The sequence below is a fragment of the Moschus berezovskii genome, chromosome 1 (assembly GCF_049115385.1).
Source record: "Moschus berezovskii isolate FMDL1 chromosome 1, NW_MosBer_1.0, whole genome shotgun sequence".
In the NCBI taxonomy this organism is placed as follows: domain Eukaryota; kingdom Metazoa; phylum Chordata; class Mammalia; order Artiodactyla; family Moschidae; genus Moschus; species Moschus berezovskii.
The window spans coordinates 131171419-131459776 of record NC_142460.1 but is presented as its reverse complement, the minus strand read 5'-3'; positions in this window follow the sequence as shown (position 1 = coordinate 131459776).

Below are 288358 nucleotides of genomic sequence, written 5' to 3'. Positions count from 1 at the left end.
ATCTCCTAATTTATCCCATCCCTTCTTCCCCCTTGGTAAGCACAAGTTTATTTTCTATATCTGTGACTCTATTTCTGTTTTGTAAATAGGTTCATTTGCACCATTATTTTAGATTCCTTATGTAAGTGGTATCATATGATATTTATCTTTGTCTGCTAGAAAAAGATACCAGATGGAGAAAGATACCAGACGTCAATCAGTATGACAATCTCTAGGTCCATCCATGTTGCTGAAAATAGCATTATTTCATTCTTTTTTATGGCTGAGTAATAATTGTGTGTGTGTGTGTGTGTGTGTGTGTGTGTGTGTGTGTGGGTATACCACATCATCTTTATCCATTCCTCCACTGATGGGCATTTAGGTTGCTTGCATGTCTTGGCTATTATAAATAGTGCTTCAGTGAACATTGATGTACATGTATCTTTTTGAATTATGGTTTTCTTCAGATATATGCCCAGGAGTGGGATTGCTAGATCATATGGTAATTCTGGAGAAGGCGATGGCACCCCACTCCAGTACTCTTGCCTGGAAAATCCTATGGACAGAGAAGCCTGGTAGGCTGCAGTCCATGGGGTCGTGAAGAGTTGGACATGGCTGAGCGACTTCACTTTCACTTTTCACTTTCATGCATTGGAGCAGGAAATGGCAACCCACTCCAGTGTTCTTGCCTGGAGAATCTCAGGGATGGGGGAGCCTGGTGGGCTTCCGTCTATGAGGTTGCACAGAGCTGGACACGACTGAAGCAACTTAGCAGTAGCAGCAGCATGGTAATTCTATTTTTAGTTTTATTAAGGAACCTCCATTCCATTCTCCATAGTGGCTGTACCAATTTACATTCCCACCAACAGTGTAGGAAGGTTCCCTTTTTTCTATACCCTTTCCACATTTATTATTTGTAGATTTTTTTGATGATGGCCATCCTGACTGGTGTGAGATGATACTTCATTGTAGTTTTGATCTGCATTTCTCTGATAATCAGTGATGTTGAGCATCTTTTCATGTACCTCTTGGTCATCTGTATGTCTTCTTTGGAGAATTGTCTAGATCCTCCATCCATTTTTTGATTGGGTTGTTTGGGTTTTTTTTTGATATTGAACTGCATGAACTGTTTGCAAATTTTGGAGATTAATCCCTTATTGAGCGCTTTGTTTGCAAATATCTTCTCCCATGTGGAGAAAAACTGTGGAGTTGTCTTTTGAAGCATCTTTAATGTAGCTTAGTGACCTGTGTTTACATGGAAATACCCAACATTCATTGAGGCACAGAAACAACAGGAAAGGGCCTTTACTGTGGATCTTTGCACATTCAGGTTAGGGGAGGAGACAAGCACCTTATCAGAAAATGATATAATAGGGAGTGCCAAAGGTTGGAAGAGCACCGAGGGAAAATCTCTGCTGCGTTAAGTGTGAAGTATTTATATTTGTTTATTAAAGCAGTTACCCCAAAGACTGCCACAGGATTTCTCATCCATCTCAAGGTATCAAATCCTTATCCATATACAGATGACTCCGAGTCCCAAACAGAAAGATGAGAACCCAATTTTCACTTCTAGACTTAACATCTCTTAGATGTCTTGTGGGTATGTCATAATCTTGTTAGGATCAGATCCTAACAAATATATTTAAAAAGAAAATATATGAATTTATTCTATCAAAAAGTATAATGATTTACCTCTTCGTCAAATTCTGAGTTTACTTCCTTAAAAAAAAAATCATTGCACTTTCATTTTCAAGGTCATTTTGTACCTACATGATGCTTAGATGATACAGAATAAATAAAAAGAAGTAATTTTCAGCTCACTTTGTCATTGCCGTATTTTTGAAATTTGATTGAATGTGAGCTATTATTCATAGATGGTATTTAGAATTTCAGCAAGAAGGTTAGTATAAATTTCCTATGACTTTGGGTGACTGCTTTTAATATTCTAGAAAGATTTTGATAGAGTAAATATTTCACTATTTTAAAAGCTGGCAAGAGCTGTTGATCACAAAGAAAACAATGTATGTAACTTTGAGATTCTAAAGTTAGACTTAAATTTTTAATCTTATCCCTAATTTATTTTAGTCATTGAACATTCATTTTGCTCATCCATTTAATAATTGATTTTGGATAGCATCATTCTTTAAAGGAGACCAAAACAGAGCAGATATGTCAGATTTTTCCAGTGCATAAATGCTTTCCTATGAATATATTAGATGTTCAAAATCTATATAAATACTGTCTATAAGGCTGCTTATTATTCATGGATGGTGATAAAATGATGATGAATAAGAGTTATGGGTTTTTTATAGTTTACAGAGCACTTTTGCATATATTATATCATTTTATCCTCATGGAAGCTTTGTGACATAGGCATTATTTTTATCATTTCCACTTTATAAGTGAGGAAATAAAGGCAAGGGAGAATTTAAACAACTTGCCCAAGGTCACTGAGCAAGAGATTGGATCCAACTCTAGCCTTCTAACTACAAACTGTGCGTCTTTTCCATCAATTACCACATCTCCCCTCGTGTCTGTTAGCACATGAGTTTACTTTAAACTTTTCAGACTCTACTAACTGACTTGAGCGAAAATCACTTATGATCATTTTCCAAGGTTTCTCATATGAAGAAGTTGACCCGTGTCATTCACAAGAGAAATTTGGTTATTGTTGTAGAGGGAATGAATTCTCAGTCCACCAACTGAATTACTTAACTTCTAGTTCATGGTCCCATGCTGCCTAGCGTTTCCTACTAGGAAAAGCTCAATCAATCATGATACATATATTCTTTATTGTCTCAGTCAGTTCAAGATTTTCTTCCATCACCATCCTTTTCACAAAGAGTGCTTCTAAATTCCCAGAAACGTTGTGGAGTCAGGACATCTGTGGAATGTGGGAGAAGCTTTAGGTCCCTGGGTGTCATTTGTCCAGGCTGGCATCTGCTGAACAGTCCATCATCCCATCTGGTCCCCAGGCATCCTCTCTTCTATCAGCAGCTGCTGAGATGTCTGAGCTCCCAGCTGGCCTCTGAGCATCGGCCTCCTCTGGCACCTGCTGTGGTGTCCTTCTTCTTACAACAAGCCTCACTCAGGCCTGCTTACTTTCAGTGCCATTTCTTCTGGGCTCTTGACCCCAAGGGACAAAGGTCTTCTGCTCCTTAGGTCTTGCTCAGAGGCTGTGAACCTGTGGTGGGTTGTCTGTAGACTTTGCTTACTATTCACCAACACTGCAAAACAGGGGATCCTCTCTCCAAGGCTTGCTCCTCCCTGAGCTGTACCTGGGAAGGGTGTTGCCTTACCATTATTTCCTCCTCTCTCCCAGTCATGCCTGGATGTGAATGGTGTGCAGGGTTCTTCTTAGGAACACTCATCCTTGGCCATCTATCTTGCTTTCCCAAGACTACCTGTTCCATTCTCCAGTCCAGGCACTTTTTTCCCCTCATGCATATGATTCACTTGAATGTTTAATTTAATTTAGTTGTTTCTTAAGTATTAATGGGTTTCCCTGGTGGCTCAGATGATACAGAATCTGCCCGTGATGCAAGCGACCTGGGTGTGATCCCTGGGTTGGGAAGATCCCCTGGAGCAGGGCATGGCAACCCACTCCAGTCTTCTTACCTGGAGAATCCTCATGGACAGAGGAGCCTGGTGGGCTATGGTCCATGGGGTCACAAAGAATAGGACACGACTGAATGACTAAGCACAACAGTACTCAGTGCTTATACGGCTAGTACTTATTTACTAAGTTACTCAATGGATAATTTTCTTTCATCCCTGTGCCCTCCTTTTTTCTCCTCCTCACTTTAGCTTTACACTTTAGCTTGTTTAATGTGAAAATTTTTGGTTGCATACCTTCTTAAAAATGCATATTGTTTTGTGTCCCCACCTTTAATTTACATTAACATTCATTTAATAATAATTAATATCATATCTAACATTATTAAAATATTATCCTTTATCTAAGTCATCCCCTCATAGCAGGTTGGTGCTAAAGGGAGATGGACATAAGAAGCAGATTGTTTCAATTTAGAGAACGGGCCCACCCTTTCTGAAATCTTTCTAAACATGTGAAATATTTTCACTTACTTGGATAATTTATTCATTTTAAAACAAATGTTAAGGACTTCATATTAGCTGGCCAAAAACAAATGCAGTCTCAGCTTTCAGCAGTTCTAGTCTTGAGGGCTTAGTATATGTGGGTGTCTTGTTAACTATGAGAAAAGCCACATGGTCTGCTTAGTATTCCATTTCTGGAGGTGTGAGTGGAGCCAGGACAGAGCGACCTACCTTAAGTTGAGATGAGGTGTCATCATGCCAGGATCTGCAGACCCCTCACTGCAGGGCCCCTGTAAATCATTTGTTTGTCAGAGCCCCTGCTTCTGTCAGGTAAGGAAGCCTACTAGTCCTGGAATGACTCAATCCTGGCTTAAATGAAAGAAACATATTCCCAGAATCACTCAGAAATCTAAAAAGACATTGCAGATCAGAATTCTTCACCATCCTCAAGATACATAAATACTAAGCCCTGAACTTGAAATCCATGCATTTCTGGGTTGAGTGTATTCTTTTCCTACTGCTGTGAATGACACTCCAAGGCCAAATGTGTGGGGGGCTATTTAAGCACTGTGATGATTAACCATTTTAGCCTCATTCTGTGGCTGCCAGTACCAGGGGGGGGATCAACATATGGCTCTTCTATCTTTGTTAGCATTAACCTTGAGCACAAGGATGGCCAGACTGGGGAGCCAGAGAGAACAAGTTCCTGTAAAAACCAAAGCTATACATGAGACTGAAGGATGGGATGGAACAGGGGTCCATATGGGGACGGGAAGGTGATGCTAAGGAGAGGTGGTAAAGAGTCACAAGAACTGCTTCCTTTGACGTCTTGGAAGGAGTTTCTTTTTTCATTATTTCTGCTTCTTGCTTCCTGGGTCTCTCATACCACTTGACCCTCTAATCCCCTCCCAGCATTCTATGTACTTGCATTCAGGCTGCGCTCAAAAACATATGGTGTACTGTGCCTTACAAAAATTATACTTATTTCTTCTCCTCTTCTAGGAAGTTTTACATTGTTATCATAGGAAATGGGGGTGCAGAGGCCTTAGTCTATGGTGATTCAATTTGCAAAGAACTCAATCACTTAGACATTTCTGAGAGATTATGCTTGGTTAAAAAGAAAGTATAGTTTCTATTTTTGAGTGCAACATGGTTCCTGTAATAAGTTTCTGAATTTCTTGAGAAATTCAATTGTGAGGCCATCTGGTTCAGAGGTTTATGTCCTTGTCTTGAGATAATTGTATTATCTATACATCAACAGTGATGTCCTCCTTAACTAACTGAGTCACCCCACAATTTCTGAAAATATTTTAATTTGATCTCTATTTTTGACCAAAGGACAAAAGCAATGCCACCTATGAAAGGATGTTCACAAAAAGATCAAATATAGTATTTTTCTGGTTTGATTTCTTCAACAGAGCTAAGGTGAATTCTATCTGCTTTTGTTGTTTCTTTCCTTTCCAGTTGTAACCCTGCAGAAAAATTTACTAGGACACCGCATAAATGCAAACTGGTAAATAGTGACAATAAGTAAAATGATCATTTAAGAAATTATAGGTGAGCTTAGTGATGAGGAAAATTATAGATGAGCATAGTGATGAAATGAAAAGACGCTTGCGCATTGGAAGCTCCATGAGAAACCTAGACAGCATATTAAAAGGCAGAGACATTGTTTTGCCAAAAAAGGTACCTGTAGTCAAAGCCGTGGTTTTTCCAGTAGTCATGTATGATGTGAGAGTTGGACTATTAAGAAAGCTGAGCACCAAAGAATTGATGCTTTTGAACTGTGGTGTTGGAGAAGACTGAGAGTCTTTTGGAATGCAAGATCAAACCAGTCCATCCTAAAGGAAATCAACCCTGAATATTCATTGGAAGGACTGATGCTGAAGTTGAAGCTGCAATACATGGGCCACCTAATGTGAAGAGCTGACTCATTGGAAAACCCCCCAATGCTGGGAAAGATTGAAGGTAGGAGGAGAAGGGGGTGACAGAGGATGAAATGGCTGGATAGCATCACAGACATGAAAGTGAAAGTTGCTTAGTCGTGTCTGATTCTTTGCGACCCCATGGACTGCAGCACACCAGGCTTCCCTGTCCATCACTGGAGCTTACTCAAACTCATGTCCATTGAGTCGGTGATGCCATCCAACCATCTCATCCTCTATCGTCCCATTCTCCTCCTGCCTTCAATCTTTCCCAGCATCAGGGTCTTTTCCAATGAGTTAGCTCTTGGTATCAGGTGGCCAAAGTATTGGAGCTTCTGCTTCAGTGTCAGTCCTTTCAATGAATATTCAGGATTGATTTCCTTTAGGATGGACTGGTTGGATCTCCTTGCAGTCCAAGGGACTCTCAAGAGTCTTCTCCACACCACAGTTCAAAACCATCAATTCTTCAGCACTCAGCTTTCTTTATAGTCCAATTCTCATATCCCTACATGACTACTGGATAAACCATAGCTCTGACTAGATGTATCTTTGTTGGCAAAGTAATGTCTCTGCTTTTTAATAAGCAGTCTAGGTTTGTCATAACTTTTTCCCCAAGGAGCAAGGATTTTTTAATTTCATGGATGCAGTCACCATCTGCAGTGATTTTAGAGCCCCCCAAAATGAAGTCACTTACTGTTGCCATTGTTTCCCCATGTATTTGCCATGAAGTGATGGGACCAGAAGCCATGATCTTAGTTTTTTGAATGTTGAGCTTTAAGCCAACTTTTTCACTCTCCTCTTTCACTTTCATCAAGAGGCTCTTTAGTTTTCTTTGCTTTCTGCCATAAGGCTGGTGTCATCTGCATATCTGAAATTATTGATATTTCTCCTGGCAATCTTGATTCTAGTTTGTGCTTCATTCAGCCTGGAATTTTGCATGATGTACTCTGCATATAAGTTAAATAAGATGGGTGACAATATACAGCCTTGACGTACTCGTTTCCCAATTGGGAACCAGTCTATTATTCCATGTTGGGTTCTAACTGTTGCTTCTTGACTTGCATACAGATTTCTTAAGAGGCAGGTCAGGTGGTCTGGTATTCCCATCTCTTTAAGGATTTTCCACAGTTTGTTGTGATCCACACAGTCAAAGGTTTTGGTGTAATCAATAAAGCAGATATTTTTTTTTGAACTCTCTTGCTTTTTTGATTATCCGACAGTTGTTGGCAATTTGATCTCTGGTTCCTCTGCCTTTTCTAAATCCAGTTTTAACATCTGGAAGTTCTTCATTCACGTACTGTTGAAGCCTGGCTTGGGGAATTTTGAGCATTACTTTGCTAGCATGTGAGATGACTGCAATTGTGTGGTAGTCTGAACATTCTTTGGCATTGCCTTTCTTTGGAATTGGAATGAAAACTGACCTTTTCCAGTCCTGTGACCACTGCTGAGTTTTCCAGATTTGTTGGCATATTGAGTGCAGCACTTTTACAGCATCATCTTTTAGGATTTGAAATAGCTCAACTGGAATTACATCACCTCCATTAGCTTTGTTCATAGTGATGCTTCCTAAGGCCCTCTTGACTTCTCATTCCAGGATGTCTGGCTTTAGGTGAGTGATCACACCATCATGGTTATCTGGGTTATGAAAATCTATTTTGTATAGTTCTTCTGTGTATTCTTGCCACCTCTTTTTAATATCTTCTGCTTCTGTTAGGTCCATATCACTTCTGTCCTTAATTGTGTTCATCTTAGTGTGAAATGTTCTCTTTGTATCTCTGATTTTCTTGAAGACATCTCTAGTCTTTCCCATTCTATTGTTTTCCTGTATTTCTTTGCACTGATCACTGAGGAAGGCTTTCTCATCTCTCCTTGCTATTCTTTGGAACTCTGAATTCAAATGGGTATGTCTTTCCTTTTCTGCTTTGCCTTTAGCTTCTCTTCTTTTCTCAGCTATTTGTAAGGCCTCCTCAGACAACCATTTTGCCTTTTTGCATTTCTTTTCCTTGGGGATGGTCTTGATCACTGCTTCCTGTAGAGTGTCATGAACCTCTGTCCATAGTTCTTTAGGCACTCTATCAGATCTAATCCCTTGAATCTATTTGTCACTTCCACTGTATGATCATAAGGGATTTGATTTAGGTGATACCTGAATGGTCTGGTGGGTTTCCCTACTTCTTTCAATTTAAGTCTGAATTTTGCAATAAGGAGTTCATGATCTGATCCACAGTCAGCTCCAGGTTTCGTTTTTGGTGACTGTATACAGCTTCTCCATGTTTGGCTGCAAAAAATATAATCAGTATTATTTTGGTATTGTCCATGTAGTGATGTCCATGTGTAGAGTCTTCTCTTGTGTTGTTTGAAGAGGATGTTTGCTATGACCCATGTGTTCTCTTGCAAAACTCTGTTAGCCTTTGCCCTGCTTCATTTTGTACTCCAAGGCCAAATTTGCCAGTTACTTCAGGTATCTCTTGACTTCCTACTTTTGCATTCCAGTCCCCCATGATGAAAAGAGCATCTTTTTTGTGTGTGTTAGTTCTAGAAGGTCTTGTAGATCTTCATAGAAACATTCAACTTCAGCTTCTTCAGCATTACTAGTTGGGGCATAGACTTGGATTACTGTGATAGTGAATGGTTTCCCTCGGAAACAAACAGAGATCATTCTGTCATTTTTGAGTTGCACCCAAGCACAGCATTTTGGACTCTTTTGTTGACTATGAGGGCTACTCCATTTCTTCAAACGGATTCTTGCTGACAGTAGTAGATATAATGGTCATATGAATTAAATTCACCTATTCCAGTCCATTTTAGTTCACTGATTCCTAAAATGTCGATGTTCGCTCTTACCATCTCCTATTTCATGAGCTTTCATGAACCTAACATTCTGGGTTCCTATGCATTATTGTTCTTTACAGCATCAGACTCTACTTCCATCACCACTCACATCCACAACTGGGTGTTGTTTTTGCTTTGGCTCCATCTCTTCATTATTTCTGGAGTTATTTCTCCACCCTTCTCCTGTAGCATATTGGGCACCTACCAACATGGAAAGTCCATCTTTCAGTGTCCTATCTTTTTGCCTTTTCATGCTGTTCATGGGGTTCTCAAGGCAAGAATACTGAAGTGGTTTGCCATTGCCTTCTCCAGTGGACCACACTTTGTCAGAACTCTCCACCATGACCTGACCGTCTTGGCTGGGCCTACACAGCACAGTTCATAGTTTCATTGAGTTAGACAAGGCTGTAGTGGGTAACCTATCCCTTCTCCAGCGGATCTTCCCAACCTAGGAATTGAACTGGGGTCTCCTGCATTGCAGATGGATTCTTAACCAGTTGAGCTACCAGGGAATGAGTTTGAGCAAACTCCAGGAGATAGTGAAGGACAGGGACGCCTGGGGCACTGCAGTCCATGGGGTTGCAAAGAGTTGGACATAACCTAGCAACTAAACAACAACAAAAGTGATGAGGAAGAAGCTGGAAGAATGTAAGGGAGTTTGCAGTTTTAGGCAGACAATGACTTATGACTGAAATACAGAGATAAATGTTTGTACATATGTGGAGGTAACAGAACTGATTCATGGTGAACAGACCTTAATGAAGAAGTAAAGTATAGCAGGGAGATGGATATGGAGAAGACGTTTAGGAAGTGAGAGTGAAAATGAGGCGAGCTTAACATGAGAAACCGGAGCCTAAAACATTAGGTAAAACCCCTTACAACAACGAAAATATAATTAACATTTCAAATCAGTGTTTGTAATTAAAGGCATTGATTCAACAAAAAGGGAAGAAAGGGAATGAACTTGAGAAGGAAATCACTGGAGGAGAATATCTCACCATAGTGATAGTCTAGTTATTCATTTATTTTCTATTGGAAACACTGCTGTGGGTCTGGCTGATATGAAAACCAGTGACCTAGACTCTGAAGCCGTTGTACCCCATTAGCAATTTTTTCAATCATCTTAAAGAAAGTTTGAAGGGCAAACAAACATGATCCAGGATAACCTGGTACTATGAACCGAGTGGGAAGCTGAATGAGAAATCTGACCTGTTGAAATGAAAAACCATGTACTTCATGTTTTTCTCTAAGAGTTTCCTATTTGGCATGAGAAATATGAGTGGTGTCTGGATAAACTGTTTTGGTAATGTTTCTGAGTTCTGTTCTCCTACACAGTTTCAAAGAGTTTTACTTTTCACTCCTCCTCCACTGCTTCTTCCATTTTGAGGTTTAAGTTTTGCAAACGTTATCCATAAATATAAAGTTTTTAGCAACTTCTTTTCTAGGATTTTATCTTATGGACAAATTCACACATGCAGGCAAATATGTATGTCCACCTCTGTAGAATTACCTGTAATAGCAAAAGAAAAAAAGTCTCAATGTCCATCATCTGGGTAGCATCTATAAGTAAAAGGAGTAACATTTAGAAAATGATTACTGTGCTCTTCTTTCTTTCTTTCTGAGCCCCTGGGAGTCTCCAGTTAGTCTTAGAAGCCCATCAGCCTGGGAAGGGAGCATAATCAGTTTCTGACAGGCAGAGTCAGATCACGGAGCAAGATGAGAGCCTGACAATCCAGGCCATTGTGAAGAGAGGATTTTGTGAATATCACTACTTCCCTGCTTCAACATAGAAAGGAACAGATATGATATTTTTTCCTATGACAGTAACGCCACAGGGCTTTCTTCTGTATCTTTAGTGGTAGAAGGAGCCTCTCAAGCAAGGGCAATGAGAAAAGATTGACCCTTTTCTACCCTGGGGACAAAAAAAGGAAGAAAAGAAGGAAGAAAAGAAGGAAGTCAATGGAATAACCTATGTATGTCCCAGGCTTTCCCTTCCTGATTGTTGAAAATAGGGAGGGAGTGGGGCATTAGGTGAGAGAGGACGCTCTGCTTCCCCTCCCCAGGGAGGATCTGGAGAGAGGTCTCCTGTGGGACCACGTCCCCATGCATCTGCTCATATGGAGCCCCATTGTTTTATAGCACAGCTTCAAATTCTGTGTGATTCTAGCAAATGCAGTAAAAATAACTGGATTTTTTCCTCTTTAAGAATTCCTTAGTAAAAGCAAGTTTGACATTGTCATTCTTACCTAAAAGCATTGTGCCTTGTGGCAATGTAGCTGAACTTTGGCAACTGACCACGAATGTGAAATTCCTGAAAGAAATAGCAGACCATCAATCTTGTCAAGACTCTTTGTCAATGATTAAAGAATTATCAGAGAGATATGGATAAAATCTGCCCCTTTATCATCTGGGGTGGAGGCAGGATATGTGCAGTAGTGATACCAGTATACCCAGACTGTTTATCCCTCACTCACTTCGGTGTGTCCTGAGGATTCCTGCCCTTAACCAGGACTCCTCTGCACCCCAACAGGCTGCAGTGACATTGCTCTACTCCCATCAGGGGAATGAAGATAAGTCACCACTTTAGACCATTCCAGCTATTTAGAGCATCACCATTCTAAGTAACTAGCTGGTTTACACTTAGAAATAAGTGGTGGTTTATCTTCATTTTTTTTCTACTATGGGATGGCTGCAGCACACAGGCCCGACAGCAGCTGCTTTCCAAATGCCAGTACCCAGGAGTCTCGGAGAACTGGGCTCAGTGCCCAAAAAGTACAAGCATGAATAGTGAAAATACACACCAAAGAAAGTTGGGCAGAAAACAATCCCGGCTTGGAATTAATGAGCCCCAGCAAATCCCTTTCCCAACAAGAGCATTTCATGTCTATTGTGTGTAGAGGTTGATTTTTATTTTTAAGTAAAATTCTGATTTATTTTAAAGAGGGCTTAGAGGTATTTCTGATATGCATATTTCTGAGCCTGCTGGCAAATTTTGACTCCCAATTCCTTCTCTTTAAAAAAAATTTTAGTAAAATTCTGGAAATACAGGAAAAGCACATACCTCCCACCCTTAAGATTTGCCCCCTTATCATCTGGGGTGGACATGTAGGGAGTGTGCAATTAATTAAAAATTAATACTTAAGCTTTAAGGTAAATATTTCATTGGAAAGTAGACTGAGATTCTGTTTGTGGGTTTTCCATTATTTAGTTCTGTGACCTTGAGTGAGTCACTTAACCTTCATGGACTTCAGTTACCCCATCTGAGAAATGGGCTCAGGTGGATTTTCATAAACTTGCTCCTTCCAACCCCAAGAGTGTCTGGATCTGTGCACACACTCCATCTCCCATTTCCATGATCTTCTCCACACTCTGAGATGTATTCTCACCTGTCCAGATGTTCCATAACCTTAGGCTGAGACTGTCTAGACCTCTGCCCTTCCCACCCCCACAGTTTTTCTGCTCCCCATCCTTCCTTCCTACATGATCTTCATTGGCTGAGGAAGCCAGAGAGCATGTGAGTGTGGATTGTCCTGCTAGCTATGGCACTTACCTATTTCAATTTAAGTAAAGGCAGTTTCCTTCCAGGCATTTTTTGCAATGGTCACCAACTAACCCTCTATTTCTGTGTACTTGATTAAGGCCTACCTCATAGATGGTAAACTTCATGTGGGCAGACAGCATGTGTCTTTGGCCTACCCTGAGTCCCTAGTGCCCAGCACAGTGGCCAGTGCACAGTAGTGGCACAGTTACGTATTTGTTTGAATGAATGAATGGGTCCTTTCCAGGCAGGACCCCTTAAATCACATTTAGCAGGTGGTGAAGTTAGACATTGCTGAAATCCTTGTTGGCTTATGTAGGTCTATCCTGAACCCCCAATGTAAAATAACCCCTAGCTTCGCTCCCTCCCTTTACTCATCTACCCTGTCTTTCTTCATTCTTGGATCCTGCCTTATTCCCTTTCCCAGCACTCACACTACCTTTATTTATTTGTTCCCAGCTTTGTTACCTGTCTCTTCTATCAGAGTAAACTTCATGAAGCCAGAGACCTTCTTTACTCTTATTCAAGGCTGTATCCTTAGTATCTAGAACAGCAGCAGCACAGAGATGTTGGCTGAGGGAATGAAAATTGACATATTGTTTGTAGCTGATCCAAATGGCGTAGACTCTCTCTGCTTTGATGTTGGCTGGAAACCTATTCCTTGCAGTGTCCCAGGCAGCAGTGCCAGGTACGACTCTTCTCCCTGTTCCCAGCAGAATATTAGCTCATCATGTTCTCCTGGTTTCCCTTTCAGGGCCTGTGTTCTTGAATGATCGTCAGTTCAAAACAGGTTGCCGTCTCCTTCACTTGTTTTACTTCTTTTTCTTTATTTTTAATTTTCCAGAGCTCTGAGAAAAAAAGAGAGCAAGAGACTTGAATAGAGTCTTCAATCTGATAATGTTTCCTTTGCTGGGCAGGCAGGCATGCGTGGTACCCAGGTCTCTCTGGTGAATGAGAAACATCTGCTCTAGCTAAGCCTGATGTCTTGCAAAGCACTCAAGGCTCCTAGCTGCCTCTAGCATGGTACCCAGGGTACCTTTCTTGCCTGCTGTTGCTGCTGCCTATTTGGTGGTTGTTTTTTTCATTCTTTTGTGCCTTGGGGTGTGTGTTTTTTGTTGTTACCTACAAAACCTCTGAGCTTTTCTATTGTAAAAGCCAAAGAGGAGCTGGATTAACAGCTGTTTTTATTTTGTTATATAGAGGAGAATTAATATCTTCCTTGTTCAATAAAGAACATTTTCCTATTGTTAAATATATTCCTTGTTTAATTATGTTTTAAAGTCACGTGTGTGTGTAGGGGAGTGGAGGTTTAAAAGTGGAGGCAGGAGCAGTGGCACATTTGAAGTGATTTCTGAGGGAAAGACTTTCTGGCTTCTAAAGATATTATTCTTCATGCTTCTAATAAACTCTCTTGTTTGTCTGTGTAGCAGGCACAAATGAATTTGAATTTAATCCAAAGTGGCTGAGTGATTGACACACACTATTCGCTAAAAGCATGATAAAAATTTCTAAACATTCGAAAAGAAGAGAGAATAGACTAGGGAAAAGAAAATGCTTATGTTGTAAAACATTTCTATACAATGAGTTTGATAGAATTAGAAGTCACTGACTGCTTTTAATATTATGTGGCCTTTAGTAATGGCTTTGTAAGAGGTAAAGTCAGCTTTAGTTTAGAAAAACATTCCACTTATAAAGTACAGCTAATTTTTGTGATGACTTGACTTTTCTTGAAATGGATTATTCTTCTGAACAACAAAGTGAATATTGAAAATAATTTCTCACTAATATGATGTGGATTTGATGAAAAAGGCATTGTGTCTGTATATAATACAGTAACACCTTAAAAAACTATTGTTTAACCTGTTTATTCACTTGCTTTGTATTAGAATCAGACCGTATAAATTATTCCTACCAAGAATGTGCTGCTTTATGTGACTCTATTGTTAGCATTCTCCTTCAGATTTCTTCTATAGCTAATTTAGCAAAACTGCATTTAAATCAGCCCCTGATGAGAGGACCTGGAGTTCACATTTTTGCTTTTAATAGACACATTAGTCTTCCTACATGGTAAAATTTCGTAAATGGCTTCTTATTCTTTTCCTGGGAGATAGCTATTATATATCACTCAGTGCATTTCTGGTCTTACCTTAGGGAATTTACAGGGGTTGTCATTGCTTTGGCTTCAGCTGAAACACAAGAGGTTTTAAATTGGATCTTGTATTTGTGTTCAGGATTGAGAAAACTCTTCGGGTACCTTTAATAAGAATCCTGTAAAGATTATGTTGGCTAAACTAGTTTGAATAACCAAATATTACTGTGATACTTGGTTATTTGTAGGTTGCTTTCCCCCTCTTCCAAGTGAGAAAAGGAAGGGAGGGACTCTTAGGGCAGGGGTGAGGTGAGGCTCCTGGCAGGATTATTTACATGCTGGCATTGGGGCATAAAAGCTGTGAGTGCAGTCTTCTGCCAAGTGAGAAGCTATGGTTGACTTTAAAATATTACACAATATAATTTGCGTTCATAGTAGAAAAGGAGATAATACAAATTAACAAAAGTAATAAAAGAGTGTTCATAATCCTACCAGCCAGAAATAACTACTGTTAAAATGTTGTATATAACATTTTATGCTTTTTCTAAAGTTTGTCTTTTTTTAATGCAAAAATGGATCCTTTGACTAGGATGTTCAATTAAAAATATATATCCTTTACCTGTTCCTTAATCAATAACCCTTGTCTTGTGTCTCATAATACAAATGGTGTTTACAAAGAGTAGAAGAAGGTAGTCATTACCACAGTTCCCCAAGTGGCCTGGCCTGAGTTGAACTCGAGGAGCACATGGTGGTCCCAGGGAGCTTTCGGGAGAGAAAGAAATGTTACGCAAAAGCTGCCTGAATGAAGCCTTCAGTTACAATGAAAACAAAAACCCTGGTTGTGCATGTCCAAGAGTCACAGAGCAGAACTGGGACATTTACATGAAGACTCCTACACAAAATGGTTTGGTTGAAGGGAAGTGGGGTTGGGGGATCAGGTTTTCAGTATTTGTAACTCCTGCCCATTTACTTGTCATTTTTAAGACCTGGAAAGGCTCTGAAATTTGATCCTACTTGCAAGCTAGTAGGTTAGCCTGCTACAGTGTTATGGATGCTGCCAGAAGACACAGGATTCCTGGATCACAGGCAGAGGACGTTATTACTCATGGTACAGCAACAAGTATGAACTTCATGTTCAGTTCAGGTTTCCCTGTCCTTCAAATCTCATGAAGTGACACACGGAGGCTCAGGTAGATGTTACCCATAATAATAGGCACCTCTTTTGGTTTCCACACAGTGGGTGTCTCAAAAAACTCAGACCTTTGTTTCCTTCTCTGTTTAACCTTCACACACATATTCCCTCCTAATAGATGTTCCCTACTTTGATAGAATAGTAGGATTTTCCACAGAAAATGTACTGTTAAAATGTGATTGTTGCTTTTCAAAATAGCCATCAGATTTGAAGGACAGTTTATTTAAGCGTTGGTGAATTCAAACAAAACCTGTTTTAAGTACTTTCCCTGTTGAAAAATAATGTGCTAGATGTTGAAGCCTGGGCCTCCTGGAGAGTTTAGGGGCCTATTCAGGCCTTGGATGAGGAGAATCAGTGATTAGGTTACTATATAACAAGACACTAGATCATTAAGTCTCAGAGGAGACCTGGGTATTTTACATTTTAGGCTAACTACTCCTTTTATGACTTTAGATGACATCTAATTTGGAGAATAAACACCACTGTAATTAGCCTAGAGGCATGAAAAAGTATTTGATGTTTGCACCTTTGTTATCAGGATTTGGCTTTGCCAGCCACAGTAAGCTTTAAAACCCTGAAGGTAAACCCTGTGTATTCAGGAAACTCCATTAAGGCATCTGGTAATTAGGATTAATTTCCATCCTGGGCTTTCAATTAATGTAATTAATATAGTGTATTGTGACTTAGTCTGAGGATATGAATTGTAATCTTTCCTCTTTCACAGTATGAGTTTGGGAAATGATATAGGTTTAGACTGATGCTGAAGCTGAAGCTCCAATACTTTGGCCACCTGATGGGAAGAACTGACTCATTAGAAAAGACCCTGATGCTGAGAAAAACTGAAGGCAGGAGGAGAAGAGGACACAGGGGATGAGATGGTTGGATGGCATCACCGACTTGATGGACATGAGTTTGAGCAAGCTCCGGGAGTTGGTGATAGGCAGGGAAATTTGGCATGCTGCAATCTATGGGGTTGCAAAGAGTTGGACATGACTGAGCGACTGGACTGAACTGATAGGTTAGGGTGGGCCCTGGGAAGTGTGATTTCAGGCTTGGCTGGATTCCACTTGCCTCATTTGTTGTGTGCTCAGTCACTCAGTCATATCTGACTCTTTTGCGACCCCATGGACTGTAACCTGCCAGGCTCTTCTGTCCATAGGATTTTCCAGGCAAGAATACTGGAGTGGGTTGCCATTTTCTACTCCAGGGGATCTTCCAGGGATTGAACCTGCATCTCCTGTGTCTCCTGTGTTGGCAGGTAGATTCTTTACCACTGAGCTACCGGAGAAGCTGCCTCGTTGGTTAGAGGATCTTTTAAAAAATGGCTGTTAAACTCCAGTCCTAACCTTCTTTCCCAACCTTAGTTTTTCCCATTGGAAGGATTTGCTCATCCAGGCTGTTTTCTTTCTGGCAATAGGCAATGAGTCATCTCCAGCTTCATACCTTTGCCCATGCCTTTCCTTCCCCTCCTTCATGGAGATACTTCCTAAGAATGGCCAGCCAAGTCTTCATCCTTCATAAACCTCTCTACGTTCATGCCATTTCTTAGTGATGGCTCTCTCCTTTCAGATTCACAGCAGGGGAGTATGAAGTTTGAAGGCAGGAACCTCACCTTGTACCTTGCTAAATGTGCTGCAGTACAAGTAGGAAGACTTCAGTGGCCACCTGGCTACTTGATCAAATTAAATCTTGAAATAAATAATAATAGTGTGTGGAAGCTTGAGGGATTTATGGGCTAATTTAGAAAAAAGAATTGCAAGAGGCAGTAACACATCACATGCTTTATTGGGTGGTGACTGGACAGGGTACATGAGGAGGGAAGTTCTCACAGCATGACACCATCCAGAAGCTTATGGTGAGGGAACCACCATCCAGAAAGGTGGAGGAGGGCAAGTGAATTCCAGGGAACAGAGGAATCAAAAGGAGGGCTTGAGTGTCTATACAATGTCCCTCAGCAATGTAGTAGGGATCTGTTTGTCAGAGAGCTCTGAAGGGCAACAGTGCTTGGGGTTTTATAGCTACAAAGCCCATCTTATCACTGCTGCTGCTGCTGCTAAGTCGCTTCAGTTGTGTCTGACTCTGTGCGACCCCATAGACGGCAGCCCACCAGGCTCCCCCGTCCCTGAGATTCTCCAGGCAAGAACACTGGAGTGGGTTGCCATTTCCTTCTCCAATGCATTAAGTGAAAAGTGAAAGTGAAGTCGCTCAGTTGTGTCTGACTCTTAGCGACCCCATGGACTGCAGCCTACCAGGCTCCTCCACCCATGGAATTTTCCAGGCAAGAGTACTGGAGTGGGGTGCCATTGCTTTCTCCAAAACAGCTATTGGTGAGGTCTTGTGGGGTATGCAAAGTAAACAGGTCCTGAATGGATAGAAATTGGCTGGTTTGGGCTATTTTTTATTGAGTTATAATTAAATGCAATATATCTTAGTTTCAGGTATACAGCATAGTGATTTGATGTTTTTATACATTGTGAAATGATCCCCACAGTAAGACCAGTTACCATCTGTTACCATACAAAGCTGTTAACTATAATTTACCTGCAATGCAGGAGACCGGGATTCGATCCCTGGCTCAGGAAGATCCTTTGGAGAAGGGAATGGCTACCCACTCCAGTATTCTTGCCTAGAGAATTCCATTGACAGAGGAGCCTGGTGGGCTACAGTCCATGGGGTTGCAAAGAGCTGGACATGACTGAGTGATTAGCACTTTCATTACTTCACTACTTCATAGTCCCTTTGTGTATATTACATCCTCATGACTCATTTACTTTATATATGGAATTTTGTACCTCTTAATCCCCTCACCCCAGTTTTGGCTTTCCCCGCAATCCCTACCCCTCTGGCAACCACTGACTGATTTTTTTGAATAAGCTAGAATGTAGGAGTCTGTTTCTGTTTTTTTTTTTTTTGTTGTTGTTAATTTGTTTTGTTTTTCATATTCCACATATAAGTTAAATCATAGAGTATTTGTTTTCAGCAATATGACTTACTTCAGTTAGCACAATACCCTTTATGTCTGTCCATGTTGCTTCAAATGGCAAGATTTCATTCTTTTATTTTATAGCTGAGCAATGTTCCATTGTGTCTGTGTAAATCTTGTGTCTCATCTTTTATCCATTCATCTATTGATAGACACTTAGATTGTTTTCATATCTTAGCTATTATAAATAATGTTACAATGAACATGGGGTACATATATCTTTTGAATAGTATTTTTGTTTTCTTCAGATAAATATTCAGGGGTGGGATTGCTGAATCATATGCTAGTTCTATTTTTAGTTTTTTGAGGAACCTCCAAAGATTTTTTGCCTTAGTGTCTGCACCAATTTACTTTCCCATCACAGTGCATAAAGGTTCCTTTTTCTCCACATCCTTACCAGCACTTGCAGTTTCTTGTCATTTTGATAATACACTTTAAAACAGGTATGAGGTATTATCTTACTGATTTACAGTTCCTGGATGACCAGTGATGTTGAGCATCTTTCATGTGCCTGTTGGCCATCTTATATCTTCTTTGGAAAAATGCCTATTCTGGTTCTCTGCCCATTTTTAATTGGTTTTTTAAAAAAAATATTGAATGAGTTCTCTATGTGTTTTAGATATCAATCCCTTATCATATATATTGTTTGTAAATATCTTCTCCCATCCAGTAGGTTGCCTTTTCATTTTGTTGGTTTCTTTTGTTGTAGCCCTATTAATTTTGCTTTTTGGCCCTTGCTTGAGGAGACATAGCCAAAAAACTGTTGCTAAGACCAATGTCAAAGTGTGTACTGCCTATGTTTTCTTCTACAAGTTTTGTGATTTTAGATCTTACCTTTAAGTTTTTACAAAAGGGAGGGGATGTTACACATTTTGACATTGGTCTTAGCAATATTTTTTGGAGATTATATATATATACACACACACACACACACACACATATATAGACACTTTGGCATTGGTCTTAGCAATTTTTTGGCTATCTATATCTATATATCTATAATTATGACTGATTTCACATTTTTATATGGCAGAAACCAATACATTGTAAAGCAATTATCTTCCAATTAAAAAATTTTAAAAAGGTTTTAATCCACGTTGAGTTTTTTTTAAATATGTATCAAGTTGTCGAGACATCATTTAGTAAAGAAACTCTTTTCCCCATTGTATATTCTTGCCTCATTTGAATAGATTAATTGACCATATGAGCATGGGCATACTTCTGGGCTCTTGTTCAGTTCCATTGATCTATGTGTATGTTTTCTTGTGCCAGCACTTTATTGTTTTGATTAGTATAGCTTTGTAATATAAAATAAAGTAAATAAAGCTTTCAGCTTTGTTCTTCTTAAGATTGCTTTGGCTATTTGGGGTCTTTTGTGGTTCCATATAAATTTTAGGATTATTTGTTTTGGTTCTGTGAAAAATGACTTGGGTATTTTGATAGGAATTGAATTGAATCTGTAGATTGCTTTGGGTAATATAGATGTTTTAATGATATTGATTCTTCTAATTCATGAGCGTAGTATAACTTTCAATTTATCTGTGTCATCTTCAGTTTCTTTTCCTCAATGTCTTACTGTTTTTTTAGACTATAGGGCTTTCAGCTCCTTGGACTGTGCTGTGTACTTGTAAGCTGCTTTAGTCATGTCTGACTATTTGCAACCCCATGGACTGTAGGCTGGCAAGCTCCTCTGTCCATGGGATTTCCTAGGCAAGACTACTGGAGTGGGTAGCTATGCCCATCTCCAGAGTATCTTCCCGACCCAGGGATCAAACCCATGTCTCTTATGTCTACCTGTATTGGCAAGCAGGTTCTTTACCACTAGTGCCACTTGGGAAGGCTTTCACCTAGGTTAAATTTATTCCTAGGTAATGTATTCTTTTAGTGTAATTGTAAATGGAATTGTTTTCTTCATTTCTCTTTTTGATAGTTTTTAATTGATGTATATAAATGCAGTGTGTTTCTATATATTAATTTTATATCCTGCAACTATACTGAATTTGTTTATTAGTTCTGTTTTTTTGGTGGAGTCTTTGGGATTTTCTATATATAGGATCATGTCATCTGCAAATAATGACAGTTTAACTTTGCCTTTTCAATCTGAATGTCTTTTATTTGTTTTTCTTGCCTAGTTGTTCTAGCTAGGACTTCCAATACTATATTGTTTGAAAATGTTGAGAGTGGGCATCCTTGTTTCGTTCCTGATCTTAGAGGAAAAACTTTAAGCTTTTCACCATTGAGTATAATGTTAGCTGTGGGTTACTTATGGCCTCTATTATGTTGAGATATGTTATTTTTGTATCTACTTTTTAAGAGTTTTTATAATGATTAGATGTTGAACTTTGTCAAATGCTTTCTATGCATCCATTGAAATGACCATATGATTTTTATCCTTTTTTTTTTGGCTAATGAGAGGTATCATATTTATTGATTTGTAAATATTAAACCACTTTTGCATCCTTGAAATGAATCACACTTGATCGGGGCACTAATTTGATGCTGAACTCCAGCCCACTCTAGCCATCCTGTCCCACCTAAGGAGAAAGAAAAAATCTGAGAAACACTTTTGAAGGTCACAGACCAGGATTTACGCTCACTGAAAGACTGAGACCTAACCATCGGACTCTAGAACATTTCCCCTCCTCCCTCACCTCACCACTACATTACTAATGGCTACTGACAGTATTTCCTTTTATCAAGTTGATCATGTCTGTGTATAAAAAAAAAAATGACAAGACATACCTTGATGAATCTGGGCAAAGACTGTCAATTTATCTTCTCAAAAAATCAACTTTTAGTTTCATTAATCTTCAGTTTGTTTAGTCTCTCAGTTCAGTTCAGTCACTCAGTCGTGTCCGACTCTCCACGACCCCATGAATCACCGCACACCAGGCCTCCCTGTCCATCACCAACACCCCGGAGTTCACTCAAACTCATGTCCACAGTGTCGGTGATGCCATCCAGCCATCTCATTCTCTGTCGTCCCCTTCTCCTCCTGCCCCCAACCTTTCCCAGCATCAGAGTCTTTTCCAGTGAGTCAACTCGTCACATGAGGTGGCCAAAGTATTGCAGTTTCAGCTTTAGTATCAGTCCTTCCAATGAACACCCAGGATTGATCTCCCTTAGAATGGACTGGTTGGATCTGCTTGCAGTACAAGGGACTCTCAAGAGTCTTCTCCAACACCACAGTTCAAAAGCATCAATTCTTCGGTGATCAGCTTTCTTCACAGTCCAACTCTCACATCTGTACATGTCCACTGGAAAAACCATAGCCTTGACTAGATGGACCTTGGTTGGCAAAGTAATGTCTCTGCTTTTTAATATACTATCAAGGTTGGTCATAACTTTCCTTCCAAGGAGTAAGTGTCTTTTAATTTCATGGCTGCAATCCAGCATCTGCAGTGATTTTGGAGCCCCAAAAAATAAAGTCTGACACTGTTTCCACCGTTTTTCCATCTATTTCCCATGAAGTGATGGGACCATTTGTTTTCTGAATTTTGAGCTTCAAGCCAACCTTTTCACTCTCCTCTTTCACTTTCATCAAGAGGCTTTGGAGTTCCTCTTCACTTTCTGCCATAAGGGTAGTGTCATCTGCATATCTGAGGTTATTGATATTTCTCCCAGCAATCTTGATTCCAGCTTGTGCTTCTTCCAGCCCAGCGTTCCTCATGATGTACTCTGCATAGAAGTTAAATAAGCAAGGTGACAATTTTTAGTCTCTACTTATTTCTGCTCTGATCTTTATTGCTTCCTTCCTTCTTCCAGTGGTGGGCTTCATTTGTTTTTCTTTTTCTTTTCCTTTAGGTGTCAAGTTAGGTTGTTTATCTGGATTTTTTTTTTCCCCTTGAAGTAGGCATGTATGGCTGTGAACTTCCTTATTAGAACTTCTTTTGTTGTGTCCTATTTTGGACAGTTGTGTTTCCATTTTCATTTGTCTCAAGGTATTTCTTGATTTTGCCTTTGATTACTTCATTGACCCCTTGATTGTTTAGAAGCATATTGTATAGTTTCCACGTGTTTGTGTGTTTTTTTTTCCAGTTTTTCTTTTGTACTTAATTTCTAGTTTTATCCTGTTGTGGTTGGAGAAAATGCTTAATCTTAATTCAATTTTAAATTTCCTCTTAATTTATTAACACTTGTTTGTGGTCTAACATGATTATTCCTGGAAAATGTTCATGTACACTTGAAAAGTATTCTGCTTTTAGTGGAATAGTCTATATATATCTATTAAGCTCATCTGATCTAATGTGTTACTTAAGGGCAGTGAGTGTTTCCTTATTGATTTTCTGTCTGAACGATATATCCATTGGTGAAAGTGGAATATTAAAGTCCCCTACTATTATTGTATCATGGCCCCTTTTCTCTTTATTTCTGTTAATATTTGCTTTATATACTTAGGTGCTTCTATATTGGGCCCTTCAGTGTTTACTAATGTTATAACCTCTTGTTGGATTGACCCCTTTATCACTGTATAATGCTCTACTTTATCTTTTGTTACAGTCTTTGTTTTAAAGTCTGTTTTGTTTGATATGATTGTTGCTACCCCAACTTTCCTTTCTTTCTGTTTGCATAGAATGTATTTTTCCATCCCTTCACTTTCATTTTATGTGTGTCTTTAAATCTGAAGTGAGTCATGTGTAGGTAGCGTTTAGATATGTCTTGTTTTTCTGTCCATTCAACTACTACTATGTGTCTTTTGATCGGAGCATTTGATCTATTTACATTTAAATAGGTCTATACTTATTGTCACTTTGTTAATTGTTTTCTGTTTTTTTTGGTAAATCTTCTCTGTTTCTTTTGTCTTCTCTTAGTTTCATTCCTTGTGGTTTGATTGATTACTTATGTTTTAATTTCTTTATTTTTTATGTATACCTTTTAGGTTTTTGGTTTGTGGTGATAGACCTCTCTATATAGCTGTCTGTTTTAAACTGATAGTCACTTAAGTTCAAAGGCATTCTAAAAGTGTTTGAAATATAGTCTTCTGTCTCTCCATTTTGTTTTTTGGTTTTTGTTTCTATGAATTAGCCCAGCTACCTCTCTGTCTTGAAGGAGTGGACTTGTGTGGGAGCATCTCCTGAGTAGACTGGTTGCATCTGGTGGCTTTGGCAGGCTGGCTGGAGCTGAAGCAGGTCTGAACTGAGGACCATCCCTGGGGAGTGCTGTGCCCAAAGCCGTTTTGTCAGAGTGGCTGCAGTTGGAGCAGAAGTGGGCCAGGGTAATTCCCTAGGGAGCGTTGCACTAAGGCTACTGGAAAGGGTCCCAGCAGTTTTCTCTCTGTTTGTCAGAAGCTCCAGGGTTAGTAAATGGATTTTATTTCTGTATAGTCTCATTGACCTTTACACTGCCTCTTTTTACCTGTGTCCCAGGGTGGGTGAATCTGTGCTTGAGCCCCTCAGCGCTTGGGCCTCTCCTTGGTTCAAGTTAGTGATGGGGTTCCTGTGTCTTCATCTTTCCTGCTTGTTTCTGTGTGGTCCTTCTATGTGCAGTAGCTGTTCATTCAGACCTCAGGTCTTCTTCAGGAGGAACTGCTCTGTATGTAAGTATAGATTTTTTGTGTTTATGGAAGGTGGTGAACTCAAGGTCTTTATAGCCACCATCTTGGACCTAGTTTGAGCTACTTTTAAAATAACTTAAAGTATTAAAAATTGAGTTTGGGGAAGGAAGATGGCAGAGGAGTAGGTGGACGTGGAGTACATCTCTCTCCACGGATACGTCAGGAATACACCTTCAGACACAGAAGTTTATGCAGAACACCAGCTGAGAACAGACAAGAGTAACTGACCAGTGGAAAAAATATATAGAACCATGTAAAACTCAGTAGGATGAAGGAGCTAGGGAGAAAAACAGCAGTGTTAGTAGGACTGGACCTGCTCTTGGCAGGTGGGGGAACTGAAGCTGGGGTCCGATCCCCACACTGGGGCAATTGTCTGAGTCAGAGGAGAAACATTTAAGGCTGATAGGGAAACAGCTGATCTGTGGGAGCCTAAATGGAATGAGAATCAGACAGTCCTTGCTGCAGCCATACATACCCCAGACAGAAATGCTGGTCCCCTGGAAGGTACAGCGGCTGGGAGCTGGAGTTTAGGGATTGTGGAGCAATCCCAGGGTTAAGGCTGCTGTTGACTGTGGAGACTCAGAGCGAGGGGATGTGAGGGAGGAGATTGTGGTGGGAAATGCTGGTGGAGGAAAACCAGACAGCCATGGAAGCAAGGTGTGATACTGCAGAGTTATGCCTAGGGGGTGGAACCATCACCATAGCCTCTCTCTCCCCATGCCAGCATTGGCAGCTGAACAATAGAGAGGCTGGCCCATCAAACGGCTAATGCACGGAACTACACAGTAGGACCCCACCCAGGGTTCTCCTTTAAGTGCCTGATGTGCTGATCTACAGAGTAGGACCCCACTGAGGGTGCCCCTTTAAGTGCCTGATGCGCTGATCTTCAGAGTAAGACCCCGGCCAGGGGGCCTCTCTATGTGCTTGACTGGCCAAACAAGAGAAGGACTCCAGGCAAGGGAGCCCTCTAAGTGCCAGAATGGGTGGAGCTATGGAGAAAAACTGGCCAAAGAGGCTTTCTGATCGCCAGTAACAAGAGACTAGAAAGAAAGACTCTGATAGGGCCATAACTCCTGTGGTGGAGGCGGTCTGTGTTCCCGCACACTTGGCACTGCCAGGGTCCCTGCAAACCAAGCAGCTGCGACACCTTCACACTCAACTCTCACTGTGGCAGAACTGCCATGGGCAAAAAAGTCTTGCATCTATGTGTGCAGGGTTGCTTCGGTTGTGTCTGACACTTTGCAACCGTGTAGACTGTGGCCTGCCAGGCTTCTCTGTCAGGGAGGGGAGTTCTCCAAGCAAGAATATGGAGTGTATTGGCCAATATTGGTTTGCTATACCCTTCTAGAGCACTATATTTCATGCTGCCCTAGCCACCAACCCTCCTGAGTACCTGGTGCTGCCAGAACCCTGTGACCCAAGCAGCTGTATCACCTCCACACCTGGCCCTCACAAGGGCAAACCCAAGTCCTCCAGGGCAGCCTCAGGAGCAAACCCCAGTGAACGACCCACATGCAGAGGTGGAAATAAAACCACAATTGAAACCCAGGGGCAGTGTGGCTAAGGAAGAAGACCCAAAACCTTCTCACCAGCTGTACAAGCTGCAGATTAAATCCACATTTTTTATTGTTGTTATAAACCTCTGCCTTTATGTTGGGCTACTCTTGCCTAGAAAATCCCATGGATGGAGGAGCCTGGTAGGTTGCAGTCCATGGGGTCGCTAAGGGTCGGATACGACTGAGTGGCTTCACTTTCACTTTTCACTTTCACACATTGGAGAAGGAAATGGCAACCCACTCCAGTATTCTTGCCTGGATAATCCCAGGGACAGGGGACCCTGGTGGGCTTCCATCTATGGGGTCACACAGAGTCGGACACGACTGAAGTGACGCAGCAGCAGCAGCAGCAGCAGCATGGAATATATAAAAGGCCATTGAGAGCTCCTACAAAAGAAAATTCACTAGTTCTGATAACTGTGAATGTTGGAGGCAAGAACACACAGGAGTAGGACCAGATTAGAATCTGAGCTGCCCCCACAGCAGGTCCAGAGATCATCACGGTGTTGGAGGGCATCCTAGGGAGGTGAGGTGGACTGTGACTCCCATCAAGGGAATGGACTCTGACAGCAGTGACTCAAGAAAAACATTTATTAGTCTTATTTTTTGACTTGTTCTGTAGATTTTTTTGTTTATTTTTCTTTTTTCTTTTCCTTTTTTCCCCCTCTGTTATAGTTGTCGATTTTATTGGCAGTAAGAAATCCAATTAAGCTTTTGAGCTTTTTTTTCTCAGTCACATTTTTTATTGTTGTTATAAACCTCTGCCTCTATGTTGGGCTTTTGCAGTTCTGTGGAGTTTTCCTTTTTCTTTTCTCTCTTTTTTTAAATTTAATTTTTTAAGCCTATTGTTTTTTCTACATTTATTCCTTCGTTTGCTTTTCCTACTGTTCTTTTCCCTTTGCAGTTAATATTTAACATATATACATCTTCTTTATCTACCTCTATGTAACTTTGCATATCTATTCTTCTTTTTTCCTTCTCTCCTTTCCTCTCAACATATTTGTTAGTTTTACTTTCATTGACTTATTCCCCAATTGGCACCTTGCTTTAGTTTTGTTTTCCAGCTTGTGCTTTAACTAGCTTCGTTCTGGTAGATATAATTCTTGGTTTCCTTTGTTCTCCAGGTCAATCTATTGTATTTTATTTTTCTTGCACTGTTTTGATTTTGCTTATGGGTGCATACGTATATGTGTATATTCAGTCACACTTTTTATTGTTGTTATAAACCTCTGTCTCTACATCAGGCTTTTGAAATTCTATGAAGTTTTCCATTTTTCCCCCCTTTTTCTTTTTCCTTGTTTTAAATAATTTTAATTTTTAAACCTATTTTTTCCCTACATTTATTCCTTTGTTGTCTTTCCTACCATTCTTTTCCCCTTGCAGTTAATCTTTAAATGTATATAAATCTTCTTTAACTATCTCTATTTAACTTTGTATATCTTTCTTTCCTTTCCTCTCAACATATTTGTTAGTTTTGTTTTCATTGCTTTATTCCCCACTTGGCACCTTTCTTTAGTTTTGTTATCCAGTTTGTACTTTAGTTAGTTTTGTTCTTAACTGGTAAATATAATTTTTGATTTCCTTTGTTCACTGGGTCAATCTACTGTACTTCATCTTTGTTGGACTGTTTTGACTTTGATCATGGGTGTATATGTATATGTGTATATGCCATTATTTTAATTATTATTTGCTTGATTTTGTAACTGCCAATTGTCTGGGGTTCATCTTTGATTTCTTGTTTTTGGATATTTGTTTTCATCTCACTTAATGCCATAACAAACCACTTGTAGAATCTTCATTCCTGACAAGAGATCAAGCCCTGAACCTTTTGAGTGAGAGCATTGATTCCAAGACCCTAGACTACCAGAGAGCTAACCGTAGGGAGTATCAAATAGTGAGAACTCAATACAAGACCTGGCCTCACTCAACCACCAGTTGCACCCTGTGCAGGACACCTCATCTAAACAACAACAAAAAAAAACCAAAAATACAAACCCAGTCATCAGCAGACAGGATTACCACCTCACTCAGCCTTGCCCATCAGAGGAAAAATAAACAAACAAACAAAAACTCAGCACAAATCTTACCCTATAGAAGCTTACACAAACCACTGGACCAACCGTGGAAGGGCAGAAACCAAAAGGAAGAAAGAATTCAACCTTCTTCAAAGAAAGAATTCAACTTTCCTTGAAGCCTGGGAAAAGGACACATCAAACACAATAAGTTAAAAAAAAATAATGAAATGGCAGGAAATACTACACGAATGAAGGAACAAACTAGAAACAAAGAAGACCTGTGTTTGGAAATAGGCAAACTGGAGAGGAAATAGGCAAACTACCTGAAAAAGATTTTAGAATAATGATAGTAAAGATGATCGAAAGCCTTGAAAACAAAATGGAGAAAATGCAAGAATCAATTAGCAAAGACCTAGGAGAATTAATGAATAAACATACAGAGACAAACAACACAGTTCCTGAAATTAAAAATACTCTAGAAGGAATCAATAGCAGAATATCTGAAGCAGAAGAATGAATCAGTGAGCTGGAAGATAAAATGGTGGAAATAACTTCTGAAGAGCAGAATGAAATAAAAAGAATGAAAAGAACTGAGGACAGTCTCAGAGACTTATGGGACTATATCAAATGCACCAACCATTGAATTATAGAAGCCGAAGTTGAACGATTATATGAAGACCTACAAGACCTTTTAGAACTAACACCCAAAAATGATGTCCTTTTCATTATAGGGGACTGGAATGCAAAAGTAGGAAGTCAAGAAACACCTGGAGTAACAGGCAAATTTGGCCTTGGAGCACGGAATGAAGCAGGGCAAAGGCTAATAGAGTTTTACCAAGGGAACGCACTAGTCATAGCAAACACCCTCTTCCAACAACACAAGAGAAGACTCTACACATGGACATCACCAGATGGTCAACACCAAAATCAGATTGATTATATTCTTTGCAGCCAAAGATGGAGAAGCTCTATACAGTCAGCAAAAACAAGACCAGGAGCTGACTGTGGCTCAGATCATAAACCCCTTATTGCCAAATTTAGACTTAATATGAAGAAAGTAGGGAAAACCACTAGACCATTCAGATATGACCTAAATCCAATCCCTTATGATTATACAGTGGAAGTGAGAAATAGATTTAAAGGACTAGATCTGATAGATAGAGTGCCTGATGAACTCTGGATGGAGGTTCGTGGCATTGTATAGGAGACAGGGACCAAGACCATCCCCATGGAAAAGAAATGCAAAAAAGCAAAATGGCTGTCTAAGGAGGCCTTACAGATAGCTGTGAAAAGAAGAGAAGCAAAAAGCAAAGGAGAAAAGGAAAGATATAAGCATCTGAATGCAGAGTTCCAAAGAATAGCAAGGAGAGATAAGAAAGCCTTCCTCAGCGATCAATGCAAAGAAATAGAGGAAAACAACAGAATAGGAAAAACAAGAGATTCTTTTCAAGAAAATTAAAGGTATCAAGGGAACATTTCATGCAAAGATGGGCTTGATAAAGGACAGAAATGGTATGGACCTAACAGAAGCAGAAGATATTAAGAAGAGGTGGCAAGAATACACAGAAGAACTGTAAAAAAAATATCTTCACGACAAAGATAATCACGATGGTGTAATCACTCACCTGGGGCCAGACATCTTGGAATGTGAAGTCAAGTGGGCCTTAGAAAGCATCACTATGAACAAAGCTAGTGGAGGTGATGGAATTCCAGTTGAGCTATTAAATCCTGAAAGATGATGCTGTGTAAGTGCTGCACTCAATATGCCAGCAAATTTGGAAAACTCAGCAGTGGCCACAGGACTCGAAAAGGTCAGTTTTCATTCCAATCCCAAAGAAAGGCAATGCCAAAGAATGCTCAAAGTGAAGAGACGTGAAGTGAAGTCGCTCAGTCATGTCCGACTCTTTGCGACCCCGTGGATAGTAGCCTACCAGGCTCCTCCATCCATGGGATTCTCCAGACAAGAGTACTGGAGAGGGTTGCCATTTCCTTCTCCAGGGATCTTCCCAACCCAGGGATTGAACCCGGGTCTCCCACATTGGAGGCAGACGCTTTAACCTCTGAGCCACCAGGGAAGCCCAAAGAATGCTCAAACTACCACACAATTGCACTCATCTCAGTTCAGTTCAGTTCAGTTCAGTCATTCAGTCGTGTCTGACTCTCCGTGACCCCATGAATTACAGCACGCCAGGCCTCCCTGTCCATCACCAACTCCCGGAGTACACTCAAACTCATGTCCATCAAGTCGGTGATGCCATCCAGCCATCTCATTCTCTGTCGTCCCCTTCTCCTCCTGCCCCCAACCTTTCCCAGCATCAGAGTCTTTTCCAGTGAGTCAACTCGTCGCATGAGGTGGCCAAAGTATTGCAGTTTCAGCTTTAGCATCAGTCCTTCCAATGAACACCCAGGATTGATCTCCTTTAGAATGGACTGGTAGGATCTCCTTGCAGTCCAAGTGACTCTCAAGAGTCTTCTCCAGCACCACAGTTCAAAAGCATCAATTCTTCGGCGATCAGCTTTATTCACAGTCCAACTCTCACATCCATACATGACCATGGCACACACTAGTAAAGTCATGCTCAAAATTCTCCAAGCCAGGCTTCAGCAATATGTGAACTGTGAACTTCCAGATGTTCAAGCAGGTTTTAAAAAGGCAGAGGAACCAGAGATCAAATTGCCAACATCCGCTGGATCATGGAGAAAACAAGAGAGTTCCAGAAAAACATCTATTTCTGCTTCATTGACTATGCCAAAGCCTTTGACTGTGTGGATCACAATAGACTGTGGAACATTCTGAAAGAGATGGGAATACCAGACCACCTGACCTGCCTCCTGAGAAACCTGTATGCAGGTCAGGAAGCAACAGTTAGAACTGGTCATGGAACAACAGACTGGTTCCAAATAGGAAAAGGATTACGTCAAGGTTGCATATTGTCACCCTGCTCATTTAACTTATATGTAGAGTACATCATGAGGAACGCTGGGCTGGAAGAAGCACAAGCTGGAATCAAGATTGCTGGGAGAAATATCAATAACCTCAGATATGCAGATGACACCACCCTTATGGCAGAAAGTGAAGAGGAACTCAAAAGCCTCTTGATGAAAGTGAAAGAGGAGAGTGAAAAGGTTGGCTTGAAGCTCAACATTCAGAAAACAAAGATCATGGCATCTGGTCCCATCACTTCATGGGAAATAGATGGGGAAACAGTGGAAACAGTGTCAGACTTTATTTTTTTGGGCTCCAAAATCACTGCAGATGCTGATTGCAGCCATGAAATTAAATGACACTTACTCCTTGGAAGGAAAAGTTATGACCAACCCTGATAGCATATTAAAAAGCAGAGACATTACTTTGCCAACCAAGGTCTGTCTAGTCAAGGCTATGGTTTGTCCAGTGGTCATGTATGGATGTGAGAGTTGGACTGTGAAGAAAGCTGATCTCCGAAGAATTGATGCTTTTGAATTGTGGTGCTGGAGAAGACTCTTGAGAATCCCTTGGACTGCAAGGAGATCCAACTAGTCCATTCTGGAGGAGATCAATCCTGGGTGTTCATTGGAAGGACTGATGCTAAAGCTGCAACTCCAATACTTTGGCCACCTTATGTGACGAGTTGACTCACTGGAAAAGAGTCTGATGCTAGGAGGGATTGGGGGTGGGAGGAGAAGGGGACGACAGAGAATGAGATAGCTGAATGGCATCACCGACTTGATGGACATGAGTTTGAATGAACTCCGGGAGTTGGTGATGGACAGGGAGGCCTGGTGTGCTGTGTTTCATGGGGTCACAAAGAGTCGGACACGATTGAGCGACTGAACTGAAGTGAACTGAGAAGAAGAAGAGAAAAAGGAAGGGTATGAGAAAAACTTTGAAGAGATTATAGATGAAAATTTCCTCAACATGGAAAAGGAAATAATCAAGTTCAAGAGGCACAAAGCATTCCATAGAGGATAAACCTAAGGAGAAACATGCCAAGACACATACTAATCAAGCTAACAAAGACTAAACACAAAGAAAGAATATTAAAAGTAACAAGGGAGAAGCAACAAGTAACATACAAGGGAAACCCCATACACTTAATGGCTGATCATTCATCAGAAACTCTGCAGGCCAGAAGGGAATGGCAGGATATATTTAAAGTAGTGAAAGGTTAAAATCTACAACCAAGATTACAGTACCCGTCAAGGATCTCATTCAGAATTGATGGAGAAATGAAAAGCTTTTCAGACAAGCAAAAATTAAGAGATTTAAGTACCACCAAACCAGCTTTACAACAAATGTTAAAGGGACTTATATAGTCAAGAAATACAAGAATAGAAAAAAGATCTACCAAGTCAACCCCAAACAATTAAGAAAATAGCAATAAGAACATATATATCAATAATTACTTTAAATGTAAGTGGATTAAATGCTTCAACCAAAAGACACAGACTGGCTGCGTGGATAAAAAACAAGACCCATATGTATGCTTTCTAAAGGAAACCCACTTCAGACCTAAAGACACATGTAGACTGAAAGTGAGAGGATGGAAAAATATATTCCATGCAAATGTGAAGCAAAAGAAAGCTGGAGTAGCAATCCTCATGGACAAAATAGACCCTAAAATAAAGAAGATTGCAAGAGATAAGGAAGGACACTACATAATGATCAAGGGATCAATCCAAGAGAAAGACATAACAATTGTAAATATCTATACACCCAACATACGAGTACCTCAATACGTAAGACAAGCACTAACTGACATAAAAGGATAAATTGACAGTAACAAAATAAAAATGGAAGACTTTAACACACCACTCACACCAATGGACAGATCATCAAAACAGAAAATTAATAAGGAAACACAAGTCTTAAATGATACGTCAGATGAGATGGATCTCATTGATGTCTTCAGGGCATTCCATCCAAATGCAGAAGAATACACCTTCTTCTTGAGTGCACATGGAACATTCTCCAGGACAGACCACATCTTGGGTCACAAATCAAACCTCAGTAAATTTAAGAAAATTGAAATTGTGTCAAGCATCTTCTCTGACCACAATGCTATGAGACTAGATATCAATTACAAGAAAAAAAACTGTAAGAAACACAAACACATGGAGATTAAACAACATATTTCTAAATAGCCAACAGGTTACTGAAGAAATAAAAGGGAAATAAAAAAAATTCTAGAAACAAATGACAATGAGAATACGACAACTCAAAACCTTGGGATGCAGCAAAAGCAGTTTTAAGAGGGAAGTTTATAGCAATACAATCCTACCTCAAGAAACAAGAAAAACATTGAATAGACAACCTAACTTTATACCTGAAACAACTGGAAAAAGAAGAACAAAAAACCCCCAAATTAGTAGAAGGAAATAAATCATAAAGTTTCAAGCAGAAATAAATGAAAAAGAAATGAAAGAAACAACAGTAAAGATTAATAAAACTAAAAGCTGGTTCTTTGAGAAGATAAACAAAACTGACAAATCTTTAGCCAGACTCATCAAGAAAAAATGAGAGAAGAATCAAATCAACAAACTTAGAAATGAAAAAGGAGAGGTTACAACAGACAATGCAGAAATGCAAAGGATTGTAAGCGACTATTATGAACAACCAAATGGCAATAAAATAGATAACCTGGAAGAAATGGACAGATTCTTAGAAAAGTTCAGTCTTCTAAGACTGACCCAGGAAGAAATAGAAATTATGAACAACCCAATTACAAGCACCGAAATTGAAGCTGTGATCAAAAATCTCCGAAAAAACAAAAGTGCAGGACCAGATGGCTTCACAGGAGAATTCTATCAAACATTTAGAGAAAAGCTAATGCCTATCTTTCTAAAACTCTCTGAAAAAACTGAAGATTAAGGAACACTTCCAAACTCATTTTACGATGTCACAATCACCCTGATACCAAAACCAGACAAAGACAACACAAAAAAAGAAAACTACAAGTCAATATCACTGATGAACATAGATGCAAAAATCCTTAATAAAATTTTAGCAAGCATAATTCAGCAACACATCAAAAAGATCATGACACAATTATTAAGTTGGTTTTATTCCAGGGATGCAAAGATTCTTCATTATATGCAAATCAATCAATGTGACACACCATATTAACAAATTGAAAGATAAAAACCATATGATCATCTCAATAGATGCAGAAAAATCCTTTTACAAAATTCAGCACCCATTTATGATTAAAACTCTTTAAAAAATGGTCATAGAAGGAACCTACTTCAACATAGTAAAGGCCATATATGATAAGCCTACAGCAAACATTATTCTCAGTGTTGAAAACTGAAAGCATTCCCCCTAAAAGCAGAAACAAGACAAGGGTGTCCACTTTCACCACTGTTATTCAACATAGTTCTGGAAATCCTACCTACAGCAATCAGAGAAAAAAAAGAAAGGAATCCAGATGGGAAAAGAAGAAGTAAAGCTGTCACTGTTTGCAGATTACATGATACTGTATATAGAAAACCCTAAAGATTGTATCAGAAAACTACTAGAGCTAATCAGTGAATTTAGCAAAGTTGCAGGATGCAAAATCAATACACAGAAATCACTTGCATTTCTGTATACTAACAATGAAAAATGAGAAAGAGAAATTAAGGAATCAATCCCATTCACCATTGCAACAAAAAGAATTAAAATGGACATCACCAGATGGTCAACACCGAAATCAGACTGATTATATTCTTTGCAGCCAAAGATGGAGAAGCTCTATACAGTTAGCAAAAACAAGACTGGGAGCTGACTGTGGCTCAGATCGTGAACTCCTTATTGCCAAATTCAGACTTAAATTGAAGAAAGTAGGGAAAACCACTAGACCATTCAGATATGACCTAAATCAAATCCCTTATGATTATACAGTGGAAGTGAGAAATAGATTTAAGGGACTAGATCTGATAGACAGAGTGCCTGATGAACTATGGATGGAGGTTCATGACATTGTGCAGGAGACAGGGATCAAGACTATCTCCATGGAAAAGAAATGCAAAAAAGCAAAATGGCTGTCTGAGGAGGCCTTACAAAGAGCTGTGAAAAGAAGAGAAGCAAAAAGCAAAGGAGAAAGGGAAAGATATAAGCATCTGAATGCAGAGTTCCAAAGAATAGCAAGGGGAGATAAGAAAGCCTTCCTCAGCGATCAATGCAAAGAAATAGAGGAAAACAACAGAAAAGGAAAGACTAGAGATCTCTTCAAGAAAATTAGAGATACGAAGGGACCATTTCATGCAAAGATGGGCTCGATAAAGGACAGAAATGGTATGGACCTAACAGAAGCAGAAGATATTAAGAAGAGGTGGCAGGAATACACAGAAGAACTGTACAAAAAAGATCTTCATGACCAAGATAATCATGATGGCGTGATCACTCACCTGGAACCAGACATCTTGGAATGTGAAGTCAAGTGGGCCTTAGAAAGCATCACCACGAACAAAGCTAGTGGAGGTGATGGGATTCCAGTTGAGCTATTTCAAATCCTGAAAGATGATGCTGTGAAAGTGCTGCACTCCATTCTTATTTCTAACTCCTCTAAGAGTCCCTAGGCTCTCTGTGTCCTCAAAAAAGATAGATGGAAGAATTTATATAAACTTGCTAAACTACTAATAGACAAATATCACTTTTTCATATTAAAAGCAGTGGATCTAAACCTATTGATCAGCAAGAAGTAAAATGCTTACCATCTGGAGGTTAATTAGTTCTTTATGTCATTAGTATACTATTTAAAATATTCAGTGGTCTTTACTTGTGAGCATACTGTAGTATATTAAAATGGTATCTATTGGGCATCACTTCATGCACTCTTCCTTTTAGTAACAGAACTAGAATACTTCTTTGAAAAGTATTGCAGATGGTGTAGCTCAGCCATGGGATTTTGAGTAGGCAAAGAGGTCTTTTCCCAGTCATCATCTTGTACTCATCAGTTATATTTGATTTTCTCTCTGCTCAGCCTAAACCTCTCCTCTTTTCTGTTTCTCTCTTCTCTGTCTCCTTTTCATATGAACTCCCTCTCTTCTTGTCATCTTCTGTGCTAAAATTCACATACCTAATCTCTAAGTTCAACTTCTAAAGGAAGGGAATGGTCAGTTCTTATCCTTTCAACAGGTCAGAGTGATGGGGGTGGAGGCTGATGGGGGAGGTGGGAAGTGGGGGAGTAATAATGGAGGAGGGGATTAAAAACTACTATGCTTTTTTCCCTTTTCTGAATAAAGGGTCAATTGTGATAGATTACAGAAAAATTAAAATACCCGAATTCCTCTTTAATTACATGACAAGTAGATTCTCATAGAATTCTACAGGGGAGCAGGGTGAGGTCATCAAGGATGAGTGCAATTGAGGAGGAAAGAAAGCATAGTAGTCTAGACCCCCAAAGAGCACCAGCAGCTAAGATAAATAGAGCATAAGAAACCACCAAAAGAAACCCAGGAGATGGCAGTATTGGGTGGGGTCAACAAAGGGTCAGTACTGCTGAGCAGTCAAGCATTATAAGTTTAGAAGTGCCTTTACTCCATTAGCTACATGGAGGTCATTGGTCATTTTGCTGAATATAGTTCAGAGGTACAATGAGCAGATGACTTATTGGAGTGTGTTAAGGATGAAAGAAAATAAATGGAGGCAATTTGTGTGGTCATCTACACTCTTTTTTTTTTTTTTTTTTTCCATTCTGAGACCCACTGTTTCCTTTTATCTCTAACCCATATATTTCAGGGGTGACTTACAATGGCTCTCAAGGATGCCTGCCAGAAACTGGGTGGAGGAGTGGGCTGGGACAGATTTGTCAAGGCCTCAGGTATATGGCAGAGAAGGCAATGGCAACCTACTCCAGTACTCTTGCCTGGAAAATCCCATGGACGGAAGAGCCTGGTAGGCTGCAGTCCATGGGGTTGTGAAGAGTCAGACACGACTGAGTGCCTTCACTTTCACTTTCCACTTTCATGTGTCAGAGAAGGAAATGGCAACCCACTTCAGTGTTCTTGCCTGGAGAATCCCAAGGATGGTGGAGCCTAGTGGGCTGCCGTCTATGCGGTTGCACAGAGTTGGACACGACTAATGTGAGAGTTGGACTGTGAAGAAAGCTGATCGCCGAAGAATTGATGCTTTGGAACTGTGGTGCTAGTGAAGACTCTTGAGAGTCCCTTGGACTGCAAGGAGATCCAACCAGTCCATTTTAAAGGAGATCAATCCTGGGTGTTCATTGGAAGGACTGATGCTAAAGCTGAAACTCCAATACTTTGGCCACCTCATATGACGAGTTGACTCACTGGAAAAGAGTCTGATGCTAGGAGGGACTGGGTTGGGAGGAGATGGGGACGACAGAGAATGAGATGGCTGAATGGCATCACCGACTCGATGGACACGAGTTTGAGTGAACTCTGGGAGTTGGTGATGGACAGGGAGGCCTGATGTGCTGTGATTCATGGGGTCGCAAAGAGTCAGACACAACTGAGCGACTGAACTGAACTGAACTGAAAGCGACTTAGCAGCAGCAGCAGGTATATGTGGACAAAGCTTGGGCAGAACGTGTTCATCCAGTTAGCACCTCAGTTGAGTTCTGGGATCTGATAGTACAACACTCTCCTGAATCTTGACTTAAATTCCTATCTCATTTGTGGATTAAAATGTCTTCTAAAAGGGTGATACAGTGATGCAGCATTGAATTCAAGCATTTTTAGACACTAGAAATTGATTACAGAGAGACAGTCCATGACTCTGAAGACTGTGAAAGTGGCCAAATGCTTGGTTCTAGTCACAGATTTTCAAATGTGGAAGAGTTTGAGGGGTGATTCATGCTTCTGGACACCTGTCTGTTAACCACATCTGGCTAATTTCAAGGCATACTGTTTAGCACTACACTAAGTATACTTTCTTCACAGTCCAACTCTCACATCCATACATGACCACAGGAAAAACCATAGCCTTGACTAGACGGACCTTTGTTGGCAAAGTAATGTCTCTGCTTTTTAATATACTATCAAGATGCTTTTGAACTGTGGTGTTGGAGAAGACTCTTGAGAGTCCCTTGGACTGCAAGGAGATCCAACCAGTCCATTCTAAAGGAGATCAATCCTGGGTGTTCATTGGAAGGACTGATGCTAAAGCTGAAACTGCAATACTTTGGCCACCTCATGCGACGAGTTGACTCACTGGAAAAGACTCTGATGCTGGGAAAGGTTGGGGGCGGGAGGAGAAGGGGACGACAGAGAATGAGATGGCTGGATGGCATCACTGACTCTGTGGACATGAGTTTGAGTGAACTCTGGGAGCTGGTGATGGACAGGGAGGCCTGGTGTGCTGTGATTCATGGGGTTGCGGAGAGTTGGACACGACTGAGCGACTGAACTGAACTGAAGTATACTTTATAAAATGAAATGAAAGTAGCATACCTTATTCATATTATGACATTCTTATTTTGAGCTTAAGTCTTTACATCTAGAGATTATGAATTACTTTAACCATTTTTAATAGTTATGTTTAGCCTCAGAAGGACATGCTGATTTTCATAAGCTGAACCTAAGGTTTTGATTGCTGTATCACATTTAAGGTTTGGCACACAGTAGTCTTTTCCATACAGTGATGAACTTTATTGGCTAATATTTGTTAAAGAGTTTTATAAAATTTGCACTTTAAGTTTGACCTAGCAAAGATATGCTAAGAGGTAAGAGGAAATTTAATCATATAAAATGCTCATTTAAAATCACAAAAAACAAAAAGAGTGGAAAACACAAACAGGAACAAAGAACATGGGCAATCAACAGGGAAGAAAATGAACCCATGTACTACATATAAATCCAGCTGCTCAATAAACAGTTTCAACATCAACAGTCTAAATGCACCAATTAAAAGAGATTGTCCAAATGGAAAAAACCAAACTCAACTCTTCATTGCCATAAAATTCCACTGTAAATATAAGATGCATTATAGGTTAAAAGTGAATGAATGGAGAAAAAGATACTGTGGAAACACTAATCAAAAGAAAGCAGGAGTAGCTGTGTTAATTTCAGGCAGACTTCAGTGCACAGAAAGTTATCAAGGATAAAGAAGAGAATTACAAAATGATAAAGGTGTCAGTTCTCCAAGGAGACATAACAGTCTTTAATGCATGTGTACCTAACCAAATCAAACTGCATGAGGCAAAAACTTATACAACTACACAGAGAAATAGATGAATACATTATCATAGCTGGAGACTTCAAAACCCTTCCAGTAGAAATGGACAGATTAAGACAATCAGTAAGGACACAGTTGAACTCAACATCATCAAGCAAGTGGATATAATTGACATCAATAGACTACTTCATCCAGCGTTTGCAAAATATACATTCTTCTCAAGCTCACATGGAATGTTCACTGGGATAGACCACATTCTGGGCTATAAAATACAGCTTAACACTCTTTGTTGTTCAGTTGTGACTGACTCTTTGTAACCCCGTGGACTGCAGTATACCAGGATTCCCTGTCTTTTACCATCTCCCAGAGCTTGCTCAAAATTTTAATACATTTAAAAGAGTAGAAAACATGCCATGTCTGCTCTCGGACCACAATGGAATTAAATCAGAAATCAATAAAGAATAATAACTGGAAAATCCCCAAATAGGCAGAAGTTAAATAATACAGTTCCAAATTACACATAGGTCAAAAAATGAAATCTTGGGATAAATTTTAAAAAATATTTTTAAGTTTGAAAATGAGAATATAACTTATTAAAATTTGTAGGATGCGGCAAAAGCAATGCTTAGAGGGAAATTTGTAGCACTGAATGCATATACTGGAAAAGAAGAAAGGTCTAAAATCAGTAACATACATTTCCACATTATGAAACAGTAAATTAACTCCAAAGTAAGTAGAAGAAAAGGAAACAATGAGCAGAAATCAGTCAAATTGAAAATAGGAAATCAATACAGAAAATCAATGAAACCAAAACTGTGATCTTTTTCTTCAAAAAGATCAATAAAGTTGACAAGCCTCTAGGCTGATCAACTGAGAAAAATGAAAGAGAACACGAATTTCTAGATTTAAGGATACCAAACAAAAACACCCAACCTACCAGGTTTCCATGTACCTCTTGTTTGACCGCCTTTACGGTTTCACTTCTTCTTTTAATGGTAATTCCGCCTAGTTCCATCTCCACTTCCCCTGCTCGCTCACCTCTAGCTGGGAGGCAAAAGCAGAAGCAGATTATATTCGGAGAGGCTGAAGAGGTTCCTCCATCTGTGGAATTTGCCCACCATTCATCCCTTGATGTCTGAAACCACTGCAGTGAAGTTTCTTTCAATTGAATGAATGGTTTCTGAAGGGTAGTGATGCCAGTTTATAAAGTGTAAAGCGTCCCCTTCAGATTGTTTCTTATAGAGCAGCCAGGTGACACACCCTGATAGGGAAGAGGTGAGGGAAGGTTGGGTGCTTGGCAAGGTGGGTGCCTGTAAGGAAACTGCCTCAGAAAAACGTGAGAAGCTGAGGGTGGAGCTGGACAGTAGCTAACCATGGGTGCCCATCTTCCCAGTCAGGCCTCTGGCTCCCACCTGTGATGATGCTGCCACAGGCCACTCTCCTCATGATCTTGCCTCTTTCTCTCTCATCAGGTGCCAAACCTCCTCAGTTCTTTGATTTTAGAATGGCCCTGCAGTCTGCCCTGTACCTTAGGCCCCTGTGCTCAGCTGCTCAGGCTTGTAATGGCTCAACACTACTGATCATGACTGTGAAGACTATGGCTGGTGACTTGTGTGTGTGTGTGTTTAATCTACAGCTTCTGTTTAGCATCGTTGTGGTAGGGAGATGGTTGGGATATTTCTGGCTTCCCTGGTTGTGCAGATGGTAAAGAATCTGCCTTCTATGTGAGAGACCCAGGTTCAATCCTTGGGTAAGGAAGAGCTCCTAGAGAAGAGAATGGGTACCCATTCCAGTATTCTTGCTTTGAGAATCCCATGGACAGAGAAGCCTGATGGGCTACAGTCCATGGGGCTGCAAAGAGTCAAACACAACTGAGAGACTAACACTTGGGATGTTTTTGCTGCAGTGTGGAATGACTGGAAACGACTTTCTCGCTCTTCATTTATATGAATCTATCCTGATTAGAGAGGATGATACTCTTTCTGGCCTAAGTCTTGCCTTATGGATCCTGGGGAGATGTAACTCCTTTTTGACTTGCATCACTGGGCATATTCAGGACAGTTCAACTGTGGTTTTGGCTAGCCTTGCTGGGTAGAGGGCTCAGGAAAATTCCAAAAACACCCTTGCTTACTAATATCTTCCTTCTACCCTTTTGCATTCACATTTTAATTTTGGCAAAATCTTGTTAAAATTGAGACCAAAGGTAATCTGAAAGAATAGAAAAGCTATACCTCAAAAGAGCCAGAAGTCTTCATGTGAGAAGAAAGAGAAGAGTTTATTCAAGACTCCCCAGCACTTCCCCCCTCCTCCCTGCTTTGATTGTGCGAACATGAGCACCTCAGGTCTTTTTCTCTATGGTCAAGTCAAACATTATGTCTTTGTTCCTGAAAACTCCTGAGAGGAGCATATGACAATTTGAATAATAGTCATGATAGTCTTATTCTAGGAAGGCAGAACAGGAAAGGGTTAGAGGACGGGTTCTGGAGTCGGTGTCCCTAGGTTCAGGTGGGTCGTAGGGAAGGCCACTTTAGAAAGCTAAATTCTGAATAATGGCAAGGTGGAAGCCATGCATGGATATGGGAGGAGGGCATCCTAAGTGGAAGGACACAGCAAGTGCAAAGGTTGTGAATGAACAAATCATACTCAAGAAAGAACAGGGTGTGGAATGGAGCTAAATTACCGTGAACGGAGAGAGAGTATCTGGAGAGCAGGTGGAGGCAGCTTGTGTATGGCCTTGTAAACTAGGGTAGGGAGTTAGATCTCACTCAGAATGCAATGAAAAGTTCTTAGAGTGTTTTAAGCGGGTAAAAGACATAATTTGATTCTTTTTTTTTAAAAGATCACTCTGGCTATCATGGAAAATGGATTGGGGAAGAGTAAGAGTGGAAGCAGGGAGACCAGTTAAAAGCCTATTGTAATAATTTAATACAAGAGAAAATAGGGTCTTAGGCCAGAGTGGTTGTGGTGGGGATGGAGTGAAGTGGGTAGGTTTGGATATATTCGGGTGTGGGAAAAGGTGGAAGGACTGATGTTGAAGCTGAAACTCCAATATTTTGGCCACCTGATATAAAGAGCTGACTCATTTGAAAAGACCCTGATGCTGGGAAAGATTGAGGGCAGGAGGAGAAGGGGATGACAGAGGATGAGATGGTTGGATGGCATCACCAACTCAATGGACATGAGTTTGAGCACGCTCTAGGAGTTGGTGATGGACAGGGAGGCCTGGTGTGCTGCAGTTCATGGGGTTGCAAAGAGTCAGACATGACTGAGCGACTGAACTGAACTGAAAATATGGAGACTGATGCTGGATATTTGAGAGTCATTGTATGTAGATGACATTTGAAACTTCAGGAATGGATGTGATCTTAAGGGAGTGGGTATAGAGGAAGAAAAGAGGCCTGAGATCTGAGCTCTCTAGCATTTAGAAGTCCCAGGTGCCTCGGTGGTAAAGAATCCACCTGCCAGCACAGGAGACATGGGTTCAATCCCTGAGTCAGGAAGTGCCAACCCATTCCAGTATTCTTACCTGGGAAATCCCATGGACAGATGAGCCTGGTGGGTTACAGTCCATGGGGTTGCAAAATCAGACACAATTGAGCAGCCAAGTGTGTGTGTGTCTCTGTGTGCACACACACAGAGACACACACAAGAGAGGAAGCTGAGAGGACTCAGCCAGACAGGTATATAAAGTACTTAACTGACAGCTTGATAGGTAGTAATGGTCAGTATGATTACAACCAGTACCACTGCCTCTATTTTATAAAAGAGCTAAAATACATAAAATCTCTGATTTTACTTTTCCTTGGAGACATTATCTTTGATTATACAGTGCCAGCATTTTATGCATGTTCTTTAATTTCCTTATTTGCCTTCACAGTTGAAGACACAGGCAACTGGCTTGAGTCCAGTGAATTACCAATGGAGCCTAAAGATTCGCTGTTTTCAGCACACCTAGTGATTTCCAAGTTTGTACCAATTATATTAACTTTATGAGAATTTTACTTGCTATCACTAGTATCAGCACTTTCATTTTTACATTTTCCACTCGTTTATAAACCAATAAGGACAAAATGCAATAAAGTATTCACATAATCGCACAAATTGCTGTACAAAGATGGTGCCTGCCAAAATGGAACTGGCTGCAAGCAGGCAGTGCCATAGTGTGATAGATTTAAATGTTTATTACTCAGCTGAGGTATGAAAATATGCACATGAACACAGTTTTGCAAGGGCCTATGTTTTTCTACAACTGCATTTTCTTCCAAAATCAAATATATAAAAAACAAGACTCACTTGTACATGTCCACTACGAGGTATACCAACCTTCTTTCATGTAGGTCTCTACATGCTTTCTTCACAGAATCCAAAGATCAAGAATTATGGCCCCCATTTGTAATACTGGTGCTTGACTTAGTAATCAATAGCTCAAAATATCATTTAGTCAAATAGTCCTCTTGTTTAATGAGGAGTTAGAGATTGGCTAGCAAACACATCACAGATGGTAAGCAACAGACTTGAAGGGAGTCATGCCAGCCACTAATTACTAAGACATATTTGGAGAGCAATGATACTTGTCTTAACCCACAAGTGAAAACTTCCATTGCTCCAGGCTTCCTTCCATTTCCACAACTTTGAGGCATGGTTGAAATCAAATTCTTTAGCAATTGGCTTGACTTCCCAAATATCAGGCCATTTTAATTCTGAAGAAAGAACCCTTATCCCAGAAAAGATGAAAAAAATTTAGTTTCTCTACTGAACTGAACTGAACTGAACTGAAGAACTCAATTCCCTCATCCTTGACTTAACTATACCTGCTCCCAAAACTGCCAGACTCCCAAGACTGTCACAACACACACACACACACACACACACACACACACACGTATATGGTTATATATATGGCTGTTTACCAGTGTATTATTTTAATTGGTGCAGCTTCACTTTTGGAATCTTTACATTAGTAATAGAAGCACCCAAATTTACATTAGTGACCCATTTCTGAAGTTTGATCATTGATAAAAGTTATTCTAGTTTACAAATTCTGATGGATATTGCAGTATTTATTTACAGAGAGCTGGGATGAGGAGATGACATCTTAATGCTTCAAACACTCATTAAAAATTTTTTTTAATTATGTACCACCTGTGTCCGGTATACAACACAATAATAAAGTGAACATTCATGAACCTTTAAGGAGAATTTTGCCAATGCTGTTGAAGTTTCTTGAAGTTTCTGCCTGTTCTTCCTTTCCTCCTCTTTTGTTAGTTGTATGATCTTTACGTCGTCAGAGCATATGACACTTTCCATACTATTTATTTTCCCCATCCTTATCTTTTAATGTTAGTTCTACAGTAAAATAGATTCAATACTGTCTATTCTTTATACTGAAGTTTTCCCAATAATTTCTTATTTGTTTGAAACTCATTTTCTGGTAGGATACTCAGGAAATTTCATGGAATCAATAGCTCTGAATTCTTACATGTTCATTATTATTTAGTTAAGGCATATTTTCTGGAAAGATATATATAAAATCCTTGGCTTATATTTTCTTTCTTGGAATATCTTTAAAAATATTGTTCCATTGTTTTCACCATAAAATGTTGTTGTTATGAAGTCTAACACCAATTTTCTTCTCTGCCCTTCATGTGTGACCTGGTCTTTCTGTTTGGATGACCGAATACATTTTTCCTCTTTTAAAAAGTCTAATAGTTTTACAAATATATATATATATATATATATATTTGCAATCTCATGATGTGCCTTTTCCATATTAAGATGTCTTTTAAAATTTCAGACATATTCATATTTTCTTGAATTATTATTAAATTTTTTTCAGTTACATCTGCTTTAGTTTTCTGTTTGAAGACTCAAATTATATGCATGTTTATGCATTTTTCTCCTATCTTTTCTTCTACTCGGATCCTTTTTACTGCTTCTCTATTTCTGTGTGAGTCTATTTTCTCTCATGTTCCTTTTGATTAATTTTTTCTGGTTCTATCTTATTTCTGATAATTTTTCATATTTATTCTCTTCTTTCTTGTCATTTTATTTATGACTTCATTTATTTCTGATGGGTGCTATTTTTTTTAAACTAAGCTTTCTTGATTTAGTTTTGCTCACTTTGAAATATTAGATTATAGCTTCTGAGTCCACATTTTCTGGTTTGTTCTCATTGTCTGTTGGGATATTTAACAGCTCATTTTAATCTTTTTTTCTAGCAATCATTTAGTATTGACTTAGGGGGTATATCTATTTCATATTTAAGGGAGATGAGTTTTCTTGGGCTATATGGAGAGAATTTCTTTTTTTAAAAAGTTTTATTAGGATTTCTTTTTTTTTTAAAGTTTTATTAGAGTATAGTTGACTTACAATGTTGTTAGTTACACAAAACACTTACAGTGTTGTGTTAATTACAGTAAAGTGAATCAGTTACATATATGCATATATCTACTCTTTTTTAGATTCTGTTCCCATACGGATCATTACAGGGTACTGAGTAGAATTCCCTGCTTTATATACCTTATTAGTTATCTGTTTTCTATATAAGTAATGTGTATATTTCAGTCTCAAACTCCTTTATTCTCCTACCCCGCCCTGTTTCCTTCTTGATAACCATATGTTTGTTTTCTACATATGTGACTATTTCTGTTGTGTAAATAGGTTCATTTTTACCATTTTTTTAAAGATTCCACATGTAAGCAATATCATATGGAATGTCTTTTTCTGTCTGACTTCATGTCATGTGACAACTCTAAAGGCTCATTTTTTTATTCTAAATTTTAAAACATTTTATATTCAGGTATTTATTTTATATTTGGCATCTGATAATTTCAACTTCAGAAGTTCTTAGAGGTCTTCTTTTTTCAGTCTGTGGACTCATACTCATGAAGGCTTTTTTCCCTGTATGCTTGGCAGGTTTGATTAAACTTATCTGGTGGAAATTCTGAGGGCCTAAATGTTAGTTGTTTTCTGCAGAGAAGATTGGAGTTTGCACCTGCTGAGAGCCAGGAGGTTTGCCAATCTTGGAATGTTTCAGGCTCTTTTAAGAGTCTTTGCTTGAAGCAGGAGTATCGGGTTCAATTTCTTCACCTGGCCAAGGGCAGACTTCCAGATATCTTATCAGCTCTGGCTTCTGGAAAATTTTCTGACTTTGCTTCTTCATTTGTGTTTGCTGACTGGCACAACGCAAGATTCAGCTCATCATTTTTCTTTTTTCCCTCTCTTGGTTCTTGAGGATTTCTCCTAAGCTCAAAATGCCTTACAAAATATGTTTGTCTAAAATAATCTATGAGTTTGTCTTATTTATCCAAGCATCTAGTTTTGGGTCCATCATTTTGCTGAAAGGGGATGCTACTTTCCTCCAAAGAAAATAATTTCTCCTGTATATGGTACTTAAAAATACGGGCTTCCCTGATGGCTCAGAGGTTAAAGCGTCTGCCTCCAATGCGGGAGACCCGGGTTCGATCCCTGGGTCGGGAAGATCCCCTGGAGAAGGAAATGGTAACCCACTCCAGTATTCTTGCCTGGAGAATCCCATGGACGGAGAAGCCTGGTAGGCTACAGTCCACGGGGTTGCAAAGAGTCGGACATGACTGAGCAACTGAATGGAACGGGAACGGAAAATATGTGAAACTCAGAGGGCAAAGATAAGATCTTTTCCATTAATAAAAATCATAGTGTGAGGTATTCGAAAAACTCTATCAAAAATGGTTCACAACATTCTTTTATTTTTGTCTTGCATTCTTCCATGAAATTAATTTTAATTAGTTTTGTTGTAGCTTATCTATTAAGAAATTTTTTTGCTATCACTCTAGTCATGGTTCTACAAATGCATCTATTTTCTAAATTCTTTTTGAAAACACATTTTTTAATTTGTGAAATCAATAAAACATGACAGAAAATGTGGGAAAAACTGTAACTGTGCCTCCTTGACCTTGAACTGAGATACATAGAGCCTAGGTAAAGAAGAGGTACAAGGATTCACCTATTCACAGTTCAGTCTTCTGGGATAAACACATGAGAGAATTCAGGAAGCCTGACAAAAGAAATATCCAGAAGGAATCAGGAAAAAAATATTTTTTCCTTGACATCTGAGACTAAGAATGTCTGTTTAAGAATGTCTATTCATGAACACTGTCCTAGACCCACCAGTCATGATCTATAGTTTTGATAAATTCTCTTTGTGATGAGTTGCTCACAATGAAATTTTAAAACCACTGGCCTTAAGAATTTCTTAGGAAAGTAAAGAAACTAGATGTTAACATCAGACTTCTGACTGCTTTAAGTTGTTCTAATTATCTATGCTCAAGTTAATATGAAGTAGATTTTATATAGTTCTTATTTCAGACTATGGGTTCAGTCCTCCTTAAAAACATTAATATTGAATACATTTTGTTATCAGTTCCATAGACTCTTCATGTAGCTGTCATTTTAAATTATAATATGGGGAATCTAATGTAGGGAATAAATAATAATTTTCTTAGTCATTTCTTCATTCTGTACATTTAAACCATTTCTAACTTTGGGCTATAATATATGATACTTTGATAAACCTTGGTGTTGTTCAGTTACTAAGTTGTATCCAACACTTTGCTACCCCATGGACTGCAGCATGCAAGTCTCCTCTGTTTTCCACTATATCGCAGAGTTTGCTCAAATCATGTCTACTGAGTCGATGAGGCCATCTAACCATCTCATTCTCTGCCTTCCTTTCCTCATTTTACCTTTAACTTTTCCCAGCATCACGGTCTTTTCCAATGAGTTGGCTCTTTGCATCAGGTGGCCAAAGGATTGGAGCTTCAGCATCAGCCCTTCCAATGAATATTTAGAATTGATTTTCTTTAGGATTGACTGAAGGGAGTCTCAAGAGTCTTCTCCAACACCATAATTCAAAAGCATAAATTCTTTGGTGCTCAACCTTCTTTGGTTTTGCTCATGGCTTCGATGGTAAAGAATATGTTTATAATGCAGGATACCTGTGTTTGATCCCTGGGTCAGGAAGATATGCTGGAGAAGGGAATGGCTACCCACTCCAGTATTCTTGCATGGGGAATTACATGGAGAAAGGAGCCTGGTGGGCTACATTCCATGTAAAGAGTTGCAAAGAGTTGGACATGACTGAGTGACTAACACTATACACAACCTTCTTTATGGTCCAACTCTCACAACCGTACATGACTACTTGAAAAACCATAGCTTTGACTATATGGCCCTTTGTTGGCAAAGTGAGGACTCTGCTTTTTAATATTGCTGTCTAGGTTTGTCATAGCTTTCTTTCCAAGGAGCAAGTGTCTTTTAATTTCATGGTTGCACTCACCATCTGTAGTGATTTTGGTGTCTGAGAGAATAAAATCTGTCACTGCTTCCACTTTCCCCATTTGCCATGAAGTGATGGGATCACATGCTGTGATCTTAGTTTTTTGCTTGTTGAGTTTTAAGCCAGCATTTTCACTGTCTTCTTTCAGCCTCACAAAGAGGCTCTTTAGTTCTTCTTCACTTTGTGCCCTTAGTGTGGGATTATCTGCATATCTGAGGTTGTTGATATTTCTCCTGGCAATCTTGATTCCAGCTTTTGATTCATCCAGCCCAGCATTTCACAAGATATACTCTGCATATAAATTGAATAAGCAGGGTGAAAACATACAGCCTTGTTGTACTCCTTTCCCGATTTTGAACAGTCATTCCATGTCCAGTTCTAACTGTCACTTTTCTGACCCTCATACAGATTTCTCAGGGGACAGGTAAGGTGATCTGGTACTCCCAATCTCTTTAAGAATTTTTCACAGTTTGTTGTGATCCACACAGTCAAAGGCTTTAACATAGTCAATGAAGCAGATGTTTTTCTGAAATTCCCTTGCTTTCTACATGATCTAACATATGTTGACAATTTGATCTCTGGTTCCTCTTCCTTTTGATCTCTGGTTCCTCTTCCGTCTTCAAAATCCAGCTTGTACATCTGGGAGTTCTTAATTCATGTATTGCTGAATACTAGCTTGAAGGATTTTGAGCATAAACCTGCGATCACGTGAAATGAGGGCAAATGTACAATAGTTTGAACATTCTTTGTCATTGCCTTTTATTGAGATTGGAATGAAAACTGACCTTTTCCAGCCCTACAGTCACAGCTGAGTTTTCCAAATTTACTGACATATTGAGTGCAGCACTTTAACAGTATCATCTTTGAGAATTTGAAATAGCTTAGCTGGAATTCCATTATCTGCACTAGATTTGTTAGTAGTCAAGTAAGGTCACTGGACTTCACACTCTAGGATATCCAGCTCTAGGAGAGTGACCACACCATCGTTATTTGGGTCATTAAAACCTTTTTTGTATAGTTCTGTGTATTCTTGCCACCTCTTCTTAATCTCTTATGCTTCTGTTAGGTCTTTATCATTTCTGTCCTTTATCATGCCCATCCTTGCATGAAATGTTTTCTTGGTATCTCCAATTTTCTTGAAGAGATCTCTAGTCTTTCCCATTCTGTTGTTTTCCTTTATTTTTTTGCATCGTTCACTTAAGAAGGCCTTCTTGTCTCACCTTGCTATTATCTGGAAAACTGCCTTCAGTTGGGTATCTTTCCCTTTCTCCGTTACCTTTCATTTCTCTGTTCCTCAGCTATTTGTAAAGCCTCCTCAGATGACCACTTTGCCTTCTTGCATTTATTTTTCTTTGAGATAGTTTTGGTCACTGCCTCCTGTTCCATGTTTTGAACCTCCATCCGTAGTTTTTCAGGCACTTTTCTATCAAATCTAATCCCCTGAATCTGTTTGTCACTTCTAGTGTATAATCATAAGGGATTTGATTTAGTTCATACCTGAATGTGTGAAATTCACTCAGTCATGTCCAACTCTTTGCAACCCCATGGACTACACAGTCCATGGAATTCTCTAGGCCAGAATACTGGAGTGGGTAGTCTATCCCTTCTCCAGGTGATCTTTCCAGACCTGGGATCGAACCCAGGTCTCCTGCATTGCAGGCAGATTCTTTACCAGCTGAACCACAAGGGAAGCCCTCATACCTGAATGGCCTAGCAATTTTTCCTATTTTCCTCTATTTAAGCCTGAATTTTGCAATAAGGAGTTCATGGTCTGAACCACAGTCAGCTCCAGGTCTAGTTTCTGCCGACTATATAGAGCTTCTCCATCTTTGGCTGCAGAGAACATCATCAGTCTGATTTCAGTATTGACCAAAATATTGACATGTGTTGTCCATGTCTAGAGTCCTCTCTTGTGTTATTGGAAAAGGATGTTTGCTATGACCAGAGTGTTCTCTTGACAAAACTCTGTTAGCCTGTGCCATGCTTCATTTTGTACTCCAAGGCCAAACTTTCCTATTACTCCAGGTATCTCCTGACTTCATACTTTTGGATTCCAGTCCTCTATAATGAAAAGAACATCTTTTTTTTTTTTTTTTTTTGGTGTTAGTTCTAGACAATGTTGTAAGTCTTCATAGAAGTGGTCAATTTCAGCTTCTTTGGCATCAGTGGTTGGGACATAGACTTGGATTACTGTGATGTTGAATGGTTTGCCTTGGAAATTAACCAAAATCATTCTGTTATTTTTGAGGTTGCACCCAAGTACGACATTTCAGACTCTTTTGTTGACTATGAGGTCTCTTCCATTTCTTCTAAGGGACTATTGCCCACAGTAGTGGACATAATGGTCATCTGAATTAACTTTTCTCATTCCACTCCGTTTTAGTTCACTGATTCCTAAGATATCGATGTTCAATCTTGCCGTCTCATACTTGACCATGTCCAATTTACCTTGATTCCTGGACTTAACATTCCAGATTCCTGTGAAATATTGTTATTTACAGCTTCAGACTCTACTTTTACCACCAGACACATCCACAACTGAACATTGTTTCTGCTTTGGCCCAGCTGCTTCATTCTTTCTGGAGCTATTAGTAATTGCCCTTCACTCTTCTCCAGTAGCATATTGGACACCTTCCAATGCCGAGGCTCATCTTCTGGTGGCATATCTCTTTGTTCATATCATCCTGTTCATGGAGTTCTCCAGGCACGAATAATGAAGTTGGTTGCTATTTCCTCCTCCAGTGGACCATGTTTTGTCAGAACTCTTCACTATGCATCACAGCCTTGTTGTGGTGAAGGGCCTTGCATAACCTTTGTGTGCATAGACTTTTTTTTTTCTCAGTTTAAGCATTATTTCTCTGCACTTAGATACTTAAATTTGTAATTACTGGAAAGAAAGACATGAATGCACTTAAGACTCTTGATGAAGTTTGCCAAGTTGCTTTCCAAAACCTTATGCCAATTCAAACTGTTGCCAGCAATGTAAGAATATATTTCACACCATCCCAGCCAGCACTGGGTACTATCATTTATATTAGTCAAGTAGTCATGGATGGATGTGAGAGTTGGACCATAAGGAAGACTGAGCACTGAAGAATTGATGCTTTTGAATTTTCCTGCTGGAGAAGACTTGAGAGTCCCTTGGACAGCAAGGAGATCAAACCAGTCAACCCTGAAGAAAATCAACCCTGAGTATTCATTGGTGCTGAAATGGAAGCTCCAATACTTCGGCCACCTGATGCAAAGAGCTGACTCATTGAAAATACCCTGATGCTGGGAAAGATTGAGGGCAGGAGGAGGAGGGCATGACAGAGGATGAGATGGTTGATGGCATTACCATCTCAATGGACATGAGTTTGATCAAACTCTAGCAGATAGTGGAGGACAGGGAAGCCTGGTGTGCTACAGTCCATGGGGTTGCTAAGAGTTGGACATAACTTAGTGACTGAACAATGAACAACAACATTAGGAAAGTACTGTTCTTATTGATTTTTAGTTTTCAGCTGTTGGATTCCACTGAACCTACCTAGTGAGTCTTCTGAAAGAGCTGGGATAGGTGAAGAGAGAAGAAATATAAGGCAGAGTGGATCCCCATTGTTTGGACATTCATCATAGAATCTAACTGATATCTGTTTCCTCTTGGTCTACCAAACTGGAGGTCACTTTCTTCTTTCAACCTCTATTTCCGCATTTATGAAAACAAATGGAAGGGTCAGCTGCCTTAAGATTTTACCTGGCTTCTAAGTTCTGATAAATCTCTTGTTGTGAACTTCACATTTCAAATTTGTGCAGATTTCTCTGGTTGTTTTGTCAATAGCTGCAGGGATTTGTCTGTCTAACATGCATATTATATTCTTCTCTTTGGTGTCTTGAGTAGGATGTGTTTTAACTTTTGTTTTGGCTTTGCTTTCCCTCCTCTTTCTGAAAATTCTGTTTTAAAAAAATGCAAATATGGTATATGAATATTTAAAATGTGATTTGCATTTAACAAATTACACACGATCACATAATTCCCAGTGTGATTTTGCATCAGGGTAGAAGTGAGAATATGTATTTTATATTAAATGCATAGCATTTAAATACTTTAATACAAACAAACTGCATTTGAATATTAATCTCTCCCAAAAAGACCTTGCCAGGCATATTAAATATTTAAAACTTTTTCTCATGCAAAGTTCTTGAACCCCTTGAACATTTCTACTTTTCTCTGTTATTTTGAAGTCTGGAGAATCTAGATGTTTTCTCTATACCTATTGTGAATTTTGTATATGTCCTCATGAAGTTTTTCTTCTATAAGGACAAGGGTGAATTAACAGGCTACACTCTAATCCTCAGCATTGAGTGTTAACCCCATCATGCTAAATGCAGCTGTGAGGAGAGCTTGAGTCTGTGGTAAGGAGAACGAAATTATTCAATATTAAGACATGATAGAAGCATAGATTCTAATTGTGGGGTTTGACCTTGAAAGTCATCAAGTTTAATCATCTACTTAAAGCAGAATCCAGGTAACACATCTATAGGTAACTGGTTAATCACTTCTTGCATCCCTTTGGTATTATGGAACTCACTACCCCACTACCTGCTTATAGGGTAACTAGACAGCATTCATTTTGGGAACATTATCTTGAGTTCAATACTACCTCTAAATGAGCCACTAATTTTAATTTATTCTCCTGGAGCCATTACATGAAATTAGGTAATTCCGAACATGATTTTGTATAAAATAATTGTCTACAGGCATGTTTGCTGTACTTAATAAGTTGCACAAAAAGGAATGATTTTCCCAGTATGCATTGAGGGAACTGAACTCAAGAAAAGTTAGAGACAATGAGGGAGATGGCTGAGTAGGAGATTGTGGAGTTGCTGTCTCCTCACAACCAGGGTACCTACAAGACACTGGCAGGGGGCCTTGGACACCTAAGGGGACAGGAGAAACCCCCATGACTGGGTAGGACATGAGAAAGGGAGAGGTGGAGAAGTGGAAGCAGGATGGGATCAGTGCCCCTGAGGGGTGGCTGGGGAAGGAAAGGAGTTCCTATGCTTTGTGTGGCCCACCCACAGTGAAGGACCAGTGGGCACAGGGAGAGACCATGGAGGGATCGGGAATTGGAGGGGAGTGTCCAGTGTTTCCACCATCCGTTGGGGCCTCAGATCACCTGCTGAGGCTGTGGATCCTAAGTCTCCTCCCTCAGAAGTCTCTGCAGGCAGAGATGAGTCTAAGCCCCATCCCTTAGGCCTTTTCTGGGCACACACATTCTAAGCCCAGGTCCTGCCCAAGCCTACGCCCCACCCCTGCCTGAGCCCCACCCCTACCTGAGCCCCACCCCTCCCAAGGTCATTTCTGGCCCTTTTAAAATTTTTTGTTTTGTTGTTGTGGCTCTATTTTCCATTGTTGTTGTTTCACTTATATTTTTATTTTCTACCATGCATTTTAAATTTTTCTAATTTTATTTTTAATTTTTGTTCACCTCCCACATTGTTCTTTGTTTTTTGCTGTACACTTGTGGTATCTTGGTTCCCAGGCCAGGGGTCAGGCCTGAATTCCTGTGGTGGGAACTCTGAGTTCAAACTGCTAGACTAACAGAGAACCTCAGACCTAGGGAGTATTACTTGGAGTGAGATCTTCTGGAGGTTCTCGTCTAGGCACAAAGATCTGACTCTTTCCTACTGCTTTCAAACCCCAGAGCTGGACACCTAAGGCCAAAACAACCTGTAAGACTGTAACACCCACCCATCAAAAAAACAAAACAAAACAAAAAGATGAGATGACAAGAAAATATGTTACAGATGAAGGAACAAGGTCAAAACCTAAAAGACCAAATAAATGAAGAGGAAATAGGCAACATATGTGAAAAAGAATTCAGAGTAATGGTTGTAAAGATGATCCCAAATCTCAGAAACAGGTTGGATCAAGAAAATACAAAGAAATGTTTAACAAGGACCTACAAGAAATAAGTGACAAGCAAACAGTGGTGAACAATAGAATAATTGAAATGAAAACTACACTAGAAGAATTCAGTAGCAGAAGAACAAATAAGTGAGATGGAAGACAGAATGGTGAAAATAACTGCTGAGGAGCAGAATAAAGAAAAAAGAATGAAAAGAATTAAGGACAGTCTCAGAGACCTCTGAGACAACATTAAACATGCCAACATTCAAATTAGAGGGATCCCAGAAGAAGAAGAGAAAGAGAAAGGGTCTGAGGAAATATTTGAAGAGATTATAGTAAAAAATTTCCCTAATATGGGAAAGGAAATAGCCATGCAAGTCTAGGAAATGCAGAGAGTCCCACACTGGATAAATCCAGGGAGAAACATACCAAGACACTTATTAATCAAACTAACAAAAATTAAATTCAAAGAAAAAATATTAAAAACAACAAGGGAAAAGCAACAAATAACATACAAGGGAATCCCCGTGAGATTATCAGTTGATTTTTCCACAGAAACTCTGCAGGCCAGAAGGGAGTAGCAGGATATATTTAAAGTGATGAAAGGGAAAAACCTACAACCAAGATTACTGTACCCAAAAAAGATCTCATTCAGATGCCACAGAGAAATCAACAGTGTTATAGACAAGCAAAAACTAAGAGAATTCAGCACTATCAAACCAACTTTACAATGAACGCTAAAGGAACTTTTCTAGGTGGGAAACACAAGAGGAGAAAAAGACTCACAAAAACCCAAAACAATTAAGACAATGGTAACAGGAATATACCTGTTGATAATTTCCTTGAAAATTATCTATGTAAACAGATTAAATGCTCCAACCAAAACATGCTAACTGGCTGAGTGGATACAAAAACAAGACATATATATGCTATCTACAAGAGAACCACTTCAGACCTAGGGACATAAGAGACTAAAAGCGAGGGGATGGAAAAAGATACTCCACGTAAATGGAAATCAAAAGAAACCTGGAGTAGCAATATTCATGTCAGATAAAATAGACTTTAAACTAAAGACTGTTACAAAAGATAAAGAAGGACATTACATAATCTTCAAAGGATCAATCCAAGAAGATATAACAATTATAAATATTTATGCACGGTGGTGCTAGTGGTAAGGAACTCAGCTGCCAATGCAGGAGACATAAGAGATGCAGGTTCAGTTCCGGGTCAGGAAGATCTCCTGAAGAAGGCATCGCAGCGCACTCCAGTATTCTTGCCTGGAGAATCCCATGGACAGAGGAACCTGGCAAGCTACACAGGGTTGCAAATAATTGGACACAACTAAAGTGAGTTATGACCAACCTAGATAGTATATTGAAAAGCAGAGACATTACTTTGCCAACCAAGGTCCGTCTAGTCAAGGCTATGGTTTTTCCAGTGGTCATGTATGGATGTGAGAGTTGGACTGTGAAGAAAGCTGATGGCCGAAGAATTGATGCTTTTGAACTGTGGTGTTGGAGAAGACTCTTGAGAGACCCTTGGACTGCAAGGAGATCCAACCAGTCCATTCTAAAGGAGATCAGTCCTGGGTGTTCATTGGAAGGACTGATGCTAAAACTGAAACTCCAATACTTTGGCCACCTCATGCGAAGAGTTGACTCACTGGAAAAGACTCTGATGCTGGGAGGGATTGGGGGCAGGAGAAGGGGACGACAGAGAATGAGATGGCTGGATGACATCACCGACTCGATGGACATGAGTTTGAGTGAACTCCGGGAGTTGGTGATGGACAGGGAGGCCTGGTGTGCTGTGATTCATGGGGTCGCGGAGAGTCGGACACGACTGAGCGACTGAACTGAACTGAAGTGACTTAGCACATACACACATGTACCCAACATAGGAACACTTCAATACATAAGGCAAATGCTGACAGCCATAAGAGGGAAAATTGACAGAAGCACAATAATAGTGGGGAACCTTAACACCCCAGTTATTCCAATGGACAAAGCATCCAGACAGAAAATAAATAAGGAAACATAGGTTTTAAGTGACACAATAGACCAGATAGATTTAATTGTTATTTATAGGACATTCCACTCAAAAGTGGCAAAATACATTTTGTTCTCAAGTGCATATGCAGCATTCTCCAGGATAGATCACATCTTGGATCACAACTCAAGCCTCAGGAAATTTAAGAAAATTGAAATCATATCAAGCATCTTTTCTGACCACAACGCTATGAGATTCAAAATCAATTACAGGAAATAAAAAAAAACCTGTTACACAAACACATGGAGGCTAAACAGTGCACTGCTAAATAACCAAGAAATCAATGCAGAAATCAGAGGAGAAATTTTAAAAATACCTAGAAACAAATGACAACAAAACATGATGACCTAAAACCTATAGGATACAGCAAAAGCAGTTCTAAGAGGGGCATTTATATCAATTCAGTCTCACCTCAAGAAGCAAGAAAAAACAGTCTAGCCTTATACCTAATGACACTCGAAAAAGAAAGAAAACCCAGAGTTAGTAGAAGGAAAGCATAAAGATCAGAGTAGAAATAAATGAAATATAAAAGAAGAAAACAATAGCAAAGATCAATAAAAACAAAAGTTGATTCTTTGAGAAGATAAATAAAATTGATAAACCTTTTGCCAAAGTCATAAGGAAAAAAGGGAGAGGACTGAAATCAATAAAATTAGAAATGAAAAAGAAGAAATGACAATTGACACCACAGAAATATGATACAAAGGACTAATAAGAGACTACTACAAGCAACTATATAACAGTAACATAGACAACCTGGAAGAAATAGACAAATTCTTGGGAAGGTACAACTTTCTAAGACTGAATCAGCAAGAATTAGAGAATATAAACAGTCACAAGCAATGAAATTGAAACTGTAATTAAAAATCTTTCAAAGAAAAAAAAAGTCCAGGACCAGATGGCTTCACAGGCAAATTCTACCCAATATTTAGAAAAGAGCTAATACCTGTCCTCAAACTCTTGCAAAAATTGCAGAGGGAGGAGCACTCCCAAATTCATCCTATGAGGCTACCATCACCCTGATATAAAAACTAGACAAAGATACTACAAAAAAGAAAATTACCAGCCAACATCACTGATGAACATAGATGCAAAAATCCCCAACAAAATACTAGCAAACAGAATCCAACAGCAGTCACAATAGCCAATATCAAAAAATCTATAAACAGAAAATACTGGAGAGGGTGTGGAGAAAGTTGACATTGCCACTATGGAGAATGGTATCAGTTCAGTTCAGTTCAGTCGCTCAGTCGTGTCCGACTCTCCAGGACCGCATGAATCACAGCATGCCAGGCTTCTCTGTCCATCACCAACTCCCGGAGTTCACTCAAACTCATGTCCACAGAGTCAGTGATGCCATCCAGCCATCTCATTCTCTGTCGTCCCCTTCTCCTCCCGCCCCCAACCTTTCCCAGCATCAGAGTCTTTTCCAGTGAGTCAACTCGTCTCATGAGGTGGCCAAAGTATTGGAGTTTCAGCTTTAGCATCAGTCCTTCCAATGAACACCCAGGATTGATCTCCTCTAGAATGGACTGGTTGGATCTCCTTGCAGTACAAGGGACCCTCAAGAGTCTTCTATAGAGGCTCCTTAAACTAAAAGTAGAACTACCATATGACCCAACAATTCCACTATTGGGCATATACCCTGAGAAAACCATAATTCAAAAAGACACATGTACCCCAGTGTTCACTGCAGCACTGTTTACAATAGCCAGGACATGGAAACAATCCAAGTGTCCATTGACAGATGAATGGATAAAGATGTGGTATATATATACAACAGAATATTAGCCACAAAAAGGAATGAAACTGGGTCATTTGTAGAGATGTGAATGAACCCAGAGTCTGTCACACAGAGTGAAGTAAGTCATAAAGAAAAAAACAGTTGTATATTAACACAAGCATGTGGAGTCTAGAAAAATGGTACAGATGATCCTAGTTTCAGGACAGGAATAGAGACACAGACATAGAGAAGGGACTTATGGACACATCGGGGAAAGGGAGGGTGGGATGAATTGGGAGATTAGCTTTGACCTAAATACACTACCATGTGTGAAATAGATAGCGAGTGGGAACCTGTAGTGTAGCATTCAGTAGTATGTGATGACCTAGATGGTTGGGATGGGGTAGGGTGGGAAGGAGGTCTGTGACGATATATGTGTACATATAACTGATATACTTTTTTGTATACCAGAAACAAATGCCACAATGTAAAGGAATTACACTCCAATAATAAAAATAAAAGAACAGGTTAGACTGTTTTTTGAATTTGACACTGACAGCAAAGAAAACAAAAGGAAAAATAAACAAGTGGGACTACATCAAACTAAAAAACTTTCCCACAGCAAAGAAAACTATCAACAACATGCAAAAGCAACCTACAGAATGGGAGAAAATATTTGCAAATCATATATTTGATAATTTGATAAGGGGTTAATACCCAAAGTATATAATGAACTCATACAACTTAAAAGCAAAAAGAAGAAATTTTTTGATTTAAAAATGAGCAGAAGAACAGAACAGACATTAAAAAAAAAAAGACATCCTTATGGTCAACACAAAAATATGCTCAACATCACTAATCATTCAGTACAGTTCAGTCGCTCAGTCATGTCCAAATCTTTGCAACCCCATGAATCACAGCACGCCAGTTCTCCCTGTCCATCACCAAATCCCGGACCTCACCCAAACTCACGTCCATCAAGTCGGTGATGCCATCCAGCCATCTCATTCTCTGTTGTCCCCTTTTCCTCCGGCCCCCAACCTTTCCCAGCATCAGAGTCTTTTCCAGTGAGTCAGCTCGTCGCATGAGGTGGCCAAAGTATTGGAGTTACAGCTTTAGCGTCAGTCCTTCCAATGAATACCCAGGATTGATCTCCTTTAGAATGGACTGGTTGGATCTCCTTGCAGTACAAGGGGCTCTCAAGAGTCTTCTCCAGCACCACAATTCAAAAGCATCAATTCTTCAGCAATCAGCTTTCTTCACAGTCCAACTCTCACATCCATACATGACCACGGGAAAAATCATAGCCTTGACTAGACGGACCTTTGTTGGCAAAGTAATGTCTCTGCTTTTTAATATACTATCTAGGTTGGTCATAACTTTCCCTCCAAGGAGTAAGCGTCTTTTAATTTCATGGCTGCAATCAGCATCTGCAGTGATTTTGGAGCCCAAAAAAATAAAGTCTGACACTGTTTCCACTGCTTTTCCATCTATTTCCCATAAAGTGATGGGACCAGATGCCATGATCTTTGTTTTCTGAATGTTGAGCTTCAAGCCAACCTTTTCACTCTCCTCTTTCACTTTCATCAAGAGGCTTTTGAGTTCCTCTTCACTTTCTGCCATAAGGGTGGTGTCATCTGCATATCTGAGGTTATTGATATTTCTCCCAGCAATCTTGATTCCAGCTTGTGCTTCTTCCAGCCCAGCGTTCCTCATGATGTACTCTGCATAGAAGTTAAATAAGCAAGGTGACAATATACAGCCTTGACGTACTCCTTTTCCTATTTGGAACCAGTCTGTTGTTCCATGTCCAGTTCTAACTGTTGCTTCCTGACCTGCATACATGTTTCTCAAGAGGCAGGTCAGGTGGTCTGGGATTCCCATCTCTTTCAGAATGTTCCACAGTTTATTGTGATCCACACAGTCAAAGGCTTTGGCATAGTCAATGAAGCAGAAACAGATGTTTTTCTGGAACTCTCTTGCTTTCTCCATGATCCAGCGGATGTTGGCAATTTGATCTCTGGTGCCTCTGCATTTTCTAAAACCAGCTTGAACATCTGGGAGTTCACGGGTCACATATTGCTGAAGCCTGGCTTGGAGAATTTTGAGCATGACTTTACTAGCGTGTGAGATGAGTGCAATTGTGCGGTAGTTTGAGCATTCTTTGGCATTCCCTTTCTTTGTGATTGGAATGAAGACTGACCTCTTCCAGTCCTGTGGCCACTGCTGAGTTTCCAAATTTGCTGGCATATTGAGTGCAGCACTTTCACAGCATCATCTTTCAAGATTTGAAGTAGCTCAACTGGAATTCCATCACCTCCACTAGCTTTGTTCATAGTGATGCTTTCTAAGGCCACTTGACTTCACATTCCAAGATGTCTGGCTCTAGGTCAGTGATCACGTTATCGTGACTATCTGGTTTGTGAACATCTTTTTTGTACAGTTCTTCTGTGTATTCTTGCCACCTCTTCTTAATATCTTCTGCTTCTGTTAGGTCCATACCATTTCTGTCCTTTATCGAGCCCATCTTTGCATGAAATGTTCCCTTGGAATCTCTAATTTTCTTGAAGAGATCTCTTGTTTTTCCTTTTCTGTTGTTTTCCTCTATTTCTTTGCATTGATCACTGAGGAAGGCTTTCTTATCTCTCCTTGCTATTCTTTGGAACTCTGCATTCAGATGCTTATATCTTTCCTTTTCTCCTTTGCTTTTCGCTTCTCTTCTTTTCACAGCTATTTGTAAGGCCTCCTCAGACAGCCATTTTGCTTTTTTGCATTTCTTTTCCATGGGGATGATCTTGGTCCCTGTCTCCTGTACAAGGTCACGAATCTCCGTCCAGAGTTCATCAGGCACTCTTGTCTATCAGATCTAGTCCCTTAAATCTATTTCTCACTTCCACTGTATAATCATAAGGGATTTGATTTAGGTCATATCTGAATGGTCTAGTGGTTTTTCCTACTTTCTTTAATTTAAATCTGAATTTGCCAATAAGGAGTTCATGATCTGAGCCACAGTCAGCTCCTGGTCTTGTTTTTGCTAACTGTATAGAGCTTCTCCATCTTTGGCTGCAAAGAATATAATCAATCTGATTTCGGTGTTGACCATCTGGTGATGTCCATGTGTAGAGTCTTCTCTTGTGTTGTTGGAAGAGGGTGTTTGCTATGACCAGTGCGTTCTCTTGACAAAACTCTATTAGCCTTTGCCCCGCTTCATTCCATGCTCCAAGGCCAAATTTGCCTGTTACTCCAGGTGTTTCTTGACTTCCTACTTTTGCATTCCAGTCCCCTATGATGAAAAGGACATCTTTTTCGGATGTTAGTTCTAAAAGGTCTTGTAGGTCTTCTTAGAACCATTCAACTTCAGCTTCTTCAGCGTTACTGGTTGGGGCATGGGATTGGATTACTGTAATACTGAATGGTTTGCCTTGGAAATGAACAGAAATCATTCTGTTGTTTTTAAGATTGCATCCAAGAACTGCATTTCAGACTCTTTTGTTGACCATGATGGCTACTCCATTTCTTCTAAGGGATTCCTGACCATTTATTTAGTAGTAAATATAATGGTCATCTGAGTTAAATTCACCCATTCCAGTCCATTTTAGTTCACTGATTCCTAGAATGTCTACGTTCAATCTTGCCATCTCCTGTTTGACCACTTCCAATTTGCCTTGATTCATGGACCTAACATTCCTGGTTCCTATGCAATATTGCTCTTTACAGCACCGGACCTTGCTTCTATCACCAGTCACATCCACAACTGGGTATTGGTTTTGCTTTTGCTCCACCCCTTCTTTCCTTCTAGAGTTATTTCTCCACTGATCTCCAATAGCATACTGGGCACCTACCGACCTGGGGAATTCCTCATTCAGTATCCTATTATTTTGCCTTTTGATACTGTTCATGGGGTTCTCAAGGCAAGTATACTGAAGTGGTTTGCCATTCCCTTCTCCTGTGGACCACATTCGGCTGTGGTCCATGTGATCAGATCGACTAGTTTTCTGTGATTATGATTTCAGTGTGTCTGCCCTCTGATGCCCCCTTGCAATACCTACCGTCTTATTTGGGTTTCTCTTACCTTGGTCATGGGATATCTCTTCACAGCTGCTCCAGGAAAGCGCAGCCGCTGCACCTTACCTTGGACGAGGGGGTGTCTCCTCAGGGCCACCCGTCCCGACCTTGAACGTGGAGTAGCTCCTCTCGGCCCTCCTGCGCCTGCGCAGCCACCGCCTATTGGACGTGGGGTAGCTCCTCTGGGCCGCTGGCCCTGGCCTCGGGCGGTGGGTATCTCCTCTCGGTTGCGCTTCTGCGCCGGAGCCGGCGTCTCTCGCGTCTGCGCGACCACATATTAGGGAAATGCAAATCAAAAACCACAATAAGATATTTCCTCATTGCATGAGGTAATATACAATACTTCCCCTTATCATCAAAAAGACAAGGGGAAAGTGTTGGTGAGGATTTGGAAAACAAAGAACCCTTGTGCACTGTTGGTGGGAATGTAAACTGTGCAACCACTATGGAAAACTGTATGGATGTTTCTCAAAAAATTTAAAGTAGAACTACAATCTGACCTAGCTGTCCCACCTCTGGATATATATATATCCAAAGGATGAAATCACTCCCTCAAAGAGATATCTGTACTCTCATGTTCTTTGCAGTATTACTTACAATAGCCCACATATGGGAACAATCTGTGTCCATCAGCAGATGAATGAATAGAGAAAGTATGATCTAAATCTAAATCCAAATTCGATATCTGTATCTAAAATGCAATATTATTTAGCCATAAGAAGGAAAGAAATCTTGCCATTTGAAACAACACAGAGGGACATTGAGGATCTTATGCTGAGTGACAAAGATGCATACTTTATGATCTCACTTATAAGTGGAATCTAAGAAAAATTAACTCATACGAGCTGAAGATATTGGTGGTTTCCAGAGGAAGGGGGTGGGGTGGGGGAAGTTAGTGAGTGTGATCAAAAGGTACAAATTTCCAGTTATAAGATAAATAAGCTCTGGGTAGGTATGTAATCTACAGTATGGTGACTATAGTTAACAATAATGTATATTTGAAAGTTGCTTAGAATAGATATTAAAAGTTCTCATAACTAGAAAAAATTATAACTTTGAGGGTGATATATGTTCACTAAGCTTATTGTGGAAATCATTTTGTGGTATCAACATATATTAAATCATTATGTTGTATACCTTAAACTAAAATAATAATATGTGTCAATTATATCTCAATAAGACTGGAAAAAAGTGATCAAAAGTCAATGAAGATATCTTTTAATCAGTGATTATACATACTAATATTCACCAGTAGATTATTAGCTATTTATGGGCACAGTGCTTTCTCATAAATAAATATTGATACTTAATTGATTTGTTAAAAAGAGTTAGGAGTTTATAATAATTTAACAACAATAACAATAGCACATAGTGTTTCCTCTGTGCCAGACACTACTCTAAGTGCTTTCTATATATTGGCGCCTTCAAACCCACTCCAGTAGCCTTGCTGGGAAAGTCCCATGGACAGAGAAGCCTGGTAGGCTACAGTCCATGGGGTCACAAAGAGCTGGACATGACTGATCGACTTCATTTCACTTTCAATCTTTATAACCATCTATGAGGTGTGTGTACTTTTATCTTCATTGTACATATGAAGGACAGAGAAGTTAAATAACTTTTTCAAAGTTTAAATAACAGTGATTGGTTTTCAACTCAACACTTTCATCCAATTTGTGTTCTTATCTATTATTCTATGTTTAGAGCGACCACATCATCTATTATTCAAACTGGGACACTTTTGAAAGTAATAATAACTACTTCTTGAAAACACCCTCACCTCTCAAATCACAGGCTGACAAGAATATATTGAAAGTCTAAATATCACCAAGAAGGGCAAATCCAAGTTTTCTGGGGCCTTAATGTGATTTTGAGGGCTTTCAGAAAAAGGACATGAAGCTGTGAATACTGCGTACATCAAAGTGAATTTTTAAAATTAAATTTATTTAGTTTTACTTGAGGGATAATTGCTTTATTGTGTTTCTGCCAAACGTCAGTATGAATCAGCCATAGGTATACCTATGTTCCCTCCCTCTTGAACATCCCTCCCTTTTCCCTCCCTATCCCACCCCTCTAGGTTGTTACGGAGCCCAGGTTTGAGGTGATTTTTTTGTTTTTGAATGAAAAGAAATCACAACAAATTAGTGGAAACTTGAGGATCCAGGTTCCTTTCTTCTGAGATTTATTTGGGAAATATAGATTTCCCAAGCACACCAGAAACCTGTGCTTGCAGCTTACCTTCCCTCTTCACTTGGAACATTCTGTAACTTCACAGGGGCGATGCCAATCAGGGGCCTTGAAATCAACGCTTCATTACATTTATGGTAGATCTACCTCTGCTCATCATTTTCAGATCACTTGGAAAATAAATTGAGCACCTAGAATGTTTGTGGTGCTCACTGCTTGATAAGATAAGTAGCATTTTACAGTAACGTGTCCAGAGATCCCCATAGACACATCAGAATGACCACTATACAATTCTCTGATCCCAGTCAGTTACCATGTAGATCCCCTGGAATTTATAAGAACAGTTCCTACCCAGGAAGGTGGTTGGGAGACTTGCTGTGAATGGGTTGAGCTCCTGGTACTAAGTTTTTGGTATAGGCTCACCACTGGGCAGTGTGTTGTTTTGACATGACCCTCTCTCTTCCTGTTGATCTCTTTGACTCTCTCTGCTAGGTCAGAGATGACTTCATAAACTTTGGTTCCTAGCCTTAGAATGGCTGTTTCTGTGAAACTGTGATTCTGCAAGGTCTGGGCCCCTTATATCTAGGAATCTCATGGTTCCATATGCATTAGCAACATTAAAGTCACTAATAAAGGATACAGAAGGCAAATGCTCACCACAAAATGATCATTTATTTGTGGTATGTATGGATTTGAATGCTCTCAGAAGCATAACTTAGATTCTTGTTAATGTTCACCTACAGTGCAATACCAACTCCATTTGCTCCCTCTTCTTGCTCCAGTCCTCCACATCTTCCCTCACCCTATCCCTTTAATCTTCTAGGACAGCCAGCAGCCAATGCAATAGTTGGGGTTAGGAAATCATTTCAGGCTGCTGCTTTTTTTTTTTTTTTTTTGAGGTGGTAAGTGAAGGGATAGTGCCTCCCCTGTCTCACAGGAATTTTTTTTTTTTTTTCTGTGATAACCCCCTCTGTTTGGGAATCAAAAAAGTTCCTCCTAAATGTTCTAATAAAGGACAGGAAGTCTGAAATCCGAAGCTAGCTACTGCCTGTCAGCCCAACTTGTTCATTATATTCCTGTTTGTCTTGTTTAGCTTATACATCCCCTGGGCAAGAGGCCAGGTGGTTTTATTACAATACCCATCGGTCTGTCAACACCATCTAAATTAAAGCAAACGCTTTTCTCAGATGGCACTTTTTGATCACATCTCCCTACAACCAGACTGCTTAGGACTGAAAGGTTTGAGTTGGCTATGACATCATTAAAATGGACTGAACCCAAAATGACTGGGATGTTCTTGAGAAAATTCATTTTCTCATCATGACATGGGCTGCAGAAGACACATTGAAGTTGTAAAACACAGCTTGGAAATGACTAGGCTAATTTTAGAACCCGTTTACACAGCTGCTCCACTGAAAAGCTGACTTTCATTGTAATTCTTGCTCTGGGAGGACCTGCCTTTTATTTAATTAAAAATGATCGGCAAGGCAGGCTTTTGATATAGCAAGATCCACAGTAAAACTGCAAGGCGAGTGGAGTTGCAGTAGCTCTGTGACATTCTGCTTTATTAGATGTCAGTTTATAATTAAAAGTTTGAGTGGCAGAACTCTGAGTACCCAGAAAAATGGTTTTGAGGATCTTAATTATTTCCAGCCATCTTTCCAGAGAATATATGAGATTGTGAGATTTGATATGGGGGGAGACATTTGGCATTGCCCAAACATTCCCTTTCAAAACTGCAGAAATGGGAAATGCTCTAGGGTTTAGAACCCAGGAGAAAGAAATTCATATTTTGAAATGCAATTGAGATCATCCCCTACTAGAGGAAGGAGTTTACGTGTTTGAAGCAATGGATACCAGAAGCAAAACAAAAGGAGTCAAATATCCTAGGGAAAGATATCAGTCTTGGCTATGAAGTTAATTAGAAAAAGAAAAAAGTGCTTTTCCCTTCCAGTTATGCTTGTTATTACTGACACCATGGTATTCATTTTATGGAAATGCTTCATAGAAAAGTCTAAATTTTACTTTAAAATGTTATGAGATTTTCCCCCCTCTTTGTGCAAACTAATACAACAATTTATTGAATATCAGGAGTCATCAAATGCTTCCTTTATTTTTTTGTCACCTCTGTACCCAGAACAGAATTAATCACAATAATCAAATGTCTTTCTCATAAGGGTTATTTTTATGTCTGAAACTTGGCATTTCACAAGTTAGTAATAGAAATAAAAGGAATTGCTGGGAATCAACTAACTCAGTTGTTAACCTTATTAGCAAATTACATAGTATAATGTCCACGTGTACTTCATATTAATGGAATCAAAGCTTTTTGCAATTTACTTAAGATTGCTACCTTCAACATTACCACATTTTAAAGATCTAGTCAAGTTTAAATAATAAAACTATCAGCAAGATTGCAGTTGAAACTACGTCAAGCCTATTTTAGTGGATTAAATTTAGGTTCATTAATTCCTGTTACCTAATATTGTTTAATACAAAGACTGGTTAACTGATAAAACAGAAAGAATATTCCAAAAGGCAGTAGATCTGTTTGATGATTTGGAGTCTTTGCATCCTTGTTTTCTCGAAGGAAATAGTAGTAAGAAAAGAGAAAATGTCCTCTTTTTTGTTTTTTGTGCTACCATATTAATAGCTGGCTGAAATTTCTACACTCAGTTTGAAAGTCAAGTTCAGAAATTATTAAGCCATATTAGTTTCCAGCAACCTCAGATTGGCACATTTTTAGAACTGTCTGGTAATTCAAATGTGGGAGGTAAATTACAGATTTAAATGAAGTATATGTGGTGTGTGGAGATGACTTTTTTAGCTTGCAAGTTCTCCACTAATTAGATCCCAGGAGGTGAATGAGAGTTATTGTCGTTCTTCTAGGTTCAGCTTTAAACAAAGTGAACCAGCAGTTAGTCACCTATGGGCATTCAGATAAGGTATTCTTTGGAATACCCTCCCTCATCAAAGAAAGAAAAGGAGAGAGGATACGTCATATAGTAGATAAACTAACTTTGGTTTACAAAATGTACTTTCAAAATGTTTTGTTTATTACATCATCTCCTTAGAATCATCATCACCATTTTAGAATCATAAAGTTAAATAATATATTTTCTTTCAAAAAGTCTGGCACAACCTTTCAAAATACTTTAACTTGAGAGTAAGTCCAAGTTATGCCATGTTTTGGGAAACAAGCTCTGAGAGTCTGAGGCGGCAGAATTATGAAAGCTGAAGAGACTGTCAAGCATGTTGACAGAGAGCCTCTCAGCTGCCTGTTGGAGAACAATGTCCCTCATCAAGTCCTTATCCAAATTCTGCACTCTGCTAGCCAGCTTGGCTAAGTCCCTCTCATCAGGTTAATTAGTAATGTTGGAAAAAATAAAGGGCTATTGAAGAAATTATTTATCTCTGCAGTGTGTGTTTGAAAGACCAGATTGTGCTTTAAAATTCTTGGCGCAAAGCAGTACTGCTGTGTGCAATCCCCCACTCTTTTTTCTTTATCATTTTTTCACTGTAATGCACAATAGGTTTTTAATTTGTTTCCGTCAATTCCATAAAACAGCACTCAAGCCCTATTGGGATGAGTTAAGCCTTTCCCTTCTTCCAGTTTTAACAATTATATGTGTTAGTGAATCTTCTAAAAGTAGTCAGACTGTATATTGATAAGAATCATTGTAACAGCATCGATGCTATGCTTAGTCAGTCATGTCCAACTCTTTGCAACCCCTTGGACTGTAGTCTGCCAGGCTCCTCTGTCCATGGGGATTCTCCAGGCAAGAATACTGGAGTGGGTTGCCATGCCCTCCTCCAGGGAATCTTCCCAACCTGGGGATCAAACCCAGGTCTCCCACATTGCAAGCAGATTCTTTATCATTTGAGCCACCAGGAAAGCCCAATAGCATTGTTATGTTACTGAATTCATTCAAGAATGTCAGATCATGTACAATGAATCACTGATGGTCCTGGAAGTAAGAGTGAATGAAGCACAGTTTCCCTCTTTTGAGGGACTATTGAGGCAGTGCAACAAAGTTGTGCTACAATGAGGGACAATAGAGGACAGTTCAGTTCAGTCACAGTCGTGTCCGACTCTTTGCGACCGCACGAACCACCGCATGCCAGGCCTCCCTGTCCATCACCAACTGCTGGAGTCCACCCAAACCCATGTCCATTGAGTCGGTGATGCCATCCAACCATCTCATCCTCTGTCGTCCCCTTCTCCTCCTGCTCGCAATCTTTCCCAGCATCAGGGTCTTTTCAAATGAGTCAGCTCTTCGCATCAGGTGGTCAAAGTATTGGAGTTTCAGCTTCAACATCAGTCCTTCCAATGAACACTCAGGACTGATCTGCTTTAGGACGTACTGGTTGGATCTCCTTGCAGTCCAAGGGACTCTCAAGAGTCTTCTCCAACACCACAGCTCAAAAGCATCAGTTCTTCGGTGCTCAGCTTTCTTTGTAGTCCAGCTCTCACATCCATACATGACTCCCAGGAAAACCATAGCCTTGACTAGACGGACCTTTGTTGGCAAAGTAATGTCTCTGCTTTTTAATATGCTGTGTAGGTTGGTCATAACTTTCCTTCCAAGGAGTAAGAGTCTTTTAATTTCATGGCTTCAGTCACCATCTGCAGTGATTTTGGAGACCCCCAAAATAAAGTCTGACACTGTTTCCACATCTATTTTCCATGAAGTGATGGGACTGGATGCCATGATCTTAGTTTTCTGAATGTTGAGCTTTAAACCAACTTTTTCACTGTCCTCTTTTACTTTCATCAAGGGGTTTTTTAGTTCCTCTTCACTTTCTGCCATAAGGGTGGTATCATCTGCATATCTGAGGTTATTGATATTCCTCCTGGCAATCTTGATTCCAGCTTGTGCTTCCTCCAGCCCAGCATTTCTCATGATGTACTCTGCATATAAGTTAAATAAGCAGGGTGACAATATACAGCCTTGACATACTCCTTTTCCTATTTGGAACCAGTCTGTTGTTCCATGTCCAGTTCTGACTGTTGCTTCCTGACCTGCATACATGTTTCTCAAGAGGCAGGTGAGGTGGTCTGGTATTCCCATCTCCTTCAGAATTTTCCACAGTTTATTGTGATCCACACAGTCAAATGCTTTGGCATAATCAATAAAGCAGAAATAGATGTTTTCCTGAAACTCTCTTGCTTTCTCCATGATCCAGCGGATGTTGGCAATTTGGTCTCTGGTTCGTCTGCCTTTTCTAAAACCAGCTTGAACATCTGGAAGTTCACAGTTCATGTATTGCTGAAGCCTGGCTTGGAGAATTTTGAGCATTACTTTACTAGCGTGTGAGATGAGTGCAATTGTGTGGTAGTTTGAGCATTCTTTGGCATTGCCTTTCTTAGGGATTGGAATGAAAACTGACCTTTTCCAGTCCTGTGGCCACTTCTGAGTTTTCCAAATTTGCTGACATATTGAGTGCAGCACTTTCATAGCATCATCTTTTAGAATTTGAAATAGCTCAACTGGAATTCCATCACCTCCACTAGCTTTGTTCGTAGTGATGCTTCCTAAGGCCCACTTGACTTCACATTCCAGGATGTCTGGCTCTAGGTGAGTGTGAGTGATCACACCATTGTGATTATTTGGGTCATGGAGATCTTTATTGTACAGTTTTTCTGTGTATTCTTGCCACCTCTTCTTAAGATCTTCTGCTATACTAATGCAATGATGGTAGACACTTACCTGTATTCATGTTAATATAATCCCCAGAGAAACCCAGAGAGACAGCTATTATTAGTCCCATTTTACAGCTGAGGAAACTGAAGCAGAAGAGGTTAAGTAACTTGTCCAATGTCACATATCAGCAAGTAGTTGACCCAGCCAGCCTGGCACATGAGCTCCTTAATTTCTTCTCAGGAGGACATTTGTTCCACTTTGAACCCCGTTATTTACTGTCTCCACTCTCCCTGCTCCCTACTCAGTATCAGCAACAAGCCATCTCCTGCAAGGCCACAGTGGGACCTGTACTTTCATGACTTTTCTTGTCTGGCCTGACTTTTGACCCCCAACACCCCCCACCCTTTTCTTTCTCTGGATTTATACTGCAAGAACTGGGTTGGCAGATTATAAGTATGGATATCCACCTTATGATACCTTCCTGGTTGGGCTAAGATATGTAGATAAAGCATGCCAGTAATAAAATATTCCTTTGACTTCCAGGTTTGAACTTTCAAACAGTATTGAGTGCATTGTTTTGAAGGATCTTGAGTTCTGAGACAGTGACTGAAGAGGTTTATCTTTGTAACATTCCCAAGGGTGTATAAACTGTAAACAGGGAAACAATATATTTACATTGACTTAGTTGTGGCTTTAAGACTAGAATTCTTTTTAGGTCCACAGATATCCTTATGTAAGAGAAGCCAGGAACCAGTTAGTCTTTAAATATACAATAATGAGATACACATTGCTTTTCCTGGCTTTGGGCAGTTATTATTTGTTTTCTGGAAATGAGATGTGTGTATATTAATTCAGTAACAGAAAAATTCTAAGAGTTATCTTAGAAACTAAATGGAATAGATAGTGTTTCAGTTGGTTGCCTTGATAGTGAAGGCAAGGTTTCTGATCATTGACCCAGAGAGTAATAGAATGAGAAAGGAGCCTAGAAATTACTTAATTCCCAATTTTTCAAACTTCGAGTCAGTTGGGTACCTCTTTTTCAAGATACCCATGTAACTAGCACTATACCCATACCCATACCCATGTAACTAGCACTATATATTAATTTTTTTCTTTAAATCAACTTCTTGTTTTTATTTAAATTACATTATACCATAAAGAAAATCAGTTTTGTATGCCATAAATAGAAATATCAGTTCAGTTCAGTTCAGTCACTCAGTCGTGGCTGACTTTTTGCGACCCCATGAATCACAGCACGCCAGGCCTCCCCGTCCATCACCAACTCCCGGAGTTCACTCAAACTCATGTCCATAGAGTCGGTGATGCCATCCAGCCATCTCATTCTCTGTTGTCCCTGTCTCCTCCCACCCCCAATCCCTCCTAGCATCAGACTCTTTTCCAGTGAGTCAACTCATCGCATGAGGTGGCCAAAATATTGCAGTTTCAGCTTTAGCATCAGTCCTTCCAATGAACACCCAGGATTGATCTTCTTGCTGCTGCTACTGTTAAGTCACTTCAGTCGTGTCCAACTCTGTGTGACCCCATAGACGGAAGCCCACCAGGCTCCCCCATCCCTGGGATTCTCCAGGCAAGAACACTGGAGTGGTTGCCATTTCCTTCTCCAATGTGTGAAAGTGAAAATTGAAAGTGAAGTCGCTCAGTCGTGTCCGACCCATAGCGACCCCACAGACTGCAGCCTACCAGGCTCCTCCATCCATGGGATTTTTTAGGCAAGAGTACTGGAGTGGCTTTGATCTCCTTAGACATAACTAAATCAATAAAGATAAAGCAATATGTTAATTCTAGATAGTGACTTTGTCTTTGGAGAGCTCTAAACTTAAGGCCTGCCCTCTCTTCCTTAAAAAAAGGAGATTTGCTTTTATTATGGAGGTGTCAAATCTATACTAGCAACAAGCTGAGACTTTCTCCTTGTCCTTAGAAAAGTTAAAAAGGACATTGAAAAGGAAATAACTTTCTTACTAAGAGATTCAATATTATTTGGTGCTTTTTATAGCTCAGATGGTAAAGAATCTGCCTGCAATGCAGTAGATCTGAGTTCGCTACTTGGGTCAGAAGGATCCCTTGGAGAAGGAAATGGCAGTCCACTCCAGTATTCTTGCCTGGAGAATCCCATGGACAGAGGACTCTGGTGGGCTACAGTCCTTGTGGTCACAAAGAATTGGACACAACTAAGTGACTAACACACACACCAACTCATTTACTACTTCCACCATTATAGATCCCAAAGTTTGGAAGACATTGACTTAATCTCCTTAGTTTTCAAAGTAGAAAATCTAGATTTCACAAAGATGAATTATTGGGCAAGTCAGCCCTGCAACCTGTCTCTTGATCCCCATTTCCCCCAAACACCTTCTCCCTGCAATTAAAACAACACAAAAGAGGGAGGCTTTTTAGTGGTAACCTGTCAACTTTGGGCATGGTCCATCTGAACTCTACTATAATTAGGTACCGAAAATGCTTTTGGTAATGGAGCACTGTTGCTTTCTTGCCTTCTTTGGGTAGATTTACTATTCCCTTTACTTATCTGCTTGCTTATTTGTATATATTTATTTGTATCTGAACACAACACAGCGTATGAATTTTGGAGGTTCTCAAAATTAAAAGACTGAATTCAACTCAACATCAGCAAATCAGCAGTAACAGTAAGTGCAATTCCTGCTACACCCCTCTACACTGCCTGTGATGAAGTGATGAACAGCTGGAGTTTTACTATTACCCAGGGAATGGTTCATTTTGACCTTGTCAGAGTCTACCTGCCTGCTATTCCTAGTAGGGTACCTCTTCTCATCAGAGAACTTAAAGCAATTATTATATTATGCTCTTTAGAACCTGGCTACTTCCCAGGTGGCTCAGATGGTAAAGTGTCTACCTGCAATGTGGGAGACCTGAGTTTGATCCCTGGGTCTGGAAAATCCCCTGGAGAAGGAAATGGCAACACACTCCAGTACTCTTACCTGGAAAATTCCATGGATGGAGGAGCCTGGCAGGCTCCAGTCCATGGAGTAGCAAAGAGTCAGACAGGACTGAGCGATTCCACTTTCACTTAGTGGCTAATAAAAATAAACAAAATCTGTTAACATTAAAAAAAAAAAATAAAGTCACTTGAAATTAAAAAAAAAAAATTAAATTAAAACTAAAGTATGGCTCAGGGCCACACCAAAGCAATACACTGGGAGTTGGGGGAGAGGGCTAAGGCACATTATCATTTTCTCTGAGACATATTTCATCACATTTTTCTTAAGGAATTTTACACTTTACACCTCACTGTGAAAGAAAAGAGCAGCTGCCCAAAGAAGGCAGGTTTACAATCACAAAAAGCTTCTGAGTTTTAGGGGTCTGTTTTCTGAAAATAAGTTTTATTCTTTTTGAGTCTTTCTGTTATCATTACCCTTATTCTTGTTTGTTTGTTTTTTAACACCAGAACCTCTCTTTTATTTAGTGATATTTCTTGAAGTATCTTCTATATCACTTTCTATAGAAATATATTTTTCTTTTCTTGCCTGGTATTCCAAAGTATGGATATGCCATAATTTATTTGTAGTCCTCTATTTATAGCTATCTTGTATTTTTAAACACTTGTACAGACATGCACTATTAAACTATTGATTCTGTTTATGTTTGCACCTATATAAATTCCTTTGTGCTTTTGTCATTAGCATAAATTCCTAGAAGTCAAATTCCTGGATCAAGGAGTATATCCAAATATAGAATTGAACAGATTTTGCTCAGTCTCCCTCTTAGAGGTGTTGCTGCTGCTGCTGCTGCTAAGTCGCTTCAGTCGTGTCCGACTCTGTGCGACCCCATAGACGGAAGCCCACCAGGTTCCCCCGTCCCTGGGATTCTCCAGGCAAGAACACTGGAGTGGGTTGCCATTTCCTTCTCCAATGCGTGAAAGTGAAAAATGAAAGTGAGGTCTCTCAGTCGTGTCCGACTGAGTGACCCCATGGACTCAGCCTACCAGGCTCCTCCATCCATGGGATTTTCTAGGCAATAGTACTGGAGTGGCTTGCCATTGCCTTCTCCATCTTGCACTAATAAACACAGCAAAAATATTTTCCAACAAAGCAGCTGTGAGGTACTAAGCTGCATCGTTCCCAACAGCAGTTAAATAAGGCAAATCTTGCTGCTCCAAATAATACTAACATCTTTTTCAAGTTAAAAAAAGAATTCATGCTTAGAAGAAATTTCTGTACAAGGTACTTTGTTTCCCAATTACACAGCTATTAAATACGCACCTATAAAAGCAAATGTGTATTCAAACTTTTGACAAAAAAGGCCAGTATTTAACCTGAGATTCACCAGTACTTCTTGATCCTTTTCTCAATATTTGTAAAGAGTCAACTTGGTTTCCCAAGCTGGTCACCAGTGAGTTTTCTCTCAGTCCCACCTCTGATAGAATCTTGGCTGGCCCTATGACTTGCTTTAACCAACATAAAGTAAAGAAAGAATGCTGTGCCAGTCCTGGGCCTCAGCCTTAAGAATGCCTGGCAGCCTGTACTTCTGAGCTTTTGAACTTTTGCAACCTCTGAGCTGCTTCCTGCCAGAGATACTCTGGTGAAGGAGAGGCCCTGAGACTACATGGACGGAGGCCCAGCCACCCTTCTAGCTGTCCCTCCAAGATACCTAGCAAATGTGAGTAAAGAAGACGCAAGAGTAAAGCCATCTCAGATGTTCCAGCCCTACCCCTTCAACTGACTGCAATGTTTGAGAAACCCGAAGTGACATGAGCCAAAGAACCATCTAGCTGAGCCCATCAACACACAGAACTCAGAAGCTACAACAGAGAACTAAATCACCCTTTTTGTGTTTTATGGAGATCACTGAACCTCTCAGTATTAGTTCTTAGTTTTCCTACTGCCACATGAATTATGAGCCTATCTCAAAAATTAAAGACAAAAACAGTAGATTTACACAGTTGTGGTAGGAACAGCAGTTCACAAAAGAATTAGTCTCTTGGTTATAATTAGTTATATACCTGTGCCTTTCTCTGTGGTCTTTCTTCCAGACCTTCCAGGAATGGAGACACATCATCATCATCATAAATTGTAAACTCCAAGTCTTTACCAACAATTCCAATGGAAACATTCTTTGTAGTTAGAGGTGTACCAATTTTTATTTCCATCACAAGAGTGTGTATTTTCCTTGATCTTCAACCTCATACTTTTTGATCTTTGCAAATCTTATACATAATAAAAAATTCCCCATAGTTTTAATTTGCGTTTCTCTTACTGTAAGAGTTATTTGAGCAACTCTCCACAGGTCTAATAGTTGTGGGCATTTCGTTTTCTGTTAGTTATCTAAGTCTTGCCCTTTTATCCTTAGGTTCTTGGTCTTTCTCCGTTGATTACCCAGAGAACATATATTAAGGAAAACAGCTTTGGGCTTGTTATATGAATTGCAAATATTTATTTTCCACTTTTGTGATTGGTATTTTCTTTTACTGGTCTTTTATTATTTTTGTTCAATGCAGCAACTTTTGACTTTTATCTGTTTATATTTATTGTCTTTTTCTAAAGTTTAGGATTTCATCATTCTTAGAAAAACCTTCCCTGTATCATAAAAATAAATTCTCCCATGTTGTTTTCAGCATTTTACGGTTTCAATATTTACTATTAAAATTCTTATGTATGTAGAATCTGTTTTGATATAAAGTGTGAAATATGGATCCAACTTTTCCCTTTTGATCCAGATTAGCATTCACTTTATTCAGTGATTTGTATTTTGTTCACTAATATAGACTTCTTACATAAAATTACCACATGCATTCTAGCTATTGCCAAACTTCCTCTTCTTCACACTTTGTATTATATTTTACTATAAAAAGTTAACACAAACTTAGTGTTAAAGCAATATAAATTTATTATAATCTTACCTTTCTGGAGGTCAATAATTTGATATGGGTGTCACTGACTAAAATCAAAATGTCCGCTGACCTGCATTTTTTTAAAGCTGTAGGGAAGAATCCATTTCCTTGCTTTTTAAAGTTTCAAGAGATTGCCTGAATTCCTTGGCTCATAGCCTTCGCCCTTGATCTTCAGAGCCAGCAATGGCTGGTAGAGTCTTTCTCATATTGCATCACCCAGACATAGCTCTTCTTCCTATTCCTTCTACTTTCAAGGCCCCTTGTGATTACATTGGGCTTCCCTGGTAGCTCATCTGGTGAAGAATCTGCCTGCAATTCAGGAGACCCTGGTTTGATTCCTGGGTCTAGAAGATCTGCTGGAGAAGGGATAGACTACCCAGTCCAGTATTCTTGGGCTTCCCTGGTGGCTCAGCTGGTAAGGAATCTGCCTGCAATGTGGAAGACCTGGGTTCGATCCCTTGGTTGGGAAGATCTCCTGGAGAAGGGAACGGCTACCCACTCCAGTATTCTGGCCTGGAGAATTCCATGGACTGTATAGTCCATGGGGTCACAAGGAGTAGGACATGATTGAATGAGTTTCACTTTCACTTGTGATTACATTGGGCTCACCAGGATAATCCAGGAAAGGCTCCCTATTTTAAGATGAGTTGATTAGTAAAATTTCTTTGCATCTGCAACCTTAATTCCCTTTGCCACTTAATGTAACAAAGTTACAATTTCAAGTGGTCCTCTGTGGGGGAACATTATTGTGCCTAATATACAGACCTTCCTTCAAAGTTATGTCTTTATACATTTAAAAGTAAAATATATCTTGAACAAAATATGGATTGTTATAAGGAAATTATCAATTACATTGTAAAATTTATTCCTGTTTAGTAATCTATGTGTTTCTGGTATTTGGATGTAAAGCTTACAGAGATATTAATCAACTGTTTAGTAGGTGGATTTGATAAAGTTGGGTTGTGCTTTTCAATCCACTGCTCTTTCCTTCTCTCCCCCAGTCCTTTTTCTCCACATTTCCCCTGTATTTCCTTCTACTCAAAGCTTTTCCTATAATTACTGACAAAAGTCAACCAGAACACTTCCAATAGGCGCTTCAGATCCTGAGATTTAGGGAAAAAAGGATATATTCTAAGATTTTTTTTAAAATTTACTTTTAATTTGTTTTGGCCTAATCTAAAAAGATCCAGATTCTGAATTAAATCATTACATTAACAGATATTACAATTTGGTACCTACTGTGTGCAAAAGTGTTTTCAAATAAGTCAAAACATTTTATATATGGTCTCTGTTTTCGGAGAGGCAAGATGAAGCTATTAAACTAGCATAAGAGTAATGTAATAATACTGATTGACAAGACAGGAAATGTCACAGGCAGCACATGATCAATGATTAATGGGCAAATCAGTGGAACAGGAAATGAATGTAATAAGTTCAGAGAAAGGATAACTCTTTGTGTTGTGTGTACCCCATGCTCATATATTACCCACTACTACTTAATTAACTCCATCAAGCATACCCCCAAAGCCACTGCGGTTCTCCATACCATCATTAACCTGTTCTTGCAGAAGGAAAAATCTTGGTGCCAGATGCAAGTAAGGTTATAAAATTCATGCTCAGTTTTAGAGGAATTATGACTATTTTCAGAAATCTGGGGCTCGTAGGGTTATTTTCAGGAGGTGGTCAGCATTAAGTGCTCATGGTGAGTGCTCAGCAAATATTTATTAAAATGAAATGATATGACTCGGCTCTCCTATTTCTCCCAAGTTGATAGGCACTTTCCTAATTTTTTGCTATCTTAATTTTTTATGACTTTATATTTACCATCTGAGCCACCAGGGAAGTCCACCTTTGATTTTATCTTTGAGAGATTTTTCAAGTTATCTGTAGGACTTAATTTAAAATCAGTGGTGGATTTAATTTACATGGTGTTTTCTTGTCATTAATGAGCATTAAATAAAATCCAGCCTTATAACATTTTAATTTAGATTTCCCGTCAAAGGATCATCACTTTCATTAATCTCAAATTATGCATGTCTGTATGGGATAGGTTAATTTGACTTTAATTATATAATTTTAGCTTCTCCTAAGAAATTTAAAACTATAGAAGACTATTTTTTAAAAAGGCTTTTTTTTTTTTTTTGGCTTTATTAGTTTAAGAAGAAAGGGTAGAGTCTCGAAGCATAGACTTTGTTCATTAGTAATTATTTATATCCTGACTTATTCCCTGGTAACCATGTTTTTCCTAGATATGTATTGCTTTTAAAAGTTTTAATTGGACAGTTTTTGATACTGAAATGTATCTATACATTTCAAGACTCTATAAAACAACCTGATTCTGTTATATGACTTTTAATTTCTTGCCTTCCTAACATTGATATGTTCTTTCTGTTATTTATAATGGCATTTTATAATAGCAGTGATAACTCAGTTTTATATTTACATATGTAATCTCTACGTAATCCTCACAACAGTCTTGCTGATGTGAGTGACAGAGTGAGAAAATTCAGAGAGCAACTGGTGGTTAAGTTGCAGCTAAATCTCAGGAAGCGGTGGAGGTGAGTGTATTAGTGATAAGATTTTTCCGTCTGCAGTCTCTCCCTTCCTCGTCACAACACGTCTCCACCCGATCCTTCACGCCGTTAAGTGTATCTCTCTCCAGCGTTCTCATCTCAGTAAGGTTAAACCACTTGACAATGGAAAGGGTTTTGGCTGGTAGCAGATAACTAGAAATTCTTTTATCTCCTGTCTCATATTATCATTAGCACCAACTATCCACTGTGTAGAGAACATTGTTTTCATGTACACATGTGTATTTTCATGCACACGTTTGCAAAGGAAGAAAGCAAGGGGCTAGGAGGAAGGTGACTTGGCCTGGCTAACTTCTTACCAAATCCTTTTTCCTCATCTTCCTGCTCAACTGTATCTCCCAGTCTCTTTTGTGATAGGTGCTTGTCAAGTAACAAAATGATCGTGGATGAGTGTCTGTGGGATTGATGTGTGCCGTTTCTAGGTTGGCCTCTTATCAACCTCCTATATGTGATCCTCTATAATCTCTCCCTGGGCTTCCCTGATAGCTCAGCTGGTAAAGAATCCTCCTGCAATGCAGGAGACTTGGGTTCTATCCCTGGGTTGGGAAGGTTTCCTGGGGAAGGGAAAGGCTACCCACTCCAGTATGCTGGCCTGGAGAATTCCATGGACTGTATAGTCTACGGGGTCGCAAAGAGTCGGACACGACTGAGTGACTTTCACTCACTCACTCATATTCTCCCCCTAGCAGACACCAGAGATTAACATCTGAAGTGAGCCTGGAAACGTGGCATTGAAGATGGTAAAGACACAATATGGAAGGAGCCTGGGTCTCTGAATCACTGCTTGGAGGAGTCCTCTGCTTTTTTTTTTCTTTTTGTAAACAAAGACACACTTCTCTTGAGCTGAGTATTTGGTCATTTTGTTATGGCACCTAATATTAACTTAATGGGAACACTTTTGTCTACCAAAATGAGGCTCCAATTTCTTTTATAAAATGAAAGAATTTGCCATTCTGGCCTCCTTACTCTTTCCCAAACACACCGAACATTCAGGACTTACTATTTCTTCGGCTTCAAAATTCTTAGAAATTCATGTGACTTGCACCTTCTATCCTCAGTTCAGGCCAAATGTGATCTTATCAGTGAGGCCTCACTGGCCACTAAGTAAAATGACATTTCCTCTCGTCCACTGCTCTTTTCCCCTCTTATCTTGCTCTACTTCCCCTTATAACACAATCACCAAACTATTTATTTATTTGGCATTCAGTAAAATATTTGTTGAAGAACTGTGTGAATGAAGAGCTCTCTCCAGGGTGCCAAACGGCTCTAAAAGATTGTGTTCCCTAAATTTAAGAATTTATAATCTAAGAGGGAAAATAAAACAGTTAAAAGAAATCAATCTTAAATTCACAAAATGCATATAAACTCTGTCAACATTATATTGCCAAAAATGTAAGGGAGGGTAGGAGTTCTAGTAGTTACTGACCTCTGCATTTGGCCCAGTATCTTAAGGGCAGGACTGTGCAACTAGCACGGACACATCTAAGCCCAGGAGGTGTGCAGTGGAGGTGTTTGGGGCTATGGGTCAGGGGTGGTCTGAACAGAGCTCGAACTTGTCTCTGGGTTGTTGACACACATATCTGTGAGGCCCCACATGTTGCTGGATGGAAGTGGGATGTGGAGATGTGAAGAGAAGGGGGCTAGCCCAAGGAGTGGGGGTGGCAGCTTCCAACTGCATCGTTGCTATGGAGCTGCCACTGGACTCAAGTGATGTTGTCACTCTGTTCTACGCTCCATGAATCTTTTTTTCCCGTTAGGGGAAAGGATGTCTTCATAACTTATGGATTTAATTAATTTTTCTTGAATCTTCAATTAAGGAAGTTGAATGATACACAGCTGAATGCAATATATTTACTGATTCTTCAAGCATTCATTCAGAAGGGCACCAATATGGTATCGTCAATAAATATTTGCACTGCCACTGCAGATGTGGGACTAATCAGAGTGCTACAGGGGAAAACAGAGATTAGCCTCAGCCCCTATTTTTAATGCCCTTCCATTTTTAGGAAAGATCTTTTATCACGAGAGCCATTTCGAGTATACTAAAATTAACCACCATGTGATTGTAGCATTTACAGTAACATCATGTTTGTGTCTGGCATCTGTGTTTATCTCCTTGTTAATTCCTCAACCTTTCCGTTTATTTTTCATGTTCACAAAGGTTAATTGACATCGACTACTGTTTATATGAGGAATTCCTGGGTGAGTCTTAGTGGTGGCCACTTTGCAGGGTTTCAGTTCAGTTGAGCGGGAATTTTGATAGTCAATCTAAAAGGCTGTCTGGAAGCCTGGTACTTAATTGAAGTTGCACTGCCCCTGACTGGGCTGGACTGTTTAGCAAGGGGGAAGTTTGATTTTTCTTGTCTCTCTTTTGTATGGCTTAATCCTCCATACGCTAACTCCCTCTTCAGGTTCTTAGAGGCACTTTCTCCCCTGGCTTAAACTTACGTGGATGGATTTTCTAGTGATGATCTGGGCTGAGGTAGGGCAGTAAGACTACAGTATATTTGCATACTATTTTCAGTCAGTATACAAATTAGTCTAACTGTTATTTCTCCATACATCAATACTGCAAAGTAGGCAGGGCATACATAATCCCCACTACACTGATGAGAGATCTGGGGCTGAGATCACAGCGCTGGGTGATGCAGCAGCAACTGCAACCCTGGGTCTTCTGACTCCTGGTCTAGTGCTGTCCCCTGCTTGGACCCACTTCCTTTGGAGTGAGGATCAAGTGTGCCTGCTGTGGAAACCCCCCATGCTCTGTACAGCACAGCATTGTAAAGCAACTTTCTACACCCCCGCCCCCCCATACTGAGTTGGTAATTGACTCCTGTATGTGTATGGGTTTCCCGGGTGGTTCAGAGGGTAAAGAATCTGCCTGCAATGTGGGAGACCTGGGTTTGATCCCTGGGTCAGGAAGAGCCCCTGGAGAAGGGAATGGCAACCCACTCCAGTATTCTCACCTGGAGAATTCCACGGACAGAGGAGCCAGTGGGCTACAGTCCCTGGGGTCACAAAGAGTCAGACAATTAACTCCTAGGCATTCACTTTCCATACCTTGGATTTCTGTGCATGATGCTTACACATTGTTCTCATTTTCTTCCAATGGCTAGCCTTTCAGGGCTTGAAAATATTGTCACTTGCTGTTGTCACTTAAAGAATATATTTGCCTTACAGCAAAATAGAGAATGATAAAGAATCATATGTATGTCTGTTACATTATCTTGTGAGTTTATAGCAATTATCACCTGCTGAAATTGATGTAAAAAGCTAGGTTGGGGGTAATTTAGCCTAATTGTTGATAGTTTACCAGAGGTGGGGAAATCACATTAATGTTTTCTTATGTGAGTAAGTGTTTAGGGTTGAGATGTCTGTCTAGCATGGCACTGTCTGTTACCCTTTCATAAAATTGCCTCCTTACTCTTTGTCATTTGCATCCAAAGAAATAAAACCATAAGTTTAGGAAAGTGGGGCTAATACCATCCAACTTCCAGCTTCCTGTTCCATGTGCATAGGCTTAGTAATGGTGTTCAGCCAGCATCTTGGCTGAGACTTCCTGCAGACCCGTGGCGTCTGCCCCTCCCTGTCTATGCAGAGCACCATCTGTGGTTGCTGCCCCATGGCAGTGCCACATCTCTGGGGATTAGCAGACACCAGAAGCTTCTAAGCCTCTGGCCCTTCTGCCCAAGGTGGCCTGCCAGGTCCTAACAGGCGTTCCACTTATGCCTCAGTTTCAGAGTATCTAAGGACCCCAGATGGGCCTCAGATGGACACGGATGCACTCTCTGCCCTCACACGAGCCTTTTCAGGTTCATGGAGGAAGCTCTGTGGCTTTGGAGCTCACTTTCTATAGCCCCTGACTGTCTTGATTAGTAGAGATTTCTGGAGGTTTGTTAGAGATTTTGGGGGTGAGATTACTAGAGACTTTCCAAGCGGCAAACATGGATTTACAAGGCAAAACTCACAGGTGGAATAATCTTGCCAAACTCAACAGCCACGACACTGGTGCCTCATTCTACTTTAAATTCCTTTGCACCCGAGCATGAGCTATGTGCAGCTGCAGTGCCCCACGTGGTCTCTGCCTGCATTAGGTATACTTAGACATCTGCTGACCAGCACTGACCTAATGCTGTTTGCCAGGAGTCTTGTAGCCAAAGCCTTTTAAATCAAAGGGAATCATCAGGGAGAACAGAAGGTAGCCTCCTGCCCTTAAGACCCAAGCTCTAATGTTGTTCCATTAACTGTCTGCCTTAAGTATCTGAATGGTTTAAGCAACTGGAGTGCATTTGTCTCCCTGACTTCATCCTCCTTAGGCAGGATGAGCATTAAACATGTACACACATGCACACGTGCACACACATGGCATTCCACAGTCTGGTTCCTTGTGGGTACAGTGCATGTAGGTATTTATCATTCATTGAAATATATGAGATCTCTGTTATGAAATGTTCTGTCTCCAAAAACAGATATTGCTTCTCTTTTAGAAAAAATATCCTTGGCTGGATCCCTGGAACTTTAATTAAAATCCTGGTTGCTCTTTAAAAAAACATTATTACATTTCTGACAGCTTGGATGTAGAACAGTGAGGCCAGGAATCAGAACGTTTTGCTGGTTGGATGAAAGGGCCCATGAGGACAGATCAAAGGGTCACCTGGACTAGCAAGTCTGGTGGGTCTCAGGGGGGAAACGTGCCACTTGATGAGGGCCAGCCCACCTGGCTCTGAGACCCCAGTTTGTAGATGATTATTGGAAGCAGTCACACATATTCTTTCATTAGTGCCCTTGACATTGTCTGGGCTGTTACAAACTAAAAAGATTATCGTTAACAAGTAATTTAATTCCTTTGTATATTTTTATGCATTGAATATGCTTTTCAAAATTCATACATTGAAGTCCCAGCCCTCAACATGACGGTATTTAGAGGTAGGACTCTTGACAAGTGATTAGGTTTAGATGAGCCATGAGGGTGGGACCCCCATGACAAGAATGGTGCCCTGTACAAAGAGGAAGTGACACCAATATACAGCGAGAGAGTGACTGTCTACAAGCCCTGAAGGGGTCTCTCACCAGGAACTGAACCTGTAGGCACCTTGATATCAGACTTCCCAGTCTCTGGATCTGTTGTTTAAGCCACCCCGTCTATGGTAGTTTGTTATGGCAGGCTGAAACATGTATTTTAGTAAGCACTTAACTTATGTATTGAACTTATATATTTTGTTGTTCAGTCACTCAGTCATGTCCAACTCTTTGTGACCCCATGGACTGTAGCATGTCAGGCTTCCCTGTACTTCACTATCTCCTGGAGTTTGTTCAAACTCATGTTCATTGAGTTGGTGATGCCAACCAACCATCTCATCTTCTGTCATCTCCTTCTCTTCCTGGCTTCAGTCTTTCGCAGCATCAGGGTCTTTTCCAGTGAGTTGGCTCTTTGCATCAGGTGGCCAAAGTATTGGAGCTTCAGCTTCAGCATAAAGGACATAAGATGTCCCCCCCCTTTTTTTTTAAATGGCTGTACCTTGAGGCTTCCAAGGTTTTAGTTCATTGACCAGGGTTTGAACCCGGCCCCTTGGTAGTGAAAGCCAGGAGTCCTAACTGTTGGACTGTCAAGGAATTCCTGAAGTATTATTTTCAAAATGCTGGAAAGCGTTAGACACTCAGTCGTATCTGACTATTTGCGATCCCATGGACTGCAACACTTAATTTTCGTCTCCCTCACTGGACTGTGAGTCAAATGAGGGCAGGAGCCACCTGTGTCTCGTCCATTGCCATGTCCCTGTCACCTAGCTGGGAATATGGGAGAGGTAGATGCTAAAAACAAACAAACTTGCGTAATGGCCGTGGGGAGGCACGTGGCATACATACGAGGGAGAAGGCAGATGACGAAGACATTGCCTGTTTCCACAGGTGAATGGTGTCTTGAGGGTGATTCAACACTTTTGATTATTACAATGTGAATAATTATTTCTTGATGTATGAGGAATTTTTCAGATTTTTGATTCTCAGAATAACTTGATTAGGTAGGTACTTTTTCTTTTACAAAGGAAGAAGCAGTCTGAGGACATTTAAATGGCTTACCTGAAGACCCACTAGGTAGAGAGCCTTGTCTTCAAACTCAAGTCTATGTCTCCAGCATTTCTGCCGTGCCACCACCTTTGAACATTTGTGTTATTCCTTCTCTTCGTGCATCAAGAACAAGCGTTTCTGATCTTAACTAGAGAACAAGAGGAGAGAGAAATCATTTAATTTTTAGTAGAATTGCTACATGAAGAGATTTTTATTTTAGTTGGTCACAGGAGCTTTGTCTTCAAAATACCTGCCGGGATGGTTTTCTTCCTGAGTGAATGCAGAGCAGTCATGTGGAGAGGCCAGGTGAGCCCTCCCCGCTGAGCTATTCTTGTTGTCACCGTGGGTGGGCTTGTGGAACACAGAGTGAGCTTGTGCTGAGGGAGGGGTGGGGTGGGCAGGCAGGCTGGCCATCTGAGGACGGTGTGGCTGTTCTCCTCCTACACCTCTGAGGAGTGGCCTGGACTCTCCTCCACCATCGGAAATTAGCAGCAGAACCTGGAGGAGCTGTTCTGGAAGGCGCAAGTCCACCCTTCCAGGTCCTCACACTCATTAGAAGGGAATTGGCCATAGAGGGGGGTGGCGCTGGGTGACAACCTGGCTTCTGGCTGTGTGACCACTTTACCTGAAGGTTCCAGTAAGTCACTTACTAGGGGCTCCTCTGGGACTGGAGCTGAGGCAGTTGCTGGAGCAGAGAAGGGAGGGAGCCCGTGGATAAGGCGTGCTTGTTTCCACATTCTGAGTTCCTCAATGGTCCCCTGTGAAGAGGTAGAGAACGAGACGCGTGCAATGCTGGTTTCCTAGCTCCTTATGCTAAAGCTTCACCCTCACGAAATTCGATTTGCTGAGTAGGCACTTTAAAGCAGTGAGGTGGTAGAAAGGAGAATTCTGAGTTCTGACCCCAGGCTTGCTGTTGTGTAGGTGTCAGTATAGCATAGAACTGACTCCCTCAGCGAGGCTGCACATATGTTTTGGCAGAGAAATCACAGACTCACGGCCCGCCCTGCCCTCTCATTCTACAGATAAGGAGATAGAGGCTCAGAGAGGTGATATGAATGAACCAAAATATCTGCTCTTTCTTTTGCCTTTAGCTTTGGCTTCCAGATCCATTCCGAACCTGTAGATCCACACTGTAGGGCACACTGATGCAGTGTGGGCCTTTTCCTTGGTGTGGGATGAGCAGATACAGAGTGTAGGTTGGCTTGAGTGGCTCTGCAGCTTGAGTCACAGCAGTGGATGGGATGCCCTCCTCTCAGTTACTAGAAGGCTGCTCACAGTCCTCTGAATCACCCTTACTCCTGTGTGGTGGAGGAAGGAACCAATCAGAATCACCTAGGGAGATTTTCCAAAACGCATGCGCAAACTCTGCTTGCCTCTCCTTGTCAAAAGTGCCCCCAAAGGGAAAAAGAGGTGGTGATGAGCCTGGGTGCTGGTAAGTACTTTGGTTGTGCTCATCCCTTCCTGACACCCATTGTGGTGCTGCCAGATGACGGTAAGCATCTTGAGGGGGGCCTTAAGTGTCTGCGGCACCAGGTGGAGTGTCTAATTCACTACAGATTTGTTGAATGGAAAGATGAAGCAGATGGCATTGGAGAGATAAGGAAAACAAAACTCCTAGGCAGAAAGGACTGGGCCCTGGGATGTGAGGAGGCTGGGAAGTTGCTTGGTCAATACGTGTTTATTGAGCCTGGCCATCTTCAGCGGTCTTGCCATCGACCCTCTTATCAGTATACATAAACACTGTTCTGCCCTTGACCTCAAGAGTTAAAATAATAAATAGCTTAATTGGTCCTCATTAATTCTACTTTGAATTTATTACAGATAAACATGGCCTTGGAAAGAATCACTCCCACGCTCAGCCCATGCGTTTTATCCCAAGCCTCCCAAAGGTGCACGGGTAGTAAAACAAATAAAACCGGCCTCCCACCTCTGCCCTCCCATCAACAGCACATTTGCTGTCAGTCCAGGCAAATGGCCGTTTGCAAGGTTGGATGAGTAGTTAAGCCACACAGGCACAATGTAATATGACAACATTCTTCATGGTAATATCGTCCTTCTCCTCATTACATTTGAATATAGATTGCCAGCATGCGACGCTTCCAACCTTGCTCTCTATGCGTGAGCTGAGGAGTTCTTCCGACAAGGTGAAGCCCACATGTGCTTCCCAGGAATTATTAGCCTATTTGTAAGCCTAAACAAAATCACAGCTATTGTCTCTAAGAACTTAATTTGCCAAAGCTCTTTTCTTCCCATCCTTAATTATGTATATATTTATAGACTTGAGCCACCTGCCTGCTCAATGCTCATGTATAACAGTATCTCTTATGTGGCACTTAATGGCTCAGAGCGCTTCCTTTATACTCTCTTTGCTTCAAACTCTACATTTAAATATCTGTACTCAGCTCGGCTTCTGAGTATTAAAACATTTTTCTCCACTTCCTTGAAAAGCTGCAAACAAACCTTTTAGCATTTTATCTGGACCAAACAGTAGTGGTGTTACACAAGAAACGAGAACTCTGTAAGTAAATCTATGTGTTCATATGACTAAAGTGCATTATAAAAAGAAGCAATAAATCCGGTTTTCTACATAAAAGGAATTAGATTTTCCAGTTTACCTCTGCACTGGGATTAATAAAATGTGCAACAAATAGCTGATGGAATGATCCATTTGAAGTTTGTAAAGGCATCTTGGGAAGCTGGCAGGAGTAGCCTTTTTATTTTTTCAGAGAAAGGGTGCCTGTTAATTTTTTTATTCAGTCTTGCTCCTGAATGACTGTTTTAAAATGAGCTGAGAGACGGCTACCTGCCCATTTCTGCATGGCTGAGCATATTCCCCTGTAAATCCAAGTTTCTCCTCATTTCCATCACTATACGTCTCCAAATTACAGAGAATTCATTCCTGAGCTGGAGAGGTGCCAGAAGTTTCTCATCTAGCTGTCTGTGGGCTGCCTTTTTCTTTCCCCTCTTTGAGGCTTTCTGATGCCTAGAGTGAGCTCAACTCAAAGGTTTCCAGCCTCACACTCGCCTCACATTCCCCCACAGTCACACAGAGCTCTGGGATTTGGAGGAATAACCGCGTGCCAGCATCCGATTCACAGGCTCCTTTTACCTGCAGGTGTTCCAGAAACTTCAAAATGCGTCTGGTAATGTATTTGCTCCTCTTAACATGCCACTTTGGCTTGCATTATATGCAGCTGCTTATTATTTTTAAAAAAATCTGTCTTCTGAATAACATGCATGCTAAAATGTTAAAGGGGGCTTGGAGGACAGTGTAAGCTTAATTAATGCCTAGGTGTGTGTGTGTGTCCTTGTTAATGTAGGCATGGTGACATAAATATGTATTATTTATGGACACATTTGTCTGCAGACAGATTTCACTAAAGGGATCTCATAGAAAGCACTACTTTTTATGTACATCCAGGTTTTCTAATCAGATCTGTAAACATCTCACACAGCAGCAAGTAGAGGAAAAATACGTTTTTCATGCCTATGCAAACGGCATGTTTTAAGCACCTTTTTGAAAAACCCTCCTTTCTTTCTTAAAAAAGGTGGTGTGTGTGTGTGTGTGTGTGTGTGGGCAGGGAGTGTTGGGTTTTTGAAAATTTGGAGAGAAGAGTTATCTTGCTGCTGCACGAAAATTTCTACCCCATGTTACCTGCCTTCTTAAAACTCAGTAATCACGGATGGGAAGAGATGTGGTTCTGCTTCAGAGTAACCCCATGGGGATGCTGAGCTGCAGTGTTCAGCAGGCATTTTAGGTACTCTAAATACTGGTGCTGGAATAATAAGTAGATGGGGTAAATTTGCTATTGCCAAGTCCTGCTCTGTTTCCTGGCTTGTAGAAATTGCATTCATACTGTACATTTAGGATGTGCCTGTGTTTATTGAACTCTAGTAAAGCAGCATGAGAGTGTGGGCTCATAAATCACATCATTTCTTTGCCAGTACTGGGAGCTAGCTTCTAAAATTAAGAAATTATTAGCAATTAATAATACATTCAGCATCCCTTGTCTCATTGGGTGAGATTTACATCCTGGGGACTTGCTCTTCTAGTTATAGAGACAGATGATTTAAGGTTCAGGCTTAATTGCTATTTCAAATCCTTTAGCTAGAAAGATGCTTGCAGTACTTTATTTAAAAGACTTGTTTTGAAAAATGTGTATGTATATTTCTCACTGTGGTGGTGAGCTAATTAGAACTGTAATGCATTTAAGAGAAACAACTTCTCTTGAGTATTGCTCACTTGTAGAATAAGATTTGTTTTCTTGTCTTCATATTGTAATAATTCTTTTACTTTGCATTCTGTTCTTACTTTTTGAGAGATTAATAATTACTAATTGTTGTGAAGATGAAAAAATAATGTAGCAACTCAGAATTCACAAACAAAAGTAGGTTGAATTAGCAGTTTTCTGAGAAATTAAATGAAGCAGATTTTCACAAGTGAGTTTCTAAGTGTGTGATAGGTATTGATATTTGCAAATGAAAACAACTTAAATATAAACTTGTTAAGTATAACAGGTTAGGATAGTGTTAATGCCATCTTGTTGTAGTTAATTACCATATTTAAAATGAGGTAGTAAACAGGTTAATTGTTTTATATTGGTTATTAATTGCTTTTACTTCATGATATTGATTATAGAACAAACTAATTTTGATTGGCTTTGAATTTGAGGTGACTGTAAACTTTGGTAAAATAGTTTATTGAATTGTAACAGTGAAAAGGTATATTCTTGAAAATTAGTGTGAAAATCACTGTTAGTTTTTAGTGTTTGAGATCTAATGTTTTATCACTTATAGATCTGTATACTTACAGAGGATTATATGTATTTCCAAAAATTTTGCATAAATTTTAATACTTATTTTATCAGCCATGTTTAATTCATAATTGCTCAAAACAGTACAGCAAAAATGCATTTCATTATGTACAAATGTTCCTTGAAAGAACGTATTATATTAGAAGCCATTAAAAACCTGTGTTGCCTGTCAATGTTATACTTGTGTATTGTTCTGTGTGTAACTGATTTTAAGTAGTATTCATTTCCAGTATTTAAATACATCTAATTTTGTGACCTGTTTGATGTAGAAATCCTGTCTCTGAATGTGAATAACTTGATGAAGGTCTCAAACTGAATGTACAGGATGACTGAAGATATAGTACTTTTTTTGTATGTTTTGCAATATGCATTAATGTAATATACAAATATTAAGCTATGTAAAAACATTCATTGCATTCAACCACAATACAAAACCCTTTCATCTTACTTTTGAAGTTGGTTATTTTGTTTGAAGTCAGTTTCATAGGCATAAAAAGAGGTTTTATTTTTCTGAGTTTGTGTGGCACCGTGTGGCAATAGGAAAACATACAATGACGTTTTGTAGGGAATATTATGCGTACCAAATAGAGGAAAGAATGCCACATTTGCCATCTGTCTCTAATTATGATTTCCTACTGGCTTTTAGATGTATCATAGATCAGGTCTTTATTTTATAAAACAGATTTATCTTACCTATAATACCTAAAGTGATTGTAAAACACTTCCCTCATACAATAATTTCTCTGTTGTATGACTGAGACTGTCTTATGAAACATTTCATTTTTTAAGGTGCACATATAGAAACAAGCTATAAAAATATAATTTGTGGACTGACCATGCATCATGGCTGAAACATCCATCCTTTAAGTAAGCATTTATTGAGCATTGTTTTGCCAAATCATAACCTGGCATTGAGTAAGTGGGTGGGTGGGGGTGGGGAGATCTTAAGAAAGAGGAGATGCTTTCTTGCTCTCTTGTTATTACTAATTGGAGAATATTTTGCCCTACCTAGTTTCAAAATGTTTCCATTCTTAGAGTCTGAAGTAGAGAGGAATAATCACAGTTGGGGTGGATAGGGCAAACAAGCCAAGGAAACTGGAGAAGGTGAATTCTGAACCAAGTTTGGAAGGCAGTTATTAGCAGCAATTGAAAGAAAGGAGAGAAACAGGCATTTTGCATGGATGGAAAAGAAATCTGAGAGGAAACAAATCATGTCAGGAGGAAAAAAAGGTGATTTTATATGGGGAAGAGGAACCACATTGGGAGTAACAGCAAGAGAAATTGAAAAAAAAATTACAGAGGTGGGTATGAAATATTTTAAATTAATCTTTACTGGCCTTATTATGTCCTATGGAAAATTCTCTGAGCCAGTGGACATTTCTTCTATTTTATTCTGTCAACCTCTATAAAACAGAATTTCAAAATCTATGCAGTAATGTTAATATTTCTTGAACATTTACTCTGGGCCAGGTACTATGCTAATACTTTAAATAGAGGATCTCATATAGTCTTCATTGACTAATTAAAATATTCATCTTATATATGAAGAAATTGAGGTCCTGAGAAGTTCTATAACTTGTCTAAGATTATATAAGGTCAGAAATGGATGAGCTAGGATCTGAACCTAGACTCTGGAGCCCAACCTTCTAACCACTGCATTTCAAAGCCCCTTCACTTCATCTTAGATCCAGACTGGTGTGACCAGTTGCTGACTAGCTGTGTCATTTAGGTACTTTGGTAACAAATGCTGAGACAGAATTACTGAGCAAGTATTTTACTGGAGGGTAAAGATAAAAGAGGAAGGAAGCAGAGTTGTGCTGGAAAAGTCTTCAGACCACAGTGCAGACACAGCCTCATCCGATTCAGGGATGATCTCCAAAAGGAAGACTACCTGTTAGAGGAACCCCACATTGGACAGAAATGGCCAGGCCGAGTACCCCTAACCTGCTCAGCCACTGACTGGAAATTCCCAGGAAGGAAGGGCATGGCTGTGTCTCAAATGTTGAGGCCGTTCCTGAATGTTCTGTAGCTGGAGGCTGTCAGCTGCTATCTGTGCTTCTGGCAACTGAACAACAAGTTCTTTTTTGAAGGGTGATCTGCGATGTGCACCTCCTTGGCTGCCAAGGTGATATCTATACAGAAGATACCATTGAAACTCAGTGTGAGGCAAGCTAGATATACTGGACAAAGAATTTAAGGAAGTGTTCACTTTCAGGGTCATGCAAGTGCAGGGCATGGCCTGAGAGTGAGTGCCTACTTAATTCTACACCCAATGTGCTTTGCTTGTCTCACCCTGGTCTTCCGAACCTCAAATTCAACACACTTAGAATTTTGCTCAGATCCTCCTCTCCAAAACATTCCCTTCCTTCAGGGAGATCCATGGGTCCTTCTATCACTAGTGTCTTGTCTACCATCCAGTTCAGTTTCTCCACTGCCAGAGCATCATCTGAGTTAGATGCAACTCTGATTTATAATTCCAATGGTTAATACTGTTAATTGATTCTCTATAGCCTAGAGAATAAATCCCAAGCTTCTTTCTATGGCACAGAAAGACCCTGTATGGTCTGATCTGATTTTGTGGACCGTGTGGACCCAGAGCTGGAGGAATTTCAGTACTCCAGCTAAGGAATAGCAGAAGTGTTGATTTGTATATATAGAAAGGTTCTATTTGATTTTGGGGTTGAAGGATGGGTATGAATTTGTAGAGTTGAGAAACTATTTTATTATGAAAGAAGCAGAATGAGGTGATTTGGGGTGATAAGGGGAATGAGCAACTTGACTGGAATTTGGAAGATATATAAGCGGTTAATGGGAAATAGGCCTGGAAAAATAACTCAGAATCAAAGAACTGTAGCCATGGGGCTTAAGATTTCCCTCTGAGGGTTTTGGAGCAGAAAAGTGACACGATGAAAATGATCTTGCCTGAAGGTGATTGCGGTCTTGGTGTCAACACTGCACCGGATGGAGAGCGGTCAGGAGTCAGGGAGATCAGGTAGAAGGGTCTTTTGCTATTCCAGGCGAGAGAAAGTGGATTCTTGAACTCAGTGTGTAAAGAATGGAAAAGATGTGGGAAAATATGAAGTAAAGGTGAACAGGACTCCAGGATTAATTAAAGGAAGGGGTTCAGGGAAGAGAATACTCAAAGACAACTTAAAAATTTAAATTGGGTTTCAGGAGGCTAGTGTATGGGAACCAGAAATGAATAGGGGGAAGCTTTTATTAAGGGAAGGCAACAAGGATCCACTGGCTGTGTGCATGATGGACCATCTCATTGATTCCCCCAAATAAATGACATACAAATCTTTCATTTTTGTCTCATCTCAGGCACTACTTATTCGGCTTCTCAAGCTTTGACTAATATTTAATTCACTGTCTTAATTTCTTGAACAAAAGATTAAGGGATAGAAGACAGAAGTTGTGTTTATAGACACCAACCATTCTGATAGAACTTAGGTTCCTTTTTCTAAATTCAACTGTGAAAATACCTGTTTTGGACCCACACAGTTTCCAGCAGCCAGTTTGAGTGAATTATTATTATTATGCCTTTTTTTTTTAAAAAAAAAAAGAAGGTGTCTTGGTTTCATATACACCTGATCCTGGCCAGTAGGACCTACCTATCTCACTGATGGATTTTGTTCATGGGGTAGATAGAAGAGCTAACTTTGTCTCATGAGATGCAGACATCTAATAGAGAAGACCTGACCCACTGCCTCCCACAGGAACAGAGGTTATTGATTTAACATAAATAGAAAAAAAGACTAAATTTCTTTGCAAATAAAATTCACATAATATAGGATTATGATGCATAATTGAAAACCCAATTTTCAGTGAAAAGGAAATAATGGCAAAGACATAATGCTAAATAAGCTTTAGGTACAGAAATGATAGTAGGTTTTTTATGGATTTGCAGTGTAATGTGAGGAGCTCAAAGCAAATATTTAATTGCCCTTAAAACTGAACAACACAGTAAAATTTGCATATTCTTTCAGGCTTGCTTATTTTACTGTGTAGTGCAGGAAAATACTTGTGGTAATATTACATTATCGTCTGTAGTGTACAAAAAAAGTAAACTTTTAAGAACTGATCAAATTAACCTCCAAAGGCTACTAAGTGGTATATACAGACAGACTGGTGACTAACAAACAGTGATAATCAAAGATAAGCTCTGGTAACATGTTTGTTTTGTGAGGATAACATAGATCTGATGCCCGTTCAAAACTAGGTTTACCAGACATAGAAATAAGGATTTATGTATTCTTACCTCTAGAATGTAACCCAATATGAGTAGAAATCTTTTCAGTTCCAAACGTAGATGTAGATATACATTTTCCTGATTGCATTAAACAGGGAGTAATGAGGAGACGGGGACGACTGAGAATGAGATGGCTGGATGGCATCACCGACTTGATGGACATGAGTTTGAGTGAACTCCGGGAGTTGGTGATGGACAGGGAGGGCTGGCGTGCTGTGATTCATGGGGTCGCAAACAGTCGGACACAACTGAGTGACTGAACTGAACTGAACTGAATAAGACTGCAGCATGAAAGGGAGGGATTCATCTGTGTGGACTTGGGTAATTCTGTTCTGTACTCTCATCCTTCAGGGCATTAGTCTGTACTGGGCAATATTTAATCTTCATGACAGGCTAACGAGCTAAATACTATTGGTACTACTCATTTTCCAGATGAGGAAACTATGACTAGAGAAGTTCAGTAACTTGTCCAAAGTCACACAGCACACAAGTAACAGGGAAGATTTGAACCCAGAGCCTGAACTTTCACACACTGCACTGGTTGTGGTGAGTGCGATCAGAGCAGTGATTGGCTGGCTTTCCTACCTGGAAGCCTCTTCTCTAAGCTCCTCTTTTTCTTGCAGCTCTTCTTATTTCCCTTGACTCCTTTCTGTATACATTAAAGAAATACAGTTGTAAACTCAGGAACCAGCTCCAAACTTCATTTTCTGATGGACTGATAGTGAATTGCTCACTGAGATAAAAATTTGTTGCTGCCATAGTCTTGTGATATATGTTGCTGTAGTGTGAGCATCCATCTGCTTATCCTCACCCAACTATGTCACTTTTCTTAAATGGGCCTTGCTGGTATTTGAAATTGGGGGACCTTAATTCTGCCTTCAAAAGAATTGATGCTTTTGAACTGTGGTGTTGGAGAAGACTCTTGAGAGTCCCTTGGACTGCAAGGAGATCCAACCAGTCCATTCTAAAGGAGATAAATCCTGGGTGTTCTTTGGAAGGACTGATGCTAAAGCTGAAGTTGCAATACTTTGGCCACCTCATGTGATGAGTTGACTCACTGGAAAAGACTCTGATGCTGGGAAAGGTTGGGGGTGGGAGGAGAAGGGGACAACAGAGAATGAGATGGCTGGATGGCATCACCGACTCTGTGGGCATGAGTTTGAGTGAACTCCGGGAGTTGGTGATGGACAGGGAGGCCTGGCGTGCTGTGATTCATGGGGTCGCGGAGAGTCGGGCACTACTGAGTGACTGAACTGAACTGAACTGAACTGAATTCTGCCTTCAATTTTGGTCCACACTGGAAAATTTGCTGCTGCTGCTGCTGCTAAGTCACTTCAGTCGTGTCCGACTCTGTGTGACCCATAGACGGAAGCCCACCAGGCTCCCCCGTCCCTGGGATTCTCCAGGCAAGAACACTGGAGTGGGTGGCCATTTCCTTCTCCAGTGCATGAAAGTGAAAAGGGAAAGTAAATTCGCTCAGTCGTGTCTGACTCTTTGCGACCTCATGGACCTCAGCCTACCAGGATCCTCCGTCCATGGGATTTTCCAGGCGAGAGTACTGGAGTGGGGTGCCATTGCCTTCTCCTTGAGCTCACTCTTAATGGGAGAGGGCCAATTGCCACTATGTATCACATGCACAGGATTAAAAGTACATAAACATTCTAACCATGCAGAAGTCTGATGAAGGAAAGGTTAGGTGTGATACAACCCCAGATAAGCTCTATTTATTGACATCAATGACTCCGGGTTAGCCTCCTTATATTGACACATTTCATTCTTAAGATGTGGTTATAGAAAAATCAAAACAAACTTCAGAACCAGACATGCCTGAGTACAGATCATCCCTCTGTCATGGAAGCAAGTCACTTTAATATCTTTGAGGAATGGGGATAATAGTTTGTATTGCTGTGAGGACAAAGTGGTGCAGGATCATTTCTGGCATAGAATAGGTATTTAACAGATGTGTTTAGCTCATCAATAGGAGTAGACACATAAGTGGTTATAAGTACCTGACTCAGGACTCAAACTTCCTAAGTGCAAATCTGAGCTCTGTCCTTTAGCAGCTGAGTGATATGGGATAAGTACTTAATTTCTCTGTGCCTTGATTTTCTGGTCTCTAAAATGGGAATAATAAAAGCCCTCTTAGAATTGGGAGAAGGGATGCATGACTTGATCTAAATAAAACACTTAGAGCAGTGCCTCTCATGCAGGAAGCACTGCATGAGTGTTAAGCCTCTTCTTTACGAGCTTCAGTTCATTTCAACCTTGTTTATTCTCAGAGTGAGGAGCCTGGCCATTCCTTACCAAGTAAACTCAAGTTTCTTGGTATCCAAGACCTACAAATATGTATTTTAAACCAGTGTCCACTGAATCACAGATACCATGCACCTAATCAGCCTAATGGTTTCTTATACAGTCCACAGCCATTGCTGGTGAAGGTCACATACTGATTGTGGGGGAAAGAATAGATGAGTACAGCCACCTTGAGGTGCCAATCTAATAGCATCAACACTTTAAATGGACCTCTCTTCTGGCCTATCGGTGTTACTTCTAAGAATTTTCCTACAGATGGTCTCATATCATTGAGCAAAGGCTTGTGATAGAGTCATTGTTTCCAGCATTGTTTGTAATATTAAAAACCTATAAACAACTAAATATATATCCAGAGAAAAAGTTTAAATAATTGATGGTATTTCCATGTAATGGATATCGTAGAGGCGATTTTAAAACTTTTAGAACCAGATAAGTGGATAGGAAAAGCTGTACAAACATACTTTTAGGAGGGGGAAAAACACTTTTCAGAGGAAACCCTACCGCAAGAATGATACTGTTTGTGTTAAAAACAGGTTAATGTATTTATATACATATTCATGTGCTTATTTAATCATAGAAGAAATCTCAAAATATATATGAATTAACTGTCAATAGTGTTTGCCGATGAGAAGTAGAAATGTGCATTGAGCATCTTTACCTTCCACTGTATGTGTACTATTTGAATTAACATAGGTGTGTATTGCTTTTGCAATTTAAAAAATAGTCAAGACAAACTCCTTTCTTTCCCCTACCACTAGATATTAGTTTTTTAAAAAGATTAGTCCTTCATGCAAGTATAATCCTAAGCTTTTGTATAATATTTTTGAATTATTGAGCCAAATATCATCCTAAATTAAAATAGTATGTGCATCAGCTCTCTGCCAAAGCTCCAATTTGCTCCCAGGGAGCAGAATACAAAATTACTAAGGAGATTTCCTAACATCAAGTCACAGGAGAGCCTTAAGTCCTTTGGCAAAAAATTCCTGTATTTGAAAGTTCATGCACTTAGAGAGTAAACATTAAATCAAAGAGCATTAGATGGGAGAAGGGAATGTTGAGTCAATAACGTTTCCTCAGGACTTGTTAAATTGAATGCTAAAATGGGGAAACGTTACACTTGGGATTTTTTTTTTTTTTTTTTGCATTAAGGTTTTTCTGTATTTCTAAAGCTTCCTGCTCAGTCTTTTGCAAAATGCTATATAAAAGTTCCACTGCTTTTTGGTTTCGAGGGCAGAAGTAATTTGCATGCAGGGGTTAATCAAGATTCCTTGCTCTTTGTACTTTTAAAAGTGCTGGCACATACATCGTCTGCTTTGATACTCACAAATGAGCTATTTAAGACAAGGACTATAAAGCTCATTTTCTACATAAGGATATAAAGTTTGGAGAGGTTAAGTGGGAAGCTGAAGCCAGTCGGTGCGGACCTGAACACACAAGGACCCTTGGTTGTATCTTGGGTATCCTTGCCACCACCCGCAAGAGCAGAGCTGTAAAGCAGAATCACTCCTACAGTTGTGAAGCTGGTTTAGTGTTTTTGTGAAATCACTGCTCTTCTGGCTCTGGAAGACCTAGGAACACCCAGTTGAACTCCACCCCCAACATTGTGAGTTATAAATGCACTCATTTGAATGATTAAGGGACATCTAATAAAATCCAGATGAATCCAGGTTCCCATTTTGACTTACTAGCTATGTACTAGTTATTGTTCCCTCGTTTATCAAAATAGGAATAATGATAGTATTAATCTTCCAGGGCTGCTATTAAGAGTTTAAATAAAATAATGTATGACGAGTGCCTGACAGAGTGCATGAAGCATAGCAGAGGGTCAATACATACAACTATAATAATAATTGTTAATAATATTATAAATAAGTCAGAGTCCTGGTCAGTGCAGCAGGCATGGCTCTGATAGAGGCACAGCTTTTGTCCACCTGGAGTGACTGCAGGAGCTACATCCCAGAGTGGGCACCGATCAGTTTCTTTGTTTTTGAAAGAGACCTTCTTGAAATTGCAAAGAACTAAGCAAGAGCAAAAAAGTTGCCTAAAATTTCACTGAGCCTCAGTGCTCAAGAAGGGGCTTGATCTAAAGAGACTACCCCTAGATTGAAACAGAGTCCATCAGTTTATGATCCACAGTGAGATAAGGCAGGTAAAAAGACCCAGTCATCCAGGCTTTAACAAAAGAATAGTCACTTCCCCTAAAAGAGCATTCTTGCCCTTGGATGTTGACTTCAGTCTTTTAAATTTCAACTTCTTAAATCAGATTTTAGGGGAAATCCAGAAAGCCAGAACTCAGAATCCACACAATGAATGATAAAGGAATCTATTTGCTATTTAGCTTAAAAGTATTTTACTTCTTTTGAATTTTTGAAACTTACTTTTCCTTACTATGCAATAAATTTATACTTACTGCAGAAAATATACAGAATCAAAGCATAAGGAAACAAAGTCCTTAGAAGCATTATTCATATTTATTTTGGTATGTAGTTATTGAAACTTTTATAAATAAGTATATTTATTTTTATAAAAAGTGTAGAGCAATAAAGAAATAATTTATGGCCTTTCAAATCCTAACAGAATATTATGCACATATTTCCATGTCTGTATGTGTTTTTCTATAGCTTCATTTCAAATGGTTGCATAGTATTCTTTTGGGTATTTCATTATTTAGCTAATATTTAGATATTTCATTATTTAGCTAATCTTCTAATGTTGAATGCTTAGGTGTTTTCCTTCCTGCAAGAAAAATTTTCTTGAAAAATCATTATATAAATCTTTAATTATTATTAAAAAAATAAATTCCTTTAAGTGGAGCTTCTAGGTTTAAGTGTAAATGCTTACATTTACTGATACTGCTTTGGTATCAAATTATCTGCCAGATAAATTTTATCATATTAGTCCAAGAGAGCATCTAGATCAATGACTATTTAAGTAAACATAACTTCTATTCATTTATTATAAAATAATACAATAATGATTAAGGGACATCTAATAAAATCCAGATGGATCCAGGTTCCCATTTTGACTCTACCCCTTACTAGCTACTTCATAGCTATTATTCCCTTTATACTAGCCTGTATTGTTGCTCCAATAATAGAGTACTTTCTATTAATACCAATATCTCATTTTGGTTTTATACTCCAAACATAATATATCAAAAAACTAGTGTGCTAATTGTAATTGAGAGGTTGGTTATAATACCAATATAATATCATTAGCTTTTGAAAGAAATGTTATAACAGAAAATGTTGAAATAATTTGGAGAAAAACTTACTACAAGCAAACTTACACTGGAGCTAATTAATTCCACCCACATATCCTTTTTAATGTGTGAGAATAAGACAATCAAGGATGTATAAACCCTTCCACTGTGGTTATCACCACCTCAGTGTTCTCTAGGGTTAAAAGTAACCCTGCCTGATCTTTTCTGTACTATGCTAGGATTCACAGTAGAAATGTGAAGATTGGAAACTTTTCAGTAGGAATTACTCTTGATGACACCAGCCTTGCTGTCAGAGTAATTCCTGCTGGAAAGAAAGCATCTGCGTTAATGGTCTAATAAACTGAGTTCGTGTTTCAGCTTGGCAAAGGATTAATTAGGGGAAGAGAAACTAACATTTATTTGGGTTCTTTATTTGACAGCCCCTTTTTTATTACATTATTGCAATTAATATTCCCTATAAACTTATGAGGTAGGCATTACCAGGGGCATTTTACAATGAAGGAACTGAAATTCAGTCAATAAAGTGTCTTGCCTAAGGTCACAGAGCTGGTGAACTGCAAAGGTGGAATTTGAGCCTAGATTCCCTGCTTCTGGAGCCTGTGTTCTTTATACCGCTCCTTCTCACCAGCTACACAGCATGCCTGACTTGTTCTCTTCTAGAATATTCATTGTAAGCATGAATACACTTTTAAACAGCTAAACTGCAGTTTCCCTCTTAAAAATCAGTGTGTTAGGCAGACTTAGAGACTCAGTCCACTTATAAATGCTGTGTCAGTTAAGGTAATTTTGTAGGCCAGAAACAGGAAGTTCACTATCTTGTCTAACAAGATATCCTGGGACAGAGGGGCTCTGGGTTTTTTCAGAGGCTCAGTAATTATGTTCAGTGGGAGAAGAGAACACTGTTGCTTTCCAGAAAATTTTATTTTTATATAACCACCATCTACAAATGAACATATTTTTTCAGTGTGGTCCCCAAAATCCTTCTCATTTCCATCACTTTTCTCTAATAGGATTTTGTATTTTTATTCTTTACAAATATTTAACTATTTCTAACTCTTCTGTACCTTCTTGAGACAGCTTCTAAGAATGAGGAGAAAGTAAAATTTTACTGGAAATTTTAAACAGTGCCTGTGTACTAGACTTAGCACAAATTTTTTCCTTAAAAAAATCAGCATTGTCTCATTGAGAAGCATTAAGTAAAAGAAACCTGTATTTTCTATCATGAATGAATACTCTGATTATCTCACTTCAGAAAGGGCAAGTGTTGTTTTTTTTTTTAATATTCAGGCTTGAATTAGCACAATTGAAACAGAAATTGAAGTAATGGTATGTCCATCAATTGCCAAAATAATTAGTTCAATAAAGTAGTTTGCTGATTCAAGGGGAAAAGCTAGTTTAATAATGTTTAAATTAATTTGACTTAATTCAGTTCAATGAATTATCAAGAACCTACAATATACTAAAATGGAATAAGTAATATATACCATCAAAAGTCTTAAAACCTGGTAGAAGAGTACATTCACTTCAGTTCAGTCACTCAGTCGTGTCAGACTCTTTGCAACCCTATGGACTGCAGCATTCCAGGCCTCCCTGTCCATTACCAACTCCTGGAGTTCACTCAAACTCATGTCCATCAAGTCAGTGATACCATCCAACCATCTCATCCTCTGTTGTCCCCTTCTCCTCCTGCCTTCAATCTTTCCCAGCATCAGGATCTTTTCAAATGAGTCAGTTCTTTGCATCAAGTGGCTAAACGACTAGAGTTTCAGCTTCAGCATCAGTCCTTCCAATGAATATTCATTCCTTTAGGATGGAGTGGTTGGATCTCCTTGCAGTCCAAGGGACTCTCAAGAGAGGAGTACATTACCAATACAGGAAAAGCATCTATGATAAAGCACTACATGAGATACAGCAAAGGCATATAATAATTTTAGCAACACTAATAATTAATGTATTGAGCACTTACTGTGTTCTAGCATATGCTTTTATTATACTTTACAGGTATTAACTCATTTAATTCTCACAACAAACTTACAAGAGAATTTTTTTTTTTTACTATCCCCATTTATAGATGAAAAAACAGAGGTAATAGGGAGGGATAAAGAGAGTCTCATGGAGAAGCAATTAATTCTGCCGGGTGAGGTGTGGGGTTCATTTTTTGGGGGAAAGATATGGAGAAAAGGTGACTTTCCAACTAAGATTGAGAGAAGAGGCCTAGATAAAAAGGCCCTGTTGCAGTTTTTCTGTGGCTCAGTCGTGTCTGACTCTGCAGCCCCATCGACTGTAGCCTACTAGGTTCCTCTGTCCATGGGATTTCCCAGGCAAGAATACTGGCGTGAATTGCCATTTCCTTCTCCAGGGGGTCTTCTCGGACCAGGAATTAAACCCTGTCTCTTGCATTGGCAGGAAGGTTTTTTACCTCTCAGCCACCAGGGAAGCCCACCTTAGAATACTACTCTCTGGTGAAAAGAGACCAACTATTGACATACACAATTTGATTCCTCTCTAGAGAATTATGCTGAGTGAAAAAAAACTAATATCAAACATGTACACACTATATGATTCCAGTTATATAGTGTTATTTTTTTTAAAAACCTTTTTATCTTGTATTGGAGTATTGCCAGTTAACAACGTTAATGATAGTTTCAGGTGAACAGTGAAGGGTTTCAGCCATACATATACATGTACCCATTCTCCCCCTGCCTCCTCTCCCATTCAGGCTGCTATATACTCTACCACATCGAGCGGAGTTCCATGTGCTTACATAGCATTCTTAAAATGACAGAATCATAGAGGTGGAGACCAGAAGTTAGAGATACAAAAGAATCAAAGAACTTAGAGAATAGGGAAGAAGGTCGGTGTAGTTATAAAATGGTAGCATGTGGGATCCCTATATGGAACTGTACAGTATTTTGTCTGTGGTGGCAATTACTCAAACATGTATATGGATTGAAATGACGAAGGACTAAATATACACACATACACACAGTGCATGTGAAATATAATTAAGGAAGATAGATTGTGTCAGTGTCAATTTCCCTACTGTGATATTTAGTTACGCAAGATGTTATCTTTGGGAGAAACTAGACAAAGAGTATACAAGATCTCTCTGTATTATTTCTTACAACTGCATGTGAATCTACAATTATCTAATAATAAAAAAGCTAAAAGAATAAGGAAAATGGAAAGACACTGTATGAAGTTGTTGGAAGGGTGGTTTGGTTCTTATAAGCATGTGTTCTCAGAGTTGGTGGGGAGGGCCGGTACCAGGTCTGTCCATGATCAGTGTTTGAGGACCAAGGGAAGATCAGGAGACTTGATTGAAAGGTGGAAGGTATGCAGTAGGTACGTCATCATGGAAGATCTGGGAGGAAGGGAGTGAAGTGAAGTGGAAGTCAACTGTGAGAAACCAAAGTGCAAGCGGGTGAAATGAGATGATTCTGGAGCTGAGTCTAGGGCTGAGGAGAGCCTGCAGTGACCTTCCTTTTCATAAGGTCTGCAACTGGTAGGGCCCCTCCTTCTGAGAGACAGAGCAAGTCCTGACAGAGACCATTTATCTGATTTAGTCCCAGGCTTCCACCCATTCTTTTCACTAAATTGTCCAACTGGAAGGCATTGATCAATGTGATCAAATATCTGGGTTCATATGGGCATAACATAAACAAATGACCAGCTTTTAGGAAAAAGGAAAAAATGTATTTTTTCTTACATGAATGTTCTGATTTCCCCAGTTGATTTGTATAATTCCTACAAATGTAGCTAAAACATTAAATTCCTAAAGGATAGTCAGAAACACCAAATAAGGACCTTTTAAAATTATATTAATAATTTTAATTAATAACAATATTAATAACACTGACAAAAAGCAACCTTAATTTGAATTTTTTCTAGTGTGTTTTTGAATGCCTTGACAGTGTCATCTTTATAGCTCATCAATCCATCAGTTTTGCTATTGTAACATTCATGAAAAAGAATACTCCTGGAATAAATGGGTGATTACAGGTGTAGGGTAGGGAAAATACATGGTGAATCTGTAGTAGCAGAAATTCAGGCAGTTCTCTTCCTGATCTCAAGCTATATTACAAAGTTACAGTAGTCACAACAGTATGGTAATAACATAAAAGCAGACACATAGATCAGTGAAACAGAACAGAGAGCCCAGAAATAAACTCATGCATATATGGTCAGTTAACTTTCAATAAGTGTACACAATGTTCACAAAGTGTACACAACTTTCAATAAGAATACACAATGGGGGAAGAATAAACTCTTCAATAAATGGTGTTGGGAAAACTGAATATTCACATGCCATGGAATGAAATTGGACTCCTGTCTTACACATACACAAAATCTGCTCAAAATGCATTAAAGACTTGAATGTAAGACCTGATACCATGAAATTCCTAGAAGAAAACCTAAGATAAGTTTTTTAATATCACTAGACCCTTCAGGTTTGACTTAAATTAAAACCCTTATAATTATACAAGGGAAGTGACAAATAGATTCCAGGGATTAGATCTGATAGAATGCCTGAAGAACTATGGATAAAGGTTTGTGACATTGTACAGGAGGCAGTGATCAAGACCATCCCCAAGGAAAAGAAATGCAAAAAAACAACATGGTTGTCTGAGAAGGCCCTACAAATAGCTGAGTAAAGAAGAAGCTAAAGGCAAAGGAGAAAACGAAAGATATACCTATCTGAATACAGAGTGCTGAAGAATAGCACTCTGTGAAGAAAGCCTTCCTCACAGATCAAGGCAAAGGAATAGAGGAAAACAACAGAATGGGAAAGACTAAAGTTCTCTTCAAGAAAATTATAGTTACCAAGGGAACATTTCATGCAAAGATAGGCACAAGAAGGACAGAAATGGTATGGACCTAACAGAAGCAGAAAATATTAAAAAGAGGTGGCAAGAATACACAAAGGAACTATACAAAAAAGATCTTCATGACCCAGATAACCTCTATGATGTGATCATCACCTAGAGCCAGATATCCTGGAATGCGAAGTCAAGGGGGCCTTAGGAAGCATCAGTGTGCACAAAGCTAGTGGAGGTGATGGAATTCCAGCTAAGCTATTTCATATCCTAAAAGATGATGCTGTGAAAATGCTGAAACTCAGCAGTGACCACAGGACTGGAAAATGTCAGTTTTCATTCCAATCCCAAAGAAAGGCAATGCCAAAGAATGCTCAAACTACCGCACAATTGCACTCATCTCACATGCTAGCAAAGTAATGCTCAAAATTCTCTAAGCCAGGCTTCAACAGTATGTGAACCGAGAATTTCCAGATGTTCAAGCTGGATTCAGAAAAGACAGAGGAACCAGAGATCAAATTGTCAGCATCCTTTGTATCATCAAAAAAGTAAGAGAGTTTCAGATAAACATCTCCTTCTTCTTTATTGACTATGCCAAGGCCTTTAACTGTGTGGATCACAACAAACTGGAAAATTCTTCAAGTGATAGGAATACCAGACCATCCTATCTGCCTCCTGAGAAATCTGTATTCAGGTAAGAGGCAACAGTTAGAACCAGACATGGAACAATGGACCGATTCCAAATTGGGAAAGGAGTACATCAAGGCTGTATATTATCACCCTGCTTATTTAACTTCTGTGCACAGTGCATCATGCAAAATGCCAGGCTGGGTGAAGATCAAGCTGGAATCAAGATTGCCAGAAGAAATATCAATAATTTCAGATATAAGGATGACACCACCCTTAAGGCAGAAAGCGAAGAACTAAAGAGTCTCTTGATGAAAGTGAAGGAGGAAAGTGAAAAAGCTGGCTTAAAACTCAACATTCAAAAAACTAAAATCATGGCATCTGATCCCATCACTTCATGGCAAATAGATGGGTAAACAATTGAAACAGTGTCAGACTTTATTTTCTTGGGCTCCAAAATCACTGCAGATAGTGATTGCAGCCATGAAATTAAAAGATGCTTGCTTCTTGGAAGAAAAGTTGTGACACATCTGGAGAGCATATTAAAAAATGGAGACATTACTTTGCCAACAAAATTTCATCTAGTCAAAGCCATGGTTTTTCGAGTAGTCATGTATGTATGGATATGAAGTTTTTCTTCATAAAGAAAGCTGAGCGCCGAAGAATTGATGCTTTTGAACTGTGGTGTTGGAGAAGACTCTTGAGAATCCCTTGGACTGCAAGGAGATCCAGCCAGTCAATTCTAAAGAAAATCAGTCCTGAATATTCATTGGAAGGACTGATATTGAAGTTGAAGCTCTAATACTTTGGCCACCTGATGCAAAGAACTGACTCATTGGAAAAGACCCTGATGGTGGGAAAGACTGAAGGCAGGAAGAGAAGGGGATGACAGAGGATAAGATGGTTGGATGGTATCACTGACTCAATGGACATGAGTTTGAGCAAGCTCTGGGAGGTGGTGATGGACAGGGAAGCCTGGCATGCTGCAGTCCATGGGGTCACAAAGAGTCTGACACTACTGAGCTACTGAAGTGAACTAGACAATGATTTTACTTGATTTGACACCAAATGTAAAGGCAACAAAAGCAGAAATAAGTAAGATTACATCAAACTAAAAACATTTTGCATAGCAAAAGAGGCAGTAAACAAAATGAAAAAAAAAACAGCCTATTGAGCAAGGAAAATATTTATAATTGATGTATTCAATAAGGGGTTAATATATTAAAAATATAAGGAACCTGTAGATCTCTAGCAGAAACCCAAATAAATGTACAAAGGATATGAATAGACATTATTCCAAAAAAGGCATACAAATTGCTGGTAGGTATATGTAAAGGTGCTCTACATCAGTAATCTTTTCAGTTCAGTTCAGTTCAGTCGCTCAGTTGTGTCCGACTCTTTGCGACCCCATGAATCACAGCACGCCAGGCCTCCCTGTCCATCACCAACTCCTGGAGTTCACTCAAACTCATGTCCATCGAGTTGGTGATGCCATCCAGCCATCTCATTCTCTGTTGTCCCCTTCTCCTCCTTCCCCCAATCCCTCCCAGCATCAGAGTCTTTTCCAATGAGTCAACTCTTTGCATGAGGTGGCCAAAGTATTGGAGTTTCAGCTTTAGCATCAGTCCTTCCAATGAACACCCAGGACTGATCTCCTTTAGAATGGACTGGTTGGGTCTCCTTGCAGTCCAAGGGAATCTCAGGAGTCTTCTCCAACACCACAGTTCAAAAGCATCAATTCTTTGGTGCTCAGCTTTCTTCACAGTCCAACTCTCACATCCATATATGACCACTGGAATAACCACAGCCTTGACTAGATGGACCTTTGTTGGCAAAGTAATGTCTCTGCTTTTTAATATGCTATCTAGGTTGGTCATGCAAATCAGAACTGCCATAAGATATTACCTCATACCTATTTGCCTATCATCAAAAAGACAAGATGTAATAAATGTTGGTAAGGATTTAGAGAACAAGGAGCACTTGTGCAGTGTCGGTGGGAGTATACATTGGTGCTGCTGGTGCTGCTGCTGCGTCACTTCAGTCGTGTCCGACTCTGTGTGACCCCATAGACGGAAGTCCACCAGGCTCCCCCGTCCCTGGGATTCTCCAGGCAAGAACACTGGAGTGGGTTGCCATTTCCTTCTCCAATGTGTGAAAGTGAAAAGTGAAAGTGAAGTCACTCAGTCATGTCCGACCCTTAGCGACCCCACGGACTGCAGCCTACCAGGCTCCTCATCCATGGGATTTTCTAGGCAATAGTACTGGAGTGGCTTGCCATTGCCTTCTCCGATACATTGGTGCAGCCACTATGAAAAACAGTATAGAAGTTCTTAAAACAATCAAAAATAGAACTACCATATGATCTTGTAATCCCACTTCTGGGTATTAATCCAGAGGAAATGAAATCAGGATCTTGAAGAGATGTCTGTACTCGCATGTTCACTGGAACACTGTTCACAATAGCTAAGATATGGAAACAACCTAAGTGTCTGTTGATAGATGAGCAGATAAAGAAGATTATATATATATATAAAATAATATATATGAATCCTGGAGGAAGGCATGGCAACGCACTTCAGTGTTCTTGCCTGAAGAATCCCATGGACAGAGGAGCCTGGCAGACTACAGTCCATAGGGTCCAAAGAGTCGGACATGACTGAAGTGACTTAGTATACAAGCATATATATATATACACATATATATGTACCTATATATGAATATTATTCAGCCATGAGAAAGGAGGAAATTCTGCCATCTGTGATAACATGGATGGATCTTGAGGGCATTATGCTAAGTGAAGTGTGTCAGACAGCGAAAGACACAAATACTGTATGGTATTATGTGTGGGATCTAAAAAAAAAGTTCAACTCAAAGAAACAAATACAAATGGCAGAATGGTGATTGCCAGGGGCTGAGGAGTGGGAGTATTGGGGAGAAATTGGTCAAGGTATACAAACTGTTATAAGATGCATAATTTCTGAGGATCTAATGTACAGAATGGTGACTATGGTTAATAATAATGTGTTTTATAAGATAGTCGGTCTGAAACATTCTCATGTGACTATGTTAAGTGAAGAATGTGTTAATTAATTTGATTATGAGAATCTTTTCACAATTATTGTATCAAATTATCACATTATACACTTTAAAATTTTACAATTTTATTTTTCAATTATACCTCAGTAAATCTGGAAAAAAAATAAAGGCAGTGCTCAAAACCTAAGGGAGTCATTAAACATACATACACACACATACAAGACAGCTTGAAGGGGCACCCTTTGGCAAAGTTTGGGACAATTAAAGCATCATAATAAGAACACTAAGGGATTATAACTCATTTAGTAAAATTTTAAACAGTCTATGGGTTCATAGTTATACTAAAAACAAAGGCAGAAGGAGTGAGGAAAAAACTGTTCTTCTTAGAAGAATGTAAGCCTATGAATGCAGAATTATTTTTTCTAAGACTGCAGAAAAAATAATGGCGTTAAGCAATCCCTATTTTGAAGTTCATAATAAATTAGGCAAAAGTCACCAATGGGTGCTAAAATCATTTTGGAGATAAAGGACATTCTTATAATCTAACTATATCACCACAAAATGATCTCCAGTACTCTTGCCTAGAGAACCCCATGGATGGAGGAGCCAGGTAGGCAGCAGTCCATGGGGTCACTAGGGGTCGGACGCGACTGAGCGACTTCACTTTCACTTTTCACTTTCATGCATTGGAGAAGGAAATGGCAAAACCCACTCCAGTGTTCTTGCCTGGAGAATCCCAGGGACAGGGGAGCCTGGTAGGAGGCCGTCTATGGGGTCACACAGAGTCGGACACGACTGAAGTGACGCAGCAGCAGCAGCAGCAGCAGCAGTGAAGTGATCCAGAGGCTATCACCTTACCAGCTTATCATCCCTGTCATTATCTGCTTCCTCATGTGTAAGAGAATACAACATCACCTACCAGTACCTTTGATAAAAATGTTAATTAGGAATGTAATCAGAAAGAAGCAGTCTGAAAAATGCAGAAATCCATTTATAAGACAAGTGGCTGGTGTTTGTATAAAAGTCAGTGTCTTGAAAAACAGACAAACAAAAGGCATTGGGGCTGTTATAGTTGTAAAAAGTCTAAAGAGAAAGAGCCTCCTAATATAGTTTATGAATATTGGTTGGATGCTAGATTCTTTTCCCCATAACCCTTCTTGAGCAAAGACTGTAAAAGACATTTTAGAGACAATTGGAGAAATTTAAATAAGGACTGTATTCAAGACAATATTCTTGAATTAATATGATTTTTTTTAAAGCTGCGATACTGCACTGTGGTCCTCCTTATCCGAGGGTTCCACATCTGTGGATGGAGGACCGACTTCAGTACACCATTTTATTTAAGGAACTTGAGCATCAGCAGAGTTTGGAATCTACTGTGGTCCTTGAACCAATTCCATGCTGATACGGAGCGACAAACTGTATTGTGGTCATGTAAGAGATACCCTTGTTTCTAGAATATACCTGTTAAAGTATTCAGAGATGAAGCATCATAATATCTATAATGTACTTTCAAATAACTAAATTTTCTCGGAACTTATGATCTGATACAATTGGTTTCGATCTTTAATTTAGTGGTTATTAACTTGGAATTTCCCATTTCTCAAAGTTATGACAGTTCATTTAACATCCCTCTGTGGCAGTTTGAACTTTGCCTCCATTTCATCAGCTTTTTGGTTTCTTTTCATCTTTGTACCTTTTCAGCAATGATGAAGCAAATGCCTGGATTTGTATTAATCTCCTGTGTCCTTCAGGATCCTCCACCTGCATCTCAGTTAGTGCGTATAGATTAGCATATAAGCCTGCATGATCCTTACCATTTTTTAGATTCTTGTGACAATTTTGCAGGAGAAATTTGTCTTTTCCTGGTTTCCATCTAACCTTTGTCTGAAACTGAATCTAGACCACTAGTTTCTGAGAGAATAATCATTTAGAAAAGAGGAAAGTCAGGGACCTCTGTATCACCACTGAAAACCCCTTTTGTGAACTAGTTCTTTAGATTATCATTATTCACACAGACCTATCATTATTCATATAGATGATATATATAAAGACTTCACATATTTTTATCGAGATTTGACTCCCCTACTTTCCATGGACTCCATCACCTTTGTATGGCAGCTGTAGTCAACTGTGTTGCAATTTGTCCTCCAAATGGAACTTCACCAAAACCTGGTGAGGCTGGCAGGACAGGGCCACCCTCTTTTCATGATGGGGAGATGGAGGCTGTGGGGGAGAATGTGTCACACAGGTAGTTCATGGTTGAGTGATGAGAACAGGGTCTGGGCCTCCTGGTTCTTTGGGGCTTTTTCCTCCTTTACATGTGTCCTCTTGGCAATGCCCCAAACCTGTGCTCTTTGCCATGTCTACAGTGGCATTTTCTTCAGTCCAGTTCAGTTCAGTTCAGTAACTCAGTCGTATCCGACTCTTTGCGACTCCATGAATCACAACATGCCAGGCCTCCCAGTCCATCTCTAACTCCTAGAGTTCACTTAAACTCATGTCCTTTGAGTCGGTGATGCCATCCAGCCATCTCATTCTCTGCTGTCCCCTTCTCCTCCTTCCCCCAATCCCTCCCAGCATCAGTCTTTTCCAGTGAGTCAACTCTTCGCATGAGGTGGCCAAAGTATTGGATTTTCAGCTTCAGCATCAGTCCTTCCAATGAACACCCAGGACTGATCTCCTTTAGAATGGACTGGTTGGGTCTCCTTGCAGTCCAAGGGACTCTCAAGAGTCTTCAGGGGTCTCTAACCTCTGGGCCATCGTCCAGTACCTCTTGTCAATGTTAAATTAGAAATAAAGTGCACAATAAATGTAATGTGCTTGAATCATTTCAAAACCATCCCCCATCCAGTCCATGGGGAAATTGTCCACGAAACTGGTCCTTGGTGCTAAAAAGGTTAGGGAACGCTGCTGTACTTCACTGTCTTCTTTCTTTGCATAACTACAAAATGGTGAGAGCCAAAAGTGTCACCCCTGGACGGGCTCACTGACAAGCTGAGAGTGGCAGCATAGCCTCTTGTGAACCCTTAAAGTAGGAGGATGAGATTGAAGCTGCTAAAAGATATCTGCTCTCTGTCAAGTGTTAAGTTCATGAAACTGTATTTTGGGAGATAGTATCTTCCTTGTTATCAACTGTTGGTTGATAAACATTCGTTTTCATCAGAACTGTGGTTTTATTTGTTTAGTATGCACCTGTACAGTGAAACCAGTTGTTACAATATTGAAATACTTCCACATTATTTGATTATAACTGCGGTTGCATGAAAACGCTCACTTCCACACTCCCAGCATCCTCTTTGGAACCAGGTCCACCATCTGTATCTCGGAAATCCAGGCACCAAAGGACTGATGCTTGGCACAACAAGGAAACTGGTTGTTACATATTTTGAGTATCCTCTTTTCCCTGTTTATTATTATAGTTCCTAATTTCAGGTCAATCAATTATACAGTTATTCCTATAAAATATTCTTATACTTTAGAACTTGGAAAACTATTAAATACTATTTCAAAACCGTGACATCAAGTGAAAACTTACAGTCTTAGTAGTTTTTTAGTTAAAATTGTAAATGTATATGGATAATGTTCCTATTCCTGAATGCTTGAGAGAGAACTGGCCTCTATATGGAATGTGGAAACCATCAGTTAAGAGGAAAATTAAGGTAATATCAAGCACAACATAGCTATGCATACCAGAGGCACTCCATGCATGTTGGTAGATAGATTGTCCAATAGGAGATGAGGCTGTTCCATGTGAAGGAGAGAGTATTTCAGTGAGTATCAGCTATTATGCCAGTGTGCTTTGTTACAATGGCAACCTTCCAGAGTTATTGACGTCTCTTGACTCCACCTTTGTCAGGAGAGGTTCTGCTGTGACCTCCTAAGAATTGTCCTTTGGTGTCTCCAGACATTGGATTCTCCTTTTCTTCTGGTTTCATCAGGTTTAGCCTGAAGTCTTTCCGGGATCAATACTTTTCTAATGCCAATATCCATTGTCTCTAGCTTGTGTTCAGTTAAACTTTTTTTTTTTTTTAAGTGTAGGAAAGGCTAAACTCATTAAATTATTTTGTAGTTAAAGTAAAGATATTCCAATCCCATGAGAATATATTTCTGTATACAATTTCATTTATATACTATTTACACATAGCAGCTGTACATTTTTAGCTTCTAGTGTGTTAGATTGCCTTTCAGATTCAGAAAAAAGTAATCACAGCTGGTTTGAATCTTCAGAATGGCTGTCTTTGACTATATTTTCTCCTGCTCTTTTGCAATGATGAATGTCATACTAGTAGCCAGTCAAAAGCATGTTCACCTGAAATGTTTCATTGTACAAACAGGAAACATGACTTTGAGTGCTGTACATCAGTTGCCAAGCTAATAAGATAATCCTCTTTTCATTTCAAAGACTATAATCTTAAAACAGAAGTCTCCTCTTCTCTATGCAACAGTCACTGGATAAAGATTCTGTTATCATAATCCTATTAAAATGTATTCGCTTTTGCAATACACCTTGATAATAGTATTTATCCTTCTAAGCACCTAGGGAGTAGAGTGATAAAAGACAAATCTATTCAAAATTTCAGTAAAAAATAGTTGCAGAAAAGAGCAAGTATTTTAAAAGCTTAGAAATGAATAGCAACTAATATCCATAGCTGGAAAGAACAATCATTAACTCATGAATTAAGCTTCTATTTAGACTCTATTAGACCAGGAAAAATAGTAGTTTTCCAGTTGAAATGCCCTGTACCGATTACATGTGTCCACACAAGCAACTGCTGGTTAGGCTGAATTACCTGAGCCCTGAACTAAATATCAGCTGTCACCTGTGACATTTCTGATACATCACCCTTTATTGATACTAATGGTTTTGAGGCTTCTAACCTTTAAAATCCAAGCTAAGGAGCAGCGGCTGCACTTTGCTGGAGGATCTGTGAAGAGATACCCCACATCCAAGGTAAGAGAAACCTCAGTAAGATGGTAGGCGCTGAGAGAGGGCAGACAGACTGAATCCACAATCACAGAAAACTAACCAATCTAATCACATGGACCACAACCTTATCTAACTCAGTGAAACTAAGCCATACCATGTGGGGCCACCCAAGATGGACAGGTCATGGTGGAGAACTCTGACAAAATGTGGTTCACTGGAGAAGGGAATGGCAAACCATTTCAGTATTCTTGCCTTGAGAACCCCATGAACAGTATGAAAAAGCAAATAGATAGCACATTGAAAGATGAACTTCTCAGGTCGGTAGGTGCCCAATATGCTACTGGAGATCAGTGGAGAAATAACTCCAGAAAGAATGAAGGGATGGAGCCAAAGCAAAAACAATACCCAGTTATAGATATGACCGGTGATAGAAGCAAGATCTGATGCTGTAAAGAACAACATTGCATAGGAACCTGGAATATTAGGTCCATAAATCAAGGCAAATTGAAAGTGGTCAAACAGGAGATGGCAAGAGTGAACACTGACATTTTAGGAACCAGTGAACTAAAATGGACTGGAAAGGGTGAATTTAACTCAGATGACCATTATATCTACTACTGTGGGCAGGAATCCCTTAGAAGAAATGGAGTAGCCATCATAGTCAACAAGAGTCTGAAATAGAGTACTTGGATGCAATCTCAAAAATAACAGAATGATCTCTGTTTGTTTCCAAGGCAAACCATTCAATATCACAGTAATCCAAGTCTGTGCCCTGACCAGTAATGCTGAAGATGCTGAAGTTGAATGATTCTATGAAGACCTACAAGATCTTTTAGAACTAATACCCCAAAAATATGTCCTGTTCATTATAGGGGACTGGAATGAAAAAGTAGGAAGTCAAGAAACACCTGGAGTAACAGGCAAATTTGGCCTTGGAGTACAGAATGAAGCAGGGCAAAGCTAATAGAGTTTTGCCAAGAGAATGCACTGGTCATAGCAAACACCCTCTTCCAACAACACAAGAGAAGACTCTATACATGGACATCACCAGATGGCCAACACTGAAATCAGATTGATTATATTCTTTGCAGCCAAAGATGGAGAAGCTCTATACAGTCAGCAAAAACAAGACTGGGAGCTGACTGTGGCTCAGATCATGAACTTCTGAGTTCATGCCAAATTCAGACTTAAATTGAAGAAAGTAGAGAAAACCCCTAGACCATTCAGGTATGACCTAAATCAAATCCCTTAGGGTTATACAGTGGAAGTGAGAAATAGATTTAAGGGACTAGATCTGAAAGACAGAGTGCCTGAAGAACTTCGGATGGAGGTTCATGACATTGTACAGGAGATAGGGATCAAGACCATCCCCAAGAAAAAGAAATGCAAAAAGGCAAAATGGCTGTCTGAGCAGGCCTTACAAATAGCTGTGAAAAGAAGAGAAGTGAAAAGCAAAGGAGAAAAGGAAAGATATATGCATTTGAATGCAGAGTTCCAAAGAATAGCAAGGAGAGATCAGTGATCAGTGCAAAGAAATAGAGGAAAACAATAAAATGGGAAACACTAGAAATCTCTTCAAGAATAGTAGAGATACCAAGGGAACATTTCATGCAAAGATGGGCTCAATAAAGGACAGAAATGGTATGAACGTAACAGAAGCAGAAGATATTAAGAAGAGGTGGCAAGAATACACATAAGAACTGTACAAAAAAGATCTTCATGACCCAGATAATCATGATGGTGTGATCACTGACCTAGAGCCAGACATCCTGGAAGTGTGTGTGAAGTCAAGTGGGCCTTAGGAAGCATCACTATAAACAAAGCTAGTGGAGGGGATGGAATGCCAGTTGAACTATTTCAAATCCTGAAAGATGATGCTGTGAAAGTGCTGCACTCAATATGTCAGCAAATTTGGAAGACTCAGCAGTGGCCACAGGACCGGAAAAGGTCAGTTTTCATTTCAATCCCAAAGAAAGGCAATAACAAAGAATGCTCAAACTACCTCACAATTGCACTCATCTCACATGCTAGTAAAGTCATGATGAAAATTCTCCAAGCTAGGTTTCAGCAATATGTGAACCGAGAACTTCCAGATGTTCAAGCTGGATTTAGAAAAGGCAGAGGAACCAGAGATCAAATTGCCAACATCCGTTGGATCATTGAAAAAGCAAGAAAGTTCCAGAAAAACATCTATTTCTGCTTTATTGACTACACCAAAGCCTTTGACTGTGTGGATCACAATAAACTGTGGAACATTCTGAAAGAGATGGGAATACCAGACCACCTGACCTGCCTCTTGAGAAATCTGTATGTAGGTCAGGAAGCAATAGTTAGAACTGGACATGGAACAACAGACTGGTTCCAATAGGAAAAGGAGTATGTCAAGGCTGTATATTGCCACTGTGCTTATTTAACTTATATGCAGAGTACATCATGAGAAACACTGGGCTGGAAGAAGCACAAGCTGGAATCAAGATTTCCGGGAGAAATATCAATAACCTCAGTTATACAGATGACATCACCCTTAAGGCAGAAAGTGAAGAGGAACTGATGGGCTTCTTGATGAAAGTGAAAGAGGAGAGTGAAAAAGCTAGCTTAAAACTCAGCATTTGGAAAACGAAGATCAAGGCATCTGGTCCCATCACTTCATGCGAAATAGATGGGGAAAGAGTGGAAACAGTGACTGACTTTATTTTCTTGGGCTCCAAAATCACTGCAGATGATGGCTGCAGCCATGAAATTAAAAGGTGCTTATTCCTTGGAAGGAAAGTTATGACCAACCTGGATAGCATATTAAAAAGCAGAGACATTACTTTGCCAACAAATGTCTTTCTAGTCAAGGCTATGGTTTTTCCAGTAGTCAGGTATGGATGTAAGAGTTGGACTATAAAGAAAGCTGAGTGCCGAAGAATTGATGCTTTTGAGCTGTGGTGTTAGAGAAGACTCCTGAGAGTCCCTTGGAGTGCAAGGAAATCCAACCAGTCCATCCTAAAGGAGATCAGTCCTGAGTGTTCATTGGAAGGACTGATGTTGAAGCTGAAACTCCAATACTTTGGCCACCTGATGCAAAGAACTGATTCATTTGAAAGAACCCTGATGCTGGGAACGATTGAAGGCGGGAGGTGAAGGGGGCAACAGAGGATGAGATGGTTGTATAGCATCACTGACTCAATGCACATGGGTTTGAGTAAACTCCAGGAGTTAGTGACAGACAGGGAGGCCTGGAGTGCTGCAGTCCATGGGATCGCAAAGAGTCGGGCATGACTGAGGGATTGAACTGAACTGAACCTTTAAAAAACAAACAAATAATTAGCTTTGACAGAATATGTAAAAGCAGAGTCAAAAAATAACTTAATTCTGCTGAGAACAATAGCTGGTACTCAGTCTTTTAGTTTGTATAGGTATTGTGCTTTTTTCTCTTCATCATATGGGAACAATTAAAAATCCCGGTGACTAATGACATTTTTGCCTTAAATGAGGGAATCTCTCTCTTTCTCTCTTCCTCTCTCTCACTTTCTCTTTTTGGAAAGAACCAATAGCAGTAAAGTTTGGTTGTCTACCTCTGGTATGATCATCCTATAAAAGCTCTATGATATGATCCGACTTCACTTGTGTAAGAGCTGCATGAAATGATTTGCCACTTCCACAGGTTTTCCTTTCATTTTTTTTTTGTTTTTTGGTTTCAAATCAAAGTGCATTTCCAAGCATCTATGCATCTTATGTCTTGTATTAGGCTTTTCATTTATTTTTACACCAGAGATGCGGCTATCATTTATTAGCAGTATGTTTCAGGTATATTTGTAGTTCAGATCACTGAGGAAATATCCACTCTGTTCACAAAGATTCTATGTGAAAGTTACTTACAAGTTAGTATAAACTTAACTTTTAATATTATTAAATGTCTTCTCAGTTGTAAAATGTGCACATAATAAAATATTTGCAGAAAATCTACAGTGTCATTTTATATTTTAAAGCCTTGGAGAATTACTTCTTTTGTAGGTAAATTGACTTATTCTTTCCATTCTTAGTTACTGACCTGTGATTTGACAGACATTTATAAAGTTTCCTGAAATGTGTCATTTTCTACTCATAAGGTGTTTGGTGAGTAGATTAAGCAGAAAATGGAGTTGTAATAGCTTATGGCTTGATTTAAGGGTGTTTCAGGATCTATATTTTCTCTTACTAAAGAACAAGTATGTTTTATAGGGCAGTTTAGGGCAAAAAGTCCAAACAAAATTCATCATTCTGAAATAAAATATTTATGAAACAAGTTTTGTATTTTCCTTTTCTGGGTTAAATTTAAAATTCCATAATGCTGGTATTTCTTACAGAAGTTTGTGGGGAATCTTCTGAGAGCTAACATTTAATGACTGACTTGTCTGCAGTGTTTTATGTCTACATTGCTGGTTTACTGGACAGGTGCAGTGTTCATTTCTCTTTACAGCAGACAAGGGCACTTTAAATGCCTAAAGCTGCTGGGGCTTGTATATGGAATAGATACAATTTTTTAGGAAGGAATAATGCTGGGTAGTTTCAGTTTCCCATTTTTGAAAAGTAAACCCTGCAATGGTTTGATTTAATATGTATTAAAATTGCACAAACCTACATGTGTTTCTTTTTTCAATAATTGAAATATAGTTGAGTTACAATATTATGTTCATTTCAGGTGTACATTGTAGTGATTCAGTATTTTTATAGATGATACTTCATTGAAACTTATTACAAAATAATGACCGTGTTTTCCTGCGTTGTATAATATACCCTTGTTTGCTTATTTATTTTATACATAGTAGTTTTTTACTTCTTAGTCCTCTACCCCTATCTTGCCTCTCCCTCCTTTTGTCTCCCCACTGGTAACCACTAGTTTGTTCTCTGTGTCTGTGAATCTGTGTCTGTTTTGTTATATTCATTTTGTTTGTTTGCTTATGTATGTATGTTTCATTTTGAGGCCAGGCTAGTGAGGCTGAGAGCGCTTCCATCCAGTCTCTCCCTTTTTCATTTTCTCTAATAGATTTATTTTCAGTCTGGAATCTTTAGAAATAGATCCTGTGTCTTTGCTTCTTGACCTATAGATCTCAAGTGTGCTTGTTGGGGAGATGACAGTTTAGAAATGAGCAAAGCAAATGTACCCTGTGCTCTCTGAGGAGGGATATGAAACTGCACAGGACCACTCGCTGTTTCCCAGGTGGGTCGTAAGTATTCTCTCCTTGGCCTCCTGGTGATCTAGTCTCTGGTATCCTCCTACTCCACACCTCCTTTCGTTCCTTCCCTTGGCACTTGGATTCAGAGTTGAGCAATTCCCATTCCTCAGTTCATTGGACTCTCTTATCAATAGTTCATGCAAGTTCTCTTTTCTGTTTTATAAAATTATTTTCCTCTTAATTCATACTCATTTTCCTTCCCCCAAGACATCCATTCAAATGTGTTTGATGTAAATGTGATGATGTGTGATTCCTTATAAAATATGAAGTCTTTGTGTCTGTTTAAATTTGTATATGTTACTGTGTTATAGCTCTCATTCTTTCTTGCCTTTTCCCCTTAATACATTTAAAATATCTATTTGTGTGTACAGCTGGTTCATTGCTTGTAATTCTGGGCAGTCATTATGGTATAAAGTCATTATGGTGAATTTATACTTCTCCATTTTTCTGGAGCTCCTGCTCCCACCATTCTCCAAATCTGAATCCAGATCATATTGACTTCTTTCAGTTCAGTTCAGTCACTCAGTCGTGTCCGACTCTTTGAGACCCCATGAATCATAGCACGCCAGGCTTCCCTGTCCATCACCAACTCCCGGAGTTTACTCAAACTCATGTCCATCGAGTTGGTGATGCCATTCAGCCATCTTATTCTCTGTCGTCCCCGTCTCCTCCCACCCCCAATCTCTCCCAGCATCAGAGTCTTTTCCAGTGAGTCAACTCGTTGCATGAGGTGGCCAAAGTATTGGAGTTTCAGCTTCAGCATCAGTCCTTCCAATGAACGCCCAGGACTGATCTCCTTTAGAATGGACTGGTTGGATCTCCTTGCAGTCCAAGGGACTCTCAAGAGTTTTCTCCAGCACTTTCCTCTAAAGCAGAAGTCTTTGCATCTCCTGTTTGGCCCCCATGCTTAACACCTGCATAATACCTATTGTTATATTGAATGTATTATTTATATCTCTTAAAAATATAATTTAGTTCTAGAAGACATTCCTGATATCCCCTCCAGAGTATCCTTATGGTCCTGTTCTTCACTCAGTACTTCCTTTATTGAAACCAAGATGACACTTTTTATTATAATGCTCTACTAGCCAGTAAGCTCTCAAGAGCTGGGATCATGTCTGCTTTGCTCACTGTTGAATAGTTAGCTTCTCAGTAACTACCCCAATGTGTAAAACATGGTAGATGTTCTATCAAAATGTTGTTGTTGATAGAATGAACAAGCGTATGAATGAAATCAAGATGTAACCACTGAATCCGAGAACCTCTTAATGCTCCCAATGACACAGTTAGTAGTAGCATGCCCATTTTATTTGAAACTGAAGCTCAGAAAAAAAAAAAAAAATCTCAAAGTTACATGCAGATGAGTCATGGAGGTGGGCTTCAGACACATATCTTTGTGTATTGTGGTATTTTAGATTCTGAAGCCTTTAGGGACTAGTATGGGACTTTTTCTGATTGATGATTTTGCTGTAATCAAGACACTTTTAACTTCTGATACCTAGCCCACTTCTTCTGGAGCTGTAGGCTGAAGGGGAAGTTAGCAGAGAAGTTCAGCAGAGCATCTCTATTGAACTCCTACTACATTCTAGACTCTGTCTAAGGAGCTGAGAACGGTAGCTGAGGTAACAAGCAAACTCTCTTCTGCAGTATAGCTTATATTTCTCATGGGGGAGACAATGGACAAGGAAACATATAGTTTCAGTGGTTTCAAGAGGCTTCAGAATGGTCTTATGGTGGTAGTGAATAACTTAAATCAGTTGGTCAGGATACTGGACTAGGTGAGAATGAGAAGGAGCCAGTCACAGAAAAGTCCAGAGCAAGGACATTCCAGGCAGAAGGAAGAGTATGTGTGAAGGCTTGGAGGGGAGAACAAACTTGGTGGTTTTTAGAACAAGGAGGGGGCCCCTTGCAGCTTGGTGAACAAGTTGGGAGTGGAGGAAGTGAGGTGGATGGTGTCTCTGTCCATTTGGGGCTGCTGTAATAAAATGCCACCGTACCACAGACTTAAACTGTAGAAATTAATTGCTCACAGTTCTCGTGGCTGGAAGTCCCAGATCAGGGTGCCAGCATAGCCAGGTTCTTATTAGGACTCACTTCTGAGTTGTAGACTGCCAACTTCTCATTGTATCCTTATATCAGCGAAGCATGAGAGAGTTCTTTTAGGCCTGTTTCATAAAGACACTAATCCCATTCAGGAAGACAACCCCTCATGATCTAATTACTTCCCAAAGGCCTCACGTCCATATATGATCACCTTGGAGGTTAGAATTTCAACATAGGAATTTTGGAGAGACACAAACTTTCAAATTATAGCAGATGGATAGGCAGATGACATGTCACATTAAGGCTTTAGAGGCCATGATTAAAACATTGTGAATGTATCTGAAAGCCATGGACAGGTTTTAAGCCAGGGAGTTACTTGATCTCACTTTTGTTTAGAAAGGTCCATTTGACCAATTATCGAGGCAAATAGAATAGAAGGAGAGAGATCAGTTGTTGTAGGGGAGAGACCATTGTTGTAGCCCAAGGAGGTATCCATGGGAATGGTAAGAAGTGGTCAGATCTGGAATATATTTCAAAGTAGAGCAAATAAGATTTGCTAATTCACTGGATGTGTCTAGAGGAAGAGTGGAGACTGGGGTGGGGAAGGTGACAGAAAGGAAGGCTGAGTATAGGGAATGATGGAGCTGTTGACTGAAATGGGAAAGACTGAGGAAGGAGCAGATTTCAGGAAGAAAGCCAGGACCTCAGTAGTGGACGTGCTTGGTTTGCGATATCTGCTGGAAATCCAGGGAACTTATCAAGTAGAAAAGCAACCCAGGGCTGGAGCAAAGGTTAGGCCTTGAGGTGGAAATGTGAGAGCTGTCTGTGTATCAAGTGAGAATGGAAGTGTTAGTTGTACAGTCGTGTCCGACTCTTTGTGACCCCATGGGCTGTAGCCTGTCAGGCTCCTCTGTCCATGAAATTCTCCAGGCAAGAATACTGGAGTGGGTTACCATTCCCTTTTCAGGGCATCTTCCCAACACAAGAGTTGAACTCAGGTCTCCTGCATTACAGGCAGATTCTTTACCTTGTGAGCCACCAGGTAAGCCCCTGTTTGTGTATAGATCATTCTAAAGCCAGCCCTGAGGGAATGAGGGGAGCTAGAGAAGGAAGAGGAAGGGTGAAGGATTTAGCTCCAGGTACCTCCACACTTGGAAGTCCAGATGAAGAGGAGCACCCAGCAAAAGAGACAAGAAGGACTGCCAGTGAGATACGAAGGAAAGGAGAGGGAGGAAGTGGAGGAAGTGGTCAAGAGGGAGACTGGTCATTTCTATTAGATGTTGCTGAAAAGTTGCACAAAATCCACTACTCACTGGATTTGTCAAAAATTGGGGTCATCAAAAACTTTCCCAAGATCTATTTCCTGCAGTGTAGCTGAAAAGCGAATGTACACACTTTTATGTTAATTGTTTGTATTTTTATAAATCAAGGTCTGCTTTATAGGTGCCAGAGGATCCTGTTACTTAGAATGATTTTCCTGAAGGGAGTCCTTTTGGGAAGTCAAATATTCTGTTTTAATGCATATTATCAGCCCTTAATTTTTTTGAGAGCTGTGATTCAGGTAGCAGGCATCTTTCTTTTCTATTCTTTTCAAGTAAAACTCTCATTCCTTTACCTGACATACTCAACTGTTTGATATACTTGAAGTCTTTAAATTTATTTTCTGATTTTAAAATTAAAATTTAATTTAAAGTAAATTGCCATGCACCTGCTAATGAAACTTCTGTCTAGTTTGTCTAAGGATGGTGCTACTGAGTCTAATATTAATACTAGTAAGTGATGAATAATATTAATAAGACAGAGCAATAATGAAACAATTTATTAGGTATTTACCATGTGCTAGATATTGTTCTGAGTGCTTTACATTATTGCTTCCTTTAATTTTCATGGCAACCTATGACCTAGGTACTGTTATTACTGCACTTTATGGTTGAGGAAACTGGGGCACAGAGAGGGTAAGCAAATTGCCAAGGTCAAGCACCTAGTAAGCGGAGGGCCTAAGAACCCAAGGCCTGAGCTTCCTAACCATCAAGGTAGATAGTCTCCATTCATTCACTCTTTCACTAGATGCTCTTGAGACAGAGAGGGACAGCAGCCTTCTACACCCTGAACTTGCTGTCATCCCTAACTCCTGCTTACCAGGGTTTTCCAGAATAGCTGTGAGAATGCGCATGTTGCATCTGTGGATTTCCAAAACATTTTCTAGAGAACAACTTGATGGGCATGGAAAGGACTTTAATACTGGTTTGACAAACACAACATTGTCTCTAGTTCAAGTTACCGAAATGAGAACTTGCAAAATATAAGTGCTTGCCAGGAGCCCTGAGGAACTGCCATTGTGATTGCTGTTTCATTTAGAGATTGTAAATGTTGACAAATTGAGATTATGTTTCCCAGCTCTCCTTTACTGTCAGCAGTAAGGATATTGAAGACCTGGTTAAAATTAATTACTTGATTTGCATGCATTTTATTAACCACTCGTTCTCTACAAACCTGAATATTTTCTCATCTTGAGAACAAAATAAAAAAAAATGGTAACAAGACTAGAAGAGACTAAGGCTTAAATTTATAATCATGTTTGCTTATTTTAAAGTAAAGGCAATTCTTTGACCTCTTAAGTGTTAATTTGAGGGGATTAAAGAGGAATGTCTTCTTCCGTACATAAAATAGGTGATGAGGAAAGGAAACAGAAAAGAGGTTTTTTGATTTGCTTGTAAAAATACTGTGTATTCTATTTAGTTACTTATATCAAGTCTTTCAGAAAAAACCACTCTCAAACTGTGATTTACATAACCATTAGCCATGACATTCTTCTGCAGTTATTTATTGGTGAATTTCATGCCCCAAGATGGAGCTCAGCAGTAAATCTCCATCATCTTGATACCCTCACACGCCTACCACTTAGTCTCAGAAGCAACTATTTGAAGTCACAAAAATATAAAATGATTACACTGTAAACTCCTTGTGTTTTATTGTTTTCATCAGATTTCTAAGAAAGCACTGTAATGAAAAATGCTGTTGTTTGGCAGTTTCCACTAGGAGATAGGGAGAGAGTGGGGTTTGTGTGTGAAAGGGGATGGGATCAATTCATATTGGATGCCCCCCAGGTCCAAGACTGTGTTAGACATTTTAAATACATTATCTAATTTAATCCTCCCAATAACTCTGTGAAGTGGATATAATAGCTCTTAAATTACCAATGACAAGCACTAAACTCAACCAGAAATCTTTAGACATGGACATTGTTTCTGCCTGTCTCCTGTCTTAATGGCAGCTTTGAGCTAAGTGGAAGCTGGGTGGAATGAATCTTGCACCTGGCACTTACTGAGTAGGTTGATGGAAAGTTGTTTCCATGCCTGCTATTTTTGCTATGATTTTTTTTCCTTTTGTAGGGTAGAAGGGATTAGCTCCCTTACAAGAGCTCTCTCCAACTGTGGCAATTTGAATACGTAAATCCATCCTTTTGTTGGGCTCACTTGAGGAGAGCAGGACATTTACAAGGATCATACAACCTGTAAAAATTAATGCTTGGCTTACTAAGAGCCTTATGATAATGATATTCACTTTCTCTCAACTAAGGAGACAACTTCTCTTTAACTCTCAAAGAGCCAAATTTAAAAAATAACAAGCACATAAAATTTCTCAAAGGCTAAGAAAGCACATCATATTATAGGCTATTTTTAATTGTATTAACCAAGAACCATGCCAGTTGTAATTGTTGTCATTTGTGTTGTAATTAAAATCCCTATATTATCAGCAAGAAATAATCATATTCCCTGTTATTTTACTAGTTTTTAGAGACAGCCTCAGGATTCAATGTTTTGTATAGCTGTGTGTGTGTGTGTACATATTTATGTGCTGATTTCTTATCCTGAAATTGGGACATATGGACTAATAAAGGATTTTGTCTAATTCATGAGTTTATTTATATGTGAATGTCTTCTGAAGATGTTCATCATATTCCCTTGAGTATTTAAAATCAAAAGTAAACAAAAATTCCACCTTTCACAAGAAGAATGAAATCAGAGTCATGAATAAAAAAAGATCTCTAATACATATAAATGTTAATAACATACTTTGTATGTGAAACATCAAACATATCCTTTGCAACAACTTTTGAGGGGATTTTATAGTATTTCATGTTCATCCATAGAAATGTTGATAGAAATACCAACATTTTTTAGCAGATATGTTTTTCCTCTCTGCCTTCTACTTCATGCTCTAGCCTTCTGAACAGTAGACTGGAGAGGCAGAAAATGTCGGCTGTGACTATCTTGTTCTTAGTTTGACCTGAACTTTGCCACTTATTAGCTGTAGGATCTTGGACAGGTGAATCTCTCCAGGGCTCAAACTTCTCATCAATAAAGCAGGGATAAGTCTGTTGTGAAGACTGAATGAAAGCGAGCACCTGGAGTGTTTAGCACAGTATCTGGCATGTAGAACCACTCAGTGAACGTTGACTATAATCTGAGTATCATCTTTTTTTTATCACATTTTACTGTTTGCATCGGACTTTCCTCTGCATCTTTCCCCACTTGGCCTTTTCCTAATGAATTCATTTTCATTTTTTTCAAAGCCTGGCAGGAATATCCTAGAATATTCCTCTAGGGATCCTTTCCTCTCCTCTAGCCCAGACACAGTGACTGTTCCTCTTCAGTGCTCTTTCTTCTGCTGCTGCTTGATTCTGCTGTAACACTAGATGCCCTGCCTGGATGGTTGTTTAGTCACTCTTTCCTTGTCCAGACTGTGACTGTTAGGAGGAACAATTCTTTCTTACTCACCATTGTATCCCCAGCACCCAGCACAGCACCCAGGCAGTGGGTGCTCCGTGAATGACTACTCAATTGAAAGTCTAACAGACATAGGCTGTGCTGCATCTGGTGTAATGAATCCAGAGACTGAGAGTCTGAGGATCCAGGGTGTTTAACAATAAGCATTCTTCTCTTCATTTGCTGCTTCAAGTTAAGATCTGTTTACAGTTGTTTAGTTGCTAAGTCGTGTCTGACTCTTTTGCAGCCCCATGGACTATAGCCACCAGGCTTCTCTGTCCATGGGACTTCCCCGGCAAGAATACTGGAGTAGGTTGCTGTTTTCTTCTCCAGGGGATCTTCTCGACCCAGGGATCCAACCCACATCTCTCCTGCATTAGCAGGTAGGTTCTTTATTGCTGAGCCATCAGGCAAGCCCTCTGTTGATAGACTTAAAAAAAAAAAAAGAACATCCAGTCCGAAATTGTGGTTAAAGGAATTTTAGTGTGACATTGTATTATATACAACAGAACTTGAAAACGACCTGTATCAGAAAATGACTAGACCCTTTATGATAACAGAAGAGGCTTGGAGCAAACCTTAATTATGTGGTCCTGCAAATCATAGTTTCAGATGTTTGCCCTGGGCCTCCCTGCTCTTGCTACAGGCCTCCTTGCTACTGGGATTCCCATCTTGTGGTTTAGCCCTCACTGGGGACTCCCTTTTAACTGCCACACAGTTTTGACTTATATTTGTGATTTTCATATTCCCAGAAAGCTCCAGGACAAGACTTTATGAATACAGAGTGTCCTCAAATACCATACCAGCAAATGGGTGGGGTACATTCATTGTAGGGGATGGAGTTCAAGTATGAAAGTGATGCTCTAACTTGAAATAATATAAAACTATCCAGTAAAATGATTTTGTCTTAATTATATTATATTGAAACATATTTCTACTTGAGCCAGTTTCCTCTTCTGATTATATGACTTTAAATGGAACACAATGAAAAAAATCACTTAAACTGATAAATTGACCAGCATCTCTCAAACAGGTCTGTTCTTGAGGGTACAATATGTATTCTAAGAGAATCTTTACAATTAGGGCTTTTATTTTGATGACAGTGTGCAAATTAATCTAAGCATATTCTAGGCCATCCTGTGACTGAACACTGGGGCTTGTATTCCTTCTCGTATTGGGGTCAAATGATTCCTAGTCCAGACTAAGGAGGAAGCCCAGATGCTGGCTGAATGGGGCAGCCCCCACAAGCGGTGGAATGGGGGTGCTCAGTCCAAAGAACCTGCCATTAGCAGTCAGCACCACAATGCACGTTCCCAGTGGTGACTCAGTTTTGGCAAAAGCACATAAATTTGTCACATTAAAGTAAGGTTATTAATTGGATTTTGTTGGTTTTGTAGTTTTATTTGCATTTAATTTGAAAATTTGTTCTGGTTGGATAGTTGCTTAAGAGAACAATAAGTATAGAGGGTTTAGTTTTACATTTATACATATTTAAATAGCATTATAATTTTTTAATGTAATGCAATATTAGGTCTTGAGCTTTTTTTCCTTTCAGTTCTTTGAAAACAAGCCATATAATTCCATTTTGAGAAATACTTCAATGCGTCGTACTTATGATGCTGATCTGTGAGGAAGAGTTTGTCAGTGTCCCAAGAGCCCCTTGTCGTATGGCATCCTGCATGCCACAGGCACTCAGCAGACTCTCAATGAACCTGAGGAGCACCCTGGGGTCTTGCTCTCATTCTGTCCCCTGCTCATTGGACAGATGTAAGCCAAGCAGACTTGGCTTCCTTACCTAGCCAACTTGGTGCTTGGGTTTCAGGACTTCTTTAGCTCCTTCCATCTCTAAAATGAGAGCCTCCAGAGCCTGCCAGTTTCTGCCATTTGTTTACTTTTCCACCGCATCACCCAACCTGACCCATAAAATTGGATTTTATTTTTCAATTTCTTGGATATCACTGACAACACTGCCATGTTTGAGTTCATCCAATCAATTTTGTTGAAACATGAACTCACCTTTCTTATTGGAAGTTGTAAAGTCTTATTTTTCCCCCTTGAAAGAAAAGAAATATAAGAGGAAATCACTTAACCCAGACCTTTGGGCTTAGAGAAATTGTATATCCCCTTTGAAGGGACTTTAATGTCTCACACAAAGGCTGCTGGACAGAACGCTGAGGAGCGTTGACCATCCCCTCCCTCTGCTCCAGGGGCCATCAGTTCTCTTAATTGGTGTGAAATCTGTCCAGCATGACAACAGACCTGGGACCTGATCCACAGCCATGCACACTTTTGTCTGGGGCCCTGGGGAAGCTGAAACAACTCAACTGTGGGCTGCACAGTTGTGGTACTTTGGAACAGGGTTCATGTTTAGTGAGTAGGGGAGATCGTTTGAGCAGTCTTAATGCAACCCCAGATTATTAGCTTCCTGGGTCTCTCTGTGGTAGAACCTGCAGAGCTGGAGGGAAAATCAGAAAGAGAAGAGGGAACGCTGTCCCCCTGGAGGAGAGTGGGCCCGCCTCCGAAGCAGTCAACTGGCCCCAACTAGAGGCCTAAATTAACCATCAGAAAATTTCTAAAGAAATGGCCCATTTAAGAAAATGCCTCTCTAATGTGTGATTAATTCAGGCTCTTGTGTGCTGGGTGGCAGATTGGAAAAGGGGAATGTAATCTTATAATAACTTTTTGGTTGCTGGGCTGTAGGTGAACTCAAGTTTGATTTGAAGCAAAAAACCATGCCATGAAGAAAAATGTTTATAGTTGCCATTTGGTTTAAAAAGCCCTGGGGCTCCCAGCTTTACTATGAAATACAGTCTTAGAACAAAAATATTTAGCTGTGCTTCTGTGAATTAAATCTAGTCTTTCCTTAGGCTTATGATTTGAAGTCAAGTTTCTGACTGAAGTGAGATAATTAAAAGGAAAACAGAAGTAAGAGGATGATAGATGCGGCCCACAGCCTTGGCATACAGAAAAGCCCCAGCTATTTTTCTTCTGCTCAGCGGAGACTGTAGATTTATCATCAGGACAGCAAACATATTCAAGGGGAGGAAAAGAAAGAGAAGTTACATATAAGCCCTGTGACAGCATCTGTCACAGAGAAGGAAATGAATATTCTTATAGGGAGATTCTGCTTAAAGGATTGCTTCTTATTGTCCTTTGAGTTGCTTTATATCCATTTAATAAGCAACACAGTATTCAGAGATAGCTCTGCCTTTACAACACTCATGATACAAAGGGATATTCTTGGCACCTCGATATGATGGCTGGGATAGTAGTTACATCATTGGTACCTGTCAGAAGCTGAGGCCGCTGAGTGCAGGGGCTGGGCTGGGAGAGCACTTAAGGCTGGAAGATACACACATGTAATTAACTACTGCTTACTCAGTGATCTCTGATGATACAAAATGGCCCTGACTTAGTGGACTCTGAACTTGTGCAGAAGACTTATGATACTATAACAAGGGGAAAAGTGAAAGGAAAAGTTTGTTTTTCTTAAATTTCTTTTCAAGAATTTTTTTGACTTGGACCATTTTTAAAGTTTTTATTGAATTTGTTACAATTTTACATTTGTTTTATGTTTTGGTTTTTTTGGCCGCAAGGCATGTGGGATCTTAGTTCCTAGACCAGGGATCGAACCTGCATCCCCTGCATTATTAGAAGGCAAAGTCTTAACCACTGGTGTACCAGGGAAATTTCACATCTGTTTTCATGCATTGAAAAATTAAATGGCAGCAATGGTTGAAGAGTAAATGAAATATTTGATGGTACAAGCTTGCTAGAAATGATAGAAAGTCAAATGACAGCTCTAGATGATTATTCCTTTCAGCTCCATATTTGGCTGCTGGGTGTAATTTTGTTATCATTTCCTTCTCCTTCTCTGCACTGTGAAGAAAAAGAAGAAATGAGTCAGAGGTTTGTGTACTTCAGACTGACACTCGTTTCTATGAGTTGAAGAGCAGATGACATAGGCTCCAGGTCCCTGAATATATTGGGTTTCTGGATAGTCTTGCCATAGAAACAGTACACTGTATTTTCTAGGGTTCTCTGGTGTGTGAATAATTCTTTTGTATTTCACACTTATCAGTAACATAGGTTTAATTTCACGCAAGACTTCTTGTTTCTAAATGGTTTTAAGTATTTCTTTGGGCTAAATTCTGAGCTGCCTTGCATGCTTAACCCAATGAAAGAGAAGCTGGGAGATTGGTGAGCAAACCACGGCCTCTTTGTGCCTCTGCAAATAGAAGCCTGCCATGTTGAAGCTGCCCCTGGTTTCATCAGCTGCCCAAGAAACAGTGCGGTGTTATCTCACTTTGCCGTTTTCTCTCTTTTTCTGCTTCCTCCTGTTCTGTTCCTGAAGCTTAGGTGAAGAAAAGGAAATTTGGCAGTAGGATCAAGCAGAGGGAGGTGGTCAGGTCTCCCAAGTTCCCCTTGCCCTGGATGAAGAGCCAGTGTATAAGTCACTCATTCAAACCGAGTGAGCAAGACAAAGGAGACGAGAAATGTGTCAGTTATAAATAGATCTTTAGAATGTTGTTGCCATTGCTTTGTCCCATAGATTCTGTGCAGCACTATTGTTTTTAAAAATTAAGCAATGTGATTCTCTTTCTAATCAATATCTTATGCAAAACCTCCATACTGATCCTTCTCCTCCTTCCCTGTGTAGCCTCATTCCTTCCAGGGTTTAGGGCATCCTCATTAACCAGAGCGGCAAAGCCATCACCTGTTTTCTGTACTGACTGCACATGGATGTTTTTATGAGAAGAAGTTTTCTTGCTTAAAAATTGTTTTAAAACCACTGCCCTAGAACAGTGATGTTCATGATTTTTTGAATTGTGCATCCTGTTCAGTAAAAAGAACATTTTTGGTCGTGCTTTTCAGTATAAGCATATTTATTTTCTTTATAAATGTACTACTTTACCAACATATGTACATTTAAAAATAGTACCAAATTGGTTAAATTCATTAAAATGTGGTTATTTAGAAGCTACTGCAGTGGATCCTCTTGCTTACCTGCTATAGTACTTGCCCTCCACCCTGGAGACCATTCCTAGAGGTATATTCTTAGTAGGCTGACCAGCAACCTCAAAATCCCAGTGACTTAACATAATACACATTCTTCTTTTGTGTTGCTGTCCTGGTTCAGCAGGCGCAGGGCTCTGCGCCCTGGGTCAGGGACCTGGGCTCTTCCTTTGTGTGGCTCTGTCATTTGCTAGGAGTTTGTCCTCCTTCCCGTTCAGCTGAAGGATGGGAAAAAGCCAGCTTGGAGAATTGAGGGAGGGGAGGGCTTTATGCTAACATCACTGCCTTCCCTGTTTCACTGACCGGAACTCAGCCACACAGACTCCTCTGGGGAAGATATGAAATGTACTCAGCTGTGAGAGCAGAAGGAAAACTGGGTCTGGTGAATGTCGACAACACTCTGGCCACCAGCTGAATGCTACACTGAGAAGGAGGTTCTCTTCTGTCCAGTCTCCCTGGACTTGAAATCTCACTTTTAGTTTGTTGAATGAAGCAGAGAGATGGGTCTGTGTCTATTTTTCAGTTAGGGATTACGTTCTGTTGATTGTGACAAAAACCCATCTGGAGTGGCTAACTCAAAAGGGGTCTATTTATTTTCTTTCACATCATAAGACGGGCAGGGAAGCAGTGCCGAACTGGGGTTGGGGGTGCCGTCTGGAGCCATCAGTACCCAAGGTCTTTCCAGCTCCCTTTTCAGTGGTTTTATGTCTGGTTTTTACACTTGTTGTCCCTAGATGGCTGGTCTTTCTTCAGACATTTTGTTTGTGTTCAAACAAGATGAAGGATGAAGAGCAAATCAAAATGCAAATGTTAGTGGAATCCCATTTAGCAAGAGACCCCTTCTGGTAGAATTAGCTCATAGGTCCTTGGCCATAATTGTGTCCCAGGACCAACATAGGGAGTCATTCTGCAAAAGAGTCTCGAAACCTGATGATTTTCAGCTGGGTAGATTGCCAACCTGAGCAAGTTGGGGTTCTGTTACTAGAAAGAAGAGAAAAATTGCTCTCTGCAACCATTTGATCACTTGGAAATCTCAGTCCAGCCTGGTGAAAGGAGGCTGGCATGAGTGTATCACTGGCATAAGTTACAATTCCCAAAGTTTTTGTCTGACTTCAAATTGACTGCTGAAATCTCTTATAACTGGAGTTATAAATTAAGCTATATTTGCTTTGATATTTAAATTCTTTGCATGTTTATTTCCTCTAAGTTAACTGTAATATAGACCCTTTGAGACACACTTTCTAGTTAACAGGAGTGAAGTGAAAGTTGCTCAGTCATGTCCGACTCTTTGTGACCCCATGGCCTAGGGCCTGCCAGGCCCCTCTGTAATGGAATTCTCCAGCCAAGAATACTGGAGTGGGTAGCCATTCCCTTCTCCAGGAGATCTTCCCAACTCAGGGATCAAACCCAGGTCTCTTGCACTGCAGGCAAATTCTTTACCATCTGAGCCACCAGGGAAGCCCAAGAATACTGGAGTGGGTAGCCTATCCCTTCTCCAGGTGAGCATCCCAACCCAGGGATCAAACCAGGGTCTCCTGCATTGCAGGCAGATTCTTTACCAGCTGAGCTACCAGGGAAGTCCAGTTAACAGGAGTGCAAGCACTTAAAACTCAGTCTTGTATTGATTTCCGGATATTTCCCTAACTCTGCTGTCTGCAGCAGTCATTTTTTTCAGAAAGCATGTGCTTGGCAGCACTTTATTCTTAACAATCATGTCTTCTTGTTACACATTTAGATTATAGGCAGGACTAATAATGAAACGGAGAACTTTTTGCAGCCCTCAACATTAGTACTTGGAGGTGCTGTTTGAGAACTTTGGTGGTTGTGGAGAGTGTGTTTCTTTTAAAGAACTGAGAATCTGCTCCTTAACAGGCTTTGAGAAATGTGTGACCCTGCTCCCAGTTTTTTTTTTTTCCCTTTGCTTCGGCTGCTAGGAAACTCAGAGCCCATTTAGTGCTCATATGAATAATGTCTGATTTCAGATTCATGATTATTTCTGTTTTTCCTTTTAAACAGCTTCTGATATTGTTTTCTTAACTTCACTCTTAACTATCTGTTCTTGTATATGGATTTTTATCATAAGTTGCCTTTTGAAATATAGAGTAAATACGACAAATAAATAAAGTGAAAATAAATGAGGAAAATCCAGATTGTTTATTAATGTCTTATTCTATCAAAACCATTTCCTTTGGTAGGATGTAATTTAAGCTGTCAGATTTGTCTTAAAGTCTTTGGATTGCAGAATGGCACTTTCTCTTTGGAAATAAATAAATAAGCTACATTCTTCAGTCTGTTCATCTTTCTGCATTTTAACTAGAGTTTAAATCTTGAGGGGGGTTGGCATGAATGGGTAATTACTACCGAGATGAATGGTGATGATGTTTATTATTATGATGTTTTTTCCTTTATTTGAACCTTCAGAGGGAAGCAGCGTCTGTCTTAGTCAGTCATCAGATTTGGAAAGGTAGGGGCATGACATTTCCCCCCTTCTTTCAAAACAGTAAATTTTAAATGTGACAGGCAGTAAGTTATGCTCAAGGTAATATGACAGTGGTGCTTATGGTGAGTGTAATTGAAATAAAGTCAGCACCAGGGGGAGAAGAGTTCACACCAGCCTCCTGGAATACATGTCCTTCTTAAAGCCGTCAGTGCAGATGTCCAGGATTCGGACATCTAGGATCATCCTGCCCAGTTGACATCTAGGATCTGTGTAGAGGGGACCAAGGAACAGCTGTTTTTCCTGGGGGTGGTGATGGTGGATGGACCGGAGCTTGAATGAATGGGTTGGGCTGTTCATAGACTTGAGGTCCTTCATGGAGCTGGTGGGTTTGAGGGTGGGAACAAAAGGGGCAGGTAGGCCAGAGTCTGGGGGCCAGAAGCTGGGGGTGACTCTCTTCATGTTTATACACTTAAGTACCAAACTCTGGAGATCTGAGAAGCCTAAATTCTAACCTTCCAGCCTCAGATCCTTTTAGAAAACCTAAAAGGGCATTGCTGACAGGGCTTAGGAGCTGCCTTTGAGTTGGTGGGAAGAAGAAGAGTTTTAGGATATATAGAATCAAAAACTCTATCTAGACTCTTGCCTTGGGCCAAAAGAAAGGAACAGATCAATATAAGATGTTCCTATTTTTCCTAGGTTCTACTGTTGTTGTTGTTTAGTCTCTAGATCATGTCCGATGCTTTGTGACCCCATGAACTGTAGCCTGCCAGGCTCCTCTGTCCATGGAGGAATTCTTTTCCAGGCAAGAATGCTGGAGTAGTTTGCCACTTCCTTCTCCAGGTGATCTTCCCGACCCAGGACTCGAACCCTCACCTCCAGCCTCGGCAGGTGGATTCTTTAGCACTGAGCCAGCTGGGAAGACATAGGCTCTCCTGTATGAAGTCCAGACTCCTTCAGGGGGTCTTTAGGGTCCTATACCACCTGGCACCCTAATCTCTGTTACACTCTTGCCTCATCATTTCATTCACTCTCCTTTCAGTGTCCCATTTTCCCTAAATATCCCTGCCTGCCATTTAATTCCTCAAGACAGAAAGGCAGAGTCAGGCTCCATAACTCTTGCCCCCTCCTCTCTCATTTCCAGTCTGTGACTAGGCGCTCCAGAGTCCTTTCACTTCGCATTTCTCTGTGGCCACCTGTCTGGCGCAATTTGCCATCATTTCTACGTGGATTACTGTAGTAGCTTGGTCTCCCTGCATCTGCTCTGACCCCACACAATCCCAGCTCTGCATCGTGGCCAGAGTGATCTCTTTGAAACTGACATCAGATCAGATCACTTCTTGCTTGACCATCTGCAGTGGCTACAATAGATTCATACCAAAGGCGTGACCCGCCTACCTGTCCTGCCTCCCATCACGCCACTGTCCACCTCACTGTCTACACCCTAGTCACCCTTCCCTTCTCAGAGGTGCTTCTTAAGTCACACGTTTCAAGGGGAAGCATGTCATGTCTTCAGAGGAAAAATAAGGAGGTTTCCCTGAAATATACCCCCATAACTTCCATGAATTTTCATCATTGCACTTCTCACTGTTTGGAAGTGTTCATTTGTGTGATTGCTTCATTAATCTCTATGTTCTGTAGGTCAGGAGATGTATTTGTTTTTGCTCAACATTGTAATTCCCAGGGTCTAGGACCATGCTTGGCACATAGCAGGTGCTCAGAATATGGTGGTTAAGTGGATGAATGACTATCTCAGTGTGTTTTTCCACAAAGAAGCTGGTATAAAAGGAATATAACAGTAAGAGTTGTTAATGCTTACTGCTTATTCTGTGCTGGACACTGTTCTAAATGCTTTACATATATTAACTCAGTATGTGCAACATATCTACAAAAGACATTCTATTATTATCCCCAGTTTTACAGATGAGGAAACTGAGGCACAAAAAGGCAAAATACTCACTTTTTTAGTGTGGGCTACACATAGGGACTTCCTTGCAAAGAGTCCATCATGGAGAAGGGGACAAGAAGAGTAGCCATATATAATAGAGACACCTGACAAACCCTACCTCAGCCAGGTAGTCAAGGCCAACATCAGTAGTCATCCACATGAATAAGTCCTAATGATATGTTCCCTTGGTTTGTGTGTGCATGCTAAGTCACTTCGGTCATGTCCAACTCTGTGACACTATGGACCACAGTCCACCAGGCTCCTCTGTCCATGGGGAGTCTCCAGGCAAGAACACTGGAATGGGTTGCTATGCCCTCCTCCAAGGGATATTCTTGACCCGAGGATCAAACCATGCCCTCCTCCAGGGTATCTTTCCAACCCAGGGATCAAATCCACATCTCTTATATCTCCTGCATTGGCAGGCAGTTTCTTTACCACTAGCACTACCTGGGAAGCCCTCCCTTGGACGACATGATGAAAATGGTGCTTTACCTCTGTGATCTTCCTCCCCCAAACATGAGACTAAAGAAGAAATCATCAGTCAAATCCCAACTGAGAGACATTCTGCAAAATACCTGATTAGTCCTTCTCAGAACTATCAAGGTCATTAAGAACAAAGAGAGTCTGAGAAACTGTGACAGCTAAGAGGAGCCTAAAGATACATGAAGACTAAATGTAGTGTGACATCCTGGATGGGATCCTGAATGGAAACAGTACTTTAGGTAGAAGTTAAGTCAGTCTGAATAATAGATGGGCTTTCATGAATAAGAATATATCAATATTGGTTTATTGCAACAAATGAACCATACTAATGTACGATGTTAATGACAAAGGAAACTGGGTGTGGAATATAATGGGAACTCTCTGTTCTATCTTGGCATTTTTTCATAGACCAAAAACTGCTCTAAAAACTAGAGTTTATTTAGAAGAAATTAAAAGAAAAGGCAAGGTCACAGAGCTGGTAATGTTCATAGTCAAGATTCAGTTCCCTGTTATCTGACTGTATTCCTTGCCCTTAATCTCTGTCCTACCATGTGAGGTGTTCCTTAAGGCTATACTTGGAAGATATACTGCTACTGCTAAGTCACTTCAGTCGTGTCCGACTCTGTGCGACCCCATAGACGGCAGCCCACCAGGCTCCCCCGTCCCTGGGATTCTCCAGGCAAGAACACTGGAGTGGGTTGCCATTTCCTTCTCCAATGTGTGAAAGTGAAAAGTGAAAGTGAAGTCGCTTAGTCGTGTCCAAGCCTTAGCGACCCCACGGACTGCAGCCTACCAGGCTCCTCCATCCATGGGATTTTCTAGGCAAGAGTACTGATAACAACATTCCAAATTCCATTGTACAAACTTGGATCAGCAGTTCCAATCTAGACCTAATTCATGGCAATCTTGATATAGGGGACAAACCTGGGGGACCTCCCAGTGTAGCAGTCACTGGGGTGCTATAGGAACAATATTCTAAACAGGTGGGAGCAGAGATAGTCCTTGTAGGGTAAGAAAGTGGGGACACTGCTTTCTTGAGCTTGTCTGAGACTGCAAGTGTGAGAGCTTCCCCACCGCCTTATTCTGAGAGACGGAGGGGCTCTAGGAATAGAAAGACTGATCGTTCTTTGTACCACAAAAGGAGTGGTACATTTAGTTGTGTTAGTCAAGAAGAGGGTGGCAACTAGAAAACTTTATCAAACCTATTATCAGTAATTACAAAATATAGCTTGAACAATTATTATCAAAACTTTAATGGAAAGCCACATTATTGATAGCATGCTTATTAACTCAGTGGGAATTACATTTAATTAAAAACCAGTGGGGGGCTGCCTTCGGGTTTTCTGTCCAACGTGTAGCAAACATTTTGCTGCCATGCAGAAGTTTAATAAATGCTTCTCATTTAATCTGGGAGTTCTGTAACTCGCAGTGCTTATTTATGTGATAAACAGTTATCATCGATCCCTTATAAGTTATTAATGCTGTCTACTTAAAAAGAGACCTTGGTCACTTTTATTATAGTTTATCTGAAAGGCTGTAGATGGAAATATTGGAAATTATTGCTTCCTGCTTACTATCTTCATAAACCTATAAAACAATTCAAAAAATTTTTTATTTCATTTTGTCTGAATAAACCATAGTCTAGTAAAATGGTTCTGTTTTATATTCAAGCAAAGTTATGTGTTAAAATTCATGGGACAATAAACCAAGATTACCAGAGGATACAATTGTAAGAGAAATTTTGGAACCTGTGAATTTGAAGTACATTCTAAGATGAAAATTAGTAATAACTGAGCTTAGAATTGGTTTCAGATAGGTCTATGTATGAGCTAGAGGAATGGGTAGAAATCAGGACATCAAATATTAATTTTATACTACCTGTGTCATTCACCTGGTGTAGACATGAATTTTCTTATTTGTCTGATAATGGAATGGGAGTTCGAAATATGTATTTTCCTCTATTGTTATCTAGGAATATGCAAACAGATTTCACAAGTATTTTTCTAGTGATACCTGTTGGAATTTCCCTTCCCAGGTGCAAGTTTCATCCACACATTCCATGTTCTTTGCAGTGTTGGCACATTGGCCTCTTGTTTCTAATCTTAAATCCTCCACATTAAGTCTTGTTTAGACATTCTCATCTTCCAGTCCGCATGCATTCCGGTCCATTCTGCCCACCTGTGTGACCACACCTTTTTCCCCAAAACTCCACACTGAACACATCACTCCCTTTCCTTTCCCCAAACACACAAGACACTTTTCTTCCCACAGTGCCTTCAGAACTGACTTCCCTTCATGATTTAGCCTGACTCACCTTTTTCTACCTACAGCTTCCCTGGTGGCTCAAATGGTAAAGAATCTTCCTGCAATGCAGGAGACTTGGGTTCGATCCCTGCTTTGGGAAGATCTCCTGAAGAAGGGAAAAGCTACCCACTCCAGTATCCTGGCCTAGAGAATTCCATGGACTCTAGAGTCCATGGGGTCGCAAGGAGTCAGACACGACTGACTCACCTTTGCCCACCTACCTCACCTAGGCTACTCACATACTCCTCCATCATCTATGCAAATAGGGTTCTCTTTGTTTCCTGAACACAGTGCCTCTGCTTTCCTGCCTCTGTGCTTTTGGTCCTCTTGATTCTTTGGTATGAAATCCTTGTTTTTTACTCCCATCTCCATGTACTAATGTCCCATCTGTAAAATAAGTTCACATGTTCAATAATGCATTTTTTAAACTTTAATTCTAAAAAATCACTAAAGCAACATTACTGATAATTTGGAAAACAGGTAAGAAAGATTACAACAAAGCCTATGATGTAATTATTATTTCCATTAGGTTTTTTGGAGATAATTTTAGATTCTCATGCACTTGTAAGATATCATACAAAAAGCTCTCATTTGCTCTTCACCTACTTTCTCCCAGTGGTGGTAAAGTCTTGTATAACTACAGGTCAGGATTACAACCAGGAAATTGACATTGTTACAATCCACTGATCCTATTGGGATTTCACCAGTTTATCATGCGCTCTCTTGAATCTGTGTGCACGTGTGTGTGTGTGCAGGTGCTCATGGATGTGTTTAGTTCTATGTACTGTCATTACAGGCATAGATTGGTGTGTCCACTGCCAGAGTCAAGACACAGAACAGTTCCATTATCAGGAGCATTAGTGTTACCCTTCCATAGCCACAGCCCCCTCCCACCCCTAGCCTCTGGGAATCACTGATCTGTTTGTTCTCCAGCTCTCAGATTTTGTGATTTCAAGAATGTTATATAATAGAGTGATACAGTGAACAGACTCCATTGTATAACATTCTTGAAATCACAAAAATCAATGGAGTCATACAGTAAACAGAAAGAAGGCTTCCCTGGTGGCTCAAATGGTAAAGAATCTGCCTGCAATGCAGGAGACTGGGGTTCAGTCCCTGATTTGGGAAGATCCCCTGGAGAAGGGAATGGTTACCCACTCCAGTATTCTTACCTGGAGAATTCCATGGACAGAGAAGCCTGGCAGGCTATAGTCCACGGGATTGCAAAGAGTCGTACACAACTGACTAATGCTTTTAACTTCACAGTAAACAGAAACCTTTCGTAGGCATTTTTCAGGTGCTTGCCGGGAAGTTTTGTGATGTAAGTACCTCCTCCTTCCTCTTCAAGTCATCTTCAAGGCAGTGTCTTGCTGCTCAGAGCTTCTTTGCAGTTGAGGCTCTGCAGAGACTGTTTGTGAGAGAATGAAAACTCCTGGGAATTAGCAAAAGTTTCCAGAAGAGCTTTGACTTTCAATGACCACAGAGTTGGTGGATCTTTGAGCTCGTGATACCTGGGTCTCTGAGACACAAGAGGACTACAGATGACAGTGAATGGAGCACATCCTGGCCACACCACCTGCTGGCCATGTAAGCTCAGCTTCCTCATTTATGAAATGGGGATGATGATAATTTCAACAACATAGGACTGAGGAGAGGATGAAATACAGAGGTTGTATAACTTCTCTGGCACATAGAGTTTGAAACATAAGTAGCTCTTCAGGGGTAGACTTAATAAAAATTTATAGAGCATCTGCTATGCTAGGGTGTACCTGGGTTGGGTGCAGTAGTGAGTAAGGCTATGTGGACCTTTGTGTGATAACTGCTTTTAGTTAAGTAGGGTACATTTTCAGATGACATGTGGAAGCAGGACTAGTGCATAATCTAGTCTGATCTACTTTTCAACAAAAGTAGACATGCTTAGTAGAATCATACTTCTCCCGGTTAAGGTCTTTTTTTCTTTTCTTTTTATTTTTTTATTTTGTAATTAATTTATTTTTTATTGGAGGCAAATTATTTTACAATATTATATTGGTTGGTTTTGCCATACATTGATATGAATTTGCCCCGGGTTTACATAAGTTCCCCCTCCTGAACCCCCCTCCCACCTCCCTCCTCCCTTTATCCTCCCTCTGGGTCATCCCCGCATGCCAGCCCCGAGCATCCTATAACATGCATTGACCCTGAACTAGTGATTCGTTTCACATATGACAACATACGTGTTTCAATGCCATTCTCCCAAATCATCCCACCCTCACCCTCTCCCATAGAGTCCCAAAGACTGTTCTATACATTTGTGTCTCTTTTGCTGTCTCGTATACAGGGTTATCATTTGCATCTTTCTAAATTCCATATATATGTGTTAGTATACGGTATTGGTGTTTTTCTTTCTGGCTTACTTCACTCTGTATAATAGGCTCCAGTTTCATCCACCTCATTAGAACTGATTCAAATGTATTCTTTTTAATGGCTGAATAATACTCCATTGTATATATGTACCAAAGCTTTCTTATCCATTCGTCTGCAGATGGACATCTAGGTTGCTTCCATGTCTTGGCTATTATAAACAGTGCTGCAATGAACAATGGAGTACATATGTCTCTTTCAATTCTGGTTTCCTCGGTGTGTATGCCCAGGAGTGCAATTGCTGGATCATATGGCAGTTCTATTTCCAATTTTTTGAGCAATCTCCACACTGTTCTCCATAGTGGCTGTATTAGTTTGCATTCCAGTATTCCTCTTTCGATATCTTTTCACAATCCTCTCCATGTTGTTAACCATGGAAGCCCCTTGTTCCTAAGATGCTATTGCTGCTGCTAAGTTGTTTCAGTCGTGTTCGACTCTTGTGTGACCCCATAGACGGCAGCCCACCAGGCTCCCCTGTCCCTGGGATTCTCCAGGCAAGAACACTGGAGTGGGTTGCCATTTCCTTCTCCAATGTATGAAAGTGAAAAGTGAAAGTGAAATTGCTCAGTCGTGTCTGACTCTTTGTGACTCCATGGACTGCAGCCTACCAGGCTCCTCCTTCCATGGGATTTTCCAGGGAAGAGTACTGGAGTGGGATGCCGTTGCCTTCTCTGCCTAAGATGCTAGAGAATAGGAAATGGTTTTGCATCACACCTTTAAAATCATGCAGTCTACAGCTTTACTGGGTGATCTTTTTTCAGAAGGCACACCATTCACAAAGCAGCACTCAGTTAGTCATATGTTAATTCTTATGTTTTAATGTAGTCTTAGGGAAAAAGAAAATTTAGACTAATGATGAAAGACATATGCTAAATTAAAGACTGCAGCAATAAATACCTGCTAGTGCCTTTCTGATTTTAAAATTTGCAAATTATTGATCCATGCTTAATCTTTTCTGTGTAGCTAACATGTATCAGGCAGCCCCCACCCTCTATTGTCTAGTTCCTTCTCCTGTTGGATCAAAGCCATTCATTATCACCTACCTTTTAGAAGGAAAGTGTTAATTGCTTCTTTGATCCTTAGCTCCATCATCTGTAAAATAGAGCTAAAATTTAACTTTCTTACCCCTCAGAGTTATTTAGGGAACAGAGACAGTAAATTATGTGAGAGCTCAGTTGTGTCTGACTCTTTGCAACACCATGGACTGTACCAGCCTCCTCTGTCCATGGAATTCTCCAGGCAAGAATACTGAGGCGCGTTGCCAATCCCTTCTCCAGAGGATCTTCCCAACCCAGGGACTGAACCTGGGTCTCCCACATTGCAGGTATATTCTTTACCTGGGAATCCCCTTAAAATATGTGAAAGAATTGGTAAACAGTGAAGGGCTGACATATAGGAAGTGTTATGAGACAGATATGGAGGAGTAAGTGTGAACTTGGAGCCAGACAGACCTGGGTTCAAATCCCAGCTCAGCCAATTTGTGCTGGTTGTGTGACCTGTGACAAGTAACTGAACTAGTATGATCCTCAGCCTGCTGACATTTCAAACAGGAATGCCATCACATACGTGTGTGTCTCTTGAGGTGTGCTCTGGTTATTTTCCATGCCCCCTTCCTCCCTGCCCCAACCCCGTCTCTGCTTTTCTCTGCGCCCCTGGTGTCTCATCACTGTGACTGTGTCATCCAGGCACTTGTTGCCAGTTGAGTTGGCCAGGAGGAGGCATTGATGGTGATAGGAAAGAAGCTGGCATTTCTTTGCTCTCTCCTGCCTCAGTGTAAGGAATAACCGAGTCTCTGGCAAGGAATATGCCCTCCTTGATCTCAGCCTCCTGGACATCACCTCCCTGACAGGTCTTGTTCTCACTGGGCTCCAGGAATACTATCTTTTCCTGATGAGTGGTGACTGCTACCTGCTGTTGCTAGTCTCCGGGTGCCTGGCCACCCCTTATTGGTTCCTTTGGCCCTCCTGTATCCACCTCTGTACCCTTCACTGAGGTCTGTTACTTTAAAGCAGCTGCACTGATTATTGTTCCTGCTGAGATTCCAGCTGGTAAAGGTGGGAAGGGATTACATTTAAACGTAAATGAACATTGTTTAGTCTTCGATCTGGCACATAAACAGGGGTTCTCAGGATCTCATTTATCTATGTCATTTTGCCTCATTTTTGTGCAGAGAGTAACTTTCTTTTATTCTTCATGGCTTGCATAAAATCTACTACTTTACACTAAACACACAAAACACAGAGCAAGTCTGATCCCCCACACAGAGATTACTCCTCTGCTAATTTTCCCCTGCCGGCCCCTCCAACCAGTTTATAAATCCTTACCCCGACTCAGGTTTGGAACACATGCTAATCAGCCAAGCTCCTCCTGGGGTTTTTAACAGTCTGCGTTTTGGTTGAGAACATTCTGTTGTTGTTGCTTTTAAGATTCAGACTCAGAACTGGAAGCTACCATGGGGTCATGTCCTTCAGCTTCCCTTCTGTAAACAATCTCCAAAGCACTCCTGGCAGATGGGCACCCGGGACTTTCAAGCTTTAGGTCACTAAGGAATATGATTTGAGGAAAAAAATTAACCCAATCTTTTCCCCTATGATATCCAAGTGTGGATTAAGAGGCTGCCATTTATAAAGTGAATTTATGGTTATCAAGGGAAGGATGGGGGGGGTGGTGGGGAATAGTTAGGGAGTTTGTGATGGACATGTACACACTGCTGTATTTAAAATGGATAATCAACAAGGACCTACTGTACAGCACATGGAACCCTGCTCAGTGATATGTGGCAGCAGCCTGGATGGGAGGGGAGTTTGGGGGAGAATGGATACATGTATATGTATGGCTGAGTCCCTTTGCTGTTTACCTGAAACTATCATAACATTGTTAAATAGCTGTAACCACCCCAATGCAAAATAAAAATTTCAAAAAACAAAAACACAAAGATGCTGCAATTTGAAGGCCTTTCTGATTATATTTGTCTTATCCTAAATGGTTGAATGAGTACAATTAATTTTACAAGTTTTTTTTGTAATCACAAATGATTTTTTTTAGTTATATAATTTTCAGGAGCAGAAATATTGGTGAACAATGAAGTTGTATGGCCAGAGATAAATAACATGATTGTCAGTATTCTGGGTCTAATTCAAGTCTGTTTTCTGCTTCCGAACTCTTAGGGTTTTAGAGACAGAAAGAACCTTACCACCGATCAGTTCCTCCCATTTACACATAAGACAGCTAAGGCTGAGTTAGGGACTGACTAGTTCATTTGAAAAGATGCCATCTCTAGTTTTAAGGATAGTGAATTCAAAAGCATAATCTGAGTGCTGTTATTGACCTGAGGACCTTGAGTAGAAAATGATACTATTTACACTGACTTTTTTGAAACGAAAAACAGAAGCTTGAGTATACTGACCCACATAACCCTAGTTTAAAATTAAGAAGAAGGTCCTGATGTTTGTCTGTATGCGTGTGTCTGTGCATGTGCTTGCTTGCTTTTTGTTTTTCACTAACAAGCTCTGAAAACTGGGGGCTTCTCAGATGGCACAGTGGTGAAGAATATGCCTGCCAATGCAGAAGACACAAGAGAAGTGGTTTCAAGCCCTGGGTTGGGAAGATCCCCTGGAAAAGGAATTGGCAACCCACTCCAGTATTCTTGCCTGGAAAATTCCATGGACAGAGGAGCCTGGTGGGCTACAGTCCACGGGGTCACAAAAGAGTCTAACATGACTGAGCATACACATATGTGTGCATTATTTTATTCTTCTGTTTTTGATATCTTTGACCTATCCATGACATTTGCATGAATGAAACATTATAGATTTAATTTAAAAAAGACATATGCAAGAAAGACAGCCTTTTTTTAATTCGCCAAGTATTACTGGCACAAGGTACAGGACACATGAGGTTCTCTGGTTGGGGTTGGGGGGGGCACAAAACAGATTGGGACCTAAACAAGAAAGCATGGGCCCCACAATTCTTAAAAAATCCTACAAAAATGAAATTAATAAGTATTTAAACATCTCCCAAAAATGTGTTTTGTCAACTTCATTAAGTGTTCAATTTAGTATGTGTGAAAATTTCATTATATTGGAAAACATTTGAAGGTGATATGTTTTTCTTTCACAAGTTCCTAAGTATGCATGGTAATTGCCAAGACATCATTGACATTCTAAATTAGATGAGTTTTCGAGCCAAATAATTTCAAGGTAAAATTATAAGTTAAAAAATTTCATTTTCTTGCAGAGAAAATTTAATGTGTGACATGGATACATTATGATATTATTTATGTGATGTGGATGCAAGCCCTCTAGAATATTGAAATACATGGATATTTGAGGGGCTTAAAACCTGTCCAGGGGATGATGAGGGAAGTGGCAGAAGCATAGTATAGTTTGCTAGAATGAAATTCTGTAGCAGTATTCACCCCCCACCCCCAACATTACAAGAGTTAAAAGAATAACATTAATGGAATGGCAGGGAGCTGTGATCACTTCCTATTAACGTGAAATGTATTAGCTATCTATCGCTGTGTAACAAACTGCTGCACACTTAGTAGTTTAAAGCAACACCTTATCTCACAAGTTTTGTGAGTCTAGAGTCAAAGTGTTACTTAAATGGATCCTCTGCTGAGGGTCTCAAAGGCAGCAATCAAAGTGTCAACCAGGCTGTGTTCTCATCTGGAGCCTGGACAGGGAAATGATCTAACTTCTGAGTCACTCAGGTTGTTGGCAGAATTCATTTTCTTATGGTTGGAGGAAAGGACAGATGTTGCTGCCATCTTTCTTGCTGTCAGTTGGAAGTTGCCCTTGGCTCTTAGAGACTCCCCAAAATTCCCAGAAGCTACCCGCAGTTCTGTACCATGCTGGCTTTCCAGTACTGCTGATTACTGTATCAAATCAGCAGGGAGAAAGAATCTCTAGAGTAAGTTTGATATCAAGAAGTCTGAAATATAATGTAATTATGAGGATAACATCCCATTACCCTTGCCACATCCTATAAATTAGAAGCAAGTTATAAATTCCTTCCTTAATCAGGGGGAGATGATCACGCAAAGCTGTGGACTCCAGGAGGTGATGGTGTTACCCTCGAGTCTATTCAACACAGAGAGAATGAAGAGGATCTGTTCATTTGAATGAATTGATTCAGCTTCTTTGATTAGGCGTTTAGAATAGTTCCGCTTTCAGAGAGAGAGAACAAACCTGAGAGTGACCAGTACTTCTGCATCCTTTGTTCAGTGGCCTTTACTGACCATCCTGGGACCCTTGGCAGATGGCTTGCTAGTACTCAAATGGTTAGCATTTCTACAGGATGTGACATACCCAAACATGCCTTTCTCAGCATCATTCCATGAAAAGGACTAGCCCCTCTCCTGTCATCAAAATATTACCCATGCATCTTATTTAATTTGCTCAGGTCTAAGCGATTGGGCTGCAAGGAGATCCAACCAGTCCATTCTAAAGGAGATAAAGTCCTGGGTGTTCATTGGAAGAACTGATGCTAAAGATGAAACTCCAATACTTTGGCCACCTCATACAATGAGTTGACTCCCTGGAAAAGAGTCTGATGCTGGGAGGGATTGGGGGCAGGAGGAGAAGGGGACGACAGAGAATGAGATGGCTGGATGGCATCACCGACTTGATGGACATGAGTTTGAGTGAACTCTGGGAGTTGGTGATGGACAGGGAGGCCTGGCATGCTGTGATTCATGGGGTCGCAAAGAGTCGGACACGACTCAGCGACTGAACTGAACTGAAGCGATTGGGAAAATGTTCTTATAAAGCAACACAAGCTCAGAAATTCAGAGTTGATAATAACCTTACTTTTTGTCCCATGTATAGATTGCATTTCCACACTAATAGGGCACAACACTGTGTCAGCCCTGAGTTGTATAAATTATGGGAATTTTTGTCACTGAGGCAGACCCACTGGGAAAGATGTTTGGGTGCATTATACCATATGTAGACCAGAAAATTTTACCTGTAGGATGCAGGGACAGGAACTTTGGCCAAAAAAAAAAAAAAAAAAAAAATTATTTTTTCCAAAGAATCATCTAAGCTGATTGGAAGTGCTTGTTCTTAAGCCTTTGACAGCTTTTTTTGGACTGAAGCCATCTTTCAGTTTACACTTTCTCCTAGACTGTTATACTTCACCCTTTGGATTTGACATTTCTTGCAAGGTTTACTTGGTATCTGCCTCTGGCCACTGCATAACTTTGCTTTCCTGTCTGGATAAAGTTTTTCTGTTACCCATGCTCTAGGCATCAGTTTTCAGCCCAGCCCCATCAGATGTAGTCACTAAAGGGCGTAGTGCAGCATCCCAGAGGAAACACTGGACTGTGTGGTTAAGACAGGTTTGTGTGCATGTGTGTGTGGACGTGGGGGAGGCATGTGCACTCAGTCATGTCAGACTCTTGCAATCAAATGGACTCCAACTCTTGCAATCCCATGGACTGTGGCCTATCAAGCTTTTTTGTCCATGGGATTCTCCAGGCAAGAATACTGGATTGAGTTGGCAGTTCCTCTTCCATGGGATCTTTCCAACCTAGGGATGGAACCCATTACTCTCGTGTCTCCTGCATTGGCAGGCAGATTTTTTTAACACTACACCACCTGGGAAGCCCTTAGACAGTGTTGCTTGCATGTTGTTGTTTTCAGTTGCTCTGTTATATCTAATTTTGCGACCCCATGACTGCAGCATGCAAGGCTTCCTTGTCCTTCACCATCTCCTGGAGCTTGCTCAAACTCATGTCCATTGAGTTGGTGATGCCATACAATCATCTCATCCTCTGTGGTCTCCTTATCCTCGTACCTTCAATCTTTCCCAGCATGAGGGTCTTTTGTAATGAGTTGGCTCTTTGCATCAGGTGGCCAAAGTATTGGAGATTCTGCTTCAGTATCAGTCCTTCCAATGAATATTCAGGACTGATTTCCTTTAGGATTGACTGGTTTGACCTCCTTGCTGTCCAAGGGACTCTCAAGAGTCTTCTCCAACACCACAGTTCAAAAGAATCAATTCTTCAGCGCTCAGCCTTATTTATGGTACAACTCTCACATCCATATTTGACTACTAGAAAAACCATAGCTTTGAATATATGGACCTTTGTTGGCAAAGTAATGTCTTTGCTTTTTAATATGCTGTTTAGGTTTGTCATTGCTTTTCTTCCAAGGAGCAAGTATCTCTTAATTTCATGGCTGCAGTCACCATCTGCAGTGATTTTAGAGCCCAAGAAAATAAAGTCTGTCACTATTTCCATTGTTTCCATCTATTTACCATGAAGTGATGGGACCCAATATCATGACCTTTGTTTTTTGAACGTTGAGTTTTAAGCCAGCTATTTCACTCTCCTCTTTCACTTTCATCAAGAGGGTCTTTAGTTCCTCTTCGCTTTCTGCCATAGGGGTGGTATCATCTGCATGTGTGAAATTATTGATATTTCTCCCAGAAATCTTGATTCCAGCTTGTGCTTCTTCCAGCCCAGCATTTTTCATGATATACTCTACATATAAGTTAAATAAGCAGGGTGACAGTATACAGCCTTGATGTACTCCTTTCCCAATTTGGAACCAATCTGTTGTTCCCTTTCCAGTTTGAACTGTTGCTTCTTGACCTGCATACAGGTTTCTCAGGTAAGTGGTCTGGTATTCCCGTCTCTTAAAATTTTCCAGTTTGTTGTGATCCACTCAGTCAAAGATTTTAATGTAGTCAATGAATCAGAAGTAGATGTTTTTCTGAAATTCTCTTGCTTTTTCTATGATCCAAAGGATGTTGGCAATTTGATCTCTGGTTCCTCTGCCTTTTCTAAATCCAGCTTGAACATCTGGAAGTTCTTGGTTCATGTACTGTTGAAGCCTAGAAGTTGGCTTGGAAAATTTTGAGCATTACTTTGCTAGCATGTGAAATGAGTGCAATTGTGTGGTAGTTTGAACATTCTTTGACATTGACTTTCTTTAGGATTGGAATGAAAAATGACCTTTTCCAGTCCTGTGGCCACTGCATAATTTTCCAAATGTGCTGCCATATTGAGTGCAGCACTTTAACAAAATTATCTTTTAGGATTTGAAAAAGCTCAGCTGAAATTCTGTCACCTCCACTAGCTTTGTTCATAGTGATGCTTTCCAAGACCCATTTGACTTCGCACTCCAGGATGTCTGGCTCTAGGTGAGTAATCACACCATCTTGGTTATCTGGGTCATGAAGATCTTTTTTTGTATAGTTCTGTTTATTCTTGCTACCTCTTCTTAAAATCTTCTGCTTCTGTTAAGCCCATACAATTTATGTCCTTTATTGTACCCATCTTTGCACGAAATATTCCCTTGGTATCTCTAATTTTCTTGAAGAGATCTTTCTTGCTGCTAAAACAAAATTTGATGAACTTAACACAGTAAGACTTTATTTCTTTTCGGTGCAACAGGATAATGCAGGTGTTCCTGGTCAGATAGCTCTCCCATAAATGGGGTGATACTGGGGCCAAGGCTCCTTCCGTTTCTGGCTCTGCCATCTCTAGCACACAGCTTCCCCCATCACTGTGTTCTTCTGCATCAAGCCATGGAAAGGAAAAGTTTATCAAAGATTGTGCAGAAAGGGTTTTATGTGCTAAGCCCATCAAGTCTCACCTTCCTAGGGCACACCCAAATGCAAGGTTGGCTGAGAAATGTGATCTATGTGGCCAAGAAGAAAGGAAAAACTTAGCTAGCAGTGTTTGCCACAGGGTATCTTTTGACAGCCATGAAGCTCATGTACCCCCATGCATATTGGGGAGACTTAGTGGGCAGCACTCTTGAAAACAAGGACAATAATCAATGGGTTTTGAAATTGAAGCTTGTATTGAAACATGCAAAATTTAGTATGTTTCAGATGTTGCTCTAAGTGTTTTTCAAATAATAACTCTCTAATCCTTACATAGCCCTATGGAGTAATCCTGTTGCTATCTTCATTTATAGATGGGAAAACCGAGGCACAAACTAGCTAAGTAGATTACTCTAGGTAATAGCACCAGTGAGGATTTGAATCTAGACATCCTGGCTTCAGAGCCTGTGTTTTACCACTGTGCCTCATGGACTCCAGCTTCATCCCCACTGTGATTCTTTCATGAGAATAAAATTTTTTATTGATAAGGAAATTGGGTATCTTAGTACAGCCCCCTGAAGAAAGACAGTATAATTCCCATTTTATGGATTGTGCAAAACACTTCACAGAGATCGATGAGCTTCCCCACATTACACCAGCAGAGCAGTAAATTGCCCCTTTGGGAAGAATGAGTTTTCTCATGGCCACACCTCAGCTTTGTGGGTGGATCTTTGAGTGTGCTCCCCTCAGAGGGCATTTGGGGCTACTTTTATGGGCAAACATGTGAATAACTGAGGCAAAAGACTTATTTAATCCGAGAAGAGCAAGGGAAGACTATGAATTAACTTCAGTTCTTGTAACCGTCAAGCTGTCAGGAAGTCTTCAGCATGGTGTGAATTAATAGCACAAATACCATGAGTCTTTCCCTGTCAGGTGATGCCAGCAACCACTTGTACCAAGGAGTGCAGTGAATGTTAGAAAATCCTTCTTATGACTCAAGTTTACTTATTGTTGAAAAATAATACATGGAGCTATTGATGTGACCTTCATGCTTCTTTATGAGTGAAGGTTACAGAAAGTATTAAAGAATATTCCACAGCGGTGATCTGACCTTTACACTTCAGGTAGCAGTCTATGAACAATACCTAAAGATTTGTCTTTTAAGTTTTTGTGTGTTTGTATTTTTGCCTTGAGTTTTTGATGTTATCAGATTCATCAGGACTTTTAAAAATGTAAAGCAAAAATATTGAGGACAGTATTTCTGCTTTAGCAATTCAGTTACACTTAGATAATTCTATAATTTTAGCTGTTCTTTATTTTTGATTTATTGATTATCTTAATCCATTCAGATTGCTCTAACAAACTATCATAGACTAGTAGCTCATAAACAACAAGTATTTATTTCTCTGAAGGCTGGAAGTCCAAGATCAAGACACTGGCAGATGTGGTGTCTGGTGAGAGCTCTCTTTCTGGTTGATGGATGGCTGTCTTCTTGTTGCATCCTCACAAAGTGGAAGGAGTGAAGTCACTGTCTGTGGTCACTTTGGTGAAGGCACTAATCTCATTCATGAAGGCTTCACCCTCAGAACCTATTCATCTCTTTAAAAGACTTCACTTCCTAATGCCATCACACTGAGGGTTAGTTTCTGAATCTGAATTTAGAATTTCAGGGGGAACATATGAATTTTGAGGGGACACAAACATTCAGAGCACAGAATTGATTTTCTTATTTAAGGTCCAAGATCATGTATCTGATCTCTTTGGATTAAAATCTCTTAAAAAGTTTTTACTCTTCCACAATTTTTAAAAGAAAAATTTAAAAACAAAACCAGGGTCGATGCATGTTACAGGATGCTCGGGGCTGGTATGTGGGGATGACCCAGAGGGAGGATAAGGGGAGGAGGGAGGTGGGAGAGGGGTTCGGGAGGGGGAACTCATGTACACCCGGGGCGGATTCATGTCAATGTATGGCAAAACCAACCAATATAATATTGTAAAATAATTAGCCTCCAATAGAAATAAAAATAAAAACAAAATAAAAACAAAACCAATGGATATGAGATATATTTATTCCAATGTAACTTTTCATATTTCTATATACTTTCCTTTTATCTATACATAAACTAGAAATCAAAATATTTTAAGAGTACCTTGAAATTTAGAGATGAATTTCATAACATCTTTTTTTTTAATATATTCACCACAGTTGTGGGAAGTGAATATAATTATAATCTGATTTTACACATAAGACAGAGGCCCCAAGAGGGACTTGTCTGTGTCCCGCAGCGCACGGGGGACAGCTTGAGGTTCAGGTTTTCCACAAGGACTCAGAGTCTCGGCTTTCCTGCCTCTTCCTGTTGGCAGAGAGTTAATGTGACTATTTCCAATGAAATGTGGTCAGGTGGAGTCAGTATAGCAGGGAAGAGCCTTCTGCATGTTCCCAGAAATCTGCTAGGCACCCCACTCTCCTCAGGAGAATGTCATCCTCATGGTAGTTCTTTGGGTCAGTGTTACTGTCTTTCTTTTAATGGATGAAAAGCCCTGAAATTTAGAAAGATTACATAACTTACCCAGGGGTCCATGGTTTATTAACAGTAAAATTAGAGTTCAAGCTTCAGTTCATTTAGATCAAAATTCTGTGTTTTCCCTATACCTCTTCCAAAATAAAACTTTTGTTTCAACTACTGTGTGTGCTTGTGTGTTTGTCGCTCAGTTGTGTCTGACTCTTTGTGACCCATGGATTGTAGTCCACCAGTCTCCTCTGTTCATGGAATTCTCCAGGCAAGAATACTGAAGTGGGTTGCCATTCTCTTCTCCAGGGGGTCTTCCTAACCCAGGAACTGAACCCAGGTCTCCTGCATTGCATGAAGATTCTTCACAGTTTGAGCCATAAGGGAAGTCCACCTACCTTTATTGAGTTAAACAGCAAATCTTAGATAACTAGGCTCAGGTACTGGCCTGTGGCTTAACCAGTACTTGAGTAAGGAGAAGTTGGTCATTAACATGGACTTGTGTTGAGGTGGTACGTGTGCATTGTTGGATCAGGTGGGTGTGTTAATGTCCCCTTTATAATCCGTAACACCTGCACCTGAATTTTCCTGGTGGATGTGTTCCAGTGCTTTCAGATGAGATTGTTTCCGTCTCTGTTTCAGACTGATGCTCTTGGCCCGATAGTCCATACTTGATTTTCTATATGTATTTATTTATTGTGGTCTTTCATAAGAAAATAATTTGGAGGTTTATTCATAAAATAGTGATTGAATCTTATATAAGAAGCAGTTATTTTCTTCCAACAATGAGATCCTAAAAACAAGACCTATGACCTATTTGTTACTTGGCCTTGAGTCAAACAATTATCTTTTCTCTAAGACCTTGAAACAATGCCTTTATTTCTGTAAGAAGCCAAGCTAACAGTTAAGTAAATCTAAACATTTGCACTTAAATCTTTATAGAATGAATTTTTCTGAGTAAGGAAAGAATATGAAATCACGGGGCATTTTTTTTCTTCTTTGGGTTCTGCTTCGTAAGAATGTTGAATTTTTATTTATATGTTTATTTGACATGTTGATCTTGAAGTAACATAATTTAAAAAATAAATGAATTAACTATCTTTGTCTTCATTTCTTTTTTTAGAACTATATATGAAAACAGCTTTACTTGGGAAAAATATATTTTATGTGATGACATATTGTTGGCCCTTTTACTGTGTTGCTGTGTGGCTTGAATGTGTCCCAACCTTGCACGCTGGTGTCATGGACAGTTTCTTTATCCCTGGTATTATTTACACATATCTTTACTGTCAAGCTGCTAAATGATCCCCTTTCATGAGGTCTGGCTCACTGCTCTTCCCCCCAGGCTGAAGTCGATTTGCCAAAGTCCTGCTTGGCTGGCTGACCCTGCTCAGCAGCCCAGGAATAATATTTTGCCAACTGTTTGGGGCCATTGCTGTAAAGACCAGGACAAATACCCCTGTGAGCTTGCTCAGGAACCCACAAACCCAACAGTAGTGGTGGGGATACCTGCTAGGGGGGCAGTCCAACAGAAAGATCCTCTTCACACACTCATCCCGACTGGAAGCAACTGCCAATGAGGCATGCCTCAAACATATATTTATTGAGACTCACGGTCATGTGCTTGCTTTTCTCTAGCTGTGTTACAGATCATGCAAGGAAGGTTAGCAATAGGATGCAGTACTATACCCATCTTTCTAATGAAGATTTCACATCACATAATCATATCATGTGTAATATCATATGTCATGTTAAGATCTGTTGCCCAAGTTCCACAGTGAGTGTTGAGCAGAACCAGGATCAAAATTTAGGTCTTTTAATTGAGTGCCCTTAAGTCACTTTTAAAAAATGATAGGATGTAAATCAAACATTTTTAATAGATTTTATCTTGTGGAGAAGTTTTAGGTTCACAACAAAATTGAATGAACGTAGTTTCCTCTGTTCATACCTGATGTGTATGTGTGTGTGTGTTAGTTATTCAGCCATGTGCCACTCTTTGTGACTCCATGGACTGTAGCCCACCAGACTCCTCTGTCCTTAGAATTCTCCAGGTAAGAATGCTGGAATAGGTAGCCATTCCCTTCTCCAGTCACACATGGATAGCCTCCCTTAATATGTGCAGCTGACCAGGGAGGTACATTTGCTGCAACTGGTGAACCTTACTGATACATCATCATCCAGAGTCTATAGTTTAGAGTTCGTGCTTGGCGTTGTACATTCTGTAGGTTTTGACAAACATATGAGAAGTATTCGCCACTTTATCGATAGTATTACATGGAATAGTTACGAATTTTTAAAACAGGGTTAAAAAGGGGCTTCTGATTTGAAGGCTAGTGACTTTTCTATTCACTGCAGCTGCCTCAGCCTTCCCAGGAGTGGGAAGGAAAGGCCCAGAGATGAACAGCTGTGGATGGACTGTCATAGAGAGGCTTTGTGCAGAGGCCTGTGGGTCACACACCAGGCTGTTACAAACCTCTAACATCCTCTAGGTTTTGAACAACACTGTATGTAAGATATGATCACCCTTTTAAATTTTGTCACATGTCCATAGTGCTAAATCATTAGGCAGTTTCCATAGAGACACCTAAGAGCAAAGTGTGAAATGTGAAAGGAAGAGTTCGTCACAGAGGCAGGATTATATAGGGCTTCTGAGTGCAGGCTGTGGAATCAAAGTGCTTGCATTTCTCTCTTGATTCTGCTACACACTACCAGTGAAATGTTAGCCACGTTGTTCTGCTGCCCAGTGCTTCAATGTTTCCATCAATTAAATGAGGCAGTGGCACCTCCCTGTGCCAGTTTCCTGGGGCTGCCCAAACAAAGTCCCACGAACTGGGGTGGCTTAAAACAACTGAAGTGTCTTCTTCACACTTCTGGAGGCTGGAAGTCTGAGATGAAGGTGTCGGCCGCAATGCCTCTGAAACCTGAAGGGGAGAATCCTCTCTTCCTTTTCCCTGGCTTCTGGTGGTTTCCTAGAAATCTCCAGTGTCTCTTGGCTTTCCACTGTACCACCTCAGACTTTGCCTTTGTCACCACGTGGCATTGTCCTTTCATGTATTTGTGTCTCTTTTCTTCTCTTATTCTTATAAACAAGTCATATTGGATTAGAGCCCACTCTAATCATAATGCCATTTCAACCTGATTTTACCTTCAAAGACCCTGTTTCCAAATAAGGTCACATTCCTAGGTTCTATGGGTTCAGATTTCAACATATTTTTTTTGAGGGGGTAACATACATCAACTCATAGTACTACCTCCTAGATTTGATGTGATGAAATAATGTGCATAAAACACATGCCCATCTAGACACTCTGTGTTTTCCATCATCATCAAATCCATTCAATTAACAAATATATTGAGTACCCACAAAGGCCACATCTGGTGGCAGATTAAAAAAAATTATTTATTTTGGCTGTACTGGGTCTTTGTTGCTGCTCGCAGGTTTTATCTAGTTGTGTAGAGCAGGGCCTACTTTCCTGTTGCAGAGCACAGGCTCTAGAGTGCAGGCTCACTAGTTGTGGCATGTGGGCTTTGTCACCCTGCAGCATGTAGGATCCTCCCAGTCCAGGCATAGAACCTGTGTCCTCTGCATTGGAAGGCAGATTCCCAAGCACTGGACCACCAGGGAAGCCTACCCTGCAGTCTTGATCCATTCAGTAAGACGCAGAGGAGCACAGGAGACCCAGGAAGGACTGCCTCCCCAAAGGGACAAGATCTCATCTAGGGATTCTAGGAAGGGTTCTGCAGGGAAATTATATTGAAGAATAGGATCAGAAAAAAAAAAAAAAGATCAAGGGTTGACCAGAAGAGGAATGTGGAATAGAAGGTTCCATGCAGAGAGCAGAGACTGAGCAATGTCAGGTTGTGATACTTGACAGTCTAGAGAGGCTTAAGAGCATTGAATGAGGAGCTGAAGGCAGACAATGAGATTGGAGCGTGGGCAGGGCAGATCCCACAGGACCTCGTAGTATATATTAAGGATTTTGATCTGCATACTAAGACTGATGGGAAACCATTGAAGGGCTTTAAGTGGTAGAAATGGAACTGTTTATTAGAATAATAAAACTCCTGTTTAGAATATTGACAGTCAAGAGGAATTTTCCATCTGTAGCTGTGTCTACAAATAAGGAAATGAAGTGGCTTACATCATTTTCATTAGAGCCCATATTTACTTTGAGAAATTTCTGATTAGCTAAGAGAGTAGAAGAAATTCTTTTCAAATATTGTTAAAACATAGTAAATCTTTTTAAGAAATAAACATTGGTATTTGAATAAATTCTCTTTACAAATTAGAGATACAATTTAGGTTAATAAATTACTATCCAGTCGTATTTTTCCTCCAAATCAACTAAGCATCTTTCTATAGGCAAAACACAGTGGTAGACCCTAAGAATTACTTAGATATCCCATACACTCAGATTTTAATTATATATTAAGTCATGAATTTGTCTACTTTTATGGAATAAATTTTTTATGATGACATATTAAAACATGTCCCATTGTGCTTTGATTACTTTGGATGCATACAGTTTATCAGATCCATATGACCTTTTTGTTGTTCCTAAAGGAAATTGAAATGAAGGATTAGTCTCCTCCCTTTTGTCTGTCTGTTCTGTCCATTTGGTTTGAGTAATTTGAGGCATGGAGTAATTAATTATCTTCCATTCTTAGAGTACTCACCAGTCATTCCTCTGCAGAGTCTAACTATGTTATTATTTTGCTCCCTCCGTTGAACAGATGGTTGTCACAGTTCCTTGAAATGGAGGACAAGTATTTGACTCAATTTTGTATTTTAGTTTTCAGTCTTCATCAAAAACCTGTGACTGCCAATTGAACTGATTGTGGTTCAATCTATTCCCTGAAGATTCCCAAAGCTTGTTCAGATGGCAAAACTGTTTGTTGTTAGCACCCTCAGGAGAACATGGGATCTTGGATCCTTCACAGCAGGTATCCATGGCCCCAAGAACTATCAATGAGAAGGCATGTCATTTAGGTATTAATGATGGTAAATGCTTGAGGAGCAGGTTGTCACCTGGAGACCATGTACTGAGGGCACAGGACTTTTTAAAATTTTATTTTTGGACTGTGTTGCCAAACAGTGGCCAAAAATCTGTAATACTGGCTTTCTCACATCCCACTGAGTCTTTTTATAACCTTAATAATTTGATAACTACAACTGATTTTTTTAAGTTACAGACATACAGCCTTAGTGGGTCCTATTATTAATATAGATAAGCCTTTGATATATATTTCAATATTTGATATATAGTCACTTTTGGTAGTGTAAGTGGACATGTGTTTGCCATCATTGTGCCCAAAATAATTTCTGTGAAAATACAATATTCAAGATATCCATCAGCCCTTGAGAAGGAAAGCTTATGTTTTTGAAACAAAATCCTGAAGTCACTGTCCCCATGTCACATAGCCAGTTGTGGGTGTGAAGAAGTCACTCAGCATTGCTTATAAATCTGTGACTCATGTGGTCCAGAGCAGGCTACATTTAAAGAATAAGGGCCTAAGTAAATCTTTATTAATATTTCTCCCATTTAAAAAAATCCAAGTACTTGTCCACACAAATTTGTAGGGTTCTTTCTATTGTTCAGTAGCCTGAACCTTTTGATAGCTTCTGACCTCCCTCCTGCCCCATTTCATCCCAGAAAAATCTCTTTTCTCATCTGTGATGACTCTTGTCTTTATTATTCAATTCTTCCTTTCATTGTGCCTTCCTGTATGATCCCTCATATTGTATTGTGTAGCCTCCTCACCACAAATGCCCCATTGGACATTTGTCATTGTTCTCAGAAAAGCAGGGTGAAGGTTGTGGAGGGGAGGCTGAACAATAGATGCCTTAATTTTCTTTACAGATTGAGGGGAGAGAAGAAGGATGTGAAACTCCACATGTAAATGATTGCCTCTGAAATAAATAGGAATAGGTGTTAACTTCAAATTTCTAACCAGTCCATTCCTGTGTTCTATAGGAATATTGGAGCCAGAAGGTATGACAGACATCAGGGAGGAAACTGAAACTCTTGTAGTAAAATGACCCACACAGGCTTGTACATTTATTTACTTGCAGATCTAGGACTAGAACCCAAGCCTCTTGACTGATCACTCTTACTGTGATTATTCAAAATAGTTATCTGAAGACTTTTCAGTTATGTGCAATATGCTAGACTTGATGGTTGTGTGTATGCAAGTACAGAATAGCTAGCAAATCTTTGGCATGATTTGGGTATCATAAAGGTCTCTGATAATGACCAGGGGCGAAACGATGCTATGGTGGACAAATCCTTTCATGCACATTACCTTCCAAGGCCTTACAGTATCCCTCTTAGGTAAGCTGACAGATAATATTAGCCTTATTTCACTGATGAGATATTGAGGATCAGGGATGCTATGTGACCTGTTCCTGGTCCCATTGCTGGGTAGGAGACTTAGCCACAACCAACTTCCAGATCTCTTGACTACTTGTGATCTATGTCCAGCCTTTCTGAAATATTCTATTTATAGACATATACACACACTCGATTCCTGTTGTATCAACTCTCATAGTGTACGGTGGATAGAACTTTACAGGACCTTCCTGTCTTCTTTGGGTAGAAAAGACCACACTGCCTACCATACATGCTTTTATATGCTCAGTTGCTCAGTCATGTTTGACCCTGTGAGATCCCATGGATCATAGCCTGCCAGGCTCCTCTGTCCAAAGGATTCTCTAGGCAAGAATACCAGAGTGGGTTACATGCCCTTTTTCAGGGGATCTTCCTGACCCAGGGATTGAAGCCGGGTCTCCTTCATTGCAGGCAGACTTTTTAGCACTGAGTCACTGGGGAAGCCCCTTACTGCCTCTGTGTGTGTTAACTGCTCAGTCTTGTCCAACTCTTTTCGACCTCATGGACTGTAACCTGCCAGGCTCCTCTGTCCAGGGATTCTCCAGGCAAGAATACTGGAGTGGGTTGCTATTCTCTTCTCCAGGGGATCATCCTGACCCAGGGATCAAACCCAGGTCTCCTGCATCGCAGGTAGATTCTTTACCATCTGAGCCATTATGGAAGCCTATAGGAAGAAATAAATCAATGACTCTTATCATTAAAGACATTTAATGGTAAACTATTTCTTTATTTTTAAATAATTGGATATGAAGAATGAATGGCCTCATTTTAAATGAAAAATGTTCATCCTCTTTTAATTTGCTTAAATTGTTTCTACCTTTTCTTCCAGCGCTGCTCACAGATGGTTAAAAGTCTCTGCAGAAGCAAGTCTGAGTGATCATATTCTTCTTCTTTGCCCTTTTGTCCCTTTTGGCATCTGTCTCTCTCTGAACTTGAAGCGATGAGATCACCTTCTGGTTCCTTTCATTGGTGTTATTCAGGTTAGCAGAAAATTCTGCCTCCTTCATCTGTCAGAAGCTTCAGTCTTTTGCTTTCTTTGAAATCTGACCTCTGAACAAGGCTGTAACATCCAGAAAAATAGTAGCTGAATTGATTTATTTCAGATTGTTGCTATGGTGATTCCCTACTGATATAGAGAGAAAATGAAGAAGGGAAAAGAATGTGTTGCAGAGAACAGTGGAGAAGCTGGTCAGACTGAGGAGAAGACATTCAGGGCTGTGGAGGGCATTTATGGCCCATCTCTTCATAGGTAGAGTCATTTGCATCCTTAGTTTACGGTTAATTCATCTAGATTGATCACATACAACCCGTTTGCTTTAGAGAAGAAGCAGTGAATTGTTTCTGTTATGTGCATAGGAAAGAATTTGTATCTGTAAGCAACCTTAAAAGTTCCAAATTTTTTTTTTTCTTCAAGGATAGTGAATATGAATTGTAAAAGAAATGTTTGTGACAGGCAACATTTTGCTTCTTGAAATAACTCTCAGGGTTATGCCTTATTAAATATGGTTTTTTGAATCATAGGATAAAGACTTATCTGGAAGAAAAGATGAATAAATCCATTTTTATAAGTTTATTTTTTTCATTCATTTCTTCAACTTCCTATCCATTCTTTCATTTAACAAATATTTATTGATCATTTATACCAGGCTCCACCTATATACAAATAAATTCAATAAATATTAATAGCTTTAACAGATACTCAGTGGGTGTTAACCACATGCAAGACAGCATGGAGATTGACGTGGGATGCAGAGTGAGCCCAGAGTGATTAGAACCTGGGATAAGGTGAGCAGACTAGACCCACAATCACCACAGTGCAAAATGTAGTCATCAGAGTGATGGAGGAGCTATTAATATTTCTGCCTCAAGGAAGGCTACAAGAAGGATGTGAGGGAGATGCATACTATGGTGATTGGAAAGGGTCAGTTACATTGGCCCCCTTCAGTCGTGGAGGTTGATGATGTTTGTAGAAACCCTCCTCACTATCCACTTACATTACGGGATTGGCCTTGGGAAGGCAGGACCTCAACTTGAAAAGTGGAACAGTTGGGACGAAAGGAAAGCAAGGGTGGAAAATAAAAAAAGAACCAGATGCTGGCTCTCCCTTGCAGATACGGCAAATTGATGCCATTGGTTTGAGTAGAGGTGATGTTGGGAAGTCTTTGGAAGTAAACATTTAGATAAGCTCAAAGTTAGAGTGTGGGGAAAAAAAAGGGAGGAGGCAGACAAATGCAAGAGAAGAGAGTAGCACACTAGGTACTCCTGTCACATCCAGGGTGCTATTTTCCAACTTTCCTCCCCTACTGTGGCCCTGGATGTTTTAGATTTCAGCCTTATGAAAGAATGGAGAGGGGTGAGTTCCACTCCTGCACTTCATGTGACAGCCTTCCCTTAACCCTGTCCCCAACAGGGTTGACGCTATAGACAGTGAGCCGAAAAATCCAGAGTAACTCATGTTTTGAACCTGGCTCTGATGCTTACTCTGTGTTTAACCTTGGACAAATCTTTTAACTTTCCAGGACTTTAGGTTTCTCATTTGTTACGATAATACAATCTTTCAGCCAAAACGTTCATAAAAGCATGATATTAGAAAGGACTGTAATGGCTTCAAAATATATTTTCAGGTGCATAAATAAAAGCCTCCGGCATGAAGAGAATATGTTAATTCTCACTTCATTAATTCACAGGGTATGTAATTCTCACTAAGAACTTTGTGTTTTCATCATATTTTTCAAATGAGATTAAACAGTCAAGGGCTGTCAGAGAGGCTTAACTTCCTAAGATTTCATTACTATTACAAATAAACTTTGAAGAATTGTCATAAATAATTAAAATTAATGTCGGCTATTAAAATAAATAAAGGCTGAATCCCTGTTTCTCATGTAGAGTTTTTTCAGCATCTGTGCATTAAGTAACATTCCTCTTTCAGTCCCAGGATTTAGCCTTGAGAAAATTCTATTCATTTTTTCACATTTGTATAATTTCCCTTTAATATGTCAATGTAGGATTTATGTTAATTTTTACTAGAGTCAAGCATTCATAGCAAAATGAAGTTTCATCCTTTAAGGATGGGGGAATGGACAGAAGCACTTATTTCAATGAAAGGGACATGATTTATTTATTTGCTCCTGGAATTCAGACTGAGTTTAAAATATTCATTAAAGCATAAAGACTATCATTTCCAGAAGGTTGTACATCTAAGTCACTCAGTTGTGTCCGATTCTTTGTGACTCTGTGGACTGTAGCCCATCAAGCTCTTTTGTCCATGGGATTCTCCAGGCAAGAGTACTGGAGTGGGTTGCCATGCCCTCCTGTAGGGGATCTTCCCCACCCAAGGACTGAACCTGAGTCTCCTGCATTGGCAGGCATGTTCTTTACTATTAGTGCCACCTGGGAAGCATATATCAGCTGATGCCAAGGACTTTACTTTTCAATTGCTACCTTTGTTCCTCTCCTTCCTCATGGTACCTCGAGACAAAATAATAGTTTATGTTCTCACATTAAGGCAGAAAACACAGAAGATCTCCCAAAAACAAGGTTCAGTTTTGTTGACATGTTGATCCTTTTTCTCAGAACTTTATGTACTTGTTAGGGGCCTGAGCTTGACCTAGATCTTGAAACATCCTAAAACTGACTTTGTGACCTTAGACAATTCTCAGTCAAACTTTTCATTTTGGTGAAGGTTATGTTGGGAATGGGGGATTAGGGGGGGTTGTAGCATAGTAATTAATATCATGAAATAATTATTATGATTGGAATTTTTGTCAAATGTCTCAGCTTATTCCAAGGTAACCAATATACAAATTCTGTACAGTCTTATCTGCCTGATTTCTACATCTGAATCTCTCTCTGAAACTTGCTAAAAAGGGCATAACATAAAGTTTCTAGGGATGCTGACTGAAGTGAAAGAGATGTGGAACTGGAAAATTCATTTATACCAGTGGTTTGGAAAATGTGGCTCTTGAACCAGCCGCATCTGCAGAACTTGGGCACTTGCTCAAAATGCAGATTCTTGGGCCACAGTCCAGACTTTCTGAATCAGAAGCTTTGTGTCCGCCAAACCTTCCAGGTGATTCAGATACACGCAAGATAACTGCTTGCAAACCATTCACTTATAGTGTTGTGCATGCATTCTGTATGTTCACTTGTTGAACTAAATTTGAAAAGCATCCGACTATAGGAGGGGGCAGTAAAGGATGAGAGGGTTAGATATCATCACTGGCTCAATGGACATGAGTTTGAGCAAACTCTGGGAGATACTGGAGGACAGAGAAGCATGGTGTGCTACAATCCATAAGGTCACAGAGTCGGACATGACTTGGCAACTGAACGGTAGCAACAACAATAAGAAAGTTAGATTACCTGACTATATTGTGTTTATTCTTCACTTCCTGTTCTTGTTTTCCATGGTTCTGTAAGTTGTATAACTAACTAATCTTAAAACTATTATTTTCTCTTTATTTTTAGCTGCTAGGAATCTCATAGCCAAATTTCGTCTTGTGCAAGATCTCATGGTTTCTATCCTAGTTCTTTTATTTTCCACCCTATGGAAAATTTTCTGTCCTTTTGCCCCAATTTCCTTCTACAATTATGTTACATTTTGAATATTCTGAAAGATCAGGTATTAAATAGCAACCTTGTTCCTTGGCATGAATAATAAATGAATATCCCTGATACCATTCCCTGGTGTCAGTTCTCAAATTGTTTATTTTATGCACAAAGTGAAAACTTCATTTGGGATATTCTTGTGAGAATCTGGAGAACATGTGCTTAAATAGCCAGGCTCATTTTACCTGATCACTCCCACATACTGACATCTTTCTAGTGCAGCGATCCATTAGTTTAAATACATTGAAACTGAGAAGCACTATTTGCCTCTTATAGGTGCTGTCTTTCCCTAATGGTAGTGAAATTTTTCATCAAGGACTCTCTTGCCATCAAAGTCTATTCTTTTTGACACTGCAAAATCACCTCTACCTAATGGCTTTATTAACACATTGAGAGCCAAATGTGATTGTAAAGAGGGATTTTTCTTGCAAGTGCTTTGAAGATGGAGAATGTCAAAAGTTTTGTAAAATCTCCGCTTTCAGGGAAATTCAGACACACAGCAACCACTCCTTCAGATTGCTAGATACATTTTGACAGGAATGCCGTAATCAGCAAAGTCAGGTTGTAGCCTGATGTCAGCCATATAATCTGGGCCACCAAGGCCCTGTTTTATTTAAGTTATGGATGGCACCTCTCACAGTTCTTAATTGTGTCAGATCTGTGAAACAAACATAAATATTTAGGGGAAGACTCATTCTCCTATATGTTTTGTAATGAAGCTTGTGAGCCAACTAAATAATTAAAATAAACAAATGAAGACTAATTTGCTTATCTTTAATATTTTTCCCAATCCACATTAGTTAATAATTTACAGGGTAAAAATGAATAGAAGATCAAAATGACTTCTCTTCAGGCTCTCACATCAGCACGATTGCAAAGATTTTGCCTTATTGACTGTTCATTTGTAGTAGAAATAACCCCAGAGAAAACAGTGTTCAGTGTGAACCAGGCTTTAATAAAAGGAGCAGCAGACTCCGGAGGTTTTTTTTTTTCTATATCCATATAATCCCAGGATCATCTGTCTGGAGCTGTTTTTGAATTATTCATACCAACGGTAGCTCTTTCAGATACTGGATGTGAACGGCTTCTATCATACAGTTTCACAGGCAGCATCTTTTTTTGCTGGCGTTTTAAAAATAGAACTTTTTTTTCCTGTTCCAGCTTGCTGTTGGGTGCTTCTGGGTGGGGTTGTATTAGCAAAGCATTGAACATGAAGAGACTGTATGGGGCTGATTCTAAGACTTCTCCTGGTAAAAGAGAAGGGAATGGAGAACTAAGATTGGGGTGTAATATTCCAGAGAAATTGTCCTTCTTTTGAACTCAACTTTTGAAAGTCTCAGCACAGTCTTACACTTACCTGGTGTAAGTGTTGTTCAAGAGACTGGAGTTAACATTTCTTCTCAATTCACTGCAATCTCAACTCAAGTGAATTGGATTGAAGGGATTTACTCTGCTGATCCTGTTGTTCTTATGCCCCATTTGACACCAAGCTTTGAGTCTGTGCTTGCAGCCTCCCAGAGAAAAACAATGCTCTCTAGGGAGGCCTCAGAGGGCTGGGAAGGTATAGCTGCTCCAAACCTCTCCAGTCTTCTCTCCCCACCCCTCCGCTCACTTTGTACCACAGCTGTTCCAAAGGCCTTTAATTTATCCATCCACCAGGAAGATTCTTTCTCTCTGCTTTTTTTTTTTTGCAGTGGTTACATTTGCCTAGGGTGCCAGCATGCCCGCCCCCCGCCCCACTACACCCTCCATTCTCTCTGCCATTACCTCCTTCCTCACCCTCTGGACTTAGGTTACTGCTCAACTCTGCTTTCCCAGAACTTGTTGTGAATGCCTGGTTTGTTTCCACAGAAACAAACCCTGAGCCAGGGATTTGAGTGCTGGGAGTTTTGGGAAAGTCATTCCATGAAGGACTGGTAAGAAAGTGGGTAAGAGAGGGGAGTGAAGGAAGCCAGTGCAAGTTGTGTTAGAAGCAGTTTCCTGTGGGCTGCCAAGACTGGGACCTTCTGGGGAACTGGGTGCCAGTGTGAACTTGGGCTTCCTGGGGAGAAGCAAGCTGAAAGTGTCCTCTGGTTTCCATCCATCACTGTCTGAGGGTGGCCTGGAGGCACTGAATCCCTGTTAGCTCTGGTCTGTGCAAGGCTTGGGGGAAAGAAGGAGGACGGTTGCTGTTGCGGTCAGTAGGACACGTAGGTGTGTCCTGGAGTGTGGGAGGCAAGGGGCTGTGTGTTGGGCATCAGAGCATGTATTGCATTGCTCCTCCATGTACACACACACACACTCAACGTGCACATGGTGTGTCCTTCTAAATGTTGAGACTAAGAGACTGCTGCTTACTGGCCTCTGTGCCCTCCTCCTAGCACAGTGCCCAGCACACAGTAACCATGCAGTGAACACGTGTCGAAGCCGCGCATGTGGGATGGTGAAGGGACTCTATCAGCCAGACCCGCCTCAAGTCTGGGTTTCTGATGTCTTCTCACGAGTTCACTCTGCCCAGCCTCACATCCTGCCCCTCCTTCTCCTCACTCAGGTCTCGTGGGTCAGAGAGAGTCCCATGCATTATCCCAGCAACTAGCCCAGCTCTTTTATATTTCTACTTTTTAGAGGAATTTTGCAGCCAGCACAGCCCCCAGTGTGCCCACACTCCCTCGGGCCTTTTCCAGCGAGGTGGTGAATGCAGGGGAGCTCTGTGGAAAGGTGGTAAGGGTGGAGGTGGTTTCAGGCTCTGCCTCATCTTCTACCTTCTTCCTCAAACACACTGACCTTGGATGGCAGGTACCCCAGAGCCCTACTCTTGTAAGGAGCACAACCTCTCTTCCAACAAAGCAGTGGGTTGGGGCCGCTTGACTGGAAACAATAACCTCAGGTGGGCGGTGTGGGGAGCCCACTCCCATATGCTGTGCCCTCCCTCAGTGCCAGCCTGCCCTGTGCTTTGTGGCCATGGGCCTTCTATCCTGCCTGCAGGGCCTGGGCCTTCTAGTCGGGTCTGACTAGCTTTGCTTTGTCCTACAATTGCTGCAACTGCCCAATCAATTCTCTCCCTAGCACTTCCCCCCGTGATATCCAGACTGTCTATGCCTCCCCACCTTCCACCTGCTGTGCTGGCTGCTCTCTTACCTGCCTCCTCCCTCAACCGGCCGTCCTCTGGGGAGCTGCCTCTCCCAGGGCCATGGCCCGAAGGGAACTCTGTCAAGTCACTCACATGCTAAGTCACTTCAGTCGTGTCCGACTCTTTGTGGCCCCATGGACTGTAGCCCACCAGGCTCCTCTGTCCATGAGGTTCTCCAGGCAAGAATACTGGAGTGGTTTGCCATGCCCTTCTTACAAACCCCCACAAAACAGAGGTACTCAGACTAGATGATTTTTAAGATTCCTTCCAAATCTCAGATTCAAATTTCTGTGACCCAAAGTGGTTCCCCCCACCCCTAAATAGGTTTGAAGTCCAAACTCACTTCGTTGAAGTCTGAAGGATGTACAAAGTCCTCTGGTGCACTGGGGACAGGGGAGACACTACAATGAAGATTCCCACCTCCAGAACATGCATCTAGTTAGGGAAATGGTCACTAGCCAGTCCTGCTGGAAGAGCTGTGACTGCAGGCTGTTCAGTCATGACACCTGTGAAAGCAGGGCACGGGTGGCTTCTGTGGGGGCATTTTGTTGTGCTGGAAAGTAAATGCTCAGCTGAAGAATGCTGCTAATTCTGACTGTTCGGGGCCATAGTCTCCCTTCTCTGAAGAGCCCGACCTCCACAATCAGGATCTCTCAGGGTCCTGCTGTGTTATGAGGGAAGTTGTGGGTAACTCTCCAAGACTCTCTAAAACCAGTAGCTATGTCTCAACTAGGGGATATCACTGGTTATTTAAGGCAGACTGAAGACCTGGGGTTCAATACTAGCTCAGCCATTTACTGTGTGGTTTTGACCTCTTTTGAACCTCAATTTACTCACCTGTAACATGGGAATAATACCTGCTCTTTAGTGTTATATGAAAATTAATTCCACAGGTTTTGAGTGCTTACTAAGGCCCAAGTTATTGTGTTAAGTTTGAGGAGAGAAGTGCAATGAAAAATTAGACATAATTTTTAATAATAATTAGACATAAATTAGACATAATAATAATCCTAGCCCCATCCCCAATCTGCACTCTAGTAAGGAAGGTAGAAATAGGGACACATAATTACACCATGGTCTGATACATACAGCAGTGGATGAAGTGAATTAATAATTTGCTTGGAAGTTTTAGGAAGATTTATTTTTCTCCTACTAAGGAGAAAAGAATCTGCTGTGAAGAAGTGAGACAAGGTGGGTTGCTGCAGGTTCCCCTCCTCTAGAGAGCTGTCAGAGACATTTCTGCAAAGGCCAGTGGAACTCATACCTCATACCTGAAGAAATTATTCCTAATCTTACAATAGTAAGTCATATTAATAGCTTGACTCATTATGAAAATGTCAAATAGTGTTTAAGAGTCGGGAAGTATAGAGTATATTTTAGAGAGTTCTCTATCTCAAACTATTAAAAGTATTTATTTTTATTTTTAATTTTTTAGAGAATGTTTGGTGTATCTCCCTTACTCTACCCCTAGTTTGAGAATGTGAACTTCTTTTTAGCTTGATATCCCTGGGGCTTCATCAGTTCTGGGCACAAGACAGGTGCTTAGGAAGTGTTAGCTGGATGAGTGAATGAAGCAAAGAAGAAATGAAGGTTTTAGGGTGTGTGTTAGTTGCTAAGTTGTGTTTGACTCTTTGCAACCCCATGGGCTGTCGCCCACCAGGCTCCTCTGTCCACTGAATTCTCCAGGCAAGAATACTGCAGTGAGTTGCCATTCCCTTCTCCAGGGGATCTTTCCTACCCAGAGATAGAACCTGGGTCTCCTGCGTAGCATTCCAGGCAGATTATTTACCATCTGAGCCTCCAGGGATGAGTGAATGAAGCAAAGAATGAGTGAAGGCTTTAGGGAAGCTAGTTGAAAAGTTTGGATATTCTACTAGATAGTGAGGTAGAAAGAATAGCAAACTAGGAGTGGATAGGTCTGGGAGCTGATTTTGGCTGTGCCAGTTTTTAGCTATAGATATTGCAAGTCATTTGCTTGCAGTGAACCACATGCTTTAATCAGATGTTAAAAGGGATGCTTGTTGCTTTTACACAGGTTGATTATGTAGGTTAGACATAATAATGTTTTAATTATGTAGAAGTGGGTAAAACTTTGGTGGTGGTTTAGTTGCTAAGTCGTGTTCGACTCTTATGACCCCATGGACTATAGCCTGCTAGGCTCCTCTGTCCATAGGATTCTCCAGGCAAGAATACTGGAGTGGGTTGCCATTTCCTTCTCCAGGGGATCTTCCTGACCCACGAATTGAACCCAGGTCCCCTGCCTTGCAGGCAGATTCTTTACCAACTGTGGTACGAGGAAAGCCCAACATAAACTTTAGGGGAGAAATAAAATAAAAATCTTACCATGTATCCTTTACCAAAATCTTACCATACATCTCTTATGAGCAGGTTAAGAAAATTTTCTGTAGATCTTTTAATCAGCATTCTTTTGATTAACTCTCCAAACAATTTCCCTTGTGGTTCAGCTGGTAAAGAATCTTCCCACAATGCTGGGAGACCTGGGTTCAATTCCTGGGTTGGGAAGATCCCCTGGAGAAGGGAAAGGCTACCCACTCCAGTCTTCTGGCCTGGAGAATTCCCCGGACTGTATAGTCCATGGGGTTGCAAAGAGTCAGACCCATCTGAGTGACTTTCACTCACTCCAAATAACTGAAACTCTCCATTCCCTCTGTAAAGTATTCTGATAGATGCCTACACCACAGTGCTAGTTCAGAGTTACTATACCTATACCTGATACAACTGATTGAGTTGTAAGGTTATCAGTTGTGCTGATTACTATGTCTATTTATTCTCTTATTGAACATAAACTTACTGATCGTCTGCTCTGTGCTAAATACTGTTTTAAGTCCTGGAGATATGGCAGTAACCAATGTTTATTGCATTCTGGTTGTACATGTTTTTGTAATTATGTAATTTACTTAAATATTTCATCAACTGACTAATGAAAAGTAAGTGTGAAAGGAGAATTGGTGACTTTTATGAAAATTAAAAGTTATAGCAGACATCTGTCCTTTATGACTACACAAGATCTTTAAAATTTCTCTCTACGTCTAAAATTTCCATTTCCCTTGTCACCTAGGATTTATCAATCAGATGCCCCTATAACTGAAGGACATGAGATCGGGACATGGGACATCTGTTTTGTATTGTGGTCTTAGGGTTGAGTTGACTGCAGTGGCAGATTCCTTAGGAAATCATTTCTGTGATGTAATTCCAGAGAGTTTAGTTTGAGCCTACTTCTTCATCTTCTCCCTCCCCAAATTCTCTGTGTTTCCAAATATTCCTTTATAAATTAATTTTCTTAGTGAATCAGCCATAATGAATCCTGTTGCTTGCAACAAAAAGCCCCAACCATCACAAACCCTTTGAAAATACTTTAAAAGTAAAGTTCCCAAACAAGCACAAAAATTTTCAAGTTGGTTGTGGGCAAAATTATGGTACAAAATTGAAGGGATATTGAACAGCATTAGAAAAAGTTCACACTAAGATTGTTTCACAACTTTTCATATTAGTTTTGGCTCCACTTGAAAAAAAACTGAAGTGGAAACCAACACTGTGGCATATTGGGGTGGTGCACATACATGATGGGACTCCAGCCAGAAGACTCAAAAGCAAGCACTTGACTCATCAAGAGATGGGATATGTATGCACAGTTGAGACCGATTGGTGTCATTTCGGGGGCTCTGAAGAGCTCCGGTACCAAGAGTCCTTTATGTCTCAACACGGGGAAGAATTCAGCAAGAGCAAAGTGATAGGTAAGAAGTGATTTGTTAGAATAGGATGTTTTTGAGGTTTACAGTAAAGAATCTGCCTGCCAGTGCAGGAGACCCTGGTTCAATCTGTGGGTTGGGAAGATCCTCTGGAGAAGGGAATGGCAACCCACTCCTGTATTCTTGCCTGGAGAATCCTATGGACAGAGGAGCCTGATCGGCTATCATCCATAGATAGACTCTATCATCCAAAGAGTCGGACATGGCTGAGCAACTAACACCTTCAGACGAGTAATGCAGTGTCTGGAGAACTTACTGGGCTGCAGTTTTATAATCAAAGGAAAAGTGGGGAGGGGGAAAAGAGTTTTCTTGTCTTTCTTGAGTAGACATCATGCTTCTATCATCAGCTTCTCCTCCAGGTTGAGCAAGGGAGTTTTCTTGTCCCTACAATGGTCAAGCTAGATCTACAGATTATTGTTTTTATGTGTGCAGAGAGTGTGTACTAACTTACTGAGCTCACTGGGTGGGATGTGGGTATCATGCTACCATTGTTTTATTGTTTGGCACATGTCTCGTGCTTCTGCTGCAAGGTTTTGTTGCTAAGCAAGCCTGCTTGGTTTTGTGGTCAAGCCATCCTGCTTTCTTGAGTAATCATTAACTTACAGGGGTCTCCTATATTTTTTCTACTTATAATCCCTAGTGGAATCAACTATTTAATCACCTACTTTGTCTCTTCACTCTGTTCCTATCACATTGATACGTTTTTATTTGAAATAAAATATTTAAATTATTTTTTATGATTTTCAACTTTAATCATTTTGATTAGCCAAGCTTGTGTCAGCCCTGCCTTTTGTCAGTTGAAGAGACTTTCCTATATGACCTGTTTGAGGCCTCAGAGCTTGGAAAGCTGTCCAAGGAGGAACCTCCTCCTCACCACTTCATTGGCTTCTCTGGGCCTCTTCCTCTCAATGGTTCTGGGGGCTTGGCTCACCTATGAGTGAAGTCCTTTTAAACTCTAAGATGCCCTTTCAGGTTTGGTATGTCTGGTAGCACCAAGCAAAGCCTCTCCGTTGGAGTCTGAGAGAGCAGTTACTGTGAATTCAGGTCACCTGTAGCTGGGGTGTCACTGTGCATTGTAGCCACAGCTGTCTGGTGTCATAGCTAAGGCCAGTAGCCACGATCATGGTCAATACTCACTGTCCTCTAATACTTGCGTGAATTTCTTATTTCCTCACATCTTGTCCTTCTGTTGTTCTTTCCTCTCCTCTCTCTGCCCTTCTCTCCTTTCCCCTTTTCCTCCTCTCTTCCACTTTTTCCCTTAATACCACCTCACCCGCCTCCCTCCTTGCATCCTGCTTTCAGTCTCTCCAGCCCTCCCCCTCTCTGTAAACACACTTCTTTTTCCAGGCCAACAAGACTGAGATCCTGGTAAGATATGAAACAACTTCCCTTCATGGAGTACAGAGGTGCAGTTTCTGTGGTGATCTTAACTAAACGGTGTTTCTGGCTGCCCTGCATTGAAGGGCAGCAACCAATACGTCTTTTCTTCATTCAGAACACTTAGGTAATTGCAGTCCTACCTGTACGACCCCAAGAACTTTGCAGAAGACTACAAGTCCTGCTTCTGAGATATTAACACTGTCTTTATGCAGTCTTTTATGGTATCACAGAAAAAAGATTTTAATACAGGACATTTTTAAACAAGACATCAACTACTGATATGAGAAAATAAAATTACTGTTGATGAGTTTCTTGGCACTCAGGCCTAGTTTTAGTATGTCAGTTTTAATTTGAATTTTTAAAAGATTATTATAGAAACTGAATGTCATAAGCCTTTAAAATATGCAAATCATTTGAAATTCTAGAAAACAGCTAATATTTTAGGCAAAATAAAATAATGACTAACTTGTACTTTTTAAAAGTAATTTATTACTCATTTAACCAAGCTACCAATAGTACAGGCACCAGACTGGCACTCAATGAACATTTATTTACTAATGTAGATCATCTCTGAGATAGTGAAATTTAGCTTTTCTGGCTAGTGTTAAAATTACCCAACCTATTTTGAAAATTGAACTATAGCCATAACATACCTGAAAGGCATGCCAGAGACACTGAACGAATACTATCTCATTTCTAAATATATACATATATTTAGCACTCTTTATGCATTTTAACAGCCTCCAATTTTATCTAATTTCCTACATATTTTCATCAAATATTTCTTAAGCTCTACTATGTGCTAGATCTTGGAGATGAGAGAAATCTAAGATAAAACTGGATTCTGTTTTGGAGGCGCTTCTAATTTTACTGGGAAGATTGAATGTGTTTATAAGAGATGAATAAAATGCACAGTTCAAGTGAGTGTCACAGAGGTGTGAAAAAACAAGACTTGCTGAAGAAAATGGGTGTTGATGGAGGTCCTGGGCTGGGCTTAGAAGGAGGTGAAAAGTTCAAGTACTAAAATAAAAGCTTGAAAACTAGTACCGTAGTCAATGAAAAGACATTAAGAATTTTTAAGCCCATCCATTGAGCAGTAACATACCAAGATGCACCTCCCAGCTCTACTACCAAAAGGTGGCCAGCCAATGGCCCTTTTCCATTCTCTTAAGTCTTTACAACCTACACTTGACTATTTTTATCAATGGATTTGGCATTTCAAGGCAGCTGATAATCCAAAAGTCAGTCATATTTGGTTTTGTATTGTGCTGCCTCATCACATCAGTGGCAGATTAGTCTGTGTTTTGCTTAGTCTAATGTTGAACTTAATTTGCATTCCTTGAGCATACAATGGCTGGACAGCAGGGGAGAAGGTGGAGGGTAAGAAATGAAGGGGGAAGGGTCCTTACCATCAACTGTGGTAGGGTCAACTGACCATGGTCAGTTTACAGGTAGTGGTCGTCTGCTCAAAATAATGTAAGTGGCACCCTTTAAATTTCAGGAGTATAAGGTTTATATCTCTTACCTCTGTCCTGCATATGCTTATTTCTGGTAGTTTCTTATCCCATAGAAGTAAACATTTAATAATGTCACTGATCAGAGGAAACCTTAGGCAGTGTTGTCTTGTGAGTAAATATTTACCTTTATACAGTGTGATTAATGACCTCATTCTAGACTATTAGTAGGTATGAGGTAAAACCATGGAGACATTCTCTGAAAGATTTTTTTGAATAGGTGTTACCCTCTTATGGTCTTACTTTAAGTGTATGTCTATTTGTATAGCTATAGGTTATATAAAAAGGTATTATAAAAGGGAAGAATTTCCCTTTTACCATTGTCAACCATGATACAATTCCCATGGCCCCACAGACAAATAACCACTGTTCTTGTGTATCCTCCTCATTCTAAACAAGTACTCACAGGAAGTCTTTTTGTTCAGGGTGGGAAAGCTTCTTAGTGATGTCAGCAGCCTTGTGCTTCCTTGATGGTTGTCTAGAAGGGAAGTTTCTGGAACTCTTAGAACTTCAATCTGACCTGAGTTTTAGAGAACTTCTGGCCTCAAAATCAGTACAAAACAAGTCAACAAGTTACATCTGTTTACAGGGGTTTATGTCATGGGAGCTACAGATCACAGAATTGAGGGACCTATGAACTTACATGGGAAAATTACCTTTCTTTTTTTCTAACCTCTGTCTGAAACTAAACATTTTCTTTAATTTTGAGATTGTTTTGTGGCTCAGATGGTAAAGAATCTGCCTGGAATGTGGGAGACTTGGGTTCGATCCCTGGGTTGGGAAGATCCTTTGGAGAAGGGAAAGGCTACCCACTCCGGTATTCTGGGCTGGAGAATTCCATGGACTGTGTAGTCCATTGGGTCGCAAAGAGTTGGACATGACTGACTGACTTTCAATTTTCACTTTCTAAAGTTTGAATATGGGCAAAACTACAGCAGAATTGGCAGTATGTGTGATTTTGTCACTGAAGAAATCACAGGTATAGCCATGTCATATTACAGACATTGTAAATATTCCACATCATTTGCATTTATCATTATGTTGAAATTACGAATTTATTAGACCCCCTGCTATTGTTCTAAATTTCATAGCCAGGATTTGACATAATTAGGTGTGGTAAGACACATTGTGAAGTAGGAAGTGGAAACCCACTCCAGTATTCTTGCCCGGAGAATCCCATGGACAGAGGAGCCTGTCTGGCTACAGTCCATGAGGTTAGAAAGAGTTGAATACAACTGAAGTGACTTAGCATGCACAGACGCATGCATGCACAAGACACATAGACATGGAAATAATCATATAGGAATAAACATATACTCACAAGGAAATGGCAACCCACTCCAGTGTTCTTGCCTGGAGAATCCCAGGGACGGGGGAGCCTGGTGGGCTTCCGTCTATGGGGTCTCACAGAGTCGGACATGACTGAAGTGACTTAGCAGCACAGATCTGTAGAAATAGAAGGTATGCCATACCACTCAGGGCCATATGAGGAAAGAGTTGGGTTGACAAGGAGGCAGAAGGGAAGGAGGGAAGAGCATGGCCCAGAGCATTTATTGAGGTTTTCAAGTAAAGGAATGAGTGAGGCTGTTACCAAATCAGGTCCAGTGCTTGCCACTCAATAATCAATATGAAAGACAGACAGACACAAATATTGGTAGAAAGGAAAGTCACTTTTAATCAGAATGCTGGCAATCTGGAGAGATGGTCTACTCAGTGTTCCCCCAAAATCACCCCTGAAGATTTTGCTCAGCCATACATGTTTTAAAGGGAAAAGGGGAAATAATTTCAGTTTAATATCTGGGGGTCAGAGTTGTGGCCCTCCCCACTGTGGGCAGGCTTGTCAGCTCCTAGTGATCTTTCTTTAGATGCTCTATTGATCATACAACTTGCTTGAGATTACAGAAGGGGAAGCTGGGGATGAGATCTGGTCATCTGTTAATTACTGACTCTTCATTTCTACTTCTTGATCTATGAAAAAACCAACAGATTAGGCAGGGTATTGTGTGATCCAAAGATTGGAAAGATATGCTAGGGCCAGAGATGAGTAGAGGGGTGGGGTGGGGGTGCCTGGTTTAAGGTTAATGACAAGACAAAGGGGCTTCCTGCAGAGAGCTCTTTCCTGCCATAAGCTGCTGATGCTGAAAGAGTTTGGGATTCAACAGTTTGAATAATTCCATCAAACTCTGGGTTCCTAGTTACCCTGTACCTGGCCCTGAAGTGATTTTCGATATGGGGGAATATTGGCTTGGTGTGTGAAAATTTGTTCCAGTGAATAGTTGTAGTGTGAACTCTAGACAGTTGACTTGCATATCAAAGTTGTGCGCAGGGCAAGTCTTTGCTGTCTTTAGGAACTGGTTAACCCTGGGAGGGGCAGTCCCCCTAAGATGAAGGCTCCAAATGTCTAAGTATCAAAAGTATAGAAATAAAAAATATTCAAAAATATTTATATATTGTGTTAATAATGAAGCACAGGTACTACATAATTACAGTTGGGCTTTTAAAAATATTTTAATTACTAAATTTTAATCTAGTTAGATTTCTTTGTAACCCTGTGTACTTTATTTTCTTATTTATGAAATTTACTGTTCTGAGAAGGACTGCGGTCTTCGCTGGACTACCAAATGGTCCAAGGTCAAAGATATGAAGCTCTTAAGAGAGATTCAGTTTCTTGCCTTCTTTACTTAACTCTCCTGCATTTTCCATCTGTCTTTCTTGTGGACCAAAGTTTGGCCAAACTTAGGACCAAAATAAATACTATAAGAGATACTGCCCTAGCCCCACTACAAGCACCCACAACTTCACCTGTTCTTATACCTGACCCTTCTACACCTGACCTCGTGCTCAATGCAGGAGATATTGATTATGACTATAATTTATTGAACGTTCACACATGCCTCACGCAATTCTATATATTTTTAAGGTTTCATCTCATTTGAGCCTCATACCTTTTCTATGAAATAGATGCCATTATTATCACCCTCATTTTACAGGTAGGGAGTCTGAGGCATGGAGGGCTTATAACCTGCTCAGTGTCACCAGGTGGTGGCAGAGCAGTACTGAGGTTGGGCAGTGTGGCTCCAGGTCCCACTTCCTCAACAGCGCTCCTACGTATTCACTATGCTTGAGCTATAAGATTGGGACCTGTGCTCTGAGTATGTGTACCAGAAAGAATGCATTTTCTCTTACCAAGACTTCAACTAATTAACTGTCTAAACTTACAAAAGCTTAGAAGCCAATCTGAGTGCAAATGTCAGGTCAGTTCAGTCACTCAGTCCTGTCTGACTCTTTGCGACCCCATGGACTGCAGAACCAGGCCTCACTGTCTGTCACCAACTGCCGGAGTTTACTCAAACTCATGTCCATTGAGTTGTTGATGCCATCCAACCACCTCAACTTCTGTCATCCCCTTCTCCTCCCACCTTCAATCTTTCAAAAGCATCAGGGTCTTTTCAAGTGATTTAGTTCTTCGCATCAGGTGGCCAAAGTATTGGAGCTTCTGATTCAGCAACAGTCCTTCTAATGAATATTCAGGGCTGATTTCCTTTAGGATGGATTGGTTGGATCTCCTTGCAGTCCAAGGGACTCTCAAGAGTCTTTTCCAATACCACAGCTCAAAAGCATCAATTCTTCGGTGCTCAGTTTACTTTATAGTCCAACTCTCACATCCATACATGACCACTGGAAAAACCATAGCTTTGACTTGACAGACCTTTGTTGGCAAAGTAATGTCTCTGCTTTTTAATATGCTGTCTAGGTTGGTCATAACTTTCCTTCCAAGGAGTAAGTGTCTTTTAATTTCGTGGCTGCAGTCACCATATGCAGTGATTTTGAAGCCCAGAAAAATAAAATCTGATACTGTTTCCGCTGTTTCCCCATCTATTTGCCATGAAATGATGGGACCAGATGCCATGATCTTAGTTTTCTGAATGTTGAGCTTTAAGCCAACTTTTTCACTCTCCTCTTTCACTTTCATCAAGAGGTTCTTTAGTTCTTCGCTTTCTGCCATAAGGGTGGTGTCATCTGCATGTCTGAGGTTATTGGTATTTCTCCAAGTAATAGTGATTCCAGCTTGTGCTTCTTCCAGCCCAGCGTTCCTCATGATGTACTCTGTATAAAAGTTAAATAAGTAGGGCGACAATATACAGCCTTGACGTACTCCTTTTCCTATTTGGAACCAATCTGTTTTTCCTATGTCCAGTTCTAACTGTTGCTTCTTGAACTGCATACAGGTTTCTCAAGAGGCAGGTCAGGTGGTCTGGTATTCCTATCTCTTTCAGAATTTTCCATAGTTTGTTGTGACACACACAGTCAAAATCTTTGGCATAGTCAATAAAGCAGAAATAGATGTTTTTCTGGAACTCTCTTGCTTTTTTTGATAATCCAACAGATGTTGGCAATTTGCTATCTAGTTCCTATGCCTTTTCTAAACCCAGCTTGAACATCTGGAAGTTCATCATTCAAGTACTGTTGAAGCCTGGCTTGGAGAATTTTGAGCATGACTTTACTACTGTGTGAGATGAGTGCAATTGTGCAGTAGTTTGAGCATTCTTTGGCATTGCCTTTCTTTTGGGATTGGAATGAAAACTGACCTTTTCCAGTCCTGTGGCCACTGCTGAGTCTTCCAAATTTGCTGGCATATTGAGTGCAGCACTTTAGCAGCAGCATCTTTTCAGATTTGAAATAGCTCAACTGGAATTCCATCATCTCCACTAGCTTTGTTCATAATGATGCTTTCTAAGGCCCACTTGACTTCACATTCCAGGATGTCTGGCTCTGGGTGAGTGATCACACCATCGTGATTATCTGGGCCATGAAGATCATTTTTGTTCAATTCTTCTGTGTATTCTTGCCACCTCTTCTTAATATCTTCTGCTTCTGTTAGGTCCATACCATTTCTGTCCTTTATTGAGCCCATCTGTGCATGAAATATTCCCTTGGTATCTCTAATTTTCTTGAAGAGATCTCTAGTCTTTCCCATTCTATTGTTTTCCTCTATTTCTTTGCATTGATCACTGAGGAAGACTTTCTTATCTCTCCTTACTATTCTTTGGAACTCTGCATTCAAATGGGTATATCTTTCCTTTTCTCCTTTGCTTTTCACTTCTCTTCTTTTCTCAGCTGTTTGTAAGGCCTCCTCAGACAGCCATTTTGCTTTTTGCATTTCTTTTTCTTGGGGAAGGTCTTGCTCCCTGTCTCCTGTACAGTGTGCAACCTGGGAATACTTAATTCTTGGGTCCAGAAGGCTCTATGATAAATATTCAAGTGATTTAGGGGAAAAAAATCTAGAAATGAATTCAACATGTGATTAAACTTTTTATCAAAAAATAATTGGCAGGTTAAATTCATGCAAGTGATAACCTCTTTGAAACGTTCCTTTGGTAAAGGGCCATAAACTCTCAAAGTAACTGAGTCATACCAAAGGCTTGTTCCTGGTTGCTCTGCCAGAGCTATGATTACTACTGGCTTTTTTTTTTTTTTTTTTTTTTGCTGTTGTTACCATAGAAAAGAAACCTAGATCAGGTTAGACTTCTTGCTTCCTCACCGTCTTGCCTTTTACAATACTGGTATGTGGAAATCAGGTGTTCACAAAGAAGGAAGTGGCCATATCTTCCTTCAGGTTCAGCTCCATGGCCATGTCTTCCTTCAGGTTCAGCTCCATGGCCATACCTTCCTTCAGGTTCAGCTACATGGTCATATCTTCCTTCAGGTTCAGCTACATGAGATTGAAACCCAAAATAACAGTGCATTAAATACAAGAGAGTCTTATTTTCTCTTGTCATCCTAGAGAGGTTTTTAGAAGGACACCTTATGATTGAAGCATCACTAGGGCAGCATGCTGCTGCTGCTGCTGCTGCTAAGTCACTTCAGTCGTGTCCGACTCTGTGTGACCCCATAGACGGAAGCCCACCAGGCTCCCCTGTCCCTGGGATTCTCCAGGCAAGAACACTGGAGTGGGTTGCCATTTCCTTCTCCAATGTGTGAAAGTGAAAAGTGAAAGTGAAGTCGCTCAGTCGTGTCCGACCCCTAGCGACCCCACAGACTGCAGCTTACCAGGCTCCTCCATCCATGGGATTTTCTAGCAAGAGTACTGAAGTGGCTTCCCATTGCCTTCTCTGTAAATAAATCTCCTGGACACTATATCTGCAAGCCTAAATATATAGTGTGATGATAACACATATCACAAGGTGTTAAAGTGTTTGCCCTCCCAGATGACGCCTCATGTTAATAGGGCTTTATGAATACAAGCACTCAACTCAGAGACCTGCCTCCAGGGGTGGTGACTTTGGATACTGTGTGTCAGTGGGAGGTTTGGAGATTGCAGGGCTTTTGGGGTAAACCTTCAGATTATACCACATAAGTAACTGCAAAGTCTCTCTGAATATAAAGCTGTTTTTGTATATTCAGTTACAATAGAAACTATGCTAAAACAAGCCTCATTTTGGTAAGCCTGGGCTATTAAGTTTTATTAAAGTACATTTTATCAAATATTGTTTTAAAAAGGAAATGCATATGTGTCTTTGAAAGTCTTTGGAATCTTGCAAATGTATCATGCATTCATTTGAGTCACTGGTTTGTTTTCCCACTTTTCTGATTTGCAAAGAAATAATTTTATTGATTTTTTTCCAGCAGGTGGAAATCATAACAGCATCATGCATGCAGGAAGCAGTTGCTAAGCAACCATTTTCAGTGTGTTTAAAAAAGTCCAAACAAACCTTTCTTTCAAATGTCTGTAGCATGTGAAAAATTAGATAACTCTCCATCCAACTTTAAATGAACTCATACAACTTATAAAAATTACATCATCCTTTTCGTTTCCTACTCTCATAACTTTCATCAACAATTCCACAGTCTTCAAAGACATAGTGTTAGATCTGGGTCAAGCTAACTGTGGAACATAGCAAATACAGTTAGAATTCCTGTTCCAGTCTCAATTATGGCTTTACCTACCTGACATCCATTGACATGAGGATTCTTGCGATTTATTTTTGATGTCCTTTGAGTTAAAATTATGTTAGCTCAAATCTTGGGTGCTCCAGGAAAGTGAATCCTGTGGGCACTGGATTGTAATTAAATGTCAACACTAGCTCCCTCGCTTCCCAAAATAAGTCAAGTGACCTGGTATAAAAGAAGTATTTTCAGGAATTTGGAAATACTCCTCTTCCCAGCACTAAGAGCAATGACATCATTGGGGGCATTTACATACATTATTTATTAAACCTGCTGTTGTGTGAAGGCTGGAGGGTGGTTTCATGACGTATGGAGTACTTTAAAGCAAAGGGAGAGTTGAATGGCTCCATCTGGCCAAGATAGTTGATTTCAAGACCCACCAAGTCTCAAAACTCTTCCCAGAGGAAAGAAGGAAGAATATTTTGGTATCTGAGATGTGCTCCCCCAACATGGCTTCCTAGAGGTCATTGGGAGTGACCCCTGGCAGCTGGAGCAGATCCTGGGGCTAAGGGCCATGTGTCTGATATGAGTGGAAGTGTTAGGGGTGATGGAAACTTACCTCTAACTATGTTGTTGTTGTTTAGTCGTTAACTTATATCTGACTTTTTGCAAACCCATGGACTCTAGCCCACCACTAGCTTCTCTGTACATGGGATTTCCCAGGCAAGAATACTGGAGTGGCTCACAATTTCTTCTTCAAGGGATCTTCCTGACCCAGGGATTGAACCCATATCTCCTGCACTGGCAGGCAGTTTTGTTTACCACTGAGCCACCAGGGAAAAATTCTGTAGGAAGCGAGCTCAGTATTTGCTAGTCTGGCTGGTGGTCTTGCACATACAGGCTGCTTCTGATCAGACTGGGAAGTGGCAGAGATTGCCTTTAAACCTATTTCCTCTTCACCTGACATGGTAGTTACCTAAACCCCTAGCACAGATGTCTCTTGCCTTCAAAACATATGAATCCACTGGATTCAGCTAGTGAGGAATTCTCGTATTTCTATAGCTCTTTTTGAGTTTCACATTCCTTGTCTCATTTGCTTTCCACAGTAGCCGTAGCAACAAGCCAAGGCAGAATGCTTTATTCATATTTTCCAGTAAGGAAAACCACCTACTTGGAGCTGAAATTGGAACCCAGGACTTCCTACTTTGACTTTAGGGCTCTTGACACAAGTTGTAATTCACAATTTCACTGATTTGTGTCTCATTTGGGCTCTTCTAGGGTCTTCCCTGGTGGCTCAGATGGTAAAGAACCCACTTACAATGCGGAAGATGCAGGTTCAATCTTTGGGTTAGGAAGATAATAATAAATAAATAAATAATAAATCAAGTTCCCATATTAGCATAAAGTGCTCTTCTCTGCAGGCAACATTTGACTCTCAATCCTGGAATATAATGCCATACTTTAAAATAACAAAAAGGTGAGGATTTAAGGTGTCATGAATTGTTTGTTAAGATGGAAGATGGTTTTTCCAGGAATAATTCTTAAATTAATTAATTCATAATTCAATACTAATTGAGTTACTACCATGTGACAGGCCCTGGCATTACAACTGAAAATAGACAGACATGATCCCTACTCTTCTGGGTGTCATATCCCAGGCAGCTCATTTGTATTCACAAAGTAGATACATGTTGTCTATATCTCAAGCTACTTCTGAGGTGAAGGCCCAGGCAAGATTATTGGATCCTGGCCATGACAGAGGAAGAAGACAAGAGATAAAACTTAACTACACAGGATTCCAAGCTATTTTTGAGTTACTGCTCTTTTCAGAGAAGTTTCTCATCACCTGGAAGGACTGGAGTGGGTAAGAAAAGTCGAAGGTGAGTGGATACTGGCAGTGCAATCTTTAGAAACAGAAAATGGGCCTTTTATTTATTTATTTATTTATTTATTTTTGTTTTTATTTTTTAATTGGAGGCTAATTATTTTACAATATTATATTGGTTGATTTTGCCATACATTGACATGAATCTGCCCTGGGTGTACATGAGTTCCCTCTCCTGAACCCCCCTTCCACCTCCCTCCTCCCTTTATCCTCCCTCTTGGTCATCCCCGCACACCAGCCCCTAGCATCCTGTAACATGCATCGACCCTGAACTGGTGATTCGTTTCACATATGACAACATATATGTTTCAATGCCATTCTCCCAAGTCATCCCACTCTCACCCTCTCCCACAGAGTCCCAAAGACTGTTCTATACATCTGTGTCTCTTTTGCTGTCTCGTATACAGGGTTATCATTTCCATCTTTCTGAATTCCATATATATGTGTTAGTATACTGTATTGGTGTTTTTCTTTCTGGCTTACTTCACTCTGTATAATAGGCTCCAGTTTCATCCACCTCATTAGAACTGACTCAAATGCATTCTTTTTAATGGCTGAGTAATACTCCATTGTGTATATGTACCAAAGCTTTCTTATCCATTCGTCAGCAGATGGACATCTAGGTTGCTTCCATGTCCTGGCTATTATAAACAGTGCTGCAATGAACATTGGAGTACACGTGTCTCTTTCAATTCTGGTTTCCTCAGTGTGTATGCCCAGGAGTACGATTGCTGGATCATATGGCCGTTCTATTTCTAGTTTTTTGAGGAATCTCCACACTGTTCTCCATAGTGGCTGTACTAGTTTGCATTCCCACCAACAGTGTAAGAGGGTTCCCTTCTCTCCACACCCTCTCCAGCATTTATTGCATGTAGACTTTTGGATAGCAGCCATTCTGACTGGTGTGAAATGGTATCTCATTGTGGTTTTGATTTGCATCTCTCTGATTATGAGGGATGTTGAGCATTTTTTCATGTGTTTGTTAGCCATCTTTATATCTTCTTTGGAGAAATGTCTGTTTAGTTCTTTGGCCCATTTTTTGAATGGGTCATTTATTTTTCTGGAATTGAGCTGCAGGAGCTGCTTGTGTATTTTGGAGATTAATCCTTTATCAGTTGCTTCATTTGCTATTATTTTCTCCCATTCTGAAGGCTGTCTTTTCACCTTACTTATAGTTTCCTTTGCTGTGCAGAAGCTTTTGATTTTAATTAGGTCCCATTTGTTTATTTTTGCTTTTATTTCCAATATTCTGGGAGGTGGGTCTTGGAGGATCCTGCTGTGATTTATGTTGGAGAGTGTTTTGCCTACGTTCTCCTCTAGGAGTTTTATAGTTTCTGGTCTTACATTTAGCCCTCTAATCCATTTTGAGTTTATTTTGGTGTATGGTGTTAGGAAGTGTTCTAGTTTCATTCTTTTACAAGTAGCTGACCAGTTTTCCCAGCACCACTTGTTAAAGAGACTGTCTTTTCTCCATTTTATATTTTCGCCTTCTTTGTCAAAGATAAGTTGTCCATAGGTGCGTGGATTTATCTCTGGGCTTTCTATTTTGTTCCATTGGTCTATATTTCTGTCTTTATGCCAGTACCATACTGTCTTGATGACTGTGGCTTTGTAGTAGAGCCTGAAGTCCGGCAGGTTGATTACCCCAGTTCCATTCTTCTTCCTCAAGATTGCTTTGGCTATTCGAGGTTTTTTGTATTTCCATACAAATTATGAGATTATTTTTTCTAGTTCTGTGAAAAATATCATTGGTAGCTTGATAGGGATTGCATTGAATGTATAAATTACTTTGGGTAGTATACTCATTTTCACAATATTTATTCTTCCAATCCACGAACACGGTATATTTCTCCATTTATTAGTGTCCTCTGTGATTACTTTCACTAGTGTTTTATAGTTTTCTATGTACAAGTCTTTTGTTTCCTTAGGTAGATATATTCCTAAGTATTTAATTCTTTTCGTTGCACCAGTGGATGGAATAGTTTCCTTAATTTCTCTTTCTATTTTCTCATTATTAGTGTATAAGAATTCAAGGGATTTCTGTGTGTTGATTTTATATCCTGCAACTTTACTGTATTCATTGATTAGCTCTAGTAGTTTTCTGGTAGAGTCTTTAGGGTTTTCTGTGTAGAGGATCATGTCATCAGCGAATAGTGAAAGTTTTACTTCTTCTTTTCCAATTTGTATTCCTTTTATGTCTTTTTATGCTCTGATTGCTGTAGCCAAAACTTCCAGAACTATGTTGAATAGTAGTGGTGAGAGTGGGCACCCTTGTCTTGTTCCTGACTTTAGGGGAAATGCTTTCAGTTTTTCACCATTGAGGATAATGTTTGCTGTGGGTTTGTCATATATAGCTTTTATTATGTTGAGGTATGTCCCTTCTATTCCCACTTTCTGGAGGGTTTTTATCATAAATGGATGTTGAATTTTGTCGAAGGCTTTCTCTGCATCTATTGAGATAATCATATGATTTTTATTTTTCAGTTTGTTAATGTGGTGTATTACGTTGATTGATTTGCGGATATTGAAGAATCCTTGCATTCCTGGGATAAAGCCCACTTGGTCATGATGTATGATCTTCTTAATGTGTTGTTGGATTCTGATTGCTAGAATTTTGTTAAGGATTTTTGCATCTATGTTCATCAGTGATATTGGCCTGTAGTTTTCTTTTTTTGTGGGGTCTTTACCAGGTTTTGGGATTAGGGTAATGGTGGCCTCATAGAATGAGTTTGGAAGTTTCCCTTCCGCAGCAATTTTCTGGAAGAGTTTGAGTAGAATAGGTGTTAGCTCTTCTCTAAATTTTTGGTAGAATTCAGCTGTGAAGCCATCTGGACCTGGGCTTTGTTTGCTGGAAGATTCCTGATTACAGCCTCTAGTTCTGTGCTTGTGATGGGTCTGTTCAGATTTTCTATTTCTTCCTGGTTCAGTTTTGGCAAGGTGTACTTTTCTAGGAATTTGTCCATTTCTTCCAGGTTATTCATTTTATTGCCATATAATTGCTGATAGTATTCTCTAATAATCCTTTGTATTTCTGTGTTGTCAGTTGTGATCTCTCCATTTTCATTTCTAATTTTATTGATTTGTTTCTTCTCCCTTTGTTTCTTGATGAGTCTGGCTAGTGGTTTGTCAATTTTATTTACCTTCTCAAAGAACCAGCTTTTGGCTTTGTTGATTTTTGCTATGGTCTCTTTTGTTTCTTTTGCATTTATCTCTGCCCTAAGTTTTACGATTTCTTTCCTTCTACTAACCCTGGGGTTCTTCATTTCTTCCTTTTCTAGTTTCTTTAGATGTAGAGTTAGGTTATTTAGTTGACTTTTTTCTTGTTTCTTGAGGTGTGCCTGTATTGCTATGAACTTCCCCCTTAGCACTGCTTTTACAGTGTCCCAGAGGTTTTGGGTTGTTTTGTTTTCATTTTCATTCATTTCTATGCATATTTTGATTTCTCTTTTGATTTCTTCTATATGATTTGTTCATTATTCAGCAGTGTGTTGTTCAGTCTCCATATGTTGGCATTTTTAATGGTTTTTCTCCCGTAATTGAGATCTAATCTTACTGCATTGTGGTCAGAAAAGATGCTTGGAATGATTTCAATTTTTTTGAATTTACCAAGGCTAGATTTATGGCCCAGGATGTGATCTATCCTGGAAAAGGTTCCGTGTGCACTTGAGAAAAAGGTGAAATTCATTGTTTTGGGGTGAAATGTCCTATAGAGATCTATTAGGTCTAACTGGTCTATTGTATCATTTAAAGTTTGTGTTTCCTTGTTAATTTTCTGTTTAGTTGATCTATCCATAGATGTAAGTGGGGTATTAAAGTCTCCCACTATTATTGTGTTATTGTTAATTTCCCCTTTCATACTTGCTAGTAATTGTCTTACATATTGCGGTGCTCCTATGTTGGGTGCATAAATGTTTATAATTGTTATATCTTCTTCTTGGATTGATCCTTTGATCATTATGTAGTTTCCTTCTTTGTCTCTTTTCACATCCTTTGTTTTAAAGTCTATTTTATCTGATATGAATATTACTACTCCTGCTTTCTTTTGGTCTCTATTTGCATGGAATATCCTTTTCCAGCCCTTCACTTTCAGTCTGTATGTGTCCCTCATTTTGAGGTGGGTCTCTTGTAGACAACATATATGGGGGTCTTGTTTTTGTATCCATTCAGCCAGCCTTTGTCTTTTGGTTGGGGCATTCAACCCATTTACATTTAAGGTAATTATTGATAAGTATGATCCCGTTGCCATTTTCTTTATTGCTCTGGGTTTGAGTTTATACACCCTTTCTGTGTTTCCTGTCTAGAAAAGACCCTTTAGCATTTGTTGGAGAGCCGGTTTGGTGATGCTGAATTCTCTCAGCTTTTGCTTGTCTGTTAAAGCTTTTGATTTCTCCTTCATATTTGAATGAGATCCTTGCTGGGTACAGCAATCTGGGCTGTAGGTTATTTTCTCTCATCACTTTAAGTATGTCTTGCCATTCCCTCCTGGCCTGAAGAGTTTCTGTTGAAAGATCAGCTGTTATCCTTATGGGAATCCCCTTGTGTGTTATTTGCTGCTTTTCCCTTGCTCCTTTTAATATTTGTTCTTTGTGTTTGATCTTTGTTAATTTGATTAATATGTGTCTTGGAGTATTTCGCCTTGGGTTTATCCTGCTGGGGACTCTCTGGGTTTCTTGGACTTGGGTGATTATTTCTTTCCCCATTTTAGGGAAGTTTTATACTATTATTTCCTCAAGTATTCTCTCATGGTCTTTCTTTTTGTCTTCTTCTGGGACTCCTATGATTCGAATGTTGGAGCATTTAACATTGTCCCAGAGGTCTCTAATACTGTCCTCTTTTCTTTTAATTTTTCTTTTTTCCTCTCTGTTTCATTTATTTCTACAATTCCATCTTCTAGCTCGCTTATCCTGTCTTCTGCCTCTGTTATTCTACTGTTTGCTCCCTCCAGAGTGTTTCTGATCTCATCCATTGCATTATTCATTGTATATTGACTCTTTTTTATTTCCTCTAAGTCCTTATTAAACCTTTCTTCCATCTTCTCAATCCTTTTCTCCAGGTTATTAATCTGTAACTCCATTTTGCTTTCAAGAGTTTGAATCGTTTTCACCACCAAAATTTGAAATTCTTTATCAGGTAGATTCCCTATATCTTCCTCTTTTGTTTGTGTTGGTGGGCATTTATCTTGTTCCTTTACTTGTTGGGTATTTCTCTGCCTCTTCATCTTGCTTATAGTGCTTTGCTTGGGGTGGCCTTTCCCTCTTCTGCCAGTTTGTGGAGTTCTCTTTGTTATGTAGTTTCCTCGCTGTGTGTGGGGTTGGACAGGTGACTTGTCAAGGTTCCCTGGTTAGGGAAGCTTGTGTCGGTGTGCTGGTGGGTGGAGCTGGATTTCTTCTCTCTGGAGTGCAATGAAGTGTCCAGTAATGAGTTGTGAGATGTCAGTGGGTTTGGAGTGACTTTGGGCAGCCTGTATATTGAAGCTCAGGGCTATTTTCCTGTGTTGCTGGAGAATTTGCATGGTATGTCTAGCCCTGGAACTTGTTGACCCTTGGGTGGTGTTTGGTTTTAGTGTAGGTATGGAGACGTTTGATGAGCTCCTATCGATTAATGTCCCCTGGAGTCAGGAGTTCTCTAGTGTTCTCGGGATTCTGGCTTAAGCCTCTTTCCTCTGGTTTTTGGTCTTATTCTTGGAGTAGCCTCTAGACTAGTCTATCTGTCATTTCCAAGGTGGTTCCCTCTGTTTTAGCTTCGGTTTGCTGGTCTCTTCAGTGTCTAATTTCTGCCCTGACACTAAGGGGCAGGTGGACACTTTTTAAGGCTCAGTTGTTCAGTCCTTTTCTGGGAAGGAGGAACACTGCAGACAAATATCTCTGGCGTCTGTGGGGAGTGCTCGCAGCGTCTCGGCCACACTGGGTTTGCCCCCGCTCACAGCGCGTGTGTTGTCCCAGTCTACACTGCACAGGCTCTAGGTTGCTCTGCCGGGAACTGTCCGAGGCTGGTGCTGGGTTGTATGCACTTCCCAGGTCTGAGCGGCTCAAGTTCAGTTTCTCAGGTACTCCACAAAGGCGCAGACTTGGCTGGGCCTGCGTTTTGTGCCTTCCCCAGTCCGAGCAACTCAGGTGACCAGGTGTTTGGCGAGTGCGGTCGCTGCGACTTATCGCCTCCCCAGTCCCTGCCACTCGGTTTTCTGGGTATACAACCAGTGCACCTTCTCAGGTGGGTATCGACCGGCCCGAGCCCAAGAAGTCTTGATTAGCAAGGAAGCCTGCCTGCAGTTTGGTATCGGATGACTTTCTGGGGCCGCAGTTGCCCCTTCCGGCTCTGGCTGCCCTCCCTTGCCGGTCTCGGCGGGGGATGGGGGATGGGCCAACTGCAGCCAGCTCGCTCTGCTCAGTCCTTTGTTCTGTGAGCGGGGCTGGCAGAGTCTTAGGTTAGAGCTTTCCGCCTTTTCGTGGGGAAGCTATCCCAGTCTGCTTTGCTATCCCCAGTTCTCTCAGATTGTTCTCGTGGCATTCAAGCCCAGTCCTCTCTCTGAGCAGTTCAGCCGGCTCCTCCCTGCCCAGCCCCCACTTGCTAATGGCGTATGCAGGCGTCTGCTCTGCTTCTCCGCTGGGAGTTACCATTTGGCGGGTAATCTGTGGGTTTTAAAAAAAGTCTTAAAAAATAAAAGAGGGTTATATGGCCCTCTGAGGTTCCAAGGCTTGCCACAGATTCGACAGTGAGAGTGTTTCCTGGTGTTTGGAAACTTCTCTTTTTTTAAAGCCTCCCTTCCCGGGACGGAGCTCCATCCTTACTTCTTTTGTCTCTCTTTTTATCTTTTATGTTTTTTCCTACCTCCTTTCGAAGACAATGGGCTGCTTTTCTGGGTGCCTGATGTCCTCTGCCAGCATTCACACGTTGTTTTGTGGACTTTACTCTGCGTTCAAATGTTCTTTTGATGAATTTGTGGGGGAGAGAGTGGTCTCGCCGTCCTATTCCTCCGCCATCTTGTTCCTTCTCCAGGCCTTTTATTTTTTACATTCTGGGAATGTGCATAGCCTCAGAAAAGTGGATGGGTGCAGAGCATAGCTAAAGCATGTTGACGCTGTTGAGGGGACTGGCTGTGAGATGAGCCAGTCCTGCTTTGAGGCCCGTGTGTAGACATAATCTGCTATTTTTGGACCTTTGTTTCACTTATTACCTTTCTTTGTGTCCTGTGAGCTTGAGTGGGGAGCCCCAGGCAGAAGGAATAGAGTGACAGTGAAGTTGAGAAAGTTTCTTGAAATCCTAAAATAAAGACCTGTGGAGAGCACAGACTCCTATAGTACAGTCCTCCCACAGTATACACACTGTGCAAAATTACTAGTGATCAGTGGTTTTAAAACCTTCTCTAAGTTATACTTATCATGTAAATTTTTATATTAAACACTCAGTGGATTATAATTGTGGTTCCTCTTCTCCTATAACCACTGCTATGGAGCGATCTTAGAAATGGTTTCATTGGTCATAGGTGATTAGATATCAGTTTTGCAAAATCACTGTATTTTGGACAGGAATGTAAGTGACTGACTTTTTCACTGGCTTTATGTGTATTCATTGTTTCATCCATGAGATTAGTTATAGAACACTCTGCCTTTCTACTAGGCTTTCCTTGTGGCTCAGCTGGTAAAGAATCTGCCTGCAATGTGGGAGACCTGGGTTCAATGCCTGGGTTGGGAAGATACCCTGGAGAAGGGAAAGGCTACCCACTCCAGTATTCTGGCCTGTCTACTTCCCATTCTTGCATGAAACAGTTTATTTTTAACACTGAAGATGGGTACTGTTGTAGCTATTAGTTTGACTTCTCATGATTATTGACCACAGCATTTATTGTGGAATATTCCACAGCATTTATTCTCATTGGTTACTACTTTTTAAACAAAATATTTTGAAGTTATTTGTTAAAAACAAGTAAGACAAAAACCAAAAGCCATCCCCAAAACTTAATTTAACCGAGACAACAGATCCAAATAGATGATGTTACTCTTGTATGGGATTTGGTCTCATTGTTAGACCCAGCAAACTCTACCAGTGATCCTGATGAGGATGATGGTGATTATGGTTTAGTATCTGCCACTTAATTTAGCACATACTCCTGTCACATGTCTCAAGAACATTGTGGCACTACACTGATCTCTTTCCATGCATTATCTCATTGAGTCCTTTGAGTCCTCATCTCTCCTAAAGGAGATTCTTTTGGTATTCCTTTCATATAGTTGAGCAAACTAGGCCTCAAATGGCTGAATACCTTGTCAAAAAGCATATAATTTGAAAATAAAGGTTTCAGGTGAGCTTCAATGATGCCAAAGCCCATATTCCCACAGCTCTAGCCAGTTGCCAGAATAAACATAAGGAATAAAGAATAAAGTGGGGCACTTGAGAGCCTTGGCACCTTGCCTTATCCCTTCTTAGGGTTCCTGACTCCAACTTAGATCACTTGGGCCCAGTTGTATTCTTTGGACTGGAAGGTTATTTGGGGGTCAGATTCTGGGGTGTGTAGAGGAAGTAGTGAAAGCGGAAGGGAATAGGCCCAAGGATTTTAGGCATCATCAAATGTCCTTCCTGGGTGGGATAGGGAGGATGGGATATGAAAATCCTAGCCTGTTTGTGACCATCTAGTGTCAGGCCACCACATTTCAGCAACTCACTATTCCAGGTCAATAATTATGAGTAGATTGTTTCCCACCCATTTCTAGAACTGACCTACTGGATGTACTCTAAAGACTCAATCCTAGAAGGAAGGTTAGTTTCTCTTAGCAAGTGGTTAGTAAACTTTCTTGATACCCAAATACCTTTAGTATTATACACCATGACCCTCTTGCTTGGGAAAGATACACACAGCACCCCTGCATGCAACTCATTATTCACAATGTTAGGCATGCAGAGACCACTTTTAGCCCATCCACACTTCCACTGAAGGGTCAAGAAGCCCAGGTTAGGAAGTCATAGTAGGTTCAATGTCATAGATGAGATGTTAGTATTTTTTTAAGATTACATAATAAGTTAGACAAATAAAGAAAGAAAGAAAAAAGGGAAGGAGGAAAGAGGAAGAAGGAAAAGAGGAAGGAAGGGAGGAAGGAAAGAAGGGAAAAGAAAGGAAAAAGAAAAATAGAAATAAAGAGGGGAAGAAAGAGAAAGAAGAAATCAAGTAACATGATCCTTCTTTTTTTTCCCAGCTAGAATGGTCACTTATGTACATAACTTTTGAGGGTTGTCTAATTGGACTAGTTCTAATGACTAGGAACGCATTCAATTTTAGCCAATTGGCTATTCTGAAATAAGACCACAGCCAATGAGCTCTTAATGAGCATATCTTTCATGCTTTTTAATGCATTAAGCAAAAATTTGGTAAGTAACAAGAAGATCTTCAGAGGATGAAAGCCAGGCATCCCTCGTGACCCTCGGCCTAATGTTCTTTCACTCTTCCAGGTCCTGGCTCTTTCTGTTTCCTTTCCTGTTTGAGCTTGACTGTACTGGTCTGAGTCAGAGATTGCCCAAGTTGGGGTGAGATGCCATGGCTGTCCTGGGAAGTGAGGCCAGGTTGTGAACCTTAGCTCCTCAGACGTCCTGTGAGAAGCAGCAGCCTGTCCCAAAAGCCTCTGCTGTGGATTCCTCATCAGCGTTCTCTCAGAGCCCAAGTTAAAAAAAAGAAAAAGAGCAGTGAAAGTGAAGTCATCCGTCATTTTAGTACCATCTAATATTAGCTTTCCATTCCCAGTTAATTAAGGTGCAATGTGTTCCTTAGTCATTCTGCTAGGCATGATTGTATTTAAATAACTCTTCTGGTCTCTCCTTATGCTTGTGGAAAGTTTTGCTTGCTCCTTTGTAAATCATTAGTAATTAGCCAGTTCTTTAAATTTTTTTTCTATATCAGAACATTCAAACTTTATCTATGTTTAAAGTCATTATTCTTGGAAACCAGTAGGTGAACAAATATGGGTCGTGATTAGTCTCACTAGTAATTAAAGAAATCTGATAAAACCAGCAATGAGGTACCTTTTAGCACTCCCCTCACCATGAAATTAACCAACATCTCTGTCTGTCTGTCTAAATCTGTATCTACCTGCCCGTATCCTTGTATTTATGTACTTTTTAAGTATGTGTACATACATGATTGTATTTGTATATATGTATTTCTAGGGGTAACTGATTGATTTACTATATCATAGTACATCCCAAAATGGAGTAGTTATTTAAAATGATGGCTGTGAAAGCTGACATTATAGAACAGTATGTGATTTAAATCTAAATTTAAAATGTGTAAATGCTATGATTCCAACTGTGAATATATATAATATATATTAGAGACTGGATATGTGTGTGTGTGTGTGTGAAATCCAAAGGGAAATCAATACTGAACCTTCACTGGAAAGACTGATGCTGGAGCTGAAACTCCAATACTTGGGCCACCTGATGCGAAGACCTGACTCATTGGAAAAGACCCTGATGCTGAGAAAGATTGAGGGCAGGAGGAGAAGGGATGGCAGAGGATGAGATGGTTGGCCTACTCACCTACTCAGTGAACATGAGTTTGAGCAAGCTTCAGGAGTTGGTGATGGACAGGGAAGCCTGGCTTGCTGCAGTTCATGGGGTCTCAGAGAGTCAGGCATGACTTAGTGACTGAACTGAAACAACAACATGTGTGTGTGTGTCTGTATAGGCATTTGTGCAACAGAGACACTGGACTCTGTCTTATCCAAACAGACCATTAGACAAATGGTTGATGTCTGTGAACTTCATCTAGGGTGCTTGTTCACCACAAACTCCTGGACCCCATCCCAAGAATTCTAGAGTGGAGCCTGAAAATATGTATGTCTAACAAGTTTCCAGGTGATGCTGTTGTAGATTCAAGAATCACAGAGTCAGTTAGCATTGCTTGAAGCTAATAATTCTGGGCCCTGGCTGCACATCACTCAAGGGGACCTTTGAAAAAATACAAATGCCTTTGTTTTACTCCAGACAAATCAGAACCACTGGAACTATGTCTCAGGGCCTACCAGGTTTTTAGAAGTTCTACAAGTGATTATTACGTTCAGCGAAAATTGAGGGTCACTGATTTTAGACCAGTGACTCTCAGTCTTAGGGTGTATTATAATCACTTGGAGGGCTCGTTAGCATGGTTTATTAAGTCCCACTCCCAAAGTTTCTGATTCAGTAGGTCTCTGGCCAGAGAAGTTGCATTTCTAACGAGTTCCCAGGTTATGCTGATGCTGCTGGTCCAGGAACCAACCACTGAGAGATCCTGCTTTCAAGATTAGACTCTGATGTTCTGTCCTGGCAAACTGAACTGTAACACTTCCACTGGTTGTCACTGCAAATTGCAACATTTTTGGGAAACATTGTAGCAATATATATTAAGAATCATAAACACCTTTATGCCTATTGGTCTGGTAATTCACTTTGGGGAATTTATTCTGAGAAAATAGACTAGATGTGGAAAACGGCTATAAGCTTGATGTTCACAGAACTGATTTTTATAATTGTCAAATATTATCCAGCTAAAATGTCCAAGAGTAGGTGATTGGTTTAGTAAGTGATGGCACATCCCCATAGTCATTAAAAATGAGAGCTGTAAAAGTTGGCAACATGGAAAAGTGTTATGATTTAAATCCTCATGAAAATGTATAAATGCTATTATTGCAGCCATGAAAAAGTACACATAGGAAGAAAATACCAGAAGGAAATAAACCAAAACAATAAATGTCATGTCAGGATGATGGGATTTTTTTTTCCTTTCATTTCCAAATTTCTATGACTGTGTTTATCAGTTTTATAACTGTAATTATAACTATACTAGATATAATATATATACATTTTACATCAGATTACTCATTACCACTTCTTTCATGATAATGGAGTTTTATCTCGGTTTGAAATAAAATTTGAAAGAATCCTGCTTTTGCCTGCAGATCCTAATTGCAGCTTTTCCCAAGTAACAGTGCTTGCTCTCTCTGCTACAGATCCTGTTCAGATACTTTCTGAGTGATGTTAATTATTTCAGAGGTGACATAGAAAGAGCTTAAGGTTCCTACTAGGCAGAGTGCAGTCAAAGAAAGAGGCAGAAGGCCTGTTGATATTTTGTTTTCATGATGAATAATAAAGCATTCAAATGAAGCTGATCTCTATTCACTATGCCTGCAATATCTTAAGGATTTGTAAGAAGCTCCAAATATATTCTTTGGTTCTGTGCTGGTTCATCAGAGATGTTGAGAGTTTTTTCCCCACGTCACCATGTAAGATGATACAAAACAGATCAAATCCCCAGATCAAATCCCACAACTGGGAATATTATTTCAGGAGATTGCTCACTATAATTAAAATAAATCTACGACTTAGATGGCCAGAGGCAATCTTGCTTTGCAGACCTTATTAAGACTAGATTGCTTGTCACAAACACCCATGCCATCCTTAGGATCAGACTGTGGGCAGCCCTTAGGACAGCATACAGAATTTTGAAACAGGAAAAAATGAGTAAATTCTGCATTTGATCTTTAAGTGTTCCTTCAAGCTAACTTCTTCTTCTTCTTTTTTTTAATTGTACTAGCCATTTTTTATAGTTTCTTTTCTGAGTTCTTGACATTAACCCGATGTTCAGAAATGAGATGTCCTTGAAACTCAAGATGATTTTTATATCTTTAACCAGAGTGTTTTCTGTATTTTTGAAGAATATATTTCCTATTATTATTTAGATTTGTAAACAAAATTTACCAATTTGTTTGTTCTCTTTGTTTCCTTTTATTCCACCCTCATCTTCCAAGATAATTTCTCTTCTTGCTGAAGTACATCTCTTATTTCAAAGACCTGTGGGTAATAATTCACTCTTACGTACCCAAAAATATCATATTTCCACACTCTCTAATTAAGGTAAAGAATTCTAGATTTTCCCACCAAACATTGGAGATAGTCTGTGTTAATGTTTGCATCTCTTTTTGCTAATGAGTTTGCTGTCAAGTGATCATTACTCCTTCTGGGCAATCTTTTCCTTCCATACCGTTTTTCCCCTTGATATTGTGTCATTTCACTATAGTATGCATGGATGTAAATTTAATTTTATATTTTCTGCTTGTGTATCATGTTTTCTTTTTATTCTAGTGTTTTTCTCCATTTCTGGAAACCACTTAGCAGTTTTCTTCTTCCAAAAATTCTATTAGGTGTATCTGGAACTTTTGAATAAACCCTTAATATGTGTCAATTTATTCATCCCTTTATATTTTTTGCTATATTGCCTGAAATTTCCCCAGTTCTAACTTCTAATTCATTTACAATTTCATTACATTTCTCTTTTAATCTACTTGTCTCTGAGTTTTAAAAATAATAACTATATTTTCATCTATGAAATTTCTAATTGCTCTTTAAGAAAACCTTTCAGTTCTAGTTTTATATTTTTTGTTTTTATATTCATAAGCTCCTGGTCTTATTTTATGATTATTATCTTCTTTTTAAATATTTTTAACAACAAAGTAATTTTCTGATTGTTCAAACATTTATCTTTGCTTGAATATAAAGTCACATTTGATTATAGTTTTTAATTATGCTTTGTGGTTAAAGTAGCTCTAACAACTCTTTATTTAAAAAAGGAAATATTTCCAATGTACATGTAAGTACAGAGATTAGAACAAACACCTATTATTTCTACCCCAGAAAAAAATACAAAAAGTTCCATTTCCAAAATATTTATAAATATCTCAGATCATTTTAGAGTAATAATCATTATGTTGTTATTTTTCGGTTGCTCAGTCATGTCCAACTCTTTGTGACCCCATGGACTGCAGCCAACCAGGATTTCCTGTCCTTCACCATCTCCTGGAGTTTGCCCAAACTCATGTCCATTAAGTCAATGATGACATCCAACCATCTCATCCTCTGGTGTCCCCTTCTCCTGCCTTCAATCTTTCCCAGCCTCAGAGTCTTTTCCAATGAGTCAGCTCTTCGCATCACATGGCCAAAGTATTGGAACTTCAAGTTCAGCATCAGTCCTTCCAATGAATATTCAGGACTGATTTCCTTTAGAACTGACTGGTTGGATCTCCTTGCTATCTAAGGAACTCAAGAGTCTTCTCCAATACCACAGTTCAAAAGCATCATTTTTTCAGTGCTCAGCCTTGTTTATGGTCCAACTCTCACATCCATATGTGATTAATGGAAAAACATAGCTTTGCCTATATGAACTTTGTGGCAAAGTAATGTCTCTGCTGTTTAATATGCCTTCTAGGTTTGTCACTGCTTCATTTCAAAGGAGCAAGTGTCTTTTAATTTCATGGCTGTAGTCACAATCTGAAGTGATTTTGGAGACCCCCAAAATAAAGTCTCTCACTGTTTCCATTGTTTCCCCATCTATTTGCCAGGAAGTGATAGGACTGGATGCTATGATCTTCATTTTTTGAATGCTGAGTTTTAAGTCATTTTTTTCACTCTTCTCTTTCACTTTCATCAAGAGTCTCTTTAGTTCTCTTCGATTTTTGCCATAAGGGTGGTGTTATCTGCATATCTAAAGTTGTTGATACTTCTCCCAGCAATCTTGATTCCAGCTTTTGCTTCATCCAGCCTGGCATTTTGCATGATCTGCATAGAAGTTAGATAAGCAGAGTGAAAATATACAGCCTTGATGTACTCCTTTCCCAGTTTTGAACCAGTCCATTGTTCCATGTCCAGTTGTAACTAGTGCTTCTTGACCTGCATGCAGGTTTCTCTGGAGGCAGGTAAGGTGGTCTGGTATTCCTGTCTCTTGAAGAATTTTCCGGTTTGTTGTGATCCACACAGTCAAAGGCTTTGGCCTAGTCAATGAAGCAGAAGTAGATGTTTTTCTGGAGTTCTCTTGCTTTTTCTGTGATCCAATGGATGTTGGCAATTTGATCTCTGGTTCCTCTGCTTTTTCTAACCCAGCTTGAACATCCAGAAGTTCATGGTTCAAGTACTGCTGAAGCCTGGCTTGGAGAATTTTGAGCATTACTTTGCTAGCATGTGAGATGAGTGCAATTGTGCCGTAGTTTGAGCATTCTCTGGCATTGCCTTTCTTTATGATTGGAATGAAAACTGACTGTTCCTCGTTCCGTGGCCACTGCTGAGTTTTCCAAATGTGCTGGCATATTGAGTGTAGCACTTTAGCAGCAGCATCTATTAGGATTTGAAATAGCTCAGCTGGAATTCCATCACCTGCACTAGCTTTGTTCATAGTGATGCTTCCTAAGGCCCACTTGACTTTGCATTCCAGGATGTCTGGCTCTAGGTGAGTGATCACACCATTGTGGTTATCTGGGTCATGAAGATCTTTCTTGTATAGTTCTTCTGTGTATTCTTGCCACCTCTTCTTAATATCTTCTGCTTCTGTTAGGTCCATACCATTTCTGTCCTTTATTGAGCCAATCTTTGCATGAAATGTTCCCTTGGTCTCTCTAATATTTTTGAAGAGATCTCTAGTCTTTCCCCTTCTGTTGTTCTCCTCTATTTATTTGCATTGATCGCTGAGGAAGGCTTTATCATCTCTCCTTGCTACTCTTTGGAACTCTGCATTCAAATGGGCATATCTTTCCTTTTCTCCTTTGCCTTTCACTTCTCTTCTTTCCACAGCTATTTCTAAGTCCTCCTCAGGAAACCATTTTGACATTTTGCATTTCTTTTTCTTGAGGATGGCTTTGATCCCTGCCTCCTGTACAATGTCACAAACCTCCATCCATAGTTCTTCAGCCACTCTGACTATCAGATTTAATCCTTTGAATCGATTTGACACTTCTACTGTATAATCATAAGGGATTTGATTTAGGTCATACCTGAATGGCCTAGTGGTTTTCCCTACTTTCTTCAATTTAAGTCTGAATTTGCAATAAGGAGTTCATGATCTAAGCCACAGTCAGCTTGTGGTCTTGTTTTTGCTGACTGTATAGAGTTTCTCCATCTTTGGCTGTAGAGAATATAATAAATCTGATTTTGGTATTGACCATTTGGTGATGTCCATATGCAGAGTCTTCTCTTGTGTTGTTGGAAGAGGGTGTTTGCTATGACCAGTGTGTTCTCTTGGCAAAACTCTATTAGCCTTTGCTCTGCTTCATTGTGTATTCCAAGGTCAAATTTGCCTGTTAGTCCAGGTGTTTCTTGACTTCCTACCTTGCATATCTATATCTATGTATATATAGGTAGATATAGAAATAGTACAACTATTTTATCCCAGTCTTTGGATTGTCTTTTTATTTCTTTTCATGTCTTTTAAAGAGCTGAAGTTGTTTTTAATTTTAATATTTAAATATTTATGTTATTTTTATCATTTTAATTGTTACTGTCTGTTTAAATAATACTTTCCTTTAACAATTGTTATGAGTTGACTCACTGGAAAAGACTCTGATGTTAGGAAAGGTTGGGGGCAGGAGGAGAAGGGGACGATGCAGAATGAGATGGCTGGATGGCATCACCGACTCTGTGGACATGAGTTTGAGTGAACTCCGGAAGTTGGTGATGGACAGGGAGGCCTGGCGTCCTGTGATTCATGGGGTCGCAGAGTCGGACACGACTGAGCGACTGAACTGAACTGATGTTAAAAATTGGTTTTAGGATATTGATATGAAATGAATGAGTCTAAAAATATCTTTAATTAGTAATTATCTAACTTACCTTCAGTTCAGTTCAGTTCAGTCGCTCAGTCGTGTCCGACTCTCCGCGACCCCATGAATCACAGCATGCCAGGCCTCCCTGTCCATCACCAACTGCACGTTAATCATGGTTGTATTTATTTAAAAGTTACACTAGATTTTGAAATGCTCCATAGATCTTTTGCCTTCCCTGGTAGCTTAACAGTAAAGAATCCACCTGCAATGCAAGAGATGCAGGAGACTTGGGTTTGATCCCAGGGTTGGGAAGATCCCTTGGAGGAGAAAAATGGCAACCCACTCCAGTGTTCTTGCCTAGAAAATCCCATGGACAGAGAAGCCTGGAAGGCTACAGTCTGTGGGGTTTCAAAGAGCTGGACACAACTCAGCTTGCATAGAGCTTTTCGATATAACCAAATTTAACTCTCTTTAGCAATAGTCCTACATTCTAGAGTAGTGTGACCTAATAGAAATGTAATATAAGGCATGTATGTAATTACTACTGTAACTTAAAATTTCCTAATAGCTATATTAAAAATTAAAGTAGACACAATTCATTTTAGTAATATATTTTATTTAGCCTAAATATGTCCCAAAATTCTATCATTTCAACATATAATCAATATAAAATTAATGAGCTATTTTACATTTTTTCTTTCATACCCTGCTTTAGTTTACAATTTTTAAATGTGGCATTGGCCACACTTGAAGTGCTCTGAGGCCACATGGGTTAGGGGTGTACCATCTTGGTACACTAAAGGAAAGGCAAATTTATTTTAACTGAATAATCTCCTATGGTGTAGACAGCATTGAACCAAGTGTTGATAATAAAATATACAAGAGTCAAGTGTGTAGCCAGGAGAATATCAAAAAGCAATTTCAGCTTTGAAGATTTCCTGGAAATACCATTGGGTGGTTCATTAATGCTCTATTTATGTGTTATATCTTGGAAAGTGGATATAGGTCTTAAGAATCATGTTAGTGACAGGAAAACTTTTACTATTAAACAAAAAACAGTGGGGATGCTTTTGATCGGAAACTACGCACCCAAGTTTCTTCCTTCAGATAGAGAACTTGATAGTTTAGCAATGTTATTGTTCTATAACCCATATCAATGGGACTCCTTTGGAATGGTCTTCATTGGTTTAATTATCACAACATTCCAAACTGTATGGAGGGATCTGGGTGTGTTTTCTTCTTTCCTCCCCCTGTTCAATAATTCACATATAACACTTTTACTGCAGCACCACATATTATTAGAATGCCTGATGAAGACAACCAACAACACCAAGTGCTAGCAAGGATGTGGAGCAACCGGGATGCTCCTACACTGCTGGCGACAGTGGAGTCGGGCACAATCACTCTGGAAAGTAGCGTGCCAGCTTCTTGTAAAGTTAAACACAGAGTTACTACATGACCCAGCAATCCCACTCCTAGAATTTACCAAACTGCATGAAAGTTTGATCAGTGAAATCCTTGCACAAAGCAGGTATTGTTAGGAACCAGAGGTGGCAGGGAGGCGATGACTATGAAGAAGCACCGGAGAATTTTTCGAGGTGACAGAACTCTATTTTGTTTGCATCAGTAGTTACACAATTGTAGGCATCTGCCAAACTTAGAGAGCTGTACACACAAAAAGAATGATTTTTACTACAGAGGTTACTGAAAAAAAAAAAAGTGTAGTGTAGTTATTAAATACTAGGACCAAAAGAGATGCAGAAAGAGAATATAAAGATACAATACCAGTTCATACAAGTAATGGAATTTGACCTGGAAACAAATATTGCTTCCATTTAATTCATTGTGGTCAGTGGATATTGAATGCCTCCCCTGTGCTGAGCACTGTACTTTGTCCAGGGATAGATAGTGAACTCAGCTTCTGACTTCAAGAAGCAGTGTTTTTTTGTGAGACATGCACAGGCATATAATGGACATTTTTATGATTTGCTTTCCTCCAAAATGAGGCAAATTCAGTTCTAATCATGTTTGCTGTCTTAGAGCAAATTCAAGGAAGCTGTTCAGAGGCAACACCAGGCAGTAGCAGCTTTTGAAAAGCATTATTTCCTCATTTCTATCTCCTCATCCTGGGGATGTCAGTATTCTGAGAGTAAATTCATGGAGAGATGATGGGTGACATGAAGCAAATGAGCGTCTTCCTACTAACAGTAGTCAGAAAAGGACCCATCACAGGCCAGGGCATGCTGAGGTGTATCACACAGCTCTGAGACAGATGGTTCCACCCATACCTCCACTTGACTGACAGCCACTTAATCTTGGGTGAATGACTTGTTACTTAGTAATGAAACCACTCACTCTGATGACTGAAGTCATTGCAACCCTAAAATCAGCCAAAAAAGTCATTCCTTGTGGGAATACAACAGGAGTCCTGTCACAAGGAAATATTCAGAGAGCGATAAAAGTGTTATTACCGCAGCATGTAACATTGTCTATGTGGCTGGTGGTTCTACCCAGAGGTCCTTTCTACCAATTCTGTTTATCTGCCCCTAGAGTTGCACCCCTGTGTTATATGCTGTCTCACCTTTTCATTGTATTCTGCTCTGAATGAAGGGAACACGCCTATAAAATATCCAGGTAGAGAATAATCCCTACATTTGCATCGCACTTAATAGCTATTGAACTCCTTAATCCTTCACACAGCTCTGGACAGTAGTAGAGAGCATTATTATCACCTCAGTTGTAGAAGGAAATAAGAATCCAGCAGAAAAGGTATGGAATCAATTCTTAAGTGTGAGTTTTCTGACCCCTAGCCCAGCGTACTTTTCCCTCTCTCATGACACATACACATGTCTGCTCAATCGTGTCTGACTCTTTGTGACCCCATGGACTGTAGCCAGTCAGGCTTCTCTTCCCATGGGATTTCCCAGGCAAGAATACTGGAGTGGGTTGCCATTTCCTACTCCAGAGGATCTTCCTGACCCAGAAGTTGAACACTGATTTGTCCTGCTTTCCATGATCTTTCAAGGACTCTAAGAAACTGGTAATTGGTTGGTGGTCTTGTAGCACTCCTGGTCTCACCAATGTAAGTGAGAATTACCATGATGCAGTTATTTAAGGGAAAAATGGAAAAGCCCTCACACAGACTTTACGGTAATCCATGCCTGTTCTTACACTTATAGTATTTTTCTCCTTGGATTAAAATATCTACTATAGGTGTGTGGGAGCCAGAGAGGCAGTTGTGAGATATTTGACCAGTATCAGTTACTAATGAGTTCAGTTCAGTTCAGTCGCTCAGTCGTGTCCGACTCTCCGCCACCCCATGAATCACAGCACGCCAGGCCTCCCTGTCCATCACCAACACTCGGAGTACACTCAAACTCATGTCCACAGAGTCGGTGATGCCATCCAGCCATCTCATTCTCCGTCGTCCCCTTCTCCTCCTGCCCCCAACCTTTCCCAGCATCAGTCTTTTCCAGTGAGTCAACTGGTCGCATGAGGTGGCCAAAGTATTGAAGTTTCAGCTTTAGCATCAGTCCCTCCAATGAACATCCAGGATTGATCTCCTTTAGAATGGACTGGTTGGATCTCCTTGCAGTATAAGGGACTCTCAAGAGTCTTAGTATTAGCATTAATTAAGCAGGTATTTATTGAACACATGAAGAGAGACTGTGATAATAGCTATAAAATAGCTACCACCTATTAAGTATTTAATAGAGATCCATCTTTAACACATTGTTTCCTTTCATAACAACCTTCTGAGAAAATTTTGAATGAGGGACTGAGAATTAGAGGTTAAATAATATGTTCAACTAAAAAGTGGAAGAGCCAGGTTTGCGAGCCAGATCTACCTTAGCTGTGACTTTGTGAACAAGACAGAACTTTTGTACTCAAGTAGATTCAAGGGTATGAAGAATCCTGAGAAAGACCAAGACTTTGGAAAAATAGCAACTCCTGAAAGATGTGATGGGAGCTATAAGAGGAGGATGAGCAAATGTGCTTTGATATTTGAAAAGAAGGAAAAGTTTACCTGGCTGAAGGGGCTTCCTGGAGGGAGTGGCACCCAAGGTGTTCAGAAGGAAAAGGGACTATTGTTGTAGACAGGGAGGTTTGTCTGTAGTCTATTAATATGCTTAAATAGAAACATTGATGCTGTATTGTCAGCAGAGAACAACACAAGCAAATTCTGGCTCTTGGAGTTTTATTTGAAATTTATTCTTGACCCATAGATCAAAACTCAGAGCTCTTCCTCTCTCCTAGAGTCAGTAACACACACACTCTCTCTCAGACACACACACATACAATCCTAGTGATTGTGTGAACACATGCACACAAAATTAGTGTGATGTTAATAATTATCTTTTTCAAAATTTCGTTGTTCCCAGGAGAACTTAAAAGCAAATAACTTCATATCTGCCATTTAAAAGTAATTGAACAAAAAATTCTATATATGTATATACATATATGTTCTTGCTGTTCAGTCACCCAGTCATGTCTGACTCTTTGCGACCCCATGGACTACAGTAAAACAGGCCTCCCTGTACATATATGTACATATATATATATGTAATATTATACATTATATATGGGCTTCCCTGGTGGCTCAGAGGTTAAGCCCATATATACATATGTAATATTATACGTTATATATAGACCACTATTAAAGAAGAATAGAGTAGATGGATGAATGGATGGATGGAGAGGGGGAAGGAGAGAGAGAGAGAGAAAAGAAAATGTGGAACAGGTTAACAATTAGTAAAAGATAGGTTCTAAATGAAGAGTATGTAGGTATGCACTATGTTATCCTTTAACTTTTCTTTTAAATTTTCCATAAAAAAGAGAAAAACGTAAAAGATAAATAAATGGCAAAAGAAGTAAATAAAAGCCACCTATAACCTACCCCACCCCCTCCATCAGACATAGCCACATTAACACATTGTAACTTCTGGGTGCATTTTTTTCCAGTCTTTTTTTTCTAGTTATGGTTTTCATTTACATGATTTGTCATCAAGTTGTATGAACATCTCTGTGACCTCCTGCTTTTCACTGAGCACTGTGGCCCAAGCATTTTCTCACATCAGTGAAATCCCTCAAAGGAAAAATCTTTCTCCTGGATCAAGACTTACTAATCTATCAATACTGTCCTCTCCTCTTCCTGTCATAGCTAAGCTTCTTCAAGTGTGCTCTCTCATTCCTCAACCTCCATTCACTCTCCCACCCACTTAAATCCAGCATCTTCATGGCAACTTCTTGGGCAATGTAAGACACCACTAAGCCCGGCTGACACATTTCAGTTCTTGTCTTACTGTCTTCTCATCCTTCTTTCTTGAGGTTTCCTGTCTCCTTGGCTTTCATGACACCACTCTGTCCTGTTGCCTTTCCTGTGTTTGTTGGATCCTTCTCATTTCACATGTCTCTCCTCCTTCCCATTTCTTAAACACTGGTATTCCTCAGTGCCCTGTCCTTGATCTGTGGTTCTCCCCGCTCTGACATTCTCCCTGGGCAAGGGGTCTTACTGGCTCACATGGTTTTAACTTCCACCTAGGGACCTCCCTAGTGGTTCAGTGGTTAAGAATCTGCCTTCCAATGCAGGGGACTTGGGTTTGATCCCTGGTTCAGGGAACTAAGATCCCACATGCCCCAGGGCAACTAAGCCCGCAGGCTGCTTCTCTAGTTGTTCAGTCACCACTGGGTGTGTATATACATATATAGCATTTTTTGTTGAATTACTTTTAAATGTCAGTACTATGCCAAAGCCTTTGACTGTGTGGATCACAATAAACTGGAAAATTCTGAAAGAGATGGAAATCCCAGACCACCTGACCTGCCTCCTGAGAAACTGTATGCAGGTCAGGAAGCAACAGTTAGAACTGGACATGGAACAACAGACTGGTTCCAAATAGGAAAAGGAGTACGTCAGGGTTGTATATTGTCACCCTGCTTGTTTAACTTCTATGCAGAGTACATCATGAGGAACCCAGGGCTGGAAGAAGCATAAGTTGGAATCAAGATTGCTGGGAGAAATATCAATAACCTCAGATATGCAGATGACACCACCCTTATGGCAGAAAGTGAAGAGGAACTCAAAAGCCTCTTGATGAAAGTGAAAGAGGAGAGTGAAAAGGTTGGCTTGAAGCTCAACATTCAGAAAACAAAGATCATGGCATCTGGTCCCATCACTTCATGGGAAATAGATGGGGAAACAGTGGAAACAGTGTCAGACTTTATTTTTTTGGGCTCCAAAACCACTGTGGATGTTGATTGCAGCCATGAAATTAATAGACTTACTCCTTGGAAGGAAAGTTATGACCAACCTAGATAGCATATTAAAAAGCAGAGACATTGCTTTGCCAACCAAGGTCCATCTAGTCAAGGCTATGGTTTTTCCTGTGGTCATGTATGGATGTGAGAGTTGGACTGTGAAGAAAGCTGATCGCCGAAGAATTGATGTTTTTGAACTGTGGTGCTGGAGAAGACTCCTGAGAGTCCCTTGGACTGCAAGGAGATCCAACCAGTCCATTCTAAAGGAGGTCGATCCTAGGTGTTCATTGGAAGGACTGATGCTAAAGCTGTAACTCCAATACTTTGGCCACCTCATGCGAAGAGTTGACTCACTGGAAAAGACTCTGATGCTGGGAGGGATTGGGGGCAGGAGGAGAAGGGGACGACAGAGAATGAGATGGCTGGATGGCATCACTGACTCTGTGGACATGAGTTTGAGTGAACTCTGGGAGTTGGTGATGGACAGGGAGGCCTGGCGTGCTGTGATTCATGGGGTCGCAAAGAGTTGGTCACAACTGAATGACTGAACTGAACTGAACTGACACTTCAACTACTGATCCTGCATTCTCTAGAGTCTGTGCTCCACAAGAGAAGCTCATGTGCCACAACTAGAGAAAGTCTGCATGCTGCAACGAAGACCCAGCAACCACCAAAATTAAAAATTAATTAACTAATAAAATTTAAACTATTCTTGTTAAACAAAAACTTCCACCTATATTCTGAAAACTTTTAAATTTTCCTCTTTATCTCTGAACTCTCACTTGTACTTCAGTCTCTGAATCTCATGGCTGACTGAGAAATCTGCAATTTCCATAGTCATCTTAAATGCAACATTGATTTGATTCTGACTGGTGGACACTCAATCTCATTTGAACCCCTAGCTGCAAGGATGTTTCAGAAGTAAGGTTTTCAACTTTACAATGTCTGCAGTACAGGAGGGCACTCTAGAAGAAGGTTGGAAAAGATCTTAAATGCCACTCTACTATATTCCTAAAACCTGCAGTTTCTGGAAAGTCATTGTATAGTTATCTACTGCCTGCAGAGCAAATTATCCCCAAACTAGCAGCTCAAAGCAACGGACATTTTTTTCATAGTTTCTCAGGGTCAGGAATTCGGGAATGGCTTGGCCAAATGGTTCTGGTTAAGCATCTCTGACAAGATGGTTGTCAAGATATTAGTTGGGGTTGCAGTCGTCCAAAGTCTTGACCAGGTCTGGAAGATACACTTCCAAGATGGCTCATTCCCATGGTGGTTTGCAGGTGCCTCAGTTCCATGCTAATTTTAGCAGAAGACCTTTGTCCCTTACCATGTGGGCCTCTCCCTAGAGCTGCTTGATTGTCCTTACAACATGGTAACTTGCTTCCGTCCCCTCCCTACAGAGTAAGTGTTCCAAGAGAGAGAACCAGGTGGAGACCACAAACACTTGAAGAGCTAGTCTTGGAGATCCACACTGTGAATTCTGTCAAGTTCTATTTGACAAACTGGCATGCTGCAGTCCATTGGTTCACAAAGAGTTAGACATGACTGACCGACTGAACAACAGCAACTATTTGTTAGAAGTAAGTCACAACAACAAATCCATTCTCAAGGTGAGGGAAATTTCTTTCCATCTTTTGAAGAGAAGAATATCACAGAATTTTTGGATGTATTTTAAAACTACCATGGTTATATTAACCATCAAGAGTTGACAGGGCAGGAGGGTAGTCAAGATGGAAATAATACTACAATAAAGCTGATCCAGTAAGGGCTGAACTTTCGGGATATGAGATGAATATGATGGATCTAGGTCAGCCTCACAATTATGTATCCCCAGCACCTGCTGCTGCTAAGTCACTTCAGTCGTGTCCGACTCTTTGTGACCCCATAGACGGCAGCCCACCAGGCTCCCCTGTCCCTGGGATTTTCCAGGCAAGAACACTGGAGTGGGTTGCCATTTCCTTCTCTAATGTGTGAAAGTGAAAAGTGAAAGTGAAGTCGCTCAGTCGTGTCCGACCCTTGGCGACCCCACGGACTGCAGCCTACCAGGCTCCTCCATCCGTGGTATTTTCTAGGCAAGAGTACTGGAGTGGCTTGCCATTGCCTTCTCCAATCCCCAGCACCTAGTACGACATAAATACTAAAATACATGGAAGACACAGTGAATGTTGAATAAATAAAGGAAGGAAGGAAGGAAATATCGAATAGGTAGATGACCGCTAGATGAATGAATCCCAACTTTTGGAATCCCAAATAATGTTAGTCACTCAGTCATGTCCAACTCTTTGCGACCACATGGACTGTAGCCTGCCAGGCTCCTTTGTCCATAGGATTCTCCAGGCAAGAATACTGGAGAGAGTTGCCATTCCCATCTCCAGGCGATCTTCCAAACCCAGGGATCGAACCCAGGTCTCCTGCATTGCAGGCAAAATCTTTACCGTCTGATCCACCAGGGAAGCCCAAATCATAATATAAAAACAGTCATTCAGTAGCCAGTCTGCTTGCATTGGGTTCTAACTTGCTTCTTTAACGAGACAACCCATTTCAAAATAGTTCACAAAACCCAAACATCATGGAAAGTCAGTTTGAAACCCTCATGTATCTGTTGTTCAGGGTTTGTAATCAGCATCTAGAAGCTACAGCGAGGAGCAGGTCAGCAGCCCCATGTGTTATAGATATTATTAAGATAACCATTGCTTTTCGAGCAGCAGAAAATGTGCTCACCCTCTCAGCTCAGCAAACTCAGATGGGAGAAAAGGTGACTGTTACTGTTCTTTCTTTCTTCGCCAGTCTGAATTGCTAGCTATTTTTGAAAAGTTGCTTCCTGTCTAACAAGATGCAGTTAATGACAGAGCAGCGTGTTTCTCACTCATCAATCTGAACTAGCAGGGCTAAACCAGCGCAGCACTTTTGAACGTGTTGTTGGAGAAAGAAAATGGAATGTCAGATTGGTCATCTTTGAAAGGCTTTCTTGAATCACATGGCTGGTTTTCTGAAGAGTGAAAAACAAGCCTCAGGGTGACAACACCCCATTGCTCAGGCAAGGATTTCTGAGAAACTCACTGAACTCCCCTTTAAAATGTTGGTTTTGAGCATCTAATCTTGTGACTTGCCTCAAGGCTTTGTTTGGAAGACACTGGATTGGACATGCTGTTATAGAAAAATGTTTCTTTCAACCTAGAAAGCTTACCTTATAGTTCAGTTCAGTTCAGTCGCTCAGTCATGTCCGACTCTTTGCGACCCCATGAATCGCAGCACGCCAGGCCTCCCTGTCCATCACCAACTCCCAGAGTTCACTCAAACTCATGTCCATCGAGTCAGTGATGCCATCCAGCCATCTCATCCTCTGTCTTCCCCGTCTCCTCCTGCCCCCAATCCTTCCCAGCATCAGGGTCTTTTCCAATGAGTCAACTCTTCACATGAGGTGGCCAAAGTATTGGAGTTTCAGCTTTAGCATCAGTCCTTCCAATGAACACCCAGGATTAATCTCCTTTAGAATGGACTGGTTGGATCTCCTTGCAGTCCAAGGGACTCTCAAGAGTCTTCTCCAGCACCACAGTTCAAAAGCATCAATTCTTCAGCACTCAGCTTTCTCCACAGTCCAACTCTCACATCCATACATGACCACGGGAAAAACCATAGCCTTGACTAGACGCACCTTGGTTGGCAAAGTAATGTCTCTGCTTTTTAATATGCTATCTAGATTGGTCATAATTTTCCTTCCAAGGAGTAAGCGTCTTTTAATTTCATGGCTGCAATCACCATCTGCAGTGATTTTGGAGCCCAAAAAAATAAAGTCTGACACTGTTTCCACTGTTTCCCCATCTATTTCCCATGAAGTGATGGGACCAGATACCATGATCTTTCTTTTCTGAATGTTGAGCTTCAAGCCAACCTTTTCACTCTCCTCTTTCACTTTCATCAAGAGGCTTTTGAGTTCCTCTTCACTTTTTGCCATAAGGGCGGTGTCATCTGCATATCTGAGGTTATTGATATTTCTCCTAGCAATCTTGATTCCAGCCTTTGCTTCTTCCAGCCCATCGTTCCTCATGATGTACTCTGCATTGAAGTTAAATAAGCAGGGTGACAATCTAAAGCCTTGATGTACTCCTTTTCCTATTTGGAACCAGTCTGGTGTTCCATGTCCAGTTCTAACTGTTGCTTCCTGGCCTGCATATAGGTTTCTCAAGAGGCAGGTCAGGTGGTCTGGGATTCCCATCTCTTTCAGAATTTTCCACAGTTTATTGTGATCCACACAAAGGCTTTGGCATAGTCAATAAAGCAGAAATAGATGTTTTTTTCTGGAACTCTCTTGCTTTCTCCATGATCCAGTGGATGTTGGCAATTTGATCTCTGGTTCCTCTGCCTTTTCTAAAACCAGCTTGAACATCTGGAAGTTCACGGTTCATGTACTGCTGAAGCCTGGCTTGGAGAATTTTGAGCATGAGTTTACTAGCGTGTGAGATGAGTACAATTGTGTGGTAGTCTGAGCTTTCTTTGGCATTGACTTTCTTTGGGATTGGAATGAAAGCTGACCTTTTCCAGTCCTGTGACCACTGCTGAGTTTTCCAAATTTGCTGGCATATTGAGTGAAGCACTTTCACAGCATCCTCTTTCAGGATTTGAAATAGCTCAACTGGAATTCCATCACCTCCACTAGCTTTGTTCATAGTGATGCTTCCTAAGGCCCACTTGACTTCACATCCCAGGATGTCTGGCTCTAGGTGAGTTAAATAAAGTCAATTTTCAGCAATTTATTTATTTTTCGGCAGACATGTGTTGAGCTCTTTTTAGAAACGTGTTGGTATGCTAAGTCTTGTGAATTCAGAGTGCACAAGAAAAGTGGTCCCTGCCTCCATGGCTGTTGAAGTCCAGCTTTTTATTTCTGGCTGAAAACTCGGTGTCAGAATCAAGTAAAGCATGACCCTTTGATCTCTACTTAGTCTTGCCTAGAACTAGAAGGTGACTTGATTTGACAGGACTTTGGAAAGAAAACAGAAGGATCTATTTTCTGACACCATCTCACTCTTTTTGCTGCTCTGTCTTCAAAGTCATAAACAAGCTCTATAAAACTGTGACTTTGTGTGCCTCTTTAAGTGAGTGGGGCTCTGCCACAAGGCCTGGTGACTTCAGTAAAGGCAGGAAACATCTCTCTGGGAGCACCCTTCCCTGCTCAGTCAGGTGGCCACCACGGGCAAACACTGTGAACTTTATATGTCCAAAAATTTGTTTTTCATGCTGCAAGTGACAGAGACCCAAACACACTGCTATCCTCAAGAGCAGTACATAGTCTGTCCTGGGTGCATGTTCCTTCGTGTCTGACTCTTTGCGATCCCATGGACTGTAGTCCACAAGGCCCCTCTGTCTATGGGATTTTCCAAGCAAGAATACTGGAGTGGGTTGCCATTTCCTCCTCCAGAGGATCTTCCCTATCCAGGGATCGAACTCGTGTCTCTTGCATCTCCTGCATTGGCAGGCAGATTCTTTACCACTAGCGCCACCTGAGAAACTCAAATAATGGCACCCGGACCTGTTTCTCAGCTTTGCTTCCCTTGGCTGTGAGCTGTCTCATAGCATCCCTCAGTCTTACTCTCTTCCTGGTAACTTCTACAGGCTTGATGCCTCAGATTTTCACACCCTGATCCAGAGAAAGAGTAAAAGCTTTTCTTGCAATGCCTGGAATCCTACTGCTCTGATTGGTTATCTGCCTACTTTTGAACCAATCACATGGCCCAGGTGAGTGGGATATTCTCATTGGCTTAGACCATGAGAGCTCTTCTTTGGAGCTGAAATTGGGATGGATCCCACCCAAGTTGCCTACTGACATTAAAGGAGAGGTGATTTAGAGGAAGTTTGGGCACTATTAGAAACGGAAGGGTTGTGGATGCCTCTGCGACTGTTTTTAGTATTCTCATCCTTCCTTTTTTTTTTTAAAAAAAGTAGATTTTTTTTTTTTTTTTTTTAGAGTAGTTTTAGATTTACAGAAAAATCGGCAAGGTAGTATAGAGGATTACCATATATATATACCCCATGCCTAATTTCCCAGATTATTAACATCTTCCAGTATATGGTGCATATATGATCAGTTGTGTCTAACTCTTTGAGACCCCATGGACTGTAGCCCACCAGGCTTCCCTGTCCATGGAATTCTCCAGGTCAGAATACTGGAGAGGGTTTCCATTCCCTTCTCCAGGGAATCTTCCTGACCCAGGGATCAAACCCGTGTCTCCTGCATCTCCCACTTTGCAGGCAGATTGTTTACCTCTAAGCCATCAGGGAAGCCCCAGTATATGGTTCATCTGTCATATTAGTGAACTAATATTGATGAATTGTTATTCAGTTAGATCCGTATTGTACTTAGATTCTCTTATTTTTACCTAATAACTTTTGCCTGTTCCTGGATCCCATTAACACAGTTCCTGGATACTTTATTACAATTAGTTTTCATTTCTTCTTGGGCTACTCTTGGTTATGGCAGTTTCTCAGACCTTCCTTGGTCTCCCTCTCCTTTACTAAGTGGTTTAAAATCAAGTATTGCCTTTATTGAATCAATGTGTCCAGCTCATAGTAGGAGCTGAAGAAATTACTTTTTGGATAGTTGAATTAATAAAAGTTGACTTTTATAGTCTCAGTTCATTTAATGGTTTTAGGAATGTTCCCTTTAGGTGGATTTAGATTTTTAAACTGGAATTTGATTTAAACCAGACAGGATGATGCCCTAAGCATGAAATTACAATTTCAATTGGGGAAAGGGGTGGTAATGAAATTATGGTAGGAAGAATTTGGCTACTGGTGACTTCAAGGCACATCTGAATTCATGTTATAGAAGCAGGCTTATGTCAAGTCCCATATCATGAATAGAACTTTGATATAATGGAGGATTGAATTCAGAAGATAACCACTGTATGGGATGTTTAGGAGGGAAAATGACTGGTCAAGGAAATAACTACTATAGCTAATCTGCTGCTTTCTGTAAAAGGAAATTTGGAAAAGGAAACTGGGGCTACAGTAGGTGATAGGAGGTGATATTTATTTTATTATTCATTTTGTATTTTCATAGCCCCTGAAGGTGGGAAGATAGCTCAACCCTCCCATTAATAAATAAATAAAATTTATTTATTTATAATTTATAAATAAATAAAATATATCAATTAATAAATATAAAATAATAATAAATAAGGATATATATATATATATTTTAAAGTCAAATTTAGGACTTCCCTCATAGCTCAGTTGGTAAAGAATCCACCTGCAATGCAAAAGACCCCAGTTCGATTCCTGGGACAGGAAGATCCGCTGGAGAAGGGATAGTCTACCCACTCCAGTGTTCCTGGGCTTCCCTTGTGGCTCAGCTGGTAAACAATCTGCCTGCAGTGTGGGAGACCTGGGTTTGATCCCTGGGTTGGGAAGGTACCCTGGAGGAGGGAAAGGCTACCTACTCCGGTATTCTGGCCTGGAGAATTCCATGGACTATAGTCCACAGAGTCCCAAAGAGTTGGATGTGACTGAGCGACTTTCACTTTCACAATTAACAAATCAATGTTTAACCCTTCATAGTTTGCTAATAGTCAGCTGTGAACTTTAGCCCTGGAACATTTAAGACCGGGATTATTCTAGCAAATTCTGGCTCTTTCATGGTTTTATGCAGCACATAGCCTCATCCTCTGTTACTGGAGGGATACGGTGACAGGCAGTTCCTAAAACTGACAGAGATGTGAGTGAAGCTCTGGAAATTAACTGCATGGTATTTGCTGCGCTAAGGCAGGTAGTGGTTAGTCTTGGCCAAGAGTAGGACTTTTTGAGTCCTCTTTCAAGGAGGCTTAGTTTGGAAAAATAGGAGGCTGTCAATATTTTCCTCCCTCCACATAAAGGCATGCAATCCCGTGGGGGTTTGTCTCGGGCTTGGACAGCAGGCAAGCCCTGTGTTCCACATCCTGGTGGTTCTTTCCCCATCTCTCCCCTTGTTGCCGGTTCTGAGTCCTCTCTTTTTAAACTAAAGGGCCATCATGCTAAGATCCTTGTACTCCCTTGTTTACCTCTTATAGTACACTCTCTGGAAAGGGCCTGCCAAACCTGTTTGTATCGGGATATAAATTTCTGAAAATATTCAATCTTTGTCAAGGAATGGACCTTTAATTATAAAATTTCAGGCACTAGATAGCTGTGAGCAGAGTGTGAAGGGTGGCTACAGTTTTCAGTAGGATAGCTTCCATCCCAGGGCTCCTGAACTGTGGCTGGAACTACCCAGCACCCACCCGATGAATGGCCAGAGTTGGGAACTCAGGTCAGGGTCAGCACCTGCTCAGATGTACTAAATTGGAGAAAACCTCTCCTCTCCCAAACTAGATTCTTCTGGGTTTGATACAGAGATCTTGCAATTGTCATGGCGTATTATTGAGGAAGACAACCACTTGTCTCCTGCTCTGTGTGTTATGTGCATGTGTTCAATCCAATAAACTTTTCCTGAGCACCCACTTCTTCCAGGTAATGTGTGAAGCTCTGAGCTAGGTAAGTTAGTACTGAATTTCCAGTCTGGGAAGCCTACAAAAGGATAAGTTCTTCCAGAAGGCCCATTAGGGAGTGTATTCTTTTCTGGTGACAAAATGACCTGTAAAGGACAGAGTGAAGCTTCGGAACTGAGGGGTGAGTCCTGCTGGGAAGGACTGCTTCAGAAGCAACTGGAAGTTCCATAGTGCCTTGCTGGATTTGACAAGAAAAGATGGAGGGAAGGAAAATCATTCCCAACAGTGAGACTAGTCATGAGGTACATGATCAGGTTAGGCTGTAGCCTGAGGAGCACTGAGGACAAAGGAAGGAAGGTGATGGAGACAGCATCTTGGGGCCAGTGAGGATTCAACACTGAACTCAGCACTGTTTACCAGCAGTGTGACCTTGGATAGTTCACATATCTCTTCTGTGCCTCATTTTCTCATCTGTAAAATGGGGGTAATAGCAGGAGCTAACTTGGAGGCTTGATGTCAGCATATGGAGTCTAGAAAGATGGTACTGATGAACCTATTTGCAGGGCAGCAGTGGAGATGCAGACACAGAGAACAAGAGAACAGACTTGTGGACACAGTGGGGGAAGGAGAAAGCGGGATGAATTCAGAGTATCATGGAAACATATACATTACCGTATACATTTCGTTCCGTTCCGTCGCTCAGTCGTGTCCGACTGTTTGCGACCCCCTGGACTGTAGCCTACCAGGCTTCTCTGTCCATGGGATTCTCCAGGCAAGAATAATGGAGTGGGTTACCGTTTCCTTCTCCAGGGGATCTTCCCGACCCAGGGATCGAACCCGGGTCTCCCGCATTGGAGGCAGACGCTTTAACCTCTGAGCCACCAGGGAAGCCCCACATTACCATATGTAAAATAGGTAGCAAGTGAGAATTTGCTGTGTAGAACAGGAAGCTCAACCCAGTGTTCTGTGACAACTTAGAAGGGGATGGGGCAAGATGGGAGGGGGTTTCTGGAGGGAGGGGATTTATGTATACCTGTGGCTGATTGGTCTTGATGTGTGGCAGAGGCCAACACAAGATTATAGAGCAATTGTCCTCCAATAATTGTATTTTGTTCTACATTTCTCCAAAAAAAGAGCCATATCCAGAATATGTGCTTGGAAAAATCCATGACACACAGCAACAGCGCAAGATGTTCTTGTACAGTTAAGATACTACTAGATATTATACCAAATAAATCTCCAAATTTCAGTGCTTGACACAATAGGGGGTGATTTTTCATTCATGTAATTTCACTCATTTCATTAGTCCTATAGGGATGGTCCTCTACTCAGAATTTCTTCAGTTCAGTGACTCACCATTCATGAACCCTTGGCATTTAGTCAGCAGATGGGGGTGGGAAAAACACAATTCCTTTTAACCTATACCCAGGCCTGAAAGCGACACGTATTATGTGGTGAGATCATGTCCCATGGCCTTACCTAGCTGGCAGCTACTTCCCAGAACAGTTTTTACTCATGGGGTGGGGTGGGGTGGGTGTGGATTTTTGTGTTGAGTTAGATGCCTCTGCCTCTGTTAGTTTGGAGTATGAAGAGGAAGAAAAAGAGGAGGACGCTGGGGACTGATCATAAGCATCATGGCTCTGGACTGAGAATCTAGATTTCGCCCAAAGACGAAATCGTTGTTAGGCGGGGCAGCAGTGATACCCTCCTCCCCCATTTAAGCACCCATAGCTCAGTGTCTCTTGCTTTCCCTTCTGGGAGTCTGACACTTGAGCTGGTCCACAGAGCTAGTGGTCGTCTCGTTTTCCCTGTCATCGCCGAAATGAAGTGGGCCATGGGATTTATAGCCTATATAAGGCTTTTGAGTTGGTTTATTAGAGTGAGTTCATGCAGAGGGTTAGCCAAATAGCCCTCCAAGTTGAAAAATAATAACACTATAGCTTTATCTTTGCTTTTATCTGAGGAGCCACAAAGCACTTTGCGAAGCCTGACAGCATCCCCCTGAGGTGACTAATATTATAGCTATTTTAACAGGGAGATTTTATCTCTGTTACAAGTTAGTGTAAAGCCATTCTGAAAACACCCTGACCAAGGTTGAAAATTCTATTCAGGAAACAGAGGCAATTGGATACAAGCTCTGTTTTCCCTTCTCCCCATTAGGTTCTATGTAGAGGTCTATATTTTATAATTATGATGATTTTCTTGTCAGTATCTCTAGTACATTTCTCTGTACAGGAGACTACTGGGGCCATTGAAGCCCTTTCAGACATTTTAGCAGAAAATCATTTCCCTTAGGAAGCTGACATTTCCTCCCCAGAGTAGTGATGCTGTTAAATTCAGAGGAGTGAGAAGAGACTCTTCCCTCTTAATTAAGCTCACACATGAATTTATGCTAAAGTTATTAAGGGGAGTTTGCTTTCCAAGGTATCTTGGTAGATGATCATTTGGAAAAATCAGAATTTTGACTCCTTTAAGCATGCTCTCCCTAGCATCTCTCTCATTTTTACTTTTATTAATAAGAATTACATGCTCTGGAGACAAATTTCCTTTATAATTCATGAATTGCTGCTCTCATCAAGAGTAAATTTAGAGTAGAGGAAATTGTTTCTTTTATCCATTAAGTGGGTCTTCAGTCACTAAGTCATGTCTGACTCTTTGTGACCTCAAGGACTGCAGCGTACTAGGCTTCCCTGTCCTTCACTGTCTCCAGGAGTTTCCTCAGATTCATGTCCATTGAGTTGGTGATGTTATTTAACCATGTCATCCTCAGCCTCCCCCGTCTCCTTTTGCCTTCTATCTTTCCCAACATCAGGGCATTTTCCAATGAGTCAGCTCTTCGCATCAGGTGGCCAAAGTATTGGAGCTTCAGCTTCAGCATCAGTCCTTCCAAGGAATATTCAGGGTTGATTTCCTTCAGGATTGACTGGTTTGATCTCCTTGCCATTCAAGGGACTCTCAAGAGTCTTCTCCAATACCACAAGTACAAAACCTTTATTCTGTTGTCATAGTTTTTTTCCCTTAGACTCTGAGATGGGTATTTGTGTCAAGATATTTATAGGAGAGTACTGTTATTAATCACCTATATGAGGGGGCGAAGGAAGTAGGATTGGGAAGAGGGAGGAGTTGACCTGTGAAGCAGTTTTAACAAAGGCCTCAGCTGGGGACTCTAGAACTAGAAAGGTCTATCAAAGTTGTCCGGAATTGAGATAAGAGGGCCTCGCATTCCATATCTCTGCATTATTAGCCATTGAATATGAACCACCTGTGGGAGGTCATATAACTTTGAGGAAAGGAAGCTTCTTCAGCCAAGAGCAATTCCTGGGAGGGATGCTGCTGTGTGCCACCAGTGGCCAACACTCCTTGCACCTGAGGGAATGGGTGTCTTGGTCCTGAAGGGCAGCCCAAGCCATGTACCTCAGTATTGACTATAGTTCACCACTTGATTGCTCAGATCTACTGCTTTTTCAAATATTAAGTTCTCTCTGTTTGGAAACAGGTCATCCAGAATTCCAGTTAGCCTCTTTCCAAGGGAAGCTTATAAAAGGAAGGTTAGAAGATGAACCTCCCAGCCCCTTCACAGTTGCTGGTCTCAGGGTCACACTGATACTCATCATTTCTTTCCTTTACTACCCACCATTCACCCTAAGTTAGCACTTTGCAGGTCCAAGTGGCTTATTTTATGAGGCAACCCAGATTCTTGTCCCTTAGGGATCTGAATCCCTGCTTCCTATGTCCTTTGTGGTCTGTGACTGCTAGGTAGGAAAGTACCAAGAGACACCTCAGTAGACACCTAGTCAGAAGGAATTACTCCCTTTCTGCTGGCTAGGACCTGTGGAGGTGATGAGTCTAGAGCTATGAAGATGGAAAACACAATTTTCCCAAGTAGGTCACTGGGAGTGATCATAGTGGGGCCACTCCTACTTCTATCCCTTGTTTCCTGGTCTAGGTAGCAGATAGTATTTGAAAGGTGTCATCTCTAAACTGATACCTCAATAAGCCTTCCAAAGGTCAGCTGAGTCCAGCATCTTATGGCTAGTGCAGTAAGCGATAGGAGCACTAGATCCCATGCTCGTATTCCCACTGCTGTACCTTCTTTGCTCCAAAGTGGGTTCCTCGGTTAAATGTGATACTATGTGTGATTCCATATTGGTGGCACAAACACTGTTTAATCCCTTGGAAAGTAGGGTAGGATGAGATCCAATGGGTAGAGAAAGCAAATCTAAACCTAGAATAGGTGTCAGTTCCAGTCAAGATCAATCACTATCACTTTTAAATAGAAGGGGTTCAGTGTAATCAACTTGTCTGTAAGTAGATGTTTGGTCTTCTCAGGGGATGGTGCCACATGGAGAATCACTGGTCTTTTGTACTAAAGATGGAATGTTTGATAGCAGTGGAAGCTAGATAAGGCTTGGTGCAAGGAATCCCATGCTGTTAGACCCCTTTGGACCCTCCCTTCCTGTCGTCATGGCTACTTTGTTCATATGGCCATTGGCCAAAACTGATAGGGTCCAATGACGGAGGCTGGCTGTCATCATGTGCTCTAGTAGTTCTATCCACTTAGTTGTCAGAAGGTATCAGTGTCCACGGTCCTCAAAATGTCTCAGTATTTCCCTTTCTTCAGTGTATTACCTAAGTAAATGGTCATAGATCCCTTTTGGGAAGACCTGAGTTAATATTGATTGTTATAAATACTTGCTATGGCATTCAGTCATTATTATTTAATGATTAATTTTCCAGGATCTATCAAACATCTGATGTATCTGCACCTGCCAGTACACGCCCTTCCTCTGGTATCTCTTGCTAGTTCACCATTGGTTAAAAGGTTTAACAACTGCACTGTTAAAATATGCCAGGGTTAGTCCATTCTTCCCTTCTGAGTAGTGATGGAATCATCTTTGCAGCTGGCTAGCAGATGACCTCTCCCCAAAATTCCATTTTATAGTCTCCTTCGTTGGGTCACTCTGGCATCAATAAACACAAAGTAACAACAATAAGGATAATAATAGAGTAAGCACTTTATGAAGTGCTATTCTGTGCCAGGCACTCTTCTAATTTCTTCTCACATATTAATGCATTTACCTCACAATTAACTCTCTGCGATTATCAGTGATATAATCCTAAAGGGTAGAAAGATAAGTAACTTTCTCAAATTAGCACAGGTGAATACGTTTTGAACCCGATTTGAACCCAGTCCTAATTTCAGAGCCCATGCTCATAATTGGTACATTATTCTACTCTCCGTTCCGTTCCGTCGCTCAGTTGTGTCCGACTCTTTGCGACGCCGTGGACTGTAGCCTACCAGGCTTCTCCGTCCATGGGATTCTCCAGGCAAGAATACTGGAGTGGGTTACCTGTTTCCTTCTCCAGGGGATCTTCCCAACCCAGGGATCGAACCCGGGTCTCCTGCATTGGAGGCAGACGCTTTAACCTCTGAGCCACCTAAATGGTGGCTATTATTTTTCTTACATCTTCTAACAAGTCTTTGACAGACAGTAATGTTATAAGAAAGGGCTTTGTTGGAATTTACATTTACAGCTACTTTTTGATGGACAGAGCCCATTTTAAAATAAGATATTCTTTCCTTGGAATTCCCTGGTGGCTCAGTGGTAAAGAATCCGCCTGTAATGCAGGAAACCCACATTCAATCCTTGGAGAAGGAATGGCTACCCACTCCAGTTTTCTTGCCTGGGGACCTGGTAGGCTACAGTTGATGGGGTCTCAAAGAGTTGGACATGACTGAGCAACTAACACTCATATTCATCCTTTCTTTAGGAATGTGATTCTCAAAATTGTCTGTGAATTAAAATCACCTGGGTAACTTTTAAAACTTGTAACCCTCAGGCCACACGCCAAAACAGTTCAATCAGCATCTCTGGGCGCTAGACCAGACATGAATATTTTTTGGAAGGTCTCCAGGTGATTAAAATATGCAGTTGTATTTGAAAACTGCTGCCCTAGGGCTCCATCTGCCTCTCTGTCTCCCAGCAGGGCTCTGCACTTGACTTTCTTCCCTTTGCAGTGTCTTCCCCAGAGAGCACTTTCGTTGTCCATGCTCGTGATGGTTCATGTCTCTCTCTAGGATCCCAGACTCACTCCTGCACTACACTTACTCAATAGGCACAATTTTTAATTCCCAGTTTTCAGAGGAAATCAAGGCTCTGTGAAACTAAGTAACTTAACTTACCCAGAGTCACATAGCTAGGAAGTCGTGAAGCTAGGATCCAAACCCAGATCTGATTCTAGAGTCCATGTGATTGGCTATTGTATTATGCCACTACTTACTGGACATATCCATCCATTTCTTGATTCTTATGTGCCAAGCTAAACCTTTTAACTTCCCCCACCTCCAGACTTCTCCCATGCCCCACGTTCTGAAAGAGAAAACAAATGTCCGTTCTCCTGCATTTTTTGTCTTCATTAAAGAAAATTTGATTTGTCTTTGATGCTCCCATTTCCTTTGTTACTTGTGTACAAGTGACTTATTAGAATGTTAGGCGGAAACTGGAAACTGAGCAGTAGAGCCCGATTGAAGTGGGGAGTGTGGGTGTGGGAAGTCCGGTCAGATCTGGGGAGTTGTGAATGGTAGGTTATTATTAAAATCCAGTCCATTGTCAGCTCTGGTCCACTGACCTCCTTACAGTCTCCCACATCCTGCATTTCTCCATGGCTGCCACCATTGCCCTGGTTCAAACCACGGTTCCCTCTGTCTCTTCTAAATGATTTCCCTTGTTCCCTAATTTTTCTATCCCCCCTCCAGTCCTCCTTCAGTTCAGTTCAGTTCAGTTCAGTCGCTCAGTCGTGTCCGACTCTTTGCGACCCCATGGATCACAGCACGCCAGGCCTCCCTGTCCATCACCAACTCCCGGAGTTCACTCAAACTCATGTCCACAGAGTCGGTGATGCCATCCAGCCATCTCATTCTCTGTCGTCCCCGTCTCCTCCTACCCCCAATCCCTCCCAGCATCAGACTCTTTTCCAGTGAGTCAACTTGTCGCATGAGGTGGCCAAAGTATTGGAGTTTCAGCTTTAGCATAAGTCCTTCCAATGAACACCCAGGATAAAGCCTGACTGAAACACAGGTCTGATCATGGCATCTGAGTCCACCTTGGATCAGCTGGTGAGTAACACATTCTCAAGTGTGAGAATTATTTTCATAGAAGTCGTAGAAAATTTAGAAGATCATGTCACTTGATCCAACAGATTTTCTCCTGAAGAAATAGAATTTATGCCAGTAACTATCTTAATTATATCTTATAGGCTATAGGATCCAGAACACAAGGCACTAACTCTGTTGCCTACAGGGGCCAGGCAGGGAATATAGATAAATATGGAGATAGGGAGGCAGGATGCTAAAGCAAACTGAAGTGTTTTCCTTGTGCAGAGAGTAGCTGCTGTCAACTGAGCACATCATTACCTTGGGTGCTCTGGGCCCAGAGAGGCCAACTCTTCCCATTTTTCTCCAGAAGCCAGAACTTTCAATTTAATGTCACATCTCCTGACTTTTAAATCTTAGGAACTAAGTCAGAATTTTTACTAGCATAATATATGCTTACAAACAAATCATACCCAGGACTGATATGGTCTGTGGCCTTCAGTCTGCATCCAGTGGACTAGGGAAGGTTGTTTTCTCCTCTGTGTGCTCTGACTCCCTGGTTGAATTGTAAATACCCTAGGGCCTTGAATTTTAAAAGAAGGGCCTGTAAATCCTAATGAAAAGTGCTCTCCAGCAATCTCTAAAATGAGCTTTATCCTATTAAACAAAGAATGTGTGGCAGAAATGGAGACATTCCTTCAATGGTTATAGGGTAACTAGATGGACTGTGAAATTTTAATCAAGCAGAAAAGCATGTGTTCTTCACTGAACCAATAATTCCTCACAGAAGCAAGTTTCTCTAATTCTAAACAACTGGAAAAGGGAAAGGAAAAAATAATGGGATGTACCATTCCTGAGCATCTAGTATATACCCACTCCAGTGTTCTTTTCTGGAGAATCCTAGGGACGGGAGCCTGGTGGGCTGCCATCTATGGGGTCGCACAGAGTCGGACACGACTGAAGCGACTTAGCAGTAGCGGCAGCAGCAGTTTATACAAAGCATGCTGTGAGGGATAGTAAATATGGTGTTAAGTCTTCCTATGACCTAGAAATGTGGCTGGGTGAGCATTTACTGCCCTGAACACATTCTCCATAAAATACGTTGATATGATGATGTTAAAGGAGTGATGAGAAGCTATTAGCTTTTGATATTAGTGATTAGACTATGAGATGTATGGAAAAAGGTAATCATGGGTAAAGTTTTATTTTTTTCTTGAAAAAAAATGAGATTTCAAAGAAATGAAGTAATGCAACGGAGATGAAATAGCTAGTGAAGGAATAAACCCAGGATTCAAACACAATTCTATATTAATGATAAAATCTGTATTCTTTCCATTGCACTCCACCATTTCTCTACTTTAAATGAAAAGAGTTTGAAAGTTGGGTGATACTGATCTGAAATCAGTGATCCGAATAAAATTAAAAGTGGGAAACCGTGGAATCTTAGAGGCATAATTCTCAGGTACTTTCTACTACTTTCTAAAACAGAGTAGAGCAGAATTACCTACAAAACAGAAGTAGAGTTACAGGTATAGAAAATACACTTATAGTTACCATGGGACAACAGGCATGGGAAACAGGGGAGGATTGGGATTGACACATATACACTACTATATATATAATAGGTAACTAATAAGGGCCTACTGTAGAGCACAGGGAACTCTACGCAATACTCTGTGATGACCTACATGGGAGAAGAATCTTAAAAAGAGCAAATATATGTATATGCAGAATGGATTCACTTTTCTGTACACCTAAAACTAATACAACATTGTAAATCAACTATACTCCAATAAAAATTTAAATGCTAATAAAAAATGAAACAGAGTAAAGCAAATAAGGCAGTCACCCTAGAACTCTCACTTTGGTGAGCAGATAAACCAATCAAAATGTATACTTCTGGAAACTAAAGTAGATCACCCTCTGTAGCCTCCCTTGCAGATTGGCCAATGATTTTGACCAATGGAATTTGGACTGAAGAAAAGTGTACCATTTCTGGGCCCCAGAATGGAAAAATGTGTCCGTGGTCCTTGCATGCTCGTTCTCTCTTTATGTGAGCTAGATGTAGGTGATGGTGACTAGGACCTGGAACTGATGGCAGAGCCTCAGGGTACAAAGAACTGAGGTCACTGAACTACCTCATGAAAGGAAGCCACTCACTACCTGCAACACTCACAGAGGCCTATATATGTTGAGTAGAGGTCCCTGTGCTATATAGTAGGTCCTTATTAGTTATCTATTTTATGTATAGTAGTGTATATGTGATTGGAGAAGGAAATGGCAACCCATTCCAGTGTTCTTGCCTGGAGAATCCCAGGGACGGAGGAACCTGGTGGGCTGCTCTCTATGGGGTTGCAGAGTCGGACACGACTGAAGCGACTTAGTAGCAGCAGCAGTGTATATGTGTCAATACCAGTCTTCCAATTTATCCCTTTTCCTTTGCCCCCTGGTAACTATAAGGTGTTCAGGAGTTCCTTTGAGAACACTTTTTTTTTTTTTTACAATTGATACTACTCTAATATACAAATTAGTACTGTGAAGTGAGTATTGCCATATGCAAACCTAAAATATGTGGTTCTAAATTTGCAGTCAGTGAGTTAGGAAAATAGATATTTCAGGCTGAAAAGTTGGAAACTTCAGTGGCAGGACATTTGGTAATGGTTTTCTTGCTTCATTAGACAAGATGTTAAAGCCAAAATTGGCTAGTTTGAGATAAAAAATGGGAGATGATATAGAGAATCCAGAAATTTGGGGCTTCACTGGGCTTGAAAAACCAGCTGCTTCTGCATTTAAACAATAAAATATAGACTCAAAGATAAAAGCTCACATAACTTTTACAACTAATCAGAGGGAGTCCCAATTTGTGATTTTCCCTTCTCCTGAATGTCTGCCTGCATTTCTCTGGCACAGAAGGAGGATTAGCTCCCTTAATAAATATTCACTTAGAATAGTCCAAGAAATATGGAATTCCCGTCATTGTTTCTGGATTTAGATGTCTAAACTCCCCTCCATTGTTGTGGTAGGTTAAACTGTTGTGCATTTAGACAGTGTAGTAGGCAGAATAATGGTCCTTAAGGTTCCCATATCTTAATCCCTGGAACCTGTGGATATGTTACCTTACATGGCAAAAGGGACCTTACACCTATGATTATGTGAAGGGCCTTGAGATCAGGAGATTATCTAGGTTGGCCTTAACTCTAATAACAAGGGCACTTAAAAGAGCCATAGAAGGTGTGATGACCAAAGCAGAGAGAGTCACAGGATTAGAAAAGGTACTACATTGTTGGCTTTGATGTTGGAGGAAGAGGCCATGAGCCAAGGAATGCAGGCAGCCTCTGCAAACTGGAAAAGGCAAGGAACCTGATTCTCTGCTAGTATCTGCAGAAGGAACCAGCTCTGCAACACCATGCCTTCAGCCTAGTGAGACCCCTTTTATACTTATGATCTCCAGACCTGAAAACAGTGAGAATGTGTGTTGGTTTAAACCAGTATATTTGTGGCAGCAATAGGGACAGATGGTTAAGCTGAAGATCATAGGTGTGGTAAAAAGAGAGCTTTTCTCTGTCTTGATTAAATAGGCTCTGAAGACATAAGCTGAACATTTATCAGGAACTGAAGAGAGGGACACCAGGGCCTTTCAGAGATGGCAAAAGTTTTAAGCAATCACGAGGGGAGCAGTCCTGGATCCTTCATGCTTGGTCACAATGGTCTATAGTTAGAGTACACATCTATTCCAGACAGAGAGTAAGATCCTCAAAGTAGTTCAATTATAACTGAGAGAAAAGTTCATGAAGACCCAGAAGGGCAACATAGTGCAGGGGTTAAGAGTACATAGGCTTCAGATTTTTCTGGATTCAAACTACTTCCTAAGTTGTGTGATGACTTCCTAAGAGGATATTTAGCTTCTTCATGCCTCAGTTTTCTAAAAAAAAAGAGTAACAACTGTAGTATTTTTGTAGAACTGTTGTGAGAGGTAAATTAGGTAAAGCACTTAGAACAGTGGCCGGCACATAGTAGGTGCTCAAGGAGTGTAAGAGGTACAGCTACTTGCTACTAGAGGGTAGATGAATGGCCCTGAGACTCAGTCGGCTATTGGCATAGCCGGGCCCGGTATCCAGACGTCCTATCTCCTGGTTTAGGGATTTCTCTGCTAGAAGACAGACTGATCTCCTGAAATAGCTGGAAGAGGAGACATAGTTAACCTCCTAGTGGTATGATGGGTCTGCGGCATCAGGGAGGCAGTGGAGTGATCTGGGTTAGTCTGCTCCCTGGGTTTCTTCATGAATCAGTAAGTGTTGTTTGTTTGCAACCAGAGAAACTGCTTGGGCTGACTGAATTGAAAGAGAGCTGATTGGTAGGATTGGCAGTGGTAGGGCTCTCAGAATTGATGGGGAGACTGAAGACCTGGGAAGCAGGTCCTCCAGCTGAAGGGCCAGTTTGTCCTGGCCTCTTGCTGAAGACTGAGTGTCCTGAAAGAGAATATCTGATTCATTGCACTCTAACCTCATGCCCTTTCTTTGGCTCTACTGGGTGGACAGGAAAAGGATCTGGCCTCTGACCTTCCCATCACAGCATGACTCTACCACATCTTTCCTGACTTCTCAAAAGCCTCATGGACAGATAAAGAATGAAAGCTAGAGTTGGGGATCCTATCTAGTCTGAGTTGAGTGAAAGAACAGTGTGCTGGTGAGAGAGGTGGTTAAAGAAAGAAGTGTAAGAAATTCTGCGTTCCGATGAGGCACTGCCATGGTTTAATGACAATTGCAGAAAGATAAGAAAGAAGTGAAGGGACTTCCCTGGTGGTCAGTAGCTGAGACTCTGTGCTCCCAGTTCAGGAGGCTGCAGTTCAATCCCTGGTTGGGGAACTGGATCCCACATGAAGCAACTAAGAGTTTGCATGCCACACAACTAAGTCCATGCACAGCCAATTACATAAAAATAAATATTTGTTTTAAAATAAGAAGTAAAGAAGGAAGTGAATTAAATAGAAGCTAAGAGAAATTCATCAGTAATCATAAGGAGGCCTTAAAACTTACCTAGCTAGGGTATGAAATGAGACAAGTAAGGAACATATGTTTTTGTAAAAGAAAAGGCACTAGTATAGAAACTGACATGCAATTGGCTGATTACACTTGTGTGAGGGCCTGTGCTTATTACATATATATGCACAGAGAAGTTAATATTAATTATTACCTGATTTAATCATTTAATAATTTTACATTCGATACACACTACTCTGATTCCTTTGAAAAGTGAAGATCCGAATTTTTTATAGTAGTGTGATTTAGAAAAATCCAGTCAAAGGTATTTTATGTACAATTGAGCATGTCAGAAAGGGAAGATTGAGATTTAGGAAAAAATTGTTATTTAAAGATGATTCTCTGATATACTTAATGCTGGTGCATTTATGTAAGAATTTCTAGAAGCATTCTTTATGAAGGCGTGTATGTGGAAGAGCATTGTTTCAAACTGAATAGAAGACCAAGTCTGCTGAGAGTTAATGGTATAACATGCCATCATTAAAAACAAAACTCTTGACAGTGATTCTTAATCTAATTTTTCACTCTTCTCCATGAGTGAGTGAGTTAATTATGGTCTAGGTTGGAAAGCAGAAACTCTCTGATCCTTGTCCTTATGGAGCTTACAGTTCAGTTGAGTCACTTGGCAAGTCTGTTTTTCCAGTGTAGAGAATGTGAGACCATGAAAAGCACTACACTGGAAGATGGGAGATGTGGGTTCTTTCCCAGTCCCCTGTAATTAGAGTGTGACCTTGGGCAAGTCAGTTCACTTCTGAGACCCTACTGACTTGTAGGTTGTCTGGAAAAGTATGTAAATTTTGCGTGCAAGTTCACGTTCATGTTTTCCAGAGGACAATGTCCATAGCTTCATTAGCCTTTTGATGGTCCACTTGCAACTTGAAAGACTCTAAGATCCTAGTGGTTAAAAGTTATTCTCATCTATAATGGAATCAAGATTGCTGGGAGAAATATCAATAACCTCAGATATGCAGATGACACCACCCTTATGGCAGAAAGTGAAGAACTAAAGAGCCTCTTGATGAAAGTGAAAGAGGAGAGTGAAATAATTCGCTTAAAGCTCTACATTCAGAAAACTAAGATCATGACATCTGGTCCCATCACTTCATGGCAAATAGATGGGGAAACAGTGGAAACAGTGGCTGACTTTATTTTGGGGGGCTCCCAAATCAATGCAGATGGGGATTGCTGCCATGAAATTAAAAGACACTTACTCCTTAGAAGGAAAGTTATGACCAACCTAGACAGCATACCTGACCTTCCTGTCCCAGAGTGGGGCTTCTCTGTCTCTGCCCAGGAGCATGAGAGGCAACCAGACATGGATCACAGAAGTCACCCTCCTAGGATTCCAGTCGGGCCCCTCTGCCTGGTGCTGGCCTCCTATGCGTGCGTCCTGGTCACCATCCTGAGGATCCAGTCAGCTGAGGGCCGCAGGAAGGCCTTCTCCACCTGCTCCTCCCACCTCTGTGTGGTCGGGCTCTTCTTTGGCAGTGCCATCCTCTTGTACATGACCCCCAAATCCAGCCATTCTCAGGAACAAAGGAAGATTCTGTCATTGTTTTACAGCCTTTTCAACCTTATGCTAAATCCCTTAACCTATAGTTTGAGAAACACAGAGGTGAAGGGTGCCCTGAGAAAAATTCTAGGGAAGAAGAGGTCAGTGTGAGTGATGGTTTGGAGTGTCCTGTGTGAGCCTGTCTTCATGACTCTCGACCTTTGAATGCTCTTTTGAAACCATTAATTTAACAAATTAGCACCCTTTATCTTTAAAATTTTTAAAAACTGAGAAAATAAATACTCTCATATTTAGTCATTGATAGAAAACCTGAAATAAACATCATAAATAAGAAAATTATAGTCTAATCCTATTATTTAACACAGGTGCAAATATCTTAAAATATTAGTAAATCAAGTAATAAAAAGATACTAAATTATGATAAAATTTTTAGCTCTAAAATGCAAAAATTGCATAACTTTCAAAGAAAGAAAAAAATTGTCCCATTAACAAATTAAAGTATCCATTGTCAGTAAATCAAAGCAAGTATTTCACAAAATTTAACATCAGTTCATGATAAAGTTCTTTACAACCTAGCATAACAATAAACTTTCCTAGAAAAAGATTGATCAAAAACCCCCAGTACCATAAACATTCACATATCAGACATTATACTTAATGGTAAAATGCTAGTATCTTTCTCCACAAAATAAAATAAGATGTATACCATCAAAAAAATAAATAAATAAGAGACATTACTTTGTACGCAAAGGTCCATCTAGTCAAGGCTATGGTTTTTCCAGTAGTCATGTATTGATGTGAGAGTTGTACTATAAAGAAAGCTGAGCACAGAAGAATTGATGCTTTTGAACTGTGGTGCTGGAGAAGACTCTTGAGAGTCCCTTGGACTGCAAGGAGATCCAACCAGTCCATCCTAAAGCAGATCAGTCCTGGATGTTCATTTGAGGGACTGATGTTGAAGCTGAAACTCCAATACTTTGGCCACCTAATGTGAAGAGCTGACTCATTTGAAAAGACTCTGATGCTGGGAAAGATTGAAGGCAAGAGGACAAGGGGGCGACCGAGGATGAGATGGTTGGATGGCATCACCGGCTCAATGGACATGAGTTTGGGTAAACGCCGGGAGTTGGTGATGGGCAGGGAGGCCTGGCGTGCTGCAGTTCATGGGTTCGCAAAGAGTCAGACATGACTGAGCGACTGAAATGATAAACCCTAGTTCTCCTTCTGGAATGTTCCAAGACAAGAAGAGTCATCAGTCTGAGAGCTGGAAGGAAAAGTGAAATCATTAGATGGATCAACGTCCTTTTCTAAACATGAAAACTAAGCCAGGTGGTTTATGAAAACAGAAAGCAAATTGAAATATGAAGAAATGATTGGACAGCAAGTTTCTGGATTTCTGTTCCATGAGGGACTCTCCATCTCCCTGTCTCCATTTTCCAAATGCCTTCTAAGGATCTCCGAATTCCCTCAGAGAACTTGGTTCTGTCCTAAAGCAGATAAGCATAAAGTTGTGGCTGTTCCTCGATGGTTCCTCTGGATGCTTTTGGTCCTCCCTTATACGCACTCCAACTGCCAGAGCAGAGTGGGATTTATGGCGGGAGCTAAGCAAATTGTAAATGCCAATCACCACGCTTGTTCTGGGCTGCGTAAGCAGCAGTCTTGCATAATGGTGCAGATTGCTGCCTGTGCCGTTTGGAAAAGGAGGGAGCCGCCTCCGTCAGCTTTCTTTTTAGCTCGATGATTACAGCTGAGCACACAGACAAGTAAGACAGATTCTTTTTGATAAGGTACAATGGGTTTTTAATTGACTCTTACATCCCTAACTGCTTTTTGACCTATACGTGCTGGCTGTTAGAGGAGCTAGCATTCTAGGAAATGTGTCGTTAATGAAATTCCTTTCTACTGGCTGTTTTTTTTTTCACCCAGAAATTGACTAACTTCTGATAGCTTATGAAAACTTGTTCTCATTTGTCCAATCTGTAAACTCCCAGTGTCACCTGAGTGAGTTAAAGAGGAGACTCTGCTCCCTTTTCAGTGGTCATCTGTGAGTTAATCACTCAGTTGTGTCTGATTCTTTGTGACCCCATGGACTGTAGCCTGCTGGGCTCCTCTGATGGGTTTCTCCAGGCAAGAATACTGGAGTGGGTTGTCATTTCTTCCTCCAGGGGATCTTCCCGACCCAGGGATTGAACCCACGTCTCTTGTATCTCCTGCATCGACAAGCAGATTCTTTACCACTAATGCCACAGGGAAAGCCTCATCTAACATGGGATTGTGTACTGAAGGGGCTAAGCACTGGTTTGAGCAGGTCAGCAATAGTTAGGGAGGGTGTGGTCTGTGGAGTGACTCTCCCCACTTTAGTGACAAGGAACCTGCAGCCCTGGGAAGCAAGGCCACTTGTCAAGTTCACAGTGGTGATAAGAAATGGGCATCCTGGGTTTTCTGGTTTAGTGTGCAATGCTTTTGTCACAGCATGACCCCAAATGTCACTCTCAAACCCACTCATTTGCCTAGCAGTCTGTCCCATCTCCTCCTAAAAGGTTTGAAATGTTGCTTATCAGAAGTGACTTACACCCCAGACCCCAGAGGTTCCATCATGGTCTTTTCAAGGTGGCTCTTAAGTACAAGTTGTAGCTGAAGAGAGAATGACAGTGTGTATGGGGGCTTCTGGATTCTTGTGAGTCTGTGCATGAGAGGAGGGCCATGGGGAAGGCAGAGTCTGAATCCTGTCTAAGAAGGAAGGAGACATCTCTGAGCCTGGGAGGAAAGGCCAACAAAATACCTCTAGGTGGGCATAGGGGGGTGGTCCTCCAGGAGTGTCAGTCCCTCGGTGGGAGGGGGGTCAGTTCTTTCATGTGTGTTAAGGGCAGTTTTCCATGGAGGTAGGAGGGCCATGCTGGTATGTGTGAAAGGGCTTTGTTCTCCTGAGGTGGGAGCATGGAAGAGGATTGAATTCTTGCACGTGTAGCAGGGTTGGTTTCTGCAACTGCCAGAGGGTCATGGCTCTGTGTCTGAGAGAGAACCAGGCCCCCATGGGCAGGGGAGGGCAGAGACCCAGGTATGAAAGACTGTGCCCTGTTTGTGAGGGAGCACTGTAGTTACGTATGGTCGCATACCAAACTTGTTAAAACTTAGTGTCATAGAACTGCGACCCTTTTATGATCTCTCACAGCCCTGTGAGGCAGGAATCTGCACAGGACATGCCTGCATGGCTTCTGTCTGCATGCAGTGACCTCAGCTGGGGTGGCCCAGGTGACTGTGGATGGGAAGGATGGCTCACTTGGGGCCCTCTTGGCTCTCTTTCTCTCGTTCCTCTAGGTCACACTGACTGAGGCTGGAATGTGCAGAAGAGCTTCTTCATTCTCGGGTTTGGCATCTTGCTCAGGTGGCTGGCACAGCTGAAGCTGGCCAGTCATCTTTCCCTGTGGCTAGATTGAGCTTCTTATGGGATGGCTGGCTTCCCCACATTGCTAGTCCTCCAAAAGATAGGCGATGGAAGCTGTGTTTCTCACACAGAAAATGGCTCACTGTTGCTTTTGCCACTTTCTATTGGCTGAAGCAGGCATAGAGCCTGCTCAGATTCAAGGGGAGGGAACATACCATCTTCCAATGGGAGGAATGTCAGAAAATTTGTGGCCATCTTCAATCTGCTGTAATGATGGATTAGTCTCTGTGTGCCTAACAGAGCTGCATACTGCTTGCTAAGTTGCTACAGTCATGTCCGACTCATTGCGATCCTATGGACTATAGTCCACCAGGATCCTCTGTCCATGGGATTCTTCAGGCAAGAATACTAGAGTGGGTTGCCATGCCCTTCTCCACGGGATCTTCCCAACTCAAGGATTGAACACACATCTCTTATGTCTTATGTCTCCTGTATCGGCAGCAGGTTCTTTACGACTAGCACCACCTGGGAAGCACTACAGGGCTGGGTCCTCAGGTATTTCAGGAGACAGGATGTGTGTGTGCGTGGGGATAGGAAGGAGTTCCTGCAGGGTGGACTCCAAAGAGAGGGGACCAGTGTGGCTGTGTGCTGGAGGCAGGAGAATCTGGCAGAACGAGGGTTTCTGAACGGAACTGAGTGAATGTTGTGCTTCTGCATTCAGAACATCACTGGCTGCATTGTCACTTCCTGTGTCATCGGGTGGTAAGCTGATGTTCTGACGGGTGCCAAGCCAGGCAAGTCCTGCTGTGGGTCTCAGACTGATAAGAGCCAAGTGGCAGGTCACTCAACCAGCTGCCCTGGCCTCGCAAGTTTATTTCCATGGTGACAAGTAGCAAACACTTCTACACCATGTAGTGTGTCTCTGTGAGGAGTCTGGCCAACTGTAAGGTTGGAACAGTCCTTAAGACTGCCCTCACCTCTGATACCAGTTCAGTTCCGTTCAGTTCAGTCACTCAGTCGTGTCTGACTCTTTGCGACCCCATGAATCACAGCACGCCAGGCCTCCCTGTCCATCACCAACTCCCAGAGTTCACTCAGACTCATGGCCATCGAGTCAGTGATGCCATCCAGCCATCTCATTCTCTGTCGTCCCCTTCTCCTCCTGCCCCCAATCCCTCTGAGCATCAGAGTCTTTTCCAGTGAGTCAGCTCTTCACATCAGGTGGCCAAAGTATTGGAGTTTCGGCTTTAGCATCAGTCCTTCCAATGAACACCCAGGATTGATCTCCTTTAGAGTGGACTGGTTGGATATCCTTGCAGTCCAAGGGACTCTCAAGAGTCTTCTCCAGCACCACAGTTCAAAAGCATCAATTCTTCGGCGATCAGTTTTCTTCACAGTCCAACTCTCACACCCATACATGACCACGGGAAAAACCATAGCCTTGACTAGACAGACCTTTGGGCCTCCCCAAACTACCCCCAGTTTTGGTAATTTGCCAGGACTCACAGAACTCGGTGAATGCTGTTCTGCTCATGGCTGTGGTTTATTACAAGGAGAGCATACAGATTAAAAGCAGTCAAGGGAAGAAGCACACAGAGCAGAGACAGGACAGTGCCAAGCATGGAGCTTCCATGCTTCTCCTGCTGTGGAGCCAGGCCATGTTGCTTTCCTGGCACCAGTGCGTGACAGTACATGCAGAGTGTTGCCAACCAGGAAAGCTCATCCAAGCCATTGTGTTCGCTGTTTATTGGGACTCCCTTACACTGGGATAATTGATTAATTTCCCATATGCTTGGTCTCAGTTTCCAAGTCCACTAATATCGTATGACTCACATCCTCCACCCTAAATCACATTGACATTTTTCTCAGAGTGGCCAGCCCCTACCCTTATTCATGCTGTTAATAATCTAGCTAGCGCAAGGACCACAACTGAACAAAGGTTATGTCTCAGAAGCTGAGGGAAGAGGCCAGACCTCTGTTACAGCAAAGTTAAATTATTCGCTACACAATCTCATGTAGAGAAGGCAACCAGCAGTGTGGACAGGTTCCCTCATGTGAACACTCTGAGTGGCATCCAGGAATGAGGATGGCATGTTTCTTTACAGTATATGAATTCTGGCAACTGTAATGTTCCTGCTTCTAGACTATAAAGTATTTCAGAATTTCTTCTTCTTTTCCCTCCCCAGTGTTCTCTGTAGCCCCCTGCCACCACCCCTAGAACCCTGGGTACCACCTTCCCTTTGCTAGGAGCATTAAAAGAATAAATAGGATGGGCACTGCTTCAGCTTCTCTCTGTCACAGATTTGTTGCTTCCTTTATCTCCTATGTTCCTTCCTCCCCACCCCACCCACTCCTCTGGATTCTTGATCTTCAGTCATTCCTGTTTTCAGTTTCAGTTTCTGCTACATCAGTGGAACATGTTCACACCTATCGACTCCCCTTCTAGCCACCATTTTCTGTATTTTAGTACCTGCCATTTTTAAACTGAACCATTTCTTACATTTCCTTTTTTTCTAACTCTCTCCACTGATAGAGTCATAATGAATGTAATGGGCATTTATGCAGTGCCATGTAGCTAACCCCTGGAGAAGGAAATGGTAACCTATTCCAGGTATTCTTGCCTGGAAAAATCCCATTCAGAGGAGCCTGGTGGGCTACAGTCCATGGGGTTGCAAAGAGTTGGATATGACTGAGCAACTAGGCACACACACATGCATGTAGTTAACCATACACTATTGCATACCAGAGTGGGGCCCCTTGTTTTCATGTACCTAGTAGCTGTTTCCCTTTCTTTAGGTAATAAAACCCCGATTTTGCAGAACAGTATCTTCCCCATTTGGGACTAACAATGTTGCTGGGACTGTCAGTCAAGATGCTCACCCTGCTCTTGCCAAGGGGTTGTTGTGTGATCCTGGCTGGTAAGGGACTCCCTCCCTGGAACAGAAATCTTAGCTGAGTAATACAAGATTCCAAGTGGATAGCATCATTCATCCCTGTGAATGATGGAACAGGTGGACCCTTAGAGTCACTACCTGCATCCTCTAACTCCACCTTGGTTCATGCCATTTCCCAAGACCTAGTTCTTCAGCTTTTCTCCTCGTTCTATGAGCTACCCATATCCTGTTGATAAATTCTTCCATTTCCTCTAAGTTAGCCTGGCAGTCTCTTCTGCTGGCAACCAAAGAACCCCAGTGGAACCTTATTATTGACTTTTCATTAGTCTTATAAAGTACAGGGATGAGGAAAACTAATATCTACTGAATAAAAATTCTAGTTCAGCTAGTTTAAGTAATTTAAATTCACAAAGGTTATGCACTTTGTCAAAAGTTCCATATGGTTTTTTCACTTGCCAATTTCTTGAGACATCTGTACTTGCCGACTCTACTTTTAGTTCTTGAACCCTAGTAATTTGGTTTCTCTAACTTGCTTTCATCTAAGATCCCAAGATACTAGTCAGTGGTCAACATCATAATAGAATTCTACTAACCTCTGGCATTACTATGCAGAACCCCTGAGCCTGCAGTCATTGTTCCACATATAATAGTAGAAGAAGGACATTTATACATCAGCCTATTTATATTCCCTATTTTGTTACTCATTTTTGCTTTCATGCCATAGACCTAAACAGTTAATTTCATAATTAATATTCTATGATTTTCTTCATGTTTTAGAACCTTCCTTCAAAACCCAAGTGGTTACTTCATTCAACTGTGTATATTCATACACAGAAAAAACTAGATAAACACTTTATTGTTTTATTTTCCATCAATATTCCTTTCTTATTAATAAAATATGAAAGTTAAAAGTGATGACATTTCAAAATGAAGAGCTATGGGGAAATTTAAGATACCATAAAATGATCAGAGAGTAAAGTAAATGTCTGTATATTATTTTGAGAAAAAAAATAGATGACTTTGAAAGTCACTTGACTGTTGCATTGACGGGTTTCACAGCAGTTGCCTCTCTGGTGTCAGGGGGGTAAGCAGGCCTAAAGGAGTCCTATTCTCACTCAGGGAAGTTGTAAATAAGATTTCTGATCATTCATCAAAAGCTGATAAAAAGGAAAGTTTAGCATTTGGGGAATATGGCAAACAAGGCTAAAAAGTTGTTTTTGAAAAGATCTCTCTTTTCGGGAGAATTTGTGGTTGTTATTAAAAATCTCACTCCATCTGGTTGGCATTGTGAGGGGGTAATAACTAACTTCATTCTGAACCTTTGGGGCACTTGAAAATTGCTCTGATTTTTCCAGTATGCATCCCTAGCTGAACAAGCAGAAAAGCGAATGCAGCTGGATCTTTTGACTTCATTTGTACACATGCTAAGAAAGCAAACATAGAGTAGTTTGGAGGCAATTAGGGCTGTGGTGCAGAGCACCATTATTTTAAAACTTACCCTTTAGCACAGTTGTGACAAGATAATGAATGTGCATTTGCTAGTGTGGGAGTGGAGCAACTTAGAAGGGAGGAAAAATGAGTTCATTGAGTCTTCACGCACCATCAGGTCCTGAGACCTTTCAGTGTGAAAGGATTCTTTGTTAGTGCTTCCGGGAACTCCTCACAGATGACAGAAAGACTGTCAGAATATTCCTCCAGGAAAAGCCATCCCCAGAACATTTGTGCCATGACCAGCACTTGTTTCCACCTCACCCTACCCAGCTAGTCCTACTGATGCCTTCCACTTCCCGCCAGTGTCAGAGGGACCAGGTCAGCAGTTAGCTGCCCCAGCTGATGAGCCTTCAGGGGCCACAAACTGTCCTGTCCACATTTTGCTCCCCACCGTCAGTATTCTTTACAATGCTCTTGACTCCTACCACTCTCATCTGTGGAGAGGTCAGGTGCAATCCTAAGCCTCTTTTTCTCTGCTTCTTGCGTTCCTGATATTTCTTAACTTCCTTCTAAGGAACTTGTCCCCAGTGCAAAATTATTGACCAATGGACTGGAAACTACTCTATTCCTAATAATACTCACTTTGCCAAAGGAAATTCTCTTTTATCCAACTTCTTATTTGTGGAAGGTTCTTGAATTAACCCAAAACTGTCACTGTCTATAGTGGGCTGTGTGAATGCTCAGTCGCGCAGTTATGTCCAAGTCTTCGTGACCCCATCCAGGCTTCTCTGTCCATGGGGATTCTCTAGGCAAGAATACTGGAATGGGTTGCCATGCCCTCCTCCAGGCGATCTTCCCAACCCAGGGATCGAACCCAGATCTCCCACATTACAGGCATTCTTTACCATCTGAGCCACCAGGGAAGCCCATAGTGGGTGTATTCAGTTCAGTCCAGTCGGTCAGTCATGTCCAACTCTTTGCAACCCCATGAGCTGCAGCACGCCAGCCCTCCCTGTCCAACACCAACTCCCAGAGTCTACTCAAACTCATGTCCATTGAGTCAGTGATGCCATCCAACCATCTCATCCTCTGTTGTCCCCTTCTCCTCTTGCCCTCAATCTTTCCCAGCATCAGGGTCTTTTCAAATGAGTCAGCTCTCCACATCAGGTGGCCAAAGTGTTGGAGTTTCAGCTTCAGCATCAGTCCTTCCAAAGAATATTCAGGACTGATTTCCTTTAGAACTGGTTGGATCTCCTTGCAGTTCAAGGGACTCTCAAGAGTCTTCTCCAACACCACAGTTCAAAAGCATCAATTCTTCGGTGCTCAGCTTTCTTCACAGTCCAACTCTCACATCCATACATGACCACTGGAAAAACCATAGCCTTGACTAGATGGACCTTTGTGGACAAAGTGATGTGTCTGCTTTTTAATATGCTATCTAGGTTGGTATAACTTTCCTTCCAAGGAGTAAGCGTCTTTTAATTTCATGGCTGCAATCACCATCTGCAGTGATTTTGGAGCCCCCCAAAATAAAGTCTGTCACTGTTTCCACTGTTTCCCCATCTATTTCCCATGAAGTGATGGGACAAGATGCCATGATCTTAGTTTTCTGAATGTTGAGCTTTAAGCCAACTTTTTCACTCTCCTCTTTCACTTTCATCAAGAGGCTCTTTAGTTCTTTGCTTTCTGCCATAAGGGTGGTGTCATCGGCATATCTGAGGTTATGGATATTTCTCCTGGCAATCTTGATTCCAGCTTGTGCTTCCTCCAGCCCAGAATTTCTCATGATGTACTCTGCATATAAGTTAAATAGTGGTACACAAAAGTTATGTCCATGTCCTAATCCTAGGAACCTGAGAATGTGAACTTATTTAAAAAAAGAGTCTTTACTGATGTGATTAAGGATCTGGATCTCTTGACATGAGATCATTCTGGATTAGGGAGGGCACTTAATCCAATGATAGATGTCCTTATAAGATAGATAGGAGGAAGAAGACAGAAAGAAGGCCATGTGAATGGTCTCAGGGAGCCGAGGGGTGCAGCAGATTGACTGGTAATCAAACCTGGGCTGCAGTGGTGAGAGTGCCAAATCCTAACTGCTAGACCAGAAGGGCCAGCTATCTTGGAGGATCTCAGTCCTTGCTTCTTTGAAGAAAGAATTCTGCAAAGAGATGGAGGGTAGTAAAGCAAGTAGAGTGTTTATTAGAAGCAGAGTATGTGTCAAAAGGACACATGAGTGGACTCAGAGAGAGCTGTGCTTTTGGGACGGTTTTCAGATTCCATCTGGCCCATCATCTTGTTCATTTTCCTCATCTGGTCTGACTCAGGGCCCTCCTCAGTGCATCTGTGCCTCTTTTAGCCAAGATGGATTCTGGTGAGAGGGCTTCTAGGAGGTTGGCAGGACATACTATGGGTTGCCACTCTCTCTCTTCCCTGACTCCTGAGGATCTTTTCTGCACATGTGTGGTCTAGGAGGCCTAGGAAAATATGACCTCCTTATCTTTATTCAAGGAGAGCCTGCTCCTACCCTTATTGTTAAATCAAAGTAACAGGAGACAAGTTCAAGGGGCTCAGACTGGGGCCCAACTGTCTCCGGCCTCATGAGGACAGGAAGATTGGAGTTGTTACCAAACCAAGCTTGGCTCCACATGCAGTAAAGCCAGTCTATGGACACAGAATTGTGGGGAAGGAAACTGCAGCATTTGTTGTAAGGCACCATAATGCACAGGACAACTAATGCTCAAAAAAAACTCTCCAACTCTCCAGTGGGTTTGAACAAAGCACTTTTAAAGGCAAGGTGAGAGAGGGGGTAGTTCCAGGGTATGTGACCCGCTCATGCACAGTTCTCTGATTGGTTGATAGTGAGATGATAGTGTGGTGTCACAGAGGCTAACATTGTCAGTCCTTAGGCACTAGTAGTTCTGGGGACTTTGCGCTCATAGGTATCAGGTGATTAATTTCTTCTATTTAGTGTGTGGTGGGAGTTAGCATCTGTAAAACAACTCAGGAAATGGGCATCAGATACGGTTATCTAGATATTTCAGAGAGGAGCCAAAGCAAAGGATATGGGAGAGGAGTCTGTCCTGGGAAGACCCCATAGAGTCCTGCTTGGATCAGAGTTACACAGATGCAAGCCAAGGAATGTCTAGTACCATCAGAAGTTGGAAGAGGTAAGGAAAAATTCTCCCCTTGAGCCTTCAGGGAGAGTGTTACCCTAACAACACCTGACTTTGGCCTTCTGGTCTCCAGAATTGTGAAGGAGTAAATTTCTGTTGTTTTAAGTCACCAAATCTGTGATCATTCATTATATGGCAGCTCCAGGAAACTAATAAACTATCCTTGCTGTAGTCAGGGATGGACTTGGAGGAAACTGCTCTATACTAACCTAGATTTGTACTATGAAAGCTAGAGGGATTGGGGATATCTTGGCAGTGACCATTAAACAAATCACAGAAGTGAAGACGCGAATTCCCACTCTGAGGATGAGAATAAATCTACTTCCCTCCTTGGGAAGTTTATATTCTAGCTGTCAGTGCAATGCCTCAACATTAAAAAAAAAAAAAAGTTATGTTATTATGTCGTGGGTCATCTTACCTATAAAGACAGATACCAGGCACACCAAAGTAAACTGACACAGCTAAGGAGAAGTGAAGCCATAGCTCACGAGAAGAAATGGTTGAGTGAGCTGGAGGGGCCATGGGCTTGAGAAAGCTGTACCTGACCAGAAGTTGGCCCGTGGGTGTGGTCTGCCCAGTGCAGACAGTGAGAGGCTCATAGGCTATAGGGAACATAACAAAATAACAAAAGCCACTAAAAGTCAGTCTGCTCTTTGTTAACACCGTGGACCAACAATTAGACATGATTTTGTCTGATAAAATGATTTTGTCTGTATTCTCCTCACAAATCTATCATTACTATGTTTTAAACAATTGCTGAAGTACTGATGAGTTTTAATATTAGATACATAAAGCTTAAAATGAGCATGTTTTTATTACTTAGACTTTAATAAACTTTGTATTCTACATAGAAGTCTATGCTGTCAACCCCTGACAGGCAGAGTCAACTACACGTGGTTGTTTTGAGAGTCAGTGTCTAGGGTCAGGTGTTGTTTGAGGTTTCTTTGGGACTGTTCATGTTTTCATTACCTGGGACTACATATTCCTGTGTGTAAGGGGTTGATTCGTAAAAATCTGGGATAGCTCATGGATTCTAAAGACCAAGAAATAATTGGAGTTACTTCAATACTATCACTTTGCACATACTTTGAAATTTTATTTGGGACTGAGTTTTGAAACAGTGAAATAGAGTGCACATCACAAGGTGTACTATTCTTCTATGGTAAATTCAATTGTGTTTCATACATGAAGTATTTTACTAAATTTAAATATCTTTAAAATTGCAGTGAATTATTTTAAAATTATTAATTATTTAAAGAACAAAGAACAGAGTAAGAAAACAAAATTATTGCTGATCAGTGAATTTTTTTTCTGAATTAAATTTTATTATATTGGATAGGGTATTAAAAAGTGATCCACCCTAGGTGTCAAATATGTGAGTTATGCCATTAGGGAAAGGAGTACATCAAGGCTATATTTGTCACCCTGCTTATTTAGCTTATGTGCAGCGTACATCATGCAAAAATGCCGGGCTGGATGAAACACAAGCTGGAATCAAGATTGCTGGGAGAAATATCAGTAACCTCAGATATGCAGATGACACCACCCTATGGCAGAAAGTGAAGAGGAACTAAAGAGCCTCTTGATGAGGTGAAAGACTAGAGTGAAAAAGCTGGCTTAAAACTCAACATTCAAAAAAACTAAGATCATGGCGTTGGGTCCCATCACTTCATGGCAAATAGATGGGGAACCAATGGAAACAGTGAGAGATTTTATTTTATTGGGCTCCAAAATCACTGAAGGTGGTGACTGCAGCCATGAAATTAAAAGATGCTTGCTCCTTGGCAGAAAAATCATGACCAACCTACACAGTATATTAAAAAGCAGAGACATTACTTTGCTGACAAAGGTCCATCTAGTCAAAGATATGGTTTTTCCAGTAGTTGTGCATGGGTGTGAGAGTTAGACCATAAAGAAAGCTGAGTGCTAAAGAACTGATGCTTTTAAACTGTGTTGAAGAAGACTCTTGAGAGCCCTTTGGACAGCAGGGAGACCAAACCAGTCAATCCTAAAGGAAATCAGTCCTGAACATTCACTGGAAGGATTGATGCTGAAGCTCTAATACTTTGGCCACCTGATGTGAAGAGCCGACTCATTAGAAAAGACCCTGATGCTGGGAAAGATTGAGGGCAAGAGGAGAAGGGGTTGACAGAGGATGAGATGTTTGGATGGCATCACTGACTCAATGGACACGAGTTTGAGCAAGCTCTGGGAGATGGTGAAGGACAGGGAAGCCTGGCGTGCTGCAGTCCATGGGTTGGAAACAGTTGGACACGACTGAGTGACTGAACAAAAATTGTGTGATGAGGAAGAACAAATGTAGAATTTGAGGAATGGTGGGTTTTAAGTTCATTCCTCCAAATTTAAATCTTTTGCTTGCAATTACTCTGTTCAATCTGAATACTATTTTATACAAATTTTAAAGAAAAGAAGGAGGTTATTCAGATAATGAAGGTGACCATATGTCCTGTTTTTCCTAGGATACCTCTATCTTAAGCCTGTTGCCCAGCATTGTAGTTAATGGAGCTCCTCCCTCCCACCCATCAGTGTGTCTCATTGATTATCCTTTAGATGGGGGGCAAGTTTTGCCCACACAGAACAGAGTTAAAAATCTGAAATATTGTTTTTAAATAAATGGACATTAAGCAATGGCAAGCCACTCCAGTACTCTTGCCTAGAAAATCCCATGGACGGAGGAGCCTGGTAGGCTGCAGTCCGTGGGGTTGCTAAGGGTCGGACACGACTGAGTGACTTCACTTTCACTTTTCACACATTGGAGAAGGAAATGGCAACCCACTCCAGTTTTCTTGCCTGGAGAATCCCAGGGACGCGGGAGCCTGGTGGGCTTCCGTCTATGGGGTCACACAGAGTCGGACACGGCTGAAGTGACTTAGCAGCAGCATCAGCAAGGTCATTCTACTAGTAAGAATGGCAATTGACAATGTTACTGTCAGTTGTGAGTTACAAATATTGAATAACCAGCAAATAGTGAGGGAGTTATGAATCTGTTTAAATGCAATAAATTGCAACCCTTTTCACTGGTTGAGCAGGCCGATGAGGAGTTTAGAAGGAAAGCACTGGTGTGGATCATCAATTTTCTATTTCTTTGCTTAATGGTTTTAGAAGGAATGCCAGAGTGGTGACACGCAATCTAGACAGAAAAGTGATTGCGATTGCGATTTGAAAATTGTCACAGCTAGAGTCGAATCCTACAGCATGGTAGTGAAGACAGTGGAAAGAGTTGAAGGAGGCAGAGAAGTTCTAGTGTCGGACTGTGTGGGTAAAGTCAGCTGAGATTCAGTAGAAGAGTGTATACCTATAGAGAGAATAAATCAGATTTAAAATAAAAGCACAACCCGAATTAGATAGCAGGGAAGACTAAGATGTCCTGAAGTGCTAAATGGCAATCCACTTCAGTATTCTTGCCTGGAAAATTCCATTGACAGAGGAGCCTGGTGGGCTACAGTCCATGGGGTCACAAAGAATTGGACACAACTGAGCGACTGACCACAAAACTAAGATGACATACCCCAGTGTAGTCGTGCATGAAACCCAGTGTAACTGCGCATGTTCCTAACTGTTTCGTTGTCTGAGTGCATGCTCTTTCTTAGATTGGGAACTACCATTCCCAGCTCATCCTCTGAACAAATTCTGAGTTGTCTTTTGAAAGGCAATGTGAAAAGTGAAAGTGTTAGTTCCTCAGTGGTGTCCAGCTCTTTGTGACCCCCTGGACAGTAGCCTGCCAGGCTCATCTGTCCATGGAATTCTCCAGACAAGAATATTGGAATGGGTATCCATTCCCTTCTCCAGAGGATCTTCCAAACCTGCATTGTGGGTAGATTCTTTACCGTCTGAGCCACCAGGGAAGTCCCAAAAGGCAATGTAGTATAGTGGTTTTAATCACTAACTTTGGAAGCAGAGAACTAGCATTATCACTTTCTAGCTGTGTGATCCTAGGCAAGTTAATTTCTGTATTAACTTCCTCATCTTCCTCATCTGTAAAATGTGGGTCATGATAGTGCTTACCCTTTGGGGTTCTTGGGAAGATGAAGTGAATTAAATGTTTAGTATTTAGAATGAAACTTGGCTCCTGAGAAGCACTACGTAAATGTTAGTTGTTAATATTTAAAATTCAGCTCATGAAATTATTTCCTCTTGAGAGTACTTCCTGACTTCACTTCCAGGCAATCAGAGGGAATCCTCCCATTAGACACTGTAACAGCCTGTCCTATGCTGTATGCATTTATTTTCCAATTCAGTTTAAACTCCTTCCACCAAATATTAGGTCTTAAAACTTTTTATGTCTCACTGCCTAAAAGAATTCTTCTTGGTACTTGTTGCTCAATAAATATTTGTTGAATGAATCAAAGAATGAATGCTGGCGATTCACCTCTCCAGGTCTTTGAAAGGGATTTCTTAGGGAGCTGAAAATTCATTTTTAAAATTTATTTATTTACTTTGATTTGAGGATAATTGCTTTGCAATTTTTTTTGCATACATCAATATGAATCGGCCATAGGTATACATGTGTCCCTTCCATCCTGTGCCCCACATCCCACTTCCCTCCCTACTCTATCCCTCCAGGTTGTTGCAGAGCACTGGCTTTGGGTGTCCTGCTTCATACATCAAACTTTCACTGACATTTGGTAATGTATGTGTCGATGCTATTCTCTCAAATCATCCTACCCTCTTCTCCCACTGTGTCCAAAAGTCTATTCTTTATGTCTGTGTCTCCTTTGCTGCCCTGTACATAGAATCATTGGTATTATCTTTCTAGATTCCATATATATGTGTTAATATATGGTATTTGTCTTTCTCTTTCTGACTTAACTCTGTATAATAGGCTCTAACTTCATCAACCTCATTAGAACTGAGTTCCTTTTTATAGCTGAGTGATATTCCCTTGTGTATATGTACCACAATTTCCTTATCCATTCATCTACCAATGGACATCTAGGTTGCTTCCATGTGGGAGATTTCTTAGGGAGTCATTGTGTTTTAGGGAGAAGCTAAGCCTACTTTAGTGGCAGAAGGCTCTGAAAAGAATTTACTCTTCAACTACTGAAATAATAGTGTTTTAGGGAGAAGCTAAGCCTACTTTAGTGGCAGAAGGCTCTGGAAAGAATTCATTCTTCAACTACTGAAATCTTCACTTGCCCACAACATACCATTAGACCAAAGGAATAAACTTTGCTGTTGCCACAGGCAGTCTCCTACCTATGAAAGCCAGTTTTCAATTCTGATCTTCTTGATTACTTTTAAGCTTGTTTTTGGCAAACTCCCCCATTTCCTCTTCCTATTTTACTAGCTTGGGATGTTCCATCTATTCTGTGGGCTTCTCTTCTTCAACTCATTTTTTAAGTGTTCATGTTCTTAAGAGCTATTTTTATTCTTTACTTCTCACTTGACACACTTTTCCTGGGGAAACTCTTCCTTCCTATTTGTTGTCGTTGTTCATTCACTCAGTCGTGTCCAACTCTTTGCAACCCCATGGATTGCAGCACACCAGGCTCCCCTGTCCTTCACTATCTCCTGGAGTTTGATCAAACTCATGTTCATTGAGTCGGTGATGCCATTTAACCATCTCATCCTCCTACCCACAGTCTTTCCCAGAATGAGGGTCTTTGCCAGTGAGTTGGTTCTTCGAATCAGGGGACCAAAGTATTGGAGCTTCAGCATCAGTCCTTCCAATGAATATTCAGGATTGATTCCCTTTAGAATTGACTGGTTTGATCTCCTTGCAGTCCAAGGGACTCTCAAGAGCCTTTTCTAACACCCATTTTGAAAGCATCAGTTCTTTGGCACTCAGCCTTCTTTATGGTCCAACTCTCACATCCATACAAGACTACTGGAAAAACCATAGCTTTGACTATATGGACCTTTGTCAGCAAAGTGATGTCCTTGCTTTTTAAGATGCTGTCTTGGTTTGTCATAGCTTTTATTTTTCTTTCCTATTACTTACCACCTGCTGATTCCTAAATGTCTGTCTTTATCCTTGACTGTTCCTTGAGTTGCTGACCTACTCCAATACTTTGGCCACCTCATGCGAAGAGCTGACTCACTGGAAAAGACTTTGATGCTGGGAGGGATTGGGGGCAGGAGGAGAAGGGGACGACAGAGAATGAGATGGTTGGATGGCATCACCGACTTGATGGACATGAGTTTGAGTGAACTCCGGGAGTTGGTGATGGACAGGGAGGCCTCGCGTGCTGTGATTCATGGGGCCACAAAGAGTCAGACATGACTGAGCGACTAAATTGAACTGAACTGAACTGATCTAGACCTTAAACTCAGCATGACCAGAACACAGCACTGGACTTATGATCACCTCTATCCCCACCTGAGCCTATCATTTTACTCTCTCTTTGTTCATTCTTATTAATGACACTTGTTAATGGAGTAAAAACTTGGGAATTATTATAGTCAACTCTCTCTCTCCTTGATTTGATCTGGGGCTGGTGCTAGCTTTTCGGCCTCCTGGAGTTCTCTTACCTGCATCCCACATTCCCTGGATCCTCACTGCCATTGACCTAGTTCACTCCTCAACACATTTTGCTTGAACTATTTCAAGATCTTCCTATTAGGATCTTCACAGGATTCACTGGTTCTGCATGATTCTTAAGCTTAGTTTCTTGGCTTGATGTTTCTAATCAAATGGTTGTTTCAGATTCAAGCCTCTCACTTATATAGGTCCTCATCTGTCAGTGATGTCTCAATTTCACCATGTGGCCAAGGACAGGCTGCTGGCAATGATCTCCCCTCACTCATTCACACACACCAAACCTTCTTTCTGGCTCCCAGCCCACAGATAAGACCCTTTTCACCTTATCAGCAGGTCCTGTGCATTCACAAACATAAAAACCCACCTGCGAGGCAGGCACTGACCCAGTTTCTCTGGGGACACCAAAATTTCAACTCTGGCCTGTAGCTTTGGCTATTGTTTCCTTCTTTGTTTCTGGTAACCAGAGCTTTCCCTTTCTTAGTTTTGAGCTTGGCTATGAACCTACAATTTTTTTTTTTAAAGTTGGTCCAGCAGATCCAAACTCTGTGTTTGGAGTCAGAGGAGGTATTTTCAGCCTGTCACACTGAAGGGAAGTCGGCTGTTAAAAAATAATTTCAAAAGAAGTTAAAATAGCCCTCATTCCAATCTCCAAATGAGCATGTTAGTGATTTTATTTAATTCATTAATGAGAAAACCAGCAAAGTTGAAAACACCCATTATAGAACAGAAATATTGAAAAATGAATGTGCAAATGAAATGGAGGTAAACTTGGCTTCTATAGTGCAGAGAGGTCAACTAAACCTCTCCTGGACAGGACCGAGTTCGCAGGTGGGAGTTATTTTGCATTGTTGTCAGTTATCTACAATTTCCAGAGTTGTGAAGTACCTCACAGGCAATGAACCGCTAGAGCAGATAAACTAGAGGGTGTGCTGGATTAGATAATGTGCAGTTTTCCACTGAAGCCCAATTTCGCCCTACACTTAGCTGTAATCATTTGTCTTGTGTTTCAGGTTTCTCTCAGGAATAGGGGTTGGGTTCAAGTCACACATCCAGGTTCTAGAACATCTTACATTTCTTAGAAGTAACTCACTAACTCCAGATGGAATGAATAAATGTGTCTCATACAGATTCTGAAGGATTTTCTCCCTTCCATTAAAGAGGAGAGATTTTGAGAGAGAGAGAAAAAAATCCACACATACATGTTTATGTCATATATATGACTCAGAAAAGGAACCTGGAAGCTTCTGTCTTCCAACCCACTCTCTCTCCATGTGCATGCATGTATGAGGAAAGAATACTGGAGTGGGTTGCCATGACCTCCTCTAGGGGATCTTCCTGACCCAGGGATCAAACCTGCATCTCTTATGTCTCCTGCATTGGCAGGCAGGCTCTTTACCACTAGCACCACTGGGGAAGCCCCTGCTTGCTCCATGAGTTCAGGCATTCATGGGCACCTTTGCTGCACAGCTGTCCTGTGACAGCAATGCATCACATTGTTATGCTGCTGCTACTGCTGCTGCTAAGTCACTTCAGTCGTGTCCGACTCTGTGTGACCCCATAGACGGAAGCCCACTGGGCTCCCCCTTCCCTGGGATTCTCCAGGCAAGAACACTGGAGTGGGTTGCCATTTCCTTCTCCAATGTGTGAAAGTGAAAAGTGAAAGTAAAGTCGCTCAGTCGTGTCTGACCCTTAGCGACCCCACGGACTGCAGCCTACCAGGCTCCTCCATCCATGGGATTTTCTAGGCAAGAGTACTGGAGTGGCTTGCCATTGCCTTCTCCGCACATTGTTATGAGTAAACATCAAATAAAAGATCCCTCTTTTCCAGTTGTCAACCAGGTGTAATTTAAGGCATTTTTGTCAAAATATCTTTCTATTAATAAATAATGCTAGTTCTCCTACTTTAATAAATGTAAAGAAAATTCCTAATTACTTTCTTTTCAGATGCCTCTACATCTGAATTGCTTAATGGCCGCTGCCCTTTAGGTCCTGCCTTATCAGGGGGATTTTAGGGGCCTTGCCAGAAACACCATCAGTCAGGTAATTTGCATGAATAGTTCTTTAATAAACATCCAGCCCCCTTATCACTGTTCCCTGCAGGATCCTCATTAGTCAGTAACCTAATTCAAGCTTGAAAGATTTCCATTATGGTGCCCTTTGTTTCCTGCCCATTGCCTAATTTTCTGTTCAGCAGGACATTTTTTCTGCAGTCCATGACTTGTTTCTTGACTGACATATATGATTTTTTTTCCTCAAAATAAATGAGTGCATACATGCACACAGTCCATTTCCCATCAATGGTGCATTCATTTAGGCAATACAATAAAATGTCAGAGGGGTGTTATCCAAACAGCCCCTAAAGTTATCTTTAAAACCAAAATAAAGTAACTTGGAAAAAATAGCAGTCAGCAACTTGACTGTGAGTATATGTGAAGGTAAATAGACAATCCAAATAGCAATATCAATTTAATCATTGATTTAATAGTTGCAGTTTTACCAGTTTAAGAACTCGATTATCTCTCCCTTTTTTGCCTAATAAATTTGGGTTGAAATAGTTATCTAAATTGGAATAGATCTCTTACTAGAAAAGTTTGGAATATTTCAAAACTCTAGAATCTTACAGAGAGTGCTAAGCCAGTAATTTTCATCCCTGACTGCATTTAACCATCACCTAGGAAGGTTTGAAAACATATCAATGAACTGTTTCCATCCATACACACTCAGTTTTAATTGGTTTGAGATGACTTGGGAATAGGTAATTTTCAAAAACTCCCTAGGCAATTATTTACATAGATATATAATGTTATTTGTTTATTTTTGACTGTGCTGGGTCTTTGTTGCTGTGTGGGCTTCTCTAGTTGTGGTGACAGGGGGTTACTCTTTAGTTGCCTAGTTGCCATGCACAGGCTTTTCATTGCGGTGGCTTCCCTTGTTTTATAGCACAGACTTTATACACAAACTTCAGTAGTCGAGGCTCACTGACTCTAGAGCACAGACTCAATAGCTGTGGCCTGCGGGCTTAGTTGTTCCAGGCATGTGGGATCTTCCCGGATCAGGGATCAAACCTGTGTCTCTTGCATTGGCAGGCAGATTATTTACCCCTGAGCCACCAGGGAAACCCTCTTCTCTAGGTAATTCTAATGTCCAACCAGGGTTGAAAACCTCTAGAAATTTTGCTCAGTAGAACTCTTATGCTAAGTCACTTCAGTCGTGTCCAACTCTGTGTGACCCCATAGACGGAAGCCCACCAGGCTCCCCCGTCCCTGGGATTCTCCAGGCAAGAACACTGGAGTGGGTTGCCATTTCCTTCTCCAAGAACTCTTATAAATAACATTAAATTGTGCTTTCTTTATTGTTGGATGATTGAGTTGTCATCTAGATTTCAAGGTGGTCCTTCAAGACACTTTTCTTTAGAAAAATAAAATATCTTTTGTGTTTGTTAAGCATTTATGACATGCTTGGCTGAATTGCATCATGGTGGCTTAAAAGTTTGTGAGATGTATAATTTATGTCATGTAAGAATCTGGAGCATGAATTCTCTCTCAATCTCTGTTACTTAGGAACAATGACTTGAATTTGCATATTGTACTAAAAGCAGGATTCAACTTTCTGAGTTCCAGTGAATCGAGAGAGAGTAACTTTAACCCAAGATACTGTCCTTTCTGGACACATTCTGTCCTTGCTGCAGGAATGCTTAATTCCCACTGCCCTCTTGTCTTCTCTTTCATCTGCCTGTCCCAAATCACAGCCTCTTCCTTTAATTCCTCCATTTACTTGTCCAACTCCTTTTGCTTTTCAGACCGTAGCTGAGGGATTTCCTTCTTCAAGTAGCCGTTCTTAACTGCCCCTTCGCCCTAGGTTCTGCAACACCCTAAGCACTTCCAGAGCCTGTGTGTTGAAGCATGAACCCTCAGTCACACTGGCCTCTTTTCTTACTTAAATTTCCTGCTAGAAAACTCTGACGACAAGGGCTGTGCTCTCTTTCATAGTGCAGCTTTGGTGGCAGTCACTATTCAAAGCACTTTATATAATCAATACATGTAAGTCTTAAAAACAACTCTATATGGTAGTTTTTGCTGTTATTACCATTTTAAACACAATGAAGCAAAAAGATTAATAAACTTGAATATTTCAGTTCATGCAGCTAGCAAGAAGAGTTACTGGGATTTGAACCCCAGAACTGTGGTGCTGGAGAGGACTCTTGAGAGTCCCTTGGACTGCAAGGAGATCCAACCAGTTCATTCTAGAGGAGATCAATCCTGGGTGTTCATTGGAAGGACTGATGCTAAAGCTGAAATTGCAATACTTTGGCCACCTCATGCGACGAGTTGACTCACTGGAAAAGGCTCTGATGCTGGGAAAGGTTGGGGGCGGGAGGAGAAGGGGACGACCGAGAATGAGATGGCTGGATGGCATCACCAACTCTGTGGACATGAGTTTGAGTGTACTCCGGGAGTTGGTGATGGACAGGGAGGCCTGGCGTGCTATGATTCATGGGGTCGCAAAGAGTTGGACACGACTGAGCGAATGAACTGAACTGAACTGAATCTGGTGCTGGATTCTGAGTTCTTAATGAATAGCTGAATAAACAAGTATAGTTGAACTAGTACAGAGTTACAGATGCCAAGAGGCACTATGAGTGTGGCTTTCACTTAGCTGTGCTCTGAGTGAGTATACTGAATTATTGAGATAGTAATAATCACATTTCCCCAAAGAGAAATTGTGTGTATGTGTGTGTGTTTCTGTGTGTGTGATAAAGAGAGTGGGGAGGTGAGATGGAGAGAAAGATAACATATTATCAGAAGTTTAAATACACAAGATGCAAGATTATGACAAGTCAGTCAATGGGATGACTCAGGAGAGGTCAGAAATGTAAATACGCAATACTGTGTCATTACCTTTTGAATCAGCTTGTCTGTCTTTTGTATAAGAAGAGAGGACAAGGAGTAGTGTCAGAATCTACCTGTGGCTTAACTAGACCACTTGAAAATCCCTAGGTGACCTAGCATGAGGAAAAGGATTTGAGAGTTCACAAGTCTCGGAACTGTTTATATTGTCAGTGGGATAAATAAAAAAGTAGGCATAATTTTCTATTTCAAACTTTATTTCAGAGTTGTATGCATTGAAACTTTTTATTAGTTTTCCACTGTTGTTGTAATGCATAATTATAAATTTAGAGGCTTAAACAACACAAATTTATTATCTTGCCGACCTGACGGTCAGAAGTCTGAAATAAGTGGGTTTTACTGAGCTACAATCAAGTGTAAAGAAGCCTGCATTCCTTCTAGAGGCTCTCAAGGAAAACCTGCCCCCTCCTTCTAGAGACTGCCAGTGTTCCTTGGTTCCTGGCCCCTTGCTCAATCTTCAGTGCCAGCAGCAGAGCATCATCAAATCTCTATTCTCACTCTGACCCTATTTCCTTCCTATAAGGATGCATGTGACTACATTAGCCCATCTGTATAACTGGTCTTCCCAGGTGGTTCAATGGTAAAGAATCCGCCTGCTAATTCAAGAGATGTAGGAGACTCGGGTTTGATCCCTGGGTTGGGAAGATCTCCGCGAGGAGGAAATGGCAATGCACACCAGTATTCTTGCCTGGAAAATTCCATGGACAGAGGGGCCTGGCAAGCTACAGTCCATGGATCACAAACAGTCAGACAGTACTGAGTAACTGAGCACATACCTGGATAATCTGCAATAATCCCCCCATCTCAAGACTCTTAATCACATCTGTACTATCCCTTTTGCTACATAAGGGAACACAGATTCCAGGAACATCATTCAGGGAGGGGACCATTATTCTGTCTATGACGACTATTAATGATCTCTAAGAAAAGCATGAGTAGCCAAAGGACATCTGGTTGAGGGCATTGTAGAAAATAAATCCAAAGACTCAGATATTTTAATTCAAACTTACAATGTAAAAAGAAACTACTTTAAAAAAGAATTGTGTTGCAGGATGGATGGAGGGAAGTCTTCCTCAGTTAGAAGCTTGGGACTATCCTATCTCAGTTCAGTACATATCAAAGTTACTGGCCTTCTATACATGAGACTAGACTAGGACCCCACCTCCTCTGACCTGTAGTTTAAAAAGAGGACCACCTCTAGATGAATAAGAGAGACAAGACTATCTGGTGCTTTACAGAGGTAAATTTTGTAGTCATCAATGAGCAAACTTCAAAAAGCTTATTTGAGAAAGAGAAAGAGTCAACTCCAGATCTTTCAAAAGGATCACAAGGTTTTTCCAATAAAGCATTAAGGGTCTCGCCTTTGCTAGAGACTTTAACATTTTTTTTTTTTTTTCCTAACTGTACTGGCTTGTATCCCTGACATAATGGAATGGCTGATCTCATCAGGATATACACATAGGCTTGCTCATACTTCTATATATGAGAAGTGACTTTTGATCTAAGCTAAAACAACTTCTTTATAACTTCCAGTTCACATCCAAGTCTGCAATATTCTCCAGTTGTTGGTCCCACAGGATGAGGCCCTGGATGAGTGAAAGTGGAAGCCTAGTTAAATGGGATGCTTTCCTCTGCACTCAGGAGTATCTCTGGAGCAATTTGACTGGTTTCTCTTTGCCCTTTATGTTTTTTGAAATTTTTTTCTGTTGAGGCATGAGTAAATCCTAATGGACAAGCAGTGAGTCTACAGCAGGTCTGTTTCATTCTTTGTATGTCTCAGATTTCCATGACATGTGCTCCCCGATATTTCCTTTTTCACTCTCACATTAGACTTTGAAAGGCAGCCTCTGTAGTAGATTAAAAATGGGAGAAGGTTATGGGATTGAAGTCAATGCATAGTTCTCTATGGTCTCTGTTTTGGTCTTAGTTTTGCAACTCTCCTCCCCTGAAAAAATTCCTGTACTGATATCCTAAGGCCCTAGGTGACTGTTTGGAGATAGGGCCTTTAAAGAGATACGTGGGCATGCTAAATCACTTCAATCGAGTCTGACTCTTTGTAACCCTATGGACTATAGCCCGCCAGGCTTCTCTGTCCATGGGATTCTCCAGGTATGAATACTGGAGAATCAGAGAGCTTTTCTTGTATCTGCTTCATCTCAGCTGCTTTCAGCTCAATAATTAAAATGTCAAAGTGGCATATTTGGAGGTAATATTCCCTTCTTCAGGGAATCTTCCTGACCATTGATTGAAATCACAACTCATGTCTCCTGCATCAGTAGTCAGGTTCTTTACCACTAGCACCACCTGGGAATCCCTTTAATGACATAATTGAGGTAAAATGAGGTCATTAGGGTGGAGGCCCTAATCCAATAGGACTAGTGTCCTTCTAAAAGGAGAAAGAAACACTAGGAAAGTATATACATAGAGAAAAGTACATATGAGGACATAGCAAGAGGAGATGTCTCAGGAGAAATCAACCCTGCTGGGACCTGATCTTGAACTTCCAGCCTCCAGAACTGTGAGAAAATAAACTGTTGTTGGTTGAACTGCCCAGTCTACAGTATTTTGCTTTGGGAGTCCCAGAAAACAAAAACACTCTCTTATTTCTAGTCATGAAACATCTGAACTGGAAACACTTCAGGTAGTAGCAAAGGGTGGCTGCTCCGTTGGCCTGGGTCCCAGCCTCAGCACAGCAAAGACCCAGCAGCTCAACAGTGGATCTGTGATGAATATGCAACACGGGGAAACACTTTAACTCTGTGGGTTTAGAGCACTAAGATTTGGGGCTGCATATCCTGGCTGCGGACTATGGTGGCTGTTATTTTCATCTTCAGTATTGGACAATGAAGCGGATAGTTTTGGTGACTCGCCCAAGTTCTTCTGTGTCCTGAACTAAAGTTTCCATTTCTGTACTAGACTCCTTCCTTAGCAGTTGTCATGTACATGTTTGGTTTGTAGGGGAGGGAAAAAAATCTTTTTCCTCTGCTTCTTTTAGATTCTCAGACATGGGCGCCTTTATTAGACTGACAAAAGACAGTAACTAATGAGAGAATATCAAACAGAAGTTGATTAACATGCGCATTGCATAAACATGTGGGAGCACTCAGCAATGAGTAACTCAGAGTGCTTAGAACTTGGGTTTCATAGCATCTTAACAAAAGAACAAGACATTTTTTAGAGAACACAAGACCGAGGAAAGGAACTTTGAGTTTCTAGGGCAGCAAACTGTGAAAGTAGTAAATGTATGATAGGACTAATGGGAGATGAGTGTTGGTTTCAGCAAGATGTGTTAAGTAGATTCCTCTGGTGGTCTCTGCACGGATAAAGGTCCAGAATTGTCTCTGCAGATTAACGCCTGTCCTTCCTGGTGAAGAGGGCAGGGGAGGTACCTATATAAATTTATGTCTTGCTTTAAGGCAAGTGGGAAAGGTCAGAGAGCTTTTCTTGTATCTGCTTCATCTCAGCTGCTTTCAGCTCAATAATTAAAATGTCAAAGAGGCATATTTAGGATAGCATATTGTGCTACCCTTCAATTTCTTTCAGAATTTGAAAGACCTAATGATATAAAGGAAAAGTCTGTTATGGAGAGGATAACAGTCAGATTGCCAACATTTGAAAGGTTATTTAGAAAAATACAGCAGAGAGCAGGTAAATTAGGAAGTCAGAAACAACACCACCTGGGTTTTGTTTTTGTATCTCAAATTTCAAACAGAATGTGACATTAGTTCTAGTCTTGAAGTTAGAACATGTCTGAATTCAAATGCCCACCCTTCTGTGAAATCTTAGACAAGTACTTAACCTTTCAGAGTGTTAGCATCTTCCTCTTTAAAAAGATGATGATTGAAATAGTGTCATAGGCTTGTGGGGGAGAATTTGGTTGTGTCATAAATGTAAGGTTCCTGATATAGAATAGATGCTCCATTAACTTCCAGGCACCTTCCCCAGTACCATAGATGCCTAATAAGAGACCTTCAAGAATTATGTAATGCTTTTCTGAAAAGTTGTTCTTAAAATTGTATCTCAGACCTAGAATTCTGAAGGAAAAAGCCTGAAGGTGATTGTGTCTCAGAGTTTTCCTACAGAAAGTGGAGTGATTATAAATTGCAACAAGTTTTTCTAAGTAGAGACAAACACGGGGGCTTTAAAAAGCATAGACTTTCTTCTTCTCACAGACTTCATGGAGATATGAATACAGAATGCGTGTCAGCTTTCTATTTGGTTCAGATTCTTCCAAATGATAAAAAACCCTGCTGTCTCAGTCACTTAAGCCAGACCAAAGTCGCTATTAAGAGAAGTTTCTACTTTATTCATTCTTTTCAATCTGGTGGGCTTATCCTAGATCCAGCCTCTCTGCCAGGGAGATGACAGAGCCCAAGAAAAAACTGAAAATAAAGAAAGAAACAATTTTAGAATTGAACATGAAACTAGAAGACATATGAGTGAATAAGTACACAGTCCCATAAGAGAAAGAAAAAAGTGAAAAAGAGAAAAATGCTTAAAATCCAAAAGAAATGGAAGAGGAAAAAAAAAGATTTAAGAGAATATGACAAATACTTAGGACATGCAAGAAAGGTCTAACATACTCAATCCCTAAAGAAGAAAATAAAATCAAGGAAACCAAATAACAGAATTATAATTCATCAGGAAATTTTGCTGAAATAATTATTTGTAACTCTATATTGAAAGAGAATCCTGTGTACCCAAACCTATCAATCCATAATGTCAAATACCAAGATATATTCTAGTGAACTTTTTCAACTAAAAAGAAAAAGAAAAATAGCCATTGAATATCTAGGCAGGAAGAACATGTGATTTACAAGGGAAAAAGTTAGATTACCTTTAGATTTTTCATTAGGTCCAAAGAAAATGGAGTAACATATTTAAGAGATTCAAGTTAAAAAAAAAAAAGTATGCCAAAGAGTTTATGTATTTGAAAGAAATCTTCCAAATGTAAAGGCTCTGTAGGGGACGAAAAAGCCTTTCCTCTACCTCCAAGTTAGTTAGCTGGGGCTTGGAATAAACTGATGACAGCTAGATTAACAGGAAAAAAATGACCATTACTATAAACAACATTTATTAATTTTAATATGACATACAGAGGGGTATCACAAGAGACAGTAAATACTCTAAAAGCAGTGAGCTTTGAGAGTTTCTATAGCATCATAATAGGGGAAGGGGAGGGGATTGATTTTTAGAGAGGATGAATGGACCTTAGAAAACTGGCTTGGAGAGGTGGTCATTTGTGATCAAGTTGTGTGTGGCGTGGGCATTGCATCTGCTCTCCTGTAAAGGTCGATAAACCTTCCAGGGAAGGGATTTGTGACAATCAGGTTCCTTTTGAAGGATCTGTCTTTAAGCAGATAAGAGGAGTTCAGAGAAAGCTTGTCCCTACATTTGCTATTTTTCAACTTCCTTCAGCTCAAAATAATCAGTGTAACAAGCAGCACATTTTGGTGTGGCATGAGCTAAACTTCTTTAGTATAAACTCTTACAGACATATAAAAACTTAGGGAATTTTGTTTCTAAGAGGAAAAACTTCAGAGAACCAAACTGATTAGAGAGATGCGAGCTGATGGAATGGTGGTCTTTATTAAACATAAACTCACTGAGTAATTAAGATTAAGATCAGGATCAAAAAAGAGAGATTGTAGTATACAATGGCCACAGGCAACAATGTAGGTATAATAAAGCCATTTAAAGAAGTGAGGGATCAAAATGAGGATGACATAGGTAAAAATAAATTATTTTTGGTAATTGTAGTGAGTGGTAGTGGTATTAGTAACATTACATGTGTAAGTTCTTCTGTGTATAATGTTATTATGGAGTGAGTAATTATGCAGGATTCTAATTCTATTACCTCCTATGTCCTTGAGACCAGGACTTCAATGTGAGAGATGGAAACAGAGACATTTATGAAAGAGGTTAAGTTAAAACTCTGCAGTCCTGAAATTGAATTGGAAATCTCAGTAGGAGCCCGTAAGGTGTTTTATTATATATCCTATTTCAGTCTACTGAAAAGTCCTTGAAATAATGACCAGTGCAGTGATAATGAGCATTCCTACTGCCCAGATGAAGATATTAAAATACTATTTTCCACTAAAAGAAACCAGGGCTTCTTGAAGAAATGGCTGATTCCTGGTTTGTGGCAGGAAATGTATAAGTCTGGATTATTTTGTCAGAGCAAACAGCCAGGAAGCTATCAGAGATTACAGGGCTGTATCAGAAGGACTCAGGAGCCAGTTTGAAGGGGGTTCTTAATGCTCCAAAATGGAACAATTTGAGTTTTAATAATAAGAAATACAACAAAAATTAAAATATGTAATATTTAATAATAAGGAAAAAAACAAATTTGAGTTCATGAATTCCTAGTGAGGTTAGAAAAATAATTGGCTACCTTTGCGGGATGACAGAACCACTTCATCTTGAAAACTATTAAAAGAAAATAATCAAAATTTACCCTGCCTCTCCTATATCAATTTACAATGGCACCCTACTCCAGTAGTCTTGCCTGGAAAATCCCATGGACGGAGGAGCCTGGTAGGCTGCAATCCATGGGGTCGCCAAGAGTCAGACACGACTGAGCGACTTCGCTTTCACTTTCACTTTCATGCATTGGAGAAGGAAATGGCAACCCACTCCAGTATTCTTGCCTGGAGAATTCCAGGGATGGTGGAGCCTGGTAGGCTGCTGTCTATGGGGTTGCACAGGGTCGGACATGACTGAAGTGACCCAGCAGCAGCAGCAGCGAGCAAATAGTAAGTAAGGGAAAGTTCTTTATAAAATTATTTCATATATTAAATACAATAAAATCATTTAATTAGCACACAATCATTTTGCAACTCATTCCCCAAAATTAATGGATGTAGACTAAGCAGGCACTAGGGTCTTACCAGATGGCTCAGTGATAAAGAATCCACCTGCCAGTGCTAGAGACGCAGGAGATGTGTGTTCAGTCCCTGGGTGGGGAGAAGGAAATGACAACCCACTTCAGTATTCTAGCCTGGAAAAACCCATGGACAGAGGAGCCTGTTGGACTACAGTCCATGGGGTCACAAAGAGTCAGACATGACTGAGCAACTGAGCAAACCTCCTGGTGAGAGGAAACACAACCACCTGACTCTATGCCTAGAGGACCAAACTAAAATCTGATGATGCCTCTGGATCCAACTGTGTGCACGAATTCATCAGGAACATATAAATCAGTAAAATCCAGACTAGGAAACTCTGTAATTCAACTTGCCTGAGTTTTTCAACAAACATATTTTTAGGAAAAGAAAGAGATAAAGGGAGAATCTGTAAATTACAAAAAAAAAAAAAAATCAAGTACATATCAAAAAAATTTTAATGGGAAAAACAAAGTATTGGCAAGGATGCAGAGAAATAGGCTAAGTTCTGTACCTCTGGTGGGAATGTAAAATAGCACAGTCACTCTGGATGACAGTTCCAACAGTTTCTTCTAAAATTAAAAATGCACCAATCATATGACCCAGAAATTGCATTCTTTGGCATTTATCCTAGAGAAGTAAAAAGTTATGTTTATACAGACATCTATATATGAATGTGCATAGCAGCTTTATTCATGATAGTCAGAAATTGGAAACAATCTAAATGTTCTTCAATGGATGACTGTTTAAACAAACTGTGATATGTCCATACTGTGGAATACTACTCAACAATAAAATGGAACAATACAGTAAAGAACCTGCCTGCAGTGTGGGAGACCTGGGTTTGATCCCTGGGTTGGGAAGATCCCCGGCAGGAAGGCATGGCAACCCACTCCAGTATCCTTGCCTGGAGAATCCTATGGGCAGAGGAGCCTGGTGGGCTGTAGTCTATGGTGTTGCAAAGAGTTGGACATGACTGAGCAACTAAGCACAGCCAGAACTCAACAATAAAATGGAACAATACTATTAACACACACCGCAACATGAATAGACCTCAAGGATATTATGTTATATGATAAATACTCTCAAAAAGTTCCACAAATTATGGATATATTCAGGAATATTCTGGGAAGAAATTATGGAAATGGAAAACAGATTACTAGTTGGCAAGAGCAGGATTGGGGAGAGGAAGAGGTGGCTGTGGCTAAAAAGGGGCACATAAGGGAGCCTTGCGGTGATGAACAGTTAGGTGTCTTGATGGTGGAGGTCATTGCACAAAGCTACATGTGTGATAAATACTGCATAGTGCTATAAACACATACACACAGAAATGAATGAATATAAAGTTGATTAAATTTGAATAAGCTCTGTGAATTGTATCAATGTCAGTTTCACAGTACTCCTAGTGCACAATAGTTATTCAAGATGCTAATATTGCTGTGGGGGGAAGGGTGGGTGTAACCACATTGAATATTTTTTGTAATTCCCTGAGAATCTATAATTAGTTCTCAAAAAGTTTTTAAAAATAGGCAAGGTTAAACAATAGTGGTTAAGCCTGTACAGCTGGGTGAGGAAACTATCACAAAATGAGAGGCGGTGGCTCCTGTGTAAGTTGTGGAGAAAGTGGTTCTGGAAGGAGTGAGGAGGGAGTTGTAATCAGAATGGGCATGTGAAGGGGCTTCTGACATGTTTGGTGAAGTTCTCTTTCTTAGGAGACAGTGATAGGAGTGTGCATAATAATAACTGACCAACTCTACCTCTTTTGTGCAAGTGTTGTGTCTGTGGTGTGCATGTTCATACTTGTGTACATTCTCTGGATGTGCTTTTGTTTGTGGAGCAGAGGAAGAGGTGAACAGGGACCATTTAAGCACACACAGTAGATTACATTCAGCTAATTCTAGACAGCTGCTGAAATCGGAAGGCTTAATGAGCTGGTGTAACAGTCTTAGGTTTATGTCTTTGCATTAACAGGGAAAACCTCCAAATGATCCAGGTTTAAGTAACAGGATGCATTCTGAATGGTTAAAATTAGATTATTTTGGTAGCAATGAACGTAGACAATACCATGCTTCACCTTGAGAATGCATGTTTTTAAAGATATCAGGAAATCCATAGTTTTGGCTGTGGTGAATTATAACTTAATGAATTTGCAATTATCATAAATTATTAAGCCACCACAAAATTGCAGCTAATTGGATTCCAAGGCCTATTAAAGCTTATAACCACTTACATTGATATTTTCAAGACCTTCTAACAGAGTGAGAATCTTTATTATTTTTTGTGTAGGATCAGGGTGGGGGTGGAATAGCATGACTATTTTCCTTAAAGCGGACATCCCAGAATGCATTTCCCCACTCACCTTGCATCTGGGTAAATACTGGGATGTATTATAATGGCCTTTAAATGTGACGTTATGGATTCACTCATCTAAGGCTATTTCCCTGCCTTAGCTCTTCAAAGCTGCTTGATGGCAGAGAATGACCAGGTCCAGAGTGGACTCCAAACAGATGCTAGATGGATGGAGCCTATTGTGTGCATCAAGTTTTTCTTGAAGATTGTGGCTGAGAGCATTCTTCAGAGAGGATTCTGCCAGATTTTCATATAGCAAAGGAGAAACATTTACCTGAAGACTATGGTGTAAATTTTTGTCAAAGAAGGATTGTGTTTTCAGAAGAGCTTTCTGTTATTGGTGGAGACATGGAAGTTACGGAGCAGGTGTGCATGAAATCATTGGAGAATTCAGAATGAAATCCTCAATTTGAAGATTTTACAGATATTAAGAGTGACTATTTCATATTGAATAGGGAGTGCTGAGTGATAGTAAGGCAATTTAATGTGAAGAGAGAGAAGAGAAATGAACAGTCTAGTCACCAGGCTGGGGATGGGAGCTTCAGGGAGCTGCTCAGGGAAGTTAATATCACTCATGGGTTTAGTAATCCAGATGCCATTCCATATTGTGTTCCAATAATTTATTTTTATGTTCTTCTTATTTATCTGTTTTTTTTTTTTGTTCCAGTAATTTCTTATTCTCTCTTCTCTTTTCTTCTTCATCTTCCACCTCTAGATAACCACTCATTTTTGACCCCGTGTATTCCCTTTTGGTTTTTAGATAACAATGTCACTGTATCTTGCGTACATAGAGATTGCATGTCTAAAATATGTAATAGTAATTTTAATAAAAGTGAGATCAGCCAAAGTTTAATATCCTCTTTGGGATGTTGGTGTTCTTTCTGAACATTCTGCTATAGCTGTTGAAGGAAACATCAATTCCAACATACCTCAGTTAAGAATAAATTACTTCTTATCAAGTTGTTCAGCTTCTTGTTATGAAGCAATTTGGGCAATCACTAAAATCATGAAATGTAATGAGGAATTTTCATGTATAAGCAGAATAAAGTCATCTCATTGGGAATTTCTTTGGTTATTGAAAAATGATGCCCTGTTTATTTGCCTTTCTGCATGGGTTTCTCTGTTCAAGAAAATTAACACTTAATTTAGAATGGATAATCTATAGAAGGAAGCATTATTATTCAGTATGATCTGTCTTTGGTGTTACTCGATGTGTGTGATACTCAATTATTAATAGATTATAATATGCAAGGATTAACTAGGCATTCTTGTTTGTGATGATGTCATGACTGATCGTGTGACAAAGCAGATTTGGACACACTGTCTTCTGTTCTCTTGTCTGCCTGCCTGCCTTATCTCTGTTTCCCTCAATACATGTCATTCTTATGGAATGAGCCCCTGTTATGTACCCTAGAAATTTGGTGCCATTTCTATCACCCTTTGCACACTGCACACAGACACACCATTCTAGTCAGCTGGTAGGAGCAAGAACTCCACCATGAGCACACAGACCCACTCACCTCCTTTTCTTGGCCCTCTTAGGATATCATCGTTCAGGCTCTATTGTCACACACACAAACGTCAGGCTTATTTGACTGATCTGCATTCTGTTCCGAGTGTCAAAATATTTAAACCAGTTTTTGTGTAAAAACAATCTTAAGACAACTCCTTGGCTACTTAAAACTCACCCAGAGGGAGGAAAAAGGGAGGAGGGAGGTGGGAGGGGGGTTCAGGAAGGGGAACTCATGTACACCCAGGGCGGATTCATGTCAATGTATGGCAAAACCAACCAATATAATATTGTAAAATAATTAGCCTCCAATAAAAAAAAAAAAAAACCTCACCTTTCCTCCTCTGGTTATTTTGGAACTTTCAAGGAGCAGGTGGATGGCTGTGCCCGCTTGTCTTTTCCCTGGGCTCCATTGTTTCCTCATGCCTAGCACAGTGCCGAACATGTAGGCTTATATTTTCATTAAATCATGAGTGAAACCATGATAAAATGATGAAAGGACAGCTTGCTGACTTGTGGAGCCTCTTCTTCACGTTCTCCCTCAATCTGCTTTCAGTTTCATGCTTTCTGTGCTGTAGCCTCCATTAACCCCTAAGTGTTTGTTTCTTTTTTTAATGATTGTTTATTAAATATTCCTCTTAGCAGCCAAGTTATTGCTGAGTCCCAGAATTATGCTGGGCACTAAATTTATCATATTGATGTACCCTTGAGATCATAATCCAAGCTTAGAAAGCTCAGCATTCACTGGGTCTGATGGGTAATCAGATGTAGGAATGAGTTTTCCCTTCCATAAGTACAGTGATGTCTACTTCATTTGATTCAAGGATTCCACTTCCCTCTCCAAAACCAATGAGTGCCACAAGAAAACTAGAGACAGCCTTTCTAGTTCTAGAAATAGCCCCTCTATAGAAATATAGTCCTATGGCAATGAAAAGAACAGTGTTACCCTTACAAGTACAAAATGTTTCTTTGTTTTATTCAGTGTTGATAGAAATCATACTATTGCACACTGCTTAGCAATCTTAGTTTTAAAAAATACATGATAGTCACTTTCCTTCCTGACTAGGGTTCAGTTCAGTCGCTCAGTCATGTCCGACTCTTTGCAACCCCATGAATCACAGCATGCCAGGCCTCCCTGTCCATCACCAACTCCCGGAGTTCACTCACACTCACCCCTCTCGAGTCGGTGATACCATCCAGCCATCTCATTCTCTGTCGTCCCCTTCTCCTCCTGCCCCCAATCCTTCCCAGCATCAGAGTCTTTTCCAGTGAGTCACATGAGGTGGCCAAAGTATTGCAGTTTCAGCTTTAGCATCAGTCCTTCCAATGAACACCCAGGATTGATCTCCTTTAGAATGGACTGGTTGGATCTCCTTGCAGTCCAAGGGACTCTCAAGAGTCTTTTCCAGCACCACAGTTCAAAATCATCAGTGCTTATCAAATTCTTAGGCAGAAATATCAAAAGCATATAATAGTGAGCATGTATATAACCCACTTCAGTAGTCTTGCCTGGGAAATCCCATGGACAAAGGAGCCTGATGGGCTACAGTCCATGGGGTCACAGAGTTAAATATGAATTAGCAACTGAGCAGATATTATTATTAGGGGTTATGAGAAGAAGTTGCCATAAGGAAACCTAAACTTTATTTTAGGCCTTCTGTAAACCTTGAACTTCATTTTAAAACCATGCATTTGTTATCCTTGGGGTAAAGCGATACCCTGGGAAACTGTGTCCTAATCTCGGGCTCCTAGTTCCTCTGGCCTGTTGCTGGCACACCCTAGTTTGCCAGATTCAGAAGTAGGGTTTGCAAGCTTGAAAGATACTTACACTTAATGAAAAAAAATTTTTTTTACTCTTAAACATTTAAGTTATATTAAGGAAAATAAAATACAAATTATATGAGCAACATAAGGGCTATACCCAGTGCAAACACATACAAGGTTTCAGGAAATTAAAATTACTTCAAAAGGGGAGAGCTTGCAGGAAGTTTTCAAGAAAAGGCAACATTCCAGGCAGTAAGGGTTTTCCTTTATGTGATCAGTGAAAATATAGAGGATCCACTTGCTAGTTTTTCTGTTTCTTCCTCCCACATTTAGTCTGAGAACATCTCACCTCACAATTTATGATAATCTCATTCTTTTGAATTTTTTTATTTGCTGCAAGTTAGGACACACATTAAATTTGCTGAAGAATTGTTTTTTTTAAAACATTTATGGGGGTGGGAGGAGACGGGGACGACAGAGAATGAGAAGGCTGGATGGCATCACCGACTCGATGGACATGAGTTTGAGTGAACTCCGGGAGTTGGTGATGGACAGGGAGGCCTGGTGTGCTGTGATTCATGGGGTCACGGAGAGTTGGACACGACTGAGTGACTGAACTGAACTGAAGAGTATAGTTGATTTACAAGAATTGTTTTCTAAAGAAAACTCTAAATGAAGACTCGACAGGCAATATGGGTGGGTTTAGGAACTGTGTAAGGAATTCAGAGAACCTAGTACCCAGGAAACCTGTTCCAGTGTAGTATGGAGTTTTCCAAGAGCCCACACTCCAGATAGTTGAGGTGATGTTGTAGTATTTGATGATAAAATATACACTATAATGCATTATTACTCTTTTGCTTCTGCTATTAAAAATATCTTTATCATTGTTTTATTTCAACTCATGTGTGGACTGACTCATTTCAAGTTTTTGAGCACCTGATCTTAAATTTGAGTTTTAATGACTTGTTGATGTTCTAAGAGGATTTAGTGGGATAAGGAAGTGAGATGATCAGGGAAAGGAGTTGGAGGGACAGGTGGGGCATGTCACACAGAACCTCATACGAGGCCCTTCCAGGCCCAGTGGCTTAAGCTCTTCCTGTAAGTGAAGGGAGGCAAGAAAGGTTTCAAACAGGGGACTGACCCAAGAATGAGGTTAGCATTCAGGTTGCTCCATCTGGCAGGTGATAAATCCTCAACCAGGGACAGTGGAAACAGAGAAGTTGTTCTCTAAGGCAATGGCAAGCCACTCCAGTACTATTGCCTAGAAAATCCCATGGATGGAGGAGCCTGGTAGGCTGCAGTCTGTGGGGTCGCTAAGGGTTGAACACGACTGAGCGACTTCACTTTCACTTTCACACATTGGAGAAGGAAATGGCAACCCACTCCAGTGTTCTTGCCTGGAGAATCCCAGGGAAGGGGGAGCCTGATGGGCTTTCACCTATGGGGTCACACAGAGTCGGACACGACTGAAGCGACTTAGCAGCAGCAGCAGCAGCAGACACAATTAGGAAGTCTATTTGGCAGAATAGGGTGACTAATGGGCAATGGGTTTAGAGCGGGCCAGGAGAAGGTGTCGGGGTACAGACCCATGTTTGAAGGGGCTACACAAGTATACTAACAAAAATCATGAAAATAGCGAACATACTGAGCACCTACTCTGCCTGGTGCAAGGCTGAATGACTTACATGAATTTTTAATCATCACGCCTCACAGCAATCCTTGGAATTTGGTTCAATTAGTGTCCTCATTTTAAGATGATGAAACTGAGGGGTCACCCAGCCCAAGAGCTCACAAGTAGACCTGAGAGAGATGGCACCACAGGAATGACAAGAGAGATGTCATTGCTGTCCTTAGGAACACAGGCACTTAAGGAATTTCTTTATGAGTGGCCAGCACTTTATTGTACACAAAGCACTTTAAAATACGTCATTTTAGTTGATCATCACAAAACACTTTGTACTAGAGGTTGTCATCATTTTACAAGTGACGGAAGTGAGGTGAGAGGTGTGAGTCAGTTGTCTAAGGTCACACAGTGGGTAGATGGCATGTCTGGCTCGAATAAGAAGTCTAAGTACTTTACAGACCTGTATGAATTCTGCTTTACAAGCACCACTGGTGAGATCCTGCTGCTGCTCACACTGTCCATGGCATTCATGGGGAAAGAGTGAAAAGGAAAGAATCTGGAATCAGACTGCTTGGGTTGATGTGCCATTTCTCCTGTAAGACCTTGGTCGAGTTACTTAATCTCTCAAAGTCTGTTTTCTTATCCAGGTAATGGGAATAATAATCACATCTTTTGCTATTTTTATGGGGCTGAAGTCATAATTTTCAAAAGATAATTTATGCAAAGTGCTTGGCACCTAGTAAAATTCAATAAATGTTAGTAGTAATAACAGTAGTTCAAAGAAATGACATGCAATTAGCTGTGGAAGGAAATATTAAAATATACAAAATGGCATTTGCAATGAACTTGAAAGGATTTCAGAAGGGATCGAAGGAGCAATGCTGGGGTTAGGAAATTAACAGTTATTTTTAATCCTGAAGATGAGTTTTGTTTAGGCTGGCAGTAGGGTTTATGAACAGGAGTGTTAAATTATTAGAAATATACTTAAAGAAAAACATTTAGGCAACCCAGTGTAACCCATTCCTGGTGAGAGTCAGGAAAGGTCTTGACTACATTGGGAGTGGAGAGAACAGAGAGGGAGGGGTAAACAGGTCTGAGGTGCTGCAGGCATGTTAGCATGTTAGCAGGCACTTGGGCTGCTTTTCCACAGTATCACTTGATGAGTACCTAAGAAACCCAAACTCATTTTCTGATTGGACTAAGCCAAAAATCTAATCTGGACAGCCTTTGCTGCACTACAATGAAATGCATTCCAGAATCTTTGCTTCAGGAGTCACATGTTGTTCTGATTACTTGAACTTTCTTTTTGTCCTTTGGCACAGGAAACCTGGACTTGGTGTGTGTGGATTCACTCATGCACCTTTGCTATTCTGTCTGCATTCTCAGAGGGGTTTATTTGCTTTTCTTGTGCGCTTATATATATTTGAATTTTCTGTTTGAATCATGGGATCTAGATTTTTTTTCCCCTCAAAATGCAGAAATATGTAAAATGCAAAAATATCTACAACCTAGTGATTGTAACTTAGTATTTCAGCCTCAGTTGAGTCTTAATGGCTATCCTGCTGAAATTAAGCTGAATTAACTTTCAGTGGAGTGAATATGAACATGCATGGTCAGTCGTGTCCAACTCTTGCAACCCTATGGGCTGTAGCCCTCCAGGCTCCTCTGTCCATTGGATTTTCCAGGCAAGAATGCAAGAGTGGGTTTCCATTTCTTATTCCAGGGGATCTTCCCAAGTGGGGATTCAGACCTGCATCTCCTGTGTCTCCTGCATTGCAGGAGCCAACCAGGAAGCCTGGATTGGTTGAGTAGAGTAACCAACTTAAGATGACTACTAGTAGTGTTCTAATTCCTCATATCCTAGATTTAGTCGAAGTGGTTAGACTTTTTGTAATGAGCTGGGGCTTCATTCCTTAATGGTAACTTTAGAATGTTGGTGATTCTAAAAACTAACAAAAGTCCTTGAGAACATCATGCACAATCTTAGGAAAAGGTCACAGGGGACATTTAAGCCTAGAGGATGCTTTTCCACCTGGTTTTGGGCTGGCTACCCTGTCTGACAATCCTGGATCCACTGGCGCCGAATAGGAAAGTGGATGGAGTTGTAGATGCTTATTCAGATTAGGGCACAGGGTTGACTTGGGTGATCTGGTTATAGGTGTACCCTCCCATCCATCCCTCCAGGAGAATCCTAGGAACTGATATCATATCAGATTCAAGGTGACCAAAGATTGAAACAGTTATAATTGGATTTTTACTTAAGATGTTTCTCTTTGGCATCTGTTCAAATGAGCTCAGGTGTTTGGCATGCTTAGCACTGGCAGTCGAAGGCTTTTATGTCCTAATGCCTATGATGAGAGCCTGGTTGGTCAAACAAGATTAAAGAATGAGCTATTGTAATAATGCCTAGCATCATATTGTATGTTCTTAAGTCTGTAGGTTTCACTATGTATGAGGTGATGAATAATCATGCTACTGAGACCTTGCATAGTGAAACCAGGATCACCTCACTAAGTGATTGTCACCATAAAACCACAGCCCCCGATGCATCTCATTGGACATTCAGAATGTTCTTAAAGTGCTAGAAACAGGCAAATCATATCTCTTTCGAAGTCTGCTACCTCATATATGCCTCATGTGCCCATAGCTTACCTGAATGAATCTTTTAAATGAGCTGTTGATGTTCTATTAGCCATTTTTTTCCTCCCAAAGAAATTCACATTCAGCTGCAAGGTAACTTCCCTGTGTAAAATTTACAGGTCTGTCAGCCATAAAAAACATTAATGCATAATACATAAACAAAATGTATGTGCTTTTTGCAAAAAAAAGAAAAAAGGGGAGTTTAGCCTTTGCTTTCCAAAGGGAGAAAACATGAATCTTACATTTTTATTTTTGATGCCTTTTTGCCTTTAAATATATGAGATGACTGTTAATGCTCATATTCACAGCAGGGGTAGGAGGGAAGTGCAGTAAATTGTAAAGCACATTTACATTATAACAAGACTCATGGAAGCATTGTAATTCACACAGTTATTTCAACAGAGGTTTGGACTCCCTCCAATTTAATTTTCTGAAGTTGGGCTGTGCAGCTGGGTCATTCCTGGTCTAATCTGGGAAATGTATCTCTTAAGGCTGTGGATCAGAATGCCAGCCTCCCAGCTGTCACCAAGGAGCATCATTTACAGCCACTGAGGTCCGAGGGCAGAGCATCAGACTCACTTTATGTGGACACAGCAGCCTAGCTACTAGCTTCATAAATTCTGTGGCAAAGAGCAATAATCAATATTTCATGTTTAATGATGCAGAGCTAAAATTAGTATAGATTTTATGTCTTCTACTTTTCCAAATTATGCAAACATTAGTAACCCCTTTTTTAGTGCCCTTATTACACTTCCATTAAAAAAAGGGCAATGGGCGGGTGATGGAGGGGATTGAGGAAGCCTGGTGGTGTTTAATTGAATGATTGAATAGTCAAAAGTAATTTTGGCATTTAACTTTTGTTAAATAGTTACCCTTAGGTTAATATGAAATTATTCCCAACTCAAAAATGATGTATGAAAGTGGTATCGGTTTTGTCACCCATAGCTACACAATGAAGTAAATTGTAGATTGTTGCTATGGGTTTTAAGTTACCTTAAATGCTCTGGGATATGCTGAGAATAAAACGGCAAGGGCATAATTCAGAAAAGTTAAAAGTTTGCCGCTTAGACACAAGTGCACTTTAGAGAGAAAGCAATTTTGAGTGAATTTCTGATTTTAAACCTGTCCAAAGAACATTCCCTGCTTGTTTAGACAGTAAAAGTGGCAGAAACAGAAAAAAACAAGTAGAGTATTTTATTATTGGTCAGGTTAAGGGGCTGACCAAGTGGCCACAGAGATGCATTTGTCTAACCTCTTAGCTGTATTCTCCTGATTGTGACAGGAGAAAACCTACAGAATTAAGGTGGGAGGGGGAAGCCAGACACAAAAGAACAAAATCCAGAATCCATCATCCAGTCTAGCATTTCACACCAAAGTGACTTCAGAAGGACTCTGATGACAGTGGGAAGCATGGGCTTTGTTTGGCAAGTAGTCAGTCAGTTATTCCCCCTTAGGGCAGCCTACATTTCGCCGCCCCTTATAACACAGATTTCATTTGGAGAAATGATATTAAGGAATGTGGAATGCTTTATGTCCAGGTTGTACTTGAATAGCTCAACTTGCACTTTGTTGAGGGGCTTAGCCCAAATGTCAAAAAGACAGAAATTAAATTGAGTATGGTAGAAATTGTGTCCTGATCTGGTGAGTCAAACTGAGTCATAAAATTGAGCTGGGCCCTTGAGTTAGGACAACTTCTCTAATAGATTTCAGCCATCAAACAGACATGTTCTTATGTTAATGAATGTGATTCAGTTCAGTTCAGTTCAGTCGCTCAGTCGTGTCCGACTCTCCACAACCCCATGAATCACAGCACGCCAGGCCTCCCTGTCCATCACCAACTCCCGGAGCTCACTCAAACTCATGACCACAGAGTCGGTGATGCCATCCAGCCATCTCATTCTCGGTCGTCCCCTTCTTCTCCAGCCCCCAACCTTTCCCAGCATCAGAGTCTTTTCCAGTGAGTCAACTCGTCGCATGAGGTGGCCAAAGTATTGCAGTTTCAGCTTCAGCATCAGTCCCTCCAATGAACACCCAGGATCGATCTCCCTTAGAATGGACTGGTTGGATCTCCTTGCGGTACAAGGGACTCTCAAGAGTCTTCTCCAACACCACAGTTCAAAAGCATCAATTCTTTGGCAATCAGCTTTCTTCACAGTCCAACTCTCACATCCATACATGACCACGGGAAAAACCATAGCCTTGACTAGACGGACCTTTGTTGGCAAAGTAAGATTAATTAATGTTAATTGAATTTGTTGGATTATATTAATGGCAAAGAAATTGCATGGATAGGGCAAACCAAAGCAATCTTAGTATCCTTGAGACCTGTGAGCCAGAGTCCAGGGAGAAGGCAGATGACTCACTTAGAATGGTGATTTGAAGAGTTGAATTGAGTGACTACAGATATGGGCAGGCTGTAGGGAGGACCACAGGGAATGGGGAAGCGTCTGGGGCTATCAACAGCTGGAAGGGCCAGAAGAAGGAAGGGGAAGGAGGGAAGAGAGGGAAAGAAATGTTTTGGAGGGGCAAGAAAATGGAACATGATAAGAATGACCACGTGAGAGAGGCCACCACCCCACAGGGCTGTGGCCTGCAGTGACTCGAGCCTGTAATGAAGACAGTAAAAGAAGGAAGCACAGAGAAGAAATACTCCAGCTTCTCTCTTCTGTTCCCTTCTGATCTCCTGCCAGTGCCGCCCACTGCTCAAACCCTATTCAAAGCCACAAAACCAAGGGACCTGCATGATAAAGTCTGATTTTGAGCCTCCCAGAGCCTAGAAGAGAATGGAGATGATGAGTAAGTGTGTAAATGGGAAGATGCTGGTCGAGGTACCATGTGCAGTTATGCAAGACAAGTAGACTCAAGATCTAATGCACAGCTGCTGCTGCTGCTGCTAAGTCGCTTCAGTCGTGTCCGACTCTGTGCAACCCCATAGACGGCAGCCCACCAGGCTCCCCTTCCCTGGGATTCTCCAGGCAAGAACACTGGAGTGGGTTGCCATTTCCTTCTCCAATAATGCTCAGCAGTGTACTGCAATTAACGATACTTCAGTGTAAATCTGAAATGTGCTAACAGGCCAGATCTTAGGTATGCTCACCACCACCAAAAAAAAAAAAGAAAGAAATTGGCAGGGATAGGAGGTGACAGATATGTTAATTAGCTTCATTGTGATGATTATTTTACAGTGTATAGATATATCAAGTATGTACCTTAAATATATACAATTTGTAACTGTCAGTTTACAAGTAAAGTTGGAAAAGGTATGATGTTAAATAAAAATGAAAGCTAAAGAACGATTAAAAAACAAACAAAAGAGGTGGAGAGGCAGGGAAAAATCACTGGTGGACATGCAACATCTTGAGATTTGGAGGGAATGTTAAGCCACTAAGTTTTCTTCTCATCTCATTCAGCATATTCAGCATAACCTATTTATTTAGTCACAACCTAAATGCATCACTTGGTGGGTAGGAACCTCAAGGTTAGTAAATCCCCACCCCTGATTTCTGAAAAGCCCAGTGGTGGGGTGGGTCAGGTAACGAGGTAATGATAAACCAAGGATCGCCATCACTACAGAATGCCGAGGAGGCAGGGTGCGGTACCGGATTCTCTTGTTGAGTTAGGGAAGGCTCTGTGGAGGAGGGGAAAGTGGGGGGCTTCCTGAAGGAAGAATGAGAGTGGGCCAATAGAAGAGTTGGGGCCCCAGTGTCCCCCAGTGTAAGAGAGCATGTGAATTCAGGGTTGGGTGAAGTTTCACAGGACCAGACTTGGAGAGGGAGGGCATGAGGCAGGGCCCTCCCTGGTAAGACAAACAAGCTCTGGCTGAGATCCTGGAATCCATCTGCAAGCACCTGGGAGCCATGCTGGTTTCTGGTAGGAAATGGCATGCTTGGATGTGAAACTGAGGCAACGAAGACTAGTGAGAGAAAGCAGGGGTGGGAAGGCCACCATGTGTGTGTTTTTAATGGTAAGTCGATGGAAAACTGTATCAGTGAAACTCCGAGCAAAGATCCATGGAACAAGCCAGTTTCTTTGTCCATTGCCCAGAAAGCGAGGATACGGTGTGGAACTTGCAGGCCAATTGAACTGAAGTGTTTTTGTATAGTTAGCTTAAATAACCAAATGGTGAAATCAATCCTCCAAATTGTCATCAGAGCAGCTGTTCAGAAAGCTCTTGTTAGTCATTGACCTTATGTTTAATATGATTTCCTAGAACATGGATAGTCAGATTGAATAAAGCGCTGCACCAAAGCCCTCCCTCTCCCTCCCCAAAGCTCCCTGCAATGAAAAAACCAAAGGAAAGAGAGTGGCTGGCCCCAAGTGCCGAAACCTGTTCCTTCCTGCCCCACAGATGACCAGGGAAAAAGAAAAGAAACCCACAGGCACATGTAAGAGAAGAAAGTGCCAGGACCACCACAACTCAGTCTCTTTCCTAATCCTAAAACAGGTGGGAAACAAGGAAAAGTTCATGGCCTAAAAATCCACCTCTGGTTTTCAAGAACTAAGGATCCTTATCCAATCGATTTCCTCTCTGTATAAAAGTGGCTTTAAGCCTGACCTTTTCTATAACCTGGATGTATTGCTCTGGTCGCTGGAGGTGGGGTGGGATATGCTGAAGGATTAGTTGGGAGGAGTGGAGGGTTGGGAGAAAATAGAGAACAGAGGGGGCTTCCGAGGTGGCGCTAGGGGTAAAGAGTCTGCCTGCCAATGCAGGAGCTGCAGGAGACATGGCTTTGATCCCTGAGTCAGGAAGATCCCCCAGAGTAGGAGATGGCAACCCACTCCATTATTCTTGCCTGGACAATTTTGTGGACAGAGAAGTCTGTCAGGCTACAGTCCATGGGGTCACAATGAGTCGGATACATCTGAGTGACTGACAGAGAGCAGAGGTGGAGACTTACTCATAGGAACCAGAGTCTAGAAACCAGAGTCTATAGGGTTGAAGGGCAAGTTTTACCTTGAAAATAAAATGTGTAAGAGTAAAAAGGATGCCGTGTCTCTCTCTGTCTACCCTTTAGTCATCTCTTCATAGTCATTCACCATATATAGCTGCCTATGTATCAATATGATGCTGAGGGAATTGAGCCAGATACAAAAGAACAGACAAATATATGTGAAATTCTAGCACAGGCCAAATTAATCTATGGTGAGCACCTATGGGCCAATAAAAATTAATTAAAAAATTAATCTATGGTGATAAAAATCAGAACAGGAGTGCCTTTGGGAGAAGGGAATTGATTGAACACAAAGAAACCTTCAGGAGTGAAGTAAATGTTCTGTTTCATTTGGAGTGGTAATTCTACCAACGTATGCATTTGTCAAAACTCGTTGTACTGTACACTTACTACGTGCTTTTCAGTCACTTAAAAAAGCAAACCCAAATACTCAATGGTCGTGCTGGTTGATATAAGGAGAAGTGAATGAAGGGGGCTAACTTGGGAAGCAGGGAGATAGGAGACTCTCACAGTTGCCTTATACCAGACTGAGGAGTAGTGGTCAATTTCTGGATACATTTTGAACTTGGGACCAACATAATTAGCTGATTGATTGAGCGTGGATTGAGAGAGGAAAGAAGGAGTAGAGGTTGACTTCTAGGTTTTAGGAGTCATATCACTGCATGTCTAGGTGAATATCGATGTCATTTGTTAAAATGAGGAAGAAGTGGTGAAGCAGGAGGCTTGGGTGGGAGGGTCTAGGCAGTGAAATCAAGACTTTGGTTTGAACCTGAGATGCCTGTCAGCCAGGCACACAGAACCCCCAAGAAGGCAGGTGGATGTGTCAGGTGGCATTTAGAGGAGAGGTCAGGTGCAAGCATAAATTTAAAGCTGTGGACTGGATAAGACCTCCTGAGGAGAGAAGAAAGATGAGAAGGACCAGAGCCCTCGGACAGGCTGCTGGTGTGTTTCCAGAAGAGTGAGGTTTTATAGGGTGAAGAGGATCTGGGAATAGCAGGGAGGAGCAAAAATGGCCCCATTCCTCCTCCGGAGTGTATTGTATATAGCACACGGGGAGGAAATGGCCACCTCTAAAGAGGACCGCAGGGGAGACAGGGTGCTCAGGGATCAGCCAGGTTTGTCATCAGCAGACTCCTTTATATCCTAAAACTCTTTTTGAAACTGTTCTTTGATCTTCTAGCTCCAGCAAAGCCTTAGCTGTCCCCAGAACAGCAAGGGTTCAGTTAGAATGAGATAATTAAAGGAATGTTCAAAGAAACTGAGGAGATAGAGGATTTTAATGATGATGAACTGTGAGTTGCAGAGGGTTCAGTGGAAAGACTGGAGGGACTGGGGACAGTTGGGAGATTGCGTCAAATCTGGGGTTGTACAGCAGAGTAAGAAGTTAAAGAAAACGGGTAACTGGGGAGAGTCAGATGGCTGATGGGTGGGAAACATGTTGGGACTAGTCTTGATGGTCTTTCAGAGGTGAGTGAGTAGTTAATGCAGATTGGGGCTTCCTCTTGGCATTTCAGCCATTTGTGGTGATGAGACGAGCAGGTTGATCTCAAGGAATTGTGGTCTTCCCAGGTCCAGACTTCTGTGCATGCCTGGACAGTCATGTCATGTCATGTCACAGCCAGTCATGTCTGGCTCTTTGTGACCCTGTGGACTGTAGCTCTCTGGGGGCCTTCCTTAAATCATCCTGTGACTGACAACAAGTCTGGAGACAGGCAGTCTCACCAAGAACCTGGGCTGACTTCTGTTGCATCTCTGAAGCAATCACTGTGGCTGAGGGAATGGGATTACTGAGACTGGATGCCTGAAATTCAGGGAAGAAGTGTGTGCATGTGTTTGTGTGTGTGTCTGAGCACTGGGGCTGAGGTAACCAAGAGTTACCAAGAGACAAGAGACGGTGTTTGCTAAATGGTCAAACCCAGTCCACCTTCCTTAGAACCCCTTGCCCAGCAACCAGAAAACATAATACTGTTGATAAGAGTAAATTTGGGAGGTGTGTGGGTGGATCTGTATAAACATATTGCCACTCTGGAAAAATAACAGGAGGCATTATCTTTAGTGGTTAAAAAAAAAAATCATACAATGTAAGTGGAAGAACTGTATTTTAATTTGATCAAGGATAAAATTGTATGTGAAACACTCATCCATTGCAAAGTCCAGAACTCATAACAGTGATTATCTCAATTTTGGTAACAATTTTCCTGAAATATTATCCATAAGTGCATGGAGTCAACTTGTAAGACATTTTTTTTTTTCCTTTTTCACAGGAAGAATTGAAAAGATTGCAGAACCCCTTGAAACAAGTTAATGATGGAAAGTATTTACTTGAAAAGTAAGTAAAAATACTAAAGTTGAAAGGCTGGCATTAAAAAAAACTATTCACAAGGCAAAAATAATTAAGTAAATTCATCTTAGGATATTATTTGATCAGGACCCAGACATGTGGCTCATTTGAGATATAGTCAAACAGACTTATGGCTACTTGAGCTGCAGTACACAGACTGTACTGATTAACAGAGTGATGTGATACCTGGAGATGTACCTGATGGTATGTCTGAGGGCTTGAAACTTAACCCTACTCTGTCTTTGGCTTTTAATCAGGGATGTGTAGAGAAGGAGGTCATAAAATTTGTAAAAACACAAGGGTAACACTAAGACTGATAGAATGACCATTCAAAATAATACTGCAGAGTGGCACAAAACTGAGCTGGAATTAAAAGCAAGAATGAAAGAGATGAAGTTGAACAGAGATTAAAGTACAGGCTTTTATTTAGATTTTAAAGAAAATTGTACAATTAGAGCTTGTGAAAGACATATTCTGATTTCTGTGTCAGTGGATGCTTAGAGGTTTTATCTGACATTAACATGAGACCATGATTTTGTATGGCTTCTAAAAATATCACCATAATAGTCTGAGTATAGGAATATACTGTCGAGATAAAAGAAGAAAAAAATGAGCTATCATTAATTGAGCATTTACAATGTACTGTACCAGGTGGATGCTTATGGATGTTTCCTCAGCAAATTCTGGTGATGGCCTTTTGATATAGGTATTATTATTTCCATTTTACCCATATGAAAAGAGACCCAGAGAACTTTCAGCACTTGTCTAAGTACACTCAGCTGATAATGAAAGTCAGGTTCAGTGCCACCAGAGCCCATGCTGGTAACCAGTAAGTCCCGTGTCATTGTTATTTAGTCGCTAAATTGTGTCTGACTCTTTGCAACCTCATGGACTCATGGACTATAGCACACCAGGCTCCTCTGTCCTCCACTATATCCTGGATTTTGCTCAAAAATTCATGTCTGTTGGGTCAGTGATGCTATTGATATCCAACTGTCTCATCTTCTGCTGCTCCGTTCTCCTTTTATCTTCAAAGGGAGTCTCATGGTCAGGTTCATGTGGGGGACACCACATTTGTCTCTGGGTACCACATTTAAAAACACATTGACATCCCCAAGAGCATCAAAGGGTTAAAATTGTGAGGGTTCTAGGACCATGTAAAACTCCTGCAAAGAGTTGAGGATGTGTAGCTTGGAGAAAAGAGATCTCGGAGGGGACATATGCCTATACTTAAACATTTGAAGACATTTTCCTATAAAAGAGGGACTACATTGTTTTTCTTGTTTTAGAAAGCAGAACAAGGATTAATGAGCAGGGTTTATGGAGCAAATAGCTGGTGACACACACAAAAAAGAGTGAATTTAGTAAAGATTCAGCCTGCTCAACAGAGAGCACTATTTTTGTTAAGCAGTGAGGTGACAGACACTGGAAGTGCCTAAGAAGAGTATGCATGGCCATCTGAGATGCCTTTGAAAACATTTCTGCACATTGGAAAACCTGGATTTGATTCCTCTTTCTGCTTTTTCCTGGCCTTATGGGTCTGCATAAATTACTTAATCATCCTGAGTCCATTTCCCCATCTTTGAAAATGAAGCTAAGAATGCTGGCTTGGCAGTCTTCTTGAGCACACGAAATGTGGCACCCATGATAGCATGGTGCCTTCAGTATCAGCTCCTCCCCACCCTTCTAGGGGCCGTTTGAATTAGCCAGTCTCTCAGGTTCATTGCCATCCCATGGCAGTTCTAAGAATTCTCCATGGTACCACTTGAAGAACAATTCATTTGATCAAATGAAGATGCAGACTGACCTATGGATTTGATTTATCTCTGTTATGCTGATTCTCATTAATTTGGACAAATAAGAATAAAATAGTTTGATTTCCCTCTTCTCCCTCATCACCATCATCACTAATTATTTGTCAGCAATAATAACTGAAGACTTTTTGGCTGAAACTAGAAAGAAGATTTTTCTTCTATGGAGATTAATTAGTATTGTAATGACATTAAATCAGTTGTTTTTCATCCTGGCTACACTTCGAATCACCAGGGAGTTTAATAGAAATACCAGCCTAGACAAGTCAAATATGAATCCCTGGGGCTGAGGTCCAAGAATCGGTATTTATTGAAAGCTTCCTTTGTGTGATAAGAGTCGGATACGACTGAAGCGACTTAGCAGCAGCAGCAGCAGCAATGAGGATATGGGGTTGAGAACCAGTAGTCTAAATATATTTTAGATTTTTTTTTAGTTATTCAATAATCTCATTTAGCTTAATTCTCTGAGGACACACTTTCTCTGTGATGTTCACCTCAGCTCGTTTACTTTTTAAATCTGACTATGCTGTTTTTTCATTATTGATTTTCATGTGGGAAGTGAACTCTAGAAGCTCTTTCCTGCTAATTGACCACAACTCTGTATTAAGCCCCTCACTAACACCAGCATGTATCTTTCCCAGCTCTGTGCTCTCAGGAAGATATGGGAAGACTAGTGGTCAATATGTGGACTTCTGCCTCCTTGCCCTCCCTCTGTTTTTCTCTCCAATTATCTAGAAACCCGAGAAAGCTAAAAGCTTCTGGAAATGGCCAATCTGCTTTGTACGCTTGTATTCCCCAGTCATGATTGAGGAATTTGAGAGACGGGATTCAGAGTCTTCTCTCAAAACACACAGGCCTGCAGGGCAAGCTTCTCTTTCATGCTGGTCCTAACAGCGTCTGCTGGTCCTAATCACTCTATCCATTTGCCTGGAATTCTGGTCTGCTTCAGGGCTGCACAGTGTCCTTGAAAGCTGTCAAATTTGATTGAGAAATTGGGGTACTTTGAGTGAGCAGATTAGGCATTTCATTATAGATGTAGCTGACTTGGGTCCTGATGTAAATCATCTCAGCTACTTGAAATGACCATAAGTTAAGCGATAGTGGTGTCGTGGCAGTTGATTAGTTATTCCCCCTTGGAACATTACATTTATTCTGAATGCTCAACAGGGTTTTTGGTAGACAGTTGGTAGGAAGGGAGGGGAGGCTGCAACTCTATTCTACTTGAGACCATATGCAGGAGCTTTGGGTGCATTTTTCTCTCTGTCTGTCTGTCTCTCAGTGAAGTTTGGCATGTGCTCATAAACAGAGAAGAGCAATTACTAAGGCCATTAATCAGGAAAGAGGCTGCTTGTGACTCTGTTGTTTTTGAGAATCATTTATTAACTTAAGACCTTAGGTTGAGTCCTATTTTTTGTATATGTTGAGCCAGGCTGATTGTGAGAGTAGGAAATTCATGATCACAAGTCACAGTCTTCTGACATATTAATATAATCATTTTATTGTGCTGTGCTTGGTCATTCAATCATGTCTGACTCTTTGTGACTCCATCCATAGACTGTAGCCCACCAGGCAACTCTGTCCATGAGATTCTCCAGGCAAGAATACTGGAGTGGATTGCCATGCCCTCCTCCAGGGGATCTTCCCAACCCAAGGATCGAACCTAGGTCTCCCACATTGCAGGCGGATTCTTTACTGTCTGAGCCAGCAGTAAAGTCCAAGAATATTGGAGTGGCTAGCCTATCCCTTCTCCAGGGGAACTTCCTGACCCCAAAATCGAACCAGGGTATCCTGCATTTTACCAGCTGAGCTGCCTGGTAATCCCCAAGTACTTTATTAGCCACTGGCAATTATTCATAGAATGAACTAAAGTTATCTAATTTCAACCTATTGGTGTTTGTAGTGTATCACTTACTGAGGATGTATAAGTTAACAAATTAACAAACTTTAACAAATTTGCTAATATTATAAAAAATGTTCTCATTATGGACTTGAGCCTTGCCTTTGGTTGCTGCATATAGCAACAGGTCCCACAACACTTCATGTATATCTGTATTGCCCAAATTGTTAATTTCTAATTGTAATAATACAGTATTTTAAAGTATCCTTTTTACAAGGCCATTGTTCCCACAAGACCATAGAATTGTAAAAATAAGACTTTCATGCCTACCACCACTGGCTTAGGTCTCTCTGGTGCCCTTTAATAACATCTGTCACATATTTACTTTTTCAATATACATCTCCTAAGCTATTATAGGACCCTAAGATCAGTAACCATGTCTCATATTTTCATCATTGTGTCCCCCATGTTTTGCATCATTCCTGGCACATGGGAGACATTTAATATATCTTTAAATGAGTGAATAAAGTTAATAATGGACCCTGAATACCAGTGGCATAGACCAGACAAAGGTGTTTTTTCCCTTGCCCCTGAGCATCCCACTTGAGCAACCACACACTATTTTGGACTGTTGGCACCATGTAGTGGCCATATCTAATCTACCATGTTTCCCCCATCACTTGGGTATTCCTTTCTCGAGAGGAGAAAATACATTCGTGATTCTAATGATATATCTAGCACAAATTATTTTCTTATCCTTTTCTCTTCTTCACTGTAACTATAATCCTGGTCTTCACTATCTGGCCAATTTGAATACCCAACTAAATGACTGCCTTCATTCTCCTTGCTCACTCCCACCACAAGCCGTTCTAAAACATCTCATTCAATCTGATTTTCCTGCTTCAAGTTCTTTGTTTCCCTGTAGCAACATTTTTCAAGCTGTAGATCACAATCCACTGATGATTTGTTAAACTGATTTGTTGGGTCACATCTGACCTTTAACAAAATCTGAAATATAATGTAAAAATATCAGAGTACATTATATGTAGTTGGAGAAATCATAATTCCTGAAACTTTTGTTTCAGTTTTAAACATACAGACACTTACACATACACCCATTACCACATGATTAGATGTCAAATATTTTATGGTAACCACAGTCAGTAGAAGTTTAGTAAAAGTCTGGTATTAAAATCTTCCAAACGGTACTTTGTAGTGGCGAGACGTTTTTAATGTGATTTCTGCTGAGTTGCACATAACCTCTCTGAGCTTCAGATTTCTCACCTCTATGCTCTGGAAAATAATGCTTGACTAATAGAGTTCACTGAGAGAGCTAAATGAGGTAGTACATGCAAAATGTCACAACAGTGTTTTGTACACATTGTGTGGCCAATGACTATTAGTTTTCTGCTTATGCAAATGTATTTCCTTTTATATTCCCACTTGTATTGTGCCGTTCCACAATATTTTTCTTTATTGTTCAAAAATAGCCTGAACATTTCACTTCTACTCTTTTTTTCCAGAGAACATAGGTCACTTTTATAATCATTTAACAATGGCACTTCAAATCATCATTTCAATAAAAGAATACATTCATTTGTTTAGTTTGATGCTCACAGTCATGGAAATAAGTTGCCGTCAGAGGTCCCAATAATGTCGGTACAGTCACTTTCAATGAATCATGTTGCTGTCCCAATAAAATCACAGGTGAGCAAGATCCTTTACGTGGTGTAGATCTAACTGGACCCAACCAATAGCTGCATCCCAGATCCCCTTACCTGAGTGGCCAGGCCAGGTAAATAGCTTCCTGGCCTCCTCTCCCTTTACTCACACCTTCAGAATGCGACCTCAGTGGGATTTAGTCCTGCCTGGGCCTGCCTGGGTTGCATTTCTGGAATCAATGACCTAGTTTTTTAATTTATCCTTAGTTAATTCACAATATTATATTAATTTCAGGTGTGCAACATAATGATTTACAATTCTATAGATTATACTACATTTAAAGTTATTATAAAATATTGTCTGTATTTCTTGTGCTATACAATATATTCTTATAGCTTATTTACTTCATACATATTGAGAGTAGTTTGTACCTTGTAATCTTCTGCTTCTGCTTTGTTATATCCATTCATATGTTTTATGCTTTAGATTCAGCATCTAAGTGATAACATATAGTACATCTTTGTCCGACTTATTCATTAAGCATAATACCCCCAGGTCCATCCATGTTGTTGCAAAGGACAAAATGTCATTCTTTTTATAGCATAATAGTATTTCATTGTATGTATATACCGCATCTTTTTTATCCACTCATCTTTCGGTGGACACTTAGGTTGCTTCTCTATCTTGGTTATTGTAAATAATGCTGTCATGAACATTGGGGCGTGTGCAGCAGTATCTTTTTAAATTAGTGTTTTTGTTTTCTTTGGATTTTACTCTTTTATTTTAATATCTTCCTCATCAGTTGAGTTCAGTTGCTCAGTCGTGTCTGACTATTTGTGACCCCATGAACTGCAGCCTGCCAGGGTTCCCTGTTCTTTGCCTATTCCCAGCACTTGCTCAAACTCATGTCCTTTGAGTTGGTGATGCCACCCAACCATCTCATCCTCTGTCATCCCCTTCTCCTCCTGCCTTCAATATTTCCCAGCATCAGAGTCTTTTCCAATGAGTCCGTTCTTCGCATCAGGTGGCCAAAGTATTGGAGCTTCAACTTTAGCATCAATCCTTCCAATGAATATTCAGGGTTGATTTCCTTTAGGATTGCCCGGTTGGATTTCTTTGCAGTCCAAGGCACTCTCAAGAGTCTTCTCCAACATCACGGTTCAAAGGCATCAATTATTTGACACACAACTTCCATACATGACTCTCACATCCGTACATGACTACTGGAAAAATCATAGCTATGACTATACAAACTTCATCAGTAAAGTAATGTCTCTGCTTTTTAATATGCTGTCTAGGTTTGTCATAGCTTTTATTCCAAGGAGCTAGCATCTTTTAATTTCATGGCTGCAGTCACCATCTGCAGTGATTTTGGAACCTAAGAAAATAAAGTCTGTCACTGTTTCCATTGTTTCCCCATCTATCTGCCATGAAGGGATGGGACCAGATGCCATAATCTTAGTTTTTTGAATGTTGAGTTTTCAGCTCTTTCACTTTCATGGAGAGATTGTTTAGTTCTGCTTCACTTTCTGCTGTAAGGGTGGTGCCATCTGTGTATCTGAGGTTATTGATGTTTCTCCCAGCAATCTTGATTTCAGCATGTGTTTTATCCAGCCCAGCATTTTGCATGATGTACTCTGCATATAAGTTAAATAAGCAGGTTGACAATATACAGCCTTGAGTTGCTCCTTTCCTGATTTGGAACCAGTCTGTTGTTCCATGTCCACTTCTAACTGTTGCTTCTTGACCTGCATACAGATTTCTCAGGAGTCTGATAAGGTGGTCTGGCATTCCCATCTCTTGAAGAATTTTCCATAGTTTGTTATGATCCACATGGTAAAGGCTTTAGCATGGTCAATGAAGTAAAAGTACATGTTTTTTTAAATTCTCTTGCCTTTTCTATGACCCAGTGAATGTTGGCCATTTGATCTCTTGTTCCTCTGCTTTTTCTAAATCCAATTTGGACATTTGAGTGTTCTCCATTCATGTACTGTTGAAGCCTCACTTGGAGAATTTTCAGCATTACTTTTCTAGCGTGTGAGAATGAGTACAATTGTGCGGTAGTTTAAGGATTCTTTGGCATTGCCTTTCTTTGGGATTGGAATGAAAACTGACCTCTTCCAGTCCTGTGGCCACTGCTGAGTTTTCCAAATTTGCTGGCATATTGAGTGTAACACTTTAACAGCATCATCTTTTAGGATCTTCCTCATAGGTATTACCGTTACATGTTAACTTACTAATCCCTGTCCATTCTTCAAGACCCAGCACAGCTGTTATAGTCTTCCTTGACCATTGCAGCACCCAGCGATTATCTTAGGTTCATAGGAGCAGTTGTATATATTCACAGCTCCTCCATCTTTATCCAGGGCAGACTGTCGCTTTGTTCACAGTGGGAGCTCTGAAAAAGCTTACAGAATGAAAGGAGAAAAGGTTCAGTGGTAGTGACACCATTGGGAATGAATGAGACTCTCTATAACTTACTAGTTGGACAATACCATGGGATTTGTAACATTCTACTCATGGCTTTTATTCCTCTGAAACAGTTTAATATTCTGCCTTTGTCTTTGTGTAAATGATTTACATGCCTTAGATATGAATGTTGAGCTAAGTGGTAGAAATAAAAAGAAAAGCAATGTTAAAAGGCAAAACTACATTTTCTTTCTATGGTATGGTTATTTATCTACTATCCATCAATAAGAACTTTTAGGACTGTATTAATAAAATGAACAAAAGTGCATATGTACTTGCTTTGTCAATTAAATTTAAATTGGCACTTTTATTGATGTAAATGACAGCTTTATGGATTCATCTATATTGAGGAATTATTTCTGTTTGTAGTCACCAACTGGCCATGGATGTGGAGAATAACATTCAAAAGTGTCACTTCAATCTACAGCCCTTGGAATCAAAGGTGAAAATGTAAGTTATTTTAAAGTTTATGTTAAAATTTTTGTGTTTTTATAGTTCTTACTCTATCAGTCTCTGAACTATTCTGGAGTTCATGGGTATAAGGATCACACATTTATTCACATTTATATTTATATATTACACAGTATTTCTTTCCAGTTGTAAGTAGCAACAAAGCTGTTTTGAGCACACAGTGCCATCGATGGATAATGTAGGGAATTATTTGACTGTCATCACTTTGTTTCTTGGTTTTTCCCTTTCAGGCAAAGTAACATTCTTCAATTCTCATTAGTATTTTTCACTGCCTTTCTTCTCTGTGACTTGGTTTATTCTACCTTAGACCATGTCTTTTACATATACACACGCACACTCTTTCCACCCTCTTCCTTCTGTTTCCAGTCCAGCTCTTGTCCAGTTATTTTGAGGAAAAGAATCCTTTCCTTTTCTTTCTCGCTTCTTGTCCTTTCCTCTTATTCTGTCTTAATATGGCCTAATGAGATTCTCCTTCTCCCACTGCAAATGACTAAGGCATAAAAATACTGCTGTATACACCTCAGTATTAAAAAAATAAAACTAATGAGATCCAAAGAGAGACAGGCTGTATTCTAGAACAAAATAACAACCTTCTAAAACTTTATTAAGAAAGGCCCCTTCATAGTCACTTTGGGTAGCTGACTGGTTTAGTCACTGAGTCGTGTCCGACTCTTGTGACCTCATGGACTGTAGCCTGCCAGGCTGCTCTGTCCATGGGACTCTCTAAGCAAGAATACTGGAATGGGTTGCCATTTCCTTCTCCAAATAGTCACTTTAGAAACAATTTTAAACTGTTTATGTTTCTACTCTGTGATCCTTTCCCATTCAGATTTTTTCTTTGGGGATAAGTTATGAGCATTACCAGTGAGTATATATAGTCCTTCTCTTTCTCTCTCCCCCTCTCCCGCACCTTCCCTCCCTCCTTCCCTCTCTCTCTCTCACACACAAACACACACACACACACACACACACACACAGCTTAACACTCTGAAAAATATGTATCTGGAGAATCTGAACATGTCTGTGCTTGGTCAGGAACACTGATCATTTGCAAAAAGCCCAAAGAGGAGTCTTTTAGGAAAGACGTCACGTTGAAGAGGGGAGCATTGAGGTGTACAGCTTTGAAAAAGTAAGCCATTGCTGAATTGAGAAATTGAAACAGAAATGATGTGGATATATAATATCTTGCTGGATAAAAGCAAATATTAACATACATCCCTATAAATCTACATTAACCTTGGTTATCAGTAAAAAGCTTGCCTCTGAGTGAGCACACAGGGCTTCCTCTCAAGGTAAAGTTCAGATGTGGCTTCTCAACCAGTCGGGCCCCCTGCTAAGGAGCTGTGTGTCACACTTACTAAGTGAATAATGAATCAGGCTACCAAATTGTTTTATGTAAGCCGTGTGTCAGCCTCATTCCACAAGATGTTAGTTTCCAAACATAGGTTGCTTTTCAGTTCAGTTCAGTTCAGTTCAGTCGCTCAGTCATGTCCGACTCTCTGCGACCCCATGAATCACAGCACGCCAGGCCTCCCTGACCATCACCAACTCCCGGAGTTCACTCAAACCCATGTCCACAGAGTCGGTGATGCCATCCAGCCATCTCATTCTCGGTCGTCCCCTTCTCCTCCCTCCTCCAACCTTTCCCAGCATCAGAGTCTTTTCCAGTGAGTCAACTCGTTCCATGAGGTGGCCAAAGTATTGCAGTTTCAGCTTTAGCGTCAGTCCTTCCAATGAACACCCTACTGTTAGGAATTTTCTCATTAAGATAACGTCCTCTTAGCTGAAAAAGCACTGGAAAGGAAGGTTGATTGTGTGAAAAATTAAAGTGATTAATTTGTATGCTGAAATGATGTTAAGAAATCTCCCTGGTCTTTTTCAGTTTTCATCTTCTCCAATCTGTAGAGACAGAGGGGCAGGTGCCAGGGAGAGGAGCAAGCAAAGAAAAAAAGAATCTCTGTGCCTAAGAGCCCAGTAGCTCCGAGAATCTTGGATTTTATGTGTAGCTGGTATGATGGAGGAGTCTCAGCTCAGTGAGGTGCAAACAGAATGGTTTTATCTCTTCTAATAACTCTGAACCCCATTTCCACTCAGTGGAGGGGGATGAGGGAGAGAAAACTTAATCTTACCCAATAATGGAATTTGAGTCCCATCGGAGAATTGACTCCAGTTCAGTGACTCTTGTCTAATCTGGTTATTAAATTCTTAACTCTCATGACAGTTTGAATGCCTCCCCTCTACATGCATTATATCTTCCCTACAGCTGTGCAGCTGGTTCCCTTCCCTTCCCTCTCCTCTTTCTCTTTCCCTGTCACCCCTCCTTCCTCCTCCCCTCCCCTCCTGGTGTCACCTCTCCCACCCTCTGAGTGCTAAACATCAAGGCTGCCCCAGGTTTCCTGTTGATGGTAAGCTTTCACACCCTAGGCAGCTCCTTCTTTAAGAGTCGGGACTCTGTGGGAAGGGTTGCTGGGTCTCCCCTGAGCCCCCACCAGTGGTGTGGGTTGCACCCCTCATTGTGTCTCTTGCTTTGCTGGTGGTCTTCCCTAGGCTGACCTTGGCATTCTCAACAAGGAATATCTTGGCATACACCCATTCCTGCTTCTCAAGGGACCTTTAGACCTACAGAGCCTGCGGTAGGAAAGGTGGGGTTTTATTCCATGTTCCAGAGTTACTGTCAAACTTCACAGGCTTTCTCTTACGGTCTTCTGTCTTCTCGTGGTGGGAACCAGCTGGAAAACTATATTTCCCAGGTAGAAGGGGGATGGGGAGAAGGAGAAGCTGGGATTACTACATCATAATATTTGCTTTCCTGTAGACTCTTCAATCCCCTCCCTGATGAAAAGAGACAAGTAGGTTCCAATGAAGGTTTTCTGGACAGTCCAGCCCCTACAAGCCCCGAGGTGGGATATACTTTGGCAGGCCAATCTCTGGTGGGGGTCAGTAGGAGAAGGAAAGGATCTCAGTCATTCCCTCACATTCAGGACAACATTAAAAGGAGACAGTTTGATAAGAGCACCTCCCTGGTGGTTCATTGGTAAAGAATCTGCCAGCAATGTTGGAGACCCAGGTTCAATCCCTGAATGGGAAAGATCCCCTGCAGGAAGAAATGGCAACACACTCCAGTATTCGTGCCTGGAAAATAACATGGAGAGAGGAGCCTGGCAAGCTGCAGTCCACAGGGTCCCTAAGAATTAGCCAGGACTTAGAGACTAAACCACCACAAGCAGTAGGTGGCAGTGCAAAGTATTTGCCACCTGGAAGGAATTAGAGGCCTGTGATGGAAAAGAAATGCAAAAAAGCAAAATGGCTGTCTGAGGAGGCCTTACAAATAGCTGTGAAAAGAAGAGAAGCGAAAAGCAAAGAAGAAAAGGAAAGATATAAGCATCTGAATGTAGAGTTCCAAAGAATAGCAAGGAGAGATAAGAAAGCCTTCCTCAGTGATCATTGCAAAGAAACAGAGGAAAACAATAGAATGGGAAATGCTAGAGATTTCTTCAAGAAAATTAGAGATACCAAGGGAACATTTCATGAAAAGATGGGCTCGATAAAGGACAGAAATGGTATGGACCTACAGAAGCAGAAGATATTAAGAAGAGGTGGCAAGAATACACAGAAGAACTGTACAAAAAAGATCTTCACGACCAAGATAATCACGATGGCGTGATCACTCACCTAGAACCAGACATCTTGGAATGTGAAGTCAAGTGGGCCTTAGAGAGCATCACTACGAACAAAGCTAGTGGAGGTGACGGAATTCCAGTTGAGCTATTTCAAATCCTGAAAGATGATGCTGTGAAAGTGCTGCACTCAATATGCCAGCAAATTTGGAAAACTCAGCAGTGGCCACAGGACTGGAAGATGTCAGTCTTCATTCCAATCCCAAAGAAAGGCAATGCCAAAGAATGCTCAAACTACCGCACAATTGCACTCATCTCACACGCTAGTAAAATCATACTCAAAATTCTCCAAGCCAGGCTTCAGCAATATGTGAAACATGAAATTCCGGATGTTCAAGCAGGTTTTAGAAAAGGCAGAGGCACCAGAGATCAATTACCAACATCCACTGGATCATGGAGAAAGCAAGAGAGTTCCAGAAAAACATCTATTTCTGCTTCATTGACTATGCCAAGGCCTTTGACTGTATAGATCACAATAAACTGTGGAAAATTCTGAAAGAGATGGGCATACCAGACCACCTGACCTGCCTCTTGAGAAACCTGTATGCAGGTCAGGAAGCAACAGTTAGACCTGGACATGGAACACCAGACTGGTTCCAAATAAGAAAAGGAGTACGTCAAGGTTGTATATTGTCACCCTGCTTATTTAACTTATATGCAGAGTACATCATGAGGAACGCTGGACTGGAAGAAGCACAAGCTGGAATCAAGATTGCTAGGAGAAATATCAATAACCTCAGATATGCCGATGACACCACCCTTATGGCAGAAAGTGAAGAGGAAATCAAAAGCCTCTTGATAAAAGTGAAAGAGGAGAGTGAAAAGGTTGGCTTGAAGCTCAACAATCAGAAAACAAAGATCATGGCATCTGGTCCCATCACTTCATGGGAAATAGATGGGGAAACAGTGGAAACAGTGTCAGACTTTATTTTTTTGGGCTCCAAAATCACTGCAGATGCTGATAGCAGCCATGAAGTTAAAAGACACTTACTCTCCTTGGAAGGAAAGTTATGACCAGCCTAGATAGTATATTAAAAAGCAGAGACATTACTTTGCCAACCAAGGTGCATCTAGTCAAGGCTATGGTTTTTCCCGTGGTCATGTATGGATGTGAGTGTTGGACTGTGAAGAAAGCTGAACACCAAAGAATTGATGCTTTTGAACTGTGGTGCTGGAGAAGACTCTTGAGAGTCCCTTGGACTGCAAGGAGATCCAACCAGTCCATTCTAAAGGAGATGAGTCCTGGGTGTTCATTGGAAGGACTGATGCTAAAGCTGAAACTCCAATACTTTGGCCACCTCATGCGACGAGTTGACTCACTGGAAAAGAGTCTGATGCTGGGAGGGGTTGGGGGCGGGAGGAGAAGGGGACAACAGAAAATAAGAAGGCTGGATGGCATCACCGACTTGATGGACATGAGTTTGAGTGAACTCCAGGAGTTAGTGATGGACAGGGATGCCTGGCGTGCTGTGATTCATGGGGTTTGCAAAGAGTCGGACACGACTGAGCGACTGAACTGAACTGAACTAAACTGAGGGAAAGAACAAGTGTGTTGAGAGTAGAATTTAGAGGAAATGTCAGGAAGAGCAAATCCTCCGGCTCAAGAATGCCGCCGTTAAGAGGTAATTTTGTGTTTTAGACTTGGAGGATCAAAGAACTGCATGAAAAGGGCGAAAGCAATCAGGATTGCACAGCTATTAATAAAAAGTCACTTTGGGGAGGTGAAAGGCAGGAAGATCAAGCAAAGGAAAGCCTCTTAAGTCAGAAAACTTAGTGAAAGCAAAAGTAATAGTGAAAGCACCATGACAAACGCTCTCATGCAGCCCTAAGACAGAAAGTATTCTTTAAAATTTTTTTTAATTGAAGTATATTTTCTTTACAATATTATGTTGGTTTCTGCCATACATCAGCATGAGTCAGCCATCGGTATACATTTGTCCCCTCCCTCTTGAATCTCCCTCCCACCCCACCCCACCCCTCTAGGTTGTTACAGAGCACAAGGTTTGAGCTAGGGCCAAAGCTGCCCAAGGGTCTGGGGATGAGTGCACACAGCAGAGAAGGGTAGGTTTTAGCAGGGAGGCCTGGCTGCAGAGGAAGAAAACGGACCCTCCAAACCCCTTCAAATCCCTGCCCTTCCCCTCAGGGAACTCCTTGCATGTTGCAGTGAGAACTAAAGTGCATCTTCTGAACATAGGCCATCATTTAAAAATTGTTTATTAACTCTGAGTGGTCTGTCTCTTTGTGTTTTTAACAATATGTTTATTTTGTGATGGAATAACCTAAAGATCTATCAAATACGAATCATCTTTTAAAAGTATTCTCATTAAATATGTTCAATTCCTCCCCTTACTTTTTATTAGTATATTTTATTTAGTGATGAAATAACATTTCAACCCTAAAAGAGAGAGAGACGGAGACAGACAGACATAGTCTTGAGAAGAAGACAATTCCCCAAATAAAGTCAAACTTGAATCTCAGTAAAACCTGAAGTGCCTTTGTTTGAAAGTACTGCCTATCCATTTTTGTCAAAAGATTCATTAAAAGAAGCTATGAGGGATGAGGGGTTGAGAGAGCAGACTTTGAAGCTAGAGCACCTTAGATTCAAATCCCAGCCCTGCTTCTTGTCTGCTGAGTGACCTTGGGAGCATTGCTTACCTCTCTGGGCCTTCATTGCATTCTTCTGTAAAATGAGAACACGAGCCATATCTTAAAGGATTGTAGTGAACTTTCAATGAGAAAATCTAAGAAAAGCATTTACTCTAGTGTGTCTTCCCTGTGCAATTGTACCTTTTCTAAACATATTTTTATATCAAATTGGGCTAATAAAATATTTCCTGTAAAGATCCTCAGAAATCCAGTATTTCATATGCTATAGCCCACCAGACTCCTCTGTCCATAGGATTTTCCCAGCAAGAATACTGGAGCAGGTTGTCATTTCCTCTTCCAGGGGATTTCCTGTCCCAGGGATACAATTTGAACCTTTTGAAGTGGCAGGCAGTTTCTTTACCACTAAGCCCCTATGATTTGCACCTATTACTTAAAAATATTTGAAAGTGTCTGGTTTTCTTAAGTAATTATAGTGATTTATCTAGAACCTCTATTTGTCAAGTTTGGGGCTAAGTGACTTAAATATAAATACCATGACTTTGACTCCTTGCAAGAATTATGAAGACATTATTGCTGTTCCCATTTTGCACATCAGCAAAATGTAGGCCTGAAAGTTTAGTACTTTTCCCAAGGCCACAGCTAATAAGAAGTAAAACTGAGCAAGAACCTACATCACTCTAATATGCCTGCAATGCAGGAGATCCAAGATCAATCCCTGAGTTGGGAAGATCCCCTGGAGAGGGCATGGAAACCCACTCCAGTATCCTTGTCTGGAGCATCCCATGGACAGAGGATCCTGGAGGAATACAGTCCCTAAGGGTTACGAAGAGTCAGACATGACTGAGTGGCTAAGCATGTGCAAACATGTTTAGTTTCTGGAAGGTTCTGGTTCAAGACATCAACACACAAAGATCCTGAACCATGTCCTCCCACAGACACACTGAATCTACAACTACATATGGAACAATTCCCTCTGGGGGGAAAAATTAAAAACTGGTGGAGTGGCCCCTTCACATTGGGCAGACAAGAGGGAAACCACATCAACGTGAATAGGAAAGGCTGAGACACAATCTCTCCATAAAACCCTGGTGTGATGACTCCTATTTGGGAGTGCACTCAAAACCTTGCGCTTCTCTCTAAGGAGAGTTATACTCTGGATTGCACACCCCAACTTTCATGACTGGCCCCTGAGAGATGAGTCCCCCAAGCAGTTGGCTTTGAGGACCGTTTGGCTCATGCTCACGAGATCCTAGAAGTTATGGTGAACTGAGGAACCCCTCTTAAAGAGCCTGTGTGCAGATTCACCCACTCCAGGGCTCAGCACAGAAGCATCCTTTAAAAAAGTGCCCAGACTTCATGTCAAAGAAACTCATTTGCTGATTTGAAAGCTGGTCAGCCCCAGCACACAGGCTCCCTTTTACAGCAGAGGAGTAGGATATGGACCACAACCAATGGAGCAAGTGTTCTTGTAAACAGTTACCACTCCCAGGGCACAGCGAGAGGGAGCAGACCCGGGAGCTCAATCTTGATGTGAAACAGGAGGCTTCTAATTAAGTGCACATCTAAGGGCTGACTGTAAACCTTTCCTGAGACATTGGAGGGTGGGCACTATCTTCAAGCTGTCCCTCGGCCATACTCCAGAGCTTCAGCATCTCTTGCAGGGGAGCTCTTATGAGTGTCTGGGGCCCCAGTTTTTACATCTGGTGCCCTGGATATTGGGCTTCCTTGGTGGCTCAATGGATAAAGAATCTGCCCACAGTACAGAAGACTCAGGAACCTCGGGTTTGACCCCTGGGTCGGGAAGATCCCCTGGAGGAGGGCACAGCAACCCACTCCAGTATTCTTGCCTGGAGAATTCCATGGACAGAGGAGCCTGGTGGGCTACAGTCTATGGGATGCCAAAAGAGTTGGACATGGCTGAAGCAATTGAATATGCATGCCCTGGTTATTGTGACTGCCACCCAGGGAATGTTACCCCTTGATCCCTTCCTGGCTCTGGAGTCCAGCAGGGCTTGTGCTTACGGTCCCACAAGACTGTGTATATTTATACTTTTTTGAAGGCTGCTTCCTGAGGGTCTGGCTTCCAATGAATCCAAATCTAGGTGCTGACTGAGATCCTCCCCTTTGTGGCACTCACTGGTCTGTTTGTGCGTACTCTGTCGCTCAGGCATGTCCAATTCTCTGCAACCCCATGGACTGTAGCCTGCCAGGCTCCTCTGTCCATAGGATTTTCCAGGCGAGAATACTGGAGTGGGTTGCCATTTTCTCCTCAAGGGGATCTTCCTGACCCAGGGATTGAACCCACGTTTCCTGCGCGGGCACACCCTTACCTACTGGGAGTTATTAAAAATGAAATGGGTTGTTTGGATAAGCAGAAGCTTGGGAGACAACCAGGAGCTGGGGCAAGGTTGAATGATAAGGTTTATCTCCTACACAAGGCCAACCCTTCAAGACTGGGAGGGGGACTGTCCATCTAATTCATAGACACTGGTAGTTGCAAGTAACAGAAACTCAACTCTAACTTGTATATTAAAAAAAGATATTTTTATTATGTTACCTAACATAAACACCCAGGGGGCAAAGTCACCAGGCATCTCTGTCTTCTGGAAGCTCTTCTCTCTTCATTCTCTCCCAGCATTGTGGCAAACTGGTCATGGATAGCTCAAGGTTACCAACTGCAAACCTCCAGGTGCAAGAGGGGGCTTCTCTTTCTGTAGCCTCGTTGCCTGGCTTGAGCCATGTGAGCTTCTATGAACCAATCGCTGCCCTCTGGGTACTCAGTCTGGCACACAAGCTGCTCTGTACAGTGGAGGGGTGGCTCTGCCTCATCCGCAGCTCATTGGTTGAGGGTTGGTGAGTCCCCGTGGAGAAATGGGTGCTGGAATCAAGAGAAGGAGAAGTTAATGTTGGGCAGGCAAACCTACCACTATGATAATAATAATATTAGTGGCGCCTTCCCCACAGCCCACATGTGGAAGTACTGAGTGGGAGAATGCATGCAAAAAGAGCTGTATAAAATCAGTTGTTTCCTCAGATACTTAGACTTGTGTGTTCTCTGATGGTGCCCTCTTTTCCCATCCTCAAATTCCACTTAC